At 40.7% G+C, this 288,358-nt stretch overlaps 10 protein-coding genes across 10 annotated transcripts; 5 read left to right on the top strand and 5 right to left on the bottom strand.

Moving 5' to 3' along the window:
* Window positions 1-102,166: 102,166 nt before the first annotated feature.
* Window positions 102,167-235,579, bottom strand: COL5A3 (collagen type V alpha 3 chain). Its single transcript, XM_070935015.1, has 67 exons — window positions 235,495-235,579; window positions 203,333-203,500; window positions 202,705-202,918; window positions 200,328-200,490; window positions 192,451-192,573; window positions 189,442-189,573; window positions 182,981-183,112; window positions 180,111-180,296; window positions 177,634-177,684; window positions 176,834-176,875; window positions 174,983-175,045; window positions 174,685-174,759; window positions 173,379-173,462; window positions 171,626-171,682; window positions 169,145-169,198; window positions 165,302-165,355; window positions 165,154-165,207; window positions 163,574-163,627; window positions 163,439-163,492; window positions 159,749-159,793; window positions 159,500-159,553; window positions 158,337-158,381; window positions 155,009-155,062; window positions 152,715-152,759; window positions 152,208-152,261; window positions 151,863-151,907; window positions 151,448-151,501; window positions 149,025-149,069; window positions 148,066-148,119; window positions 141,769-141,876; window positions 141,432-141,485; window positions 141,290-141,343; window positions 140,267-140,311; window positions 138,733-138,786; window positions 137,823-137,867; window positions 137,387-137,440; window positions 134,462-134,515; window positions 133,871-133,924; window positions 132,737-132,844; window positions 131,340-131,429; window positions 130,871-130,924; window positions 130,492-130,599; window positions 129,070-129,177; window positions 128,762-128,815; window positions 128,513-128,566; window positions 128,023-128,130; window positions 126,587-126,640; window positions 126,434-126,487; window positions 125,049-125,102; window positions 123,407-123,460; window positions 123,091-123,198; window positions 122,221-122,274; window positions 121,264-121,317; window positions 117,979-118,032; window positions 112,711-112,764; window positions 111,989-112,096; window positions 109,418-109,471; window positions 107,821-107,874; window positions 106,901-107,008; window positions 106,771-106,824; window positions 106,455-106,490; window positions 105,652-105,705; window positions 104,814-105,072; window positions 104,493-104,605; window positions 104,275-104,343; window positions 102,851-103,087; window positions 102,167-102,313 (listed from the first exon to the last, which is right to left on the bottom strand). Exons 1-67 carry the CDS (start codon window positions 235,577-235,579, stop codon window positions 102,167-102,169), a joined length of 5,379 nt encoding a protein of 1,792 aa, XP_070791116.1.
* A 16,742-nt stretch (window positions 235,580-252,321) lies between these two features.
* Window positions 252,322-265,069, top strand: RDH8 (retinol dehydrogenase 8). Its single transcript, XM_070935014.1, is given in 6 exon segments — window positions 252,322-252,445; window positions 252,448-252,687; window positions 256,758-256,937; window positions 257,917-258,010; window positions 263,641-263,824; window positions 264,607-265,069. Coding segments are annotated over 6 exon segments (1,047 nt in total). The 3' UTR covers window positions 264,832-265,069.
* A 2,550-nt stretch (window positions 265,070-267,619) lies between these two features.
* On the bottom strand, window positions 267,620-268,202 carry LOC139310788 (histone H4). The gene has a single exon (XM_070935013.1). The coding sequence runs from the start codon at window positions 268,175-268,177 to the stop codon at window positions 267,866-267,868; it is 312 nt and encodes a 103-aa protein (XP_070791114.1). The 5' UTR covers window positions 268,178-268,202; the 3' UTR covers window positions 267,620-267,865.
* Window positions 268,203-271,283: 3,081 nt separating this feature from the next.
* Window positions 271,284-272,816, bottom strand: LOC139312864 (histone H2B 8). The gene has a single exon (XM_070938021.1). It carries the CDS (start codon window positions 272,718-272,720, stop codon window positions 272,340-272,342), a length of 381 nt encoding a protein of 126 aa, XP_070794122.1. The 5' UTR covers window positions 272,721-272,816; the 3' UTR covers window positions 271,284-272,339.
* Window positions 272,817-273,155: 339 nt separating this feature from the next.
* Window positions 273,156-274,023, top strand: LOC139310787 (histone H2A type 2-C). Its single transcript, XM_070935012.1, has one exon. It carries the CDS (start codon window positions 273,192-273,194, stop codon window positions 273,579-273,581), a length of 390 nt encoding a protein of 129 aa, XP_070791113.1. The 5' UTR covers window positions 273,156-273,191; the 3' UTR covers window positions 273,582-274,023.
* Window positions 274,024-274,870: 847 nt separating this feature from the next.
* LOC139310786 (histone H3) lies at window positions 274,871-275,876 on the top strand. The gene has a single exon (XM_070935010.1). It carries the CDS (start codon window positions 275,210-275,212, stop codon window positions 275,618-275,620), a length of 411 nt encoding a protein of 136 aa, XP_070791111.1. The 5' UTR covers window positions 274,871-275,209; the 3' UTR covers window positions 275,621-275,876.
* A 6,050-nt stretch (window positions 275,877-281,926) lies between these two features.
* On the bottom strand, window positions 281,927-282,310 carry LOC139310785 (histone H2A type 2-C-like). The gene has a single exon (XM_070935009.1). The coding sequence runs from the start codon at window positions 282,308-282,310 to the stop codon at window positions 281,927-281,929; it is 384 nt and encodes a 127-aa protein (XP_070791110.1).
* A 1,531-nt stretch (window positions 282,311-283,841) lies between these two features.
* Window positions 283,842-284,167, top strand: LOC139310784 (histone H4). Its single transcript, XM_070935008.1, has one exon. The coding sequence runs from the start codon at window positions 283,850-283,852 to the stop codon at window positions 284,159-284,161; it is 312 nt and encodes a 103-aa protein (XP_070791109.1). The 5' UTR covers window positions 283,842-283,849; the 3' UTR covers window positions 284,162-284,167.
* A 195-nt stretch (window positions 284,168-284,362) lies between these two features.
* On the bottom strand, window positions 284,363-284,822 carry LOC139310782 (histone H2A type 2-C-like). Its single transcript, XM_070935007.1, has one exon. The coding sequence runs from the start codon at window positions 284,790-284,792 to the stop codon at window positions 284,403-284,405; it is 390 nt and encodes a 129-aa protein (XP_070791108.1). The 5' UTR covers window positions 284,793-284,822; the 3' UTR covers window positions 284,363-284,402.
* Window positions 284,823-285,190: 368 nt separating this feature from the next.
* LOC139310781 (histone H2B 5) lies at window positions 285,191-285,947 on the top strand. The gene has a single exon (XM_070935006.1). The coding sequence runs from the start codon at window positions 285,235-285,237 to the stop codon at window positions 285,613-285,615; it is 381 nt and encodes a 126-aa protein (XP_070791107.1). The 5' UTR covers window positions 285,191-285,234; the 3' UTR covers window positions 285,616-285,947.
* The last annotated feature ends 2,411 nt before the right edge of the window (window positions 285,948-288,358 follow it).

Below are 288,358 nucleotides of genomic sequence, written 5' to 3'. Positions count from 1 at the left end.
ATGAGAATGATAGGAATTGCAGTCTACATCTGGATGGCAAGATATTGCTCACTTCTCAATTAACTTGAGACCAAATTGTATCAATGCAGAGCATAGAATTTCTACATTCAAAGATAGTGCATATGTCAGGGAGAAATAAATTCCATGTGAGAAGGGAATTTAATCTCCCAAGCAAGCTTCCAAGATACATTTGTACAGCAACTACAAAAAATAGAAATCCTTTTGTATATTTTATGTGATTACATTCCACTCTTGCAGACTAAAAGCTATTTTAATGTCACACACACACACACACACACACACACACACACACACACAAAGCACAAATAAAACAGCAGTTATATTTATATATAAAATTGGTTTTGCCATGTTCAAAATAATGTATATGTGGTATATGTCAAATAACTTTTGAAGATTCCTGGCATGTACCTACATTCTCACCAATACCCTGCAAAACGATCAAATAAAATTACAGAACAATTCTTAAGTGTGAGCATGGTGGGAAGGGGCAATAAAACTGGAATTCCCTTATCTCTTGCAGAGTCTGGATACAAATAGTCCTCAATTTACAACAGTTCATTTAGTGACTGTTCAAAGTTACAACGGCCATGAAAAAAGTGACTTATGACCATTTTTCACAATTACGACCTTTGAAGCATCCCCATGATCATGTGATCAAAATTCAGAGGCTTAGCCAAAGGTCTCATGTTTTTAACATTTGTTATGTCCCAGGGTCATGGGACATAAGGTCTTTTGCGACCTTCGGACAAACCAAGTCAATGGGGAAGCCAGATTCACTTAACAACCAGGTTACTAACTTAGCAACTGCAGTGATTCATTTAACAACTGTGGCACAAAAGTTCGTAAAATGAAGCAAAACTCACATGACAAATGTCTCACTTAAATGACAGAAATGTTGGGCTCAATTGTGGTCATAAGTCGGGGACTACTTGCAGTTTGTGTTGAAGGCAAAGAACCCAAGATGTCCTTTGTCATTGTCAAATATTTTTTATCATGATGATAACTATATTACCTCCCATTGATACTTTAGAATAAGAAATCCATTGGATGCAGTGGAACCTGCACAGAAAACACACATAAACCTGTGCTATAGGGAATAGGTTTCATCAATCTGCCAAAAAAAGTAAGACCCTTAGAACATTTTTCAGGGGGCAGGGTGAGAGAACCCAGCTCACAAGGTTGAAGGTGTTTAGATCTATATTTTCCTTTGGGCAAAAAAGTTGATTAAAATGATACATTACAGATCAGTGATGGGTTTCAAAATTTTTTACTACCGGTTCTGTGGGTGTGGCTTTGTGGGCGTGGCATGGCTTGGTGGGCATGGCAGGGGAAGGTTACTGCAAAATCCCCATTTCCTCCTGATCAGCTGGGACTCGGGAGGCAGAGAATAGATGGGGGTGGGGCCAGTCAGAGGTGGTATTTACCCGTTCTCCGAACTACTCCAAATTTCCGTTACCGGTTCTCCAGAACTGGTCAGAACCTGTTGAAACCCACCTCTGTTACAGATGCACATCCAATTATCAATAGAATGGAGTTGAAGGTACAAGGGAAAAAATGCTTTTCCCCAACTCTCTTCTCACTTGATTCTTAAAGAACTGACAACAAAGAGCAGTCTAGTGAAACTAAGTGACAGAATGTTCAGGGCAGACAAAAGAAATCTTTCTTTCACAAAAAACACTATTAACATAGATAATTCACTACAGCTACATTATTAACACCACGGGAAACCCAGAGAGAGAGAGAGAAGTGCTTTTTTTCTGATTAAATTATGCTGATCCTGGACGGCACCTCCAACATGCCTACACTGGAGAAATGTTTTCAACAATTATAAAATAAAGCCTACCTCTTTTTAGACCAGGGGTGTCAAACTCAAGGCCCAGGGGCCAGATCTGGCCCTCGGAGTGCTTAGATCTGGCCCACAGGGCCGCCCTGCAAACAGTGAAGGACTGGCCCACGGTGCCTCTTGCAGTGAAAATGGGCTCCCGTTTTTGGCTTTGACCACCTCCTGCAACCCTCGGGAGGGCTCTGTTTTTGCTGGCAGAGGGTTGCAGGAGGCCGTCAAAGCCAAAAAAAGGAAATCGGGAGCCCATTTTCACTGGCAGAGCTCTTGGGCCACCAGAAGCACCCCCGACACAGGTGACATTGAGCTGGCCATGTCCACCCCAGCCCCCCAAGGTCAAACACAACCCTGATGCGGCCCTCAACGAAATTGAGTTTGACATCCCTGCTTTAGACTATCGAAGCAGGAAGCAATATCCATCCACAAGAAGCAAATGAGTGAATGAGAACACAAGAAGAACCTGCTGAATCAACTCTTCCACCTCACTTGATCCTGGGAAATCCATGAAACAAGCACGAGGCATCTCCCACTCATGTTTCCAGCAAGGACATTAAGTATTTTGGAGAGCTACTTGCATACACATACAAGATACATGCTGTGGTAATATTCTCTCTCTCTCTCTCTCTCTCTCTCTCTCTCTCTCTCTCTCTCTCTCTCTCTCTCCCTCCCTCCCTCCCTCCCTCCCTTCCTCCCTCCTCCCTCTCCCTCTCTCCTTCCCTCCCTCCCTCTCTCTCTCTCACACACACCCTAATTAAATTAATAATGAATCAATAATGTTCATTTCCCATCCCCTGAGAAAACAAACATATATAATGTGATTGAACAAATTCCAGAGATTCTCAAATTTGTTGAGTGAGAAGCTGCTTATTCTAGCACTGGAACCACCAGCTTAAATAAGGAAAGCTAGGAACTCTAAATTCCTAGAAAACTAAGTGAAAAATCTTGAAGTTGCCATCTTATCCCTGCTACCAGGTAAGACTCACTGAATTCAATGGCGACCGGTACTAAATTGGCATGCACTAAAGTATAAACTAAGCAGAAAACAATCACAAACATTTATGCAATACTCCTCTTGGAAAATTACAGAGTTGTGAAGGGCCACAGCAAAGATAAAGACCACGGCAGTGAAAGGGAAATTAAATATCAAGGATGTCATTGATGAAATGGCTTCAAGTAACTGGTGGTTTCACTAACCATGCAACTCCAAATGAACTGGATTCCAACTATGCACTTTGGAAACGGGGGTTGTTCCTGCATGTTGTAAGAGTGCTAGGCTGGGGAAGATTCATGTAGATCAGGAGTGTTAAACTGGTGACCCATGGGCCAGATGCGTCATGTACAGCCCATGCCCACCCCAGCTCTGCAAAAGGAAAAAACATCATGATACATACCATGACAGCAATGTGACACCATGAGTTTGACACCCGTGATGTAGATTTTAGCAAACTGGGTCCTTGTGGTGAGTGTGCTTATGAAGTGATGGACCTCAAGAGTTTTTTTCTGACCTGGCTCTTGTTAAGGTTATTGTTGTTGTGTTACCAACCAGCAGAGTAGATTGCACAGTGAAACGTTGCTGAGAGCAATGAATAAGAGTTATGCAAACTGGTTTATCAAAAGCTTACTTTATAGTAGAAAAACAGTTTCATAGTCTTTAAACAAATTCCAAGTCTTTGCCAGTAAATCAATCCAGTAGTTACAGAATCTTCTTACCCAACAAACAGTAGTTGGTTAGAATAACAAACTCACTCTGGTTCACAAACCAGTAATTATAATTACAACCAGTAATTATGTGATTACAGCATGACTCAGCATTAAAGCCACATAATACATTTTCAGATAAAGTTACAGTACACTTATATTGCCTGTACAACATAGTTAGGCTCAAACCATATCCTAACAGCTCTCAAACACGACAAGCCCTTTGTATGTAGCAAAATGTTCCCTTTATTAGGAGTGACAGCAGCCGCCCTCTCACAGCAGGCTAAAAAAGTCTCTAAATCCTATGGAAAGTGATGCTTGCTCACTTTCCCCCTGAAATGGCCCAAACACACCAGGAGTCTCTCTCTCTCCCCGCACACACTTGCAAATGAAGTCCTCTCGCTTTCTTCCAGCAACAGACACACACACACAAAATCAGAAGGTGCTGCAGATTCCAAGAAGAATTCTGATAAGACAGGATTCAGGCTATCAGTGGCTGACTGGCAGGGAGATGAATAGTTGTCTGCCACACCTATTCATCTCTGCCCTCTGCCTTTTATCCCCAGAACTAGGATGAGGCTTTGCTAGCAGCGGTGGCTCTTCAGTCCCAAAGACCGGCCCATAGATTCCCGCTGACCTCCTCTTCTCTGCCTTCCGCGCATCCGCGCGTCAGGCACTGGTCCCAGCTGTTCCTCTTCTTCCTCATCAAACAACTCCAGACCTGAGGGCTATTGACTCTCCATCTGAGGGCTGATGGATGGCCAGGCTCCACCTCTGTCTCTTATCTCTGATAGCTCCATTCTCACTTTCCCCTCAGAGCTTTCAGATTGCCTTGATGCTGGCCCTGACTCCCACACCGCTGCTTCATCTGATTCGGCTGCCAGAGGGGCCAGCAGCCAACAGGCCACAACAAGTTTTTCTGCACAGTACGTTCCAGTTTTATATAAAGTGCCACACAAAAAGACTATTAAGAGTCTTTGGGACTTTTTCAGATAACATTTAATTCTCAGTCATTGAAGGATGCTCAACCAATGGTGGGTTGCCCCCGTTCGGACCGGTTCACAAGAACTGGTAGTAAAACTGGCAGGAGGCCCCGCCCACCACCCCGGATGTCATCATCAGCGATCTGCGCATGCGCAGAAGCTTCTGCGAACCGGTAGTAAAGGTAAGTAGAACCCACTCCTGTGCTCAACATATATAAACAACAGGTATGTGTTTACTGTGTATGTATGTGTGGATGTCTACTTCCCACATTTGTTTTGCACAAAAGAAAGATATGATAGCAGACAAACAATGACTCTTTCAGCATGACATGAGTGAGGTCATCATAGAATTATATTTTTGTGCCTCCCGGAAGGATATTAATAGATTTTTATAATTAAACAATACATTTGTAGATTCCTTGCATGACATTTTAGTTTGCCAGAATTCTATATTCCTTCACGACAGTGAATGAAGCTGAGGTGCTTGAGACTATTAGTCCCACTTTTTAAAAATGGAAAGAAATGCCTGATATGATTAGAAGATGATATTAACATGAATTGCACATCTTAACTTTTTTTTCCCAATCGGGCCAGGCAATGCATTATTAGTTCCAAATCAGTTTTCAATGCATTTTTGGCATTCAGCTTCACAGGAAACCATTTCATGTATTCTTTTCAGAAAAAAAAAATACATATTTTGTTATGCTTGCTTTTCTAATTTATACATTTTTATTTGCTGCTGGAGAACCACATCAGAGTGATTTTTAAAGTTTTTAATAATATGGAACTGATATTAGAATAAATCACTGTCAATACATTGCTTTACGAGGTTTGTTAGACACTTATAATACACAAAATAGACTCAACAGCACCTACATATCTCCTTGAAGGCAAGTCCCATGTTCCCATTTTGGGAGCCTAAGGCTGCCCATATGCTGAGCTGCCTTCATTGGATTCTCCTAAATTTCTGTGAGGTGTGCTGGACCAAGAGTAACTGGGTCAAAGTAATTTATTGAGGGTGAGTGAATATGAAGCCAGGTACTTTTGCTGGCTTTGCTGTTGCACTTACACTTTACTTACTGCACTAGAGTAGTACTCCCAGTAGGTGTAGGCTTTGACTGCTAATGTATTGGATAACTGGCCAGAGCGATCTACTTCAGGTAACCTCTATAATTGATATAAAGCAAATGACAGCATCCCCAGCAGTAATCCAGTAGCATAGTTACTTGATTTAGAATCCAAGAACTGTTTGCAACCCTCTCTGAAGTGATTACTTAGATATAGTTTGCTTTGATATATGCATTGTGGCATTCCTTCTAATGTACAGTAATTTGAAACTTTTATTTACTTGTAACCTGTTTTATTATTATTACATAAATAACTCAAGGCAGGAACACATCCAAAGCACCTTCCTCCTCCTATTTTTTCTCACAACAACAACAACCCTGTGAGGTAAGCTGGGCTAAGAGAGAGTGAGAGGCCCAAAGTCACCCAGCTGGCTCTCATGACTAAGGTGGGATGTGAACTCACAGTCTCCCACTTTTTAGCTTGGTGTTTTAACCACTAAACCAAACTGGCTGTATTATATTATATAAAGGAAGAACTTAAACTATCCTGAAAGAACTTATATTTCAGTTTTACTGTATGTTATCATTAAGCCTAGGACTTCCAGTGAGTAAAACATTATCTAAATTCCACAATAGCATAGACATTGATTAGGAGTTCTAATCCAAATCAATTCAGGCCAGCTTGCCATTAAATCACTTTCTCTTAATTTTCCCTCAGCAATCAATGGGATTTGAATATCAGACGAAAAAAACATTACAACTACAAATACTAGTAATATTTCAATAACAAAGTTCTGATATAAATATGTTTTTCAGTATCAGTTCAGTCACTACATGGCTTACCAGTACAGTAGCTAAAAGACTGAGAAATGCAAAGCCTAAACTTTGAAACTAAAGAGAAATTCTTGGAGCCAAATTAAAACCTCCAAACACAAATACATCTTCTCAGAGGAAACTAAGCACACGGCTCCCCAACCTGTGGGCTGAGGCCCATTAGTGGGCCGTGAGGGGTTTGCAACTGAGCCATGGAAATGGCTGGCGAGCATGCACGCATGGATCCTCACTTGTGCGAGCATTGAATGAGTGCATGTGTATGCGCTTCATTTGTGTGAGTGGCATGTGTGCACACCGCTCGTGCAAATGGAGTTGTGCACACACACATGCACGCTTGCAGACGCTTGAGCAAACCATCCCTTCACACAACCCCGCCAGTCTGCAAAGCCGGAAACATTGGAGAACTCTGCTTTATAGTGTCATATTGGGCACCACAAATACATTTGCCTAGGAAAACTACTTGTTAAAACATTCAGAAGACCAACAAATGGTGATAAGCTGGGAGAGGGGGGAAATCAGGGAGAGGGGCAAGCAGAGCTATGGGAAAGCAGAAGAAAGTAACTCCCTATAAAGAACACTTCCATATTCATGGAATGCTGCTTCTTTGTTCATTCAAAACTTCATTGTCTCTGAAGCCCTATTACCTCATAAATCTAACCTAACAGCTTCACTGACCTCATTGGGCATGTATATTCTAATTTGCATAGATCTCTAATAGAAGAGAATATCTGTAGCTCAGGGTTGACCTGTAGAGTTCCTGGAGCTATCCAAACTTGGTTGCTCACTTGCAGATGTTTCATTATCCAACTGGGTCAGGGGTCACCAACCTTTCGGACTTCAGGGACCACTAAATTCATAATTTCAAATCTTGCAGACCACTAATATGAACTGCCTAATGACTGGCCGGGTGGGCATAGCTAGGTGGTCATGTGACTGGGTGGGCGTGGCCAACTCTATATCACTCACATGGAGGGGTGCCTTGACAGCCTCTACTCGCCTCTCCCCTCCCAGCCACTCCTCGCCTCCCCAGGCTCCTTAGGGCCCCAACAGGAAGCAGTTGTTGGAGCTAAGCAGCCACCATGAGAAAGAATTGGCAAAACAGCTGGCTCAGTTCAAATTGGATCTGGCCGAGAAGGAGGCTCAGCAGAAGCACCTCACTGAGGACTACGAGCATAGGCTTTCCAAGCAGAGGGAAGACCTGCAGGAGTGCAAGGCCAGGTACCGGCACCTGGAGGCTCAGTGGGCTGAGATGATCAGCCAGTTCCAGGCCATGATGCAGTCCCACTGGAACAAGGCCCTCTGGCTCTTTGCCACCAGTGGCACTTCCTTCTAGCCTTTGCCCAAATCTCCGCACCAGAAGGCAGACCCCAAATTGGAATTTCTGTCCCCCTCTGACCCACACAAAAAGACCCAAAGGGGGAGACTCTCTCCAGCAACACAACCATTCATTGCACATATCCGGTCCAGGGGCCATAGTTTGAGGACCCCTGATTTAGTGCAATATAAAAAATGCAAATAATTTTTCTGCGGACCACCAAAATTTTCTTGTGGACCACCAGTTGGTGACCACTGAACAAGGTAACATATTCAAAGAGGCAGCAAACCTTACTCTCACTTGCACTGAGGATGTTACTTAGTTAGGTAATGAAACATTTACATAAATTTATATACAGGGATTGTGATGCCACCCCTCTTTAAGCTTTTCTTTGCCTCCCACACTGTCAATAAATCAATTTATACTCCAATGTGATGTGTCCTTGCCTTCAGATTAAAAATTTCCTACTACAGACTTTGAATAAGAACTGCATTGTATACCTGCCTGCAATGGAAACTACTAAGCCATGCATACAGCAGATCAACTGAAATGTATGGAATCAATCAAGCTAAAGGGTTTAATCACAACTATGTCCGGATAGCTTGCATAGTCTTTCTTTTTGAATATCTCCACTGCTTATCAAACAGATCTAGTGGCACTTTTGTCCTTGGCAGCAAGGAAGCTCTGAAAGAGGGAGAGTACTGTACAGGTAGTCCTCAACTTACGATCGCAATTGAGCCCTGAATTTCTGTTGCTAAGTGAGACATTTGTTAAGTGACCTTTGCCCCATTTTATGACCTTTCTTGCCACAGTTGTTAAGTGAATCGCTGCAGTTGTTAAGTTAGGAACATGGTTGTTAAATGAATCTGGCTTCCCCACTGACTTTGCTTCTCAGAAGCAAAGCAAAAGAGGATCACATGACCCCAGGATACTGCAACCATCATAAATATGAATAAGTGGCCAAGCATCTGAATTTTTTGATCACATGACCACGGGGATGCTGCAACAGTTGTAAGTGTGAAAAAATGATCCATAAGTCACTTTTTTTCAGTATCGTTGTAACTTTCAACAGTCACTAAGCCAGCTGTTGTAAGTCAACAACTACCTGTGGTACAAAAAAATCATGAAGTTCTGAGATGAATTGAAGTTTTAAAAATCATAGTTCCATGAAACATATTGATCACTAAGTATTCAAATACCAGCTCCTCGACTATTCCTGATCTAATATAATGCAGTTATGGATTTCAGCTCTTATAATCTCATACATCCCACCTAAGATTTCTTGAATATTGGGGAAGACTACATGACAAATGCTGATTTGTTATGCTTCTTAACTTGAATAATCAATAAATCAGTGAAAAGGTAGGCCTGGATGGGGGCTACATGGAAGACGACGCACAATCCCACAGTAATGTGGGCAGAAAAATCCTTCCCGAAACAGAATTCAATTGTGTTGCAAAGCAATTGATAAAAGCCAAACTTCTGTATTCAGTACCCACACATCCTTTAGAGAAACCGGTGTTGAGTTGCTAATCTCGGTCTCTAGAGCTTCCAGACTCCCTCATTTACTAGCTGGCCCCTTAACATAATTACAGGGAATCTGCATGTAAATTGCTCATTAATTCGGCTGCCTTTGGCAGCAGTTGAAAGCCAAGGGACATGTTAAGATAAGAAAATCAGTATAATGAGAGAAGCAAGTGGGCTTCTCCAACAGGCAGGTAGAGAAGATGGGCAGAGCTGATCTCCATCCAGGCTCATCCCCTTGGATTGGTGTAGTGTATAATCTCCAATTTATCACAACTTATTCGGTGTCCTGTTTTGGTTGAGGAACTCCCAAGGTTCTTTGACTAGATGAAAGAATGTAAATGAATGCACATTTTCTACCCCCTAAAGTGGAGTTCAGGAAGTTGATTTATAGCACATCAGAGTTTGCATTCACTGAGCCGAGTGCTGTTTATTGTGACTGGCAGCAGCTCTCCAGGCTCAAGAGATCTTTTTCATTATCTAGATTATCCAGTATTTTAAAACAAAAATGCTATTGAACTTGAGAGCAGAGTGCTAAAACTGGTTAATATAAACCAGTAGCCCGTAGCCTCTGCCCTACCTTTGAACTGAGAGACCTCTTGAGTGATTTAAGTATAGCAGAAGGAATGGTGCATTTATAAAAAACATCCTTTTACTGTAATCCATCATTAAAGACAGAAAGCATATCACCAACTATCAAAAGAATCTGAAAACAAAAGTAATCAAGGCAAAAGTCAGATACAGTACATACAAGTGAACTAAGGTGACAGTCCTTCTCATGCCCCCATCCCCAATGTCCTCTGAAGCACCCCAATCTTCATTTGCCAGTAAGCCAACAACGAGGGTGGTAGCCTGATCTCAAGAGGGAAGTCACTGCAAAGTATGAGAGCCACAAGTGAAAAGCATGGTTTTTCAGGATCCATTCAAGAGCTGCAGTGACACAGTGGTTAGAATGCAGTACTGCAAGCTACATCTGCTGATTGCCAGCTGATTGCAATTTGGCAGCTCAGATCTCACCAGGCTGAAGGTTGACTCAGCCTTCCATCCTTCTGAGGTGGGTAAAACAAGGAGCCAGATTGTTAGAGGCAATAGACTGACTCTGTAAACTGCTTAGAAAGGGATGTAAAGCACTGTGAAGCGGTATGTAAGTCTAAGTGCTATTGCTAGTACTATCTCATTCAACATCACAATGTGCATTTATGTTGGTCTGGCTTGGACAAGATGCTTTGACACAGTGGTGAAATCCAATTTTTTTTACTACTGGTTCTGTGGATGTGGCTTGGTGGGCGTGGTGTGGCTTGGTGGGCGTGGCAGGGGAAGGATACTGCAAAATCTCCATTCCCTCCCCACTCCTGGGGGAAGGATATTGCAAAATCTCCATTCCTACCCCACTCCAAGGGAAGGATATTGCAAAATCTCCATTCCTATCCCACTCCAAGGGAAGGATATTGCAAAATCTCCATTCCTATCCCACTCTGGGACCAGCCAGAAGTGGTATTTGCCGGTTCTCCGAACTAATCAAAATTTCTGCTACCAGTTCTCTGGAACCTGTCAGAACCTGCTGGATTTCACCCCTGCTTTGTCGTGAAGAAGCCATGTAAGGCATTGGAAGTTACATCAGCACTTTGAACTGCACTCAGAAACCTTCAATACAGTGACTGAAGAGCGGTTATAGCCCCAGTGCATCCCCCCCCCACTGGGAATGTCAAATTTTAGGGAACAATCACATTCCTGTCACACATTCTAGTCCACCCACATACCGTTTACTCCACTAAGGGAAGGGAAAACAGAGCTACTAATTACATAGCAAAATGAGGGGAGGGAGGAGTTAATCTGACACAGTGCATTTTGATTTTCGACAGGATTTTTTTTAAAAAAAAACAAAAGGTGTTTTTAAATGGAAGCTATAAAAAGGAGGGGCAGAGAAAGGACTGAATAGTTCTGTTGTACAGCAGCTCTGTTGAATCTGAGAGAGAGACAGAAAGAGAGAGAATGTCAAACTGTAACAGCAGGATGGGAGATGGCTCTAGTCTGAAGAACTTTTTTCAGCTAAAGTTTCAGCTTTGGTTCACCCCAATGCAGAGCTGCTAAGTTAACAGACTGCATAACTCAAATGAGTAACAAATGCGGATCAGTATTGCTAAAGGCCTCTCCCCAGTGATGGGATTCAAGTAATTTAACAGCCGGTTCTCTGCCCTAATAATTTTGCCCAACAAACAGTTTGCCAAACTGCTCAGAAAGTTAACAATCGGTTCTCCCGAAGTGGTGCGAACTGACTGAATCCTACCACTGCCTCTCCCTCTGCTCAGGAGGTAATACCAGAGGCACCTATATTGAAGGAGGGACAGGTCAATAAACTCAAGATAATGCTGCACAATTGAAGTCCTGTCCCTTTTTAGGTGTGTCTTGTATAAAATGTACATCAAGGACTTTCATTATGTGGTTAGGGACACCATCTTGATTTTTACACACACACACACCTCTGCTACAAATGGCCCTGGATCATACAAATAGCAATAGCACTTAGATTTATATACTACTTCACAATGCTTTACAGCTCTTCCAAGGAGTTTACAGAGTGAGCCTATTGGCTCCAACAATCTGGGTCCTCATTTCACCCACCTTGGAAGAATGGAAGGCTGAGTCAACTTTGAGCTGGTCAGAATTGAACTCCTGGCAGTGAGCAGTTAGTTAGCTTGCAATACTGCATTCTAACCACTGCACCACCATGGCTTCCTTGGAGATGCATCCAAGATAGCTACTTATCTTTTATTTATTGGAAATAACCACACTTTGGCACACTATGTAGAAGTCTTCATTAGTGATATACTATGGCAAATCCATTGTATATTTTTTTATGTGTCATTTATTCTGGATACCATTTACCAGAAAATCTTCTGAAAACCACTGAGAAGATCATTATTTCCTTTCTTAGGGCAAGAGATGCAGTTTGGGTCTTTCTCTTTCAACACCAACAGGAAAAATAATGTCTTGAAATGGACAGTAACAAACTGACTGTAAGCTTGTTTACAGAGAGTTTGTTCCATTGGAAAATGTAGAGTAGCACTGAAGTTGTTTGGATTAAATCTGTGCAACATTTACAGACTTCTAATTTTCAAGTGGACAGTCAACATAATCCATAAATATCAGCTGAAAGAGTGAGCATGTTACAGCCCTGCCTTCCTTAAGAATTTTTTTACTTCCTGGACTTTCAGATCCATGACCTTGTTGCAAAGGTTGCTGCGGCATGCACAAAATGACTCTATAGCAATAGCAATAGAACTTAGACTTAGAACTTAGACTTATATACCGCTTCACAGTGCTTTACAGCCCTCTCTAAGTGGTTTACATAGTCAGCATATTGCCCCAACAATCTGGGTCCTCATTTTATTGACCTCAGAAGGATGGAAGGCTAAGTCAACCTTGAGCCTGATGAGATTCAAACTGCCAAACTGCAGGCAGCCGGCAGTCAGCAGAAATAGCCTGTAGTAATGCACTCTAACCACTGCACCACCAGGGCTCATGCTCCTCAGTCTATTAAAGCTTTGTACACTTCTAGAGATGGGGACTTTTTGGAGATGTCTTCCACTGCAATATGAATAGCAAGCCTTGCATTAGAATTGTTAGCCAGTGTTGAGTCAACAGTTAGATGGAAATTCTATGGAAATCTTTCTGGATTAATGTCAAAGTCTGGAGTAAAGTTTTAAGAAGTGCAGGCTGGATGCCTTCACACTGAATGTCTCTCTCCTCTAGACACAGAATAAGAAACAGACATAGAACAGATTTCATATGAAAGCAACCTGTGGACTTGCTCTTCAGTGAAATCAAGTCAAAAGCAAGGAAGGAAAAAAAAGGAGGAGAAACTAGCATGTTCACTCGAGTACACCCTTTGTTCAATTTCACTCTCTAAAATGCTGAGCAAATGGAAGCCTGGAGCAGATGCCCAAGCTTTTCCACCCAGATTCCTTTGCCAAAATTTCATGGACACCTTCCAAGCAGCCACAGCAAGCAGTGCATGGCTCTTGGCAGTCTTGTGAATATTCAGCACGCAAAGCCAATGTGTCAAAAGCAAATGAAGCCCCAAGTGAATATTCCAGCTTGCTAATAAAGAACTGCTGGGCAAACTGTGAATAACAGAAACTACACATCCAGCTCTACCTCCAGCTGGCTCGGAAGAGCAGAGACAATTTAAAAAAAAACAACAACAACAGAGTTGTGCGGCATAAAATTAAGGAGACCCATCTTTGCTAGACTAACAAGAGCTGTGTCGTCCATAAAGACTAACTGGAATAGATATATAGCCAAAAATTGAGAAATATGGGGGAAATCACATATACATTTTGACATTTGAGACAAATGCATTCTCTTCCTATTCTCTCTCTCCCTCTCCCCCCTCCCACTTTCTCTCTCTTACACACAGTCAGAGTTTGAGTAATGAAATGTCTACAAGAAAACAACTAAGCTTAGAAAGTACCAAGGATCCATCATTTCAACCATAAGCTACAAATGTTCTCCTTTATTGCTATCTATCTATCTATCTATCTATCTATCTATCTATCTATCTATCTATCTATCTAATCTAATCTAATCTAATCTAATCTAATCTAATCTATCTACCTACCTACCTATCTACCTGTCTATCTTCATACTGTCCATCTCACCCAAGTGACTGGGCAGTTTACAAGCAACATCATAAAATAATATAAAAATGTGACTAAAAGCAGTTAAAACAAAGTTAAATAAGGTTAAAGTTACAAGTTAAAAGAAAAAAAATTAAAGTTAACAACCGAACAAGACTAAAAGATTTTTCATGGTTTTAATAGATAGGTAAACTAATGGAAGTACTAGTCCTTTTATTAGCAGTTTAATCATAGACAGACAAATGTAATGAAAAGGAACAGAAAACAGGCATTGAATGAATGGGATTTTTAGTACAAGAAGGGATTTATAGTCATACATGGGCATTTAGAAACTAGAGATTCAAATGCCTGTTGCCTAATAAAGTGATCTCACATGAGCTGTTGTTAAAAAAAGGCTTTTTTTTTTCTTGTGACAACAGTGGTGGGGAGGGAAGAGTGCGGACAAAATGAGTAATTGCATTCCAGGAGTGAGAATTGGTAGAAACACTCTAGATCTGCCTGAAAGCAACTTCCAAACCTGCCTTTATAATGGAGATGCCTGTTAAGTGAAAATAATGTTAGATGTACTATTACAAACAGGTTTGGGATGGTGGTGAGAGGAGGCGTGTAATTGAGCATTTATCCTGCTTGTTTTCTGAGTATACATAGGGGCTTATATATATAAGCCCCTTTCTGAGTAATTAGAAAATGCTGGAGTCTGATTTCTATATTACCTACTATCCTTACAAATGTTCATGCTTCATACCTTCTTTATCTTTATATAAAGATAGCCCTCATTTTACAACTACAATCGGGATTGGAACTTCCATCACAAATCAAAGCAATCGTTAAGTGAGTCACAGCCAATTTTACAACCTTTTTTACATCAATTATTAAGCAAATCACCATGGTCTCTAAGTGAATCATGCAGTCATTAAGATTATCTGGCTTCCCCAGATAATCTTAATGCTTGCTTTGCTTGTCAAAAGTCCCCTGGGAAGGTCCCAAATTGTGATCATGTGACCACAGAATGCTGCAACCACCATAAATACCTATCAGTTATGAAGCACCTGAATTTTTGTTGTAAACGCATGTACTGGTCATAAGTTACCCTGAACGGTCATTAAATGAGTGGTCATAAATTGAAGACTACCTGTAAAGAACAAGGTCAGAAGACTCAGGTAACTGGGAATGGGGAAAACTCTTGGATGGAGCTTAAGCATAATAAAGTGACACTACTACTGAAAACAGAATCACTTGGACTTAGCACATTTGCACAAAATAGGAGGAAGAGTAATTTTCACTATGCAGTGTTGCTCAACCTTGGCAACCTTATGATGTGTGGACTTCAACTCGCAGAATTCTAGAAGTTTCTGGCTGGGGAATTCTGGGAGATGAAGTCCACACATTGTAAAGTTGTCAAGGTTGAGAAATGCAATATTCCATTTTTCACAGTGTGCTTCTGCACACCACTCTGATCAGGGGTGAGGGATAGCAATCCTCAAAGCAATTTTTTAAACAATTTAAAAGCCAGGAGCAGGCTGACAATCAATCAGATGGAAACAATAAATGAGCTAAGCTATAGAAACAGGAGAAACAGCTATCCAAGAATGGGTCAGATAGCCAAAAACCACATCTGTCTTTGACCAAGACTGAGTCAAAAGCTGGAGACTGTTGGCAGAGGGTGTGTCTTTACAGCTTTGACAGACTCGGTCTTATTGGCTGACAGACTAGGACAACCTATTCCTGGATGCTGTCTCCACTACGATGGAGAGCAATTTTTTTATAAAAAATCAAATATATATATAGAGAGAGTATAAAAGGGAATTTATGTTCAGAGAGCAGATCACGCATATCGCTCACAGAAGTCTAGAATTATTCTCAATAATTCTTGAATATCAATCTCCTAACTAGAGATGCATCAATATTTTGTTAAGTTTATTTTCAAATACTTTGGCTCAACTAAAAAAAAAACCAACCCTGCTGATTAGGCAAGCAGTTGACTGTACACAGATGTGAACATTATCTCTCTCTCTCATACACACACACACACACACACTACCTTACATTATACAAATTCAAGAAGATGAAATTAATTTAATTTAGAAAAGGCATTCTATTTTTCATCACTTACCAGAAAATGATTCTGAAACTCAGCAACAGGCTGCTCTTTAAGAGAGCTCAGAAAGGCCACATTACACCTGTGCTCAAAGCATAGCTGCCAATTTGTTTCTGGGTGAAATACAAAATGCTGGTTATAACCTCTCTAAAGCCTTAGGCAGCTTGTGTCAAGCTACTTGAGAGAATGCTTCTTTCTGTCTGATCCCCTTGGACACTGAGATGATATGAGGAGGTTTAACTACAGTTGCCACACTAGAGTTGCAGCCTTTTCCGTAGCTTTAATGTATTCTAGGCTGAGTCAAAATGCCTAGCCATTTTTTAGATCTTTAAAAGGCCCTAACACCTAGTTTCATAAGCAGTTCTTCAAATGTACGTTTGTTTTTAAAACCTATGACTGTACTTTTCAATATTTTGTTTTATTGCAGACCATTAAGAGACCTTGACAGTTGATTGTATGTTCCATCCAGTGAAATCAGAGACAGAGGGCTTGCTGAGAGCCTCGACACTGAAAGGAATGTCATCTGTAAGGACTTCAATGTCAAGCCTTCTCAATGGTGGCTCCAGCTCTGGAACAGATTAACAGATTAACTCCAGACACTCAGGATTGGGAGTTTTGGAAGAACCATAAAAATGCGGCTCTTGGAGAGTGCTTTTGGAGTTGCATGAAAACTTTGTTATATAAGTCATGATTTATTGCATGCCATTTAGTGCCTTGGCAAAGAAAGGGAGGGACAATTATTTAATATATTAAAAAAAATAGCACTGACTTAACTTTTAATCGCATGGAATTCATATCATGAATTGACCGAGACCACTTTCCCATTTACAATATCTTCCAGAACCATCCAATGATTTTTAAGCCAAAGTAAAACCTGTCATCATTGCAGTTATATCAGCACAAAGATGGCTGCATAATTTTATCTTTATTTTTAATTTTTCTTCTAGAAAGTGCTAGAAGACATTAGTGGGGAAATAGCCTAAAATTTATTTTAAAAGGGATAACTCTGCTAGATTATAGGAATAAAGCATTGTTGTGCCTAAGTGACAGAGAAGAATTTCAGCACCCTGGAGAGCTTCCTGAACTACTGTTGAGTGTGATTAAGAGGGATGAGATTGATGCTGTCCTTTCAGAAAACTGGTCCCCAAACAACCAGAAATTAAAGAAACTGAAAAGTTTTTCAAAAATCATACTTACAAAACAGAGCCTGTGCTATAGTTTAAGGGGAATTAATAATTATAAACAAGGGCCGCCTAACAACATGCACATCCAGTCCAAACACACACAGGTAGAGTCTTCTAATGTTTGATTCCAAAACTCATCTCCCAGTCATTATAGTAATCAAAGAGAACCAGTATAAAGCTTTGCAAAAATGAAAAAACAAAACAAAACCAGGCCTGGGTAATACAATTCAAACTCTAATGATTTCCGTCCCTCCTCCAAAACAGGGAGAGAAGAAAACACAATGGGTTGAATGGATTGAATGGACTGAATGGATTGAATAGAGACCTTGGTTTGTGAGTCACTCAATAGCCTCTTGGTATTTAACTCACTATTATCTCAAAAGTATTTGATGTGCTAATTAGAGCCAAAACACATCAACCAAAGGCAATGCTTGCTTTCAGTAAACTATACAATGTGAACCACGCCACGTGCTCCCAAATGTTTTTCCTCACAAGACCTCTTTCTCTAGTTTGGATTTGGCAGCTGGAGTAGAATCAAATGCAAGAGAGAGAGAGGGAGGGAGGGAGGGAGGGAGGATTTTAATGTCTCTGTTTATTTATTTATTTTAACTCTAATTCCAGCTGGATAGTTTGCCACCTGCTGTGTTCCAACTCTGCTTTTGAACAGGATATGTCAGAAATACAAATGGAGCCATTTTCAATTTCAGAATCTGGATTAGCTTGTTTGAGTATTCTTAATGATCCAGAGAGGAAGCTTTATTTACTTCTTGCAGCCTAGTGCACAAAGGAGGAAATGGATCAACTGTTTTACAGAGCCACTGCTTTGAAAAAGCCCCAGTGTTACAAAACACAATTCAAAAAGTTACCAATTCACTTTCCAGTTAGTTATCACATATAGCCAAGCTAACAAGTGACAAGCAGCCCTGGTGGGCTTAGTCAAATGTGAACTATATGCTTCTTCACATTGGCTGCATTCAGACATTCTCAATCCTAACTTTAGATTAACAAAGCACACTTGCTATGTTACATTGCATGCTATGCCCAAATAAAATTATCATATTAAAGTTTCATATGATGGCCTAGTTTACATGCTAAGACTAGGCTAAAATGTGAATGGGTAAGGCACCTTACAAATAGCTAAAATCTTTACATTAACTGATCGTAACGATCTTGATGATTTCTAATGTCCCTGGCTCAATCATATTTTAGCCTAGTGTTAGCATTTTAGAAATCAAATAGTTTCTCTTTCTTTTCCTTTTCAATAGTGAGTGAAGAAATAAAACTTCTAACTGGCACCCTCTAACTATAATACACACACACACACACACACACACACACACAAGCAGAAGACATCCGAGATCTGAATGAATGAAATAGCCTTATTAAATACTTTGTTCTTTACATACCGTAGTTTATACACTATACACTGCTCAAACAACTAAAGGGAACACTGAACTACTGTATGTAATGAACAAAGTATTTAATAAGGCTATTTCATTCATTCAGATCTCGGATGTCCTCTGCTTGTGTTCCCTTTATTTTTTTGAGCAGTGTACAATCGGAAATGAAAAATAAATAAGTTCATATCTAAATGTAAAATAAATAAATATCTCTATCATTCCTATCCAGTTTATACAGATTATGACAGACAGAATGTTGATTTTCATGGTAAACACAATATCTCCGTATGGAGGCAGATCATAGCAGCAGCCATCAATCAAGGATATAAAAATCGATGGGTGAGCCTATACACATGATCCTGCTTCACTGGAATTTTGTGTTGTGGATATTTACTCTTGTCTGCCATCACTAATCACCCACCTTCATCTTCTCCTGCCTTCTCAGACTCAATCCTCCTTCCTAAATGGCTTGATGATCTCAAGCAGGGTTACACATGGCCAATTGTGACTATTCGAAATCCATTGTCTCTCTGTGTGTGTTCTTGCTGGAACTTGGACAAATACTGCCTGCCATCTTTTAGCTGCAGTTTCAAGAAACTGAAGTTTTTTCTCCACTCATATGAACCCATAGAAATAAACTAATCTGGCATTGGGGTGAAGGAGAAGAAACAGCATGTTTTTAATGCTAAGATTTGGGCAGCCAAGATAGGAGGTTACTGTGAACATTTCTAGAAAAATGCTAACCACTGACTAATGATATCCCACATGTGCAGGTATAGGATTTAAGGTTTCACATTAGAGAATGTGATTTTTCAGGAAGGATCAAGAGATCTGTGTCTTTGATCCAAATGTTCTTGTTATCAAAATCCCCATCTGATAAAGGAGATTTATACCTTATATCCTGTTGGCACTGGCTCTTAATTACAGAACAGTATCCATGAGAAGTTAAATTAGTCCCGGCACTTTTGTCCTTCTGCAAGCAAGTTCAAATGGAGCTCTTCTAGAGGACTTTTATAACTGAATGTTGTTGTTAAATGCCATACATATGCTAGGTTGCTCTTCTATTACTGTTATTTTTGATCATATTGTTTTATTGCTGGTATTCTGTGTTTATATATTTGATCACTAGCTGAATACCCGTGCTCCTCTACGAAACTATGTGATCAGGCTTGATAAATCAACACTTAGAGTTTGAAAATTAATGAGTAGTTACAATTGGCTTCTCCTCTCCCCTTCTCTCCCTCAGGCTAGCCCCACAGAAGCCTATCCTCTTCTCTCCCCTTCTCTTCCTCAGGCTTCCCCCATAGAAGCCTCTCCTCTCTATTCTCTTCTCTCCCTCAGGCTTGCCCCATAGATCCTCTCCTCTCCCCTTCTCTCCCTCAGGTGGGCCCCATAGATCCTCTCCTCTCCCCTTCTCTCCCTCAGGCTAGCCCCACAGAAGCCTATCCTCTTCTCTCCCCTTCTCTTCCTCAGGCTTCCCCCATAGAAGCCTCTCCTCTCTATCCCCTTCTCTCCCTCAGGCTTGCCCCATAGATCCTCTCCTCTCCCCTTCTCTCCCTCAGGTGGGCCCCATAGATCCTCTCCTCTCCCCTTCTCTCCCTCAGGTGGGCCCCATAGATCCTCTCCTCTCCCCTTCTCTCCCTCAGGAGGGCCCCATAGATCCTCTCCTCTCCCCTTCTCTCCCTCAGGCTGGCCCCATAGATCCTCTCCTCTCCCCTTCTCTCCCTCAGCCTTGCCCCACAGAAACATCTCCTATCTTATCCCCTTCTCTCCCTCAGGCTTTCTAGCCCCTTCCCTCCATGAGGCTTGCCCCACAGAAGCCTGTCCTATGCTATCCCATTCTCTCCAGTTATTTTCAAGTTGGGAGGGGGAGTAGAACGTCTAACTAATTAGCATCAGAGTGTGTTATAATAATATAGGAAATACTAATGCTCTGGTGGTCATTTCGAAAAATCCTTTCTTAGTGAGCACCTAAAAGCCAAGAGGAACATACATGGCAAATTTAAAGTTTGTAGGCTTTACAGTTCTGGAGATTTCGTGATTAATGCATGAGTGGTTTTCACTTTTATATATATAGATTATCTTTGTCAAACTGCAAATGAATAAAAGAGCCCTTACTTTTACCCATAAATGTTGGGAGAAAGAAGCTGACAAACTCACCCAGGGAATTCCATAGTCAAATGGACATGGGGTATCCTCAGCCCAATGTTTTACCCACAATGCCATGGCATATGCAACTCTAATTCCAATGCATTGGAAGGAAATAAAATGGCAGATGTATTGAGTTACCCAACACGGATTGAAATGCTCATTAGTAGGTATGTTTATATTGGAGATAACCTTTTCAAAATACCATGTTATTAAGTTTGAATTTTTGTTTGGATGTTTATTTGTTTTTGTTTTAGCATTTTATGGAAGGGCAGCATAAATGTGCAATGCAGGGTGGGGAAGAGGAGTGGGAAAGAAGGGACAGAAGAGAAGGGCTGGAAGGGAAGAGAAGGGGGAAGGGGAAGGGGAAGGGGAAGGGGAAGGGAAGGGAAGGGAAGGGAAGGGAAGGGAAGGGAAGGGAAGGGAAGGGAAGGGAAGGGAAGGGAAGGATCGAGTGTCCTGTCTCTTGTGATAATCCCCTACAGCCATAGATTTTGATAGTGGATTCTGACCACCAAGTATAAGAACTAACATTGGATTCCCATTCCCATCTCCTTACTGTCTCTGCTGCCAGACATTCTGATTTCAGAGAGATTTAAAGGGGATGTGATAGAAGTTACACTAGGAAGTTCCTATGACTATGTAAAGGATTCTAAGCACTTTGATGTATCTGATTTGTTGATTAGTTAAGAGCAGGCCATAAGAAATCTTCTTTGCATTGCTTTGCGCACCAACTCTTTGTTGTTTGTGCTAAACAGAGAAGCCCATGAATCAAGTTTTTGGCAATAGGGACCTTAGCAATGCAGCTGGCAAGATTGCAGTTTGATCCCTGTTTATCGCTGGGGGAAATGAACAGAGATATTGTTGAAACATTTCAACTTTGAACCGAAGCGTGTGCAATACTCAAAGGCAAAATTTGTATTTAAAATTCAGTGTGCAGTTCCAAAACATAGGGTATCCATAACGGGTTCACTGGCCTATTCAGCCTTATCCATTTCTAAGTGAGAAGCCATTCTTTCAGTATGGTTTACAGCACTCTTCAGTTTGATTAAAAAAAAAAAATTCAACAGTTACAGTACATGTAGCTCAGAGTCATACTGCATCCCTGCTCTAGGATCTTAAGCTTGTATACTGAGTCTTTCTTTCTGGTGTTCTTTCTTGTTCAGTGGTAAAAATGAAGATGTTTGGAACAAAGGACATAATACATGAATATATCTTTTTTTTTTTGATTTTTTTTTTCCAACATAAACATAAAAAAGAACAATTTTCTCAAGAACGAAGTCTTGGTCTGGTCACAAATGGGTATACTAGCTTAACAAATGAAAACAGATAATTTTAACATAAACTCCAACATCTTAATTTAAATCTTTCTATTATCTCATCATGCATCTTGATCTCCTACTAAAGCAAAGCTCATTTTTATATTCAATTATAAATTCAATTATAAATCAAAATTCAATACCGCTCTATCTAATTTTTTTTCCATTGCTCCTTTTAACATCAACATTAAACACAAAAACAGTCTAATCTATTAATCTATATATTTACTTTACAATTTTATCACCACGAATCCTAATTTCCAAATGTATGCAACTCAATTTTATTTCAATTTATTAATCAAAATTTTTTTCTATTTTTCTCGTTTTCTAGACCCAATTCATCCTATCTTAATCTTAAACTTTTACAGAGACATCTCAAAATTTTCCATTTTATTTTAATTATCGCCCAACATTTTCTTTTTCACCCCTTATTAATAATTATTCTTCAATGTATTTTCCTCATTCTCCTCCATCACTCCCCCTATTGTTTGGCTGATTTCCAGCATAACATATTTTGGCTGAGTTTTCAGCATAATCTCCTCCATAACTCCAACTATTATTTGGCTGATTTCCAGCATTTTCTCTTATTTTGGCTGATTACCAGCATGCTTTATTTTGGCTGATTTCCAGCATTCTCCTCCATAGCTCCACCTATTATTTGGCCAATTTCCAACATTACTTATTTTAGCTGAGTTTTCAACATAATCTCCTCCATAACTCCAACTATTATTTGGCTGATTACCAGCATTTTCCATTGTTTTGGCTGATTTCCAGCATGCTTTATTTTGGCTGATTAACAGCATTCTCCTCCATAACTCCACCTATTATTTGGCTGATTTCCAGCATTTTCTCTTATTTTGGCTGAGTCTTCAGCTTATTCTCCTCCTTAACTCCAACTACTATTCTGCTAACTTATTTTAAAAATTTCTTCTTCAATATGTTGTCTATTAATCCACTGTTTCCAACTATACTCTTCCAGGGTGTATCCCCATCTATTTCTTAATATTAGTCATTTCCAACATGTGTTAAATTCAATCTCAATTATGACTTCCATCTGTGTACCTTAGTATATCATCTATAATCATTAACAATTAATCATAATTATCATCCACCACTTTATCAACTTAAAACTAAAACATGTTACATCAAATTATGCTTTTATGAAAATATCACTTTTAGTCACCTTAACTTCCCACTTATATTTTAATTATCTTTTATTTTTAATTTTCTATCTTTTTACCATAAGCACTTCTTGTTTTTATTTAAAGCTCACTTAAACTTTGGACCATTTAAACAATTAAGCATTCAAACATTGCTATCTAGTTTATCTATTTTGCTTCTTCATTTCCTTATCTGTCCATAAGCATTTCAATTCAAAGTCAATACTTCCACGCTTAAAACTCTGCATATCCTTTTTAATTCTATTGTAGAGTCTGTTTCCAGTAAAATCCATCAGCTTCTCCACTTCCGTTCCTGTGCCAAACCTTTTGTTGCTGGCTGCGCCAGTTAGTTAAAAGTTTATTAGTCATTGTGTTTCTTCTTTCTTTATAAAGCCATTAGAAGACAGAATAGGAATCTCCAAAGTTTAAAAAACCATAGTTCTTTTCAAAGTAATCCACAATATGTAACGAGTCAAATAGGTTCTTTTCAGAAAAAAAACAAGTTTCTGCAATCAACACTTTCACTTAGTCACAGCTTCAATCGCCATTTTGAAACATTTATGTAGCAATCCGTTTAATCTCTTTGTCTGGCTTTTAAAGATGACAAATCCTTAATTATCGCTTTTCTCTTTTCTAAAAGTCAAGTCCATTCAGTTTTAACAAGAAGATTCAAATATCCAACTCTATTTAGTTAATAAGCAATTCATTCCAATCAATCAGTGTTAAAGTAACATTCTTAAAGGGTCTTCAATTCCTTTCCTTATTTTACAAAATCTTCAAGCCCCTCAGATCTTCAGCCGCTAGGTAAGGCTGGGGGTCTTAGTTGTAAATATCCTTATTCACACATTGTTTCTCACCTGGGTTGGTGTCACTCACCTGGCTCCAAAGCACATCATCCTTTCTTCCTTCCTCCTGCACATTGCTTGTCCCAATTTGTTGCGGTCTTGAGGCAGCCGCCATGACTGCCATCCCCCGCCGCTGACTTAGAGGGTTGCCTCCGGCCTCTGAGAAACTTCCCCGTTCCTCTCGGCCACCCAAGGGGTCCCACTCTTTCCCCTGTCCCTTTGGGACAGGGTAGGTCTGCAGACCTGTCATCGATGGTTTGCCAGTTGGAGTTTTTGTGGGGCTCATCAGAGCCCCGCTATTTCCCTGACTGCATCGCCACAACACCAAACCGGAAGTCCATAATACCTGAATATATCTTGTTACACAGAGTGAAGTGGCTATATCTATTGCAATAGAGAAGGGACACACCAAGTTGTGAGGATTAGGTCCCTACATCAGGTGTCTTGCTCAGGCCCTTAAGATGTGACTTCTTATATGAGGCAAGAAAATTATTACAGATCTTGTCTATGGAGATTCTCAGTCATCCGGATCATGTTTGTCCCAAAGGTGCTTTTTCAAAAGTGAACCTGACTTTCTTTGTTTTTCCTTTATGATGTTTCACTTCTCATCCAAGAAGCTACTTCAATTCTGAAAGGCAACTGAGCTTTCTTTGTTCTTCCTTGAAGACGTTTCGCTTCTCATCCAAGAAGCTTCTTCAGTTCTGACTGAAGTCAGAACTTGAGAAGACTGAAGTCTTCAAAGAAGAACAAAGAAAGTCCAGTTGCCTTTTGAAAAAGCACCTTTGGGATATTACAAATCTTGGAAAAGAGTAAGGAAAATATAATGTTCAAAGTATACTTCCATCCATGTCTATAGCACAGTTCTGCCTTATGAATGCCAGGTTTCTTTTTAAAATGAAGTTTCTAGTCTTCATGGTTTTATTATTTTTTAAAGAACCTGCTACTATTGTTAGTTATGGCTACCAGCCAGCAGAACAGTTCTGTGAGCTGCAAGTGGTGCTAATTGTACCCATAAAAATAATAAAGAAGGCAAATAAAGAAGCCAACTAAGAAATCTCAGGGAAGCCCGCTGAATGATTCAGTAAGGATTGGGCCACAGAAGTGTTTAGAGGCCCCATAGTCAAATCAATATTTAAAAAGATGGCATATTCAAATAAAACACAACACCACCCAGCCACCCCTGCCCCAATGAAGCATAACTTGAGAAGAAGAAAAAGAAACAGAAGTTGGATAATTTAAGAAGAAAAAGAAACAGAATGGACATTGCTTACCTGAACATCCTTTTACCTGTGAAGACATTCCTACGTCTAGGTTCTGCTCACTCCTATTCGCTCGACTGAGTGTCAATCATCTCCCTCTGAAGCTGGTCACGCCCTCCTCTTCGGCCATATCAGCAGTCTTTTTTACGAAGTCGACTCCCCAATAGACGAAGATGGACCGCAAAGGAGCCAGATGGGAGACCGCCTCAGCTGCAGACGGAACAAGAAGAAAGCCCACCCAAGGCCAGGAACTGGCGAGGTCACGGGAGGGACAGAATGTCTTTGCAGCGAGCATAAAAGGGATGTTCAGGTAAGCAACGTCCATTTTCCTGCCCCGCTGCTCAGACATTCCTACGTCTGGGACATACCCAAGCTTAAGACAATAGGGAGGGGACAAAACCTATTCCTGGCCATGGGGAGAGATTATAGATTGCAAAACCCATCTGCCAAAGGCAGCATCGGCAGAAGCATAAACGTCCAAACGGTAATGCCTAACAAATGAAGTACGCGAGGACCAAGTGGCTGCTCGGCAAATGTCATCTATGGAGGCCTGAGAAGCCCAGGCAGTCGATGTAGTGGCACTGCGTGTGGAATGGGGCACGATCCCTCCTGGGACGGGACCACCCCACAATTTGTAGGCCTTAGAAATACAGGCCTTAAGCCATCTGCACACAGTAGCTGAGGAAACTTTCTGTCCCAAAGAAGAAGGAAGAAATGCCACCAACAATGCCTCAGTCTTCCTAAAGGAGGCAGTCCTATTAATGTAGCGTCTCAATGCTCTACGCATATCCAAAGTATGCCAACATTTCTCAGAAGGATGGCGTGGGTCCGGGCAGAAATTTGCAAGCACAATATCCTGAGCTTGATGGAAACGAGTATTAATTTTTGGAATAAATGCTGGATCCAAACGGAGCACCACACGGTCTTGATAGAACACACAAAGGTCACTTCTAATGGAAAGAGCCGCAATTTCAGATACCTGGCGGGCCGATGTTATCGCCAACAAAAAGGCCATTTTCAAGGAGAGGTAGCGCAGACTGACAGAACCAAGAGGTTCAAAGGGAGATGAAGTTAAAGCTTGCAGCACTAGCGTAAGATCCCATGTGGGATAGCGATGAATCGCTGGGGGTCGTAAGTTCATTGCATCCTGGAGAAAAGACCAGATTCGTGAATCCTGGGACAAGGATTGTTGATTGTCCCCATTGAGGACAGTAGCCAAGGCAGCGACCGGCCTCTGAAGAGTTGCAGGAGCCAGACCTTTGGAGAAGCCAGATTGAAGGAATTGGAGGATGTCCGGAACTGAGGCAGTTGTTGGATCTACGTGATTCGCAACACACCACCTGACAAAGGCATTCCAGGACATGTTGACGGTCTTCTGGCAGCTTGAACGATGGAGATGACTTCGCTTGATAGGTGCCCTTTAGTCAATCGTATCCTTTCAAGTGCCATACAGTCAACCGGAGCCATTCTGGTTCTGGATGATGTACTGCGTCTTGAAGTAAGGAGATCTGGTCTAGGGGAATCTGCCATGGTGGCTCGACAGACAGTGTCCTGAGATCGGCAAACCACTCCCGCCGAGGCCAATGGGGGGCCACAAGCAGGAGGTCCGCTCGTTCCTTGATCATCTTCCGAATCACTTTGAGAATGATCGGGATTGGGGGGAAAGTGTAAAGGAGTCCTCGAGGCCACAGAGACTGAAGAGCATCATGACCTTCCGCCTTCGGTGACAGGAAGCGGGAGAAAAACCTTGGCAGCTGCGTGTTGTGAGCCGTGGCAAACAGGTCCAGCACCGGGCGCCCGAACCGGCGAGACAAGGCCTGGAATAGACGAGGATCTAACTGCCATTCAGAGTGGTCCAACTGACCCTGGCTGAGCCAATCCGCCTCCCGATTGATCGCACCAGAGATGTGTTCGACCTTTAGAGATAGGACGTGGCGCTCTGCCCACAACATCAACCTTTCCGTCTCCTCCATCAGCGCCAAGGAGCGAGTGCCCCCTGTCAGTTGACATGGGCCTTCGTGGTCATATTGTCGGTTAATATGAGGATATAAGTGGTGGAACACTTGTTGGCGGAAATGTAGAAGTGCCAGGTGGACCGCACACAGCTCCAGCCAATTGATGTTGTGAAGTTTCTCTGAGGGATCCCAGGTGCCCTGTTCCAGTTGAGATTGTAGATGGGCCCCCCAACTGTGAAGACTCGCATCTGTGGTTAAGACCATTCGTTCTGGTTCCAGAAAAAGGGAACCTTGACGTAGAGCCGGGGAGATCCACCAACGAAGAGAAAGATGGACCAGAGCTGGAACTGTCACCTTGAAGAGAGACTCCCCCCGGCCTTGCTTCTGAAAGGGAAGGAGAAACCACTGGAGACGACGTAGGTGGCGGCGCGCCCAGGGGACTATGGCTATGCAGGATATGAGCTTTCCCAGAAGTTGAGGGAGGAGGAACAAAGGTAGTTTCTTTTGTGACAACACCTGAGACACCAGCTGTCGGATACTGGATTGCCGGTCGGGAGAAAGGTAAACCAGACCTTGAGCAGAATCGATAATCGCCCCAAGATGTAAAATGCGTGTCGTGGGGCAGAGATAACTCTTGTCGAGATTTAGGGTGAAGCCGTGGCTCTGTAGAGCTTGAAGCACAAGATGCCTGTCGTGGTTTGCCTGGACCTCTGAGGACGACAGGATCAATATATCGTTGAGGTAACAAGCCAGGCGAATAGGTAGTTTCCTGAGTGACGCCGCCAACGCTGCTAGGAGCTTTGTGAAGGTCCGTGGCGCCGACGAAAGGCCAAAGGGCATGGCCCTGTATTGAAAGTGGCTGTCATCGAAGGCAAACCTCAGAAACTTCCTGTGTGCCGGATGGATGGGCATATGTAGATATGCTTCCTTCAAATCTATTGATTACATGAAATCCCCTTGGCGGATGCACCCCAGGAGAGATTTGAGGGAATGCATCTTGAAGTGACGATATAGTACGTGCTTGTTGAGTCACTTTAAGTTCAGAATTCCCCTCCAACTCCCAGAACTTTTCGGAACGAGAAATAATGTTGAATAAAACCCAGTCCACTTCTGATCTTCTGGGACCAGCTCTATGGACTCTATTTGTAAGAGATGTTGGATTTCGAGGGCCAAAAGATGCTGCTTGGCCGGTTGAGAGGGCCACGGGCACGGAGCATAATAGTTCAGGGGAGTGGAGGTGAACTCCAAGACCAGGCCACTGATGACAGTGCAGACAATCCATGCATCTGATGTGGTAATTTTCCACTAGTGGTAGAAAGCCTGTAGTTTGCCGCCAATGGGAATCTGGTACAGCGAGTCACTTGCCCCTGCGGGAGTAGCGGGTAGAGGAAGCCCGGAAAGGACGTCGGAAACTGGATTGGCGGCAGCCGCGGTCCCAAAAGGAAGACCGGTCAGAAGCAGGCTGCTAGGAAAATGGCGCGGAACGATGATATGAGGCACCCCTGGTGCCTTGGTCCTGACGAAATGGCTGCCTCAGGTAAGGTGAGAAATGCCGATCCTGGCGTCGGAACGCTGAAGGTAAGACATTTTTCTTGTCCCTGTTTTCAACCAGCACGGAATCCAGGGATGCCCCGAAAAGAGAAGAGCCTTTGTAGGGAGCTGCTGTCAGACACCATTTTGATTTCATATCGGCTCTCCAATTACGGAGCCAGAGAAGGCGACGGGATGAAACCGTAGACGCCAAGGCACGTGAAGCAAACTTGGCCGTGTCCAAAGACGCGTCTGCGGAATACTCGGCAGCCGCTACCAGCTTGGCCACATCTTGTTGCAGTCGTGCGTCCTCTGGAGGCAATCGGTCTCTCAATTGGCGCAGCCAAACCAGTGACGTTCTGTTGAAAAACGAGGCAGATGTGGCTGCCCAAATAGCTCAGGCAGTCGCCTGGTGCATTTTACAAAAGGCCATTTCGGCTCTCTTGTCCTCAAATTTGAGACCATCACCCACTTCTCCAACAAGAACAGAGGAGGATGTAAGGCTGGCCACCGGATCGTCTACAGTAGGCAGTTGAAGCAAGGTATCGAGCTCTGGAGCCGAGCAATACAGCTTTCTATCAAAAGAATTTGGGCCAGAGAGGGAAGCGGGATGTTCCCACGGCTTTTGAATGACCTGCAAAAAAGGGTCAGGACAAGGTACAAAGTCATAGTCCAGTTTAGGCAAGAGAAATAGATTGCTACTGGGGTCAGGCTGAACCTGGGAAGAAGATGGTTGAGCGAGGCTATCATCCATATTCGTGGCCACCTTAGCTTTGTGCAACAGAGATTTGAACAAGGAAGGTTTAAACAATCCCGGAAAGGCCGGTTTATCCGGGGCTGTCTCCTCATCCTCTGAGAGCTCGAAGTCCTCCAGGTAGTCTTCCTCCCGGACCGGCTCAGCCACCTGTCCATAAGAGAATGATTGAGGAGGCATGGAGGCAGACTGCATATGACAGGGAGCCGCTGCGTTGCACTCTGGAGGTAGCATACAGCCAGTCTGTTGCAACCCAGCCTGAAAAATGCGGGTAATAGCCTGTGATACTAAGGAATTAAAATCCAGAAACTGACCAGCATTACGGCCTTCATCTGCACGGAGCCCGGCAGCAGTAGGCGTGAAAGTTGCCTCAGGGACAGGTCTAGCCAACTGAGAAACATGACTTGCATTGCCAGAGGATCTGGGCCTTGGACCCACATAGTCAGAATGAACAGAGGTCATGCCTTGATCTCGAGGAACAGATGCTACATCCCACTGGGGGTCAGAACCTTGGTCAACTTCCTGAGCAGCAACTGAAATAAGTTGTTCTTGAGGTTCTGCCTCCTCTTCAAGTGGCTCAGGGCAGAGACCCACTTGGGCCTGACGCTGTGCCTTAGAAAATTGTTTTTCTAAGGCATTGTGCCTCCTTTGGGCCTCTCTATCCAGGCTAGGCAAAGTCTTAGCAGCCCTAGAGGCCTTGGCCTTTCTCCCTTTAGACTGTTTGGAGAAGGAACTGGGGGTGGAGATGGGGCCTGTTCCAGGTCCGAGGATAACTCAGGATCCGCCATAATAAAAGGCAAATATCAATCAAAGAAATAGGTATTGATAAAGGACTCTCCTTATCCCCCCCATTTATTTATTTATTTATTTATTTATTTATTTATTTATTTATTTATTTAAAAAATGAGACCTCTCTCAGATCAGGGCCCACAGATAAAGAAAGAAATTACTTCCCTGGTCAGCAGATTCAGCAGCGATGATCCACGCAGAGACTGGTGGCAAGGCAATACTGGACAGCATCCAAAGCCTGCAGCTTCGCTAGCGTCCCTGAGAACCAAAGCTCAGGACGCAACAAAAAGGCACCAAATCAGCGAAATGGCGGGCGGCAAAACTGCAACAAAATGGCAGCTGGTGGATTCGTTGAAGCCCAGCTCGCCCACAGCCTTGGCGAAACAAAGCGCCGAGAGGCGGGCTACCAGAAAAAAAGGACAATCCATCAAAGCAACCTCCACAAATGTCAAAATGGCGGGACCAATCAACCGCCATGAAGCTTCTTCCATTCCCTCCGAGTATGCCAGCCGGAATGGACTCAAGCCGCTAACACCGTTGGTGAGGGCTGCGAGGGCGAGACGGTAATGCTGATCCCAGCAAAGCTGCGCCTGCGGCTAAGTGTTGCAATATTTTCAGGATCAGACTCAATAAATTTAGTAAGAGTTAAAGGTTTAAATATTTCTCCTTTTATTTACATTAGGCATTCTATATTCACTGAATATTCACAGATAGAAGCAAGGAAAATGGGTGCATACAGCTCCTTATATATACAATGGGTGGAGCTAGATATGGGAGTGGTGAATTATGAATACATTAAGAAGTGAAGAATAAATTAACCCCTGATACCCCGTTCATATACTATTTACACATTAGAGAATAAGGCATTTACATCTGACAAATCCCCCTCTAAATGCCGATTCGTTATGCTACACCAATTACATTCAGATTCAGGACAGTACAAAACATATAACTTAGAAGTCAAGTATTTATGCTGCTTAGAAGGTAAAGGCTTTGTCAATATGTCAGCTAATTGTTCTGAAGTTTCACAATGCACTGCTTTAATAAATCCATCCTGAGATAATTGTCTCACATGTTTAAATTTTATATCTATGTGTCTGGACCTTTGTCCAATGGCGTCAGATCTAGATATTTCAATAGCTGCTTTATTGTCTTCATGCATAACAAAAGGTAAAGCAGGTTTTTTCCAAACATCTGAAATTAAATCATTAAACCATACAAGGTTATTTGCAGCTTTAGATAAACAAACATATTCTGCTTCTGTCGTTGAAGTGGCCACTAATTCTTGTTTACCAGTGTACCAGTAAACTGGACAGTCATTTAAGAGGAATATATAACCAGATGTACTTTTTCTACATGAGGTGTCTCCAGCCCAATCCGCATCTGCGTAACATGTGAGCTTTGGTTCTCTATTATTGTTAGGTTCTAACATTAAACAAAAGTCTAATGTATTTTTCAGATATCTTAATATTCTTTTAACAGCTTCCCAGTGGTACATTGTTGGCTTGCTGACATGTCTGGATAATAAATTGAGGGGTAAAGCGATATCAGGTCTTGTCCAATTAGAGATATAAAGAAGTGAACCTATGACTGATCTATAAAACGTGTTATCTTTGAATTCAGGGGATGATTCATCAGCATTTCTTAGAAAGTCAGTCTGCATAGGAGTATCACAAGGTTTGGCATCACTTAGATTGCATTTGTTTAAGAGCTCTATGATCTTATCTCTCTGAGTAAGTTTGAATCCTCTTTTAGTCTTATTAATTTGAACACCAAGATACTTATTTACTTTGCCTAAAGATTTCAATGAGAAATGTTCATTTAGCTTAGTTACAAATGTTTCTCTTCTCTCTTTATGTTTTCCTATGTATAAAATGTCATCCACATAGATCAATACAAACTCTATGTAATCATAACCCTTTTTGACAAAGAAACAGTTATCAGCGGTGGTAGCATTGAAGTCCATAGTTTTAAGTACTTTTACTAAACAATCATACCATCGTTTACCAGATTGTTTTAACCCGTATAAACTCTTGTTTAACAACCAAGTCTCATTCTTGTTTGTGTATTGACTGTGAGGTGCTCTTACATATATTTCCTTATCTAGTTCTGCGTGTAGATACGCAGTCTGTATGTCATATTGGAATACATCGAGATTGAGTGCTGATGCTACTACTAGAGCTGTTTTGACACTCTCAGTTCTTACTGTGGGGGAATATGTGTCAGTATAGTCCTCCGGATATTTCTGTGCATAACCTTGTGCAACTAGTCTAGCTTTGTATAGGGTATTGCCTCCCTCTAAGTTTTTAATTTTATATATCCACCTAGTACCAATAATTGTTTTATCTTTTGGTGCAATTGCAGGTGTATATACGTTTAATCCTTGTAAACTTTCCATCTCTTTTTTCATTGCTAATTCCCATTTTTCTTTTTCTTTACGAGGGAGTTTTAACACTTCCTCATATGTATTAGGTGTAGTTGACTCACCATCCATATGCATTATGTAATCTTTGTATTTATTTGGCATCTGATTTCTGGTGTTTCTAATTGTCTTTTCAGGTTTACTATTATTATCATGCAAATATCTTGCTTCCTTTTTTGTTAGTGTATCTGTCTTTATTTTGTGTTGGCTATTTGTCCATGTTTTGGTTTTGTTTCTATGTTTGTTGATATTTTGCTTTTCTATAGTCCCTTTCTCTTGAGATTTTGTATCTTTGTTGTTACTTGGAAATATTTCATTAAGATGTATTTTAGACCAGTTGGCCTGCTCATGGAACACAGCTGTTCTGGAAACTATAAATTTGTTATTATTATCAATGAATCTGTACCCTTTAGTGCCTGTCTCATATCCCATAAATCTGAGTCTTCTGGACACGTTTTCTCCCTTTCTTCTTAATTGCTTAGGTATGTGTACGTCTGCAGTGACTCCAAATATGTGCATGTGTGCCAATTTTGGTTTCCTATTATACATCACTTCATATGGTGTCTTATTTACAATGCTGGACAAGGTTCTATTCTGTGTGTAATTGGAATAATGTAGGGCTTCTGACCAGAATTGTTTGCTTAAGCCAGCATCTTCCAATGTGCATCTAATCATGGTTTGTAATGTTGAGTTCTTCCTCTCTACAATTCCGTTCTGAAACGCAGAAAATGGACTAGATGTGTAATGTAACATTCCTTTGTCCTTCAACCATTGGGAGAATTCTTTAGACATGAATTCACATCCCCTATCTGTCATGATTTGTTTTATTTTGATATTGTGTTGTGTTTCTATGCGTTTATAAAATTCTTTAAATTTCTGAAAGGTTTCATCTTTGTGTTTTAATGTATAAACAAATCCATAGCGACTATAATCGTCCACTATGGTCAAGAAGTAACGTTTTCTATAAGTGATTGATGGAGTTAGTGGACCAACTAAGTCCATGTGTACTAAATCAAAAATTTTGTTGGTTGACCTAGTAGATTTTCTTGGCCTGGGGCTAGTTTTTAGTTTTGTAGATTTACATACTGAGCATTCCAAATAGTTTTCACAATTTTTTATTTTAACACCTTCTGCGTGTTCAGTCATTTTTTGTACTACAGGAAAACTGGCATGTCCTAACTTCCTATGTAAGATGTGAGCACACTCATCATGAATTGGCTTACCTATTTTTGGTTTTTTTTCATTATGTGCATCTTTGTGATCATGAGATATTTTACATTCATCATTGTCACTGTTGCTAATGTTTTCATCATCTACTTCAATACAATCTTCCATATTTGAATCAATGTTATGCAACCATTTTTCCTTTGTTATTAGATAAGGTAGGCCTCCTTTAATCATCACAGTGCCTATATCTATTTTATTTTTCTCCAAAGTCGCTTTTCCTTTAGAAAAAACAATGTTAATATCAGAATCCCTGCTTAGTTTTATGGCACTTAGTATGTTATGAGGTATTTCAGGTATTAGTAATACCCCCTCTATTTTTCCTAGGCCAGGTAAGGTTACATTCCCTCTACCTAGTACTTGAACCTTTTCTTGGTTAGCTACCTTTATTACAAATTTATCTTCTACAAATGAAGATAATATATTTTTGTTATTAGTGGTGTGATTAGTTGCTCCAGAATCAATAAGCCAATTATTGTTCTCATTCTGCTGTATGTTAATGTTGTCTTGTTTATTTAACCCATTCAGTGAACCAGATTTTCTATCCTTTGAATTATCTCTGCCCCCTCTATTCTCTTTGTAATTTGGTGGGCTTCTATATCTATGTCTATCCATGGAAGACTGTCTATAATTGTATTTGTTTCTATATTCTGACCTATGTCTTTCTTTTGAAATTTTGGGGCAATCTCTTCTATTGTGTTCCCTGGATCCGCAGTTGTGACATCTAAAAGTCTCATTATATTTTTCTTGAAAAGCTACTTTTCTATATGGTTTGTGTTCTATGTGATTGTTAGAACGATTCCTTCTTGAATTGTCTTCTGCTATTAACTTATTGGATAGACTTTCTATGGATAAGTATCCTAGATTGATTGTGTCTAAGTGTGACATATAATTATCCCATGATGGGTCAAGTGAATTGATGATAACACTTTTCATTGTTTGGTCTGAAATCACCTCCCCCCTTAAATGCAGTTCAGCTCTTATTTTGTTTAAAGATATTAAGTGCTCACTTATGGAGATTCCTGGTTTTATCCTAGATGAAAAGAAATCTTTAGACATCCTTGTGGTAGTAGCTACACTGTCACTGTGAAACAAATTGAACATGCATTGAATAATTTCTGAAACAGTCAGATTTTGCTTAATGCTGTGATACATTGCAGGAGATACACTAGAAATTAATAAGAAAAATGCTCTATGGTGTAAACAGTCTAATTTTAGAGTCCAAGGTCTTTTTGGTGGACTAGTGATAAAAAACAGTAAGTTTTCTTTCATAAAGACAACCTGGAGCTGCTGATACCATTCTTGTAAATTAATGCCATCTATCCTCAGCTTTGGGAAGTCACTGGGTAAATTTCCGACACTATTAGGTCCATTACTTACAACCTGAGGTAGTCCGTGGTCTCGTAAATGCTGAAAGTTACAGAACGGCGTGGGGATGCTCGCAACGAGCCTGCACGGTCTTCTCAGCAATTCATGTCTTCCCGGACCGTCTGCGTAGTCTCGCGCATGCGCGTTGTCCATTTCGTCCCTGGAGTCGTCGTGAGAGGTTCTCGTCGTTGCGGCTCGCTCGTTCTGCTCCTCCTCAGACGAATCGGTCTCTGGCTCGATCTTTGGAGTCCTGACGATGGTGGCTGCTCTTCCTCTCCTTTTGAGAGCGTTGGTGCTTGCTTCGGTCTGTGGCGTGGGGCGGTATCGGCAGGGCTCTCTGGGCTCGGGCGTCGGCGCTCTTGTAGTCAGGATGGGAGCGGGTAGGTCTTGAGGCACTGGCTTGCTCGCTCGCTTCTTAGTTAGCTTTTTGGTAATTTTTAGTTTTGGCCCAAATGCAGCAAAAAGCGTTTTCATTGCTGATTTTATCTGATTATTTGTTGAATCACCTTCACTTTCCGATTCTGATTCTTCTGAGGTGTTTGAATCTTCTTTTTCGTTTTCGTTGTCTGATAATGTTTTTCGCGCCAGAAATTTTGAATTGAGTTTTCTGATTGGCTCTGCTTCGCTCACCCTGGAGGTCTGTTGAAACCAAGATGGCTGCCATTCAAAATTTCGCGCGGGATCACCGTTTTTCTTCTTCACAGTATTTTTTTCTGCAGTCATATCACTCACTATTTTTGGGTCTTTTGGTTTTTCATTAGTGATGTGCTTCTCTCTCGCTGCTCCGCTGTTCTTCAGCATATCTTGGAGGTTCGCGATGAGGCTTTCATCATTCTTCTGGCTCTTTAATAGTTTTAATATCTCTGACCTGAGTTCGTTGTTTTCTATTTCGATTTCCTCCCGATCATCATTTTCATCTATTATTTCTTCGGATTCTCTCGAAATTGCGTTTGTGGATTCGTCGATTATTTCTTGGTCCGTTTCCATTTCTTTGCTGTATGCCCTGGTGTTGGGCCTATCTCTCTTAGACATTTTTAAATTTTTTTATTGAGTCAATTAACCATCCTCTGCTACCAGATTGTTGCAATATTTTCAGGATCAGACTCAATAAATTTAATAAGAGTTAAAGGTTTAAATATTTCTCCTTTTATTTACATTAGGCATTCTATATTCACTGAATATTCACAGATAGAAGCAAGGAAAATGGGTGCATACAGCTCCTTATATATACAATGGGTGGAGCTAGATATGGGAGTGGTGAATTATGAATACATTAAGAAGTGAAGAATAAATTAACCCCTGATACCCCGTTCATATACTATTTACACATTAGAGAATAAGGCATTTACATCTGACACTAAGAAAAAGAAAGAAAGCAGCAAAGCAACCTCCTAACTTCCGACAATTAAATAGAGGCCGCGAGCGGCGTCCGGAGCCCCGGAATGCCGCCTCCGGCAGAGGAGTGCCACTGAGGGAAATCCCACATAGTGCAGCCCTCACAAGTCCAGAAAAAAACACCAATTTTGGCAAAAAGACAAATATATACCACAAGAATTGACACTCAAGTCTATCACGATTGACTGAGTGAAAAAGACTGCTGATATGGCCGAAGAGGAGGGCGTGACCAGCTTCAGAGGGAGGTGATTGACACTCAGTCGAGCGAATAGGAGTGAGCAGAACCCAGACGTAGGAATGTCTGAGCAGCGAGGCAGGAAAAGTTGGATAATTTAAGAAGAAAAAGAAACAGAAGTTGCAACCTATACTTGAAACTACTTTGAAGTTCAAGCCCAATTGCTTTTCTTGGCCTCCTTTGAATTGGCTTTAGGTCCCGATACTGTCTTGGCATGACAGCATTTGTATTCCATGCTCTTCCTTAAAAGCTGCCAGCAAATGTTTATGTCATCAATGAACTCAAGCAATTTTCTCCAACCTGGATGTCTTCTAAAGGGACTAAAATTCAATTCCTCTGATTTCCATGTCAGTTAGACATTATGGGAGCTGGAGTGTTGCACATCTCCTAGAAATAACGCGTCTTTGATTTTTGACAACCAGTTTTCACGGAAGAAAAAAGGCCAGTGAAGAGGCCATATTTAATCCTTACCAGCAAAGCTGAATTCCCCTGACAGAATGCAGGGCAGAAACACAGAAACAGAATTCTAACCCCCTGCCCTGCTCCCCCATGCCAGATAGTGGCGTTATACCATGCTTTAGCACAACTTGAGGGGGGGGACCCATAGCCTTTAAGGGACCACACCTCTCACAGGAGGTAGGGCCAAAAATAAAGAATTTTATTTATTTATGAGATTCATCTATTGCCTCAGTCCACATACTCTAAGCCATGTAATACAATTATACAGGGATAATAAATAATGCAAGCATTATTTTGGCACTCGGCAACCCTACAATTGATACGGCAAGCATCTTCCAGAAAAGCCAGATTGTTTTATCCCCTTCGGGAAGTGATCAGGCTGTTTTGGAAGCGGGGAGCACCTCAGGGAGACGGCCCCACCATCAGACTCCATCTTAATTTTATGTCACCTTTAATTTAATGAAATTCAAATTAAGCGAATTAGATACAATGACTATTATTACTCACTGTAATAAATGTCTTCGCCTTCAAATTACTGCTTGGTGGCAACTTTGGAAAGGTGTCAGCCAGAGAACCAGTTGAAGGCTGAATGGAGGTTTATGCTGCCCTGGGGGCTATATCAAAAAATTAGGTCTTGATGCATCTGGCAGACTGCTGCCAATGCATGATTTGGAAGATGATAAGAAAAAGCAATTTTATGCATAGGGGTTTGGTTTTTTTAAGAGGATGGCAGCAGGGGTGGGTTCTACTTACCTTTACTACCGGTTCGCATTGTGCCCGCACATACTCGCTTCGCATGAGCAGGTCACTTCTGATGACGTCTGGGTCAGTGGGCAGAGCCTCCCGCCGGTTTTACTACCGGTTCTTGTGAACTGGTCCGAACCAGGGGAAACCCACCACTGGATGGCAGCTACCTCGTCTCAAGAAAAAATTAATACTTTGCCATTGCAAATGATGCCAAATAAACCAGTTGGAATAATTATTTGGCATAATACTATTTGGGGCATAGTCAAGTAGGGAAAAGATTGTGTCCCAGAGGACACTGCTCTGCTTCCATGCAGTTACTGAAACTTTCTCAAAACAATTTTCTCGAAATGTTACTAGGCACATTTGATCCACAGAGATTTTCAAGGAAGACCAAAGCTGCATGGATGCCACCGTTCTGTAGAAGCATAGAAAGGTGCTAAATGCTGATCATATGCCCCAAACTACTGGTATTTTTCTCTTTATCTTCATTGATGTTCTGGTCCTTTTGGCTAAAGATAAGGGTAAGGATAAATGCACATGATGGAATTTCAGTGTGGCCAGCAAAGTGATTCAATATTTCTTTCCCTACTGGGGGAGTGGGAGGGAGGAAGCATTTTTTTTTACTCATCTGGTATATGGTAAGATTAAATCAAAGAATACACAATGGCCCCCTAAAATGAACAATGGGTCAATCACACCTTAGACACGGCAGAAAGATCAGATCCTGGAGGAATTGAAAACCTGCTGCTATGAACCTAATAGAGTGGAATAGAGACATTTCCCCCACCATCACTTCCTGGCAGAGGAAGGGGAAAATGATGCCTGCGCTGGGACCAGGGTAAAATCCTTCCTTTCTTAGAAGCCTGCCAAGAAGATTCATGAATCCTCCTTTTGAGCTTTCCAACACAGAAGCTCCTGCTCCAAGGGAAACTGGTGATTTGTTTTCCTACAGGTTGGAGCATTCTGTTGTTTTCCTTTCAAAATGCACACAGACCTGAAATACATATCAGGATTGATTTTTATTTGTATTTTTTTTTTAAAGAAAATCTTGAAGTCGAGAGGGGGGAGGGAGGGAGGGAGAGACAGTGTGTGTGTGTATCATGATTTTCTTAGAAAAATAGCTCACTGCCTCATTCGGGGCCTATGAATAAGGCCCATCGAGAGGAACAGATTCAGAACTGACAGAAGGGAATATTTCTTCACGGCGCACAAAGTTAAATTGTGGGATTTTCTGCCAGCAATTGTTAAATTAGCAGCCAATTTGGATGATTTTCAATGGGTCTGGGCAGATTCATGGTGGATCAAGCTATCGGTGGCTAATAATACGGATATACCTTCTCTTGAATCACGGGCGGCATACCTTAAGTACTGGTTGCCAGCTAGCAACAATGGAAGTGGGGAGGGTATCACTCTTCAGGCTTACAAGCTTCCCACATGGATCCTATTGGCTACAGTATAACATCAAATGCTGGAACAGATAAGGCATACATAGCTGTAAATTTTAAAAAATTCACTAAACATTTTCCGTTGCTGGCAGATTGTGGTTTTTTTCCAATTGATTTTCCAATTATTTTCTTTCCCAATCTTACTGCTTATTGCCATAACTCTCTTCCTTGCTGCTAAAGGATGCTTTGAATATAACTTTCCCCAGACTTTCCCATAGCCAACCTGTTGCCCTTTCAAGAAGTAATCTGCCAAAGCCAGAGGGAGATAACCTAGGTGACACCCTTCAGCCTCTCCATGTCAGCATCAAGCAAAATCCTGAAGTTTTTGTTGTTGTTCAGATCCTGATCTGAATGCCGACTTGCTCCCTTTGAAACTGAAAGGGCTTGTTGAGAGAACAGGGGTAAAGGCCACCACTGGATTCAAACGGGTGTGATGACAATTTTTACAAATTCTCCAACAACCACCCAATCACTCACCCCCGAGATTCTATTTTGGAATATCTTTTGATTCTCTTCCCCTCAGTGGACACAAGAGGAATGGAATGGAATGGAATGGAATGGAATGGAATAGAATAGAATAGAATAGAATAGAATAGAATAGAATAGAATAGAATAGAATAGAATAGAATAGAATAGAATAGAATAGAATTCTTTATTGGCCAAGTGTGATTGGACACACAAGGAAGCTACAGAACAGAAGGTTAGCAGAATGAACCAATATACAGTAGGGGGGGGGGTCTGACATTTTCATTCACTACAATTCCATTCAGCATTACAGATAGCCCTGGACTGATGACCACAACCGAACCCAAAATCTCTGTTGTTAAGTGAGACATTTGTTCAATGAGTTTTGTCCCCATAGTCTCGTGCTATGGCTGTTAAGTGAATCACTGCAGTTGTCACATTAGTAACTCGGTTTTGTTAAGTGAATCTGGAATAAGTCACATTTTTCAGTGCCGATGTAACTTTGAACGGTCACTAAATGAACTGTTGTAAGGTGAGGTCTACCTGTATGCTGAACCCTGCTTCATGGCATAATCTTACACTATCCAATGATTGTATTCACACATGCACAAACAATCCCAAGCTAATGGTTCAATTTACATAGGTCAAGCCTGATTAGTTTTAACCTTGGTTAAGATCTGGGGACAGGTACTGTAATTTATATACGGAGTGTGAACCCAGCCTGTTTGATTCATTTATGAGTCAAGGAATCATAGAAATCCAAGAAATGATGGAAATAATTAGCCAGGCTAAGCATGCGGTGTGAACACAAATACACCAGTGGCCAGGTAGGGTATGGAATTTTGGCAGCTAGTTTTTCCACCTGAGCCACGAAGAGAAAACTTCTATACCCCACTTAGTGGGAACTGAATACTTTCCTGTCAATATCTGCTAGCATCATTTTCTTGTTGGCCCAGCTCTGAAGATCAGCTTGCCATCTTGAGTTAGACACATCTGGATTGCATTTTAGCACTCAGGAGGACAAGTATATCACAGTTTGTTTGTTTTTTTAAAGTAAGAAGGCAGTTCTAATAAAAAAAGACTTGGCTGCTAGGACCCTCTGAAAAAGAACTTTCCATGTCTTGAGTGTTCTTCCTTTTTCTTCCTCCTTCTGCCCATCAGCATTCTTTTCTCGGACTGATTTCCTTTCTCTTGTGTTCTTTACATTGTTATGGGTTCTATACTTATTATTTAGTGCAGGGGTGTCAAACTCGGGCCGCATCAGAGTTGTGTTTGACCTCGGGGGGAAGGGTGAGGGGGGGCATGGCCATCTCAACATCTGTTTTTTCCTGTGAAGGCCTCCTGCAGCCCTCTGCCAGCAAAAACAGAGCTCAGGGGTCTGCGCCCCCCCCCAGCTCCATTTTCGCTGGCAGAGACAACACAGTCTGGTCCTTCATTGTTTGCAGGGGGGCCCTGCGGGCCAGTTCTAAGTACCCCGCGGGCCTTGAGTTTGACACCCCTGGTTTAGTGGGACAGAAAAAGGCAGGGCTTTTGTTCAGTTTCTCCTAGTGGCAACGGTGCCTTTATTCAAACAGCCTGGAGCAAAAGAGGAAAGGATTGTAGAAAAAGCCAATCTATGCCAGAAGGTCAGAACTGTTCTGTTCTAACAATTCTTGCCTCCACCTCCTCAATGGAATGAGATCAACAGAGAAGTTAATTCAAGTTAACATAGACGTTGAAGATACATCAGAGTCCAATAAAGCCACATCTATCGCTGTTGTCAACAAGAATTTCATCTCCCTTTTTGGGACAACAATCAGATAAAAACAGGGATACTGTTGTCCTCCCAGCTGTCCTACTCCCTAGCAGAATCCTTGGCTCAGTGAAAACCCAAAAGATCTTTGGGTTTAATATTCACACTGAAGCCCCCTGATGTCATAATATTAATGATTTCATAGTCTGACCAGTTTATTTCAAAACCTACTCAGGGAATAAGTCATGCTTAATTCTGATTATTTTTTTTGTTCTAGAAGAGATTCTGGAAATGACCATCTTATCATGAATGAAATACTGCATAGTCTTGCCATAAATGAAGTACTGCAGGCTGTGCCAACCTACCTCACCCTAAAAGGACCTGACTAAATCTAGCTTATTTTCTCCCTGGAAATGGATAAATCAAGTTTGCAATTGGGAGGTTTTCCTGTTGCTTGATAAATATTTCCACCCCTTGTCAGAGTCCTTCATACTGTACATCGCCATGTTCTAGGACTCTACCCTGCCAATGATTTTTGAGACTAACATTTTCTTTTAGCAGGCAGCTTGAGGGAGATAGTGAGAAGGACCTTATTTAAGAAGTCCTTGACCAGAATGACTGAATACTTATGCATTGTCCAATAGTCCATGTTTCACCAACCTAATAGAAAGGCAGAGGTGCTACAGATCTAGCACTGTTTGGAAACAATGGATTATCTTGACATTTTTCAACCCAGATTTAGACTAGGTCAGGGATCAGCAACCTGTGGCTCTGGAGCTGCATGTGGCTCTTTCATCCCTCTGCTGCAGCTCCCCGTCACTCAAAATATGCGTCACAACCGCCAATGTGTGACACCCACCGGCATGCAATTTATTGAGCTTTTCAACCCCCGGTAGGCCAACCATGGATAAATCCAAGAAAAGAAAAGTTTCAGAAGAAAACAGAACATGTAATTCAACTACATATGCTAGTTTTGTGACTGCTCAAGAAATAGTTAGGCATGGGAAGGGTTTTGTGGCTCCCAGTGTTTCCTTTTCTGTGGGAAACAGGTCCAAATGGCTTTTTGAGTGTTTAAGGTTGCAGACCCCTGGACTAGGTTTAGCATGACTCAGTACCAATTGTTCTTATGGGTGATCTGCATTAGGACAGAGATTTGGGAACTGTGGGTCCATTACTCTCTCTGAGATTTTTGATACTACTGATGTAGGAGAAAAAATGCCAGAACCTGGAGGCAGAGTCTTAAAAAAAGGTATCAGCCTAGAATCCCTACACAGCCATAAGTGAACTAAGTCAAACTCCCCCACCCCCTGAAATTGATTTACCCTTCTCTCTCTCCAAGCTGGTGCTATGCCTTAATTGATAAGATTCCCATGCATATGTCATATAGTAATAAATCCATTTAATTGGACCTTCACGTGGGGACCTGATGTTTAGTGCCTGACATTAGATAATATGTTTCAAAAGGGCTTGAGAGACATGATGTTGGGAACTGGGTTCACTATTGCCTTGCTTCTATCACTCTGGGCATTATCAGTAGCTGGCACTGAAAAAAAATCTGCTTCATTCTTTGGAAACTGTCCTGCATATAAATAAGGAGATGGATTTGCATGTATGGAACTAATTACCATTAGTGCACCAATATCACTAAGCCTTAAGTCTCTTTTTTATAAGCTCTACTTTTCAAGAGCCTCTGTATAGTCTGGGCTGTAAAGAACTGCATGTGGGCATCTATGGAGATTCTCAATCATCCAGGTGATATCCCAAAGGTGCTTTTTCAAGAAGCAACTGGACTTTCTTGTTTTGTTTTGTTTTGTTTCTAAGACGTTTCATTTCTCATCCAAGAAGCTTCTTCAGTTCTGACTGGATGGTGGGAAATGGAAGGATTTATATTCTTTATGGACGGCTGGTCATTTGCATTCTTTTTAGAGAGTCGTTGAGGCCACTTGGAGGTTTATCTGTGTCCTCAGAGTCATCTAAGTAGTGCAAATGGGTAGTAGAGCCTTCTTGGAACTGTTGAAAGGACTGTGCTGTAGACTGGAAATAGATGTTCTAACTCTCCCCCTCTGTTGAGAGAGGGCTGTTCAATGTTGACATAGATGGCCTTTTTGACTCCTCTTTCAAACAAGTGGTCCTCTCTGTCCAAAATGTGGACTTTGCTGTCTTCAAAAGAGTGGTCTTTGTTCTTTTAAATACAGATGGACTGAAGAATCTTGTTCTGATGGGTTTGTTCTCCTATGTTGCGCCATGTGTTTATGAAGTGATTGTTTTGTTTCCACAATGTACAGATGTCTGCAAAGAGTATAAATCCTTCCATTCCTCACCATCCAGTCAGAGGTTGGATGAGAAGCAAAATGTCTTCAAAGAAAAACAAGAAAGTTCAGTTGCCTCTTGAAAAAAAAGCACCTTTGGGACAGCTGCATGCAGAAGAACCAGTGGATGCTGAGGCTAAAAAAGTTGAAGCTGTTCCTGTTCCAGAACATGGATCTGAGTGCACAGAAAATATGCCTGTCCTGGATAAACTTTGCACTTCCCTTAAAGACTAGATTCACAACTTGGGTTTTTTCTGGATCCGGGATTGATAGTGAATAACCACATTACATAAGTGACAAGAAGTCTTATATTATCTTTGGTTGATAATCCTTTTTCCTATTCCTGGTGTAGAGGAATCTGACATTAGAGATGCATGCAACAGTCACACCAAATTAGATTCTTGCCATTACTGTAATTGTTTATGGGGCGACTCTTGAAGATGGCCTAGGAACTGCAATTGGCTTAGAACATAGCTGCGAGTCTATCCCGTTCATAAGACAAAGACTAGACAAATAGATGTGAGCCACTGAGATATGTTGAGAGAGGTCCAATAGCACCTTTGGGCTATCAATAAAGAGGAGAGAAATAAATGGTCCTTTGCTTGTATCTAGGTTTTATAGGAGAGAAAGGTGTTAAAGCACAATCCACCAATCTTTCAATGGCAAAAAAAATATATACCAGTCCCTTATTCTGTTGGTGGCTAATCCTGATCTTACTATTTTTAATGTGAAGAACATTGTGGAAAGCAATCGATGGGTTCATCATTTTCATTTCTTCTACCAAATATCAACTGCTGACATGAAAGAGCCTTTCAACAGGGTTGGGCACATATAGGGGATGCTTGAAATGACCTGACAAGCCATCCATCAGGTTACCTAACGGACTCCAGGTGTTCCATGTCTGTGCCCTGTCAGTTAGACTATTTCTGTTTTTCTTTTTCTTTTTCTTCTTTTTTGAAAAAGCACCATACCTGTTTTAAAATGTGGATTTGGTACTCTTCTGAAAGAATGCTAAGCCTGAATAAAAAATCGCCTGGCTGAAAGGTTACAGGTATAAAGGAGGGATGTCATGAAGTAGAAGGGGGAAGTTGAGAAGCAGTCAGCATCACTCTTGACTAATGCTAAAAGGAACGGCAAGGCTGGCAGAGAGTGGCCATTGCTAGCAGCATGCAGAAGCAGGCTAGGGAGAAAGCTATCCCACAACCAAAGAAATAAAATAATAATAAAAAGCAGCAGAGGAGAAAAGCAGCAGAGAATCTGAAATGCATTCGTTGGTATAACAGAACCAGCAACCCTCCAGCTGACAGAACCCAACATTCATTCCCAGTTTAAATCAACTTCGGTTTTTCAATATAAGTCTAACACTCTTTCAAAGGAGCATTAAACCTGAGTATATTCAGGAAGGCACTGACCAGGCAGTATGCTGACAGTTGCCTCTGAAGAAGCCAGGTGTTTAGACTCTCTGGCAATGCGAGCCAACATGGTCACCAAGAGCAGTAACCCGCTGATCAAAGAAGAAGGTGCCTCAGCCTAAAGTACCCAATAAAATATGTGTTGATCCCACCCCTGGCTGCGCTGTTAACCATGGAATCAATGGCATGTGTTAGGCTGAATCCATGAGAAAAGCAGTAGAGAGAGCGAAGAGAAAATACTACAGGTAGCCCTCAATTTATGACCATAATTGAGCCCAATATTTGTGTTGTTATGCGAGACATTTGTTAAGTGAGTTTTGCTCCATTTTATGACCTTTCTTGCCCCTGTGGTTAAGTGAATCACCGCAGTTGATAAGGTCGTAACTCGGTTATTTATCAGAAGGTCACAAAAGGTGGATCGCATGACCTTGGGACACAGCAACAGTCGTAAGCATGAGTCAGTTGCCAAGCCTCTGAATGTTGATCACATGATCATGGGGACGCTGCAAAGGTTGTCACTGCGAAAAAACGGTCATAAGCCACTTTTTTCAGTGCCATTGTTAACTTTGAACAGTCACTAAATGAACTGTCGTAAATTGAGGACTACCTGTATTTAAAATCAAAACTACTAAAGACAGTTAAGCCATCTCAATAGTGGTCTGGTACTTAAATGAAGGCGAAATCTTGAGGACCTGCCATCTAAATATGAATAATGGGGCATATTTGGGCCATGGTAAAGGTGCTTTGGAAATTAGTCCTTAGTCAATGAGTAGTCTCTATATAGGCAATCTTTTGCCTGGTTTAATTCTGACTGCATTGACTTTATATACTTACACTGACCCCAGTGATAAAACAGCACCTGCTAGATGCTTCTGATGAAGAAAATGCCAATACCTGAAAGTGTATGCAATAACAAATGTGCTCATCTTTAAAATGCTATAAAACTACTATTTTGCTGCAGAAAATTAATATGGAACTGCATCCATGATGTCCCATACTTGGACCATTTTTTAAAAAGAGCCTGATTTTTAAAAGCTGTGTTCCTAAGTAAGACCAAGAGGAAGGAAGAATTCGATGGCCTCCATACGGAGCTGGACTCCGGCTCCCAACCAACAGAGATAGACGGGTTAACGATTGGGTGCATTTAGAGCCTATCAGGTCTCTCAACTTGAAGGATAAATCTGAACTTGATGCTGCCTTTTAACCAGTGATTTGTTCTTACCCATTTTTCAGTTGTCTGCTTTTAATGGATGGCCCAAAATTTAATAAGATTCTCGTGCAGACTTTTTTTCCAAGTCTGGATTCTGTCAAGTTCAAAGCATGCAGAGTAAGGAAAGAACACCTGCCCAACCCTGCTGACATGGATGATTTGAGTCAGGGTTCATCACAGCTGAATCTCTAGATAAAAGAGCAATAAAATGCCTCTGAACATCTGCAAGGAGGTTCCCTCTATTGTGGTAGAATAATGCACAGACAGCTTCTTTTCGAGTAGAAATACATGGCACAGCAGAAAAGCCAGAATGGCATCATTTTAATAGAGATTCCAAGTCCCAAATCAAAATTTAACCATTTACTTTAAAACAAACTCTCTCACACACATTCAACATCTAACAGAAGGCTTCTTTCTCATCACAGCATATGTTCAAGAAGAATGCTAGCCTGCACAGTTTTGAGTTCACTGGCAACATTCGGATTCTTTTGGAGCTGTGAGTTTGATTTAGTGGGACTTTCCACCCCTGAGGAATACTTTCTCAAGTGACTCGTTTGCCAAGAGAAATCTGAAAAATGAGTATCAGCCAACAGAGCAAAAAAAAGAAAAACACTAAACGAGCGAGCGTTGGATATTCGGACTTCATTCAAACTTTCACAAACGGTCTTACCCAGTAGTGGGTTTCAATTTAGTTTGCTACTGGTTCGCTCATGCGCATGCGCTCGCATGTGTAGAAGCGTCTGGGCGGATGGGCAGAGTCTCCCGCCACCGCTATAGGTTCGCCCGAACCGGGGTGAACCGGTAGCCACCCACCATTGGTCCTACCTGGGCCTGTTCGGTCTCCCCACAGGATCATTCTCATGGTATAAGGCAGGGGTGTCGAACTCAAGGCCCGGGGGCCAGATCCAGCCTGCGAGGTGCTTAGATCTGGCCTGTGGAGCTGCCCTGGAAACAGCAAAGGATCAGCCCATGGTGGGTGACCCTCCCGAGCTCTGTTTTCACTGGCAGAGGGTTGCAGGAAGCCATTGCAGTCAAAAATGGAGCTCTGAATCCCGTTTTCGCTGGCAGAGCACTCGGGCCACCACAGGCGCCCCCCGACACAAGAGATATTGAGCTGGCCACGCCCACCCTGGTCACACCCACATGCGCCCCCCCAAGGTCAAACACAAACCTGATGCAGCCCTCAATGAAATCAAGTTTGACACCGCTGGTATAAGGTGTTAAAAGGAAGGGAGTGATCTCCGGCTTAGAAGATATACTTGGCTGTTGCTGCTATTATTTTGCTTGAAAACCCAAGTCCATCAGCTGGTTTGCCATGGAATCAACTTGCGGTGGGGAGGATGTAGACTAAATCTTTGTGTTTAGGTCAAGAATCTGCATTTAATGCCTAGCCCTTCCACATACAATTCCACTCCTGGTTTTCCTCCCAAGGTCCCATTAAGCAATGTTTCACTTTTTCCTGCAAAAGGGGTAATGCAAATGGAGCATTGTTTTTGCAACTGTACCAGTAGATGTCCATCTACTTCTTGCACAGAATCATTGGGATGGCTGTGAGTTAAGGGATCAGGAAACTGTGATAAAATCAACCTAGATTCTTTTTGGGAGAAAATCTGTGCCACCTTCTCATTGGAAAGGGTGACCAGCTGCCGTCCTGCAGGGAAGCCCATTTGCAGCTCCAGAACAAGGATTACACTACAGTAAGATTCTAAACAATTCTAGAATCAGCAAAATAAGAGACTTCCATTTTAAATGCCCGTTTTAAGGAGACTCTGCCAAAAACAACTTTTTCAGCTACTCTTCAAAAATTTAAAATGTGGCTCCAACTCTCCTGAGTTTCTTTCAAACATCTTTGTCTTGCAAAGTCAACGTTGTAAAATATAAAGAACAAAGATAAAAAAAGAAGAAATAGAAAAGAAGAAAGCTTTTTTTTTTTTTTTAAAGAAAAGAAACATACAGTTAATGCCTTCCAATCCTTCTTTCTAGCTTAAATTCTCTTTTGGAAACAGCAGGAAGCACAGACTGGGTCCCTTGCATAAACGGTTAAGTGTTGGTAATAGAAAGAAAAAAAACTTGAGGCCTCTGATAGAAATGCAAGCTCGGAAGAGTTATGTTGCTGAGCCGTTTGTGTGAAACATTATATGTAAAAAAAAAAAAAGAAAAGAAAGTTTTAGATTTTCCAGTTATAATAGGCTGGCCTTTAAAAGGGAGGGGGAATCATTTTTTTTAATAGAATAAAACCAACCTTATAGCAGGGACTGGACTGCGGTCAAGCTGGAGTCAGGATTTAAAAGAAGAGGAAAGTACCCAGCATCGAAAGGCATAAAAGTGGGCGGGAATCCAGGGAATAGATTGGGGTGTGTGTATGTTTGTGTTGTGTTGTGTTGTGTTGTGTTGTGTTGTGTTGTGTTGTGTTGTGTTGTGTGTGTGTGTGTGTGTCGGCGACGACAAACCTCAACTTCACAATACCCCTGACTAATGTAGCGTAGCCACCGTATAAGACCATTAATTCTGTTTACGTGTCCAAATCCAAACTCCGCCCCGTGGTCCCTTCTCTGGCTCGCTTTCCCAATAAAGAAGACGGAGGGGTCGGGAGTAGTTTGACCCCGTTCCTTGGCCGGGAACAAGACGCCAACGGGCTCCTCCACCGACGGCCGGCTGAACTCGCCCGCCGCCCCATTGCCTGCGCCCTCCCTTCCCTCCCTCCCCCAAATCGGAGCCCCTTGCTTGAAGCGCGGAGGGGAACTCGCTTACCTGAGCCGCCCGGGAGACAGCGACCATCAGCAGGAGGATCAAGCGCATCGTGCAGGCGCTCAGCCCAGCCCCAGCCAGCCGGCTCTCCCACCTCCCCCCCCCCTCGCCCACTCGCCCGCTCAGGGGCTCCTCCGCATCCCCGCGCCAAGCAGGATGAGGCGCCAGGCTCCAGCGCGCCCCAGGCGAGAGGACGGAGGGAGAGAGACGGAGCGAGGGCGCCCGTGGCCTCTCCTCTTTCCCTTCACCGGACGGGGCAAAAGGCAAGGAAAGGCGGCGGCTGTTACTACTGCAGCGGCCACGGGGCGTAGAGTGAGGGGGTTGAGGGGGGGGGGGGACGGACGGGCGTGTGGGGGTTGGGTGGGTGGGGGAAGGGCGATCCGGCCAAGGGATGCTCCGCCTCGCGTTGGGCCAGCCAGGGAAGAGCGCCCGGTGCCCTCCACCGGCCCCAGTGCCACCTCTCCCTCCACCGGCACGGGAAGGAGTGGAGGACGGCAGGCAGGGTCCCACCTCTGTGGGGGGAAAAGAAGGAGCCGCTCCTCTCATTGGCCCTCTCAAGCCCATCGCCTGCCAATACGGAGCGCCGGGGAGGCGGTTGTGGGGGGGGGGGTGAGAGGGGGGGAAAAGCCCCTTCCCCGGGCTACTACATTTAGGGAGACACGCAGGGCTTTACTATGCCTGGGGGAGTCTCGGCTTAAAGAGATGGGAGGAGGGGGGGAAATAAACCTCTCGGGTCTCTACATCCCCCCCCCACACACACACTTTCATCCGGCATCCTCTGGAACCCTGCAGTCCCCCCCCCTTTCTCTGAAGATTCCCTTAACGGCCGTTGAGCAACGGCCACTTTTGGTGAACGTTAGCCAGAGGGCCGTTTCTCGCTTGCCCAAGGAAAAGCGCGAAAGAGGAAAGGATGGGGGGGGACGACAGGGGTTTCAAAACGTTCAGCCTCACTCAGCCAGCCCCATCGAGGCTTCGCGCTAAGTAACACCTTCATGATTCCGACCCACGCGGAGTAGAGACTTAAAAGAGAGGTGGGCACCAAATCGGTCCTTCCGCCAAGCTTTATAACCACCTGGGTTTGCACCACATCCTTCAGGGTAAGCGAGTCAGTGTGGGTTGCCTGGTAAATGTAAACTGGGAGTGCTAAAAAGCTCAAGAGGATTTTTTTCCCCCCTTCGTCCTGTTTTTGATACAGGTAGCCTTTGACTTAGGACCACAATCGAGCCCAACATTTCTGTTGTTCAGTGAGATGTTCGCCAAGTGAGTTTTGCCCCATTTTGCGACCACAGTTGTTAAGTGAATCGCTGCAGTTGATAAGTTAGTAACCCGGTTGTTAAGTGAATCCGGCTTCCCCGTTGACTTTCCTTGTGAGAAGGGCACAAAGGGGGAATCACGTAACCTTGGGACACGGCAACGGTGATAAGTATGAGTCAGTTGCCAGGCATCTGAATTGTGTTCACGTGATCATGGGGATTTACATAGGTCGTAAGTATGAAAAACGGCTATGGGTCACTTTTTTCAGTGCCGTTGTGACTTTGAACGGTCACTAAATGAACTGTGATAAGTAGAGGACTACCTGTATTATTGATGATCAGTAAAGTTGGAATCTCAATTAGATGCTGGTGGTTTGGGGTAGAAGTGGAATATCTCCTGGATGTTTTTTTCTTTTCCTATCCTGCAGATTATTATCACCTTTGCTTCCTTAGTCGAAATAAGGATAAAAAAATTCCCAGGAATATCATTCATTCTTTTTACCTTTCTATCAAGTTCTTTCCCAAATTAGGAATATCAGACAGACCCTCCCAATATGCTGAATTATAACTCTCTTCATCTCCAGCAAGCCCGTGTACTGGTCGTGATGCCTGGGGATGATGTGTATTGTTTCTTAACATTTTGGGAAGGGATGAAATTGGAAATGCTGATCTATTTCTGCTAGTGTTACTAGGCTTAGTGGACCCACCTTCCAGGGATCCTAAGCCCCAGTTATATTTCCTGAAAGCTGACTGGCCAGAATGATCAAACTAGTAGTTGGGAGAAACAATATTCCTTTTTTCCCCATGGTTTTAAGCTGTGACTTGCCTGCTGACAAAGAAAGACAGAACCCACCATGGCAGGCCAAATGATGTGGGACAGAGATGGGGCTCAGTCAAGGGGATTACTGGCTATTCCTGTAAGGGGTACAGAAGAAGCAAATTGGAACCACTGTTGTTATTGTGATCTTCCTGAGATGGGAAAAACAGGTGAAATGGGTTCAAAGTCCTCACCTTTGTCTGTGCCTCCCTATCTCCATTGAGAAGTCAACAAGATTTTGAGAACAGATGTTGTATCATTTGTCACCCCGTGGACCAGTTTAGGCCAGCAGGCACAGGGAGCTAGAACAAGGTTGATGTAGGCATGCAAAAGAACAGGCGATTGCTGAAAATTGGGCCATGAACTCAAGGAAGCAGGTGGATTTTCTTTCCACCACATTATTTTCATCAGATGAAAAATTTAATTTTTTTTAAAAAAATTAATAGAAAAATTAAAGGGTAGTGCAGCCTTCTGTATCCTATCCCAGATATGCTAGATTACAACTCCCATCATTTTCAATCTGCGTAGCCAACAATGGGAGCTGTAGACTAACACATCTGGTAGACATCCGGTTGGGGGAGATTGTTCTGGAAATAAAATATATCAACCAACTCATCATACAAATGTTGGCCTAAGTTGTTTGAAGAGACGCCTTTCTTATCAGCTGTAGGGTCAGGAAGAATCCAAATTCTGGAATCCGTTCACTTAAATAGTAAAATATTCATTAATAATTAATTATTGCATCCCATTTTCAGGAGAGAAATTCCATCAGAGAAAAGAAAGAATAAAATGTATACAGATCAAAACATTTTAAAGAGAAGGGACCCCTTTCTTTTTATCTATTCTAGAGTGGGTGGTTCTTCAGTTGTGGGGGGGGGGGCTGATTTAAGTGGAATCAAGTGTGTTGGAGTATTGTGTGGTCACCATTGCTGGGTCTCAGCATAGCTAGCCACAGATGAAGGGGGAACATAGGGATATGAATAAGAAAAACTCCATGCTTCTCATCTTCTTCTGCTGAGCTATAGAATTATATATAAAAGAGGAGACCACACATATCTTGGAAAAGGGCATTTGATTGAGGAGCAAGTTTAGAGAGCAGAGAAAGGAGCAGAGACAGGAACTAATGTCAGAAACACCCCAAACTTCTTGCATCTCTCCAGTGATTAGGTCCTTCCTCTCTCAAATTGATCCAGCCTCAAGGGAAAAAAAGATTCCTTTATTTTTCATTATACTCCTAATGACTCCAAACCTAAGATGCAGCTGGAGCTCAAAGCTATTGTTAGCTTTGAAATGCACTGTGGTGGCAGTGCCTGTTCAAACAAGCAAGCAAATGGAAAACAAACATATACAGAACTGCTTCCCAATCAATTAGAAACCCCACATCCTGATTGACTCCCTCCTGCACAATTAGAACCCAAGTAAACACAACAGTCATAAATTCTGAGTTTGCATTTCTGGGAAAAGAAATGAATTCCCGTTGCCACCAAAGATACTTCCACCTTCAGATCAGGGCATTTATCAATAGTCTAAAAAGGATAGCGAGGAGCAAATGATCTTTCGATTAAAAGATTGTCTGGTTGAAGGTTTTTTCCCCCACGAAGGATAAGTTGGTTCTGTATATTTAGAAATCTGCACCCGAAGCACACAAAGAAGAGAAAATAGTCAAAATTTTACTTCTCCATAAATATTGTTGCCTTTGTACTGGATCATGGTCTTCCAGTAACTGTTATCAGATACAGTACATTGCAAATTGTCCCAATTTTTTTTTTTTAAAAAAAAAAAGCAGAAAGAAAGAGAGATGTTCCATTTTAATGCTTGTAAAATCAACATGTCTTGGAGTACTTGAGTATTAAATCTCTGCTTTTAGTTGCTAGGAAATTAGCAGTCTTGTCAATAAATTCATTAATACAAGCAATTATCACTTAGCTCGCCTTGGCAGGCTTCTTCACTTGTTTAGTTACTGCTTCTCTTCTTTTACTTTATTTGTTACATTGATATTTTGCCTTTCCTTGAAGACTTCAGACAATGTACATAGTTCTCTTTCTCCTCCCATTCTATTGACACAACAACTCTAGGGGTCATTGATTAATTTTAAGCCACCCAACAAACATTTTCATTGATTGGAACGTACTTGAACATTGGTCTCTCCAGCCCACGTTCAACATTCTAGCCATGACATCATATTGCTCTATTGTGAAGAAATAGACAGTTCCCACAAAGAAGATGAAAGATGCCCAAGAATTTGTTTTCGAACTGCTTGTTCATAAATGATTTGGATTTAGGCATGAGTGATAAAGATGGTATCAAATGATTGATGGAAGTGAATGCAAAAAGAGATAGAAAACAGGTCCCACAGGATCGTTCTAACCTGAAGAAATGGACAATAAAATACCAAATGCAATCCAAAGTGTCAAGTAATGCACATCAAGGCAAACAATTCTAATACATAGGCTGACAACTCATGAGTTGCTGGTTGCTGACCAACAAAGAAATCTGAGTAATTGTGGGAAGATTAATGCTCTATTAAGTATCATTAGGGAAAGGTCTGGAAGTAAAACTGCCAATAATCTAATTCTTTTGTACAAATCTGTGATACGTCTGGGCATGAACTACTAAAGATGGTTCTAATTGCTGTAACTTAATATGCAGAGTTTGTGACACTGGAAAAATGCATAAAGGAAAACTCCATAAGGAAGTGTACCATACCAAAATGGGTCTTTTTTTACCTTAGAAAAAGGAAGCATAAGGGCAGACATTACACATTTTAAGGATTGGAAGAATTCTTCATGATTCTCTAGTTCAGTGGCCCCCAACCTTTTGGGCACTAGGGACCAGTTCCATGGGAAGAGGTTTTTCCGTGGACCAGAGGGTGATGGTGGTTTTGGGTGCTGCCTGCATCCCACGGATGGGGCTTCGCTTGTTTGCACAGCCTGGTTACTGGCATGCCATGGCAGGGATGAAATCCAGCAGGTTCTGACAGGTTCTGGAGAACCGGTAGTGGAAATTTTGAGTAGTTTGGAGAACCGGTAGCGGAAATTTTGAGTAGTCCGGAGAACCGGCAAATACCACCTCTGGCTGGTCCCAGAGTGGGGAGGGAATAGGAATTTTGCAGTACCCTTCCTTAGAGTGGGATGGGAATGGAGATTTTGCAGTATCCTTCCTCTGGAGTGGGGTGGAAATGGAGATTTTGCAGTATCCTTCCCCTGCCACGCCCACCAAACCACGCCCCTCAAGCAACACCACACCCACCAAGCCACGCTCACAGAACCGGTAGTAAAAAAAAAATTGAATTTCATCACTGTGCCATGGACCAGTGCCAGTCCATGGACTGGGGGTTGGGGACCGGTGCTCTAGTCCAATGCTCTGCCTAGTGCAGAAATCCATTACTATAACATTGACAGCATCTTGACAAAAGACCATCCAACCTGTTTAGACACATTGAACAAATCAAAGTCTACCACTAGAGGAAAGCACAAAGGCAATTCAGAGATGTTTGGTGTATCATAATGCTAGAGTTAGGGAGCATCCAGTCAAATAGCATGGTCAGGTATTCAGGACAGTTGAAAAGGGGACGGTTTACACTGTAAACCAAGCTGAAGAAGCTTCTTGGATGAGAAGTGAAACGTCTTCAAAGGAGAAAAACCAGAAAGTCCAATCGCCTCTTGAAAAAGCACTTTTGGGACTACACTGCAGACTGTTTACACCATAGAATTCACCACTAGTGGTACCTTGAAAGGCTTTAAAACAGAATGAGCCTCATTTGCAGAGACAATTAATGATTAGGATGCTGATTTAGTATGGATTGGCTTTTGATCTGGCATAAGATCCTCCTGTAACTATTAATAAAGACATTTTAAATTCACACCAGATTTATGCAGGCATTTGCTGGCATTGTAATCTGGCCCCTTGGGTTTGAGAGAGATGGCTGGCTCAAGGTTGCCCAACTGACTTTGTACCTGGCTAGGTTCACAATCTCCTGGTTTCCAGTTTGTTGCTTAACCACTACACTACACCAAACTGGCTCTCTATATGTGGTAAAGGTAAAAAGGTAAAGGTTCCCCTCGCACATATGTGCTAGTCGTTCCTGACTCTAGGGGGTGGTGCTCATCTCCATTTCAAAGCCGAAGAGCCAGCGCTGTCCGAAGACGTCTCCGTGGTCATGTGGCCGGCATGGCTAAATGCCAAAGGCACACGGAACACTGTTACCTTCCCACCAAAGATGGTCCCTATTTTTCTACTTGCATTTTTTACGTGCTTTCGAACTGCTAGGTTGGCAGAATCTGGGACAAGTAACGGGAGCTCACCCGTTACGCAGCACTAGGGATTCGAACCGCTGAACTGCCGACCTTTCGATCAACAAGATCAGCGTCTTAGCCCCTGAGCCACCATGTACTAAGTGGTACCAGGATTCAAACAAAATAGTCATCTGATATCAGGTAAATGGGCATTTGGGAAAATGTTTTCCCACCATTCCACAGGAGACTGCTTGGGGTTTCTTTCTGAGAAGTGAAGGGCAATCAATCTTTTGCCTAAGTGGGCTTGTGCTAGAGTCCTGATGGAAGTGTATAGAGAAGTTGAGAATGAATCTGCTTGCTTGCCTTCTTGCAGCTTTGGGCTGAAAGGAGGTCCTGCAGTTCAGCGATAAGATTGGCTATGAGGCTTGACCCATAGTTGATAGCATCTATCCTTTACCTCTGGTTGCTTGCTGGCATGTACAATACGCATGTTTCTTTCCACTTTTCATTCACTCGTGAACTTGGCCCCAGATGGATAGCATAGAAGGTCATGGTTAGTCAGCCAAGAATAGATACAGCAGACTAGTGTGGAGTTAAATCTTGTAACTGACTTCTGGATGAATTTGGACAGCTTCTGCCAGCTGCATCTCCAAGGTGAACCAAGGAGGCCAGCAGGAAGCTCATATCAATGAGGGTCATGACTGGGTTACCCAAGCAGGGTGACATCAAGTAGAGAGGTGCTGCAGCAAATATACACACACACACAAACACACACACACACACACAAAGCAGTGAATGCCTGAATCAATATTGGCACAAGTTTCTCTTCACATTCACTGGTGTAGATGAATGGTGAACATACTCTGCATGTATATGAAAGACCGAGGATCTCCAACCAGTCCCTTCAAGAGATAATATTTCCAAGATGTGAGATAATATTTCACAATAGGAGAGCATTCCAAAGGGGTTCAGGGCATTCAGCTTTTCCCTTGCACTTGGCTACTAGAATAGCCCTGTTTGCACAGTAACTGGTCTAATAAAGCTATTACCTCATTGTGGCTTTTGGGAAGGTAAACCGTGGTGGTACAGTGGTTCGAATGCAGTATTGCAGACTAATCCTGCTGACTCCCAATTGCCAGCAGTTCAGTAGTTCGAATCTCACTGGCTCAAGGTTGACTCAGCCTTACATCCTTCCCAGGTCAATAAAATGAGGACCCAGATTGTTGTGGGCATTAGGCTGACTCTGTAAACCACTTAGAGAGGTCAAGTAAAGCACAGTAAAGTATGTAAGTCTAAGTGCTATTGCTAAACTCAATCTGAGGTGCAAGAGGGAAGAATCTGTACTTACACTGTCCTGGGATCACTGGATACACCGATTGAAAGTGGGTTAAACTCATAGCAGAGGCACAGAACCTTCCTTCCCTGCCTGCTGATTTCCCCACATATACCGGGGGCAGGTAAAGTTTTTATTTTGGGGCCTGGGCTTCATCATCAATTGGAGGGCTGTCACTGATGTTCACCCCAAAATCCCTAGTTTGTGTTGTTAAAAAATTGGCATAACCCTACTCTAAGAAGAGAGGTGAAGGAACTGGGAGGATGTTCTGGGAAGTTCAGTCCAGGATGGACATGGATTGAAAATTAGCCTCTCTGGCACCCTGTGCTGTAGCCTTACAGACATTTATCTCTGCTTCTCTTGGGAAATCCTTATTGATATCTTCAGGCTACAAAGCTCTTGGACTAAATGAATGTATCCTGTCCCTCAACTGAACAGGCTTTCAGATACGTCTACCCACAGACCCAGCAAGCCAGGATATGCCACTAAAAGAGAAACAAGTTGCTCAGGTTTCCATTTATTTGTTCTTCTGTTCCAGCATTACACAATTTGGGATCCTCCAGAGTTACAATTCTAGTCATTCCCATAAATGATTACTGTGTTGGAAGAAAACGAGGGGAAGGGTAGTTAAGAGTTGAAATTCAGTCCACCAGCCTGAGAAGGCTAAACCAATCTCTTTCTTTTCTGCTGGAGGAAATGTTAAGCTTTTGGCTTCCTGAAACCCAGGACCTTTTAAGTAGATGTATGTTATACAAGCTAGAAAAAAAAAAAAGATTGTGAGAAGGGGGAGAAGAAGTCTTTGTTCAGTTTAAATTGCATAGTATTGTTTCCCCCCTCTTTGGTGAACAATAGTTTGCTGAAGACAGCAGCAATTATCTTGTTAAAATGTACTACAAGTGAAACACCTCCACTGTGCTAAAGATGTACATCTTGGGGAGGTAGGTGTGTGAGTGTGTGGAGCAGAAGGAACTATTCCCCCCAAAAATAATTTCCCAACTCTCGTTCCTTTTTTAATTACTGGTAATCATTTGGGAACTTCTCCAATTTTTATATTTCATGTCTTCCCTAGCCAGGTGATACAAAACCATGATTGTCCAGTTGTTGGACACTGGTGCCTACTAGCATCAGTCTTTATGGCCAATGGTGGTGCTCAATTGATGACCATTTGTTCAGTGACTGTTTGAACTTATGGCATCACCGTACAAAGACTTACAACACTTATAACTGCAGAAATGCTTCAACTTCCTCCCTCTCTCCTTTTATGTCTTTTTCACATCCTGTGTGGCATGTGCTACATTAGCTGACCATGCTTGGCCTGGCCCTTCATGAGGCAACTACTGGCCATCCAAGCAGGAGTGAAATCCAGCAGGTTCTGACAGGTTCTGGAGAACCGGTAGCAGAAATTTTGAGTAGTTTGGAGAACTGGTAGCGGAAATTTTGAGTAGTTTGGAGAACCGGCAAATACCACCTCTGGCTGGCTCCAGAGTGGGGTGGGAATGGAGATTTTGCAATATCCTTCCCCCAGGAATGGGGAGGGAATGGGGATTTTGCAGTATCCTTGCCCTGGAGTGGGGTGGAAATGGAGATTTTGCAGTATCCTTCCCCTGCCCCACCCACCAAGCCACACCCACAGAACTGGTAGTAAAAAAAATTGGATTTCACCACTGCATTCAAGGGTTTCTTCCCCAGGTAACACATAGTAGTTTCCTTGAAAGTCATGGGGAAGGTGGCCTCAGGTGGTCAGCACTTGCCTCGCAAAGGGCCAGGCCAGGCACACCACATCAGCAGTGAGAACAAGAAGATGGCAAAGGTCAGCTGGGATGGCAGAACTCAGGGCAGCAGGGCCTTGAAGGGCAGGATGGTGAGGGCAACTGAGCTGAGACTGGGCTGGGATTGGGCTGCATGCTGCACTGCAGTTTAGGGGTTCTTGCAGATGAAGCCAAGCTCTAGCCTGTCTCAGCAGCATGGTAAATGGAAGCTTCTTGGCATGCCACCGCTCTTGGGTGGCAAGAAGCTCTTTTGCTTCACAGTGCTGGGCCAGGCTGGGACTGGACTTTGTGCTGTGTTGTGCTTCAGTTCAGGGACTTGTTGCAACCCAGAGCTATAATGCGCATGCACCCTATACTCCCTGAGCTCCAGCCTCTGAGCTTGCACCACACTGCAGCACAGCATGCTCCCTTCAACTTCCACACAAGCTGCCCTGAGCCTTGCAAGCATTTCCCACCCCCCTGCAACACCCCTCTGCTCCTTACCTGGGGGTCCCTCAGGGGTGAAATTCAAAATTTTTCCCTACCGGTTCTGTGGGCATGGCTTGGTGGGCATGGCAGGGGAAGGATACTGCAAAATCCCCATCCCTCCCCACTCTGGGGCCGGCCTGAGGTGGTATTTGCCAGTTCTCTGAACTACTCAAAATTTCCGCTACCAGTTCTCCAGAACCTGTTAGAACCTGTTGGATTTCACCCCTGGGCTCCCTCCCTATTTAACAATCTGTCCTTTTGGAGTTAGGACAGCAACTGGGACCGCCAGGATTGCTGCTGCTAAACTATCATGGGACATTGCCCTTAAATATGGGACTGTATCCCTTAACCAATGGAAATTCTGGTCCCAATTGTAGTCGCAAGTCTAGCACCTAAAAGGCCAGAAGTTCCTCATATATGCAGGCCCTTAAAGAATGAGAAACTTTATCACATCCTTCAGCATCCTACCAAGTGGTACCATTAAGCACAAGAGGGGGCAAGACAGATTTTTTTTTTTCCTGAGACCTGAGTCTTCCGGCCTTGGTCTTCCTGCTCTGTTGTTTACGCTGCTTCTGAATCTGTTTAGTGGGGAGCAAAATCGCTTTTTCATCTTTTTTCCATACTTCACTTCCTTCATTTCCTCTCCTTTGGGCAACCAGGCCCGGCCTGATCCTCTACCCTATAGTTCTAGAGTAGCATCGTGTCTGAGAAGCCTGTAAACACCATACAAAACAACTAGTCTGAAACGGATTGCCTAGGCCCTAGGGGTTAACCGTACAGTCTGAGCCTTGCTGGATCAACACAGGAACAAACATATATCTATGAATGAATGGGTGGAAATTGCACCTATCCTAAATCGCAACGCTTTTTAATAAAATCAACAGATATATCTTTGCTACTTTTTCCTCTACATCTTCCCTGAGCAATTTTAACATCACCACCACCCAGGACAGGTTCCTATCTCCTTGCGTTCTGTAAAGCAGAATAAGATGCTGTATAAATAATCAATCAAGCAATCAAGTGATGAATAGGTTCATGTGAGCCAGTGTTAACTGCCCGCTCCCTTAGAAAGGGAACATGGGAGCAAAAATAAATAAATCCTGCCTTAGTGAAGGAACCCATCTTTGTTCCCCTTTGTCAATATTTAAGAAAGACATATTCATCACTGACAAACAGACTTACGTTTATATTTTTTACTTTGTCCTCTGAGTCCCCTTGCAGCTGTTAGCCATTATTCTTATGAACATAGTATGCATTTATGATGCCACCCGGCCAGGCAGATAATTTTAAATGAGTAGAATAAATCCAAATGCAAAAGTGGTCTTTGCTACAGCAAAATGATGTTGCCATAGGTCTATCCCTTTTCTTTCCTATGCTGTCAGTTCCACACTAGACCAGCTAAATCAAGACTTTGACAATCCTTTTATGTCATAAGATTTTGTCTTGCCATGCAAAAGGGTAAAATGTTTTCAGGAATATTTCTAATCATGGGGAACAGGTTTCTGTTGATGTTTTTGTCTTCCCATTCTGAATTTAGTAGGATTCAGATTGATTTTAAACCATTTTGACACTTTCAGTATCTCACTTTAAGTTAAAGCTTTCCCCACACACATCGTGTTTCATGGCTGTCTTACATTATGGATTTTGTGGCATTGTTCCCTGCATCCCAAAATAGTAGACAAGTTGCTGAAATTCAGTCAAATTTCATGAGATTATGAATATCTCGGCATGCCTGACCCTACAAATGCCTGATGGATTACAAAATGGTTATAGCCAGCGGCATTTTGCTAGCAAGATTTACAACATTGAATCTGAATTGTGTGTCTCTCTTTGGATATAGGCATTATGTGTGTGAATTTAATGGCAAGTCTACCGTATGCATTGTAACTTTTTCTTTAAGAAAGACGGCTTTCCATTCACTGCTAGTTCCTATGCAAAATATTATTTTGTGTATGCTTTAAAAAGATTTACAGAGCAATTGTGGTTTTTCCCACTCTTTACCTGTTCTCAATCTCCACCCTTAAGCTACTTACATGTATCCTGCTTGCAGAGATAAAATGCCCAATTCCAGAATGTTATCATACAGCATAACTTTCATGAAAGAAGTGAGAGGATAATGTCTTTATGACTGGGAAGGCTTTGTACTAATAAAGGGAAAGAAAGAAGAAAGCAAATCCAGAATTGCTGAATTTTGCCCATTGATTCTGCTTGACTGAGTTTGCATTATTAAAGAGAAGATTGTTTATTTGAAGTGTTTGTATGCTTGAATATAATCAGTGAGGGGAAAGAGACTCTCTACAAATATAAAATAAAACAGAAAGGCTACCTTATTCAATTGAGGATCAGTGCAGACCAAGATGTCTGCGAGGATTGTGGAACATTTAGATGAATCTGTTCCAGGCATCCTATGGTCCAGAGGTTTTCCAGAAGGCATTTCAGCAGTTCTGTCCTACAGTATATCTAGTTGGTCTGTGGAGTAGAGAGGCAGCCAGAGCAATGGATGATATTTATTTATTTATTTATTTATTTATTTATTTATTTATTCATTCATTCAATTTATATGCCGCCCTTCTCCGGAGACTCAGGGCGGCTTATAATGCGTTAAGCAATAGCCTTCATACTTTTGTATATACCTGCTTAGTAGGGCTTTTGGCCTCCCCCCAAGCGGTGTTCTTTTTTATACAAAGTCAGCTTATTGCCCCCACAATCCGAGACCTCATTTTACCTACCTTGAAAGGATGGAAGGCTGAGTCAACCTTGAACCTGGTGAGATTTGAACTTGCAGTAATTGCAGACAGCTGGTGCTACTTAATAGCACTTTAGTCTGCTGCGCCACCAAGGCTCAATGGCATTATTGAATATTGACTATTGAAGACTTCTGGCCAGTCACTGATCCCATGCACCATCTTGGTCAATGAGGATCTGAAGGGAGACACCTAAAGTGCCAGTGGTTTAAAAAAACATACCAGAATTGGCCTCAACCAAGCATGGGTAAAGGAGCTCAAATGTAAGCCTAACAGCAGTGAGATAGGAGTGGCAAAATGCATCAATTCTTCTCTATGTATTTTGCATCCACAGGTTTCCATATGGTGGCCCTGACTGTAGCATACAGGACCTCTAGGGAAAAGGTGTGCAAGACAAACTGCATATAAGCACACTGAGTGAGGCTGCAGGTTCTTGGCAGATAAAGTCACTCATCTATGTTATGGTCTGGATACCAGTTAGGCAGCTGGTGAGCAAGACAACCTCTTGTGTTGTAATCTGAGAACTTTCAATCTCAGGCAGGGGTGTAAAACTGGAAGCCTGCGGGCCAGATGTGTCATGTGCAGGCCACGCCCACCCCAGCTCTGTGAAGGGGAAAAATGTCACGATACGTCACATGACAATAACAAGACGCGGCAAGTTTGACACCCATGCTGTAGAGCCTGAAGATGTGTAAAGGATCCTCTGTATTCTCAATTCTGTTTTCTGCAGGATTGAGCCATGCCCCGCCTAACTTTTTCACATGTCTAGATGAGCTGTGAGCAGGTAGCTTTTGGAAGCTCCCCAAAACCTTTCTGGAGGAAAATATCATGCTGCCTTTTTGAAAGGGGCTGTAGTGAGACCTCTCCTGAAAGGACTTCTCTGGACTTCACAGCTTTCATCTGGTTTATAATCTCTCTTCCTTGGCAATCGGAAAATGGAGGTAGCAAATCAGTTACAGGCTATTTGGAATCTTTTCAGTCAGCATTCAGGTCTGGATATGGGCAGAAATAGCACTGATTGCTCTGACCAGTGATTTTCATCAGCACCTAGACTGGAAAGAGTGTGTTACTATGTAATTACGCTACAAGCTAAATTAGGATGAGGAATGTATGAAAGATCAAGCCAGCCAGTTTCAGGGGACAGTTTTAATGGTTTTCCTGCTGTTTCTCCCCCCCACCAAACATCTTTCCCCATTATTTCTGGAGGAGAAAAAAGCTTGTGTAAACTAGCTTGTAAACTGGGATCTTTCTGGTAAACAAAGGGGCCTCAATTCTCTCCACTAATTTACGGTCTAGACGGTTTCTATTGTCAAACAAGAAGTAACTGATTAGGACAAAGTATGCCGATGGCCACAGGAAACTACTGCAGAATATGGGAGGAATAAACAATTTGGTGTGGACTGGGAATAAAATGGAGCAGTTAGAACCTTGACTAGTAATTATTCCATACACTACAACAATTTGGAACATTTAAGATGAAATACTTTTTCCAGCATTACATAATTCATTGGTGGAATTCAGTAACCGAAGACAGGATGCTGGTTATCACTTGGATGGTTTTATGAGGAATTTGATAAATTCATGGAGGACAGGAGAAGTATGGACTATGGGTATTGAAGACTCCGTGTTCTTTTGGGTTGGAGGCATCACACAGGGGAAATAACAGTGGGAAATAGCATGTCTCTGTCTCTTGCTTCTAAGCATCAGAGAAATACTTGGTCAGCCATTGTGAGAAACAAAATGCCAGACTAAGATGGGTCTTGGTCTTATTCAGCAGGGCTTTTCTTATGTTCTTATTTTATTGCATGTTCCCTCTATAGCAGGGGTGTCAAACTCAAGGCCCGCAGGTCGGATTCGACCCATGGTGTACTTAGATCTGGCCTGCGGACCCGCCCTGGAAACAGCGGACTGGTCCATAGTCCATCTGCAAGCAAAAACGGAGCTTGAGGAGGAAGCATAGAGGTTATTATACTATAGAGCATGGGTGTCAAACTTGATTTCATTGAGGTCCAGTTGTGTTTGACCTTGCGGGGGGGCAGTGGGCGTGGTGTGGTTGGGGGGGGTAGCCAACTTGAAGTCACTCATTGAGGGTCCATTTTCAGCCACAACTGCTTTCTGCAGCCCTCTGCCAGTGAAAATGGAGCTCGGTGAGGGTTGCAACCCTGGTAGAGGGTTGCAGGAGGCCGTTGCAGCTGAAAATGGAGCCTCAATGAGTGACTTCAAGCAAGCCATGCCTACCCTGGCCACGCCTGGCCCCCCCAGGTCAAACACAACCCTGATGCCACTCTCAATGAAATTGAGTTTGACACCCCTGCTCTATAGTATAATAACTTCTATGCTTCCTCATTGACTCTCTTGTACCTTAATTGTAAAAACAACAGCAGCATAACATCAAAAGCAACAGCCTAAACAGTTGTGAACCCTTTAAGCCTTCTTCATTGTTAAGATTTCAGCTTCCTTAATTTGCTGGCTTTTTTATTAGCATCTTGATACCCAACTCAGAAAACTTCAAGCTGGGAGATGGAAGAAAAGATCCCCATGTGTACCTATAACCATTCATTACAAAGATTTAAATCCTACCCAACCCTCAGACTGTAGCTGCTTTTCAACAGTATTTATGGAATGGGTCGTTCTTACTTCAGAGCATTTTGTTGGAAACCCCAAGATCTCTTGTGTTTAGAGTGGAGAAATGGTTGCTTTCCATGCTAAAGAATTTTTACTTGATAAAACATGAGTCTGGTGCCAGTGATGGCAGCATTTAAAAAAAAAAATAAAAAAAAATCCCAGCAGACCATGCAGCTTTGAAGGCTCAATTAGCATGGCAAATAAATAGCTCCAAATTAAATGCTTGACTTGGAGAAGAGATGGAAGCAAGATTGATGAGGAAGGTTATTGTTTCTTCATGTTTTCTTGTGTAGGCTATAAAGGTGAAACTAACGGGATTATGATCTCCTGCAGCCTCAGCAGAAGAAAAGAGACCCATCAGCAATACTAGGGTCTGCAAGGATTTAGGTTGTCACCCACAAGTGGCCTTTTTTTTTTTCACAAGGAGCCTCATGTTTTCTCTTAAATACATGCAATCATTAGAATCATTTCTCCTGCATCTGAAATATGCATACAGTTGTATTGATAGTTTAGGCTGCCAGGCTATAACCTGGAGCTTGCTCCTTTGCCTTTAATAACTTTTGTGTTGACTTTTTTTTTTTTTTAGATTTATATCCTGGCCACATGGCTTGTAGAGCCTCTAGGGAGGTTTCTCAAATATAAATTCAGTGAAATCGCACATTAATAACATTCGGCATGCTTAAAGCAATTGTAAAGGACAGGCATTTTGCCACAATGCTAATAATAATAATATTTTAAAAACCCATAGCACTTTTTCTTTTTACATTTTATAGCTTAAAAGCAGATAAAATCAAATTCTTCTGGACTTGGATAGCAACCTATAGGAGGTGAAATTAAAAGTCCATGCTTACATTATAAGAATACAAAATGAACCCGCCGTGCTTTCTGTAAAAAGGATCCATAAAAAGCATGCACCTCCAGGAACTGAGAGATGAATGATAGCCCTGTAGCTGTCTTTCCAAGTACCTTTACTTTTTCCTTTCTCTAAAGCAGACAGAGGATGAATGATCAAAAATTCAAAAATGACGGGGTGGGAGAACCCCATCACTGCAAAGAAAAAGTAGTCAGTATTATTGCAGAATTATTCTGCTTTTTTCCCTCCCCTTTCAGCTTTCCTGCAATATGACAAAAGAGAAAGTTTTCAGCATCTTTTTCAAAATAGAAGGTAACTTTTGGTTCTTTAACCTATTTAGTTCCAGGGCAATTGAAGGCATTGGGCATACGTCAAAGAGAGAAGGAAAGAAAGGGAGAATGAATGTCCTATCTTTCAACATTCATTTTGCTAGTGAGCTGAGCCTCCTGCTTTCCCTTACTTCCATTAAATCCTAAGGGAAGTCATCAACAGCAAAGTCCTCCCAAGAAGCTTTTTCAGACTAGGAAATTAAAAAGAAAAAATTCTCAAACATCCCGGGGGTAAAAAAAAAAATGAATCAAAAGTTTCTATTGCAAAAGGATACTCACAAAATTTCAGGCCAGAATTGAACAGTCTTAAATATAGACTGTCGAACTAGGCTTATCCCAAAATGTATGAAAGGTCATTGTAAAGTGAGGCATGTTTTGTCAGGCGTCAGGATGGAGTTCAAAAGCACTAAAAGTTTATTTCATGCTATATATACATAAGAATCTGATCCACTAATTGTCAAAGCAAATTGGTACCAGATAAGAGTCAACAGACTTGAAGAGGTTGCTGGACTTAGGTCTCTTATGAGAGCGTAGCGACTCTGAACTGATCATGCATTTGACCCCAGCCTTGGGCTCAGCCTGGTTATCTCCTACATGTTCCAGATCATTTTGCAATTGGAGAATTCAAGAACATTATTTTCTGCTTAGACCACATTGAGTCAAAGAATATGAGCTAACTCCAGCAAAATTTGATGGCAGAAGATTGCCTGAATCTAAGCCAGGAGTACTGTGTGACATGTACCATGTCTAATTTTGATTATGATTATGTGAGGTCGCCTTTCTTAAATCCTCCAGAAGTACTAAAATTATGATTTCCCATACCAACGCAATTAATTTAATATTTTCCTAGAGTATTCCTAGACCTATCCTCATCTGGAGGGCATCTAATTGGAGACTACCATGCTTAATTCAATATGTTTGATCTGTTTTAGTTAGCCTTGTGTCTTCCCTCCCCAATGATTGGATTATAACTCCCATCATCTTCAACAAGCACAGAAACACAGGATGACACAAGTTTGATCCCAACACATCTGATGGTCACAAGATTGGGAGTGAATGTTGTAGGTTATCTGACATGCCTCTTATTTTGGTAGCACAGTGAAAATCCTCAGGAATGGTATGCTACTGTCATCATTTATTTTCCGTTAACATTTATATGCACACATGGCTGAGTGAGTGATGGAGCACCTGCTTCCCATGTGGAATTCAGCCTTGGCATGTCCAGATTAAATGGATCTAAAATAGCAGGGAAGGAAAATAATCCTGCCTTAGGATTTGGCCAATTGCAACCAACCATCTGATTTGGAGTTCCAGAAGTGTCAGTATGAAATATTAGCTCCTAAGTCTTTTGATTCTCTCTTGAAAAGGAGATGTGCACAGTTTTAAGGGTATGCATACTTTTGTACTTCTATCTATTCCCTTTTTGGACAATATTCAGATTCACTGCCATCTGGGTTTCTGTTTAGAATAGCTAAAACAGATGTGTGAGATTTCCCACAGTGATGCTTACTACAATCAGAGTTTGTGTCCCATCCTTAAAGCTGCCAGTGATTGACATAGCATATTTTCATTTTCCTGGGTGAATTACCTGGATTTGAGAAACAGGGTAGTGTGTGTGTGTTTGTGTGTGTGTGTGTGTGTGTGTGTGTGTGTGTGTGTGTGTGGTGTGTTGTGTGTTGTATGCTTGGTTGCTACTTTCATCTGCAAGATGCTGGTTTGTTATTATTTATATCTGCAAGTATGAAGGAGCAAGTGACATGGGGATGACAGAGTAGATATACAGTATTACAAAATCTACCTCAGGTCAATCTTATAAGGCTAATAACATAAAGCTTACAAAAATGTGCATATTGCTGAGACTTGCAGACATCTGCATCAGACAAAAAGTTCTACAAAGCAAATTGTTAAAGTGGGGAGAAGAGGGACCCAGCGCTGGAGTCATGGCAAAAGGACCTTGGGAAGATACAAGAAGTATTCCATTTTTGCTGCAACATTTTAGGTGGCATCAAGGAACTGCTCTCCAAGCTGTTGGAGTGGAATGGAGAAAAGTTGATCAATCTGTTTTGAAAATATAAAATTCATGAGCCCATCTTTATACTTGGGCATAATGCACAGTGCTTCTTTATAAATGAAAAACAGAAATGGAGAGAAGTTGGCAATTTTTACAATAAATTATCCAGACATTTTAGAATGCCAAGCTAAAGAAAAATTAAACTTGAATGTGTGACTACTAGCCTACAGGTCAAATCTGATCTGGCAGGCCTCTCAACTTAGCTCACAGGGTTTTAAGCAATGCCTGTTCTCTTCCTTAAATCCATTTTCCATCCCCTTCATCTGGTTGGCTGAGAACCACGAAGATTCTCCAGGTTTTCTGAAGCTATGGTTACTGGAATTATCATTGCACCCTTATCTTTTCTAACAAGGAAAACCAGTTCAGCTGAGAGATGGTATTTCAGGACAGCCTTTCTTTTTTAAAATGTGTCTGAAATTATCAGAATGAAGGAATGGGTGGGAGGGTCTATGGCTTTCCTGCTTGTTGTCCTTATGTCAACTGATTCAGTCAAGTTATGGGATTGGGGGGGGAAAGGATTCCCTTGGGTCATTTTCAGTTCCTCACTCTTGTCGGAAACTCAAGAACCCTCATTGCTTCTGGGGATGTTGCTTATGTTATGTTTCAGAATCATCAGTTATAGCTATGAAAACCAGAAGTTTATTTCTTAGAAGCAAGGCAGTAGTTTTCAGGGCTGTGAAGTGGCAATAAAGTAATCCAATTCCTCGGATTTCAATCAATCTTTCAGCACTTCTAATATCCAGAGGGAAGATTCAGGAACTTGAACAGACAGCTGCCTGAAACCCATCCCCAAGTAAATGGAAATGCTAATTTTTGCTTGTCCCTAAGGGCTTCCAGAAATCTGTTTGCACATTTCCAAAGACAATCTATGTGGTTCCAAGGACTGAAGCACTCACTTTGCAACGGGTTGTGTTTCCCAGTTTTGGGGCATTCAAGTTCGGCATTGGAAGGTTGTGCTTACCTATGCAGTGCTATCAACAACCTGGGGAATGCCACATGCAATTGCCAAGAATCCTTTACTGATCACATCTGGCATAATTAAGCCAGATGTGCTAACAGCAACAAACAGCAGGTCCGGTTTTCCAAGAGGAACCCTCTGCTGGCTGGTACTTTTCAACTCCAAATGCTACCACAGCTAGAGACCAGTTTATCAATCAGTAAGAGGGGAAGCGACAGCACTGAGATTAATTGCCATTCCATTTCCTTCCCTGCTGGAGAAGTAATGGCCTTGGGAAGGAGGTCTCTTCTGCACCGAAGATGGAGCTGTCTCTGGCTGTACAATCAGCAGCTGCTGGGCCTGACTGGAGAGGAAAATGTCCATCCTTCTCCTTCCCAACCTGTTCCAACAGTTTTGAGAGGGACTAGTTGTGGATTTCATAGGAGAAAACTGTCCAGATTGAATATCCGAGCCAGCTATTTAGGTTTTAGGTCGAGTATAGTGGCAGATATTGTGTCCGTTTGAGAAAATCTTGACAAATGCTCTCTTGAAGTGGAATTGGTAATGTTATGTGGGAATCACCTTGGGAGGCTGGGCCCTGAGACACTGCCTACGGAATGGGCAGATAAGAGATAGAATGATCCACATCTGGGCAATGGGTTGGGCAAGAGGCTGAGAAGAAACCCTCCCTACTTTCTTAGGGGTAAAGGAGAAGGCAGGGAAATCATACTTTTAGATTTGCAAGGTTCTGTTAATGTAGGGTCAAAGTAGTTCATCTGTCATGTTTCTTGTCTGGTCTACCTGGTAAGGCTTACAGAATGATGTGGATGTGGTTTTCTTAGGTGAGGCTGCAGAGGGCGTGCGGGATGCCCATCAGCTACTCATGTGCCTTTTGTTGTTGGTAATGGAAAGGCCACCTATTTGATGGTTTGTACATCTGGGTAATTCGTATCTGTTTTTCAATAATTCTGCAATACAGCAGCCTCTTTAACTCAGCTAATTGATTTCAGATTAGTTTCCCTCTGCTCTCCCCCCACCCCACTCCCCATCCCTGAAGGCTTCTAAAGGTATCATGGAAGGGGCGAAACCTTGGAGAAAGGAAAAAATATGAGATTAAAGGGAAAGTGAAGGGAAGGACTGAGATTAAATAAAGGCAAAAAATATATAGTAATGCTAGAATATTATCTCCCTTTTGGGCTACATGTTTTTCCTTGTTTTCTAACAGTTTCTGACATTTTTACATACACCCTCCCCACAGCTAACACACTCACACACACACAAACCTCTCTTGGTACAAGAGAGTGACTTTGGAATCGAACTTCTTCCCGCTTTTCCCCCTGAAAGATAACACAAACAAGCTAGTTTTTTTAAAACAAGGCTTTATACAGTTTTCTGCATATTACAACTTTAGACTGTGCAATTTGGGAGGCTCTCGGGTGAAATTAGCAAATGCTGAAGGCTGGAAAAGGAGGGGCTTTGGGTAATAGGGAAGAGCTGGGTAGATTCCCTGCTGACGAGCATTTTGTAGAATGAGTGTTTTGTATGAACACTCCCTAGGCACTGGCTTAAATGACAAGGGGATGTTTCATCTATTAATGCAATTTGTTTTTCCTGACGGAATGGGGAAAAGGGAGGAAATGATCTAAGTTGTTCTGTTTTGGGTTTTGTTTTTGTTTTTTTGAAAAGGCCTACAAGCAAGATGCTGAAGGCTGGAATAGAATAAGAACCATCACCTTGTAAAGATATTTTTTTTCTTTTCTTTTCTAAGCCAGCCGAACGTTGGGAAGCCATTAAATAAAAGAGTTCAAGAGTTCCTCACTCCATCCACCACAGCCCCATTCTTCCCTCTAAAAAACTGAACAGAATAGAAAGAAACCTGATGTGTTCTGCAGGGAGAAGTCAGCAAAAGAAAGATCATGTTGTTGAAAATTGGCTAGGGGAGATTTGGTTGGGGGGGGGGCTAAGATGGGAACATATTCTAGAAAAATTTCACCCCTACATCCAAAGGTGGTCAGGGGCTGAATACACTGCCGACTCCTTCATTCTAAGCTGCCTCCCTGGTTCACATGGCTCAGATCAGAGCTACTCTTAAGGTGATGGGAAGAACTAATCCATTCTCTTGGTCATGGTCAGGATATTATCTCCAGTATCATGAACAGTATTAGCTGTTGGGGAACAAAAATAAATGGCTGCTGCTGCTGCCTTTGTCCTTTCTATGTTCTTCCCAGTGGCTCCCCATTGGTCACGTGTGGAACTGAACATTGCAGAACCTTTGATCTGGTATATTTTGTTGTTGTTTTTTATGTTCCTAAGGTAACGATACGTGAAACGATAAAGATATTTTGTATTTGGTTCAAAAAACATGAGTTTTTTTTGTTTTTTTTTTAAGTCTTGGAATGTCTACCCTATGTCAACTGTTCTGGCTGATTCTAGGTTGAAGGAAGAAAACCTGTTGTTTCCTTTGAGGCTGATAATTATTTTTTTTTAATTTGATTTATATGCCGCCCTTCTCCGGAGACTCAGGGTGGCTTACAATGCATTAAGCAATAGCCTTCATCCTTTTGTATATTTTATACAAAGTCAGCTTATTGCCCCCACAATCTGGGTCCTCATTTCACCTACCTTTGAAAGGATGGAAGGCTGAGTCAACCTTGAGCCTTGGCAAGATTCGAACCTGCAGTAATTGCAGGCAGCTGGTCTTAATAACCAGCTTAATAACAGGGTGCCTTAGACCACTGTACTACCAAGGCTCTTTGTCCAATTGTCCAATTTGCTGGACATTTATTGATGAACATCCTAACATCATTAAGTGGTCCACGTCACTTTTTTTTTTCACCGTTGATTGTCTGAACGATGAAAAAAATGATAAATGAGCATAAGCACACGTGTATTTCTTTCTTCTAGTTCATACATGAGGGAAACACAAGCACAAACCTTTTACCAGGTCATACTATCTCTTGCCCATGGAGCTCAGTACTCAGAGCTCTGAGCAGAGGCTGTTCCCTAGGGATTTTTTACCCATCACTATCTCCCTGAAAGCCTTTTCATCACAGAGGTCAGGAGAGGACCCTGCTGCTTTCTGTAGGAAAAAATATATATGGTGCACCCTTAAACTCTAGGACACTCCATAAAAAGACTAACTTGAGAGGTGGCTTAGTCACATCTACATTTGGATGCAAAGAAAAGAGTAAGGAATGTAAAAATAAACGCTCTCCATCCATACTTAATCTTAAAGTGAAATGAGATGTGTGTCCTAAAAATCCACTGATTTAGCTGTCCAAGAAATCAAGCACATTACAATTGGATGGTTTTGTCTGGGAGGGGATTAACCTCATTTTCCATTATTCAGATCAAAATGAATAAATTGTAATCAGAATAATGGAAAAATGAAGTTAATCTCCTGTTGGACTTTTATCCAAAAGCCAATATTAAACACATGGTGAGATAACACCATGTGTTTAACATTGTCTTGTGGATGAAAGTCCAACAGGAATTCCTTTCCCATATTTAATAGACATATTCCCCGCCCCCAGGCAAAATGGGACCACTTCAGTGGTGAAATCCAAATTTTTTTACTGCTGGTTCTGTGGGCATGGCTTGGTGGGCATGGCAGGGGAAGGATACGGCAAAATCTCCATTCCCATCCCACTCTGGGGCCAGCCAGAGGTGGTATTTGCTGGTTCTCCGAACTGCTCAAAATTTCTGCTACCGGTTCTCCAGAACCTGTCAGAACCTGCCGGATTTCACCCCTGGACCTCTTACCATGGCCAATTCACTGCAGCCAACTCACTATGGCCAACTCGCCATGGCCAACTCATCATTGTTGTTGTGGGACAAAAATGGAAAGAGGGAGTGCTATGTATGCAACCTTCAGCTCCAGAACAAGATAGGAGATCTCAATCAATAAAATTGCTTCTCACTATAGATTCCTGGGGATGGGTCCATGACAACTCCCTCTTTCTATTGTTGTCCCACAATAACAATCAAGTCAGATAGGTTAGACAGATAGAGTGACTGGACCAAAGTCATCTTATGAATGTATGCTTGCATCTCAAGCCACTCTTAAATCAGTGCCTTTACTTACAAATCCTCCATTATTGCTTCTTTCTGTAACAATATTTTATTTAATCTTCGTCTAAAAGAACTAGATTTCCTATATAAACCAAACTAACAGGATTATGATCTGAAAGTCTTTGGTAATAGCTCTACTTAGAAATCTTAGTGACCAAATTCTTTGAAATCCAAATTATATCTACCGTATTTTTTAAAAGGATCTATTCTTTCAAAAAAAAATAGGTGTACTCTGTTAAAGTGTCACTTTTCTGCCTCCATATGGCCACAAGCTCTAAATTGTCTCTCAAATCAAAGAAAAATTTTGGTAATTTACTTCGAGTGATTTTAATATTTTTATTTCTGAGAAGTTCTATCCAATTGTGGGAAGATCACTTCATTCCAATCCCTTATCAAACACCAAGAAAAATCCATTCATCTCTTCATAAGTCCTTTATAAAATGATACTTTGTCTTCATTTGGGGGCATAAATTCCCAATATCAAAATCTTAATTCCACGCAAATTAACTTCCATCTCACCAAATCTACCACTGTCATCAGTCATTACAAGTTCTGGTTTTAGTTGGGGATTTATACGTATAAAAAGCAATTCATTTTGTTTCAGTTTGTTTTGTTCCTGCTGAGATAAATTCATCCTGCCAGTGAATCACAAATGCAAATTGAATCACACACTCTTCAGATCTTGAATCTCCAATTTGAATTGAATCGGGGCTGATTCGAACAGATTATTAACAAATTAACCACAGATTATTAACACTAAGAGCTATTTTTCTTGTGGCTAATAACCATTCATTGGGCCCTCTTAGCCATGTGTTTTCGCTGTAGAATGACCGGTGTGTGTGGGAGGGTGGGGGGGGGGGGGTTATTACATGGGTGGATTAAGTTGTCATACATAAAATTATGTGGAAACCTAAATGCTTGCTCTTGCTTTGGGACATGCGCAAATGGAGATGTGGATACTTCCCTTGAATATTTGATCTCTGAAAAAGTCCAGCACCAAGCTGGGGAAAGAACAGTTTGTGCCTGGATATACATTTCATCCCAAGGCACAGATATAAAATAAATAAATACAAAAAGTGCAACAATGTAGCAAGCAAGTGACTATAAATTCAAGAGGGGATAAATCAGGTAAGGCAGAACCCCAACTAACTCAGAACTAGACTTTGGAATGGAATCCCTTCATAGTGACAAATCTCAGCTCTTTGTCAGCTGCCCTCCTGCCTTTTGCAAGGGAAGCAGGGTGGCTCATTCATCTTTGCCTCTCCACTTCCTGCTCATTTGCCCTCCTCCCAGCTCTCTACATTGCAGCCATTCTGACAGCTCCTCTTCTAAAGCTGCCAGTGATAGGAAGCTTCTTTCAGCTTCTGCAAATCCAGCTACTTTCCCTGACCCATTTCTCAGAGCTGTCGGGTTGGCCTTGAACCCCGTTCCTGCCTGCCTGTCAGTTGCATGAAGGCTTTGTTAGATGCTTTATTTCCTTTACCCCCCCCCCCCTTTCTTCCCTCCACCACCCCTGGCTTTATGCTTTGTGAGAAGTAGTAACCTCAAACTAGAGCTAGAGCCTTCTCCAATCCATTGCTCTCTTGAAGCATTGGATACTGATTCCCACATAACTGATAGGGAATTATGGAGGTTGAAGTTCCACACATTTAGAATTGCCTAGTTCGTAAAAGCTGTGATGTAGTGTTACTTGCCTTTTTTTTTTTTTTAATGACACCTGAATGATACAAGGCTTTTTCTGACTCCTGGAAAATGCTGGATGGGGCCACATTCCAGAATTCACTAGGATCTGAATGGTCTTCAGCTTCCCCTTAGCTGGATTTGCTGCTCCTCCTCACTAGCACTGATGATGTTATCTAGTTTGGGAATGAAACATCTGCAAGAAAACAACCAAGTAGAGAGTACCTAGGACCTCTCATTTCAACCCTGAGCTATAGATATTCTCCTTTATTGGTCCTCCTTAACTCTGATGCTGATTTGCATTTGCTTGCCACTTCCCTGTGTATAGAATCTGCACATGACAAGTAGCAATAGCAATAGCACTTAGACTTATATACTGCTTCACAGTGCTTTGCAGCCCTCTCTAAGCAGTTTTTCAGAGTCAGCCTATTGCCCCCAACAATCTGGGTCCTCATTTTACTGACCTTGGAAGGATGGAAGGCTGAGTCAACCTTGAGCTGGTGGGACTTGAACAGCCAAACTGCTGGCAATTAGAAGTCAGCAGAAGTAGCCTGCATTACGCACTCTAACCACTGCGCCACCACTGCTTCCAGATCATCACACTTTCATAGTGTGTGTGGTTGAAAAGGATAGGCAGGAAATATCAGCAGAGCCAGGAGGCATCAGAGCTATCAGTAGAACTCATCCAAGTAGATAGGTCTTAACATCCAAATAGAAAGCCTCTTTTTATCAAAGGCTCAGAGAGTCAGCATTCCATACAGATACTTTGACTGTACCCCTCTTAAAAGCACTGGGCAGCTTGGTAACATGGATTTCATATGGCCTGTGGGATGTCTGTTAACCATCACAGTAATAAACATTCAGCTGGCAAGTGAAATTCATAGTTCTCTAGAGAACACACAGCAACCCATGAATGACTCAAGATTATTAGCACAGTGTGATGGTTGGAATACCTTGAGATTCATATAAACGGGTCCACAGGCACGTTGCTCTTTTTCTCTCTCTTCCCTTCTAAGCACATACTCAACAATCAGATATTGTTTTCTTATATATAAAGTCTCAAATTCTCCAAATTCTAGTCCTACTTCCAGAGATGACCCCCAGAGCAACAAGAGAAGGAAGGCGGCAGCACCATGGACAGCGCATGGTCAATGACATCATCTCCAGCATGCCACTTTTTCACATTTCTGGGTGTCTGCTATGTTTCGTGTTCAAATTGATTAAATGTGGTTGAGTGTTTTACCCTAGAGAAGTACAAACCATACAAACATAAATAGATGAGTGAGAGCTAGAGAAAGAAAAGGGAGTGCTGATCTCTAATTCAGAAGTTAGCACAAGTCCAGAGAGAGTCTAGTTCAGTGATGGCTAACCTTTTTGCCATTGTGTGCCAGGAGAGGGGGGGGCGGGGGAGGGTCGCACGTGCAAGTGCCCACGCGCATGCGCACGCAACCCCACCCACCCCCGCTCCTGGCACATGATGGCCAGGTAGGCCCGTTTTTCTTTCTTACCTGGTTCCAGAACCTCTCTAGGAGTCTCTAGGAGCCTCTCTAGGAGTCTCTCTAGGAGTCTCTAGGAGCCTCTCTAGGAGTCTCTCTAGGAGTCTCTAGGAGCCTCTCTAGGAGTCTCTGGAGGCTGGGGACTGGAAAAAAGTCACTTCCTATCCCACTGGGAGTCGGGAAATGGGCCCTTTCAGGCATTTGGAGGGCCTCCAAGGGAGTGGGGAAGGCTGTTTTCATCCTTCCCAGATGCATAGAGAGGATCTGGAGCCAGGTAAGAAAGAAAAACGGGCCTTCTCCGCCCCCCTCCAGGCCCTCCAGAGGCAGGAAACAGCCTGTTTCCCTACTTCTGATGGGCCCAGAAGGCCCGAAAATCAGCTGGCCGGCGCACACATGCACCCCAGAGCTGAGCTGGCGTGCCCACTAATATGGCTCTGCGTGCCACCTGTGGCACGCGTGCCATAGGTTCGCCATCACGGGTCTAGTTCATTTGGAACAGATTTTTATACACCTGAGTTGGAAGAAGTATCTCTGTCTAGTCTGCCCACTTGTGCAATTGTTGCTGCAAATTTTACTCCAGTTGTTCTCAAACTTTTCTTCATCATAGACCCCCCTTTAAATATCTTTTGTGGCCATGGACCTCCAAGACCTAATTCAATATTTAAATCATAAAATTTCTTCAAACTTTTGTGGACCCCCTGTGATGACATCACAGCCCCCCAGGGATCTGTGCACCACAGGTTGAGAACCACTGTTGTACTGCATTCTGCTAAATGGGGGGGGGAGACAATCTTATGGGTACTTTTTAAAAGGAAAAAAAATCATATCTAAAAGTCTGTAAATTGAAAAACCCAGGTCTGGTTTCTATGACGTTTGATGATGAATATTTTGAGTATGAATACTCCCTCAAAATCTCTCTTTCTTATAAATTTCATTCCACCATGATGAAAAGCAAAAACATTTTGAACCACATTGGAAAAGCATGTCAATAACAATGCGTTTCCCATGCTAGGAAATGGAAGGCTGGAGTTACCTCTGTTTGAAATAAGAAAAAAGCCAGAGTGTGCTACAATCAGACCATCATGGGTGGGATGGTTTATCACTATAGCATTAAATCCAGTCCTTAAAAAAATCAAGTATTTTCCACAATCCCTGTAAATATTTGTATTTTATTTTTAATTTTAAGCATGCTCTATGGCCAACCAATGAAGCAGAAATAAATGAGAAGCGGACATTGATTTGTGGGTAAATAAATCAGGGAAAGAGGGAGATATGTAAGGAGACTGATAAGATAAAAATGAAATATTAAACTTTCATATTCCTGGGTGTAAACACAAGGTTTACCAGATCAATAATTATGTCCAACTTCTCCGTAGGGTTACTTAACTAATTTTGAATGATGTCAGGAAAATATTAGGTTTCCTGCTGACGTGAAACTTCTGAATAATAATAATAATAAAGCCAGAATTGAGAAGACAGCAAAGACAGCAAATGTCACCTCTGCAAAGAAGCTGAAGAAACAGTGGACCCCTAGTTAGTGGCTGCAAGATGATTGCACAGACCAACTATAAACAACAGCATGATAAAGTAGCAAAATGGTGCATTGGAATAGCTGCAAAAAATGCTATTTGCCCGTATGCAAGAACTGTCAGGAACACAAAATAGACAAAGTAGTAGAAAGTGAAGATGCTGAAATGCTCTGGGACTTCACAGATAAGCACCTGCCACACAACACCCCAGACCGAACGATTGTCGATAAAAAAGGCAAAAGTCTGGATAGTGGACATGTCAGTACCTGATCACAGCAAAACAGAAGAAAAAAGAAAACTGGAGAAAATCCAAAATAGAAAGATTTGCAAATAGTAGTAGAATGACCGCGGCAAAAGAAAGCAAAGATAGTACCCATAGTAATTAAGTGCCTTGGGTGCAATCCCAAAAGATTGCACCCAAGATTTTGTTCAAGCATCACTTGAACAAAATCGCCATCAGTCAAAGCTGTGCAGGAAAACTGCATCCAAAGACAGCTTTACTCGGAACAACTTGCCTCCTGAGATGGTACATTTAACACAATCAAATATGCACATCTGCTTATCCCAGATTCGATAAGTGTACCAAAAAAATACCAAATCCAGGCTAAACATCTGGCTGACTGTATGATGATCCATAATATTGCCACTTGACTCCAAGGAAATAAAAGGTAATTTAGTAGCATTTGAAGATCTTTAGCTTAGTTTCTAAAAGGTGTAGGCTCGTGTGATTGATTTTTTTTGGACCCATTTAACCCATTCTTTTTCCAAGAGACTTAGAGCAGTATGTATAGTTCTTCAGGACTCTTTTTTAAAAAAACAATCTGCTTTTATATTTTCTTTTAGTACTGTTATCTACCCAGAATAATGAATTTGAGATGGGTGGCCCTACAATAAATAACCTCTACAGTGGTCTATTAATCTTCATGACAGGTGGAAATCTGAATGAGTTCTCCTGAAGTCCAATCATTTGTTTCTGATGAGATAGAGACCTATTTGCTAGCAACCTGAAAATCCTGTGTGATGATTAGGTCTGAAATGGCACTTTCTTTGATGTCCAGGCCTTCTTTAACCAATCAATTTAAATGTGAGGCAGAATCCTTATTTTTAAAGAGATTACTGGGCCTTACTGAAATATGGTGGCCAATCCTCTACTATTATAGGGCTCCTGGGAGCTTGGCAATAAGAATGTCAAACTCAAGACTTTTTAGACTAGGAGAGTTTTGGAAGATGCAGCTTCTCTTGTTGGGTGCTGCACAGTTTTGAAAAGACGTGTCTGGGATATAAAGCTGTGTAAAACTGGGCAGCCTTTGCTCCCCCCCCCCCAGGAAGATACGTATTGTAATGAGTTGCTCTAGCTTTGACTGAAGCCTGCCCCTTTCTCCCTGATAGGCCTGCCACTGAAATCTCAGCTGCCATTTCCAATCTGTCTGTCCATTACTCAGCCTTCACTGTGATCAGATGAAATCTCTTGTCAGAGGTTTTGGTCTCAGCCCCAGTGTATGTGAGGGACAGAAATCCAAGAGCTGACCAGGATGACTAAGGGAACAAACCAGTAGTGGGTTTCAAATCCCGTTGCTACTGGTTTGCTTGTGTGTGTGTGTGTGTGCTTGCGCATGTGCAATGCTTCTGCGCATGCACAGAGATGTCCAGGTAGGTGGGCGGAGTCTCCCGATGCTGCTGCTACCGATTTGCCCAATCCAGGACAAACCGATAACAACCCACCACTGAAACAAACAATAACAGGCTTGCAAAAGATGGGGATTATGGGGAAATATGGACTTTCCATATTTTTTTGAAATGTGGCACCTCTTTGCATGGAGCTACCCTCAACTACACTAATGACATGAAGGAGATCACTTTCCTTGCACATATGAAGCCTGGGACTAATCTTTCATGTACAAGCTAATGGCCCTTCCTTTGCTTTTTAAAGGAGAACGACTATAGTTTGTTGGCAGTGTACCTACAGATGGTACAAACACTAATCTCAGGGACCTTTCAATAGGGCCTGAAAAGATCTTCTGGGTGAAATTCTTTAGATGACACTGGACTAGATGGACCACGAGTTGTCTGGCTCAGCGTAAGACAGTGACTGTTATTTCTATGTGTTGGAGTTCTTGCTTTGCAAGCCACAGTGCCTCTTTCTTCCTAATTGGGCTATCTGTCTCTGTTCCTTCGCTCCTCTCTGAGTGACTGATCTGTATGAGAAAGGAAAGAGAATGAGAAGGAAAGAGGGCAATAGCACTGAACCCTGCATGCCAACCACCTAATTCCAAATGCAGAGAACTGTGATACCCTACTAGTGTCAGAAAAGCAACCTGCACATGTTCCTAAAGTATTTTCCTTTCCTTTTCCCCTGCCCCACCTTTCCTCGCAGGGTCACAGACAATACATGCCATTTCATGATTCAACAGCAGAGTGATTCTTGTTGTGGACCCAACTAGCTTCTTTAAATTCAATAACTTTTTGCAGCACTCATTGCCCATCCCAGATGGAATGATTCATATCCAACTCCACTTAACATGTTCTGATTTAGAAAATTGGGGCCACCTTCTTACAGGTCATCATTGCTTGCACACCTTAGAACCACAGTGACCCAGCAGTGATTTCTTTGACCTCATTAACTATGTGGTTGCACTCATTCTTGAGAGGGATTGAGGACTTTTTTCTACTTGGAGAAAGAAAACATTCGGCTATAGTCTGTTGGGCAAGAACAAACCCGGATGATAGGTAAATTAATCATAGCCTACACTTAGTTTGCCTCTGTAGAATAGAATTAGCTCGGTCTCATAAGGATGTTAGCTGAAGCTCCAAGATTATGCTTTTTTAGAAGGGAGCTATCTGTGTGAATACATTAATATTTAATTCCACATAAATCCATCACTAACTGTCTTTGGCAGCCTGTTCATTACAAGTGGTCCTTGACTTATGACCAGTCATTTAAAGACAGTTCACAATTACAATGGCCTTGGAACAAGTACTTTATGACCCAGAATACATTTCTAGCTACTGTGAAGTCACATGACCACATTTCAGACACTTGGCAATCATTTTGCATTTTTGATTGGTTGCCAAGTACACTGTGATCATGTGATTTGTAGCCTTCTCTGCTGAATTCCCGCAAAAATCAATGGGGAAGACAGCAGGGAAGGTTGCAAGCAGAGGGAATGTTCCATTCCCTAACACATTCTGGAGGAACGAACCTTAAAGCTAGCAAAAACACTAATGTTCTCAGTCTTTCAAAACACTGCTATTTGTTAATGTTTCCCTCTACCCACCAGAAGGGTTAGAAAGGCTCCAAAGGGATGGGAAAAATGGTAGGATTCTGAAAAGCTCAGAACATAGGTATTTGTTACTGTTTTCAAATCTGTTTTTTCAGCATGTTGAGGGAAATCCCTTGGCACACTGGAGGAACAGATTTCAAGTCTGTCAAAAATTCTAGTGAGTGCCAGTGTTCTCATGATTGCTGGCTCTCCCCAGGGAGAAGAGAGAGCCCAGATCTCCCAGATGAGATGAGACAACCCCGCCCCCCATCCTCTGCCCACCCCATCACACGCAGGATGCCCAGACCCAGCAATCTACTTAATGACTTGCAACTGGGAGAGAGCTGAGATTGCAGTTGTATTGACTGAAGTGGTGGCATCTTGCTTAATGACTACCTCACTCAGTGATTGAAATCCCAGGCCCAATTCTGATCATAAGTAGAGGGCTATCTCTAGTTGAGAGAAAAGAGTGTTCTCCAACCACATATGGGCTTCAACTTTTCATAATTCCTAACCAATAAAGCCCTCAGTCATATTGTCATGAAGCTTTGGGTAAAGAAATCCAATAAATCTAGAAAGCATCAACTCAGAGAAGTCTTGCCTAGAAAAGTACGTTTTGATATGATGCAACTTGCTCCAAACATTCCTGGATTGAAACAAACTGATACAGTATAGATAAATTAGAGGAGATTCCTAAAATTATTAAATTTCATTATCAACCAAATTTTCATCATTCACTGAACATTCAGATTGTCTTGGAAATTAAAAAATCAGATGTGATTGATTTTTAAAAAAAAAAAAAACACAGGGAGGCATCTTACAGACTAAAAGATTTGGGGATGGTAACACTTTGTAAATTTGGTGCACATTATATATAGGCGGCAACAGACATGAAAGGAACATGAAGGAGAGGAAGTACCATGGCAAGACAAGACAAGACCCAGTATGGGAAATACCATGGCAAAGAACTCTGATGACTACCCTGGATGCTTCCCCAGATACCACTCCAGATGTCCGCTCAGAGGAAGATGAATCTGGAGGGGGGTTGAAGCATTGCTGCAACAGGACAGCCCTGAGGCTTCAGATGGGGAAAACATGCAGCTGCAGCCAGTCAGTGATGAGAAACTGTCTTCTGCACTTGCTCCAAAAACATGTAGGGCAGAGAAAAGGCAGGAGTAGAGAAGGTCAGTCAGATTACTTGCGAGGAGAAATCCTCCCCTTTCTTGATCTGCTGCACCAGAAGCTGGCTATTTAGCACAAGAGACAGGTGTAAGTGATGCTGGGAACATGTTAATTTTCTAGCTATGTGTTTTATGGTCATTGTGATTCTTGCCTCACTTTGAATTGACACTGTATCTTGACTTGCATCATGCCTTGTGAACTCTGGACTTTTCTTGCCTCGTGAGCCCTCTTGTATTGTGGATTTAATTTTGCCCAGTGGGATTATGTTGATTGAGAAACTTTCAAGTGCCTTGTAGGCTCATTGGCCATTGACTCTGTAGACTAGCATTGGTCTGCTTGTGGCTGGACTTAATTGGGACGGTTCTGGGCTTGTGGTGAAGGGAGTTGCAGACAAAATTAATAAACCCACTGAACCACAGGTGTGTGTGTGTGTGAGAGAGAGAGAGAGAGAGAGCAGGGCAGCACAACAACTGAAATAGATGACATTGGGAAATCCTATTAGTGGCTGGAAAGGGCTGGACCAAGAGACAACACTGAAGCACTGATTGTAACAACACAAGAACAGCCCTGAGCACCACATTTTTGAAAAGCAGGGATCTACCGCACTAGACAGGACCTGAGGTGCAGATTGTGCAAAGAGGCCTCAGAGATAGTCCAATACATAGTGGCAGGGTGTAAGATACAGGCAGGAATTGTACATATTGAATAGTATCCCCGGGTAGCTGTCATTGTGTACAGGAACATCTGCACAGTATATGAGGAGCTAAACCCTCCCAAATCCAGATAGGACATTCTACAGAAGGTTGTGGGTTTGAGCGTGGCACCTACTACCATCAGTGGTGGACGTGCCCGAAAGCAGTAAAATTCTGGGGAAAAATAAAAAAATGGCTTAATGAGATTTTAAATCAAAGGATTGAATGGCGACCAGAGACATGCCTGCTCAGCTCCAAACCGGAAAATATTAAAAAAGACTCATGGTATCTTGCATTACACATTATCACAGCAGCGAGATTGACATACGCTCAACTTTGGAAAAATCAAAATATCGCATCAGAGGAGGCAATTATAAAGAAGATTTTAAAATGTGTGGAAGCAGATAAATTGATTAAAAAACTAAAAGATAGAGACCAAACACAAACATGTTTATCCTGGGAAAAATTATATATTTGGCTAGAGAAGAGGAAATTATAACCCAAACCAGATGAGGAATTGTATCTATTGAGAAACTTATACTATACAAGTAAAGTGAGGTTGGATAGACCTAATTGATTTATAAAGGTATACAAGTTGTTCTGTCTCTCCCGGAATATAATATAGATATACTGTACTGAATACTAGGGTATTAAGGTACTACTTATAGGTATGCTTGTTTTTTGTTGTGTTGTTCTGTATGTTATTTATATGGTGTGTTGTCTTCCTTTTTTTTTTATGAAAAATGTAAATAAAGATTATTTTTTTAAAAAAAGGTTGAGGAGAATAACAGAGCTAAAAACCTGTGGGACTTCCAGATCAATACAAACTGGCAGGTACTAAGCAATCAACTAGACATCAGTAGTAGACTAGAGGACAGCCATGATAATAGATGCAATGATGCCAGTTGACAGCAACATCAAGAAGGTGTATAAGAAGCTGAAGAAGGTTTTAGAGCCTGTGTACGGTCCTAAGGTCTTCAACTTCTCCATTCTTGATCTAAGATAACGTTCAGAAAAACATTAGGCAACAATTCAGAGGGGAAAAAGAGGAAGATGGTTCAGAAAAACAGCCTAATTTGATAGATTATGATTCCTGTTGTGTTCCTAAACCATACCCATGGTCTGTCATAGTCACTACAGGGGCCAGCCCTTTGCTGGCAGGCAGAGATTGTGGCAGTTGCAGACTACTTGGTTCTCTTCTGCAGTTTTATTCTTCTGGCCTTTGAACTGCCCAGGATGAACCCCCCCCACCCTTCTGCATTCTCTCTTGCCTTTGAACAAATTCAAAATAATCACCTTGCTTTTGCCAATCCGCAGTGTCGTGCATTTCGAGTTGAATAGCAGGGCCATTTTCATTCCCAGGATGAGGCTACAAAATTGAGAGTAGGATCACTCGCTTTTCGATTTTGATTGCTGAGATGCTTTTCATTTTTCTCTGTTCTTTTCTAGATAGTCTGAGACTGAGAAAAGATAACTTTCTTTTCTATGCCAATAAGTCCTTGGGAAGTGAAACATATAGTCTTTTCAATATCCTAGGATCCCCCAAATGAGCTATTATGATTGTTTTGACTGACGAAATCACACCTGCATGTCTATTACAGCCCCAGCTATTACAGCCCTAGGAAGATTTTATCCCAGCTGGAAGGGGAGCACCTCTTCAGACCTTACTTTAAAATTAAACACTGAGCAAGGGAAACTCATTGTCTCTTTGTGAACAATTTGCATATTTTAATCTATTATCCTGCTATGAACCTCAAATCCTTCTATGGCAGGTCTCTTTCTCCATGTCCTTCCAGCTTCAATGAAATCTTCAGTTGTAGGCAGGTAGGTATTACTGAATATATACTTCAACTTCTTGCATAGTTCGAGCTAATGGCAGCTTACAATGAACAAAACTTTCTCAGAGCATGAGACGAAACCCTACACTTGATGCAATTAAAAACCTAAAGCAAAGTTAAAATAAAACTTGGAAATAATGATCGATTAAGAGGTAGTAAAAGAGATGGGTTTTTGCTACCTTCCTCAATACTGAGAGTAGGAGCCAAACATATTAGGGAGCACATATCATAATCTGGAATACACCCAGGTGAAAGATATTTCCTGCATATCCAAGAGCCAAGCTTCTAGCCACAAGAGCATCTTTGGAAGAACTTCTACCAATATAAATAACCAGGCAATTTCTTAGAGATGAAATGATAAATGGAAAATAAGCAAACTAATATCTGCAAACAAGACATCTTCCAATCCAGCAAATACTATAAACTGATCTCTGTTGATCCTTTAGTCACATAAGCCATAAATGTCAGATTTTAAGTTGCTTTAGGGCTTTAAAGGTCAACATTAACACCCCAGGTTTTACCCAGCACAAATATTTCAGTAGAAGCATTCTATGAGCCCTATTTCTTACATTGGTCAGTAGCATTCTCACTACCGCAATCTGCATTAATGGTACTTTCCAGATAATTTTCAAGGACAGCCCTCATAAAGCACATCACCATTGTTGAGATGAATTGTTGGTGCACTCACCTTAATTGTGCAAACTTGTTCCTTGCCACAACAGCTAACTATAGATCTAAACTAAGAGTCAACTTTACTAAATGATGAACCTGATTTACTCGGACAGTACAATTCCATCTAGGGCAGATTTCACCTCAATCCCAGACTCCACTTTTCTCCAAACCAACTATCTTCTCTAGATTCAATTTCAATTTATTCTCCCTCATCCAGACCATCACTAAGATTAGGAAATGTTCAAGGTTATTGATTGCTTCTCTGGACACAGAAGGAACAGCACTGCTGGGTGTCATCAGCATACTAATGGGATTTCAATCTAAAACTCCAAGTGACCTTCTCAAGCAATTTCATGATGATGATAAACAGCACAAAAGACAAAATAAAACCAGTGACACAACAACAGACAATGACCTAGCTGTTGAACAGGAGTTCCCCATAATGTAAGTCTGACCCAACAATAATTCCAAAAACAACCACAAATCCCAATGTTCAACCTTGTTGACAACATAGAAAGGTTACACTGGTTAATATATTGAAAGCCTTTGAGAGATTCAGAACTGGCAATTCTCCATTCCCCTTCTACCTAGGTTATTCACTAAGGCAACCAAAGCAGTTTCAGATGCAAATGCTGAAGGAAACCTACCTTGAGGTAAATTCAGAAAACACATCTGGAGTCATGACACTACTTTACCCAAGAATGGAATACATCTTATGGTCCATGATTACAAAGGTAGGTGGATCTACAGTCCTCGTAGATAGGATATTTTCATCAGAAGCTCCTATTTTCAGTTGAGGTCTATTTTCTAGGAAGTATGAAGTACCTCCTTTATAAGCATGGAGCCAATCCCTATCTGACTGATTTAAATAGGAAAGGGTTTAACCAACCAAGCAATAGTTTTTATTTCTCCACATATTTGGTCCATGTCTTTGAGATCAACAAGGTCACCATATGAACAAGACAAACATTTATCATTGTTATATCATCCAATATTGGAGTCCAAAGCAAGGCACATATAATCAAAATGTCAGGGTTACAAGTAGTACCCCAACAAAAGGTCCAGGTCTGACACAAAGAATAATTTTTAAAAATCTTATAGCAAACCTCCAATTGTTTCAGCCATCACTCCAACATCTTCAAGAAGAGGATGCTGCATAGAACTCAGGGACACATAACATGGACTTTGTAATACCAATAACATTGACTTAGCAAGTATTGTACTTGCTAAATAGCATGGGTTTTCTTGTATCTTAATGTGACTTATTTTTCCTCTCTTTTAAATATAATGTTAGCTGTTTATCAAACCTTGCAGGATGGAATGTGAAAAGCCTTTTACCTCAGTAATTGGATCCTGTTAGGCCCGATTGATTGATATGTTGTAACATTCCCAAACTGCAAGAGAGAACTGTTAATTGACATCTGGTTTGTCTCTTCGTGGACTCTAAGTGGACTCTAAGTAACCTTATGATGTTTTTTTCTCATCAACATTTCAAATTCTCTGCCCACGTGTATTGGGTAGTACATTTAAATGATCAAGCTAGGAATATTATAGGTTCGTATGCACTGATACATACCAGTAGTTACTGAATATGCTCTCTAGATGTCTTATGACTCAAATTATGCTAGCCAATGACAGAAAACATTCCAAACCCAATATGTTTGAACATATATTTCTCTGCCTAAGGGTATTTCCACATTATATCCAGAGGTGGGCTGCTGGGGGTTCGCATGGGTTCGGGAGAACTTTTAGCTAAGCTTCTGTACAGTTCGGAGACTCCCAAATCCCATTCCTGGCTGGCCACGCCCACTCCACCCCTCCCAGGAGTCCCCACGTGGCCCATTTTGGATGCAGATAAGTGCAGGGCATGCACGGAGGCTCAGGGAAGGTGAAAAACGGACTTACTAGAAGTTTGGGAAGGCTGGAAACAGGCCCGTTTCTGGCCTCCGGAGCCCGGGGAGGCCATTTTTGCCCTCCCTGAGGCTTGAGAAAAGCCTCTGGAGCCCAGGGAGGGCAAAAACACCCACCCACCCTGCCGTGGTGCAGGAGACTGACTAGGCCATGCCCACCATGGCCATGCCCACCCAGCAACTGGGCAGAGAACCCCTGGCTAAAATTTTTGAAGCCCACCCCTGATTGTCTCTGTGGGAGACCTACACTTTACTTATGCATAAATAAAATATATTTATCTACCTTTCTGGTTTGGATGCTATTTTGGCCAGGGACACATGGGGTAAAAAGCCTAGCCATGATTTATGGCCAACAGAACATGCTTGGTATTATATGGTATAAATACATAACATGTTTAACTTCATACAAGTGACATCTTATGAAAAGAGGCAGGACGTTTTTGTCCTATCTACTTAACTTTTCTTTTGTATTTTCCTTTGATGCACTTACCATGAAAAAAGTGCAGGTTGATGCCTGGGGTTCCTTCTTTGCATGAGAACATCTTTTTTTTAATCAGAATGTTCTGAATAAATTGCAATTAAATTATCTTTCTATCCTGGTTTCCTTAATTAGGATCTGTGCATTCCAGGACACAAGCCTAGAGCCAAATTTTGCTATCAGTATCAAAAAGCATGTCCGTTCTGTTCCGTGCAGATTCAAAGGAGGCAGAGAAGTAGATCTTATTTATTATCCTCACTGCCACAGAGTACGATTTTGCCACTGGGCGAGATCATCCGTGGTTTCGGGGTGAAGTACCACCAGTACGCTGATGACACCCAGCTGTACATCTCCACCCCAGACCACCCCAATGATGCCCTTGAAGTGATGTCCCGGTGCCTGGAGGCTGTGCGGATCTGGATGGGGAGGAATAGGCTCAGGCTCAACCCATCCAAGACCAAGTGGCTGTGGTTTCCGACGTCCCGATATAGTCAGCTGGTGCCATCACTGACTATTGGGGGCGAATCACTGGCCCCCACGGAGAGGGCGCGCAACTTGGGCGTCCTCCTGGATTCACGGCTGTCTTTAGAGGAGCATTTGACGGCCGTGACCGGGAGGATTTTTCATCAGGTTCACCTGATTCACCAGTTGCGTCCCTTTCTGGATCGGGACTCCTTACGCATGGTCACTCATGCCCTCGTCACCTCCCGCCTGGACTATTGTAATGCTCTCTACATGGGGCTCCCCTTGAAGAGCACCCGGAGGCTCCAACTGGCGCAGAGGGCGGCCGCACGGGTGGTAATGGGAGCGACATGGCGCTCCCATGTAACACCCTTCCTGCGCGAGCTGCACTGGCTCCCGGTGGTCTTCCAGGTGTGCTTCAAGGTTTTGGTTACCACCTTTAAAGTGCTCCATGGCTCAGGACCTGGGTATTTGCGGGACCGCCTACTACCACCAATAGCCTCCCACCGGGCGGTATGCTCTCATAGAGAGGGGCTCCTCCGGGTGCCATCGGCCAAACAATGTTGACTGGCGGCCCCCAGGGGGAGAGCCTTCTCTGTGGGGGCACCTACTATCTGGAATGAGCTCCCCCCGGAGATACGGAGGATTCTGGATCTGCACACCTTCCGCCGCGTTCTAAAGATCTTTTTATTTCACCAGGCGGGCCTGGCCTAACTTTCTCCCTCTTTTTAAACAATTTTAATATTTTAATATTTTAATATTTTTAATATTTTTAATCCTCAAAGTTTAAATTTGTTTTAAATTGATTGGGGTTTTAATCTGTCTGGGCCAAACTATTTAATTCAATTTTAGTTCTGCTTTTTAAATTTTGTATGTATGTATTTTATTGTTGGCTGTTCACCGCCCTGAGTCCTTCGGGAGTAGGGCGGTATACAAATCAAATAAAAGTAAAGTAAAGTAAAAGCAAAGAAGCCTAGAAAAGTGGCCCACTCCATGATCAATCCATACGTCTCAAGAGTTGCTCCATTTATATTCCATCCTTCCATCTATTTGTTTCATTATTGTCCGCTCTCTGGAACACCAAATGCCTATTGAGTTTTGCTATAGGGAAGGGAATGCCAGGAGTTATAGTATCAACCACTCAGGCTATTTCCTTGTTCTGCAGATCAATCATGGCTTCCATAGTAACACCGACAGACAAAGCAGGGATTTCCCTGAGGAAATTAAGGAAAATCATTTGGATCCAGGCAAGTGATTAGGTTGGGCTAGTTTAACCAATCGTATTTTCCGTACTTGCTTCCTGACCAAATTCGATTTCCTCCCTCTCCCATCCTCTCTCTCACATATTCCACAGCACCAATGAACAATGAATAAAAGGCAGCAAAAAGAAGTGGTTTTGCTACAAGCCATTCAAGCAAGCCTGGTATTTTGTTGACCTTGTTCATGCTTTTAATATGCATGAGCCTTAAACAATAGATGTGCGCCTTCCATCTGACAACAAGAAGCTCTGGAACAGCAAAAGGCACAGGTGTCTTTTTAACGGGTACCCAGCAGCAGGTCTAGGCAGCGTTTGTAGATCACCTTCATTAATTTTTCCTCCCTGCATGCTTTTGAATGTTATTGCTGGAAGGGCTCTGGCCTTTTTTGAAGTGTATGCTTTGGTTCTGGGAACCAATTTTTAGCACTAGAAATATTAGTAGGCATGGAGAGTAAGTGTATGTAAGAGGAGGGGGAAAGAACCAGAGAGAGAAGCACAATTCACTGTCAGCGGCGGTTCTGGTTTTTTTTCCCCCTCTCTGAAAGAAATAGGTATGATACTTTCCAGGAATTGCAAGGTGTCTCGCTATTGATGGGAGATGGGAGGGAGAGCTGGACATCTTAATACCTAATGAGAAGAATGAAAGGTGCTTTTTTCACTCCATATACAAAAGCTTAATGGGTTGGCAGCTGAATCTTTCTTCAGGGGTTGTTCTGGAGTGTGATTTTCCACTGCAACAGAAAATGGATAGTTTGAGAACTCCGGGCAGTCCTTGACTTACAATCATTCATTTAGTGACCATCCAAAGTGCTGCACTGAAAAATGTCACTTACGACCAGTCCTCACGCTTACAACTAACACAGCATCTCCATGGTCATGTGATCAAATTTTGGTTGCTTGGCATCCTGCATCGATTTAACAATGGTTGCAACATCCTCGGATCATGTAATTGTCATTTACAACTTTCCAAGACGGCTTCTGGCAAGCAAAGTCAAGGGTTAGCGTTAGGATTGATTCACTGAATAATTGCAGTGATTCACTTAACAATCATGAAGAAAAAAAAGGTCATAAAATTGGCTGTGACTCACTTAACAACTACCTTGCTTAACAGTGTAAATTCTAGTTTCCATGGTGGTCGTAAATTGAGGATTATCTGTACAACAACACTAGCTTTCAGCGCCAAACCCTACTCTCCCTTGAGTCATCTGCTTCAGTGGGACCTAAGGATAGGACCAGCTCAGAAATTCTAGTGAAGGACAATAGAAGGAATGAGCAAGAGGGGAAGCAGGGATCCCCAGTCTTATTCACCATTTTAACAACAGTTATAAAATAACAATGTCTAATGTTTCGGCTAAGCCAAAAATATGCAACTTCCTTTTATGTCAAGGACTATACCAACCTTTGTATAACATTTGTTGACCAAAGTGGGTGAAACCAGGTCCCATTTGAGGAAATTTGAATGATGAAACAGGTGCCTTAACAATCTTCATTGCTCAGACAGATTCTTTAGTTGGGCTGTTTACTGATGGTTCTTTGGCGGTTTCTTGATTTGGGGTATTGCTTACTTGATATTTTATTTTATGGGTAACGGGGTTTTAAATTGGAGAAGCCTAAGATAATTTAATTCTGTTTTAATGTATTTTAATATTTGTATTGTGTGTTTTTAATTTTGGCTGTTCACCGCCCCGAGTCCTTCGGGAGAGGGGGCGGTATAAAAATTTAATAAATAAATAAATAAATAAATAAATATAAAAACTCCATAGTCAAGATAAGCTATTAATTGTCAGCAGTATCAGTAGCAGCATGTTTAAAAACACAAAGAAGGTGAACTCTTGGCTATGTTGCCTGGGATGTCGAGAGTTATAATTCAGGCACCATGTGGAAAGCCATACATTTTGCACCTATATTATCTATCTGAAAGAAAAACAGAAAAACTAAACAAAAGAAGAAATTACAGCTCTATTAGCTAACCCATGTTTTGTGTCATATTCAATTGCCAGGCACCACCTACAAATTTGTTAATTATCTTTGGAGTTTCCAGTGCTATGGCTTAGTTGTTTTCAGCTCAGGATGCAAAAAGCATAAACTCCAGTAGCATCTTTCTTCTGTCTCCCTAAGGGAGTCCAATATTGAGACCACTTTGTACTTCTGGAGAGTTTAAAGATTGGTTTTGCAAAAGATGCATGGATTTTCAAAATGTGTCCCATCAAAAGATTTTTGAATAAACCACCCTTGGAAAAAGTGGACTTGTCTATCCTTTTATGGATTGCTAACAGGTTCAAAAACAGAGAGCAAAGAGTAGGAATAAATGGATTTTTTAAATGGAGGAAAAGAAGAAGTGGAATTTTTCAAAGATCTGTGTGGAAACCAATCCCCTTTCACTTATTCATAAATTACTTTGGCATAGGGAAAGTTTGCAAAGGATACTAAACTATTCAGGATGATGAAAAAAAAAAGTAGCTGTGAACACTTCAGAAGGCCCCCTTTTAAATGATGAATGGTCAATCCAATGTGAAATATGGTTCAGTTGAATAATGGTAGAACAGCCAGTCAGTCATTGTTTCATCACTGAAACTGAATTGCTCCCCTTCTCAGCAGCTGCCTTACAACCCCACAAACAACCCCACGGTTGCTTTTTCCCATATAAGAGTGTTTGTGTTTGCAGTCCACTGTAGATGCACATTTGTCATCAGGATATTTTATTGTGTGATGCTGTTGGGTTATTCCTCCTTTGCAAGTGGTGCCGTTCGTTCATTTGTTCTGTACATCCTCTGTCCCATTTCTCAGACATCATAAATCATCGGTCCCTTCCAACTATTCTATTCTATTCTATTCTATTCTATTCTATTCTATTCTATTCTATTCTATTCTCTTTTCACTAGCATCAAAGCTTGCAAATATTTCCTTTCTTCCATCCTCTTGGGTCACTTTGCAGCAGAGCAAAAATGATTCAACCGTACCTGTGCAAAGCCTCCGCTTGCAGACAAAGGGTATTTATGACTTGTCCCTCTCCACTAACAAGGCAAACCATTGTATATAAATAGAGAAAAAAACCCACTTCTTTCTATCACTGATGATGTTAGCTAGTTGGGTAATGAAACATCTGCAAGAAAACCACCAAGCCCAGAAAGCACTAAGGACACCACTGACCCTCCTCAACTTGGCTTTCATTATTTCAAGAACAGTTGCTGAAGCTCCAAATGGCCCACTAGATTAGAGTAATGCTATTGGTGACAGTAGGGTGAGCTGATAGATGTTGGCTTCTTCTGAAGGGATGTCTTTCTAAACATAGAACCAAGCAATCCAGGTAGTCCCCCTGCCTTATATATGAGCTTTTTTAAAAATAGGAATGAGACAGAAAAGTAGAGCAAGATGCTTACACAAAGAAAAGATGCCTTCACTTCAGCATAGTTTTGTTTACATGGACTGTTCGAACAAAGTGTTAGAAACAATCTTTTGGTATGAAAGTAAAAAGCCCAAAAGTCACAGTCAGCATAGGGACAAATTTATATTAGCTTAGATAAGAACTCTGAAAGGCACCTATATCCCTATGGAGACATTAGCAAGAAGTAGAAAATATGCCACTTCTTCTATTATTCTTTCATTGTCTTTTTCTCCTTAAAATAATCTTTCCCACTTAATGCTGACAACAAGCCCTGAACCATTATCCTCATAAATCTGACTAATTGAAGTTCTAGCAGACACTTCTGGATGGCACTACATAGCCAATATTTGTCACCATTTTCACAAGGTCGGAAAGGCCATCATTGTTATGTTTCATTAAGAGTTGGATAATCCCGGACTGACCTGAGATTACTCCTAATAAGATCATCATTGTCCTCAACAATTTGGAACATGAAGTCCAACATGACACAGGAATTAAGCATGGATTCATCAACGAAGCATCAACTTTTTGTCCAGCCTGTTGGTCTTCCCAAATGTATCTTGTATATTTTACATGTTATTTTATTTTATTTTATTTTATTTTATTTTATTTTATTTTATTTTATTTTATTTTATTTTATTTTATTTTATTATTTTATTTTATTTTATTTTATTTGAAAAATGAAAGGCAACTATGGAAAAATGATCAAAAAAGTAGTAAGCCACAAGAATAGAAACTTGATTTGTCAAAATATAAATGGGGGAGGATAGGATAAAAAATATATTGAAATTTTACTAGTTTTGTGCTCTTCCATCCATAGATTAGTAAAATACATAGTTTTGTTCAATAGGACACGCTTTTGTTTCTCCCATCCATTGGAGCTCAGGCATAAGAAGGCCAGAAGGCATCTACAGGTGACATTGTCTGCCACTTGTTAATTACTTTCTCATTTTCCCAATGTATTAGCAGCCTCTGAATATTTGGGGTGCTGCAGGCTAAGCAAGATGCGGTGGCAGTGTGACCAGAAGGCTCAGAGATCATCAGCATGCAAGAAGCTGCTTGCTGCTGTTCTCAGCTTTTGAATACAAATCGGGACTTGGACCTCAGTTTTGCAAGGCACGTTAATAGCCCTTTCTGTTGCGCGTTCACTCTCTCCACTCACATCTAGTGATGCTGACAAAAGAGAGGCCGGGAAGGGATGGTAGAGGATTGTGAATATTCAATGCCTGCCACGATTACTGCAGCAAACATTGTCAGAAGACGATTCCTCTGTGAACCGGCACAGGGTTGGGAAAATGTGCGGAGCCGGCAATTTCTTTTTTGATAACACAAAAAACTAGAAGGGTACAGCTGAAAGATTTATGAAGGTTATGGTGGATCTGTTGTCCCCCAGAAGGCAAGCCTCCATTTCTTGCTCTGGCTAGAAACAGGACCCAAACCATGACTAGTGCCTTCAGGGAGGTTTCTAAAATGTCTCAAATGATAAGTCAATCACCTTTAGGAAAGCCCACGATTAAAAACAAAACGAAAAACAGCTCAGGGGCAACTTACCAGCTCTGCACGTGGATCATCCTAGGTACAGACCCCAGTGTCCCCAATTAAAAGATTTGAGGAGCGAGTAAGAAGCCGGAAGTTTTCAAGAGTTATGGTTATTAGAGAGTAGAGATCACAGTTCCATCTGTTCTACCCATTTAATATGAATGTTTCCTGTGTTCAAAAACAGGTTATTTTTTAAAGGTTCCCTTGAGTTGAGTTTCACTCTAACAAATACACCTCTATGCAATTTTTCTGGTAATAATATGGAAGTGATTTGTCACTACTTTTTTGCAGGATAGTTTCTAGACTTCCATGGCCTGGGATGTCCTGATAAGATCTTATCCAAGCACTAAGCGGCTCAAACCTTGCCAGGTTTTTTTTTTTTTTTAAATAATAACGGTGATGATCACAACTATGTGATCAAAGGCCAACCCACTTTTACAGAACCACTTGCAGAACCCCCCATTTATAGGTTCTGGTTTGTCTTTTTGGAATTAGATAGCTAAGTAGTATCACCATTTTTTTAAAAAAAAAATCCTATAGTTATGTTTTATTGCTCATCACCCAAACTTCAATGGTAGCATTTCAAACTAATCAAAATATGTATGAACTATAGTGATCCCATGAGCTTGGTGCAATCTTTGGATCCATTTATTTAAGAGTTAGGTAGGTCATGCACAACTCTTCAATAAATTTGTCTTTGCTATTTATGGGTATTGTAACCCAAAACATCCATTTATAATTTAATTCATAAAATTCAGTGTTTTTCTCTAAATGTGTGGTTTCCAAGGATGTTAGGCTACAACTCATATAATGACAGTCACTATTATCTTTGGAGGGCATTCTTATATCTGGAAAGCATGTCTGGTGTCCTCCAATGTTTTTAGGTCACATCCTTTAATTTAGAGTGACCCAAAGAATGGTAGGATACATGGTGTTAAATAAAATCTAATTATATTTAGCAGAGTTTTATGGGAGCCCTAAACCCTAAGTCACAAGGGAAGTGGTATCTCTGGATAATTTGTTCTTTCATGTGGCGAGTATGATCAGGATCCTTACTATTTCTAAATATATAGAAAGGGACCTCCCCTAATAATTTTAGTGATTGTTTAAGTCTGTAATTGTGAAGGCAGTCTGATAGGTATTCTGGTGCCAACTGGGTTTGTGTGCCTTTATATGTCATAATTGAAAATTGGTGGGTAGTATCATTGCTTCAGTCAAAGTGTAATACGTGCAGAAGCAAATGCCCTACTCAGACAGCTGGTAATCTGTACCTCTTTGCGATTTCAGCACCGAAGGCAATAAGCCACCCAGAGTTTCCTCATTGGGAAGATGGGTGACATATAAATTGAATTAATAAATAATTCCACATTGAGCTCATTACAGTATTTTAAATGGGAGTTTCCCAGCATGTCAATAATTTTAATAGAAGAGAATCAAGATCGAACTATAGTGTTCCTGATGCTCTCTGAGCTTGGTCATTTGACTGCAGACACTTTGTTACCCAACAAGTTAACATCCTCATGTCCAGTAATAACCTGGCTAACTGTATGCTCCTGAATGAATCTGTGTTGGACTGATATGCTTATCTGGCCTATGTGCATTCTATCCTTTTGATGTTTCAGTTAAAATAATGTGACCGAATAATATATTCCAGCCACATTACCAGCCTGTTTAATCTGAAGAGTATTCATTTTTCTCCAATCCTGTTTTTTCCTGTTGCTTCATCTGATACTGCTTTGATGCCATAAAGCTGGCTGATGAAATTGTAATTGCACTGTGCTGTCTCCTTTTCAGGGCATACTTGTGACTGGTCAAGGTTTTTTTTTTTTAATGCTGCAGGTGGATAAATCTGGTTCAGCAGATGTTAGATTCACTGGGACCCAATTTCTGTTTTCTCTAAGCAGCATGAGGATGGAGTTGCAACATTTGGAAGGTTATAGTTTTTCACCAATGAAATACTACAGTAGTCAGCTCGGTGTTCCACAGCACAGACCCTTCCAAATATGAAGTCTCAACCTTGTAATATCTGCTCCAGTTCAATCAACTGAGAGCATTGAATAGCAATACCTTGGGTTGGTGAAGGCTGATTTAGTGTTAGATTCAGACTGGCGAAAGATTTTCTTCTGATTTCTCCTCCATTCAGGGTGCTCACTTCAGTAATTTCTTTCTAGTTTAACAATCTCTTGCAGAATTGTTATAAGAATGCACTTCCCTGAGCTCCTTCAGATGATGAAGGAAAAAAGGAATCAGGCAAGTTTTAGAATGGCAGCTCCACATAGCAAAAAAAAAAAAAAAAACCAGCTGTGAGGATTTTTCTTTCTTTTTTTATGTCCTTGTTTGCTGTATGTCTAATCACACCAGACATGTGCAATTTAAAATGCCCACACACAGTTTAAGGTCAGGTGTCTCTTTCTTCAAACTACATGTATTGCTGCAAGCCAAGGTTTCTAAGGAATGAGAAAGTCTAGTTTTTGAAAAGATCTCTTGAAAAAGCAATCTCTGGCTTCAATCATCTTCAATATGTGTCTGGGGCCATTTTTGTGCCTGTGAATTACCTGAGTGATCCATGCTTAGAGCAATCAAATGCTTAAAACCATTTAACAGCATCCAACATCACTCTTTCCTGTATGGAGAAGCAGATTTAGCACCCCGAGTTTCTGATCACCAAGGCCTTTTTTACCAGCTGCTTTAGGTATGTTGATCAGTGAATTGCTCATACAGACATAATGAGCAATTGCTCTCTTGAGTTAATAATTGATCTGAATGAGATGGAATTAAGGAGCCACTGCTTAGAGTCATTACAAAACATGACTTTGAAGGACTTTTTCTTGAACACAGAGGTTATTGCTGCTGCACTCTCCACCCCCCAAATAAATGATCTAATACAGCCTTCTAAATTTGGGGTGGGGGTCAGTAAGTATCATTGTGGTATAGGATCAGCTTCAGTCCAGAAAAGTTCCAGTTCAAATCTCTGCTCAGTCACAGGAGGCATAGGTAATATTGAGGGTAGTCACTTTCTGGGGAGTTAGAAAACTAATAGAGATGATGTGAGATGTAGGTATGACTTAAGAATTGGCAATATTGCTGCTCATGTGAGAATCACTGCTAGGAGGCTTCAGTTGCATCTTTGTGACAACTTGTATAGTCTGCAGAAACCAATCCAACTTCACACCAGAAAATTACCCATTTGAAAACTGTCAAATGTAATGAAGCTGGCCCAATTCCTGTCTTCCAGATGCGTGATGCCAAGTCACCTACAGACCTCTAGCCATCATGAGTTAGAGTGAACTATTCTCTGAGCTCTGGTGCTCCTATTCTAGAGCCATAAATTACATGGCTCTAGAACAGGAATGTGTATTTCTTATAGCTGGAAGCTATTTACATAGTGAGGGCTATATTCCATAACCTAGACATGTTCGCTTGATTTTTTCCCCTTTATTTTTCTTACACACATCCCAAAGCCACTTTCAACTGCCATTCTAAAGGCAGAGGGAAGTTGAGGAGCAGACAATTTTCATTATGGTGTCAGAAAAGAGCATTTCTAAGATAACAGAGACTGAAGGAAGCCTTCAAATCTGTTTCATCGCCACCCCACTACTTACAGCTTCAATAAGGGTGATAAGAGATTATAAAGGTAAAGGTTCCCCTCGCACATATGTGCTAGTCGTTCCCAACTCTAGGGGTGGTGCTCATCTCCATTTCAAAGCCGAAGAGCTGACTGAAGACGTCTCTGTGGGCATTTAGCCACATGACTAAATGCCAAATGTGCACTGAACGCTGTTACCTGCCCACCAAAGGTGGTCCCTATTTTTCTACTTGCATTTTTTACATGCTTTCAAACTGTTAGGTTAGCAGAAGCTGGGACAAGTAACGGGAGCTCACCGCATTACGCGGCACTAGGGATTTGAATTGCTGAATTGCCGACCTTTCAATCAACAAGCTCAGCGTCTTACCCACTAAGCCACTGCGTCCCTTATTATAATCTAATTACATATATATTATATTAATTACTTTCATACTAATAACATTACTAATTACTAATTACATTATAGATTACATTATAATCTATAGGGGTACCATACTGGGGAGGGCAATTACAAAACAAAAAAGATTATTTGTCTATTGAAGGCTTATTTCCAACAAATCTATTTTCCCTTCTCTTCTAGGGCTGCAGTATCTACACAAAAACCCAAATACTTTGCTTTGATAGAACTGACAGGGAAGATATGGTAGCTTGCTCAACCCCACCACCTAGTTATCCCCGTTGAAAAATTCTGGGAAATTAAAGATAATGCTTTATCTTTTCTGATTTTGGGGAGGGGGCTGCTCCTAATAAATTCTCTTTTAAAAGGGGCACTTTATTCTTTCCATAGCCACACATTAGTAGAGCTAAGTTGGGAATGAGTAACCTTTATTTTCATTGAAGACATTTGAGAGTTAAGGGGGGGGGGGGAAGCAATAATGTTACTGGAGCGCTACTTCCTTCCCATGAGAATTAACTATGAGGTCTGTGGGAATATTTGCAGCTGGAAAACTGCTTGGCTAGCTTGAATGTTTTAACTTGAATATTTAACTAGAGTTTGTTTAATTGCAGTGGGTATAAATATATACTGTATATCTGTGTGATTACACATACACATATATAAATACAGTAAATATATAGGTTTCATTAATCTCCTTTTCCTTCTGTTTCCTTTTTACTTAACCATTTCTCACAAGTGGATATATCATGATAAAATAAGATTACAAGAGCTAATTTGCAAATGCTGTTGTTACTAGTTTTGAATTGCATTAATTATGGCCCCCATTTTATAAAGCTGTTTTGACCAAAACGTGGCTAGACACTGTCTATGCATTTAAACATTAGCTGTTGTCCTTGCTCTAAAGTCTTTGTATTCAAAATTACATTTTCTTTGAAGGCTGTGTGTATGAAAATGTTGTTTGGTATAACTCATCATGCAAGTGGGATGTGTTGTTACTTTGAAAAGAAGGACTGGTACTCTGCTGATGATCAGAGGAACTGTCCTCTTCTCTTTCTCCACGCACTCCCTTTTAAAATATTACTGTGTAAGGTCAGGCTCCTGTATTAATTAGGAAATGGTCTCTACCAAATCCCTGATAATTAAGTCCCAGAATGAATAAAATGAACAGCTCAAAGAAGTATGGGATGAGACAGATAATATTTGAATTTAAGAGTCCATTTGCTCTATTTAGCAGCCCATTTGCTGCTAAAGATAATATCGATCTATAAAAACACTCTTTCATTTTTCTCTGAAAGTTAATGTAGGAAAAAGGAAATCTTCCCATACACACATCCTGAACCTTTATTAAAGTCACTATATGACACAGGCTCTGATGGAAGTATATCATTCTTTCTTGAACATGACTTTAAAATAAAACCCTGCAATCCTAGCCAATCAGAAAACTTAATATGATGTCACAGTTCCGTCTACATAGCACAATAGGGTTGTGTTGAGATCACAGAGGAATGTTCAAACTCCCATTGATTGGAGAGGAAAAATAGTATACAACCTTTTTGTGCCAAGTAGTTCCTAATATCTACTGATTGTCACACCCACAAATATGTACTACTATTTCATGCCAAGACCTTTTAGTTTTAGACAGGAATAAGAGCACAGTTGGTATAAACACCATGATCTTCTCATATAAACATTGTAAATGAACCAATGGTTCATGGACACATTTGTGGGTGTGATAATATTCCTTAAATATATTCTTTCACATTTCAGCTCAGCACTGGTCCCTGAAACACAGTTCTTAACACATAATTAAATCTGTCTGATGCCAAGAGTGATGCTGTCGGTGAGTAGCACAGGCTGGGAGTGAAAGTCCCAGTTCCAGAAAGTTCCAGAGATATTCTCCTCACTGAAGCAAAATAACAAAACATGTCCCTTTTCTTTCAAATACGCAAGGGATTATTGATAGAAAAATTCACATGTGGTTCTCTTCGGTCTCAACAGTGAAAATGCAATAACTATCAAGTTGATGTCTTCCCACAGTTAGGCTTCACTCTGCTTAAGGCTACCTCTGCTTCAGGAGGAAAAATACTGGTTGTCTAACAATCAGGCAGAATTCTGATTATCACTCAAAAGAACAAAGAGGAAGCCTATCCTGCACATATGACATTTGGTATGCAACTACAAATTCAGAACAGCTGAAACCCAACCCAGCAGTTCTCCTATCAGACACTGGCCCTAAAATCCTGGGTTAGGGAGTCTTTCCAATCCAGCTGATACAGAAATGGTGGGCAGTCACGTTTTGTGGTTTAATGAGGGTTGTTAGGTGAATACAGTAACCATCATACATGTGTGGACACATACATACCCAGTTTGTGCCACAGCCTGAGATACATGGAAGCATAAAAATAGGGGCACTTAGCACCAGAATGTGAGGAAAATTCAGAGATAACTGAACATGGCACAGTGCAGAAGGCAAAACACAAGGTACAAGCTCCATCTCTGAATAGGCTGTTGGGCTTCAAGGACTCTGTTAAGTGTCTTGCTAGCAGAGAATCAAGCTTTACTGTACTTTCTTTCCTCCATAAGGAGAAAACATGTCAGAATCACTAGCCATACTTTACAACAGTCTTCCCCAACCTAGTGCCCTATAGTTGTGTTCAGTCTACAGCTCTCAAAATTTCCAGTCAAGTTTTCCCTCCCAAAACTAATGGTGGTTGCTAAGTTGGGGAAGAATGCCTTATAGGAATCTGCTGAGCATGAATAGTATGATAGATAAGATGATGAGAGACAAGTGAGTATGGCTTGTGGTTACACTTTTCAACATGAAAATGATGGTGGGTTTACAGGGTTATGGTGAAGTTATTGTAGTAAATATAAAGAATGGGAGACATGCTCAGCATTCTAAGAGTAAGACTTTGTATGTCTTGCTACACAAGCACCATTTGATCTTAAGATACAAAAAGAAGATAGTGATTATTTTTCCCAAGAGGATGCAGACTCTAAGCATAGTATGTGGATAGTTTTTGGTTGTTGTAGAGAAGTATATGCCAATTAATCTCCATGGTAATTGGAAGGAAGAGATGGAAAAGTCCTATACAGACTACCCCAAATTGCATTCCATTGTCATGCCAAAACACTTATCAATTGAGTTGAATTCAATACAATACATAAAAATATGGATATCCTATGCTTTTTCCTTAAATCTTGTATCAGTACAGTATCTTGTTTTTCTGTGGTTGTCTGTTACTCCCAAAACTATTGCTCTACTTCTCCATCCTTTCCCATTGCCCATGCCTCAGCATACTGTGGATTGGCTGTGCCAGTGGATTGGTCCTGAATTTCTAGTTCCCAACATGCTTCAGGCATAATCTTGACATCCCCGTGTCTTTTTTGCAGTGAAGTTCAACTATGGAGCATGTAGTCTCCATTAGCTCCATCGCTACAGGTGGCCAAGATTGACCAGTCAGTCCAGTGCTTCACTAAGACGGCATAATAGCACCAATAATGGAGCTGCAACAAGAGAGGGTCCTGGCTCAGTCTGAACCCTGTGCAACTCCCCAAGAGTCACACCCTGAGGGACCTTGGCCGCATAAATAGGAGGCTGTCATCAGGTTAAATACAACGGCAGGTCTTTGCAAGGCTGACTCTATTCCTCCACCCCTCCACCCCCCCCCCACCCACCAGTGCAGAGAGAAAGGGCTTTTAGTTCTCTCTTTTCTAGAGGTGGTCCAACGTGGTCTAGAGGGAGTCTCCATCTTTGGAGGGCTCAGCCACTGAAGCAGACTGGGCCGAGCTCAAAGCCAAACTTTTGATTGGTATCTCCAAAATCCTGAACAGCCACATCAACCAATGGTAGATGCTCCACATGTCGCGTCACCACTTGTAGAACTGTCCGCTCCTGACCTTTGCGTACCTGAAAGTAGAGGAGATAACTTCAAAAGCAAAATCTTGAAGATGTGAAATAATGGGTGCATCAGGGTTTGCCAATGTTTCATCAGAGGTTTCAGCAAAACAGTAGATCAAACATGGTTGAGAAAGCATAACATCCCTTAATTTGGCAAGCATGGACCAAGGAGGCAATGGCTCTAAATTCAGAAAAGTATAGATATTTTTCTCAAAGTGAAATAGAGAGGAATATTTTATTCTGGTCTTTTAACATGTCTCCCCTATTATGGCTCATATGAGAGTTGGAAAATGCTGAAAAGAAAGATGAATGAAAGAGAAGAAGTCATTCAAAGAGTTTTTAGAGTAGATGATTTTCTTTCATGATAATTTTGGAATACTCAAAGTTCCATCCTGTGATGGTGATCTCACAGGTCACTTTCACTTTAAGATCCAGGTGTAATCACTGTGGTCTGCAATTCACAGAGTCATTTCATGTTGTGGGGATGAAGATCAAGCAATACTGAAATGGTCAAGAGATACAAAAGTTAGAAGAATGCTCTCTCACCTGGCAGCCATCATACAAGGCATGGATGGGAGTTTCTGTGCTGTTGTGCATCAACTCCACATCATTGAAAGCCCGAAAATGCAGAGCCTTCATGTGGCTGCTGGTGTCAGCTTCATACCAAGCAGCCATATTTTGGCAGAGGAGGGTGAAGTTCTGCCGGGCAACAGCACTCAGCAGACGTAAGAATGTGAGTTGAGTGACCAGCACAGGGTTGCCATCTGCATCCACATAGGAGAACTGGGAAGGAGAAGGAGAAGAGAAATGGTGGGTTAACAGAAAACCACTACGTTCCTTCCAGTCTACACTGCAACCTCCTCACAAATAAAAGCACAGAGTGGCTATAATTACACTACACACTAAGCCTTTTATGATCCATTTGGCTTGGAATCCAGCAATTATACTTCATAAACAACGGTTTGGGTACATTGTCTGAACCTGGCAGCTGCCAAAAGAGCCAACACAGTCCTAGGCTGCATTAACAGAGGGATAGAATCAAGATCACGTGAAGTGTTAATACCACTTTATAATGCCTTGGTAAGGCCACACTTGGAATATTATATCCAGTTTTGGGCATCACAATATTAAAAAAAAATTTCAGACTGTAGAAAGACTGCAGAGAAGAGCAACAAAGTTAATTAGGGGACTGAGGGCTAAAACATATGAAGAATGGTTGCAGGAACTGGGTATGTCTAGTTTAATGAAAATAAGGTCTGGGGTGACATGACAGCAGTGTTCCAGTATTAGAGGGGCTGCCACAAACAAAGTACCTGAAGGCAGGACAAGAAGCAACAGATGGAAACTGATCAAGGAGAAAAGCAACCTAGAACTAAGGAGAAATTTTCTGATAGAAGAGTTTGGACAACCATTTTCTTGAAATGATATAGGGTTTCCTGCAGGGGTGAAATCCAGCAGGTTCTGACAGGTTCTGGAGAACCAGTAGCGGAAATTTTGCGTAGTTCAGAGAACCGGCAAATGCCACCTATGGCTGGTCCCAGAGTGGGGTGGGAATGGAGATTTTGCAATATCCTTTCCCCAGGAGTGGGAAAGGAATGGGGATTTTGCAGTATCCTTCCCCTGGAGTGCAGTGGGAATGGAGATTTTGCAGTATCCTTCCCCTGCCACACCCACCAACTCACGCCCACCAAGCCACGCCCACAGAACCAGTAGTAAAAAAATTGGATTTCACCATTGGTTTCCTGCTTGAGCAGTGGGGTTGGACTAGAAGACCTCCAAGGTCCCTTCCAACTCTGTTATTCTGTTAGTCAATCAGTTATAAATCATATCCGAAGAAAGATGGCTTGGTTTTGCATATGGATTTGCATTGGCCAGGACTTTGATTAACAGAAAATGGGAAATAGTACTGTATTCCCTTTCCAGATTGCCTCTAGATATAAAAGCAAGCTTGACAGAATGGAAAAGGTTACCTTTTTGCCTCTTTTGAAAGTGCTGAACCAACTTCCTGGTTGCTCCTTGTTCCAAGCGGCAAGTCGTACCTAAAGGCATAAATTTCATATTGTTGCTCATCTTAGGGTTTTAAATTCAGGTTCCTGAGCCAAGTAGCCTGTTTGAGGTACTAGGGCAATTTACATAGCATCTGATCTTTTTCCTGATCACCTTTTTAGGGGTCAAGTGAGCTACTTACAGCCTCAAATTTCTTGTCAGGGAATAAGCAGGTTTCTCCACCAGCTGTGAAATTACAGTAAACTTTGAAGGCATCTCGGCTGCATCCCTGGTTTGGATCAATCCAGTATTCACCTAAAGAATAGTATGTGGATCAGTGCAGAAAGGGTTAGGGAAACCATGAGGAAGTAAGCTTCTCACAATCAGAAAGTTGCGAATTTTGAGACTTTCCCTCTTCCCCAGTTACCAAATGCAACACGCAAATCCCTTTGGTTCTCAGAATTAGGGTAGATGGCACATTCTATTCTGAACCTACTGTTTGGAGTTTCAACTTCAAACTCACCATCTTTGAGATGAGCATGACAAAACTGAAGCTCCTTGCAGACCCTGGCTGGACTATCCAGAGTGCCCAGTGGGCATCGCATTTGCTCCACCTCATCACGTAGAGAGCTCAGGGCTGCCAAGACTTCTGCCAGTCCATCAGCATCAGGATCAATATCCCCTTCCCCCGGAGCATCCCCCTGTTCTTCAATCTCCCAGTCTTGGCGGCTTGTGCGCCCACTTTCCATGGGCATTGGATAATGCAATTCAGCAGGGCGGCCCTAGAAGCAGGAAAACGAAAAACAGAAAGAAGGCGCAAAATTTAGTGTACACACATGACATAAAGTTAGACCTGATTAAGTATCTTGGGTGGGGGGTCACCAGAGAATTCCAAGGCTTCAGCCAGGCAGAAAATGTTTAAAACTAAAAAAATGGAAGAAAGGAATCATAAACCGCTTCTGAACTGTTATGTACATGTCCAGAAAATCTCAGGAATCAGACATAAATGAAAGGAGACCTTTTAAATTTATGTTGCTAAAACTCAAAGCAAACCCTTCATTTTTAACATTTTTTTGAATTTTGTAATGTGTAAAAATGTGGATTCATGCAGTATTTACATTGCTAGAAATTTACACAAAGTTGTATGCATTTTAATATCTATCTCTCCCAATGTGGGAATTTCTGTATATCTTTATAACCATAACATGTATTATTAAGAGAAAATGTAGTAAACATGCATGCAATGGGAGAAGATGGCTAGAAAAATGCATACCGATACAACAGATATACCGTATCCTAGAGAAAGCTATATAAAACATAGGTGAATTTTGTGTAGACACTGTAGTAAACCATTCACTTACTGGTGGTCCTGGTGTCCCTTGTGGTCCTGGATCACCCTTTGGCCCAACAGGTCCCTGCAGGAAGATGGATCAATAACTTGGTACCAATGGACATACATCTTTTTACCACTGCTCATATCTGGAGATTCTGGGAGTAGCAGTTTATCAATATCTGCAGAGTCCAACTCTGTTTGAGTAGCTGGTGTTAGGAGCTAAGCATCATAAGCACTATTCAGAGCAGGGATGAAATCTATTTACCTTCCTTACCGGTTCGGAAGTGCATGTGCTGCTCGTGCGTGTCACTTGTGCGTGCAGTCCCTCTGCACATGCGCAAAACCTTCTATGCATGTGCAGAGGATAAAAAACACATTACTTCCTGGTTAAAACCAGAAAGTAACGACACCCGGGCGGGTGGGCAGAGCCTTGCACCGCCATCGCTACTGGTTCTCCAAACCACCTGCCACAATCGCTACCGGATCACCCGATCCAGTCCGAACCGGGAGCATTTCACCCCTGATTCAGAGCCTCCCTTAAGTACACATCTCTCCCGATGATGATGATGATGATGATGATGATGATGATAATAATAATAATAATAATAATAATAATAATAATAATAATACATTATATATCAACCAAATGTACAATTTGTGGTACATTGGTTACCCTCTGGATTACAGCTATTACCTTTCATTGACCCAGAATTTAAGTTCCTTTGATACAGACTTTCAAAATTAAAGCCCTAAGAATAACCACTTGTATGCAGACAACTCTGGTTTAATCTCTTCCTCTTCATGAGCCCTGCAGTATTGGTTGGGACTTACCAAAGACCCTTTGTTGCCTTTTTGTCCCAGAGGGCCCTACGGAAAGACAGAAAGGGTCAACAGGCGAAAGGAGCTCAAAATAGTGATAGTGATGAAATACTGCAAGAATAAATGTTTTTAGATAACTGGGGAAGAACAGATGAGAGAGGCACAGCTATATAAAAGGAAAAATAACTAAGGTGTGGAAGAGGGAGACAAAATTGCTGAGTTCCAGAGAAGTTCTCATATCAGCAAGCCCATATCCTGGGCATTACCGAGTGGGAGCTTTTGAGGAATTATTTTGGAAGCTACTTAGAATCTTGCATGAAATACTTACTGAGAGGCCAGGAGATCCAGGTGGGCCAGGTGGACCATGAGGTCCTATATTGCCCTTAGGAGGAGGAAAAAGTATCAGTATTGTGTGCCTGACTGAGAAGTCCCATCTCAACCAGCCTCCATCTACTCACAGGGTCGCCTTTAGTGCCTGGTGTCCCCTGGTTCCCTGGCAGCCCTTGGTCACCTTTTTCACCCATCTCACCTGGAGGGCCAATCAACCCAATGAGTCCTGCATGACCCTAGAAGGAAAAAGGGCATAAATTGTGGCCTAATGCGCAATTGCTAATGTCTCAGTTGACCTAGGTGGAAACCTAGTTGGGTTTCTATCAACTGCCTTACCTTTTTTTGAACAATACTGTTGAACAAGAGGAGTTTAGGTTGTTTGTGGCTAAAACTGACCTCTACAAATCCCGTCACAACCCTAATTGGAATTGGAATTTCCATTGCTAAGCAAAGTAGCCATTAAACAAAACATCACGTGACCATACCAGTTAGTGACAGTGGTTCCAGCAGTCCTGCAAGGACTGCATGGTCATTTAGTAAGGAGCTCATACTCATCTATTGCTGCTTGAAACTGTCTTGTTCTCTTTTCTTATGATCTATTCAACATCGATTCATTTTTTAAAAGAATAATAATAACTTGAGCTAAAATCTATACACAATAGTGCATTGTTCTGTGGGTCTTTTATGAGTTAACAACAACCTAAAGCAATCCCATTTAATAGTTGTGAGCTCCCCTCAAGTACATGTAGCACTGAATACCTCCAGATGTGCTAACAATCTCCTCTTTAACCTAGCTGAATTATAGCAGTTCTGGGCAGGGAGGCAAATATAAAATTCTTGTTGAGCTACTATCGAAGGCTCATCAGCTTCCTGGGTCATAAATTATGCAAGACCCCCTCTAACAGTTACAACAGTTGAAAAGAAAGGTTCACGATTTAACAAGGTAGCTGCAGAAAGAAGAAGCATTTCTAGGACAAGAGATGATTCAATTGAAGATTGTAATATCTTTCATTTTCTACCCAGGCAAGAATAGTCTATTTATGTTTACCTTCTCTCCCTTGTAGCCAGGATCACCTTTGAGACCAGGGAGCCCTGTAGGACCCTATGAAGAGGAGAATAGCTGCATTAAGAATGGAGTTCAAGAAGCACTGCCTGGAAGCCTCATGATAACAGAATAACAAAATTGGAAGGGACCTTGGGGGTCTTCTAGTCCAGCCCTCTGCTCAGGCAGGAAACCCTATATCATTTCAAACAAATGGTTGTCCAATCTCGTCTTTAAAACCGCCAATGTTGGAGCCCCACAACTTCTGGAGTCATTCCATTGATTAATTGTTCTAATTGTCAGGAAGGTTGACTCAGCCTTCTATCCTTCCGAGGTGGGTAAAATGAGGGCCAGATTGTTGGGGGCAATATGCTGACTCTGTAAACTGCTTAGAGGGATGTAAAAGCACTATGAAGCGGTGTATAAATCTAAGTGCTATTGCTAAATTTCTCGTTAGTTCTCCTTGATTAGTTTTCATCCATTGCTTCTTATCCTGCCTTCAGGTGCTTTGGAAAATAAATTGACCCCCTCTTCTTTCTGGCAGCCCCTTAGATATTGGAACACTGCTATTGTGTCACCTCTAATCCTTATTTTAATTAAACTAGGCATGCACAATTCCTGCAACTGTTCATGTTTTAGCCTTCAGTCTCCTAATCATCTTTGTTGCTCTTCTCTGCACTCTTTCTAGAGTCTCAACGTGTTTTTTATATTGTGATGACCAAGTGTGGTCTTACCAGCATGATCAACCAGTATACCTCCAGAGTAGGTAAACTCAACATTTTCAGCATTTGGGTCTTGGTTTTGAAGTTTGCGAAAGTTTAAAGGGCTACATTATTCTTTGCAGAGGCTTAGAACAGGGTTGTCAAACTGGCGGCCTGCAAGCCAGATGTGTCATGCACAGGCCACACCCACCCCAGCTCCGTGAAGGGAAAAAACGTCATGATATGTCATGTGAAGACGTGACGTGGGGAGTTTGACACCCATGGCTTAGACATTCATTCCAGTCTTCCCCGCTCCAGATGGTCTCATCCACTTTGGGTGCATTGCTGTGTAATATACTGTGTAAAGCTGAATATGGTCTTTGGGCCAACAGGAATTGAGAACTCTTGCAATAAATGGTCATTTAGAGCTGGAGTCAATAGCAAGCCACAATCCAGTAGGACTGTTACTCATCTGTCCTCCCCTATTATGACGACTGTTTCCTTCATATAGGTTCATCTATTCTTTGGCGTGGCATCAATTTATAATTTAATCTTGGCTAATTCATTAAAATCATAACTAGTACTTCCCTCTGGGAATTGAGCCTTAATCAACCATGAATTTTGATATAATAACTGCTCAATGAATCAGAATAAGCAGCTGCTTCCCTCACTTTTCTTTGAAAAATAATTCGGAAAGCCTACTTCATTTCACTGCTGGACTCTTTTGTTTTTTTGTTGTTAGAAGGTCCTCCTAACATTGCCCCCAACAATAAATACCCATGTAAGGCCAACACTAAGTAGAGGGGAAAGGTAAAAGTGATTGTGAAAGGGTCTCAGCATTGTTATCTGACAATCTCAGGACAAGACCAGCTGTTGTGCAGAGACCATTTCTTTTTGCTTACCATGGGACCTGGGGGCCCTGCCTGTCCTGGAGCTCCCAGCAGACCAGGTTCACCCTAGAGAAGAAAGAACTTGCAACATTAGCTACAAGAATTAAAAGACTTTTGGAACTAAAAAGTACATCTTGGCAAAGTCTCCCATTCTCTACATCATCCCCTCTCCATGAAAAAGTCTTTGATCTGTACCCATGCAAAGCTTTGAGGAGGTAACCTTGAAGTGGCTTGCCAAAATAATTTTAGTTGTTGTTTTAGTTGCTAAGTCATGACTCTTCACAACCCCATGGATCATAACACACAGCCCTCCCATCCTTCATTATCTCCCTGAGTCTGCCCAAACTCAAAGTCATTTGCCCTACCTCTAAAAGCCAAACAGCTTCATTCCACCTGCCTCTCCAGCAGTTCCAAGAGGAGAGCAGCATGTGCAAAAGTATATTAGGATTAATGGAATTGATAAAAGAAGCTTTGAGGCCACACAACAACAAATCAGTAAGGGAACTGCACCAGTTGTCTTGAAAGATCTTATCAAAAGAAAACTTGACTGCCTTGCGTATTAAACTTCTGTATTCACTTTTACAATAATGAATCTTAAAAAGAAATTATCCTTTAGAGATACTTTTTATGTGTTCTTCGTTTTTTTAAAAAAAAATCTCAACAAAGCTATGGATATATGTGGAGTAAAAGCAAATTTACGTGGCAAGGTATATGTGGAGAAAGAATAAGTTTTCAATCACCTTGAATTATTCTTTTGACAAATAATAAGCTGTCTGTGCAATATTACGTGGTCACTTACCATTATGTGTTCAGTTAATCTCTCAAAATATATTAAGTTGGAGAGCTATTTTCCCCTGCCCTTATTGGGGAAGGGGAGAGAAACAAAGAAAGAATTCCTTGCAAAATAGCTGTTCCTTTCCTTCTCCCTATGAACTCCATCAAGTGACAATTCTGAACTGTCCAGTAGAAGTTTTGCTGCATAATTCTGATCCAAACTGAGAATTGGTTTTAAAAAATGGCTTAGGCAAAGCATAACTACCAGGTTCACATAAAATCATTAAATCCAGGATTTTTTCCAATCCTGTTCTAGTTCTTGTTACTTCTGGATTTATTAGAACAGAAATCAACATGTGAAATTTTTTACAGCTGTGAACATTCCCCTACAAATGTTTAGAAACATGCTCTTGAAACATTTGTTTTCTCTTAATATACTCCTTTTCATTTTTTTAAAAAAATCTGATAATAGCACGAGGCATTGAGGAAGTATAGAATTTAAGAGACATATATTTGGTGGAAATGTCATAAAGCTCAACTCAGCTGGAAGATGAAACATGTCCCGAATGCTAACTTTCCTTTTCTACCAATTACTTAGCTGGTTTTATATATATATTTGTCACAGGAATACTTTATACTTTTTACTCGAAATCACACTCAATTCCTTTAAAAATGAGAGTTTATATTCTGGGACAATGTAACATAGTCTAAAGTACATTATATTTGAAAAAAAAAGTCAGATGTTAGTTTCAGTTTAACTTAGAAACTCTGTACGTGCCCTGCCATTACACCTGAGTTTTGGGTTCTCTTAAAATACAGATTCTAAACACTTTTCATTATTTTTATAATATAGGTTTCTTATCTAATTTAAATTTTGATTTCAATAATAGTTAAATACAAGTTATGAAAGTACTAGAATGGTAAAAGGGTCACAAGACTATCTTCATATTTGTTTTAATCCAAGTTAATATATCAAGATAAAAGTAAGATGTTTCTTCCAGTTGAATAGTTGGTGTCTTTTAATTTTATCTTTATGTTACTCTGCAAACTTTTCCATGTACCATCTATACTTTATAATTTTTGTCTTTTTCCTCTCTTTTCTTTTAAAATAAACAAAGAAGTGAACAATTAATAAATTAAAGTTTTCTTAACTAAGAGGTGCAGATCATGATGTACTGTAAAGCTGGATCAGAATTTGCTAAGAGGAAATTCTTCAATCATTACTCACTAAGCCATATAAAATAAATGGCCTATAAACTAAAGGAACAGTATGCGTGCATCTAAGGGAACTCCATGCTCAGCTGGAGCTTTCTTTGATGTCTTCACCGCTTCATTTCCCTCAGCTGACAATGTGAACAACTTTAAAATGCTGTGTGCCTCCCTTCTGATGCACCAAAAGCTCTTTTGAACTATAGTCACTCATTTGAAAGGGATCTAATAAATGACCCTGGAGTTAGTCCATTTATTCCTTAAACCGGAGTTTGTTCCAAAGAATAGAATATTTTTCCACCACCTTTCCAACCTTATTATTCCTTGCCCAAGTCTTCTAGCATTAGAAAGACATTTTCTAATTTTTCAACTAAATCCACCTGCTAATAGTTCAAAGTTCATTGCTTCTGGTCGTCTATTTTTAGACTGAAGAACAGAGACTCACCTTCTCCTCAAACTCTTTTCACATTATAAAGAAACTTGATTTTCTGCCTTGGAACTTTATTGCTAATGTTTGCATTTTTCTCCATGAAACATGATATTCCATTAATTTGCAGCCTATTCTCTGTCATCTGTTTGCCAAGAACTGAAGATACTTACTGCTGCACCAGGAATTCCACGCAGACCTTCTGAACCAGGTTGGCCTGGAGGTCCTTGTGGGCCCACAGGTCCCATTTTCCCTGAGGGACCTTCTATACCAGATTCACCCTACGGGCAAAGAGGGAAAGAGAGAGGGGAAAAACATCCATTTATCATAGAAATATTTAATTATTTCAAGATTGTCCAAGATTATACACTATTTTCAAGGAGCAGATGGCTTTAAAGAATACTAAGTTAATTTGATTCACTTTGCTTTTTGAGATGAAGGATAGAGGTGGCTATTGTAGAATGATGTCTTGTATAGTATGTTTTGCTTTCAAGAACAAGAAGCCTTTTTCCTATGCATATATATGTACAGAAATTAATTAGATTGACAGTTGAATGTTACTTCCTCCAATATACTTTGGGGCAAGAGGCTGTAATATGGTGTTTCTCAGTTTTAGCAATTTTAAGATGTATGGACTTCAACTTCCAGATTTGGGAGTTGACAAAGTCCACGCATCTTAAAGTTGCTAAGGTTGAGAAACAAGATATGTGTCTTCCAACACAGAGAAGCCATTGCTACATTTCAGAATCTTCTGTCTGAGATATTTGCCTCGCCTCAATACAACCTTGCAGGGAACTCTGATAGTGGAATAGGTGGAAGAAAAACAAACAAAACAAAAGAGAAACTAGCATTCCATTATTGGATACCAGAATAAAATTAGTTTGGTTTCTATCACCTTGGTCCCTTTCTCACCCTGTCGACCTTCACGTCCAGCTGGCCCAAAAGGTCCCTGGAACAGAAAAATGAAGTCCCTGCATAAATCATTTGGATTAAGATCTTGTGGTTTAACATTTCTGCCCTTCCTCTAGAGAACACTTAGTTCTATTTATACTCTCAATTTTACTAAACAAACATGTAAAATTTTGTTCTAACCATAAGCTTATACAAAAATTAAAAAACTTGTTATCAGTTTGAAAAAAATCAGGCAAATCACACATAATAAAATGGACAGCATATTAGAGAGGAGCCATCCCCAAGGAGTGGAAATATATACATAAATAATTCACAAGACAGAAATAAAATATATCTAAAAAGTACACATGGATTGTTATGAATATTATTCAGACAATTAAAGATAAGTTGAGAATTCATATACATTTGCTTAATTTTAAGCAAAGCCAATAAAAAAATTATGATTTTCCAAGTCAACCTCAACCTTCTTTGTAAGCAGGCCATCAGTATGCCTTTTTTTGAAGGATTCTTTTCATTTAAACAGCTCAGAAATACAATCTTTATTTTATATCAGGACCAGGAAAGGAAAATTACATATTTTCAATTTCATCTAACATGGCATATATGTAATTACAAATTATATGCCATATTCTGGAATCTAAATAAAACTAACCTAAAATTATAAAACCAGCCTGCACAGAGTCAATGTTTTTTATCAGAAGGACCAGTATCAGAAGAAGTTAAATCGGAGAGCATGTCCCTCATTCTGGAATTTCTGCCAAAGGAGAGAAGATAACATTTATTTTCAGGTGAGTTTCTGGTGTGAAATTGCAAATGCATGATTTCCTTTAAGGGGCCATAGATGCATTTTAATATTGGTTCAGCTTGTTTACAAGAAATATATTCCATTTATGGAAGAGGGAGAGGGGCTGGGAGGGAAGTTGATCAAACAGAATTTTCATGGAAGCATCCATTCTGTTTTACTGGCTGCATCATAGGGTTATATTTGGGCACATCATTTTATTCTGGCAGATTTTTTTAAAAATCCTTTAAAAAAACATTGTGGAATTTTTTTCATGACTTTTTTAATATAAGGAGCCTTTGTATATAGCTTCTCATAAAGTGGGTTTTCAATATAAATTCCCCAAGAACTTCATTTTGTTTTATTTTTGCAAATTACCTTGATGTTTTCCTTTATTGCATAATTATCCAGATGCAGGCTTTTTTGAAAGGATGCTTCCCCATATATTTTTTTAAACAAATCAAATTACTATGTTTTGGCTAAGAGGGCTCTTGTGCCAGAAATATCACATCTTTAATCTATGCCCAATTTTCTTTTAGCTGCTTTATGGCCCATCAAGAAAGTAGTTAATAAGACTTTCAAGTAATGTATAAACATAGCATTTCCCTGTGTTTGGTTACTGTGGGTTATGCTTTGCAGTCCTTTACTTTGAATCATGAGAGGGGCGATTCCATGGGTGTTCCTCTTGTTATTTTGGTTTATTTGTCATCAAATTGAAAGTAGACAGTGAAGTAGAGATTGATGGGGTGCATGAATATGGGTATTTCAATCTTAGTGTATTTGGTTAGGTCGAGTGTGTTGTGTAGTACATCAATTTTTTCACTACCTTCGGATTTAGGGATATAAAAAGTGCTGTGACATCAAATGAAACCATACTTTCATTTTCTTCTATTTTTTAGGCCTTTGATTTTTTGGGAGGTACCGTAGTGGGAAGTTGATAGGGTATTCACTCCCCCCTGTGAGATGTCTGAGCTTTTTTGTTCTTTAGCTATGTTGCATGTTGGGGTCCCTGATAATGATACAACTGGATGAAAAGATGTGTCGGGCTTGTGTATTTTGGAACATCTATAGAAGCATGGGAGGGATGGGTCTACTGTTTTTCATCCATCACTGTTCTTCTTTTGTGAATTCTTTTTTTTTTCTTTTGGTTATGTCATTAAGGGTTCTCTTGACCGGGTCATCTAGTTTCTCCATTGGGTTGGTGCTTTCTGGAATGTAGATTTCTTTGTCTTCCATGGCTTTGGGTTTTTGAATATACTGTGTGCTATCCATGGTAGCTGTAGTTCAATATTTGTCTGCTGATGGTGATGGTTTGATCCTTCTTTAGATTTTTGAGGGCTGCTCAGTCCTCTGCTTTGAGTTGCTTCTGATTCTGTGTTCTGATCTGTGGGTATTATTGTCTGTTTTATGTTTTGAGTCTCTGTGGCAGGACCTGTCCCTTTAAATCCTGTTTCTAAGGTTGTAAAGAATTTTAATTGATTAGCATTGTTTATGCTATGTCTATACCTTTCACTGGAGGTGAGAAATGCCTCCTCTGGTTTTGCCAGCTGCCTGGGCCCCAAGAGGGGTGCTCACTGCTAGAAGTGGCTGATGGGGTAAAAAGACCTTATCCCTGTCCTGTCTGGCTTTTAACTATCTTAGTTTGGTTTCAGTATATTTAGTTCTTAATAATATTTTAACTTTGTGTTGTTTTAATCTTTTAACTGTTTTTCACTTGTTTTATAACCTGTAAAACACCTAGAGTCACCTTGGAGGGGAGATGGGCAGAATGAATGAATGAATGAATGAATGAATGAATGAATGAATGAAGATAATAATGATGATAATAATGATGATGATGATGATGATAATAATAATAATAATAATAATAATAATAATAATAATAATAATAATAATTTATTGAATTTGTATACCGCCCTACTCCCAAAGGACTCAGGGCGGTGAACAGTCAAAAGATAAAATACATATAATACAAATGTTAAAAAAACCCATTAAAATACAATTAAATAAATTGGCCCAGAGAACAAAATTTAAAACACCCCCATTTACAAGACAAATTTAAAATTTAAAAAATTTAAAAACAGTTTAAAAGAGAGGTTAGGCCAGGCCGGCCTGCTGGATTAGGAATGTTTTGAGGGCACGGCGGAGGGCGCGCAGATCCGGGATCCTCCGTATCTCTGGGGGGAGCTCATTCCAGATGGCGGGTGCCCCCACAGAGAAGGCTCTTCCCCTGGGGGCCGCCAGTCGACACTGTATGACTGATGGCACCTGAAGAAGCCCCTCTCTATGGGAGCGTACTGGTCGGTGAGAGGCTACTGGTGGCAGAAGGCGGTCTCGTAGATACCCCGGTCCTAAGCCATGGAGCGCTCTAAAGGTGGTAACCAAAACCTTGAAGCGCACCCGGAAGACCACCGGGAGCCAGTGCAGCTCGCGCAGGAGGGGGGGTCACATGGGAGTGCCACATCGCTCCCATAACTACCCGCGCGGCCGCATTCTGGACCAGCTGGAGCCTCCGTGTGCTCAAGGGGAGCCCCATTTAGAGAGCATTGCAGTAGTCCAGACAGGAAGTGATGAGGGCATGAGTGACCATATTTAACGAGTCCCGATCCAGAAAGGGATGCAACTGGCGAATCAGGCAAACCTGATAAAATGCCCTCCCGGCCACAGCCGTCAAGTGCTCTTCTAAAGACAGCTGTGAGTCCAGGAGGACACCCAAGTTGCGAGCCCTCTCCGTGGGGGCCAACGACTCGCCCCCAATAGTCAGTGATGGCACCAACTGACTATATCGGGATGTCGGAAACCACAGCCACTCGGTCTTGGATGGGTTGAGCCTTAGTCTGTTTCTCACCATCCAGATCCGCACAGCCTCCAGGCACCGGGACATCACTTCAAGGGCATCATTGGGGTGGTCCGGGGTGGAAATGTACAGCTGAGTGTCATCAGTGTACTGGTGGTACTTTACCCCAAAACCACGGATGATCTCACCCAGCGGCTTCACATAAATGTTGAACAGAAGGGGCGAGAGGACCGACCCCTGTGGCACCCCACATACAAGGGGCCTCGGGGTCGACCTCTGTCCCTCTGCCAACACAGACTGTGACCGGTTGGAGAGAAAGGAGGAGAATCACCGGACAGTGCCCCCCACCCCTAACTCTTCCAGCCGGTGCAGCATGATACCATGGTCGATGGTATCAAAAGCCGCTGAGAGGTCTAATAGGACCAGGACAGAGGAGCAACCCCTGTCCTGAGCCCTCCAGAGATCAGCAACTAATGAGACCAATGCCATTTTCATGCTGTACCCAGGCCTGAAGCCCGACTGGAATGGATCCAGATAAGCCGATTCATCCAGGTACTGAGGGAGCTGTCGTGCTACCACACTCTCAACAACCTTCACAACAAAGCGAAGGTTGGAGACTGGACAGTAATTAGCCAACACTGCCGGGTCCAGGGAAGGCTTCTTGAGGAGAGGTCTCACCACTGCCTCTTTCAAGGCGGCGGGAAAGACACCCTCACTCAAAGAAGCATTTATAATCCCCTGGAGCCAGCCTCGTGTAACCTCCCGAGAGGCCAGCACCAACCAGGAGGGACACGGGTCCAATAAACATGTGGCAGCATTCAGTCTACTCAGTATCCTGTCCACGTCTTCAGGAGTCACAGAGTCAAACTCTTCCCAGATAATATTCTCAAGACTTGCCTCCATCCTCCCCCCTGAATCTACCCTATCAGAGTCCAGCTGTTCCCGAATCTGAGCGATTTCATCATACAGATAGTGTACAAAATCCTCGGCTCTACCCTCCAAGGTGTCCTCCTGCACTTCCTGAAGGAGGAGGGAGTGGGTCACCCTAAACAGGGCAGCCGGGTGATTATCTGATGATGCAATAAGAACAGAAAAATAGTTACATTTTGCCGCTTTTATCGTCACTAGGTAAGTCTTAATATGAGACCTTACCAGTGTTCGGTCAGATTCAGACCGGCTGGCCCTCCAACCGCTCTCCAGGCGTCTTTTCCGAATAAATAAGATAGCTAGATAGATTGATTGATTTTTGCAGGAAATTGTTCTGCAGTGGACTGTGGAGGACTGAACATATTGACTACTCATTTAGGTTCTTTGTTTCCTGAGGATTAGCTTGAGCAGTTTGTTTTTGAGTTTTGTTTTCCTTTTTTCAGCTTGTCTTAAGAGATGTAGTCTTGATTGTAGTTGTCAGCATTTTTGTGTGTTCTGGTTTCATCGTTTGATCCAGTTATTCTTGAGATTATTTAAGGAGTGCTGGCATTTGTTTAGTCTGAGGCGAACATCCATGATTCTTAGCTGCATCACTTTTTGGCCATTTTGTTGAGCTACTTTCCATCCAGTTGTGCTGTTTATTGGAGATTTGTATCTGATACTGGTGGACAGAGCATGCTGTCATGGCATTCCTACAGAAAGAACAGTTGTGCCTTGGAGGTTTGCCTATGTAAATCCCAACTTACCCTCTTCCCTGGTGGCCCAGGAGGACCTGGTTCCCCAAAAGCTCCAGGTGGACCCTAAACAAAATTAGAAAAATAAAACAAAAAGTATTATTTCTAAGGACATCATTTGGGAAGTCACGTGTTGTAGTGTACAGAGAAATTTTCCTGATCCCATAACATGGGTCTGATGTAGATCAATCACACAAAAAAATCTCCCTGAGTGCAATGAAACTTAATTATCCTTGATTGGATTGATATAAGATTCCGGCTATGTATAAATATGCCACTACACATGAATGCAGTGTTTCTATTTGTGACAAACCTTATTTGGATCAGTGGATGTGACTTTTAAGTATACATCAATATTAATATTTTAAGAGACAACTGTATAGTATGCAACATTCTGGATCAAAATGCTTTTAATATTTTGATGGGTTTCAACTGTTTTTATTTTAGGTTTCCCATATTATTCATCACAGTAATAGCAGTAAAATAACACTGGTGACATTGATTTATCATGGTTTCCCCTTTGATTTGTCTTCAAATCCTAGAAATTTCAGTTAACATAATGTATTTGGATTTCCTTATTATCTCTTTCAGAGAACTTCAATTCTCAGGCTTCATTAATTTATTTTATTAAATTTAGACATATCCCTGACTCCCAAATCCCACTTTACAAATTTAAAAAATTGTAAATTCAGGAGAGGAAACAAAATAATCAACTTCATTTGCATATACAGTGAACATGTAGATGTACATCCCATATATAAGGAGGGGATCTGACTTTAACTAACCAGAAAAAAACCTTGAGAATTGGTGAAGATTCCACCAATGAGTATTAACTGTGAAAAAAGCAAATTCATACCAGGCAACCTTTGAAAAGGAATGGAAAATAAAACTGCCAATAACTGTAATGTCTTTATGTATTACATCCAAATCTAGAATAATGTGTCATTCTGGTCACCAATTTTGAAAAATGGTAATAGAGATGGAAAAAGTACAGAAAAAAGCAATCTTCTCTGTGTGAGAGAGACCGGGTAAATACTTTTCACATGTGAAAACATTATAATTTGAGATTATTTAGTTTGGCAAAGAAGGATAATGAGGAAAATATGGTCAGGATATATAAAACCATGCATGCTATGGAGAAAGTGGACTTTCATATATATGAACCTAACCCACTATTCATTTTCAAGATGAACAGCAATTTGTGAAGCACAGAAAATATATAAGAAATAGAATGGAAAAGAAACTTAAGGATATAAAATAAGAACAAAACAAAGAGAAATAAAGCTAAATTTAATTCACATCATACATTCTTTACACTCTTCTGTTCTTGTTTCAACCATATCCCCAATCACTACATACTTTTGTTGTTTAGACCTCATCTCTCTATTTTTGAGGGTCTTGTCAACTCCATGCAACATTATATATTCATTTTGCAGTTCAATCCTCACTGATTTTCTCTGTATGTTCAAACAGACTCAGTGCGCGTCTCTCGTATCAGTCATCCACTTTTGTATTCAAATCATGTTTATTGAGCGTTCATTTGTTCTTGACCCTCTCTCTTTTTGCCTTCTTCCCCTCAGCATTCTTCTTAGTTTTGTGTTTCTTCTGACATTCCTAACTCTTTCTTCCATAGATCAAAGTGGATAGAAGCAGAGTCTTAAAAACATTTCCACTTCTTTTGACAAAGAAATATTCCTCATGACAGATCACATGCTATCCATTACTTTTCTTAATATCTGAACACTTATCCATCCATTTTGGCATTTTTAATGAATATTTCACCTACAAGACACACATATTCATCTCTCTTCACCATTTTTCCCCAATTTATGAAAAATGTGCAATGTTTTGCTCCATTTTATCTGTCAAATACAACCATCTTGGCTTGGAAATCTTCACAGGCAGCTTCACCATAAGTAAATCACATCAATATTTTAACATTTTTCATAGTAACATTCAAAGCATTTTTGACTTATTACTTTCATTCCCTTACAAATCCTTAACATCCTTTTTCCCTCTTTCCCTTATTTCATTTTCATTCCAAACAATTTCATTAGTTTTATTCTTCATTCTACATACTCTGCTGGAGACTCCTTGTTTAGTTCTTTTCACCCACTTCAAATCACATTTTCATTTGTTTCAAAATTGCTTTGTATTTTTCTATTTTTTTTTCTTAACAATCATACCCCTATGAAAAAGCCTATGTATATCTTGCTCAGCCATGCCTTGGTCATGTCCTGTTTGGGCTATCACAATGCACTCTACCTATGGCTACTCTTGAAAAGTATCCAGAAACTTCAGCTGCTGCAGAATGCAGCCACATGAGTAATTTTGGGTGCCCAAAGACGGGCACATGTAAAAACCTTTGCTTTGCAAACTACATTGGGTTCCAGTTTGCTTCCAGATCTAATTCACGGTATTGATTGTGACCTATAAATCCTTACATGGCATGAGACCAGGCTGCCTTACACACCACCTTCATCCCATTACATAGATTCTTCCCCACCCAAACAGGCAGGGAAGGTATGTTGTCGACCCCTTCGGTTAAGAAAGTCTGACTGGCGGAGACTAGGAAGAGAGGCTTCTCTGCCATTCCGCCCCCAAACCTGAAGGAATATTCTCCCCCCAACTCCCCCTGGGAGATTAGCCAGGCCTTCACTCTCCTGGCCTTCTGTAAAGGAATTAAAACATTGCTCTGTGGCTTCACGTGGGGAACTCAGAGGAGCACATAGTCATGGAGCTGGCTAGTGCCCTGAAAGCCTTACTTCATCTTCTAATTAATTTTAACAGTGTTTAGTCATCCCTGCCTTTTAAGTTTTTTACTTTTATAATGTTTTTACATTTTAACATTTTATTGTACAGTAGATTGCCCAGAGCCCTTCTCCAAGGGAGATGGGCAGTTGAAAAATATGAAAAATAAGTAAATACATATCTACAGAGATTCTCAGTCATCTAGGCCATGGTTGTCCCAAAGATGCTTCTTCAAGAGGCAACTGGACTTCCTGTTTTTTCTTTGAAGACGTTTCGCTTCTCATCCAAGAAGTTTAGAAGAAGTTTCTTGGATGAGAAGCAAAACATCTTCAAAGAAAAACCAGAAAGTTCAGTTGCCACTTGTAAAAGCACTTTTGGGAAAAGTAAATACATAAGTAAATAAATTCATAAATAAAGCTTCAATATATATTGTTGTTATCGAGGTACGATATGGACTTTTTGTTGTTGTTGTTGCAAAAGTGAAGGTGAATATTGTTACAGAGTAGAAGGTATAGTTTCTCCACCAAGAATGTTTTCTATACTTACTGGAAGTCCTGGATCACCCACATCACCCTTCTCACCAGAAATTCCATCTAGGCCCTGCACAAAAGTAAACAGGAACAAAGCAAATCAGATTCTGAGTACAGAGAATACAAATGAGGCCTGCAACAAAATGTAACATGGAGGGCTACGATTCAGAGTTTCATCACTTACTTTGTCATACCTTCTTCCTTCTATGCACCACATTGTGTTTTCCCAATTCCAACTTGAAACAAGCTTCTCTAGTCATTGAATATGCTCAGACCTGATCAGCATATTTAGGGAGCCCATAGATCTTTTTCCTAAACTATTTATTAATTTCATACCCAATCCAGGTGAAGTTCTAGCTCCAAAACCCTTATTCATATATATCAGGAATATAATTAAAACCTCTTTATTATTCACATCAAGAAACCTCTGCAGATTTTGCTGAGTTATAATTCCCAGAAAAATTAATCACTGGATCTGCCGGATTCAGTTGCTGTTAGCATTAGTTTAGTGACACCCGGAAGGCCACAGGTTCTGCATCCCTCTTTTATGTGATTATTCACCCCAACATAAAAAGGAGCCAAGTTCTTGTCTCTCCTTGCATCCAACTAAAGCTCTGATTGATTATAAATCTAAAAACAGCAGCTCCTAGGTGTTGGAAAGTTAAACAAACAATTCCTAGATGCTGAACTGAGTGCCTAACAATGAATTCAGGGTAGAGTTGGGGCAGTCCCTAACCCTAACTCTCTCAAGAAAAAGAGCAAACAGTAGTACAACTTTCATGTAATTAAAGTTATGAAAGACAAGATCTGAGTAGGATCTCAGTATGAGATTCCTCTTTTCTCTAAAAACAAAACAAAACAAAAAGCTGTAGCTTTCAAACTTTTTTCCTACTCCTTACCCCCACTAAATTATTTCCCAAAGATGGAAATGAAATGTGACAATGTTGTGACTCAGTTCAAAGCTAATACTTACAGGAGGACCAGGATCTCCAGTTGGACCTGGGTCACCAGGGAATCCTATCGGACCCTGTGATGGAGAAATGCAATAAGCCATAAATATCAGAAAGTACCAGTTTCTCCAAAGGTGAAAGGAAATGCCTCACAAGCCTAAGTGAAAATAGTATCAATTGCAGATTACGTTAGTTCGTCTTGTTTATAGATTTCTAGATCTCCTGAATTTAAGATCTGAATTGAGAGAACACCATCTTGAATTATGCCAACTATGTTAGAGGATTGCAACTGACAGCTATGTGGTCCTTTCCAATTTTATCAATTAATTGATATTAATCAATTAATATTAATTGATTGATATCAATTGATACTAACTGCATCTTGAAAAGATGCAGTTAACTTTACTTCACTGCAAAATGAGAGTGCTCACCAGTGGTGAAATCCAATTTTTTTTACTACCAGTTCCGTGGGTGTGGCTTGGTGGGCATGGCAAGGGAAGGATACTGCAAAATCTCCATTCCCACCCCGCACCAGGGGAAGGATATTGCAAAATCTCCATTCCCACCCCACTCTGGGGCCAGCCAGAGGTGGTATTTGCCAGTTCTCTGAACTACTCAAAATTTCCGCTACCGGTTCTCCGAACTACTCAAAATTTCTGCTACTGGTTCTCCAGAACCTGTCAGAACCTGTTGGATTTCACCCCGGTGCTCACTCAACTATCCATTCAAAGCAGCTGTGAAATCTTTCCTGGAAGTTGCTATAGAAGTGGGTAGTCAATAAGGCCGTAGAATTATTTTATCTATCATTTTAGATGGATCTGACATATTTTTCCATAAAAGAGGAAGGACCAAATAGCTGTTGCCACTTTGACATTCAGAAATCATTAGCTCACCATGTTCCCTTTGGATCCATCTTCTCCTGGGGGGCCTTTTTTTCCAGGTGGCCCTGCTGCTCCAGACTGGCCAGAATCTCCTTTTTCACCAACATCACCTTTCACTCCCTGTGAATGCATAGACAGATATAACCCAGAGTCCCCCGCCATTGTTCATTAAATCATCCTTAGCATTAAACTGCTCACTTAATCAAAGAGAGGGAAGGATCAATTAATCAAGTGACCCTATACTTCAGAGAATGATGTATTATAGAGAGACATTAGCATACCCTACTAAGAATGGGGAAGGATCTCTTCTCAAAACTTAGAAACTTACTTGTTGGCCTGGTTCCCCTGGTTGTCCAGGATCCCCTGCTTCACCTGGCTCACCCTAGAAGATAGAGAAAAAAATAAAGAGGGAAGCTTTAACCAATCTCTAGCTAATGTTGCATTTCCAGTTCTTATTTGAACTAGTTTTCAGATATGCACATTGACACATACAGTACTAAAATGTACCCATCTATTTTTAAAAACTGGACTTTCTCAGTACCTACTTCATTGATCTCTGCCATGCTGCCTGCCATTTTTCTTTTTAAAAAAAAATATTTGAAAAAATAACTTCAGTATGATCTTTATTTCCATTAACACTGTTGGTTCTTACAAGCACTTTTAGAACAAAGATAGCATCTGAAAACAGCCCAGAGCTTTATTTGGAAGTATATCATCTGTCTAGAAAACTCTACACAGAGAGGGTGGGAGAGGGAGGGAAAGAGAGAAAATAAAAAATAAAGGTAAGGTAGACAGAAGAATCTGTGAAGTTCAAATAGATGGTGACAGGCATACTTGTCAATTTGCTTTGGAGTGAACATTTTTTATTAGCCATACAGACTATTAATTTTTTAATGTAAAAACTTGTAATACATTCTCGACATTCTCCAAATCACAGAGTGAGAATGAAAGTTTCTAATCAAGAGAAGACTTTTCTAGTTAGAAATTGTCAGGTTCTGATATATCCAGAAACTCCAGGAGGGCCTAGAAGTCATTGGATCTAGATTTCCTATATGAAACAACATTCTTTTGTTTCATGCTTATCTAAAGCAAATGTATATTATGCAGAATTTTGTTATCCTCCTATCTATGGACATGTTCTGCAAGTCAAATGTTCTTTATCATTCTTCCTCTACCTGTTGATAGCCAAAGCACATGTCCACAATGGACATACACTAATTTCTCGATATTTCCAGCTTCCATCATACTCTCTTCCCTTTCTATTTGTTACCACACTGAATTTGTTTCCTCTTGAATAACTCAAAGCACCATGTATCTGCTGCTAGCTAAATTCTAGGCTGCCAGGGAAAAGAGTCTGTATGCAAATTTTACAGGGAAATTACAACCTTCTGTTCCCTTGCAGAGATGTGGATGTACTGAGGAAAATGCTGAGGCCCATGGTGTTGGTTCCAATACCATCACATAGTGACAGGCCATTAATTCATTGGCTTTGTATTTTTATGCAAACTTATCTCATTTGCATTTTCTAAGCTAGCATAAGAATTAAAACACAAATCTCCTTCATGGTACACTCTTTTTCAAATATTGCTATGCCATTTCCAAATAAAAGATAATATATTGAAACAAAAATGCAGCCCAAAATGTGGATAGAATGGAAGTAGCATTTCAAAATGCACCGGATTAAAATGCATCTGTCATGAGAAAGGCATATCAATTTTCATGCATATTTTGGGAGGTGGGAGTGAAAAGAGATCACAAACTATTATAGAAATTGGATAGAAAGAATTAGAAACACAATCTAGCTTCATAGATTCCCTCTTTCTGCACGGCAACTGCCTCCCTTCAGGAAAAATCCCAAATTCCCCCAATGCTGACACCAAATACTTCACATCCCTTAGACCCTGTTGGGTGAAGTCATCTATATATCACAGGGGTTACCCCTTCACCTGAAATATCCTCTCAGGCCTCACCTTTTCACCAACAGCACCAGGCTGGCCTACCCCACCACGCTGTCCTTGTGGGCCCTGAAATAAAAAGATACACAACAACTAGTTCAGAGAAATCACTCAGTCCTGAGTGTTAACTGCTAAACCGATTACTTAACCAGTTCAGAGCATTCTGTTCCCTCCAACTAATATTACATGTGTTTAATATTTGAAGCCTTGTTGTTTTTAACTCATCCCCTTTTGCCTTATACCACAGCTCCAGACTGTATAACTCACTGACATTTATCATCTTTGGACTCTGTGATTTAATACCCAAAGTATTTCCTGACACCAAACTATGTTTCTCTCTTCACATGCAGGGAGCTTCATGCATATCAGAAGGCCCTACAAATTAATGGATGCTGCTGAGCCCAGGCACTTACTTAAATTGATTTTCAAGGGTCCTCATATGATTACTTGATATGCTGCATTACCTAGGCATCTATCTACCTGCTCAATAGCTACAGCTATTGAAGTCTCTTGGGGATGCTTTCCTGGTGGGACCATTCATCCATCAAATTAGCACACCATGGAGACACATGAAGCTATGCTTAGCAGTTGTTCTATTTCCATGGGCCTGTCTTGGAGCTTCTATTGATAAAGGGAAGGCTGAATTTGTTTTATGACTGTATTAATTTTTTCTGTCTCTATCAGTTTAATCTATATGCTAGGTTTATTTCAATAGCCATTAGCCTGTTTAATTTACTTCTTAATTTTCTATTCTATCTTTCGATCTGCAAGGATCCCTGGGAGCATCCAGGCTTTATGGTTCTGATTATATTGCATCTAAAACTATTAGAATGAGTAATGGCACAAAACCCAATCAATAAATGGAAAAAAAAATATGTGGTCACCGTAACCGTAATTGTTTTGAAACTGTTGTTATAAAGTCAATGGATGCAGATCATTTCCATTTAGGAGATTGCTCAATGTGCAATGTACTGTATATATTACACAACAGCTTTTATATAAAATGAAGATGTGAGCTCAGCACTATGAATAAATGGGCTGCTCTATGACTTGGAACATATCTGGAATATGGTTCAGTGTGGTAAATTGGAGCTAAACAGATATTTGGAATTTTCTCATCTGCCATATTTTCATATTCAACTAGCAACACTTTATAGCATGTCTTCTCAATAGTCCAACTACACTTGCACTACTCATTCATATAATGTGTTGCAGCTTCACGCAACTCATCTTCAAGGATTACCCAAATCTATCAGTCTAATACTGCAATACAAATGATGTCTCCATCTTCCCCAGGAGGAAGATGGGAATATAGTTTTGAGTTATCCAGGATACTAAAGTGTCTGAAATCACTCTTCTCCCTCTTTGCTTTACATAAAAAAAAAAAAAATGTTGCTCACATCTCCACCACTGGGACCTTGTGGGCCTTGGGCCCCTGGAGCTCCAGGTGGGCCCTAGAGGATATAGAAAGGGAATGATTCATAAGTGATCCTGGTAATAAAATCAAGCCCAGGGTCAAAGGTGAAGCCAGAGGGGAAATGACTGACTCTTACCATTAGCCCAGTTTCACCATTTTCGCCCTTTTCACCTGGGAGCCCTGGCATTCCCTGTGAGGGAAACACACATGTATATAGCAGACTACAGTTGAGCAGTAGAAAGCATTCCATTCATTTCCTGATTCTGGACAATGCTCAGATTTAAAAGAACATATTTGAAATTTAGGTAGGGTTATTTTTTCCTCTCTTCTTCTTTTTTAAATATTTGTGAATGAACTTCAGATTTAGTAGGGAGTTTGATGTAGGCATAGTCATGAAAATGACATGATTGTGTAATTGCACTAAAATCTTGAATAATCGAATGAACCGTTTTCATTTTTACCATGACATGTTTGCAGCATTCAAGACTTCAACAAACTATGATAAATGTCAATCCTTTTTAAACTAATATTTGGAGAAACAAGATATTCCCAAAATATCAAATTTTAGCATATCAAAATTTTGCCAAAGATTGGTTTCAGCTAGAATCATAAACCAAAGGTTTTTTTAATATTTGAACTTCATGGGTTTGGATGTTTGGCTTTTAATTCAATAGCTCATTTGTACAATGAACCAGCTAAACATAACTGTGATTGCATAACACTAAACCAAAACAAAGCTACCCAAGTTGTAAATCATTCAAGTTTAATGTCTTGTATAAATGTAGCTATTATGTCTTTAGCAGATTTGCTTAAACATGTTGTGCAAACATAGTATTTATGAGACCGCCTTCTGCCGCCAATAGCCTCCCACTGGCCAGTACAGAGAGGGACTCCTCAGGGTGCCGTTGGCCAGACAATGTCAGCTGGCGACCCCCAGGGGGAGAGCCTTCTCTGTGGCGGCACCTGCCCTCTGGAACGATCTACCCCCAGAGATACGCACGATACCAGACCTCCGAACTTTTCGTCGGGCCCTGAAAACACATCTTTTTCACCTAGCTGGGCTGGCTTGATTCCATCCCTTCGGTTTTAATTTGTAATTGGTTTTAATCCGGGTTGTTTTAAATGGATAACCAAAATTATTTAATGTTTTTTAAACTGTTTTTAAATTTTATATGTTATGTTTTACCATGGCTGTTCACCAACCTGAGTCCTGTTGGAGAAGGGCGGTATACAAATTAAATAAATAAATAAATAAATAAATAGTCAGTGAATAATATCTAATGAATTAAGGAATTAGTCTGGGATTGGAGAAACCAGGTCCAAGTCTCTACTCAAATACTGAGTTCATTAGGTGAGTTAACAGACACTATCTCTTAGCCAAGCTTACTTCACAATGCTAGTGTTATGAAGATAAAATGGGTGATCCTTGTATGAGCTGTTTTGAATTCCCAAAGGAAGAACATGATTTAACTGGGTAGAAAAATAAAATGAATTGAAACCTGTTTTTTTTCCGGGCTGCTTTCAATCAAATTAATGAACCTTCTAAAGATTGTTTGTTGGTCTCATACCCACCTGTAAACCAGGTGGGCCACTGACACCTGGCAAACCACGGGTTCCTTCATCTCCTTTCTGGCCAAACATACCCTGCTGCCCTCGGCGCCCAGGCTCCCCATCTACTCCCTAATAGCAAAATATAATGTTAGAGATCAACGATTCTTCACTTGCTTTAAGTGAGCCAAAAGTCTGAGATGAATGTGACATAATGGAAAGCATTTTAATCAAGCAGGATCTTAAACATTACTGTGAGAAGGAACGTCTAAATAGTTAAAGAAAATAGGGATAAGGGAAAGGAGCTGAACTGTGCATAGAGGAGAGAAACAATTTGAAGGGAAATGATGTATATATTTACTTGAAAGAAAGACAAACATTTCAGGGGGGAGGAATCTTAGGGCATTTTGGATTTACTGAAAATACAGTAAGAGGAAGGCTTTTTTTTTCCTCCACTAAACTTCTTAAATTCATATTGTTTCAGCAAAAAGTGTTGGGGTGAAGTAAGACTCACAGCAGATCCTGGATGCCCAATAGGACCCTGGATCCCAGTTGGTCCTGGAGGACCCTGTTGAAAGAGAAAGTAAGTGAAACAGTGACACTTAGTTCTCTGTTCCTGGTGCTGAATTTCTGGTCGTCCAATCTTTTAAAGAAATCTCGGTAGTGCAACCTTAAAGAAATAGCAAGCAAATGTGGGAGTAGTTTTAAAGGGCAATTGTTATAAGTTTCACCAAAGCCTTTGAGCAATCTCCTTCAAACTCACCGCATCTCCTTTGTCACCCTTGCTTCCCTTCTGTCCTGGACCACCCATTTCTCCCTATACACACATACATTAAGAGATAGAAGACAGGAAAAAAAAACAGAGAAAACATCATTACAGCAATTATTATCAGGAACATTTCTCCCACCGACTAAAGTCTTGGCTGAGCAAGCCAGCTATAGAAATAATTGCTAGGAAAATCTCAATGAAGTTGTTGCCAAGCCATGTGTTGCCAAGGAAACAAAAATGGGTCTATGTAATCAAATGGACCCAGTACACCTCTTATTTCCTCCAAAATGCAGATCCCTTACTTTGTCACCGTCTTCTCCAGCAAGTCCTGGAGGCCCAGCTGGCCCTGGAAGCCCCACTGGACCAGGGATTCCATCACGACCAGATGGACCAATTGGTCCTCGATCACCCTGGGGAAAAGAAAACATAAGAACTGGGTCAAATAAAGATGTCTGTTATGGAAAAAGAATTTTCACTATGCGTAGAAAAGTGGTTGCTGTGGTTTAAAGGATACCTTAATTAGACACACTTTGGGAATAAACTTTCTTTAGAATTCTCAATTCTAAATTCTCAAACTAACTATATACTGGCACTCAAAGATCCATTACAAGTTATATACAAAGTATAGACATACAAATTTACATTTGAGTTATGTCACACTGAGGATGCTGATACAAAATTCTCAAAGCGGCCACAAAGCTACATAAAAATTAGGTTGCTGGAAACCAGTCAATTAATAGTCCCAATTTATGTTAGGAATAAAAGATAAATAATCAGCACCGGCCAATAATGGCAAGTTTTCTTCCTTTTAATTTTACTTGTAGTAATTTTTACAAATCAGCCTGTGACCTAATGAGCATGTTTGAGTCTAACAAATCTTGAAATTTGACTTTGACATTATTTATACTAGGAAATTACAGACAAAATCTTGTATAAGTGCCACTTATGTTTCATGTGTCATCCTGTTCTGATGGACAGTTTGCTTCTTAAAGTGCTGCAATTGGCAATTTATAAGGCAAGTATTAACGTAACAATACTACTTCTTAATAATAAGAGTGGGCATCTTGAAAACTTTTTATTACTATTATTCATTCTTTCTGTTTGGCTTCCCTAAATCCATTTTTATCTACAACACTTTTCTTTTTCCTATTAGTATTTTAATCTGACAGTGACACTCTTTTAGATTTTAATTAAAACTTGGCTAAGTGCAAAATTTTGCATATTACATTTAGAAATGCAAAGTCTTGTTCCCCATCAAAAAGATTAAAATATAAAGTGATGAAATGAGAGGAAACCATGGTTTTATGCACAATGTCCAAAACAGTTGCAAAACTGAATTTATACTATCTTATAATGGATAGAACCAGACCCAGGATGGCGCAAGTGATGCCACCTATGGATCTGAGCAAAGAATCTCTTTGCATTGAAAGTAAAAGAATGAGAACTTAAGGATTTATTATTACTCAACTCCTACATCTTATGGTTTCATCTTAAAATTCTCTCTGATGTTTTTCAACAAGCTGGGATACATTCCCATCACAGAGAAGGAATTGTAGGCTAACACTTCTGGAAGTTGGGAAAGGCTATAATAAGCATTCATTAGATGACTTTCCTTTATTGAAGCTACCCACTCTTTAGGGTAAGATCATCTTGCATATTAGTTGAGCTGTGAATGTCTATTTCTAAAATTGATCATTAATGGCAAGATGGTGCCTTGTACATACCGGTGCTCCTTTCTCCCCTGCAGGTCCAGGTGGTCCAAGATTACCCCCTCTTCCAGGTAGTCCAATGCCTCCAGCTGCTCCAGAGGGACCTCGCTCCCCAGGAGGACCCTATCAGGAGGGAATAAATCTATAGACCCCATCTCTTTGATCTGAAGTTATCTTTAATGCAAACCTCTCTTTTGATTAATGTTCGCTATTAATTAATTCAGGCTGCAACATCACTACCAAGAATTTGACTCCCAGACTATCTTGCTGCAGTAAGCTGCAGTGAAGTATCACTTCAGTGATAATGAGTATTATTTGCACATCCTCTCTCTCCATTGTGCAACAAAAGTCTGCTCTTCCTTTTGATGTTAAGGGAATATACTAGTTTACTTACCATGGAGCCTGCTGGACCAAGGGGCCCTTCTGCTCCTTTCAGCCCAATTGGTCCCTGTGATAGAAAGTAAAACACAATAAGATGATTTTCCACGGAGGTGCCATCATTTCATGTTCTCTTCTTATCCTCTTTCTCCTTTTCTATTGGATCTTTTAGATCACAAACATGCAGGCAGGAACAGGAGAACTTCACTGTGGTTGAAGAGACCAAAGGCTCATTTATCCTAGCATGAAGTTTCCAATAACAGTAAGGAAATTGATCCATGGAATCTTTTACCCAAGACATAGCAACACAGCACCCTTATGTTACTTATTTCAAGCAAGTTGCAATCAGAGGTCCATGGTGGTTGCAGCCAAATAACCCAGTTAAATTAAATTAGCCTGGTACAGCATAGACCTTTATTTTATTCTATACCTATCATAACTATTAAGTTCCACATTATTTCCTGTCCATCTTCTTGAATACTTACTTTCTCTCCAACAGGACCACGGGCTCCTGTGAAGCCTCTAATTCCAGTAGGACCTGGAATGCCTGGGATGCCACTAGGTCCAGGATCACCCTAGAAGTAAAGATCTAGTTTTACTATGCAGTTACTTCTAACAATTTTGATGTGAACTGATTTCATTTGTCCTGCTATACTATAGTTTTCTATAGTTACCGGACCCAGATATTTATTTTTATTTACTTATTTATTTATTTTGTCGAGTACATATTAGATAATAAGTATAATAAGTATATAGTATAAGCATGAATTGAATACATAAAATGAATACAATTATAGGGAACATTAGGACAAGGACAATAGGCACTCTGGTGCTCTTATGCACGCCCCTTACAGACTTCTTAGAAACGGGGTGAGGTCAACAGTAGACAGTCTTAGGTTAAAGTTTTGGGGGGTTTGGGATGAGACCACAGAGTCTGGTAGTGCATTCCAGGCATTAACAACTCTGTTACTGAAGTCATATTTTCTGCAGTCGAGTTTGGAACGGTTCACTTTAAGTTTGTATCTATTGTGTGCTCATGTATTGTTGTGGTTGAAGCTGAAATAGTCATTGACAGGTAGGACATTGTAGCAGATGATTTTATGAGCTATGCTTAGGTCATACCGAAGGCGGCATAGTTCTAAATTTTCTAAACCCAGAATCTCAAGTCTGGTGGCATAGGGTATTTTGTTACGAGCAGAGGAGTGGAGGACTCTTCTTGTGAAATATTTCTGGACGTGCTCAATTGTATTAATGTCCGATATGAAGTGCAGGTTCCAGACAGATGGGCTGTATTTGAGAATTGGTCTAGCAAATGTTTTGTATGCTCTGGTTAGTACTGTAATAATACTGGAGAAGAAGCTATGCAAGATTAGGTTTACAACCCTTAATGCCTTTTTGGTGATGTTGTTACAGTGGGCTTTGGCACTTAGATCATTTGTAGAACATCACTCCAAGGTCCTTGACAGAGTCAGAGTCATCAACAAGGTCATGTCCACTTAGCTTGTATTTAGTGTTCTGATTCTTGTTGCCAATGTGTAAGACAGAGCATTTGTTGGTTGAGATTTGGAGTTGCCAATTTTTTGTCCATTCCGACACAAAGTCAATATATGGATCAGCATGTGGCTTTGCTATGGTCCCACTGCAAAGGATTTTGTAGAATGAAGGTTGCATGAGCAAGCTCTTAATCCTTGTATTGAACATGACAAAAATACAGAATGGTTATTGCCTTAGGATTGAAATGCAGCTCCTCTGAGATGTACATGTGGCAATACATTTAAGATAATGCTGATTCTGGTTTAGGGACACTTGGCAACATTTAGGAAAATCCATTCCTTTTCACCTGCTCTCATCCTTTATGACTACAGTACCTGTAAGTGCTCACCTTGGCACCTTCCCTACCAGCAATACCGGGCAGGCCTTGTTCTCCAGGAGGACCAGGGGAACCTGGGTGGCCTCTCTCCCCCATAGGACCAGTTTCTCCCGTGTTTCCCTGTAGAGAAGATACAATGCTTTTGAGAGCAGGTTAAATTTATAATAAGACACAACTATAAAAGTATTAGTACTGTGCTGGGTCATCTTTCAGATCATTCATTTTGCATTTGAAGGAATTCAACTGATATTTCCATTGCATCTTCTTATTGATCGAAGCATGCATAATCAAGATAATCTTTTCTTCTTCCTATATACATGGACTATACTGTATATATATTACTACTTCAACACTACTGAATTGAAGGCTTGACATATGCAGACTAAGCTATCTGATGGTTTTATATATAACAGATAGCTATTGTATCCATGTATTTACTAACTTGTAAGAGTTGAAGGAAAACTTAATATCATTGAAGCTAATAAAAGATCTCAGTGGAGGATGTCCTTTACAGAAAGCCAGCCAGATAAGCAGCTTCAGTGAAGGAAAAAGCTATCTGCCAAAGCAGCCTATTTCACTGCTGCTAGCTGTATTACTATGAAGTACTAACTAATGTTTGGCTAATACTTACTTTCTTATGTTTACTACTTCCCAAATTCTAGTTCAGAACTTATTTTAATTCTCAGAATTGGGAAGGAGAGGATGAACGCATGGATATTATATCCCCAGTAATTTTTAATGTGAGAAAAGGGAGAGGGGGCATTAAATATTAAATACATAGGAAATAATCATTGTACTTAATTAACTTTAATTTTGCAGCATCTGACAAATGATGTCAACAAGACAACAAGCATACAATAACATAATCATGCAATTGTCACTAGTGGGTCCCCACTCAGAGATCAAATATGGCCCTCTGTTTAAGAAATGTTGCATGTCCTACTGTGGTAGCTAGAAACTCTGGAATATCTTTCATGCATGGTATCTACTAAATTCAAACAGATATCATTAATTTTCTACATCAGGTTTGCACATTGGTTTTATTGCTACCTTAGCAACATGGATAGTATCTCAGCCAAGGTTGTCCAGTTTTAATTATGAATTCATATTTTAACTATGAATACATAAACTAAAGAACCTCTTTACCTGTGGCCCCACAACTCCTGTTGGCCCCGGTGGGCCAGTTTTGCCATGAAATCCCTATAGAAAAGAAAAAGAAAGATTACTATCTAAAACGAAGATATTTTGGTCCAATGGCGATCTCCCTCGTGGTCCATTCATCCAGGAGCCCAAACAGATATTGGATGATTAGTTTCAGGATTCCATCAAGTGGGACCATGAACCAAATTCATTGGGGAATTTCAAGCATTGGTCCAATGTATATGAAGAGTTGTATCAGATAAGACAAGTAAAATGCAATGCTCAGTATTAGGGATGCTCAAAATGCAATGCTCAACAGCTGAAACCCAGTTGACTATTTTAGTTTTGAGGACTGATCACCTTAGAACTTGTAGACAAAATGGTGTGACTGACATTTTTTCCGTCAACTCATGGAGAAACGAAAATCATTTTTGAGAGTCAACAATAGAATGCTGAGCCCATTAAGGAAATATAGAGAAAGCAGCCAAATTACCAAGGCAAGAAATCAGCAAAGGAGAACAAGACAAAAAAGGAGGCAGTTATCCACAGACCACATGGCAACAACCAACTCTGAGAGAAGTTTATATTAATACTTACTGGCTCACCACGCTGGCCTGGATGTCCTGGTAGACCATCTTTTCCTACAGGACCCTTACAAACAGAAATAATTGTGTGGGTTTTTTTTAAAGATTGTGGTAGTTGTTCAAGCACTAAATAAGGTGCTTGTCAGGATCCTTCCCTCACTTAACTTCATTATTTATTTATTTGTAACTCTTCTACTTCTAAACCAATTAATCAATGGGAAAACTGGCATACTATAAAGGAAATGGCAGCTTTTATAAGGAAATATTCAATAGGCCCTGGAACACAGAAAAGGAAGCAGACCTTCTTTCTTTTCTGTGGAAGGAAGAGGGACTTGGGCCATTATTGAAAAGATTCCTTGACCCAGAGAGGGGAGAACAGGAGAAAGAGTAACAGGCTCAAAGTAACTAACACTTCGCTAGACTTTAGAGAACTGTTCTGACAGGCTTTCAATAATTTCTCTTTCTCTTTCCAGAAATGCAAGAGGTGCTTGTTTTTTAATTTTCCTTGTTTCCAATATCATCTTTATTTACAAGAATATAACTGACTCCCAAACATAGTTCTAGAAAATGTAAATGGTGGATGACTGCAGCTCAGCAGTATGTTTAGAGGTTCACCAGTTGCCTTAAAAAAAAGGACAAAGATAAGATTGGATGGCAGGAAGTCTTGCAGGAGAATGAGGGTGTGGTGAAGATTTCCCATTAAAAACTGTCAGATTCTTTTAGCATGGGCAAAATTAGGAGGTAGAACCACTGCTATCTTTGTTCGCATTTCTGTCTATTACATTTGTCTATCCCAAGCATGTAATTGTATGACTTCAGCTGCAATGGAGCAGTGGTTAGAATGCAGTACTGCAGGCTACTTCCGCTGATCACCGGCTGCCAGCAGTTTGGCAGTTCAGGTCTCACCGGCTCAAGGTTGACTCAGCCTTCCATTCTTCCGAGATGGGTAAAATGAGGACCCAGATTGTTGGCGGACAATATGCTGACTCTGTAAAACCACTTAGAGAGGGGCTATAAAGCACTGTATATATATGTGTGTGTGTATATATATATACACACACATACATACATATGTAGGTCTTTGGTTATTCAGGTTTTCTCCTGCATAAAATTGGAAGTGTCTTGGCGACATTTCGACGAAGTCTCATTCATCATCTTCAGGCTGGTGTTTTTGGCTTTGTGCTTCTAGGAGCATGAAGCCGAAAACACCAGTCTGAAGAAGACGAATGAGACTTCACCAAGACACTTCCGATTTTATGCGGGAGAAAACCCGAATAACCAAAGACCTACATACAAACACCCGCGAAGACCTCAGAAAATAAATATATTGTTTTCTGAGGTTTTCGCGGGTGTTTGTATGTAGGTCTTTGGTTATTCGGGTTTTCTCCTGCGTAAAATTGGAGAAGTTCATTTCTGATTAGGGCCAATTCAGCTTTTTTCAGGATGCATTTGGTGGCTGCAGAGTTGGAGTGGAATTTCAATTGGAAGCAAGTGGGGATTAAATTTTGATCTCGGCAGTTGCATAGGAATGTGAGGTCACATAAAATGGAAACTCTTTGGACTTCAAGTTTTTCATAGGTCCTAGTGAGATGGTGGATTTCCTCCCCATAGAGGTAAGATATTTGTTTTCTGAGGTTTTCGCGGGTATTTGTATGTAGGTCTTTGGTTATTCGGGTTTTCTCCCACGTAAAAAAATTCAATTTTACGCGGGAGAAAACCCGAATAACCAAAGACCTACACACACACACACAAATACAATATACATATACATATACATATACATATACATATACATATACATATACATATACATATACATACATACACTGTACCCTTTGAACGAAAATCTGTATTGGGTTTATGGATGAAGACTTGGTCTGTCTTAAAATTGCAAAGGCTCTGTAAATTCTATTGTGCTACTGTTTAAATAAATGTATTTCACAATGCAGTATAAATGGATAACCATGCTGAGCTAGACCTAATAAAATTGTTTTAAGATTTCAATATAATAAAAAAAGGTTGGGAAATTTGGGCTTGTGAAATCTATATCGCATGTGCTCAAAAAGCAAACAAGGATTACATTTTTTGAAGTGTTCTGATCATGAACATGGGAGAAGAAATTGAAATATGACGACTGCCCTCCAGAGCTCCCCTACTGGGACTGAGATGGGAATAAGATAGCTCTGAAAAGAAGAGAAGATTAAAGAAGATCTAATAATAAATTCTACCACCTGGTCCCCTCCAGGCAGCTTTAAAAGAATATGTCAAGCTATTAAACTGTTATGATAGAAATATGCCCCACATTTTTATGCTATTTCATCTTCTTTATGCAATTAACATGTTTTAGGTAAAACTAATTTGGTCAAAATGAGTGCCCCTGGCAACAAAATAATAAAGGAACAGGATTCAAACATGTTTCCTTAACTCAAATGCCATTCTTTGGATTTTGCAAAATCTGACAGTGGTGGTAATCTTTTAGGTATCTGAAGTTGTACGTATCCTATATACCTTACAAAAGCAATTCTAGTCCCAGACAGGCAGATATTGAACCTTATAATCCCTACTGTGTCAACAACCAATTATCCAAACCACCATTTTGCAGCAAAGTAGACCCAAGCTCTTCCATTTTGCAAGTAAAAATATAATACCACCAAGACTGAAATTCTGCACATACCAGTATATTTACTTATAGGTGTCCTGTAATGAACAGTAAGTCTATTGCTTACTTAAGTCTTTGAATACACAACCTATTTTTAACTTGGGCTTTGCATTCTCCCCATGCATAATTCAAACAATAAAATTTTATTAGCTAGATTGTAATAATAAAAATACAATCCGCTCTCTCATACACAACTATTTTATGGGATATTGATCTTTACCTCTTCCTACATCTAGTTAAAACAGAAATTTTTTGCAAAAGGAAAAGTGGGTTACTTACTGGTGGTCCCTTTGATCCTGGGAATCCATTGGACCCCTGTGGCCCAGTGGGACCCTGTGGGAAAAGAAAAAATACTTTAATATATTTTAGCTTCCTATTCTGCTTTCCCCACTCTCACATTTTATCACATTGTAAGTATTTAAATTTCTGAAGTTAGTTATTCTTCCCATAGACTATAAAGGAACCATTTATGCGGAGATTTTTGCTTTGGCAAAAGTGTATCTCAGGAAAAGAACCTATGACATCATAAAGGCTATGCTATTTCTAGGACTGTTGGGTCCATGAAGACATCCCCATGGTTTCAACAGCCTCAGAAATATCATGGCCTTTATGATGTCATAACTTCTCTTCCTGAGACACACTTTTACCAGAGGAAGAGCAAAGATTGCTGACCACAGATGTCCTTCATTTGCAGGGATTTAATCATTCATCTTACCTTTTCTCCTATAGTCCCTGGGGGACCATCATGGCCAGAGTCACCCTGGAGGAAGAAACATTAGTTAAAGAACAACAACCAAAAAAACACTCCTCTCCAGATTTTGATTACAGTTAACATCAAGGGCTGACAAAGCAGCAGGAACAAAAACCAGCATAACACAAATGCAAATAGCCTAGGAGTTTTACTATTCATCTACAAAGTCAGGTAAATCACATGATGCAGAGTTCCTAAAATAATATTTTGGACAGTATCGGGTAAAGTTACGCTGCAAAAGTTTCTGTTTATAGGAAAATTGAAAGTACTTAGAAAGTAGATGATAGTAGATGATAGATTTTATAAATAAGATACATCTATCAGCCTCTCCCATACTAATTCTAATATTAGCATTAGTATGGGATAATATTCTAAAATTCCAACAGACAAAGAAATTTGTGTTTTATTAGTTCTGTTTGTGGAGGTTTTAGGATGGTTTTGCCAATACTGTTAGTCTTAATGTGTGGGACCATTTAAGAATGAAATCATGCAACTCTGGATGGAAAGTGCACAATCTCAGCAATCTATACAATGTTTTTGTATAATATAATTTAGTTACCTATAGTGGCTTATCTAGCTTGATTTAATGCATAATGACAACTTCAGTTCTAATGGAGTGATATAATTTTGCAAAAAGTGATAAGTAAGGATGAAGACAGCTAGATCTACAATATATGCCCAAGAGTATAGTTTAATAATACATTTGACATAATCCAAGAATAAGCAAATTTTAAAAATATTTTTTTGAGACAGCAAACAATGAACAGGGCTGTGCATTTTTGAGAGTGCACTGGCCACAGCTGATTACACATATCCTGCACTGTGTATGGAGAAATGTAGAAGGCCATATACATCATACAGAAAACAGGCATACCTTTGATCCCGGTTTCCCTGTAGGTCCTGGCAAACCACGTTCACCAGGAATACCCTAAAATGGGAAAGGATATTAGTTTCAGATTGTGTTTATAAACTGAAGTCTGGAGCTGAACCAAGCTTCCTAGATCCCAGAACAAAAATGGATTACCATTAGTATATGGGTTATTTATTAAGCAGCTAAGCCCTGGGTGCTTTCCAGAATTCAGCATCCCCTCACTCTTACTTCAGCAATTGTGTTCCAAGTAGAAGTAGAGTAGAGAGCGATAACACTATAAGTAACATCTCTGTTTTTTGCAATGATTCAGTCACATGCACATGTCATCTACCTACAGAATGAACCAAGAAGGAAAAGGAAACAAATTCAAGTCTGGAGAAATTATCTATGGACTGAAGACAGATGACCCAGTTTAAAGGCAAGGTTTCACTTTTTCACAACTACCATCTGGTTCATTTCATTCCAGTGAAACATGCAGTGCAAAAAGGAAGAAAATTAAGGGTTTAAACCCCAAATTTAATTTGGGGGGATGTGTGTGATATTTCAATAACTTTTATATCTATGAAGTTTTCTTTTTCTGCTTTCTGGCTTGAGCAGCCCATTGGGATAGTCCATTTAACCTTAACACATTCTTCTGTTTTCTCCCCTCTCCCTGATTTTTCCATCTATAGAAATATTAATAATATAATTAGAACTCTAAGTGAGGGCATACAAATCAGAATATACATTCAAATCTCTGCAAGCAAATTCAAATTTGGAAGATCTGAATTAAGATTTAATTTAATTGAATTAATTTGAGCTTTGTAATGGATATGCCCCAAGTGGTTACTATATTCATTGGCATATTATGGGAGAAAGGGAAGAGATAAGAAATATTAATGAAAATTCAGTTTAACCATCATATTTTTGCAAAGGGTAGGGTAGTTGCAACAAAGTGCACTCTCCAGATATGTGAAATTCAAAGAGATACTTCTCCCATCCTTCAGACACACAAACATGGGTGGTTCAACAACTATGATTTTTAATTGAGTCAGTCACATATTACTTTTCAAAATTAAGGTGATGCTCCTTCTCTTTGCCTTTCACTTAAGCCATTAGTATCTTGTGATAATCAGAAGTATTTTTTACAATAACTGGATTCACAGGAAGCAGTGTCCTTAGAATGGGTTTCCAGAAAATATAAGACCTCCTTTACTCTGTTCAGAGCCAAGAACAACATTACAAACACTTAATATGACCTGTGAAAGACAGAAAAGATGCTGCAGCTCCCCAGGACTACTCACTACATCATATAAGGAATATGATGGGCTTAGAGTGCTGCACTTTCATTATATCCCTTTTTCACTGTCTCAATATTCTCATCAGGATGTTTGCATCCTTGTAATTATTCTTCAGTTATGGGAAGTGGAGAGAGATAATGTGAAATTTTAACACAGGACCTCTTCTAGCCAGCATACATATTGGTTGATAAGCATTAAATAAAGTCTCTTTGGAGAAACCTTGGGACTTTATAAGCATCTATTCTATGAAAGCTCACCGGAGGACCACGCTGTCCAGTCTGTCCTGCCTGGCCAGCTTTTCCCTTGAAAAGAAGGAAAACAGAAAAGGAGGGTAAGGTGGAGTTCAGTGAGCCAACACACACAGAGTTACCAGGCTTAAATGGGACATTACAGAGAGATGCTCAGATGTCCCCTTATCTCACATGTCACCTCTAGTTTAGACTTAAATGTCCACCATTGACCATTAACGGAAGAACCAATGTATGTCTAAATTTAAAATGTACAATAAAATGCTAAGCACTGTTATAAACATATCTGCCAAATACTAAACATTTGGACGCTTAAACTATAAAGTTCAATTAAATTTGCCTAAAATTAAGGAAAATGTCTATTTTATATCCCTTGGTTATGGTTGCTAGCATTTTTCCTAACAAGTGTGCCATGAGATTTTTTAAAAAAATACAAAACTGGATTATTTTTTTAAATCTAAACTAGAAAGTCACGTTCAACAGGAATATTTGGAAGTAGAGAACCAGTTCTCTCTCAGATTCATTTCAGTGAAAACAGCTGGTAATTGGGTAATCCTGCTTCTCAGACTGTGCTCCCTTGCTGTGATCCATGCTGAAGTGTGAGCATTAGCAAATAAAAGCACTGCTGTAGCAAATAAAATGAATCAATAAAATGTGTCAAGGGATAGAGGACAGACAGTCCTCCAAATCCTGATGCAGTTACATTTTGTAACTGGAAGCAAGATCCAGGCTGCAATGCAGTCCCATTTGTTCATTTCTGGACAAGGAGAGAACTCAAGTTTGCCCACAAGTGCTCCTGACAATTGCTCCTCATGAAGAGACTGCAAAATAGTTTCTAAGAGATGAGAACCATTTTGCTTAAACCTTAGTTGGCACCTTCAAAAAAAGATTTGCCTACTTCCTTTTCCAATGCAGTCCCTTTTGTTGAATTTTCTCTCTTCCCATATCCTCTCCCATCCTTGTAATCTGCAAAAAAACCTCTCATGGGTTTTTTCAAGGGATATTTCCCATTTCTCTCCCAGTTTCACTCACTCGTTTGCCTTTTTCTCCAATGAGGCCTAGGGGCCCTGGGAATCCGGTCGAACCCTGTGGAAAAATAATCCGATTTGAGGGCAGGACGGGATAGGTTGGGACAAGGTTTCTTCCTTTCCTTCAGTTCTTCCCTCTGGCTTACCTTGGGTCCTTGGCGGCCAGGATAACCTGGCAACCCTGGCACACCCAATTTGCCCTGCAGGAAAAAAGGAGATGATCAGAGCCTACATGTGCCCAGGGATGAAATTAAACAATCCCTGGCGAGTGGAGAAAGAATTAAACAAATTCCTGTTGCAATTAATCAGTGGGACCAGAATATAATAATAGAGCAAAGGCACTAAAGTATCCCAAGTTTGATTTCTTTCTTCTTTTATGATCAAGTCATAATGAGAAAGACCTCTGCCTGATACCCAGAGAGTTGTTGAATGCCAGGGTGATCAATAAGTGGACAAATAGCTTCCTATTTTCCAAAAGCTCACCTTCTCACCAGCCAGGCCAGAAGGACCTGCTTCCCCAGTAGGTCCCAACTGTCCTTTCAGCCCCTCGGGGCCATCCTCACCCCGTATGCCCAGTGGGCCAGCATCACCCTGTTGAAAGAATTAAAAGAATTGTGCCAATCACAGCTATAAAATTCTAGTTTCAAAGCATGTTCTCAGTACTTCAGAGACACTCATGTATTGTGAGTGCCGTCATTTCTGAGAATGATACAATGGCATGTGTATATCAGCTATTGACACTAAAATAAGCTGCACTTATCATAAATCATAATTTTATCCATCATTTCAGATGGGGAGAGAAGGAAATGAATCACAGGAAGTCTGGGATTTGTGTGTGTGTGTGTGTGTGTGTGTGTGTGTGTGTGTGTGTGTGTGTGGTGTAGTGTAGTGTAGTGTAGTGTAGTGTGTGTGTACACGGGTTTCAGAGAAAAAAAGAGATACTTTACAGGAAAGTTCAGCCAATGCATGGCCGTGGGGTTCAGATGGGCTTGTTGCTTACGTACCTGGCTCCCTGCCGCGTGGCAACAGCCCTTCCTGAGCTACTCGACGTGATAGCCACGGTGGCAGTAGATACACCCAGGCTTTTAGTCATGGGTGATTTCAACTTGCCATCTGTCGGTGAAACGTCTGAGGTGGCTCGGGAGTTCATGGCTTCCATGACGGCCATGGACCTGACCCAGTTAGTTCATGGCCCTACTCACAGGGGAGGTCACACTCTGGATCTGATTTTTGTCTCTGGCCAGTGGTTGAGTGGTCTTGTTATAGGGGATATAGACATGGAAACCTTGTCATGGACTGACCACTCACTCCTTCGCCTAGATCTTCGAACCGCGACCCCTCGCCGCAGGGAGGCGGACCCAATTAGATGGATCCGCCCCAGGCGCCTGATGGATCCTGATAGGTTCCAGACGGAGCTTGGGCCATTTCCTGAGGATCTAGCACATGACTCGGCCGAGGACCTGGTAGCCGCCTGGGATCGGGCGGCTGGTGGGGCCTTGGACCGAGTTGTGCCTTTGCGGCCTCTGACCCGATGCCGATCCCGGGTGGCTCCTTGGTTTACTGAGGAGCTGAGGGAAATGAAGCGCCGGAAAAGACGCCTGGAGAGCGGTTGGAGGGCCAGTCTCGCTGAATCTGATCGAACACTGGTAAGGTCGCATATTAAGGCCTACCTAGTGGCGATAAAGACGGCAAAGTCTAACTACTTTTCCGCCTCTATTGCGTCATCAGGGAATCGTCCGGCCGCCCTGTTTTAGGGTGACCCGCGCCCTGCTCCATCTGGGAGTGCGGGAGGATCCCTTAGAAGGCAGGGCGGAGGATTTCGGACAATACCTGTATGACAAAATCGCTCAGATCCGGGGGGATTTGGACTCTGACTGGGTAGATCAGGGCAGGGTGACGAGGAACAGTCTTGAGAATGTTATCTGGGAGGAGTTTGATGCTGTGACTCCCGATGATGTGGACAGGATTTTGGGGAGACTTAGTGCGGCCACATGTTTACTGGACCCGTGTCCCTCCTGGTTGGTACTGGCTTCCCGGGAGGTTACACGAGGCTGGCTCCAGGGCGTTATTAATGCTTCCTTGAGTGAGGGTCACTTCCCCGCTGCCCTGAAAGAGGCGGTGGTGAGGCCTCTCCTCAAGAAGCCGTCCCTGGATCCAGCAATATTGGCTAACTATCGTCCTGTCTCCAACCTTCGCTTCATTGCGAAGGTTGTTGAGAGTGTGGTCGCGCAACAGTTTCCACAATTCCTGGAGGAAACATCCTATCTGGATCCGTTCCAGTCAGGTTTCAGGTCTGGGCACAGCACGGAAACGGCATTGGTCGCGTTGGTCGATGATCTCTGGAGGGCTCGGGACAGGGGTTATTCCTCTGTTCTGGTCCTATTAGATCTCTCAGCGGCTTTTGATACCATCGACCATGGTATCATGCTGCACCGGCTGGAAGAGTTGGGGGTGGGAGGCACCGTGTTACGGTGGTTCTCCTCCTTTCTCTCCGACCGGTCGCAGTTTGTGTTGGCAGGGGGGCAGAGGTCGACCTCGAGGCCTCTCATTTGTGGAGTGCCGCAGGGATCGGTCCTCTCGCCCCTTCTGTTCAACATTTATGTGAAGCCACTGGGCGAGATCATCCGTGGCTTTGGGGTGAGATACCACCAGTACGCTGATGACACCCAGCTGTACATCTCCACCCCAGGCCACCCCAACGATGCCCTTGAAGTGATGTCCCAGTGCCTGGAGGCTGTGCGGATCTGGATGGGGAGGAACAGGCTCAGGCTCAACCCTTCCAAGACTGAGTGGCTGTGGCTCCCGGCATCCCGATATAGTCAGTTGACTCCATCACTGACTATTGGGGGCGAGTCTTTGGCCCCCACTGAAAGGGCTCGCAATCTGGGAGTCCTCCTGGATAGGCAGCTGTCTTTGGAGGAACATCTGACGGCTGTTACCAGGGGGACCTTTTATCAGGTTCGCCTGATTCGCCAGTTGCGGCCCTTTCTTGATCGGGATTCCCTGTGCACAGTCACTCACGCCCTCGTCACCTCTCGCCTTGACTACTGTAACGCTCTCTACATGGGGCTCCCCTTGAAGAGCACCCGGAGGCTCCAGCTGGTCCAGAATGCAGCAGCGCGGGTAGTGATGGGAGCAACATGGCGCTCCCATGTAACACCACTCCTGCGCGAGCTGCACTGGCTCCCGGTGGTCTTCCGGGTGCGCTTCAAGGTGTTGGTTATCACCTTTAAAGCGCTCCATGGCATAGGGCCTAGCTATCTCCGAGACCGCCTGCTGCTACCGATGACCTCCCATCGACCCGTGCGCTCCCACAGAGAGGGCCTCCTCAGGGTGCCATCAGCCAAACAATGTAGGCTGGTGGCCCCCAGGGGGAGGGCTTTCTCTGTGGGGGCTCCCACCCTCTGGAATCAGTTGCCCACGGAGATAAGAAGAATCCAGGACCTCAATGCCTTCCGTCGTTCCCTGAAAACCTATCTTTTTCAGCAAGCCGGGTTGGCTTAAGAAGAAATTTTTAAAATTTTTAAATCCTTTTAATTAGTCTGCGATTTTAATTTTTTGGGCCAAATTTTATATATATTTTTAAATGTTTTAATATTTGTATTCTATGTTTTTTATCTTGGCTGTACACCGCCCTGAGTCCTCAGGGAGAAGGGCGGTATATAAATTCGAAATTAAATTAAATTAAATTAAATTAAATGAACATGAACAAGGCTATATAGAAGGAATTTAGTCACACAAGCCATTGGTAAGGAAACATCAATCAATGGGAATATTGTGAATGACCCTTTACCCACCCATCAATTTTTCTTCCTTTTTATGCAGCTATTTTATTAAGTATTACAATTAAAAAGTATAAAATTAATACAAATTAAGAAAACAAAATGGAAAGAAAAAATAGGAAAGTAAGCGGAAATAGAATATAGTAAAGAAGACAAATATATAAACAACTGCCACCTTCATCCCAATGAGTATGAACAATTTTAGTAACTCATTACTGTCTCTGTGAAAATAAAGAAAGATCTCTTTTTCCCATATCTCATCTCATTTATAATAACATATCCTTAAAGCCTCATTGTTCAATCCTGATCAGCAAAAGTCCATTCAGGGTTACCAGAGATAACAACATATCTATTTTGATCAAAGAAACCTTTAATATTCTTGCCTTTTACTTTTAACAATCTTAATATTTAATCCCTTAATAATATCCTCAGGTTTGATTTCTTGCCACTTTTTTCTTTGTCTCGTCTCATAAAAGTTTTCAAAGCTTTAACAAATCTCCTTTGTGAATTCAATATGGAAAAGTTATGCAGGTCATTCTTTTGATTTGTTCTTTGTATTTGCCTCTTAATTATTAAGACATCAACCAATTGCATTTGTATATCCTGTGTAGCATCTTTTTCCATATCATTCGTGTAACCTGTCATTTTTAAATCCACCTTCAGATCAGTCTCAGTCTTCTCTGGTTAAATAGGTTCATCTTCCACATAATCTTTTAAACACAATCTTACCTATCTATAATTGGCAGAGAGTCTTAAAATTGAATTTTTAGTCCATTATTCACAGATATCCTCTAATATTAAACTATTGCTCCATGCTGCATTAGTAAGTCAAATTTAAGTGTTTTTCTGCTTTAATTGTACTATAATCTTCAGTTCCCTCTGGCTCCCTTTAGTATCTAACCTTCAAAGTCTCATCCTATGATATTTTTAAAGAATTCAAAACAAAAGCATTTTGTTTGCCACCGTGGCGCAGTGGTTAGAGTGCAGTACTGCAGGCTACTTCTGCTGATCACCATTTGCCAGCAGTTTGGCAGATCGAATCTCACCAGGTTCAAGGTTAACTCAGCCTTTCATCATTCCGAGGTGGGTAAAATGAGGACCCAGATTGTTGGGGGCAATAGGTTCACTCTGTAAACTGCTTGGAAGAGCTGTAAAGCACTGTGAAGCGGTATATAAGTCTAAGTGCTATTGCTATTTTCCCATGGGAAGGATTGTAATTAATTCCAAAATTTTATTTCAGTTCCATCTAAATCACAGTCCATTTATAACTTTACAGAATTAAAGTTCTAACCACCATTTTGCTTTTTATTTGAAAAGAAAAAAAAACCTTTAAGATTCTTAAACTTATATTTAAAGTGAGTAAGGAGTACCATAATTGACACAGCAACAAGCCTCAGATGCAGCTAATAAAAATGTATCAAGCATTACATTCTAGGATGACAACATCCCAATGCATCCCAGGCAAAACATTTTAAATATAATCTAGATACACCCCATGGGATTCACAGAGATCATAGTATCTAACACAGAGATGGAGAATCCCTGTCCTGTTTTACAAAACTTCTCCCCAAAGAAAAATCCTTTCTGGATTTCTAAAATTTGAATGAAAAATTCTTCTCTGAATCTTAACCTCCTCACCCCAAACCAACCTTTGGCAAGCCTTCTGTGCACTGAAAAACATGACATGAACTGGCCTAATCCCTTTGTGCCTCTCAATACTTGGAAAGTTGACAGTGGGATTTGTTATTTCATCATTTTATCACATAACATTTATTTTATCACTTAACATCATTTGTTATGTTATTATCTGATCTCAGCAAGGCAATCCTCCTCCTACTTAAATATAGAAAGACTGTCCTTGTACTAAAAATGGCATTGACAACTTTTTAAAATAAGTGCAGACTTCATTTTTTTTCCTTTTAGAAAAATGTTTAGTCTCAAGACCAAGAGGGTTATGGGCATATGACCCATTTTATTTTGAGGGATGTGGCTGCCAAATAAGCATTAAAAAGTAAAATTGGTACCCTAATGCTTGCATGTTTAATGCACTTACTTTTCCACAAAAAATTATGCTACTGAAAATAAGTGGTTTTACTGCCGTTAATACAAGGGGAGTTATGCTGGGATTGAAATTTACACTGTGTTCTAATCTTAAAAAAGATTTTTATAAAATAATGTCTCATTGATATTTGTCACCAGAGAAATTGTCTAGAGTATATAAAGCTATTTTGAATCTTTGTTGGAAATGGGAATATCATGAAGTAGGGACATTTTATGGTGAACATGTAAAAATAGTATAGCATAGTATAGCATAGCATAGCACAGCACAGTATAATACTACACACACACACACACACACACACACACACACACACTACATATATTAATTCAGAAATTTTAAAGATTAAAGTAACATTGCAACTAGAGGCTTGTCTTTGAGATTAATGGACAGGTAACTAGAAAAAAAGTCATAGAAATTTGGTTTTTATATATGACAAATGCAACAAGATTATTATATGCTCAAAAGTGGAAAGATCTGACACTACCCACAACATAGGAATGGTTGATGAAGATGGTGGAACCTGCAGAGATACCTAAATTAACTTTTTTGTTTAGAGAAAAGAAAATATCTATATTTATGGCTGACTGGAAACCCCTTACAGATTTACAGACAGAAAAAATGATTTATGATTTTTATGATTAGAAAATAACTAGGTTATATTAAAAAGAGAAGTTTTCTTTTTGTATATCTAGGGGAAGGGATAATTATGTAATCATACTTGTATTTGCTGCAAAGGAACTGGGAGGTTTATATCTTTTCTTTTTGTACTTTTGTCTTTTTCCTTTTTTTTTATAATGTTTTATCTTCTATTTAAAACTGTTAATAAAATCTACTACAAATGCTAACAGTAAGGAATGAATTTCTAAAGCCTCAGTGGTGGTTCATGCCTTCTTTTAAAAGCCTCCACACATATTTCATACTGGGAATATTGCTCACCCAATCGCCTTTGGGCCCCATATCACCTTTGAAGCCAGGGAATCCATCTTCACCCTAGGAACCCATAAAAGGTCAAAACATGAGAATAATAAAAATGTCAATCTTATTTTAATGCTGAAATACAAAGAAAGAATCATATGATTTTAATGGTGTGCAAAATTCATTTTACTTCGAATCTACAGTTGTAATTTTTGTTCTTATCACACACACACCCCCCCCCCCAAAGAAAGAGAACATATATATTTCTAAAGACAGGAATACTTGGCTAGTGGACTTGCTATTTAAAATGTCTCTGCCTGAACCTGAAATTATATTCTCCTACCTGATTGTCAACCTTGTCCGTTATTGCTTACTCTCTGAATATAAAGATTTTAAACTATGAAGAAATAATTTGTTAGTCAGAATTTCAAAGATAATACTGAAAAGAAATTTTTCAAAAACCAAATATGAACATATTGATTTATATTAGGAAAGGAGATTCTAAAATTTGGATGAATTTCAGATATGGACAATTTTTTAACTGCTATAAAATATTTTCCAGGCTATCTCTAGATGACAACCAAAACATTTTCCTGCTCCTTTGCAAGGTTTTGATTTTTGTTTTTTTGGTGTGTGTGTGACTTGATCCTAGCAAAGTTACTGTATTACCCAAAGGTACAATCTAATTTGTTGCAATCTAGAAACTAACATAAAAATCCAAAAGTACTACTTTTCAAGGGTTTATACCCAGATGGAACCTCAACACTCGTATCAAGCACACATCAAATAATTACTGCATTGGAAGAAGGTCAAAAAAATAATACTTATTCCACTTACTCCTGTTAAATGTCCGTGATCTGTTCTAGAATAGCACATTAGCAACACAGAGAAAGCAAGAGCAGTGAAAAGCTCTCTTAAATTTGATAAAATCTGTGGAACTCTTTCTCTGATATTGCCTTGTACTCTCTTCAGAGTCTTACCTTCTCACCTTTGCTGCCTTTCAGGCCCCTTATTCCAAATGCTCCCTATGGAAAAGAAAAACAATGATAATATTTTTTTTTATATGTAAACCAACTTTAAACATTCACTTTGGTATAGAAGCCATGATTACAGGCAGAAAGCTACAAGCTGTGAATGGCATTACACAGAAAGATACCAAGGTAGGTCCAAGCAATGACTACCAAATTCTGAAGGTTGGCAGTCCAGTTCTTTGCCCTGAACAAAAGCATTCAGACTTCAGGACAGGGCAAGCTTTGATTCCATGACTGCAGCCATCATCTGAATTTTAGCACACCTCCTGTTGACCTTCCTGCCTCGGCTTAGCCTCTACCTGAGGTTGTTCACTGAAATCATCCATTGGCATAGGGTTGAATATCATTACACATCTCAACCCTTTGCTGGCCAAGCAATGCCACTGAATTTCTGTCTCAATATCTGGAAGCTGGGGAGGTCTGGATGGAGGAGAACAAACTCAAAACAAACCTTAGCCAGCCCAAGTGACTGTGGATTTTACCTTAATCATAAGAGTTTCCACCTTTGGTTCTGGATGGGATTAAAGGTAAAGGTTCCCCTCGCACATATGTGCTAGTCGTTCCTGACTCTAGGGGGCGGTGTTCATCTCCGTTTCAAAGCCGAAGAGACAGCGCTGACCGAAGACGTCTCCGTGGTCATGTGGCCGGCATGACTAAATGCCAAAGGCACACGGAACACTGTTACCTTCCCATCAAAGGTGGTCCCTATTTTTCTACTTGCATTTTTTACGTGCTTTCGAACTGCTAGGTTGGCAGAAGCTGGGACAAGTAACAGGAGCTCACACCCTTACGTGGCACTAGGGATTCAAACCGCTGAACTGCCAACCTTTCGATCAATGAGCTCAGCATCTTAGCCACTGAGCCACCGCATCCCTCTGGATGGGATTGCACTAGCTCAAACAGGGTTCTTGTTCAGTTATGGGGGGGGGGGTTCTCCTAGACTCAGGCTGGTATATTAAGAGCATGCCAAAGGTCCTTTTCTCAAAAGGTAACTGGACTTTGTTTTTCCTTGAAGACATTTTGTTTCTCATTCAAGAAGCTTCATCAGATCAAGCTTCTTAGATGAGAAGTGAAATATCTGGAAAAAAGCACCTTTGGAACAACTATGACCTGGATGACTGAGAATCTCCCTAGACATTTATGTTAAGAGCAGGTAGCAACCATGGCTTGGAGGGTCTTTGCATAAATTCATCTTGTGCATTTTAGTCATCTCATGTATGAACTGTTGCAATACATCTACATGCAGCTGCCCTTGAAGTTGACTCAAAGAACGCAAATGCATGAGTAGTTATGGGCACATCTCAGTGCATCCATTAACACTGCAAGTACAGGTAGCCCTTGACTTACAACAGTTCATTTAGTGACTATTCAGAGTTACAACGGCACTGAAAAAAGGTGACTTACAACCATTTTTTAGTTACGTTTCCAGCATCCCCATGGTCACGTGATCAAAATTCAGATGCTTGGCAACTAGTTCATATTTATGACTGCTGCTGTGTTCCAAGGTCATGTGATCACCTTTTGTGACCTTCTGACAAGCAAAGTCAATGGGGAAGCCAGATTCACTTAACAACTGTGTTACTAACCTATCAACTGTAGTGATTCACTTAACAATTGAGGCAAGAAAAGTCATAAAATGGGGCAAAATTCACTCAACAAATGCTTCACTTAACAACAGAAATTTTGGGGGTCAATTGTGGTCGTAAATCAAGGACTACTTGTATAGTATTTGCAAACTGTGTTGGTAACCAGTAGGCTTCCAAGTACAATTTCAAGATGCTGGTTGCAGTGAAACAGAGTCTGATTGTGGAACTGTCTGTCTCCAATTACTTTTTCCTATCTGATAATATCTGACTGAATGGAGTATGTGTCAGGGCTCTAAATCCAATGGAGCTCCAGGTCCCCTCACCTAACTAGTGTCATCTAGCAGGATTGAGGAGACATCCTTTGTCTGTCACAATGCCTATGGAACACCATCTCCTTGAGATCCAGGTGGCTCTGGCCCTATCTTCTTTTCAGATACTTTACAAATACCTGTTTTTCTTCCCTGGGACAGAATAGGAAGATTTTGTACCCATCTTGATTGTTTTTGTTTTTGTTTCCCATAGCCTCAGGTGCAACATATCTTACTACCTTGTAGTGTATTTTTGTAGTTGTTGTTATTTGCTGTTTCTAATTATATACCCCACCCTGGTCACTTGTCAGTTGGGTAGCTATGTATGTTGATTTCATAAATATATAAATAATAAAAAATAGACTGGCAATAAAAGGAGGCTCTAACAAAAGAGAGAGGGGGGGGGAAAAAGAAAAGGGGATGAAATTTCAGTAGAAATGTGCATTCTTGAAAAATGATAGAAGTGGTATCACTTTACCTTTACTCCTCGTGGACCTGGGTAACCAACTGGTCCTGCTGCACCAGATGGACCCTGAAGGAGAAAGACATTTAAAACAAGTCTGTCAGGCAGCCTCCCTCCCCACCCTTGCTGCAATCTTAAAGACCCTAAATCCCCGTTTCTGAACTTTTCGATTTTTTTGCATTTGGGAAGAAGATGGAGGACTGGGGGAAAAAAACCTCCCTTTTCTAAATTATGGACTTTAGATGCCTCTATAGCAGAGGTCTTCAAACTTGACAGCTTTAAGACTTGTGGACTTCAACTCCCATAATTGGCTGGAGAATTCTGGGAGTTGAAGTCCACAAGTCTTAAAGCTGCCAAGTTTGAAGACCTCTGCTCTATAGCAAGCTTTACTTCTGCCTCTCAGAAGCAGGCTTTTTTTTTTTCTTTTTACCTGAATTCCTTTCTCTCCAGCTGGCCCTTCTCTTCCAGGATGACCCTGAAAAGCAATAGAAGATACAGTGTTGTGAAGTAACTGTATTATGAATGCTTGCTTAAAGGTACTACACCACAATGAAACCGGTGCCCTGGGAAAGTATATTAGGTCAATAGAAAAGAAAGAGAAGGCATGGAGCTAAGTTTTTTTCTGGGCATAATGTAGTATTGCAAGTGTAGATCTCTATATGTTTACATCATTCACTTCTCCTCAGATATTAGTGCTACTGCAAAAGAAGGAAGGTGTCTGGGTTTCATCTTTGAGTACCATGTTCATGAAGATTTTATTAATGTTGACATTTACCAGAGGTCCATCCATTCCAGCCAGTCCTGGTATTCCTGGTTTTCCTGGTGGACCCTGTGAGAAAAAAGTGCAAGGAGATATTCAGAAAGCTGGGTGGGGCAACCTGAATTGTCACAATGGATTAAGTGACATAGTCCTATCAGTTCTCATATCTCCCCCATCAAATACATGGCTGAGTGTATGCTGACATAACGGGAATATAGATGGAGAGCCACTGGCAGATTTCTGAGGAATTTGTAACAGATTTAAGCTGCACATTTTCTTCCAAACTACAGAAATAAAATCAGCAACAAAATGTAATCCTCTCTCACCATATATTACACAGCTGAAATAAAGAAATCTTGGAGCATTATTGATGCTTAACAAAATTCTGTGCACAGCAGTCTTTTGCATTAGATCCCAGTGGTAGAATTCTGATGCCCGCTGCTATAGCTACCTTGAAAATTGGGATTTTCAGCCTAGTTCTGATTCTACGCCTCAGCTAGACATTCCCTAATTCCAACTCACCTTTTCTCCTGGAAGTCCAATGGGGCCCTGAGGACCAGGCAAGCCCTATGGGAGAAAAACCAAACAGAGTGAGAAATGTGACAATTTACAAGAATAATTTTTATTATTATTATTTTGTAGGGATAAGGCTTACTTAATGTTTTCAGAGCCCTGGGACTATCCAGGAAATGTCCTTTCAGTTCAAATATATTTATTCCCCTACAAGGATAAATTCTTAATGGAACACCCCCCCCCCAAATATTTTGTACAGAAATTCGCATTGATTAGTTTCTTTCCCTGATGAAATAGTTTTCGCTGCAAAGGCAATGTAATTCACTTTGCTATAGCAATTTGGGTGTCTTGAATCAATTTATAGTAGAAAAAAAGAGAAAGTTACTTTTAGCCATCTCTCCCAGCATTGGCTGAAGGTCTTCCGGGTTGGATGCCTGCTCCAGATTTATATTTATATTTATATTTATATTATTTATATTTGCTGATAAAGAGGTTAATACAACTGCCTAACATGCAGGCAGCCCAAGTATGAATCCGAGTAAGAGTATGCCTAGCTGATGAGAGCTAAATAGCTTGAAATAGATCTATACTAGTCTCCCTTTATTTCTTTATCAGCAAATATAAATTTGGTATAAAATGGTTTGCCGTGAATGCGACTGCTTAAGGGCTCCTGGATTGGAGCTGAAAGGTGAAAGGGAAGCAGTATGCTCCCTCCCATATTGGGGTAGACCAGGTGCTTCGACAGAAAAACACTTAATATATATATAAAAAATTTTTGCTAAACATTCTGAAGAACCTAAAGCTTGCTACATAGCATTTACCAAAGGAGGTGACAAGCAATGCCTTCCCCAAATTATTTCTCTCCTCTGATGAGTGCTGCAGAGAACGTGCTGCTTGCCTCCTCTAAACCGCTATCCAAAGTTTTTGGCAAGTGACCCAGAGTAAATGCTTTAGGATTGCCTGAAATTCTCTCAAACCTAGCCAATCCAGAAGTCCTTTTGCATACAGGCAGCCCTCATTCAGTGACCCTTCACAGTTCTGATGGCACTGAATGAGGAGTTTTACAATGGTTCCTTATAGTTGTAACTGTTATAGTGCCCCCATAGTCACATCAGGTACTTGGTACCTGGTTCACAGTTATGATGTTGCAGTATCCTGTGGTCAAATGATCACTCCTTGAGACCTTCACCACTGGCTTCTGATAAGCAAAATCAGTGGGGAAACTGGCAGGAAATTGCAAAAGATAACAAGTGACACTGTGTTTAATAAAGATGGGGGATTTGTCTAGTGATGGAACTGCTGTTGTTAAGTTAGTGCAGTCGTGTAATGTTCATGCTTTGCAACCATGTTGCTTAGCGATGGAGTTGCTGATCCCAATTATTAAATGCCAACATTAATTGAAGACTATCTGTACACCAAGGACATTCTAAGCTAGTCACCTTCAGCTCTTGGTGCAGGAAATCCTATATTATTTGCTGAAGGTATGTAGCTCAGAAGCACTTAGTCCATGATAGTAGGAGATAACTCCTTTTCTTTCAGTTTTTTTTTGAAGACTTCTTTTAGTCTTCTCCCATTGGATAAGCTCTGGAGGAGATGGCAGAAATGGGTTCTGAAGGAGAGCAAGAGAAGACAACATGGCTACCTCATTGGTTCTTAGATGCAAGTGAACGATATTGTTTCTTTAGGCAAATTTGAGGGAGTGTTTCACTTCCATTATCAAGAAAGTGAAGCACCTCTTCAAAGAACTGCACAGCACTAGCCTCTCTATTAATGTTCCAGTTTTTTTTTAAGGTTTCCATGTTAAGGTTGATGATCAAATGCAGGAATATGGGTCTATTTGGATGGCATAATTAAAATTAACTAGGTGCACTTTACCCTGCATTTATATAGATGAAACCAGTAACATGAATATTCAATGTGCTGATCTGCATCCCTATCACAGCCAGATGAAATTAGCACTTTAATATTTTCTGAACTGTTTTTATATTATACCTGTCCTCACTCTATGAACCTAGTTGCTAATAAACTTCACAGTCAGAATCAAATTAGACACCAGTGGGAATTGTCCTCCTGGGGTTAATAATAGCCCACATAGAGATTGGAGAATATTAACAATATAATGCTGATTGAAAAAAAGGTTAACTCACACATTTCACTAAAGTAACAAAAACCTTTCTAATGCATGTAATACTCTCCTCCCTGTTGTTTTTTTTAACAGACTCACCAGCAAATGACCTGCTCATGTTTATTCCCCGCCCTCTACATCCCAGCCTTCCCCATGTACATTCAAACAAAATACACACGTGAGATCCAGGGTTTCCTTGTTGCCCAGGTGGGCCTGGTTCACCTGGAATACCCTGAAGGTAGAGAACACTGAAGTCAGCCAACATTCAGTGCATATACATACTTACATATGTCATAATGGAAGAGACAACAGCTGTGACACAATGACTAAAATTACTAAGGTAGAAAGGGCAGAGACTTGAAGAATGAAACATCTGGAGAAGGCCAGGATCCAGTTTCTAAAGCTTTTGGGAAACCAGTGCTGTGATGCTAAGGTATTGTGTCTTACTTCCTAATTCTTCATTGGGGGCTAGAGTTTGTTTGCAGTACATTTCCTAGGATTAAAAGTTTGGCTGCGAATCATTAGAAGTAGGATGGTATTATTATTGTAACAAACAAACCCTCTTTTCTATGTGAATATAGACTGCACAAATCTATTAGTTGTGGAAAACTAATGTTCATGATTCAGTATGGAAGAAAAAGCATTAACATTTATTATCATTCTATTCCACAGTAATTGTTAGACTTCCACATCAGGCTTAGAATTGGGAACTGGCAACATTCTAAGCTGCTGGCCAACTGCCCCTCCCATAAGGATATATTAGAGATCCCCCCCATATAATCCATTGTTCAATTCAAATTTTCTGTTTGATTTTTTGCCCTGTTTGATTCTTTCTAGGTCCTAAAAATGGAAAAATGGACAGACATACTGGCAGAAACTTGAGACCCATTACATAATTTCTTTCCTGTATTTTTTGTTGCACTGAAAAAATAAATATGAGAAATATAAAGCCAGACATACATAGCATAGGCCTAAAGTTTGGAAGTATATTGTTTTTAGGATATTTCAAAAACATGTGGGCTTATTACAATCTACTGCATTTTTAATTTTTCTTCTTTTATTTCTCCTTTAGTTAAAATAAAAGGGAGGAAAAGATCAGTTTTAACATTTCAAGTATTCTGGTCACATGGAAAATCCAGCAAAAGATTTAAATTGCTGAAGGAACAAACATAACTTCATCTTCAGAACAAATGACAGTACTTAAAAATGTCCTTTCAAGGACACTGAAAATAAAAGAGAAACCCATCATTATAAAATTGATTGTCTTGATTTTAAGTAGACATAGTTTTGTACTGGAAAAGAATTGGATGATACGAGCAAAACATAGCTGTAGGAAGATTCTATTTAATTGAAGGCTAATTTATGCTAATTGTTATAGCAACCAGTTAATACCTAGTAATATTTGGAAACATATAATTTTCCATTATAACATGGAATATTTAAATTATATCTTTTTTTTCTTCATGAATTAAATTGCCATGCTTAATTGTTTGTTTTTTTAAAATCCACCCTATATATGCCACAATTGCCACATCACATTTCCACTGTTAGAATACAGCCCCTTCCCTCATATTTCTACAAGATGCATCTATATGCAGTATAGTAAAAGAAAATAGGATGAGCTGCATTCTTCAATTAAAGCAATTTATTTTTTAAAAAACAACATTGGATCCAGACAGTAACCGTCTAGCCAGACTGAAACTCCATCTGTCCCCTTTAAATCAAAATTTAGTCCCATCCTCCCTACTAAATCAAACTTTAATGGCTGGTTTGAAGATTGAAATATTATCAGATTCTTCTCTAGAAGAATCTTCTCACAAGATTCTTAGAATGAACTAGGCAACCCGTGACCTGTCGTGTCATCATTTCAGAGATATTTCTTTACATAAACACAGAAACAGAATGACCAAGGACAAAGAAGTAGTGGGAGTAGGAGCAACTTTTTACTTCTTATAATCTTGACCATGGCTGACTGCACTCCAGTCTACTGGGCTCTGGAGGGCTACAGCAGGATCAGTTTACTTAACCTTTGGGTGGTGATGTGGCAGTGTTGCCACCTCTAATTTGCCAATTTTCATTTTCACGGGAGCCATGAGTCATGGGTTTTGGAGGCATCTTGGTTCAAAAATGACTGCCCCCATGGTGCACAGCTTGCCCCACCCAGTTAAAGGTTACAGGCATGAGAGATTTAGTAGTATATAGATTAGATTAACATATAGTATTACAGCAGGAAATCAAAGTGGATACGAGTTTGGTGTTTAATATTTATATATTGTGAGTGCACTGATGATGTTGCCTAGTTGGGTAATAAAACATCTGCAAGCAAATGCCTATGCTCAGAGAGCACCAAGGACTCCACAATTCAACTCTAAGCAACATATATTCTCTTCTATTGTGAATACATCATCCTCGCTTGCTAGACAGGCTTAATTGCTCACCCCATATTTTTGAGAAAGATAGACTCTTTATTAGGTGTTTTAAAATTTTTAGGCAGGCCAGATGGAAAAGCTATGAACCAAGGCAGAGAGTAGAAAGAGCTAATATCTTCACCCACCAGCCTCAGATTCAAACTTGGCAGACTACATAAAAGGGATTTGGCAAGAAATGGCCAAGAAATGGCTTTTTCTGTAGAAATAAGTTCATTCAATTGTTTCTTTCATCTTTACATTAAATTGTTCTTTTCTTTTTCTCACTATAATATTACACCAAATTTAATGATTTTGCTTCTCTGTACAAGCTAAAGAATTGTGTGCAATTCAGCCTTCATTCTTTAGGCACTATTCAAATTTTCTTCTTTGAAATCTTTATTTCATAAGTTTTCTGGGATCAATAACTTTCTGACAAAAAAAAATATTTGTAGAAAACCAACACCATTTTATTATTATTTTATTATTATTATTTCAGACAAATGGTTATCCAACATCTTCTTAAAAACTTCCAGTGTTGGAGCATTTACAATTTCTGGAGGCAAGTTGTTCCACTGATTAGTTGTTGTAGTTTCAATCTTAAAGTTCAAAAGAGGTTGTTTTTTGTTACATTTTACTTTATGTTTTTATTTTAATTCTTTTTATTTAAATCCTATGAGATTGATTACTGTCCTATGAAACAGGTGAAGGGAAGGCTAAAGCCTCTATTTTTTAAATACTTTTTATCTTTTAGACATCAGAAAGACAGTATAAGATATGAGGATCTCATATCTCATATTCCCTTCACTGGGTTGAAGGGAAGGGTATCAGATGAGGCACCCCTCAGAAGATAGCTAGTTACAGCAGGAAATACCAAAACTTTGACCCCAGACAGGCAAGCTCTGAAGATATACAAGGCTGCAAGGAATTCAGGTGTGAGACCTTCAGCCTTCTACCTCATGTGCTCAGCCGTTTCTAGCCTTATAACTTAACAATGTTTATCACCTCCCTAAATCTCATTTGTTATTCATATCTGTCTGTTATACACAAACAACCCTTTTACCATATACTAAGGAAAGTCCCCATTTCTTGTTTACCTACCATGTTGCCCTTAGGTCCAGGAGCACCATCAATACCAGTAATACCCTACAAGAGATAAACAACAAGATCATGAAACTCAAAGGGAGATTTTTTTTTTTTTTGTACAGAACAATATCAAATGAAACTATTTTGTAAGTCCAAATTGGAAAACTAAAATTCTAATTCTAATTATTCTGTCTCCATTTTGGAAAATATGAAGGGATAGATAAAACTGAATGTGACATCTACTTTGTCAAATTGAGTTTTGACTCTTAGTTCCTTCACAGTTATTAATGTTTTCTATTTCCTAATCTAGTTCTCGCTTTAGGAATATTTCTTCATAAATTTCCCCTCTCTTTCATGTTTTACCTTAATGATGTATGTTATGACTGCACTGAGATTATATTTAAGAGTAAAGCTTGCAAACTACCATAAATGAATAGGCAAATTTGAATTTGGAAAATTGTGATTGATACTTATTGAGATACATTTTTTTACATCATGGTTAAAATGTTAAAGGTTTTCATATGAAAGAGAGGAAAATAAGGATGAGAAGGTGTCTGCCATATATTTTTAATATACTAACTATTATTAAAAGATCAGACATGTAGGTTAACAGTTCACACTAGCCTATATTAATTCATGACTTGGGTTAAATTAAATGTGTGCCCTTTGATATTAGCTTTGAGTACTATGCAAATTCAAAATTTGTCATTTATTCACTAAATAAACTAGAATACTAACATAAAAATGAAATGAATATAGTTTAATGTGATAGATAATTCTAACTCATATGATTTGTTTAGGTTCATTTTTGTATGATGTGTAAACCCAGCTACTAATTTGTAAAGCATGCATTGATGCTTTATCAATGTATATGAATCAAACCAACCAATGGTTCAATGAAAATATATCTTAGTATAACATATGAACCCAGACAATATATCTGCTCTGGGCTTTCACCATTACATACTGCAATATCATAAACAGAACTCAAAACCTAATTGCAAATTCAAAAACTAAGAGATCAAAAATTAAATGTTATGTCCAGATTAATTTTCCAAAACTTTAACAGAACTTAGACTTATAAACATTTTTCCTATTAAAATTTGTCCCATTCCTTGAACCTATTGCCTGCTCAATCCTTCTTGTGAACAAAAGGGGACATGGAAGGAAATTCATACCGTCTGGCCGAAAGAACCAGGATTACCTCGCGAGCCTGGCAAACCACGAACACCCTAGGAGAAAAAATGGTTATATTAGAAGACTTTGATGAACATTGTTCAATCAAACACACTTGCCAGAAACTTGGTTCCATTGAAGAAGAAAGGCATGAGAGCAGTACACCTGTTACTCCCCATTAAAATGGCTTAGAGTGATGCCATCTCAGAAAACCCAATGTATTTATTCCTGGTAGGTAGACAGATACTCACAGCTTCCCCAGGCTGTCCTCTGGGCCCTTGCACACCTTCAGAACCCTTTGAAAACAAGGAGGAAATGAGAAACTGAGGTATTAGAGTAGGCTCTTTCCACACACCCACAAACCCCCGGTTATGATACATAATTCATACTGAATACCAAATGAGTAAACTCCTAAGGCTGCTTTGAGAAATCCATCATAGAAAATTCAACTCTAAGTGGGAAATATAATCACTACTTTTTAATCTAGAATGCCTAGCATTCTTTCTATATTCCTAGGAAGGTATTTTGAGTGATTTAAGCTTACTGCAACTCAAAGATAAAGGTTGGCATTACATTTCCAAAGGGCCATGGTCAGCTAAAATATTGTGTGGTTGTAGTTCTTATTTATTTAATTTTTATCCTGCCTTTAATATTTTTATCAATAACTCAAGGCAGCAAACATATCTAATACTCTTTCTCCTCATATTGTCCCCACAATAGCAACCCTTTGAGGTGCATTAGGCTGAGAGTGAGAGTGACCAGCCTAAAGTCACACAGCCAGATTTCATGCCTAAGGCAGGACTATCTACAATACTCCAGCTTTACTGAGATTGAATATAGCTATCTTGAAATACACTTAAGTGTATTCCTCTAAAACATTTAAATCTGTATGTTTCTTTTTATAAATTGAAGAAATACAAAAAACTGTAGCATCAGGAGAAAAAAAGGTTTAAAAAGGTAAATTTGTTATGATTAAAATAAACAACAGTAACTGTTCCCAAAAACTAACAAAAGATCCATATAACTATAGATAGCAATATAAAATTTATTTGAACCTCAACTTACCATTATATCTAGAACATATATAAGCACTATGAATCATCTTTCATCATTCAGAATACAAAGACTTAGCAAAAATAGATAGGAAACATGTATCCTTGATCCATTCCTTAAAATCAGAAATTTTAAGTATTTTTTAGTTATATAAAGAGATCATCTTTGTCATGTCCCAAGTTAGATGGGACCACATCCTTCATAAGAATTCTTCAAATGTATGGTTAATATTTTCAACTTACTATTTAATTACTTATTAAATTGAGTTGTTAGTTTCCAAGCTGTGGCATCACTCAAGAATCTCATTATTGCAACACTTCAATGTTGCATCTGTGCCATATTCTTTCATTAACACATATTTCAATTGTATACATTCCAATAAACATTAGAGGTGAGTCATATAGAACATGCTATCTCTCAAATCTTTAAAAACCATCCAGTTTATTGTTGATTCTTTGTTTGGCCCAAGCATTACAATAAAGTATATCTTCCTCTATTTTAAAGTGTGGGTTATTCCATAACATCAATTTATCAAGTGATTTGGAATAAAAACTTAATTGTTTACTTATTAATGACCAAATGTGTCTAATAGCTTTCAAAGCTAAAAACCAATATCCTTGTTTACAATACCTGGACCCCAAAACATGCCAAGATTTCAGTAATGTTATATGCTTGTGCTCAAAATAGGCCCAAAGAGATGAATAATCATAAAAACCCACATTCGAAAAAAATATTTAAACTAAAGCCAATTGATGCAATATAGTTGAAAATCTGGAAGTTTGAAGCTGCTGTTATTGTAACCTCAGTTTGGTAAGGATAGTCATGAAGCTTTAGCTGTCCATAACAAAATGTTCTTATTATCTTCTCTGTATAAAATATCTATTAGTAATTAACATTGGAGTCCTTCTTAATATATATATATATATTAATTTCAATGTAATATTCATTTTAGTGTAATCTTGCCTCAAACACTTAATGCAATGGTTTTAACCATCAACAGAAACTGCATCTACATATTTAGATATATTCAGTTCAAGATCCTAGGATGTATTTCAAAAAAAGATATAAACCCAAGTATTTTGTGGAGTTGGTATGAATTGTAAAATTTTAATCTATTGCAATAATCTAGAGGCATAGTAGATCCCAAAGGCAGCTAATAATATATCCTCCAATTAATAGTGTAACCAGTAAAAGCATATTGTATATGACTTCAATAAACATACTGTAGATAATGACATCACATAATTATCAAAAATAGTCATAATAACATCAGCATATGTAAACAATTCATACTCTGTTTCAAGTGCCATTACACGCTTAATATTTTCAGACTACTTAATAAAAGAAGAATTTATATATAAAACATGATTGTTTTCAACTCCTCTTTCATTGTAATGTAGACTTTTTGTCCAAAGGATCTGCCTGCTAACGACTGTCTACTATTCAAAACCAGAAGTGTGATAGTAACTTTCCAGAGTGACAAATTTCATGAAAAGATATAAGCTTTCCTAAAAGCAGTTCATTTTATCACATGCATCGGTGGCTAAATTGTTGTACGATTGAAATTATGATGAAGTGGAAAAGGGGAAAGGAAGGGGAAGGGGAAGACAGAATGATTATGCAGTCAGATGGGAATATTTCAATTATCAATTATAATTTATTTAAAAACATTGTGCTTGTTGATACTTTTTTGATGTATATGAATTCATTAACCTTGCACCAAGGGCCCCTCAAGATAAGAATGCTATACTGTTGTACAAGAAAATAATAGTCCTATCCCTAAAAGTTTTACAAGAAAAAGGTTCTACACTATTCTACAAAACAATGGCCCCCTTATCTAAAAGTTCACCCCCACTTTCAATCTATGGTTACTGAGCTTGATTGTTTTATTGCGGATGTCTCATTACCAAACTACTTAACATCATCAGTGCTAGTAAGGCAAACAGTGCAGCAATTCTGAACATCAGAAAAAGGAAGACCTATCAATGTCTTGCAACAACATAGATACCCATGCAACTTTATCAAAAAGTGACTGACCCCCCAACCCAGTACAGCACAACTAATACAAGCCATGAAAAGCACAACACTGCCATACATCAAAAACCTCTCAGAAACCACCAACTGACTATTGCAACCACATGCCATCACCGTAGCTCACAAACCATCCAAAGCCCTCCAAAACATCCTAAGTAAACCAAAAGACCCAGCAGCCACAGGAAGAAAAAAAGGAGTTATTTACAACATAATATTGTAAGGACTGAAACAGTCACAGGGACCACCAAATGGAACATCAATTAGCAGTCAGAAGACATGATGAAAACTCCTTAATTTCACAACTCATCAACATACTTAACCATAGTTTTAACTGGGAAACTGTGAGCATCCTAGACCAAGACCAGTCCAAAAATGGTAGAGAATTCCTGGAAGCCTGGCACTCAAGACAAATTAGCCATCAAGAAGCACACAGAGATCCACATTTACATACGCTTTAAAAGAGAAAATCAAAAAGCCAAAAAGGAAACAAAAAGATCTAAACACCTCTTCACCAGCAGTCAACACTCAGATGAGCAGAAATTAACACTGAGATTAACGCTAGCCCAACAATCAAGAAGCAAACAATATCCCAATCAAGAAACTACCAACACAGTCAAACAAGCTAACAGTAAACAATAGCCCAATCAAGGAACTACCAAGCCCACTCCCACCAACACCAATAAGGCAAGCCAGTAGTATATAAAATGAAAGCAAACTCTACTCCCTTACTACAACTAATAATGTTACTTAGTTTCTTAATGAAAATCTGCAAGAAAACAACAAAGCTCAGAGAGTACTAAGGATTCTACAATTCAACCCTAAGCTACAAATATTCTATCAGAAATAATGCATACCTTAGAACCATCATTTCCAGGGGGTCCAGGTAGGCCTGGCTTCCCTATATCACCCTGCAAAGCAATAAAGTGGGGAGTGAATGTTGGTGGTAGCTTAAATAGAGGACAGTAGTATAGATATTAGGGTAGTCTTACTCTGTTTCCCTTTACTCCAGGGAGTCCTGGGAGACCATCAAAGCCCCTGTCACCCTATAAGAAAGGGGGAAAAAAACAGATGAGTACCGAATTGACAAGCATAGACCAGTTTTTCAGCTAGGAAATAGATAAGTAGATAGATAGTTTTGCATGCCTAATTTTACTACAACAATGCTCTTTGTCCTTAACGCAATCCTACAAGATAAATACATTCTGAAGAACATAAATTTTAAATTATACCCAAGAAATAGGTGCACAGAATGATGTGGCACAGTAAGGGGAGGACAATGTTGTCTTGATGATCAATTTGGCATGTTTTGATAGGCAACATTGGTGCTTCAGAATTTGGAAGGAAGCAAAACTTGAAAATTTAAAAAGAAGTTTAAATTTGCTGGATTATAAACCAGAGGCAAGGATTTGCTATTTTTGTGACTATGTATGTCTTGGAGGCTAACAGCTGAGATGAATAAGATTCAGGAATTCTTGGTTTGACTTTCAATTCAGATGAACTACATCAGCTTCACTCACATCTCCCTTTTTGCAATATGCAGGAAATTAAATGTAGTATTTACTTACTTTGTTAGCAGTGAGACTCTGCAGTTGTTGTTGAACTACAACTTCCATTGACCCCATTCTATAAGGTCAATCATTATGGGGAAAAAGTTTGAAGTCATCTTATTCCACATATTAGAATACTTCCCTCCCTCCCTCTCTCTCTCTGTATATGGGGGTACATGTCACCTTCAGAAATAGGTTATGGTTATGTGTAATTTGGCCTCACAACTTCTATATAAAATTTTATGTTCATAAATACTAAAAATATTTATATTTTCTAAAGCTTTTGATTCTTTTATCCCAATACTTAAATTGCTCAGAGGAACTTGTGCACACAAAACTCACACACACTGAATCTTGACTTAATGACTTAATGATAAATCACAAACTAATATGCAAAAAGCTCCATTTTTCAGTCTCCTGTATCTTGAGACCAAAATCCAGGACAGCTGCTGACAAATCACAAGCTAGTTTGGCAAATTGCGCAGTTTTCTATATTCTTATCTTTAAAGGCTTTGGCAGTGAAGGAGATGTGTTGCCAATGAGCTAGTTCAAACATTATTCATGTTCAGGGAGGAACTATATATTTAAATACCAGATCCTAGGAACCAACAACGGGGAAATATTGTGGTTTCCTACCCTGTTTGTGTATCTGTGGAACTGCCTGGCTGGCCAAATGTTGGAAACTATATGGCTTAGATGGGCCTGCTTCGTATTCAGTGGGACTCCTCTTAATTTCCCACATGAGTTCCTCTGAGTTTTGAATGGGTTCCAAGACCACAATCACAAAATACGAAGGGGAAAAAGTTGATTTTTCATGTGGCATTCATATCACATGGGTGAAAATTTCTCCTGAATGTACCAAATTCAACATGAAAGTGGAAACAACATTTCATTCAGCTCTATTTGCACCCCACTATTGTGTTGCTATTGCAGGAAAGACCAAACTACGATGGGAGTGGGAATCTCAAATCCCTCTTCCCCTCCTTTGTGTGAATTCCACCCTACAATTAAGGTTAGAAAACCTTGGGTCCTGTTTCTCCGGGGAGTCCTCTGCCGCCATCAGCTCCTGAACGACCCTTAAAGAAAATGAAAAGGAGAAAAAGAGTGAGAAAAGGGGGCAAAGAAAAGCATTCCTACAGCTTGGCACCCATCCATGTATCTGATGCTTACCCGCTTGCCAATTTTCCCTGGGGGTCCAATTGGTCCCTGTATCCCAGGGAAACCCTGTAAGGAGAATTGAAATAAATGAGATTGTTGCTCTATATATTTGTTTTCATATGAAAATTTATCTCCATTGGGAAAATGATCTGCTTTGACTTAAATCTCATCTTTAGCCATTAGTGGCAATACATATTTTACTTTAACATCAATATAAGATGTATCAGAAGGAATGTCTTATAGATGCCCTAATCTACTGATAAGAAGAAACTTGTAAGGAGCCCAGGTGGTGGTTAGAATGCAGCATTGCAGGCTAACTCTGCCCATTGTCTGGAGTTCGATCTTGATGACTCGAGGTTGACTCAGCCTTACATCTTTCCAAAGTTGGTAAAATGAGGACCCAGATTGCTGGGGGCAAGAGCTTGACACTGTAAAAGATTGCTGTAAAGAGTGGTAGAAGTAAAGAGTGGCTGCTGTACGGTGTGGTATATAAGACTAAGTGCTATTGTTACTGCTATGTTAAGATCCAAAACAATTACTGATCCAGAACGCAACATCTTTTTTGTTTGATAAATTTCAAATTTATTTCCAAAGTTAAAATACAACCTTTAAAAACCCAAAAACAACAAACAAAGCAAAAACTAAACAAGACCAAAAATGTTCATAAAAACATACACATATATTGCCCCCCCCAATTGAATACTGATAAATATATTTCAACAATATTAGTTTGCAAAACAGGTCTACAATCTATAAGCTTCTACACCATTAGTTGCCCAACTAATTTGACCTACCATTTATTTACTGAAAAAAAAATCAGTTAACAGGTAAAGTTAACAAAACTAAACTCCAAAGTCCTCTGTTAACAATATATTATTGTATTTCACATGCAGAAAGTCCACTAATGGCTTCTAAACTTCCATAGACCACTGCAATCATCATCTCTAATCTCTAATCTGTCTCTATCTTTGAGTGATTCTTAGTAATAAACTTTTTTACTTAAATTATAATTGGGATATTTCCCAACAATTCCATCTCATTCCCCAAAGTCATAGTTTTCTGTTGTATTTCCACAGCACTTGTTTAGAAGTTTTTTGAGGCAGCTGAACCACAACATCTCTTTAACAGTTGTCTTCTGACTGAATATACTAAGTCTATTCCATAGTCTCCAACAGTTTTCCTAAGAAAGTCCAGTTCACCACTGATCCATATTGCCATTTCTAAGCCTTTTAAATTCATACCCCTTTTCAGCCTTCTCCAACGGACTTGCAATTCTCAAACAAAGCTCTTTCTTCTTCAGTTCTGTCAGCAACAAATCAACTTCCAATCCACCCAATTGGAAGTCTGATTTAGCTGCTATTAGTTGTATCTGAGTATCATCCTTAGGTTGATTTATGACTGTTGTTAAATCATTAAACATTTTGTCTATATTTTCACTCACAGCTTGTAAATTGAAAAGCATTTTTTTCAAAAGCTTCCAAGAAGGCTTGGAGATTAAGTTGATATGGCTTTATTGTTACTTCCATTTTTAATATAGTCTAATTTTTTTTTATACTGTAGCTGGACTTTCACAACAAAACATAGGCAATTCCTCCCAAGGACAAAAGAAGTTGATATTCCATAACAAAATGTCCACAGGAAAAATTAAGATAATATTTCCCATGATAGAAACAAAAGAGAAAATTTCCATCTAATCAGAGAGAAAAATAGATAAGAGACCAGAAATATATACAAAAGCAAATTAAAAAAGGAAAGTTCTTTTTAAAAATAGTAAAATACAAAAGCCTTGCAGTAGTCTGGTGCAGATGTAAATCAAATCTCATCACTTTCACTACCAAAGAGAAAACATTTATGCTGTTGGTTTCCATGCAGCAAAAACAAGTGTGTCTTAACTCCAAAGCACAGCAACAAGAAAAGGTAAAAAGTTCACAGTACAGCAAAGGGGTATAAAAAATAAATCAGCATTCAACCATATACTTTGTTAAAGATGTAAGTCAAAAGCAAAAAAAAAATATCAAAATCAAAACACGATGTTTAAAAACTAGGCTTAAAAAAAAACAAATACTGACAGGAAAAGATGGAGACCCGACCCTCCAATCGCTCTTATCAAGAATCCCAATCGTCTAGATTCCTCTTCCTATTCAAGTACATGGTCAACTGAGCATAGACTTGAGTCATTCCTAGTTGCTCCCATTCATATCTAGGAAGTGTGCTGCCAAAGAGCCAGTTTTGGCAGCAAAGTCAGCTGTTTGTTGGCAGGAGAAAAATTCAACCTGTCACTCAGTATGCCAATTCCTGGAGGACTCCAGAATGCAACATTTAAAGTATTTTATCACCAATTACTTTAAATTTGTTATTGCATAATAAAATTATTCCAGAAAAAGAGAAGATTTTGAAGCCTATTCCTATAAATGCCTATCTCTTCCAACCCATAAGAAAGACTTCATGTGTCTTTTGATTCAGGAAGGTGGAATCTTCCTCATTGGGAATTCTAATATTTGGAGCATATTCCTGAGAAAGACTAAGCTAATTAATTCCCTCTCTGATGTTAGATCAGAAGAAGAGAACTTGGAGACCTTCCAAACATTGTCCCTTCCTTTAATTCTCAATTTCCATTTATAAGATACGTCCATGGATTAGGGATCCTGAGAACTGTTTTGGAGAGTTACGGATTACTTATCCTGGGACAAGTGGTGGTCAAAGATTTGAAATTACTATATGTTTAATCTTAGTTCATTTCTTTTTCTCTAAATGCATTTTATGTTACATCTCTTTGCATGTATCAAAGGGCAGGATGGGGCTGAAATAGGGTACAAATATAAATAAATATATCACAAATAATTTTCTCAGAGGTAGGATGAGGGTATAATAGATAAAATACCAGGAAAATCTTGCAAAAGACCTGTATTTTTTTTCAATAATTTTGTACCCTAGGAATGTATTTTTATTCCATGAATGATAAATGCTTATGATAAGGGGAGGGGAGGAAAAAAGAAATTGATGGAAAAAAGATTCCTTAACTTATTTTACTACCAATGCCAGAATTCTGTCTGCTAAGGATAACCTAAAAGCCTTCTCATTTGAGCATGCCAGGAGAAAAGATCAGCATGCTTAAAATGGCTACAGTGCACCTTCCAAATTTGGGGGAAAGGATGAATTATTATCTGTATTGCAAAACTGCTTATTTCATATTCAGTTTCAATTTTTATGCAGTTGAATAAGGAAGAGTACAATATAATAAGGCAAAGTAAATCTATCAGGCTAGAGAAATTCTAATGTGAAAGATATGTATATGGTACAAAACTATAAAATGGGCAGGAGATAAACAAGTGCAAGAATAATGAAGCAGAGCCACTTTGATGTAATGCAAGGGTGAGGAATTATGGCCCTTTTATGATTTGTGGACTTCAACTCCCAGAATTCTTGAGCTCATGAATTCTGGGAGTTGAAATCCACAAGTCATAAAAGGGCCATAGTTCCCCACTTCTGGTGTAACAGTCAAGTACCAGGCTAGAAACAGGAGATGGAGTTCTCCTCCCACCTTGGGCACAAATTCAGCTTGTTGACCTTGAGTCATTCACTGAAGAAAAAAGCAATGGCAAGCCATTGATAGTATTTTGCCAAGAAAACTGCAGGGATTAGTCCAGGCAGTCAACAGCAGTCAAGACTGACTCGAAGGCACAAAGAGAGGAAAGGATAAGAAAGCCTGAATGGAAAAGAGGCTGGACATCAGCCTGGCATTTTTATACTTCACACTTTACCAACCTTATTTCCTCCAGAGGTGTTAAGATTTCCACTCCCAGAATTCCCTACCAACACAGCCCAAGCCCCTCCTGTCCATCTTCAGCAACAAACCTGGGGTCCGGAGTCACCCGAATCCCCTTTTTGTCCTGATTTTCCTGGTAGACCCTGTAGAAATCATATTAAAAATAGATTAATTTGTTCTAGAATATTACAAAAATGAATAATCCAACCACAGTGAATACATCCAGAAATTGATGAAGCAGGACAACTATTCTAACTATTAATTCTTAAAAAAAAATCAGCAAAGTAATACATATGAGCATATGAGGGAAAATTCAGGCATTCTTCTCCTGAAAATATTAATTTCTCCTCTAACAGAAAGTGATACATGTTAAGATCTTGTTTGCCCACTCTACACCTATTCATCAATAGAGAAGTATGGGGAGTTGTGATTTCACAGCCTAAAGTAAATTTGGGAGAATGGTCTGGAGCAGGAAATAAAAACTAAAGATGCAATCAACTATATCCATGGTAGCTTCACATTTGCCCAAGCTGATTCATTTTCTATATTAATATAGAAAGCAGATAACTGCTATTATCTGATATCAGCAGCAATGTAATATAGAGGGAAATCAGTTAAAGACATTATACCCCAATATGATTTTCTCCTCCCATCTCTGTGTGTGGAAAAAATCCCATGCCTAAGGGCAATGTAGAAATATGCAAAATGTAGCAATTCAGGAACAACATGTTTCAGAAAACTCAATAATTTTTCCTTCCAGACATACAAATTCTTTCCTGGGCCATGCTATTTTAGGAAGGTATAGCATGATCCCACAAGGGGACAGAAATTCTGGAAATTGCGAAACTCTCCCCAGAATAGCATTATCCTGAGACTTCATGGTCTGGAGAGGAAATAAAATATCTTGGAGTTTTCTGAAACATTTCGTTCCTCAGTCGCTGAATTTTGTATATTCACAGATATGACATTGTTAAGATCATTTGTAGCTTGGCCCATAAATAAGTTTAGACAATTTCAAGAGATTAAAGTTCTTTTCAATGTCTATGAAAGAAAAGTGCTTGTGGGCCATGTAGTATTTTTTTTTCTATGAAATCTATTACATGCTGAAGAATATTTCATTTCAGCCCAAATACAATACATGGACAATACTACTGTAAATTAACCATGATTCACAGCACCGAGATGAGTATGAAACTCAAAACTTTCCTTTAACAGATTTACAGAATTGGAAGGGATCTTATAGGTCATCTAGTCCAACCCCCCGCTCAAGCAGGAGACGCTATACCATTTTTTACAAATGGCAGTCCAATCTTTTCTTGAAAGTCTCAAGTGATGAAGCTCCCACAACTTCCGAAGGCAAGCTGTTCCATTGGTTGATTGTTCTCACTGTCAGAAAGTTCCTCCTCATTTCTAGGTTGAATCTCCCCTTGGTCAGTTGCCATCCATTATTCTTTGTCTGGCCTTCAGGTGCTTTGGAAAACAGCTTGACCCTCTCCTCTCTGTGGCAGCCCCTCAAATATTGGAACACTGCTATCATGTCCCCCCTTCTCTTCACTAGACTAGCCATGCCCAGGTCGTGTAACCGTTCTTCATATATTTTAGTCTCCAGTCCCCTAATCATCCTGGTTGTTATCCTCTGCACTTTTTCTAGAGTCTCAACATCTTTTTTATAATGTGGTGACCAAAACTGGAAGCAGTACTCTAGGTGTGGTCTTACTAGGGCTTTATAGAATGGTATTAGTACCTCACTTGATCTTGATTCTATCCCTCTGTTTATGCAATTTAGGATTGCATTGGCTTTTTTAGCTGCAGCTGCACACTGCTAGCTCATATTTAGCTGATTGTCCACTAAGACTCCAAGATCCATCTCACAGTCACTGCTATTAAGCCTGGTTTCCCCCAGTTTATATGTGTGCTTTTGGTTTTTCTTACCTAAGTGTAAAACTTTACTTTTCTCTACATTGAATTTCATTTTGTTAGATAGAGCCCAGAGTTCAAGTCTATCAAGATCCATCTGGATCTTGAGCCTATCTTCTAGAGTGTTAGCTATTCCTGCCAGCTTAGTATCATCTGCAAATTTGGTGAATTCCCCTTCTATTCCCTCATCTAAGTCATTTATGAAGATATTGAAGAGTACTGGGCCTAAGACGGAACCTTGTGGCACCCCACTGCTTACTTCTCTCCATGTAGACTTAGACCCATTAAGGACTACTTGTTGAGTACGGTTTGTCAGCCAGTTGCAAATCCATCAGGTGGTGAAGCTATCTATCCCACTTTTTCCTAGCTTATGAAGAAGTAGGTTGTGGTCTACTTTGTTGAATGTCTTGCTGAAGTCTACATATATTATGTTGACAGTATTTTGCTGGTCTACTAATTTAATCACTATGTTGAAGAATGAAATAAGATTGGTTTGGCATGATCTGTTTTAACAAACCTGTGAGGCCTGCTAGTTATTAGTTTACTCGTTTCTAGGTGTTGGCAGATCTGCTTTTTTATTATGTTTTCCAATATCTTCCTGGATATTGATGTTCCTATTTATGGGTCAGTTTTGAACAATCACATTTACTCACTAGTGGTCCTGGCCTTCCCGTGAGTCCCATTGGGCCAGGAGGCCCTTTCATGGAAAGCTGAAAAGAGAAAGAAAATGATGAGTTATAGTAATATTAAAAGGAACTAGGGAGAAGTTGTAATTGAGTAATTGAGTAATTGTAAGCAAGAAGGGGCAAGAAGATGCTGGCTTGAGGTATGGGTGAAAATGGAACAAAAAGTAATGTTTGGGTGGCAGTGGTTTCATTCATTTTCTTTCTTCTGTTTGTACCACTATACGTGGAGAAGTGCACAAACTGGGCTCTGAAATGATTTTGCTTTTGCTTGGCTTTGACTAAGCCAATTTCTATCTGATTCAAATCAATGATAAAAGACATGCTATTCATCTTATTGTAGGACATGATTACATCATTAGCCTAAATTAATTATTGAAAAGTTCTTCTGCTCTTTAAATGAACTCTAAACCCAGGTGCAGATTTAATTTAGGACTATTTAAAAAAAAAATCTTACATCAATCAAATCAGTTCCCCATTGGGACGGGTGAATATTTTGTTTCTCTTCTGTATAGTATGATGACTTACTAAGCTATTCCTTGAAACAGAATGTGAATAATCTATATGGGAAACCTTTAGTGTTAGAATGGGTTTGCATGACACACGAGTGATATCCTGAGGTAAACATGCACTGCCATGAATGACAACTGGCAACATAGATGACATGATCAAATGGAGAAAGACCATTATCACTTTAAAGTTGGCTGGACTCACTTCCTGCAATTTTATATCTTCTAAGGTGGGGGGAGAACTGTTGTTATTTCACATTTCAAAAGTGTGAAATAATCAGTGAACAGGAGTTCCTAGAGAGGTTCATTTTTTGTGGGTGCTGTTTTAAGCTCTTGCTTTATATTAGCTGCAAAAGACGATGCTAACCCTCGATGATTCCTCTCTCCCAAATTCGTTTGTTCTCTTTTAAGACTGCTTGAAATGAATAATCAGATTAATTTAAGTGCAAAGAAATGCAGAATCTTTGGGATAAAAACTCTGCTGAACCCACAGTTAACTAAATTTAATTGTTTATTGTTTGTTTGTTTTGAGCCAGTTTGGACATGTTCCTGCTGTTTTCTTGGCAAGATTTCAGAAGTGGTTTGCCATTGCCTCCTTCCTGAGAAGTGACCCAAAGTCATTTCCTGAGTCACTCAGCAGGCTTTGTGCCTAAACTGGGACTAAAACTCATAATCTCCCAGTTTCTAGCCTGGTGCCTCACCCATTATGCCAGGCTGGCTCTCTGTTTTATACAATATACTATTGTTCAGTCAGTAATTCTGACTATGACTTGCTGAAGCAAACATAACCTCACTGAGGGAATTGGGAGGCTGTAATTTAATGGCAGATGAATAAGAGAGTGATTTTAGTAATTTGATTAGCTGACATTCTGTGATGAGCCACATGATTTAGAAATCACTTGAAAACCTGCAATATTATTATTTCAATTTATTCACCTATAATTCACTTTTCCAAGGTCAAATATCTCAACACCTCTGGGTGGCAGTAAGAATTTGAAAAGAATATAAAACATTAACCAGAACAGAAATAAAAAAATGGGAGGGGGAAGGGAGAGAGAGAGGAAGAGAGAGGGGGGAGGGAGGGAGGGAGGGAGACAGAGAGAGAAGTGTTAAATGCTGGAGCAAAATAAGTTGACTACTTAGAGAAATCAAGATTTAAAACAAAGAAGCTTAACATATGCACGTATATTCATACATTTGCCCACAATGCTTACCTTGGCTTGCTGTAAAATAGCTTGGGCCTGGGCCTCCTGAAAAGATACTGAAGGTCCTTTAAGTAAATCACCACGAAACTGGAACTGGAAATAGATCGGTAGCACAAAGTCAAGGAAGAGAATAATAGAATATTGAGGCTATGGCTAAATAAACTATGCAGCTGCGCGAGTTATAGTGGGTGCACCTAGATACACCCACATTACACCAATTCTCTGCGAGCTGCATTGGCGCCCTATCGGTCTCCGGGTGCAATTCGACGTGTTGGTTATTATCTTTAAAGCCCTACATGGCTCAGGACTAGGCTATCTTTGAGACCGCCTTCTACCACATAGCTCCCAGCGACCGGTAAGATCCCACAGAGTCGGTCTTCTCCGGGTCCCGTCAGCTAAACAATGTCGGCTGGCGGGCCCGCAGGGGAGGGCTTTCTCTGTGGCTATCCCGGCTCTCTGGAACCAACTACCTCCTGAAGTCCAGACCGCCCCCACCTATTGGCCTTCCGGAAAGCGGTGAAGACCTGGCTCTTCCGGCAGGCCTGGGGCCATTGATCTCGTTATAGTGATCTTGCGAGACCCAGCCACAAATTGGAGTGTATGTGTTTTAACGTTTTAATGTTTTAATGTCTTCTTTTAACTTTTGTATGAGATATTGTTGCATTGTTTTATTCTCTGTTGTAAGCCACCCAGAGTCCCTTGGGAGTTGGGCGGAATAGAAATGCGACAAAATAAATAAATAAACTAGATGGCAATATGACATCACTATGATGCTTCCATTAAAAAAGCAAATCTTCACATCTAGCATCTTTAAGTGAAAGCATCACCCGCATGTAGTAATTGAAATATTGATGTGTATTTGGTGCCAGGAGGGTATAAAATGGGTTCAAATGTTGAAAACTCAAAATGTTTTGGTTTCGAAGATTATCAACTTTCCTGTTCTTAGAGAGGGATGAGTTGTATATTTGAATTTAGCTCCTTGGTCTTCAAACTTTCCATATAAAAAAAAACAAAACAAAACCCTTCCCTCCTAGATACTTGGCCACATAAAGGTGAGTTCCTCTTGACCCATTTCTTACCTAACCTATCTTTTGGGATCTTATTTTATAATCAATGTCAACACATTTTTGCATCTGGAATATACTCAAAATAATACCCCTGGAAACTAAAAAAGGATTCTCATTTTACATCAAATATTCACTAAAGCTGAAAACAACATCCCTCTAGAGTCTGCTTCTCAAAGGGACTGTATGATGTCGTTTCCTGCCAGTATATCTCATATTCTCAAACTGATCCATTTCCCTGCATCACCTACTGGCAACATGAGCATTGTCCCAGGAGGTCCACGTAGCCCATCAGCTCCTGGAAGGCCTGGGAGGCCTGCTGGTCCCTGTGCAAAAGTGAGTTAAGATACCTTTGTCAATCATTCTTGAGAATCATTGGACTAAAAGAAAGCAATATCAAGCTGGGGCTTGTCAAAGAGATACACGGAAGGGGTGCATGCCAGGAATTCCTTATTCCCCACACCCATCATTTTCAGAAAGATGAAAAATCGCCAGGGGGAAAGATCGAAGAGACTATCATTCCTTCAAACCACATAATGATTTCTTTACCTGCTCACCAGGATCTCCTGAAAATCCCGGTGGCCCTGGTGATCCCATTGGACCCATCTCTCCCTGGGAAATAATACAGCAGAAAATTAAGATAGATGAAGAAAATCTCACAGGCAATTCTTCTTTTAAAGTAGAAACATCATGACACAGTAATATCCAAGCCTAGCATTGCATCAAATGTATCTATTATGCCTGACTGTTCCAAAAATCAGGCTCCAGACAACAAAGTTTGAAAATTACGCGTAGTTTCCTATTCCTCCCTATGAGTAACAGGAAAAGACAGCACAATGCACCTAGATACAAACATCAATCATTAGTCTCCTTCTGCAGATGTACTTGGATTATACTTTTTGCAAAACTCTGTACTTCTTGACTGAAGTGTTGGATACATATGGCATGTTTTATAGGAAGTCTACCAATAAGCAACCAACATTAACAGATCCTTATTGAAGAAAGAAGTTCTTAATTCTAATTCCTCAAATTCCATCTCATCAAACAGGTACTCCCATTTGCTTACTTCCTTATACAGGTAGTCCTCAACTTACAACAGTTCATTTAGTGACTGTTCAAAGTTACAACAGTACTGAGAAATGTGACTTATGACCGTTTTTCACAGTTACGACCTTTGCAGCATCCCCATGGTCACGTGATCAAAATTCAGATGTTTGGCAACAGGTTCCTATTTATGATGCTTGCAGTGTCCCAAGGTCATGTGATCCCCTTTTGTGACCTTCTGACAGGCAAAGTCAATGAGGAAGCCCGATTCACTCAACAAATATGTTACTAACTTACCAACTGCAGTGTTTCACTTAACTGTGGCAAGAGATGTCGTAAAATGGAGCAAAACTCACTTAACAGATGTCTCACTTAACAACAGAAATTTTGGGTTCAACTGTAGTCGTAAGTCGAGGACTACCTGTTAATGAGTTTAAATGGAGGGACAGATGGTCTTTTCATTCCGTTGATAATTGGTTATATGAAGGCAATATTGGGGAAGTAAATTAAGAAGTGTTTAAAAGATCAATGATCAGAATACTGGTGTCAGGTTCCAAGTAATGCACCCATCAGGCTTGACAACTGGCTGATCTTTGATAGACTGATAAAAAGACCCCCAGCTCCCTCATGAGGCTGCTGAAATGAAGGTTTCTTAAGTTTGCAGGAGTCAACAGCTTGAGCGCTGTAACTCAGTTCAAGTTCAAGAAGTTGGTATCTAATTTCCAGATGAAATAACCTGTTCTGTAATTTTTTTAATGTTTTCTTACAACTGCCTGGCAAAACAAAACAGAGAGAAGAGTACTATTACTTTCATGCTAAAATATTGGGGTGGGTGAAATCACAGAGATATTCACATTCCCATGAAATCTACTGGGAGTTTGGGGGCAAATCAATGATCGTGCACGGACTGCACACTTCAATGGGTCATGTTCATGGCATTAATCATGCTGTATGAAGTTTACATTTATTTTTTGCCTGCAAACTCCCTGTTTGTGTTTGGGACTTAAACTACTTATCCCATGCCATGCAAGCAGGTTTCCCATATATTAAATACATCTATAATTGAGACAAAATCCTACAGAGAAGGGGCATTCAACTCTCTCAAGACATTCCTGTATTTCTCCCATCTAAGGACACATAGGGGAAAGGCAGAAAAAGGGAGCAGAAAGGTATGGAGATAGGTCTATCCCCACTCCTGTTTAAAATGGCACCAACCTGGATTGTGCTGTTGCAAATCCTCTTTCCCTCCCTAGAAGGGGGAAAAAAAGCCAGGAGCCAGGAAGGAGGTGACCACCTCCAAAACAATTTTAAAGTGGCTAGGAAAACTGATGCCATTTTACTTATTATGTCTCTTACCTGTGGACCTCGATATCCAGTTGGCCCTTCAAAAACCATACCCTGCAAAAGAAAGGAGAAATATTTAACAACCCTGAACCGGTTCTGAAGGGAAAGGCTGCCTTTGTGGCCTGTGAATATTGACAAAGTTATATGACGTGAATTTAGTTGTTTCTAAGCACTGAAATAAGTTCACACACTTGCAAGAAGGATAAGAGAAATGCTAACAATTCTTCAATATCTGTGGAATAAACCACTTGCATGCTTATTGTTGAATGATCTGCACAAGTAACAAGCTTGTTGGATGTATAAAAAAAGAGATAGCTAATTGTTGCATAATTAGATCATCTGTACCCATGAGATATTATCATGATATATGCCTGTGATTCTTGGGCACAATTAAGCTAACTATCCTCAGAAGGGAAAACTATATTGTGATCTATACTTATCGGAGGGAAAACCCAGCATATCACAGCCAATAATAAAACTTACAAAACATTCAACTAAGATCCAGAAACCACTCTGCGAATGCAATAAAGGAACAGATTTCCCACACTCATATATTAGTAAGTGTTTGTTTTTGTATTTGTCTGCAGGATTTTTGTCCTCATCTAAGACCCAATTGCTCCATCTCAAGTTTCCAGAGCATATTCCTAGTATCTCTCAACTGTATGGAAACCACTAGTTTTGGATATTTATCCTTCCAAGAATCAAAATGGAATTGACCACAAACCCCAAGCCACCACTTCGTGGTGAAATTAAGTCTCCAACCAGGCTGATGGGTTTTGGCAAAGCCAGAACAGAAAACGTATCTTACTCACAGGTTCGATGACTGCTGCCTCCCCTTTCTGTCCCTTCAGATTTGGTTGCTGCTACACACAAAGAGAATAAATAACCACCATGAGGACCAGTAATTATGATAATGTGAGAATCTGCAATGTAGATGGACACAACCTCCTAAAGTAGAGAAGATATTCAAGATGACTGTTTCTTCAATCTGATTTACTGAACCACAAATCTTATGCCGCCTACTATTCAAACAGAAACAAGTTACTGTACCTTAAATGAAGGTGGATTTGATTCTGGACTATGTGAGTTGTTGGAAAGAAGTGTGGGATTTTTCTAAGTTGATTTTTCTAAGTTGAAAAGTCTAACTTAGAAAAGTCTAACTTAGAAAAGTTAGACTTTTCAACTTAGAAAAATCAACTTAGATTTGATTGTGAGAACTGGCACTGGAGGCTGGACTAGCTGTTGCTTAGATAGAAAGCAATCTCCAGTGATGTCTCCTGTAAAGTGAGCTATCCCGCACTTCTCCGGACTTAATGCATGGTGAGTGAAATAGAAGCAGATAAATGACTTAACATCTCCAGACATTAGATACAAATTTGAGAACTAAGTTTCCATGAGTTTCCATTTGCACCCTGGAGCAAACTCAACTCCGAAGGCACAGGGCAACAGAAAGGCAAAATAGCATCAAATCAAACAAAGGGATAAAATTAATTACAATTAATTCTGAGCATCTATGAATTAAATCTTACTGAGTTTTCTTTTATCACCAACAACCCTGAGCAAAAAGATCCTAGAAGATTGGATTTTTTTAAAAAAAACAAACAAACCATTTATTGTGTTTTAATTTACAATGGTTTCTAGTTTTGATCCAAACTAGGTGGCAGCACTGAGGCAATTTTGACTGATTTTAAGAAGCTGAGCCAGGCTGGATGTGATTAGTACCCAATAGGAATTATCAGGGTTATTGGCTGGGCTGGAAAGTCCCTCAAAGAATCCCAGAAAAAGGCAGCAGCAAACATGTTTTCTTTCTTCATGTCCATGTAAGTGCTGAAAGTTAGGTTTGACTTGAAAGAAATGCTTGATAAATGTTACTCAAAAGCAATTTCTTAGCCCAGAAGGTGGGACTGAAATCCTTGCCATGAGAAATAACGCACCGTGGGAATATGTGATGCACAGCAGGTTCTGGGCTGAGTCAGAAGACTCAGGAGAGGGCAAGTCAACCTTGGTTTAAATGCCAAGTTTCCATCCCAGCCTGGTGGCAATTAGCTATTGGGAAAAGAGTGGGTGAGGCATAGGGGCAACAAGACATTCATAAATATTTATGATTAATGTCATAGGCGTTTCAGTGCTCCTAAATCCAAAATAAAAATAGGGCACTCTTGGCAAATATCTAGGTGGAGATAGACATATCCTTTTGAGAAGCAGCAGAGCCCAGTATTTAGAAGTTCTTCTCTTTAAACACATAATATTCTCTTTTTAAAATCATCTATAATAGGTTCCATGGGAAATAGTTTGGAACGTTTGGAGCATCTTGGACATGAGACACAACTGAAAATATGTCTTGGGCACCAACACATCTCCTCATCTCCATTCTACTCATTAAAATATATTTGTGACCTTTTTTTTAATGTAAAGAGAGATTGTGGTTGTAGGTATATATAGGGAATTAACAAACCCAACCTGATGCGCAGTGGAAGCATGACTGAAAGTGGATTTAGTTTCTTTCATGGACTCACAATGTTGATGATGAAAATCAGGAGCCTGGGAGCTCCTTTTCAGATTAACACATTTTATTCAACGGCATAAGCTTTCATGTGCTGCATCTCATTTTATCAGATGCACAAACTGGCTAGACTGATGTGGGATTTAAACTGGGGTGAGGAGGGGGCAAGACAGTGTGGTCATGCAGGTGGGTTATATGAGAGGCAGATTATAAACACATTGTAGCTCCGTTGATGAACTACCACCTTTTGCTATTCCATCTTCTCATGGATTTCAGATGAGACTTTCGGTTTTGACCCACAACAATCAGTGCAACAGAGGGTCATGGCCTAACAATAAAACAACAGAAGGAGCTTATGAGGGAGTGTAAATCAGGAACAATTTATGTGAAGGAATGCTAGCCTCATTGATAAGATTCTCTTTGCTCTAGCAGTGGGAAGAGTGTTAAGTTGGCTCAAAGATTTTACTATTATTTTTCAAAAGACTGTACAATCAGTATTTTTAATAAAAGAGAGATTAGTCCTTTCCTCCCTTATTCCAAAGCTTAAAGTGTTTAAATGGTATGTCTTGTTTGCAAGATTAGCTTTCAATTAGAATTGTAATACTTGCATTCCAACTGGTTAAGCCTCAGTATGTTTTTGAACTTATACAATCAAAAACAAGCACCACTGAGTAAAATTGAGCTTAATTCCAAATAAGGAATGCATTATTTAAATGAAATGAGATTATTTTCTGCAGTGTTCAGATTGTTACTCATTGCTTAGAGAAATGTTTGTAGAGTTGCTACCTCGGGAAATAGGATGGTGGCTTCAACATGCTCAGCTGGATCATAGTGCTCTGCTTCACTGGCCCCTCGTCGGTCATAGTAGTCCTCATAATGTTTATTGTCAAGTCTCTCATCAAATGCTCTGTAAGTGACATTGGCATTCATGTCTCTATTTTCACTGATTAAATACTCTTCTCCAAGAAGGTCCTGTTGGGATTAGGAAAGGAGATATGAAGTACAGTAGACGTATTTAATGATAATTACTTTGCACACTCACTATTAGACTCTTCCTATATGCGACTCTTTCTCCCACCATTACATTCTTGGAAACCTGACAGTTTTCCTTTAAAAGAAAAGGAACTTTGTACATTGAATCCTGTTCAGGTTCTGCAGATATACATATTCTAGAATCTAGGTACATGGTTTTGTGTGGGATACAGCCTCTAATATACATGTTCCTATCCTGAATACACCAATAGACTTTCAGATGTTTACATATATACATATTTGCAAATACAGATTACTGGATCTAACAAGTTATGGAAATGGTTATGTATAGCTTCTGATTAAGTGGGATGAGGAACATGAACCAGTATTAAACAGTTGGAGTACAACTGAAAAAGTTATGGATTTGCATGACAGTAATGTTAAACGATAAGGGAAGTAGCATTTTATTCCCATTTTAATTTATAAGAGATAATAGCAAAATGTAGACTTTGGGGAACTTTGTTTTTATTTTACATCATTTCATTTATTGTTGCTTTGTTTTGTTTACTAGAACCTCAATATCCACCAACTGAAACAAGAATATATACACATGGAATTAAAGTAGCTTTAATTAATTAAAGCAACTTTCCTTGGTATCCCAGAAATGAAACCAAGTCCTACAAAAAAAATCTACTTTTTGTTATTTCTTTCCCATTTTCATCAGTTTAGCTATGCTGTATATTTATGAATAATTCCTTAAGTTGTTTAAGTGACAATCAAGATCATACCTAAAATCTTAATCTAATTTTAAAAGCCTAGTAAGTAAGGTCTCTCCCAAACAGAGATTGGAGGTAAATTTCAAGTAGATTTCATAATTCTGAAGAAGTGTGGATAAACTATTAAAAGTTCGCTATCTTAAATTCAAATCATATAAAGATCTAACCAGTATATCCCAAACTATTATCTTCCCATTTCTGCTCTATCCTAAACTAGGTTTACATTTCCACCGGATAACAATTAAATTACTCTTTTACTTCTTTATTTTGGCCACACACTGAGAGGGAAAAGGCAGTTCGGTGATTTCTGTCCCAGACAGTAATACTTACACTGCACCCTAGAAATATCTACATTATTTCTTACAATTATCCCACGGGAAATTACTGTGGCATACAGTTGGATTTTCCCAGCAGTAATTTAATCACCAAATTGCTACTAGTTATGTTCAACCCCTATTGAGATAAAAGTATGTCCAGTTACTCCTTCAACAGTGAGGTCCTGAAAGCACATTCCATTCAGCATTTTCAATAGTCCAACAAGGGTTATTATAAACTCTCTTTTTAGGATTTTAATGAAAAGGTTAGAATTGAAACTATATGTTGGATGGAGAATCCATATAGTGGATGGGGTCATTGGCTGGAGACAAGACAGCTTCCATCTCCAAGATTTTAATAAAAAACAATTGTAATGTTAGGCAAAAAAATGTGGCATAGTTTTTCTGGGACTATGGCACCTCTTATTAGGAGTGGATACAACTGAACACACCCAAATCACATCCTCACTTTACATACAAATGATGCAACCAAACTGAAGTAAAAATAGGATGATTTTGGCTGTCTCAGAAACATCTGCCACCTAGTGGGTTATCCTATCTGCCTTTTTTATACATCATGTTAGCTCCATCCTTCACTGACTGCTACTGTCACTCCTCCCATTAAAATCAGCTATGGGTCCCAGTTGGTGCCCTGAAGAGCCACACTAATCAGGTTTCAGGATGGGTGCAGCTTTCTGGTAAGGCAGACTGCCATAGATTTTACTCTGGGCTTTCTTCAGGGACACCAACTCTTCTGAAGAACTTGCAGCCCCCAATGCTTTTCTCCAAATATCATTCAAAGGAAAATATTGAAGAAGTTGGGGCAGCTTTTGAGAGTGGCTGCCTGTCCATCATGATGCCTCGTATGAGGACTCTGAAAAGGAAGGTGCTAGAGAAGGCAACCCTTTTGCAAATGCTAAACTCTTAGCCTAATATTGTATTGTGAAAATCTGCCAGAACAAACAAAACATTGCACGTTCTACTATAGGCAATATTTTGGGAAGACAATCGGTAGGGACTTGGTTCAAATCCAAATCCTTCCCTGATCTGAGTAGATTACCTCATTGTATCTAAAGATAGAATTGGCAACAGAGATTCTTTAGATGTTATTCTGATTTTGCATTTTGGAGTGATAAAGTCCTAGGAAAGTGAGACCATATGCATGGTCTGAAGACATCTTATGGCTTAAAATGATTATAAGATTCATGGATTTTGACAGGCCACAGACCACAGATGAATTAACTGACATCCCAGAGTTTCATGTGGCCCTCAAAGCAGCCTCTAAAGACCTTCAAAATTTGATGCCAAATTATACTTTCAGTGAAGCATATGAATTAAATTATTAAATACATGACTGGGAAGTAAATTCAATCAAATTAACTTCAGCTGTTTCCAGGCCTGTTCACTACATTTTGGAGTGGGTCTTTGGCTGGCTCCAAAACCAAAACAGAGTTTTCAGTATAAAAAAAGTATTGCACCTAGACTTTCCCATCTTTATATCTACCCCAACCACATTTCACCCCTTCCCTGCTTTCTTTAGACTCTGAGAGTGAAAGAAGTACCCCGGGGGCCTTGGAAACAATGTCTATCTTACCTCATAATTGTTTGTCAGGTTGAAGTTGACTGTCATAGTGGTAGAAGTGAGAATGCCAAGCTCTTCATTGGGATCCTTTCCCCAGAATTCAGTAGTTGCTTTCATCGGACTAATATCAGTTGGAGTCTCATTCTTGAGGGTGGGGGGAGACATAAGATGTTAAAGGAATCTATATAACTTATTTGGCAACATACATTTAGCAATGTGCACATAGATTTGTACAAATTCTTTAGGGGTTAGAAATATGCCAGCAGCCAAAAGCCAACTAAAGTGGTCATGATATAAGAGAAATTCAGGCCAATAAAATCTAGTACCTTGAGGTTAGAAACAGCCTTTCATACCTCCATGCCTAGGAGATGTGTTTGGAACTTATTATAAAAAATTAATCTTTCAGTGTAAAATCTCCTGGCATCGTATCTGCCAAGTTCCCTGAGGGTTTAAACACTGAAATACATTTGGCAGCACCTACTATTTAAACCATGTTTGCTAGCAGATCTAGGAGTGGAGTTTGGTAAGAAAGGGCAAAAGCTCCAGTGGATCAGAGGCTGTGCCATATTGGGAAAGAGGCAGAAATGCAGCTGAGCTTTCAAGCACATTAAATAGTACAGTCTTTCACTCTGAGACTTACGAAACTCAGAACACCTGGTATGAAAATTCACATTTGGTGCCATTCATTTATCTGGAAATCTGTAAAGAGACAGCAAAATCTATACGAGGAAAATAGTTTCTTCTGCCAATTTGCCCCAGCCCATCAACAATATGTGAGTAAACCTATATGGATTGTTGGACATCTATGTGCTGGGTATGTCATTTTCTAGGACTGATGTGCCTGAAGGTCAGTGAATTTTGTTCCATGCTGCACTGTTATCTTCTGATATCTATGTGAGCTCATAGCCATTCATTTAAAGTCGGCATCCAATTTACGGTATGTATCCCAATGGTGGAATTTAATGTTTTTTTACTACTAGTTCTGCCGGCGTGGCTTGGTGGGTGTGGCAGGGGAAAGATACTGCAAAATCCCCATTCCCTCCCCACTCCTGGGGGAAGGATATTGCAAAATCTCCATTCCCACCCCACTCTGAGGCCAGAGGTGGTATTTGCCGGTTCTCTGAACTACTCAAAAGTTCCACTACCGGTTCTCTAGAACCTGTCAGAACCTGCTGAATAGCATGCCTGACGTATCCCAAGTGTTATGTTCCTGTGAATATCCAGCAGATCCTGAGGCAAGGCAAAATAGCATCTTGGAAAGAGTATTATTTTCTTATTGCAGGTGACTTCTACACATAGGGAAAGTTCCCTTGCATTGGGACTTAGAAGAAAAAAAAGGGTTGATGAATATATGTACTGTAACTGCAGAAGGAACATCACTCGATGTTCTAAGAAAGAAATAAGGTTTGTACATTGCTAATAATCAAAGTTACTAGGGAAAAAGATGCTATGTCAGGAAATCATATAATCCTTTTGATTAGGGATAGTCCTTGACTTACAACAGTTCATTTAGTGACCGTTCAAAATTAGAACAGCACTGAAAAAATGAACTTACAACTGTTTTCACACTTATAACCGTTGTAGCATCCCATGGTTACGTGATCAAAATTCTGACGCTTGGCAACTGACTCATATTTATGGCCATTGCGATGTCCCAGGTTCATGTGATCATCTTTTGAGACCTTCTGACAAGCAAAGTCAACGGGGAAGCCAGATTCACTTAACAACTGTGTTACTAACTTAACAACTGCAATGATTTTCTGTGGCAAGAAAAGTTGTAAAATGGGCAAAAATTCACTTACCAACTTTCTCACTTAGCAAAAGAAACTTTGGGCTCAATTGTGGTCGTAAATCAAGGACTATCTGTACTCTGATGATTCCAATAGGCTGCAGGAGCAGGAAAGGTGCAAAGACAACAGATCTTAAGTAGTCATGTATTTCCTCTCACAGTGAAAATTTTGCGTATGTCCTTGAATGCAACAAAATTCTTCAGTTTAATCTCAAGTATTTCCCAAAGTGGGATCTGAATCTGGATGAACTTGTCAAGGATTGAAAGCTAAGCAAGGCAAGGATTAGCTTGGATGCAGGAAGAAGGCAATGACAAATCACTTTCAAAACTACTGCCAACCTTGCCTGAAGATGCCCTCAGGTAAAGCTGAAATTCCAATGTTTGCATCAAAGCTATCATAAAGTTTTTTTGGCAACAGTTGGTGTGCCTATGACAGACAAATATATATTAGTAACTCTATCTTCCATCTATTTACTACTGGGCTAAACTGCCCCTGAAATAGCTTCTTTACAGACTCCTAAGACTGCAGAGAAAGCCACCTCCTCAAACTTGTGCATAAATCTCCATGGGCAACTTTTAATCCTGAAGGAACTTCTTTTGAAAAGGCCAATCAGACTAGTAAATTCTTCTAGAACTTTTAGCATTGCAAAGGTATCTCAGGATGCGGTAAAGCATGATTGCAAAAATGGACTGACTAAGCAAAAAACTAACCAAAGAATTAACTTTGTGGACTGCAATTTCACTCACATACAATAGGAATCTATATAAAACGGGTGCTATGGATGTTTACCTGATCAAATGCACAACAAACCTGAACTTTATTGCTAGACAAGTATCTGCAGAACTAGATGAAATGAAGTGTGCCTACGTTAGGAGAGAGAGAAAAGGATAAGTGGGTGGCAAATTCTTCCTGAGAAGAGATTAGAAAAGGAAAAGAGAAATGCTTTGTTGTTGCCAATACTAAACAGCCAAACAGCTGTAATTCTGATTCTAGAAAAAGGAACTCTGCCAGCTGCTCCATTTGGCGGGGAAAAGGTTCCCCTTGGCCAAGGCAAGAATGATTCACTGGCAGGATGAGCTCAGCATCCCCCTGTCCTGTATTTCACACATTTGGGGATGCTTCCCTGACATACAAAGGTCATTAGTGGAAGACAAGAGGAAAACAAAATGCAAATATATTTGCTTGATCATAAGCTAAAACAATCAAAACAAAAGAATCAACAATCACAAAGGAAATTCCATTAAAACTCTTAAGATAATGTCCAGATTCTATTATAAAATTACAAATCTACTAAACCTAGTTGTGCCAGCAAAATTAAACAAGAGCATGCACTGTATTCAACTGCCATAAACCTATAACTTGTGATCAACTTAGACACATAAACAAGAATAATGGTTGAGTCTAAACCTGTTATTATACAGTAGCCGTGAACTATTTAGTACCATTTTTAACATCCCTTTTTGCTGCATAGCTAATACCAGCGGGAAATTAGGAGAGTCTCCTAACAACCTTTAGGATTTTTTTTTTTAAAAAAAGCATACAGTTGATCTTCTATAGGTTTAACCTGCTTGTAATTGAGTAAAATCTTTACTCAAATCTTCACAGTCTCTTTGCCACATACTGCTCCTTGATATTTTAGGATAAGGGAAGAAAAATAGTTGGGGAGTTCTATGCTGCCTGTATTGCAAAGCATATAGAGCAGCGATGGCTAACCTTTTTGCCGTCCCGGGCCAAAAGCGTGGGTAACGTGGGGGGTTGCACGCGCATATGCTCACACCCATAATTCAATGCCCCTCCATGCATGAGCGCATGACCCCCCCTGCTCCTCCCACTTTTGGCATGTGATGGCCAGTAGGCCCATTTTTTGCTCTTCCCCGGCTCCTAGAAAGTCTCTGGGGCCTGGGGAGGGCAAAAACGGCCTTACCCACCCACCCGGAGGCCCTCCAGAGGCTGGAAATGGCCTGTTTCTGACTTCTGGTGGGCCCGAAAGGCCCCAAAAACAGCTGGCCAGCGTGCGCATGCATGCCGGAGCTGAGCTAAAGCAATGCTTATGTGCCCACCGATATGGCTCCACATGCCACCTGTGGCACGCGTGCCATAGGTTCACTATCACGGATATAGCTTTTGCTATTTTCATTTCAAAATCACCAAAGTAGAGAAAACAGGGGCAGGAACATGTAAAATAGAGAATAAAGTGAATAAAAGGAGAGATATGAAACCTATTATCACCAGGAAAGCAAACTGGAGCGAACTATTTTTGTGGAAGAGAGTGCTGATTAATCAGTAACAGTTTCTCTTGAATTAACCTCTTCAAGCCACGATACCTTAAAGTTCCAATGTCATATTTGTAGCTTCCATGGCAGACCCAAACTAGGGCCTATAATTGATGATGCATCATTAATGTCCTAACACGGGAATCCATTTTCTGAATATGTAGACAAGTTGCAATTTTAAAAATCAGTTACAGGAATTTGGAATAGGAAAGTTATGTACAAAATATATACATTAAAAGAAAACATTTGTATGCACATAGTTTTTATGCATGTTATTGTTTCTCTCAATCCTATGTTGGCTATGCAGTGCCTAGAATATTTTTAGCTCTGGGAACCACATTTTGAGAAGGAGATCAAGAAACGGAGTGTATCCAGAAGAGAGCAGCCAAAATGATTAAGGATCTGGAAGGGGGAAAAAATATGAAGAGCACTTCAATTTATTTAGCCTGAAGAACAGAAGACTTCAGGGAGACACGATAGCTGACTTCATGTATCTGAAGGGCTGTCACATAGAAGGAAGAATTGAACTATTTACAATTGGTGCAGAAAACAGGAATAAATAACAGTGAATTTAAATTATTTCATTTGGAGAAATTTCCTAAGATACAAGCTATTCCATAAAGAGACAACTGCCTCAGAAGATGATAGATTCTCCTTTATTGGAAGTGTTGACATAAATGCTACATGGACATCTGCCAGAGATGTGCAGTGAACAGGATTCAACTAAATGATCTCCAAGATCCCTTTTAACACTTACATTCTATTATATCATGTTTCAACATGAATTCTCTGAATTCTCAGAGTGGCCATATTCTGTATTTCTTCCATGTGCTAAACCAAAATATGTTTTCATTTAGAATAGCAAAATTCAAAGCCTGATAAGAAGATGGAAGTGTTTCCATGATATTGAGGCATATATTTACAATGTAATTTTTTGAAAAGTCACTTAATAGTCCAGATCAATAGCTGTTACTCCAGCTTTGTTATTCAAAGACAATAAGCTCTGCATATGGTAGCTAAAGAACCTACAGTGTTTTAATTATAAGCCATTTCCAAAAGATGGACTTTATACAGGTAGTCCTTGTTTAGCTACTGTTTGCAGTTATCACAGTGAGGAAGAAGTAATTTTGTGACCAATTCTTGCACCTACAAATTTCACAGATCTATAAAACAAAGGAAAGATGAAGTCTGTAATTCAATTAATGACTGAGTTGCCAGCCCCAATTGTGGTTGATAAATGAAGACTACCTTTATTATCATTCTGGTAGTGCTTCTAAGATATTCCTTCCTGCAACTGCTTAGCACCAGGATCTACATAGCTCCTAAAGCTAATGCATTGTTTATAATGGTCCAAAGATCCTGATGCTAAGGTACTTCCATTGAGCCATATTATTATTGAATCATTAATTCTGAAACTGATGGCATGGCATCTTCCATTGATGTAATATTCAATTATATGAATAAGGATCAGTTACAATGACCAACAGTAAGCACTGTGTTACTGGTTTTATCCTTATTGGAAATCTTCAGGTGCAGATAGCCTGATGTTATTCTATTGGGGCCAAATATATTGAGCTTCCCAGAGTTCACTTATTCTATTTGGCCCCAATAGAATAACATTGAGCTATCTGCCCCTGAAGATTTCCGATAAGGATAAAACCAGTAACACAGTGCTTACTGTTGGTCATTGTAACTGATCCTTATTCATATAATTGAATATTACATCAATGGAAGATGCCATGCCATCAGTTTCAGAATTAATGATTCAGTAATAATATGGCTCAATGGACGTTTGCGTCCTACATAGATTTTAATTAAAAAGTAATTAACAATTAATACTTCATTATTTTTTTTTAATTTCACTTTTGAAAAACCTGTACTGTCAGAGGCTGATGTCATAGTACCAGGCAGGAGCCAGCAAAAGTCTACACAGATATTTTTCTGAGACATATCATGAATTCTTTCAGCTGCCCATCCACATAGAAATTCCTCTGTAGCCCTTTTTCTGGAGCGACTATGAGCTCTCTTGGTTTTGACTGAACATCAGAAGGAAAATTTAAAATGCATTGGCCTGGCACTTGATGGAGAAGAACATGTCTTCAGGCATTCAAACTCACCTGTGTTTGGAACTTTGCAGCCAATCAGGACTAATGGAAGTGGAGTCCTTGAGCTCCCTAGCCAGAGGCTATTGCATATGGCACCATCAGCCCTCATGCAAGGCAGTCAATGGGCAGCCATAAGGGCAGAAAGGCCAGACACTCTGCGGGCAGTTCTGCCTGAAGAACCATTGATGATAAAGCAAGAGGAAGCTGCTAATTAGGTGGGTTAGGCATGTTAGGAGGCAATGGGTTAGGCTGGCAGGGACCAGAAGTTATTAGATCAGCAGAGAGCAGTTAGTTGCACTCTCTACCTCGCCTGAGGTTGGACTGAGCGAGGACTTCTCGAGGGACTCTTTGTTTCTCTTCTTCTTGCCTCTACCTTTCTTCCTGCCCTTGCCCCTTCCTTTGCCTTTGCCCTTCTTGCCCTTCCTCTTTGGAATGTTCTGCACAAAGGGGAGCAGATAGGATAGAGAAGGGGAGAAAAAAGAGAAGGGGAGGGAAAGAGAAAAAGAGACAACAGATACTTGAGAAAGAAAAAAAAATACTTTCCCATTTCCTTAGAACACCAAAAGTCACCACCCATACGTCCAGGCTCAGCCACCAGGAAACCATTCACAAGAGACAGACATGAACATGGCACCAACGCCTTGGAGTACACAGAGGAAAGACCATCACACAACAGATTTATTTGTGGTTCAATATGACTTTCTGGAGAAGACAGATTTGGAAAGTAAGAATGTATCTGTTTCTTTTTATCCACATACTCCAAAATTGCCCCAATTCTATCCTTCTCGGGGTCCTAGGGAGCAACCCTTATTTCTTTTTCACCTGTGGGTTAATCAACTAAGAGACCTAAAAAGCCATTCCCATGAATCACAAGGAGAAGTAATCTGAGCAATTTATGAGCCTTATCTTTAGGAGACAAGTCCAGGGGCAGATTATGGATCTAAAAGAGGTGTGAAGATTTCCACAAATGGTGGAATGGATCAGTGGTGGGTTGCCCCTGGTTCACACTGGTTCTATAGAACCGATAGTACAACCAGCGGGAGGCTCCACCACCAACTCCGACGTCATCAAAATACTTCTGCGCATGCGCAGAAGAGTACACACGCGGCCCCACTGCAAACCGATAGTAAAGGTAAGTAGAACCGACCCCTGGAATGGATACAGCTAAAGTAACATAGGATGGTGTCTCAAGTATTTCCACCATCCATCAGATTACTATTGCCTACAGTGAAAAAGTTCTAGACACAGCAAACAATTACAACACTAAAATGATGGCAAGTATGTGATGACATCATCATGTAGATGCTGTGATTGTGTACTTCTGAGGAAGCCATATTTAACACGCCCAAATTTCTTAGAGGTAGGGGCAAGATGTAACAAATAGACAGACTTTCATTTTTTCAACAAGTTATTCTTTTAACCACTCTTCCCCCAAGGAAATTGGAAAACACATGGTTAAAATAGCTACAGGAGGACTGCAATTGACAAAACCTTGAGTGATGGGAGAAGGTGGATATCTATAAAAATGTAAGGCCAATGGTGTTTAGAGGGGCATTTATATTCTTTTATAAGGATTTTCCCTGGTAACTTAATGCCCCTGAAATTCTCTCACTCCCAATAGCTACTTCTTGATTTTACTAAATCAGCACTGTCAGGTATCAGATTCTACCCCATTCACCTTAAGAAGACTGAGTCTTTAAAAATATCAGGAGGAGTTAACCAATGAAAAACTCTCAAAAGGCATAAATTATCATGAGATACAGCTTACTTCATCAGATGCATCTGATGAGCTGCATTTCACAAAAACATATGCCTTTTAATACAAATTTTAATGGGAAAAGATGCTACCAGACTCCTCCTGTTTGTTTGTTTGTTTGTCATCATAGACTAACACACCTCTCAATGACCGTAAACTACTGAAAAGGGAAATACCTGCCTGGTATAAAGTTCTAAAATCTATGTCAAATCTTTAGAAGGGGAGAGAGATCCATTTGTTTGTTTGTTTGTTTGTCCGTTAAATTTATTTGCCACCCATCTTACCATGGGGCTATGCTGGGCAGTTTACAGCAATAAAACGGGGGGGGGGGGATGATTAAAATGTAAACATAACAATCACAAAAGAATAAAACAATTAAAAATAAACAATGGAAGTACAATAATATGAAATTAAAAAGGTGGATGGGAAACAGGAAGGGCTGAGGTGAGGTGGGGTCAGCTAATTAGTCCAGTAGCCACCTCCAGGGATACGTTCCCCCATTGGGTCTCCAGGCCAACCAGCAGAGCCAGGTCTTCAAGCTCTTACAGAAGGATAGGAAGAAGGGGGCAAACCTCACCCCAGGGTGCAGGATGCTCCAGTGGCTGGCGCTACAGCAGAGAAGGCTTTTCAGTCAGAGTTCCTTGACCAAAGGGATTCTCAGCAGGCCTCCTCTGCTGGCATGAGTAGGGCAGGCTTGTCTTAGTGGGATGAGACAGTTCATCCAATAATCTGGACCTATGTCATAGAGGGCTTTAAAGGTCATAGTCAATAACTGCACCCAGAAGCAAACCGGCAGCCGGTGCAGCTTGCAAAGCAGCAGTGTAACATGGGACATTTTACAGACCCCAAGGACTGCTTGTGCTGCTGCACTTTGTACCAGTTGAAGTTTCTGAATGCATTTCAAGGGTGGCCCCATGTAAAGCAAACTGCGGTAATCCAGAGGAGAGATGACTAGGGCTTGAGTGACCAAAAGTAGGGAGTCTTGATCTAGAAAAGGCTGCAGCTGGTGCACAAGCCAAAGCTGTGCAAAGGCTCTCCTAGTCATGACCATCCCTGATCTTTGAGCAGGAGCTGCAAGTCCAGGAGAACCTCTAAACTGAGGACTGGATCCAAATGGGGTAGTGCAACCCCATCTGAAACCAAAGATGACAAAGACCCTGATCTTGAAGCTCCATGCACCCAAAGCCACTCAGTCTTGCCTGGATTCAGTCGTAGCCCACTGTCCCGCATCCAGGCCCCGATAGCCTCCAGGCACCATGGGAGGGAGCGACAGCAACACTCAAGTCACCAGATGTAGAGATCTAAATTTAATACCAGCATATTAATGATATCTCAACCCATAGTTATTTGGAGTAACATGGAGAAAGAGATGCTTTTATTATTTAAGAACAGAGAGCACGGACTGCATAGTGCTAATCAACCGGGTGCTAGTTTCATTCTCACAAGCAGATGTCTTTCTTTGTGTGTCTGCAGGGAACTTTGGCACAGAAGGTTATCCCACGGATCTTGGCCAGGAACCTGGCTATTAACAGCTCCTGCCTTTTGGTTGCCTACCTACCTCTTCTGCATCCTGGGTCTGCAATTTGTAGATGAGTTGTCTGTTGCAATCAGGCATGTAATCCTGGCAATATTGGGCAGCAGCTGCTGGGTCTGGCACAAGGAGTAATTGTTGGAGATCACCCTGAAGAGGAAGAAGCACAGTACAACCATTCAGAATCTTTCATGAACATATGACATGCTTATGCATTTTCAATCCAAGACTTTATTGTGTAGAAAATCTCCTGTATATTTTACACTCTTAAGAGCAATTCTAATGAAGTGACAACATGTCCATCAAAAAAAAAACCATATTTTTGTTGTTGACTCTTACAGAATATTAACTCAGATTGTTATTATCCAGAGCTTAACCAGTTAGCCTTCCTCTACCAATTTAATGGGCTCTGAGAATAACCCTGGGGGACAGGATGAGGAGCCACAGCCAGAGCAATGACCAGACAAGAGATACCTCAACCCACAGAAAGAATGGGGTGAAAAAAGCATCTCAGAAGGGAACCTCCCTAATCCTCTGGGAAGTAAAGGCAGAGGAGGGGAGAAGTGCTTTCAGACTTACAAGGTTATAGTAGCATGCTACTACTTATAATCTTGTAAATCTGTCAATCCTTTGAGGTAGTCCGGATAGGAAACCAAACCATGAGTACTAATATTCATGGTTTGGTTTCCTCTCTGGACTGCCTCAAAAGATTGACACCAATCTTGCAAGGCTCAAAACACCTTTTCCCTCCTTCCCTCCTGTAATTTTGAGAGAACTAATAAAGGTCCCTTCTCCAACACTTTCTCCAACTGTATTTCTGATGAGAGGTGAGATAGTGCTCATCTGACCATTGCTCTAGCTGCCGTTCTTCTTCCTGTTTCCCAAGATTATTACAACCATTTGCTTAAAACTGGATAAACCTCATTGCTGTGGCTCAGTTTGGCCTTGATTGGTATTCAGTTGCTTAAGTTTTAAATTGCCTCATGTATCCAAATCAATTTAGCCATGGCCCTGGATGTACTTCAGTCTCATTCCACTGTGTGCAGATCTCATCTCACTACTTACTTGATTTAATACGAGTGGAACAAACCATCTGATCTGTTAGTCACTCTGAATTTTATGGTCTTTTAACCTTGCTCAAGAAAGCCAAATACAAATACCTCCTGCATTATGAAGTTTGCAAATAACTCTGTGCAATTTGAAAACTTGGATATTTGTATATTAACCACATTTAGTATGACAAAGAATGTTCACTCGCTCGTTTCTGTCTTCTCCCTCTCTTTATGGTTTGGAATCAGAATGCCAACAATAGCTATATTTAATTTTTATGACTGCATGTGTACACAAGCACACTCTCTTATGCAGCTGAACATGCCCCAGCTCCTCTTGCTCAGCCAGGGTGACCCTAACAGTCCTGGTGCACAGAGAACATATGCTCCCAATTAATCATCTACCAAAATATGGCCAGTAGGCCTACTTCCAGAAGAGCTCACAAAATCGCTGTTCCCACCTGCTCAGTTGGGACCCACAGTTAAACTGCTCCCAACATTCTTGAGGTGATGGAAAGGAAGAGAAATTAAGAAGCAAGATGGAGGGCGGGCTACAGTGAGTCAGAGTCCAAGGCATGAGGTCAGGTAGGGACAGAGAGGGCTATATCAAGGCAAAGGAAGCCCTGTGGTTAAAAAAAGGAAATCACAGGGGAAGGAGCAAAGCAGCCAGAATTGGGAAAATGTCAACATTCCCACAGTTCAAAAATAAACACAGAGAACCATATATGAACCCAAGCAACTGCAAATTCCAACTATATACACATGCAAGAAAACCAAACACTGAAGAACCCAGTTGATATATAGATGACAACAGCACATGGTAGTCAGGTATACAGCATGGTTCAGAGCTTGCCTTTATTCCTTTAAACATTACAATATACTCATGGCTAGATCATATTTGTTAGTTCCCGAGGACATTAAGCATTCACATACTCCTTGCGTAGAAAAAGTGGCTGGGCTGCAACTGCAGAGGTCCCTGGTGGAAGCAGATTATCTGAACCTGTTTCAGTCTGCTTTCAACCCTGCATTCAACATGCACATGACACTGATGGCTTTTGATAGTGATCGCTGGCAGGACCAGGATCCTTCCCAATCGTGTTTGATCTCTTAGCTGCTTCCAATATTACCATTATTTCTTCTAAATCATATCCAACATTTGGAAGTGGACAACAATCTGTGTCTCACTCTTGTTTTTATGTTTCTTAATTTTCATTATTAGAACTGTTAAATCTTTTGCATTTTCAGCTGTTAGAGTAGTGCCATCAGGGTGGTGTAGGGTTTTTTTTTTTTTTTTGGTATTTCTTCCTTCAGTTTTAAAACCACAGTCATCATTTTCTAATCCAGCTTCCATCAACATATTCAGCATATCAGTTGAATAAATAACAGGAGAGTATGCCGTCTTGTTGTACTTTGCCAGCCTGAAGCCAGTATGCTTCACCATGTTCCATCCATACTGTGACTTCCTGGTTTGTATAAAAATTTTGCACAACAGCAATGAGTTACTCTGGGATTCCCATTTTTCCTAGGCACATATGATTTATCCAGGTGGTTTTCTTGATAAAATACAGGAGTTGTGTACTATTACTTTCATCAGTGGTGAAATGTAAAATTTATTGCTACCGGTTCTGTGGGCGTGGCTTGGTGTGGGGTAATGTGACTGGGTGGGCGTGGCCAACTTTTTTAAAAAAAAAACTTTTAAAAGCATTTTTTTTACAACCTCTTTGGATGAAGAGGTTGTTTTAAAAATGCTTTTAAAAGCCTCTGATGATCAGGCAACTCAGTTGGGATCGTCAGAGCCTTTTAAAAGCATTTTTTTACAACCTCTTTAGCCAAAAAGGTTGTAAAAAAAATGCTTTTAAAAGCCTGACGATCCTAGCTGAGCCGCGCGGCAGAAGAGGTTGTAGAAAAAATGCTTTCAAAAGTTAAAAAAGACGCCTCTGATGATAGCACGGCTCAGCTGGGCATGGTGGGGGGCAGAGATTTTTGCTACTGGTTCGCCGAACCACCCGCCACCATATCGGGCGATCTGGTCTGAACCGGGAGCATTTCACCCCTGACTTTCACCCATTTATTTTGAAATGATGCCTTTGAAATTGTCACTAATGTAATAATCTCTACAACATCTTCCTATATTGTTGTTGCCCAATGTAGGTGCCCACTTGCTTTAGCCTTTATGCCTTGAGTGGCTCTACTTGGAATATACAGCCCTGGCAAGAACTCTGGAGTTCTTCGTTCCTCCTTTCCAGAAACACCCTTCCTCTCACCCATGATGAGGCAACACAACAGGACTCAAGGGAGGGAAGAGTGGATGTAAATCCATAAATATGCAATGAACATACTGAAGAGTTTCAAAGGACTGAATGTCTGTGTCTATTGGTTATTTAAAGAAATGTCCTTCACACATTTAAGCTTACACCTCATGCCATAATGAACATGACTGCAGCATACACAGAGATTTCACAGAACTGGAAGAATGGAAGAGAGCTTCACAAGGCCCTTTCACCTAATTATAATTTATAATTAATTCATAAATGATAATTTATAAAATTATTCAGTTCTTCCTGCAAGAACTGCTTCATCTTGAATCCCACATCTATTAGTTTTATCTTGAATCCCACATCCACTGGTTCCCAATTCTTTTGAATGCATGTTTTTTGCTGGAAATAAAAGAGAAGATTACAAACTCTATGGAAAAGGGCATCTAGCCTAGCTTGGGAACATTCCTCTGGATTTCACTCCACCTGTCCCCCACTCCATTGCAGAGATCTCTGCCACCATCTTCATTACAAAAGGGAGTTGCTCCTCAGCAACCACCCACTGCTAGGCTGACATTTCTAGGCATTCCCTTAGTCACTCCCCAAATTACCAGAGGCAGATGGCCCTAAGCCAAGGTTTTCCAAGCATTGCAACAAGGAATGCTTGTTCTTGGCCACCCCCAAGCCAACAGCCTAGACGCCTTCAAAAATCTTGTGCCCTCTGACATTTTATGCCTGGAGAAAGAATGCATTGGAGGGGGGGATGAGGCTTTTCTCTGCTTCCAGGGCTATTGAAACTAATAATGTCCTTTGTAAATGAAAAATCCCTAAGTTGTCTTCCTGAAAAGTCTGATGCCACTTAAAAGAAGGGTATGCCTATTCTGGAATGCTAGTGGCATACAGAATCCTCTGACTTTTTCTTTTCGAACTTTTCTTTTGTTTCTGTTTCTTGACTCTTTCATTATTCATATTGTCTTTTGAGTTCCTTGCTCTGTAGGTTTTCTATCTTTTACAATTTTTAAAAAAATTTACCACCCAGCCTTTAATCCAAACTGTTAAGATTCCCCTCCTTCACAGATACTTAACTGAAAGCCTTGCAACAGTCTCATTCCTTGGGAAGTTGAAGAAGATTTCAACTATTATCTATAGTGTATGCTATCAATGAGCTCATTTCCTTGCCACAAAAAAATAAAAATAAAAATAAAAATGAACGGGTCCCAAATATCAGCACTGTCATTTTGGAAGGCCCCCTCCCCAAAATTCCCATGTCTGCTGATCATGCCTGCCACAAAGTGGGGATTATTTCGATTAAAAAAAAGGCCTCCACATAAATCATCCAGTATAAGCATACAAAGTCAGACTCTTCTGAGCATTCTCAACCAGGCAGGCAGCAAGTGCTGAAGAGGGAAGGAAGCAATGGGAAGATGACACCGTACACAGGTCGCTGGATTTCCATGCTTGGAAATCAGTGTGTTTTTCCCCATGGCAGCAGAGCAGGGATAGAACAGAAAAGGTCATCTGTATTCTGTGAAGCTTTGTAGCTCTACAAAATAAATGCTGGTGCAATTTGTCAATACCAGACCCCTAGCAGCCTCCTGTAACCTTGCCAGGCACAGTGAAAGAGGTGGCACAACTGGCACGGAGGGAGAAAGATCTAGAATCAGGAGATGCTAAAATGGTTGCGTGAAAAAATAAGATGGGGGCAGTGGTGGGCTGCAAAATTTTAACAACCAGTTCTCTGCCCTAATGATTGGCTGGGTGGGCATGACTAGGTGGTCATGTGACTGGGTGGGTGTGGCTAATTCAATGTCACTCACTTCAAAGGGTGCCTCACCTGGCCCCTCTCCTCCCAGTCACTCTTTGTCACACCCAGCCTCAACATATCTACAGTTCTGTAAAAATGTTGTTCACCTTTTTTTGACTTTATTATCTGCATCTACATACAGATGTACTTTCATGGACCACTGAAAAGAGGAAATAGCTCACATGTTTTGCCCAAGAGTGTGATAGGCAAGTCACAAAACAAGCTTTTGAGGGGCTGCCACAAAGAAGGGGGGGCAATATATTTTCCAAAGCACAAGAAGGCAAGACAAGAAGCAATGGATGGAAACTGAACAAAGAGAGAAAGCAACCTAAAACTAAGGAGAAAATTCCTGACAGTGAGAACAATTAACCAGTGGGACTGCTTGTCTCCAGAGGTTCTGGATGCTCAATCACTGGAAGTTTTTAAGAAAAGATTGGACAGCCATTTCTCTGAAATGGTATAGGGTCCTGGCCCAAGGTCCCTTCTAAGTGTTATTCTGTTATTCTGACATCTCTCCCAAGCCCTCCACTCAGATCTTGGCATCCTCAGTTTTCCTGCCTGAGCAGAAGACCTCCAAAGTCCCTTTCAACTCTGTTATTCTGTTATTCCTGAACTAAATAGCTAAGACCCTGATTGGGATCCTATCTCTTTTGCTCCCTCTGGACTAATGAGTTAAAGAGCTGCCTCTAGACATTCATTTTAATAAGATACTTAGAAACCTGCAGCTGAAAGTTCTTCATGTCTGCTTACCCCAAAGACCCAATTTCATTTGGAATTTAATCCCAAACTGATTGCCCTTTTGGCATTTCTCTTGATACTTCTCCAAAATGCAGCCCCAAGAAGCCACATCTCCCGTCTCTCCCTCTCTCTGTGTGTCTCTCTCTGTCTCTCTGTCTCTGTCTCTGTCTCTCTCTCTCACACACACACACACACACACACACACACACACACACTCAATTTAAGCAAATTCCCTTGTCTTGGAGACTTTAGAAACATAGACTAGAAGAAAGTACCTTGGAGGTCTTATAGTTCAACCTGACTTTGGCTGCAAGACCTGCAAGGAGCCTTCCTGGCCACTCACTTCCTCCTCCCACTGCCCCATGCAAGGTGGGAGGCCCGAGAGAAAGTGCCTGATTTGGGCACACAGCCCTCCATGATGAAGCCCTTCCCGGGGAGCAAAGCATGGCTTGGACAAACTGATCCATCCTGAAGGCGAGCTCCAGAGCTGCCGTGGCAGGTGAGCTTCAGAGTAGTGGTGGCAGTGGCAGAAGCAGAGCTTCAGGGCGGCGGCGGTAGAAGGCGAGCTCCAAAGTGGTGGTGGCAGAAGGCAGAAGTGGAGCTCCAGAGTGGCAGCAGAGACGGTGCTCCGGGAGGGTGGGCAGATGTCCCTGGGCTGCACATGCGCACCGCAGCAGAGCAGCAGTCTTGGCCCCAGCACGCCATCTCTCCCGAGGGCCGCCTGCCCACCTGCTGGCCAGCAAGACCCAGAAGTGGCGCGTCCACCATCATGGGCTGGATGCAGGACCCGAGGCGAAGGCGAGCAAGCGGCAGTTACCCGGCAGACCCATGGAAGCTGAGTGTTCCAGGCGCAAAAGGCAGCTCTTTGGCCAAGTGCAGCAGGTCTCCCTCCTGCACCGTCAGCATCAGCCTTACCTTCCAGAGCTTCCACATGCCTCTGCCAGCCTGAATGCCCTGCCCTTCAGATCCCAACGAGGCCAGCACGCAGCTGCCCACAAAGGTAAGGCTGATGACGGGCAGCCCTTGGGGCAGACGCCACGCTGGGTCTGCAACTGCTGCTCCACTGCGGTGCATGCGTGCAGCCATGGGACATCCGTCTGCCCTCCTAGAGTGCCACTGCTGCTGGGCGCTGGCCCCATTGGGATCTGTGAAGGCCAGGGCACTCAGGCACTTGGGCCAGGGTGGAAAGTCTGGAGCTCCTCAAGGCCTTCGGGACAGATCAGGTTGTCAAGGCTTTTCTCCCCAGGAAGGGCTCTGTCATGGAGGGCTGTGTGCCCAGACCAGGTGCTTTGTCTCGGGCCTTGAGAAGTGGTAGGAGGCAGAGGGAGAGAAACAGTAGGAGGCAGAGGGAGAGAGAGGCTTTGGAGATGAGCACCCTTCCCAGCCCCACTTCCCCAAGGGGGCACCTGCCCATCGCCTCGAGGCTTCTGCTGCTGGAGTGGGCAGGAGCAACAGAAGGCAGGTGGACGAGTCTAGTCTAGGTGAGCGAGGAGGAGCAGAGATCAGTGAAGGAAGGCAGTTGAGGCAGAGAGTTGGGCCACGGCTGCCACATGGTAGGCAGCGGCAGAAGGCAGGCAAGCTGGCTGGGCCACATGGGAGGCAGCTAGGCCGGGATTTGGGCCTTGCTCGCCGCTCAACTGGGCCATGGGGAGAGCTCTGCATGGGATGCAGCCACAACAACGAAGGCAGGCAAGCTGGCTGGCCCACAGAGACCATGTGGTTGAGGCCAATGAGGGAGCCAGACAGAGAGCAGCAGCAGCTATGCCAGCTGAGCGGGCAAGATGAGGAGTGACTGGGTGGGCTGGGGTGGGGTGAGCAGAGCGGGGCCAGCCAGTAGTGGGATTTCCCAGTTTGTCAAACTGCACAGAATCTTAAAAACTGGTTCACCTGAACCGGTCCGAACCAGCTGCAGCCCACCTCTGGGTGGGGAAAATTTGTACTCTAACATCATTAGACTCAGCAAGGAGATGTGTATAAGTTAGTTTCAGCAGTGTAACTGATTGATATTTTCTTTGGAATGGGAAAAATGGTTTGAGATTTGTGAATAATTTTTCCTACCTCAAAAATGTCTTCATCTGGCCGACGTGCCCCAAGCAAGGTGACCCCATCAGTTCTGACAACTGGCTGCTTGCTTCGCTTCAGGGGTAACGTTATAGCATCTTCACAGTCAATGCTCAAAGATACACTTTCACCTTTCACACTTAGAGCAATGCGGTGCCATCTGGTAAAAGACAGTAGAGTTAAGCAACTTAGTGGGACAAGGCAGCTTTAGCTTGGGAACTTCAGAGATAGATCCAGATGAGTTTATTATTGTGCAATCCTTCTGCCTTATTCACAAAATAAATTGTATCTTCCAGTTGTAACTCACCCAAGAACTCTTTACTTTCTTACTGCATTCATTCATTCATTCATTATTATAGAAGAGAATAACTGCAGAATGCCTTTCCATTAATAGTGCAATAAACCTTCCATTTGGAATCATCACAGATAAATCTTACTTTCAGCTGGCAGCTCAGTGAGTTTTGCTAACATGCTAAACTGCCAAATATGCTTTACAGGTTCCATCCTTTTCCTTTATGTGAACCACTAGATTTCATGAAAAGCCAAGGACTGGCACTGTGGTGCTTTGGGACAATATAGAATATATGAACCCACCTCCAACTAATTACAGATTAACAGAGTTGGAAGGGACCTTGTAGGTCATCTACTCCAACCCCCCACTCAAGCAGGAGACCCTACACCATTTCTGACAAATGGCAGTCCAATCTCTTCTTGAAAGTCTCAAGTGATGAAGCTCCCACAACTTCCGAAGGCAAGCTGTTCCATTGGTTGATTGTTCTCACTGTCAGAAAGTTCCTCCTCATTTCTAGGTTGAATCTCTCCTTGGTCAGTTTCCATCCATTATTCTTTGTCTGGCCTTCAGGTGTCTTGGAAAATAGCTTGACCCCCTCCTCTCTGTGGCAGCCCCTCAAATATTGGAAGGCTGCTATCATGTCTCCCCTGGTCCGTCTCTTCACTAGACTAGCCATGCCCAGTTCCTGTAAACGTTTTTCTTATGTTTTAGCCTCCAGTCCCCTAATCCTCCTGGTTGCTCTTTTCTGCACTTTTTCTGGTCTCAAAATCTTTTTTATAATGTGGTGACCAAAACTGGATGCAGTACTCTAGGTGTGGTCTTACTAAGGCTTAACTTAACAGCTTTTAAAAAGTGTCTGAAAATCTTATGACCAAAAGTCACAACATTTTACTCTTCCCAGTGGAACTTGAGAGTTTTAGAGAATGATATTTTTATTAGTCTATAATATTAGCCTATAATATTTTTCCTATAAACTATTTTACATATCAACTGAAAGCAGGAGCAAGGGTTAAGGTTAACTACAGATCTAGTCACTAAGAAAAAAAGATAATAGCTGTAAGCAGGTGTGTCAAACTGGCGGCCCGCAAGATGAATGCGTCACATGCAGGCCACACCCACCCAGCTCCGTGAATGGGAAAAACGCTGTGAAATGTCATGTGACAGCAATGTGACGCTGCGAGTTTGACACCCATGCTGTAGAGGAAGAAGCCAGTCATTAAACTTTTCTGCAATTTTTAGTAGGTTTTCATTAATATATTGTCACAATTACCACATGTGTGGGTTGAGAGCTGGATGAGGAAAAGAACTTGCTAAAGTTACCCAATATAATTCCTGCCTGGGAGTGAGTGGGTGTTTGAAAACAGCTCTGACATAAATCAACCCCACTAGTCTATCCCATTTTCCTACCTCTACTCTCTGGCTGTGTAAGGCTACAATTCTCATGCTGACTGAGGAACAAGGAAATTGTGCTTAACATATCTAGAAGGTGCCAGAACAAGAGAGCTGTTCTGAGCATTATATTACAGGCACCGAAAATGGTTTTTTTTTTAAAGAAAAAGTACCAGTAGCATTTGATTTTCTTGTAGTGCTTTGATCATCAAGATAATATATTTAACAGTGACATCAGTTCGATGAACATGAATGCATGTAAGAAGGGAAAAGTTATGCTTTGGTCACACAATTTTAGTTCTATTAAACCATCTGAGACATTATAGTCTCAACTTTGTTTAGTAGTTGCTCTTTCTTAATTACCGAAGATGTACTTTACGGGAGTAGCTTTTGCAAACCACAATTGTTGAGTTTTGGCATCTTTAATCCTGGGACTAAAATCAAAAGTGTTGATTTATGTGCGTTTGAATGTGTATGTGTGTGTGTGTGTGTGTAAATATTGCCTCACTCAATCTGTCACAACAAAGAACCTGTTATGCATCCCTTTAAAGACCACTGCAAAAGTAATCCGATTAAAAAAAAAACACTCAAACTAAATAATATTTAAGTCATGTCCACATTTGTGTGATAAGATAACCATTTCTAAATAGCTTCCTTCTATTTTATTTTCCCTACCCCAATATCCCAACTCACTTGCCATCAGCCAAGTTGACTCTGTGAAAATGAGGATAGTCCTCAGGCGCTGGGAAACCCAGCTGGTCTTCATAGAGAAAGACGGGGGAACGTCCAATCTCTACACCAAGCTGCTGTACGCCACGTTCATCATACAGGGAAAACAAAAAAGATTGGCTGCCTTTAAGTGCTCTCATTGTGGCTAATATTGAAAAGTCCACTGGGAAGTGGCCATCTGCAAGAGAAGGAGATAATGCATCCTGAGAAATAAACAGAACCAGGAACCAAACAAGCATCTTAACCCATCCCCAAATGCTCCCCGCTTTCACCAACTTGAGCACTCTACACATTTCCTAGTAGTCCTGAATCCCTGAAGTATTTAGTGCAGAATAAGTGCAGAATTCAAAAAAAGCTTCCCATTTCATTTCAAGCCAGTCCTAGTTTCCCATATGGCCACATACAATGCATGCATTTGTACTCAGTTTTTTTGCAATTTTAGGAAGCAAGTTTTGGAACACATCTGTCTTCTGCACTTTGAGAAATCATTTTGAACAGGTGCAAGTCATGAGGCCCTCCGATATGTATGCAAACTGGCTTTGGGGTTTCGGCTAACTATGCAGATCCACATAGATAGATTGCTTTACATTACCAGGGAAGAGCTGCCTGGTGGGGGTGATGAAATGAGTTTGATTCTCCAGGCGGAAGGCCAGGTCTGTTTCCTCCGATCCATCCCTCTGAGTGCAGATCCCAGCAGCGATGGTGACCCCATTCTTGCCCTCGCGCACACCAAACGCCTGGAGCACATCCACAAGGCCATCTGGAAGAGAAGCGCAGGACACGGTCCATCTCAGCCTCACAGCAAAGAAAAATAAGGACGGCTCATGCGAAGCCTGTTTTACCCAAGGCAACAAGATGTGTTTGAAAATAATGGGAAACGTGTCTCAAATCCCTATCAGCTCTAATAGAACTACTATCTCTCATCATTATTAAGACACAGTTGAACACAAATTGCCTGGGCAAAAAATAGACACTGAAAGGAAAATCACAAGAGGTGCCTATAAGGCATAACTATGTTGCTGTTATATACTGTATAACGTTTTTGTATGCTTTTCCCTGTTACCCCAAGCAGGTATATTCAGTGCAGTCTTTCCAAGGCAGAAGATAGCAGTGAAGCATATCCTGAAATAATGTAAATTTATCCGCTGAATACAAAGTCTTTGAAATATTTTTTATTTATTTGCTCAGGTGCAGACATTCAAGGGAAATCAATTCTATCAATAGCCAGATCTGCTGGAAAAGATTAATGAGACAGCCAATTAGTTGCTTCGAACAACAGTTATCATAGCCTCACCTGAATTCTTCCAAAATCCTTCCAACCCAAAGATGGGTTGATGTCTTGTATAGGCTCAGCTCAGGGCATATCAGTTTGCCAGATAAGGGGGGGAAATGTTTCTGGTATTTAAACAATGCCACATGCCCTTAGTTTCTAAGAAATGGAAGCTGAATTTATGCCCCTTAAAACTCAGATTGTCACTGTCACTATATTTTATTTCATGACAAATAATCATACTCTGTAAGAACACCTTAAAATATACATGGAACGGATGGGGTGGGGGGGAGGAAATCAACACGTCTCCTTCCTGTCTTTTCAGCACAAAGGTTTTTAAAGATGTGCTAAGCTCTTCAATGAGTCTATATATAATAATCTGCAAAACCCAGATATATTTGATACCTGAAAAATGCAAATCCCAGATATTTTTGAAACCCAAACAATTAATTTTCTCATTAGAGTGATAACACTATCCAGCTCTATGTGGTCACTAACCACTATATACTTAAAAATGTGCAGCCCAACTACATAGATTGACCCTTGCCTTGGGAACACAAGCTTTCCATCCTTGTCTTGCCAAGGATGATATACAGCAACTTGTATTCTGGCCTGATCAAATGAATGGTAGCACATCCTCTCATGTCTTGTGAAGTCAAAACCAGCCTAGGAATCATTATCATATTTTGCCAAGTTAATTCTTTCAAGCTTTGGCTGTGACCCCAATCTGTAGGCATCCCCAGTACTGATTGCAGTGTGGAATATAAAAACAACACATTGCTAGTCTAAGCATCTTCCCAACCAGCATTCCTGGCCCTGGCCCTGGCCCACCCCCTTCATTCTACCCCACTCCCCTTTTGCCTGATCCATATGGCTACCCCATTGCAGATGTAGAATGAAAGGAATGCTAAGTAAAACACAGTTAAATAAGACTTCCCCAATGCTACTGGCAACCGGTCTCAAATCCTCTGGCTGTTTGCCTTCATTTCTAGGTGTCCAATGAAGCACACTTAATTGAATAGCAAACATCTTCTAGGAGTGCAAATTTCAGCCACACATGCTAATAATTAGGAATCTGTCAATGAGTAGGCTAGTTAGTGAAAACATCCCATTCTATATATTAAGTATTACTAATAGACTGTGACCAGAAAGTTTCATGCCTATTTCTATAAAGCATGGACAGAGAATCTTTAAGAGCTGATGGCAACATTTGTAATTCTGAGATAATGTTCTGGGCACTCTCATTAAAAATTAGCAATTGAGGATTTGATCATTCATAAAGTGGTTGCCAGAGGTATGTGACCAATTAGGGACATGCATTTACTAGAAGATAGACTTGTGAGGTTGCTCTCCATCTTCTCATTTAACATTCCAAAAATCCCTTTCACTGCTGCCATTGTTGCACCTCCTCCTCCTTCCTGAATCACTAAACTTCAACCATCCATCGTTTGTTTGTTTTTTAATTATTATTTCTAATAATCCCAGTAGTGCTGAAGGCTGGTGCTTTGGTTTGATGCTTGATAGCTTCCCACTTTTTTAAAAAAAAAAATTAAAGAACCTAAAAAATAAAAGTCAGGTAGGCCACAGAGTTTATTGGGCACCAAGGGTGTGATTTGCAGGCACATTCTTGCCATAGGCATCATATTGTCCACCCTGGTACATTCATATCTCAGACTATTTGTTCATTTGTATGTATATGTTACATCTTTCTTATATATTCCTCCACTAATAAATTCCAAGAAAAATTATCTAGCGACAAGTAAAGCTCATTGTTTACCAGTTGTTTCTTGCTTCTTTCTCTCTAAAAATATAATTAAAGCCAAGAATGCTCTTGGTCTCTGACTTTGGCTGCAAAATCCTTTCTTTTCTTAGATGATGGATGACATTTTATCAACGAGGACTCTCCATCAAAAGTACAGTATTTCCCTTCCCCTATGTGACAGAATACTTCAGCAAACTTGGGGCCTTAAATACATTGCCATCTTCCAGATGCAGAACATTTTGAATGATCAGCCTCACACTGAGTTGCTTGTACAGAATTTAAAATCAGCTCCACTGTCTAATGAAGAGTGAAGGGACTTTGTGCTTGAAGTGGGGGGGAATGAAACTTTGATGTTTGGTTGCTGATTAGATAGGTTTGTTGTTATAGGGCTACATTACTATTAATCTTCTCATCGTTCCCACCACCCATCTCCTTCCCCTTATGACAGTATGACTGTAATTTTGTTGCTTGTATCCTTACGATTTATATTGATATTGTTTCCTGATTGCTTATTTGTACCCTATGACTATCATTAAGTGTTGTACCTTATGATTCTTGTATCTTTTCTTTTTATGTATACTGAGAGCATATGCACCAAGACAAATTCCTTGTGTGTCCAATCACACTTGGCCAATTAAAAAAATTTCTATTTTAATTCTTCTATTCTAGAAATGGCTAGTACCATATTTTTCAGAGTATAAGACACACCTTTTTACCCCCCAAAAGAAGGTGAAAATTTGGGGGCGTCTTATAGTCCGAATGTAGCCCCGCCCAACCTCTGAAACAGAGGTTTCAGAGCAGGGGTGAAATCCAGCAGGTTCTTGAGAACCGGTAGCGGAAATTTTGAGCAGTTCAGAGAACTGGCAGCAGAAATTTTGAGTAGTTCAGAGAACCGGCAAATACCATCTCTAGCTGGCTCCAGAGTGGGGTGGGAATGGGGATTTTGCAGTATCCTTCCCCTGCCACGCCCACCAAACCATGCCCACAGAACCAGTAATAAAAAAGCTTGGATTTCACCACTGTTTCAGAGGCTGAAAAAGCCTCTGAAACCTCCGTTTGAGAGGCTGAAACAAAAGCCTCTCAAATGGAGGTTTCAGAGGCTGAAAAAAAAGCAAGGCGCAGAGCTCACAACCAACCAACCTGTTGCTAAAATTCACCACTGGGAACAGCTGATTGGGGGTATTCCTGAAGGCCGATCCACCCCCAATCAGCTATTTTCCTCCCCAAAAACTACGGTGCATCTTATACTCCGAAAAATACGATATATATTAGCATATAAAAGTAAAACATTGTGGTTTTATGTTATTACCTTATTCCACTGCACCAAAAGGAGCCAGAAGTCAATGCTTTTCTTTTTCCCTTTATCCTACACTTGAACATTTGTGTTGCTGCAGAGAGCCTCCCACTTCTGGGTCTTTTTGTGCGGGTCAGAGGGGGGCAAAAATTCCAACTTAGGGTCTGCTTCAGCCTCCTGGTGCGGGGCTTTGGGCAAAGGCTGGAGGGAAGTGTCACTGGTGGCAAAGAGCCGGAGGGCCTTGTTCCAGTGGGACTGCATCATGGTCTGGAACTGGCTGACCATCTCAGCCTGCTGAGCCTCCAGGCGCTGGCACCTGGCCTTGGACTCCTGCAGGTCTTTCCTCTGCTTGGAAAGCCTATGCTCGTAGTCCTCAGTGCGGTGCTTCTGCTGAGCCTCCTTCTCAGTCAGATCCAATTTGAACGGAGCCAGCTGTTTTGCCAATTCTTTCTCATGGTGGCTGCTTAGCTCCAGCAACTGCTTCCTGTTGGGGCCCTAAGGAGCCTGGGCAGGCAGGCAAAGAATGGCAAGTAGAGGCTGGCAAGCTGCCCTTCGACATGAATGACATTGAGTTGGCCATGCCCACCCAGTCACATGACCACCTTGCCACACCCACCCAGCCAGTCATTAGGCAGATCATATTAGTGGTCCGTGGGATTTAAAAATTATGAATTTAGTAGTCCCTGGGGCCCGAAAGGTTGGTGACTCCTGCTTTATAGCACACTCTGAGTGGTTTATAAAAGTCAGCCTATTGCCCCCAACAATGGGTCCTCATTTTACTGAAGGATGGAAGGCTGAGTCAACTTCGAACCGGTCAGGATGTGTTGGCTCTTGGCTTCAACAAGCTAAAAGGTAACACTTTGGAAAACTAAAATTTAAGGGACATTATTTAAAATAGGATGTCTGAAAACATAATAAAGCACCTTCCCTCTTTCATGCACATACATGCAGCCGCATTTTAAAAGAGATCCACTGGTACCAAATTTGTTTTTAAAAGTTTCCGTATTCACTCACTGGTAGAATTTATATATGTTTTATGTACACAAAACTTTTTATAATTTCACTGTATATGTAACAGTTTCCATAGTTACCCTATGGAAAGATCGGCAGCCAACAAACAAACAAATGTTGGAGCTGTTGGGAGAAGATCAGATTACCCTCCTCCACTCCGCACTCAATAATCTCAGTTTGGATCAGCCTTCCATACATTTTTCTTAGGATAGATACAAAGAGAAGAGCTTCTACATCCTACACATTTCGTATGTTGGTTTCTTGATCACTCAATGTGATTAAAAAGAACAATCAATGGCAGATTGTTAGGAAAATCTCCCACATCCCAGAATTAGATCTGGAGAGTAACTGATTGTTAGCTGTTTTGTTTTACTTGACAAAACCTTTTCTTAAATGATTGACCTCTAGTTGTAGCCTGCACTCAGAACTTAACTGGAACAGATCAGAAGACATCCCACACTTGTGCCTGCCACCCTTGAGAATACTGGGAAAAAGCTGCAGCAAGTTATTTCCCTCCGTGTCTGGCAACAAACTGCAATATGTCCTGACTCATGGTAGAAGGTTGGGGGTGGGGAATGGGGGTATTGAAGAAAGTGTTGTATTCTTTGCAAGTAATGGAAAAGAAAGGAAGGGAGTAAGATCATACTGGCTGTCTAGCAGACCACAGTATGTAGCTGTCATTCAATCTTTTCCATTAAATTCTTTCTGGTCCCAACAGAGAGATGGGAATATAGAATTACTGTCCTCAGAAAAGTTCCATCTCCTTCCCATCTCTCATGCTCTTTTGACCTAGTTCTACAATCTATTTCCAGCTGAAGATAGTCCCACTGGACCCATTATCTCATTCCCCAACCTCATGCCTCGATCCAAGCAGAGCATTCAATGGCGTTTTCACAATACCTTCTTCATGCTCTTCATTCAAATGCTGAGATGGCACCTGGGCATGGCACATAGAAGAGGCTCTCTTTTTTCCCTGTTATCACTTTGTGCACAGAAATGGAGAACTGCTTGGCAAACATGAAGTTGAGAATTGAGATTCTGCCAGATATCCTTCTAAAAATGTTACTAGTTACCTGTTATCATTGTTGGGATATTTAGAGCAAATACTCTCTTTAGAAAGCAGGAACAATGAACCAGGAAGGCATCACCGAATGGTTATCATCAACACACGGCACAATTTAAAATACTGCCACTGTTAAACATGCAAAATCAACACAAAATCCCCTTCAGCATGGTAGGGAGTACTGGATTTGCACATGAAACAGGATGGGCTAGTATCAGAAGTGGGTTTCAGCAGATTCTGACCAGTTCTGGAGAACTGGTAGTGGAAATTTTGAGTAGTTCGGAGAACTATTAAATACCACCTCTGACTGGCCCCGCTCCCATCTATTCTCTGCCTCCCGAGTCCCAGCTGATCAGGAGGAAATGTGGATTTTGCAGTACCTTTCCCCTGCCACGCCCACCAAGCCATGCCACGTCCACCAAGCCACACCCACAGAACTGGTAGTAACAAAATTTGAATCCCACCACTAGCTAATATAGCAGATTACATGTGTTGATCTGTTCGTCATGTAACTGCATTTCAGATTCCATATGGAGAATATAATTTTGAATGATATGATTTGTAGTCACTCCTCACAAAGAGAAAGCATCAGGAAAGCTTCTTGTTCAGATTTCTGGCTCCCAAATGGATACAGCAATGAGTGTACATGCCTAAGTAGCTTAAGCTTGCTGAGAGTTCAATGGCCAGCATTTCAACTCTGAACTCCTAGATGAAGGCAGCTGCCTTACTTTTAGGAAGAGAATCTTTAATTCCACAGGGAACAGTTTTGTTTATTGAAAGAATAAATGGTTGCAACTCTCACATGGAGGCCATTTATGCAAAAATAAAGTGGATAGTTAAATTATTTTATGCAGGCTTTTATTCCACAACAATTTATTTCTTGCTTCCATCCCATCATTCTTACCAAATAACAGTGTTTACATGCCAATAAAACTGATGGCTGCGTCTTGCCCTATTTATGGATGGTCATTTATCTGCTGTAACCTAGAAAATGTGAACGTTTTAGGTATCTCCTATAAAGTGCTGATTGTTCATAGATTGATGAATGTTTCCTGCATACTGTAGAATAAATCTAAGCACCTATTTTTCACATAGCAAATCATAAAGTGACCTAACAGAAAATTGTTAATGAAGAAGAAAAAAAGAGAATATGATTGCAAAATATACTCTTGTTGAAAAATAAATCAAGGGCTAAATTGTGATGGATCTAACATTGCATGGGATTAAAGTTCTGTTTCCCTCAGCCCTCTGAGGAAGGCTAAATCAAGAAAGACACAATGGAGGAATTCCAGTAACACTACTTTATTGTTCTGGTCCTTAGTAAGAGAATCTTAAAAGCCTGTCCAGGCTTGTCTCATGGTACACAAATTCAAGGCAGAATTATTTTAAGTTTCTTTCTCATGCTTGCTTCAATGTCTGATCTGTGCAATTGCCTCTCTAAATTCCTCCTTGTTTCATCCTTTTTTCTGTAAAGGAGTTCCATTTAGTGGCATAGTCTTTTTGGAAATCTTCTGCTTTACTTTAATCCAGAATGTGGAATTAAATCTTCTGTGCTGTAAGAGGATGGCTGGAGAGGAGGCTTTTGTCAGCTAGAAAAGCAGAGGACTGATAAATATGATAGAGCAAACCACAGCTGTTCAGTCCAGCAAGATGTGATGATAATGCAATTGGCTGAGTTCCTATTGATCTTTGCCATGACTTTTATTAATAGGATAATGGACAGAAAGATACTGACTCTTAGAAAAAAGGAAGATATTGTTGGGAGATTTGAAGTTTAGGTGACCCCTGTTACAAACAATTAAGCCTTGCCTTTGTCCCATGATGCAAACAGATTGACCTTGGGGTTGCCAAGTGGGAGTTGAGGATTGTCATCATCAACTGTAATGGTGAGAATAACCTTGGGAAACAGAAGGAAAAGCCACAGCCAAGGCAAAGATCACACAAGAGATAAATCAGCCCAGAGGGAAGTGAAGGAATGAGGAGGAGAGAAAACTGTCTCAGAAGGGACCCTCCTTAGTTCTCGGAAAAGGCAAGGCAAGGGGAGAAGTGGTTTCAGACCTGCAAGATTCTGTTACTGTAATCTTACAATAAACATAATATTTGTACTCATGGTTTTGGTTTCTTGACTCAACTACCTCACAGGGCTTATTGTTTCTAGTCATGTATTCTATTCAAGCCTTTTCCAATATGGCTTTCATGAATGAGGATATTGCCACTTCCTGGAAAAGGGATTGCCAGGATGAAGAGAGACATATTAATGCCATTTTTGCAATAGGAATGTGATGCATAACCATCATTACCTTGATTATTTATTAGACTGTGATGGATTTGCTCAGTATAACGTGGACAGTTTTGCCATAGACATCATTTGAGAAGGTTTTTGATGCCTTCCAACTGAAACACTCATGGCTGGATCAACCCTTCGAGATCCGGGGTGAAATCCAGCAGGTTCTGACAGGTTCTGGAGAACCAGTAGCAGAAATTTTGAGTAGTTCGGAAAACTGACAAATACCACCTTTGCCTGGCCCCAGAGTGGGGTGGGAATGGAGATTTTGCAGTATCCTTCCCCCAGGAGTGGGGAGGGAATGGTGATTTTGCAATATCCTTTCCCTGCCACGCTCACCAAGCCACGCCCACAGAACCGGTAGTAAAAAAAATTGGATTTCACCACTGCTCGAGATGTAGGAAGCTCAGAAACAAGTCTTCTGAACATAGTTTCATTTGGGAGGACACATCTCTGGGGAGATTCTTTCAAATCAACTACCAATACAATTGTTATTTGATGCAGGAATTTAGCTCTGGCCTTGAGATGATTGTTCAGCCTTGATAAAGTTAAAAACATGAGAAAAAAAGAGACTCTAAATAGTCCTGCCTTGATCTTGTTGCCTTTAAAATTGAGCAGTGAAGATTATGAACAGACATTCAAGATTTTGTTAATATATCCTACAATTAGGTAGCATTTCAGAAATCTTTATGGTGACTGTTTCTTGACCTGGTCTAATCTGATGGGTAGACAAGGGTAAATAAAGAAAAAAAGCTGGCTTGTATTTGTAACTGAAAAGTGTATGAAGATACCACATCTATGGATGTTCCAACAATGGAACATCTGATACTTGAAAAACAAGGCCTTTCAGGTCATAATGCTAAAGGCTAAAGCCCTGCAACCTGAAAACCAAGTGCCCTATGGAGTTCTGAAAAAAGAGTGAACTATTATCAAAATTAAATTAAATTTATGATAAAATTGTGGGGGTCACAGACAAACAGAAAAAGTTGGTGAGAGCCCTGCCTGGTCATAGAATACATACTGATGGGAAACAATTATGGAATTGTTTAGAAAACTCTAAGCTTTACATCAGGGGCGTCAAACTTGATTTCATTGAGGGCCACATCAGGGTTGTGTCTGACCTGGGTGGCCAGGGTGGGATGGCCGGAGTGAGCATGGCCAGCTCAATGTCACTTGTGTCAGGGGCACCTGTAGGGGCCCGAGCGCTCTGCCAGCAAAAACCAACTCCCAAGCTCCGTTTTCGGCTGCGACAGCCTTCTGCAACCATCTGCCAGATAAAACGGAGCTTGGGAGTGGCGCCCGTGGCCCTCCCAAGCTCCATTTTCACTGGCAGAGGCACAATGGGCTGGTCCTTCACTGTTTCCAGGGCAGCCCCACAGGCCAGATCTAAGCACCCTGTGGGCCAGATCTGGCCCCCAGGCCTTGAGTTTGACACCCCTGCTCTACATGATAGCACGTATGATTCAGCAATGGAGAAACATGTATTTGCTGAACCATAATAAGCTTTACCAAGAAGCTTTAAGTAACTGGAGCACTGGAGATGCAAACCCTGAACTAAAGACTTTAAATAAATATTTGAGCACTGAAGAAAGAGGAGTGTGCTTCTCTAATGGAGCCTATTACTCTCCTTAATGAAAAATCAGGAAGAACATTAGTTCATAAAATTCATGGCCTTTGTTGTGAAAACGCTAATACTCATGATATGGGAAATAAATAAGGAGAGCTTAAACTCTGTATTGATCAGAGATAAATCTGAAAACACTTTGAAAACAGTGTGGTAATTACCAGAATTTGCGTGGATTTGTTAAGAACAGATCTTACCAGATTAAATTCATTCTTTTATTGATAACTAAATTAAATTCATTATTTTATTGAAAACTCCATTAACACAAAATATATCTTTATTTTAGCAAACATTTGATGAAATATCCCATTACTTCTTGATGAGCATGTTACTTAACTGTTGTTCCCTTGAGCACATCCTACTACTACTACTACTACTACTACTACTACTACTACTACTACTATCGGTACTAGCATCCTACTATTACTACTATCCTACAAACTTTATTCTGAGTGCTCATCAATTCTCACTTATCTAGTTAAAATGAAGCATCATACAAGATAGTAATAGAATTAGATTTATATACCGCTTCACAGTGCTTCGCAGCTCTCTCTAAGAGGTTTACAGAGTCAGCATATTGCCTCCTTCAATCTGGGTCCTCATTTTACTAACCTGGGAAGGATGGAAGGCTGAGTCAACCTTGATCTGGTGGGAATTGAACTGCCAAACTGCTGGCAGTCAGCAGTCAGCAGAAGTAGCCTGCAGTACGGCATTCCAACCACTGTGCCACCACGGCAAGATGCCGTAAGATTCAGCCCTGGGCCTCCTGTATTTTTCAAAGCTTTTATTAATTATTAATTATTTGGATAACAAAATAGAAGGAACTTGCAGCTACCACAATAGCAGATGAGAGACAACTAATATCCTAAAAAATAGAACTCAATATCCTAAAAAATAGAACTCAAAATCAAAATGGCATGCTATAGTTGCCATTGATCCTGGCAACCTGGCATGAGTGAAATCATCTGTTTCTTCAACATTGAGAATACAGAAGCCATTATTTGAGACTGCATATGAATCACACCTGCAGAGGGCAATTTAGAAGCAAGAGATGGTTCAAACAAATCCATGAAAATATTGATAAAATGACAGTGTTGATGTTTCTAACCAAAATTTGACTAGGCAGATTGATTTCCCACAGAAATCCACTGCTTGAGCCAAGAAATCAAAATGGATTCTGCTTGAATCTTTCATGCATGCCAAATTAATTCTTAATGTGGTTTGACTCTACTAATGGGAAAATAAATGGAGATAGAGGCATTATGTGACAGTATTCCAAGCAAAGAGAGTGAAGAGAATTTATTTTCCATCTCAACAAGAATTGCACATTTCATATCAGAAGCTAAAGAGGAGCAAATCTAAAAGGATAGATTAGCTTTCCAGGATGTATGTTCACAGAAGCAACAAGTCATGAAAGACAAGTGTTTATAGATTCTGGTGGCAAGAACATCTTCAATCTTAAAAGCACATATTTTTCAGCTTCTCACATTAAGGATGATGTCATAGTAAAGATGTAGGAGTTCTTTACTTAGATTGCACAATTTCTCATCCAAATGTGCACCAAAATCCTGAGAGAAATGGTCACATGTGAGGGGGAAAATGCATACAAGAGAAATAACATAACAGAAGACGCTGCCATTTAAATAAGGCGATTTGGAAATTACTGGTGGAAAACTGAAACCACAAATACCAAGTTGTTTTCATCCTGAATAGATTGAGCATGCTTTTTGAGAATGTTAGGAATTCTAAACTTTTTTTAAAAAAATCCAATTCTAGAACAAAGAAAAGAAGAAACGGCTGTTGTAATTACTCATATCAGACAAATGTACAACAAATTATATTTGGTGAAAAATATTTCAGAAATTTGCACTTCTTTGTGCTCTTTAATGGCTGAATCTGGCAAGCTATCAACCAGCTGTTCCCAAGGTAGAGAAAATAGTTACATAAATATGTCTGAGTTGCTTAAGACTATCAAGATAATTACTTGGAAATCGTTAATTTGGAAAGGTGGGGGGGGAATCTAGATATTAACTATGGAGTATAGACTGAAGATATTTGCACTGCAGAGGTTAAAACATCTGTGTGCATATAGCTTCATTTTTGCTAAAGAGCTTAATTTTACACAGCTGTGTATGAGACCTGTCCACAAAGCTAAGCCAATTGCAGAACAAGGGTGAAAGTGTGTGAAGAGCTGAGATTTCCTGCTGTGTCCTGCTGTGAAGCCTGACAGATTGAGAGGCTGAGGAAGCAGGCTTTTAGAGAACTGGAACAATAGTTAGTATTTGAAGGGCAGAGATTAGGAAGCCTTTGACATGGACTGCATGCTGAAAGAATACTAAATAAACCACACAACTCTGTGGCCTTCCCTATGACCTCCATCCATGCAAGTTTCCATCTCCATCAGGAACTTAGCTCTGTAATGTATAAGTCACCTATAAGTCACAGATAGCACAACTGGTTCCCTGTGTGTGTTCATGTTTACTTATCTAGTTTACATATCTTAAGTGGCTGCCCATAAATGTTTCTAAATATATGGAAGTCAAGTAGAAAACCAGCAGATGCAATCAAGCACACAGCAGACCAATTCACTGTTATATACATATATATATAAGCAATTCTGCTGTGCACAGTTTGAACATCTCCACAAGGAAGAAAAAATCCACACGAGGACCAATCCATTCACAGTACTTGCTGTCCATTGCACTCAGGCTTGACTGATCAAATGAGATGTGCGGTAAATACATGATTTTCTGCAACCACCCATCCACTGGTTAGTAAGCTAACAGTCTCATGGAAGGGTGGGGAGTTAAGATCCAATGTAATAAGCATCTTCTTTTCTTCTGTTCCTACATGTCATTGGCCATTCCATCTACTCTTGATAATGGATGCTTTTTCAGAATGTTAAAATCTTGTCTTCTATATACATGTTTACAGTATTTGGAAGTTGCATAATTACATGTTCTTTTGAATCTCTTGGAGACTCTATCTGGTGTAGTCTAACGTAGTAATGGCAATTCACAGCTTTGGTACTTCTTGTCTTGATAACTTCAACATACTTACATCCGCAGGAAAGTCATTTTTAAACACATATACACACATATCCTAGCTGCCAGAAGTTCACACATTGAGAATGTAGGATTCTCTTTTATCTATGGAGATTCTCAGTCATCCAGGTCATGATTGTCCCAAAGGTGCTTTTTCAAGAGGCAACTTGACTTTCTGGAGTCCAGCTGCCTCTTCAAAAAGCACCTCTGGGTCTTTCTTTTTTGTGACCCCCAATCTATGAATGCAATCAGTCTACATGTGCCTGGCCCCAGTTTACACAGCATTTAAGAAAATGGTCAAACCCCATTTTTTTACCTAAGCTTTTAATTGTTAATTAAATTTATTCTGATATAGTCTTGATTTTAATTATGTTATTTCATTCATAGTGTTTGGATTGTTCTAGATGATTAGAATGCAGATCCAGTAACTGCTCATACATTGGTTTGCAGCATTCTTGTTCTTTTCAATGAATAAGGGACCCACCACTTATTGCAATCAAGAGACGTATGTGGTATAGTAACAAGTTCTGAAAATATATATTAGGGATTGATGTGACATAATGGCTAACTCAGAATGATCATCAGTGTTGAAATTCAATTTTTTTTACTACCAGTTCTGTGGGCGTGGCTTGGTGGGCGTGGCGTGGCTTGGTGGGCGTGGCAGGGGAAGGATAGTACAAAATCTCCATTCCCACCCCACTCTGGGCCAGCCAGAGGTGGTATTTGCCAGTTCTCCGAACTACTCAAAATTTCCGCTACTGGTTCTCTAGAACCTGTCAGAACCTGCTGGATTTCACCCCTGATGTTCATGTATGTGAAGCACTTTTAAGCTATGTTAGTGTTACAACTGTAATATCAGCAGAAAGTGTAAGACAAAGACATATTTCTCCTTGCAGTAAGAACTGACAGAATTGTTAAAAAATAAGATATGACAAAAGCTCTTGAGAGAAGGATGCACAGAAATTGAAAAAAAGGAATGAAATATTGCCACATAAGATAAAAACAGCAATGGTTACTAGGAATATAGAAAGTTGTCTCCAATCTGCTCAGAATCGGTTCATTGAGCCTACTATTATCTATTGTGACTGCAGCAATTTTCTGCATGTGTGGAATTTTTGCTATCTCACAGCCCTATTAAATTGAGATGCAAGAAGCATACATTCAAAATACAGTCCTTTGCAGAGGTATACTATATCCCCAAAATTATGGGAATTGCTAGAGAGCCAGAAATTATACTTGGTATGGATTCAAGAAATCAAGCATCACATTCTGGCACTAGGTAAATGCTGTATTTTTATCAGTGAGGAATTAAGCACGCCAATGCAAATCTGAGATCCCTGAAAGAAGGGCAAAAGACAAATTCAACACAGAATGAATTCTCTGAGCATTAAGCCTGAACTACTCAAACTAGCAAAATATACAGTTTACACAGTAAGGAAGGATATTCAGATTTGCAGAAGTACCAAAAAAACCTCATCACAAGGAAATTCCTCAGAAGCAGGGAGAACTAAGTAGCCATTAGATGCAACATGAAATTCTTGACTATGGAAGATGAAATAGAAAATAATTCTACCTGCTGCTCAGTGAAGATTTCACTTGGAGTTGTATACCACAGGAGATTAACTCTCCAGCCAATTAAATGAGGGGAGAAAAAAAGCTGAAAAACAGCCACTGGAAAATGGAAAATTTAGATCAGGACCATGGCTGAAGAGAAAGGTGACTTAATTGCACACACAGAGAAAAATAACATTGTCATTTCCTTCATCACATTTGTTCCACAAAGCTGCTATCAGACTGACCAGAAAAAGGAAAATAAGATCTCAGTGCCTGTCGTATCCCTTCTGTGGGGCAATAGGAGGAACAAAACTTAAATCAGGAAAGGGATGTGTGTATATGGGAGAGAAAGCATAGCACTATTTCCTCTCCATTGTACTCAGTGCTATGCTAAATGTGTGACCGTGTGTGCTTGAATGGGGGGGGTCTTTATTTTAAGATTTAATCACAGATCTTTTGGTACCATCTGTAGTTTGATCTTGATGTTGGCTAAATGATGGAGGAGGGAGAAGGGGCTGGGCTAAACTAACAGCATATGGGCCCAAACAGAAAGGCTGGAAAAAAAGAGCAGGAGAGATTTATTCACAAAGCTATGGCTTGGGAGCAGAGAAGGAAATGCTGAGCCACAAATGACTTGGAAAAATGCACCGTGGGTGGTCTCTGGATGCTTTTAGGTTCCAGACTTGACCTGTTCTGACCCAGGTTGAGCCAGGCCCAGGTCCCACCCCATAAAGGCAAGGTCTCATTCCTGAGAACTGAATGTGCTGGTTCAGAAGAATGGAGGGCAAAACAAAAGCGATAATGAAAACCATGCTGCAAGATAGAGCCTCCTTCTCATTGGTAAACCCGTTTACTCCTGGGTGGTGCTACTTTATATGGTCAGCATAATTTAAGCTTCCTCTGTGAAAAGCAAAGGAGGAGGATCATTCTCACATAGCTATCTCTTTAACGTAATCACAAATGGTCTTGGGGAGATGAAGAGGCATAAAACCACATGAAGTAGTGAAGCCTGTGCATACACTGCCAGGTCTCAGTTAAAACTAAACTTGAATGAAAGTAATCAAACCTGAGTTTCTGTTCCCAACATGCCAGCTTTGCGGTGGAGTAGATCCCAACCAGTGGTGGGTTTCAAATTTTTTTACTACCGGTTCTGTAGGCGTGGCTTGGTGGGCATGGCAGGGGAAGGTTACTGCAAAATCCCCATTTCCTCCCAATCAGCTGGGATTTGGGAGGCAGAGAATAGATGGGGGAGGGGCCAGTCAGCAGTTTTACTACCAGTTCAAAATTTCCGCTACTGGTTCTCCAGAATTGGTCAGAACCTGCTGAAACCCAGCTCTGATCCCAACCATATAGAGAAATCAGAAGATGGGAGCAGATACCACTCTCGGGCTGTTTGTACACTGCACTTCCCAGATACAGAAGTTGACTACTTAAAGTATTTGGATAATAGAAGGAGAAGGATAGAGAGAGAGATGGATTTTATGGTAATCTCTTTGAGTGTCCCATCTGCTTTTAACCATTTTCACAATTGGAGCTACTGGTACTTTATTTTGTCTAGCTTTTTAAAAATAGCAAAATAAATATCCAATGTGTAACAGTACAATAGTAGAATCTCTTCTTGTTTCCTTTTTATATAGAATAGCTGGTTTCTGCTTGGAGTCCAAAATGAAAAGAGCCATACTTAGCTGTCAAACCGGGTAGGTAAATGGAAGAAAGCTTGATGTCTCTTTTGAGTTGCATTAAGCCTTAAATCACCTCTCCTAATTCCTCTTCCAAGAAGCAAAAGTCAAATATAATAACAGGCACTTGCAGGCACTTAAACAAAATTCAGCTGATAAAATTAATGTTCAGCATATAGATGATTTTTTAGTAGATTCCTGGCCCAGGCAAGGAATGTCAATTGTTTTGCCTCAGGGACTATTAGGATACTAACTGCCAGTCAGGATAGCAACTGGTTTATTGAAAAGGAAGCAGGAAAAAGCAGCCAGGCCTTCCGCCACCGGATGTATGGGCCATAGAGATCTAGCCAAACCACTTGCCTGCCAGATGTTCACAGCTGGGAGTATGTCACCCTTGACTCATTGACGCTACCTGCCAAAATCTGGATTTTCCATTCTCAGCTGCAAATAAGAAATTCCAGGGCAACCCTGAGCCAATGATGTCAAAACTGAAAGCACCACCTATTGTTCTACAGCACTGAATTGTGGTCCTGAAGTATAGGTGACCTCCCAGGTGACCTGTCCATGGTGCTGAATCATATGCAGTGCAGCCCACGGGAATCATTACTAAATCTGAAGCAGGTGGAATACTGACAGAGAAAGCTGACTTGTTTTCTGCAGATGCTTGGAAGCACAACGTAGGCAGGTATTTGAGTGTGATAAAGTATGAAAATCACATTAGCATTTTTCAAATGCAAAATATTTCACCTAGGACTACAAAATGTGTTTTCCTTCCACCAGAACTTTATATTCAGATCACTTCATAAGTGGTAGATAATTGGAAGAAAATATCGCACACCATATATCTTACAGATTAGATATTCCAAATTCAGTCCCCTGAACTTCCTGGTATGCCAAAAAATTTTTTTGAAAAATCTGCTGTTACACAGAAGAGCATAATTACATTTTAATCTTCCCACAATCTAACCTTAGCCTCCACAGCCTCACAAAAGTTATCAATAAATTGTATTTTTAATGTGATTAAAGCACAAATGCATTAAATATACAACAAATAATTATATTTGTTTTGAACATATTTAAGCTTCATATTAAATTACATTTTGTCTGACCCTACTAATCTTCTGGAGTTCATAACTGGGATGTTGTAGGAGAAGGAGTAGCAGAACCTGCAGCAGAGTTAAAAGAGGGATCAACCTATAATCGTTACATAGCCACAAGTGAACTAAGTCCAACCTGCCTTGAATTCTTTTTTTTTTATTGAAAAAGTTTTACAATTACATTTTCTCCCCAATTTCCCCCCCAACCCTCCCTAGCCTCCCTAACCCTCCCTAACCCCCCCTAACCCACAACCTGCCTTGAATTCTATTGACTCTCCAAGCAGGTCTGTTAGTTGAGAAGATTCCTATGCATATACTGTGTTTCCCTGAAAATAAGACACTGTCTTATATTTTTTGAACCCCGAAATAAGTGCTTGGCCTTATTTTCAGGGAGGTTTTATTATTTTGGGGTGTGTGGAGCAAGGCGGGGCTCCTCTTGCCATCTTACCTGATTTCCAGCTCTGTCTCCCTAACCCTAACCAGAGGAAGTAACGGGGACCGGCTGCACATGCATTTAAATATTTTCAGGGAGGGCTTATTTTCAGGGAATGTCTTATTTTTGGAGAAACAGGGTAGGTTTTAGCAATAAATCAGTTTAATTGAACCTTCACATGTGGACCTGGTCTTTCATGCCTGACAGATGTTATCTAATGCTGAGTCTAGCCTTCACTCCAAACATGCACAGATCATCTTGAGCCAGTGATCTGAGCAGTTTAGGCCAGAGATGATATTGGCATGTTAAGTTTACAGTCTGATTTACCAAGATATCCCTGCCTTGTTATCCTATGTGGCATGAAAATGCAGCTAGAACATATGGCTTGATGTCCTAATTACTTCATATTCAGCGAAAATTGCAGCTGAAGGCATGTTTATTAGTAATAGCTATCCCAGAATTAGGCCAAATAACAGAAGGCAAACAGCTGTGTAAATTTTTGATTCCAAGCTGCTTGCCCAACCCTTGTTCTTGACCACAGCTTTGTATACAATGAATCAAAACAAACATAGAAATATATTTCAAGGAAGTAGGGGTAAAGGAAGGGAAAAAGGAGTCAATCATGCAATGTACTACCTTACATTTTTCCTAATGTATATTTCTTCTCTTTTCCAAATGACTGAAATGTTGGTAACAATAAAAAAAAATATAGAAGGAGAAGAGGAAACAGCTAGATGATGAAAAAGCAGAGGAGCCAGGAAAACAGCACGAATAGGGGATGGTAAAGGAAATGTTAATGAACTGAGTACTTAATAATTTGCCCCTTCAAAAGAACCCTGCTCAGATTAAATCTCAGCTGATATTTTGGACAAGTCTTCTGCCAACAGTAAGGCCTGAAACATTTTAAAGATTTTTGGAGAGAAGTTAATTTTTTGCAGTTGTCAAAATTTGAGAAATGCTCCAGACATAAAAGGCTTGCAAATGTGAAACAAATACATATCCTCCCATGAAAGTCATGCTGAAGGGCCAAAACACTTCTCCTAGCAGAGTCAAAGCAAACCAAAACAATAATATTATGGCATAAAGAGTTACACTAATAGGACTAGGGAAAGCATACTTCAAATTTCCTTAAAAAATAATCTTGACCTTGGACCAAGCATTACTCCTCAGCCTGACTTAAAAGGGTTCTTGTTAGATTGAAGAGAAGCAAGGTTAATCATGCAGCACCTTGAGTTCTTTGGAGGAAAGGTTGGCTGTAAATCCTTATTGTTTCATAATACCTTGCATGCATAGAATCCCTATTACTACTATCATTTACAGATGTGGCAAGACAGACTGAGAGAAAGTAGTCTGCTTAGAGCAAAGAAACTACATCAGAGATCAGAAATGAAATGAACTTTGATTTCCCAGTTCACTTTCCCCATTAGTTCTCAGCAGAGAGGAGGTGAAATAAATGTACCTATGTGGTCACTAGGAGATAAAAAAAAACTCGAGGGCACAATCAATCAATCTCACCAAAATCCCTTCATGGTCTCATGGTCTCTCTCCTTCCCTCCCTCTCTCTCTCTTTCTCCCCCTCCTTCTCTCCCTTCCAGTTTTGGGGCCTTTAGGAACTGCTGCCTATGTATTTGCAAACTTTTCTTTACAATCAGAACAGCTAGAAATTTGCTTTATTTAATTGAAAACACACATATTCAAGATGTTAAATTCTACATTAAATTCTTTTTATACACATTTGAAGGCTTCCAGATTTCTTTCCATGAGTCACAATGATCTCAGAGTTGAAGTGTAATAACATTCCTATTTTAATTTGTGCTGCATATATGTAAATGAATGAATCTGAGCAACAGCCCCCTAGTTGCTGCTTCCCCATCGCTATACAGATCTTTGCTAATGCTTTCCAATACAATTGGCAAGCCTACAGAATAATTCCTATTAGATAACATTACATATCATTACTATGCAATATTATGTATTGGAAACTTTGTCTATTATATAATAGGCCTATGCAAAAGTCTCCTCCCCAGCTTCTGAAGACAAAATTATTGGATATTTTTATTTTGCTTGATTGGACTGCTTCCACCAACAGGTCTGTGAGTCAGAAGAAGATTCTCTGCACATTCAATATGTGAGCAGGAGTCTCATCTGATTATTTGTTTGCAATGCAGCTGCCAGATGCAACTCTAAAGCAACAAGAAGCACCTTGATGAGACAAACTGAATTCACACTGAAGTTGCAGGGAGTAAAATCTGCACGGCTCCCAGAACACAAAGCACTTCACCGTGTAGCCACTTTGCACTTTCTTTCAACTTTCCACATGTAATATAGGAAAGTGGTTCTATCAACTTTACTGTGTTACAAAGGTGATGACTTCTAAAGCAGAAAATTCGTAGAATGAATTTTCCTGGCTTCCAGCCCCTTCTTATAGCTTCTGCGAGCTCTTCAGGATCATGTTGCCAAAATGTTAATGCTTAATAAAATAATCTTTCACAAACACTCACAGAGAGAGAGCGAGATTGCACAATAAAGTATTTCTGTAAAAAACTACAAAAAACCCACAATAAAAAAAACCTGAAATCCTTAAAAACTGAACAAGCGGAAAAATTTAACCCCAGGACTCCAATGATAACACTGGGCCCATTAACCAGATTTTTAAAATCTTTTAAAAGTTTTTCTTCTAAAAGCAAGAACAGTGTCCTCCCCTGCTAATTTTTTTTTATTATTATGCTTGTCTTGGGCAAATCTTACTGAAGCAAAATTTTAGTGAGTGGGTGTTTTTAATTCTCTCAGGCTTTTTAGAAAATTATATTTGGCAACAACCTTTGCTTTTCATTGCTTTCATTGTTAAATGCTGGTTTGTTGCTGTTTGATTTGTAATTGCTGTCAATACTATTTTAATGTTTTTAATGTGTTGCAAACTAACCTTAAAGTCAAAGGAAAGCATCCTTTTTTGCTTCCAATCAGGGGCTACAATTTTTTTAATTGGCTGCCAAAAACTGGAGTGAGTAGAACATTCATGCTATGAAGCCACAAGTGGCGAAGAAAGAGATGTGGGGGGCAGGGGATATTTCAGCCTTCCCCTTCAGGGTTTATGGATGGGATTTTAAAGTGTTACTGTATTAATGCACACTGCATTAGTGCACTTATTTTCCTTTAATACCCATTTAAAATCAATGGAAATTATACTGACATTGTCCAATACCATTTGATAGCAAATATTAATAGTGTAATCTTGAGAAATCTACAGGTTTGCAAAAATTGAACTGACGGTACTTCATATTCCATGTGTTGTCGATTCTTGTGCACATGAAAGAGAATTATAAACTTCTATAAAATAAATATTAAGGAAATATAATAATTCCTTTCCCCCTCTCCAACAATCATGCTAATCCATGTGGATTAGCAACAATCATATGAAAGATTAGTTCATTCCCTTCTTAGAGACAACATTTGTGGAAATGTTCCATTGGATAGGAGTCCAGTATTAGTAACTCGTGAGTTGCAAGAACAAGAACAAGAACTTTTTTTGTTTTTGCTTTCATAAAGAATCAGTTATAGAAAACCAAAAAACAAATGCACATAGTGAACCAAACAGGAAGTTACCACAATAACATTAACATACATCTTTAAAAAAAATTAGGCAGTTTAATCAATCTGCATTTTTATGTTGGAGGGATCAGACACTGCATTCTGTAAATCTTAAATCAGAGATTTGTATCACCTAATTCATTCTGAACAGATGAGCTCACCATATTGACAGATTATTTCTCCACAAATAGATCATAGTTGGTTTTTTTTTTAAAAAAAAAAAAATGTGGGTAAGAGTACGTACCCTAATTGGAACAAAATCTCACTGCAACATTCAGGCAAGTAAATGTAAAATAGCATACATACACACAAACATATAAATTGGACAAACATGACCATACACACAAACATATAAACGGAGCCCTGGTAGCGCAGCAGACTAAAGCAGTTATTAACATCAGCTGCCTGCAATTACTGCAAGTTCAAATCTCACCAGGCTCAAGGTTGACTCAGCCTTCCATCCTTTCTAAGGTAGGTAAAATGAGGACCCAGATTGAGGGGGCAATAAGCTGACTTTGTATAAAATATACAAAAGTATGAAAGCCATTGCTTAACGCATTGTAAGCCGCCCTGAGTCTCCGGAGAAGGGTGGCATATAAATCAAATAAAAAAAAAATTGCACTGAAAGGCTTTGATTGTTTCCAAATCTCAGTGTTCAATATAATGCTTCCCCCGAAATTGGAATGTGTAATTAAAAAGATATCCTGTGGATGATGGGTGAGGGTTTTTAACTATCTTTGAAGTTACCTAAGACAATGTATCCTCTGTCCTCTCCCATCTCAACCCTGTGCCAGAAGTGTTCTAGCTCATTAAAGTAAATCATCCCTGCTCTGCTTTTTTGAACAGGTGGATTGTGACATCTAAACATGGACAGTCATTCCTTTAGAACTCTATACAGTAAACCCTGCACTTAACAGACCATTTGGGGGATGGTCATTAAATCCAAATGTACATGAATTATGCTTTTATATTATTTGAATCAATGGACACAAAGGACATAAAAACACCAATTAAATAATGATGCAAATTGCTAAATCATGTCAATGATCTGTATTGTTTGAAACAGTAGATTTTGTCCCCTGCTTTGGGACAGGTAATTTTTTTTTTCTGTTGCACCTGAGAACTCCAGAACTGAACTCCAGAGAACTAGATATTTACTGCATAGCAGTGCTGTGGAGTCGGAGTCGGAGTCGGAGTCGAGGAGTCGGAGTCGGAGGAAATTTTGGGTACCTGGAGTCGGAGTCGGAGTCGGCAAACAATGCACCGACTCCGACTCCGACTCCTACTAAATTTAGATTGGAATTTTAAAAAAAGCAAGTTTAAATGTCCCAATTCACAAAAAGTTATAATTAATGACTTCTCTACTGTAAGAATAAAGACCAATGCATGCAGTGCCTCACGTAACCGCAAAATGAACACGTTAAGTGACCGTGAAGAAGCATGCTTTTCATGTGCTTCACTATAAGGCACGCAACGCACAATTAGGAGTGGCAATACTTATACTTTCCATAGTGTTGTGTTCTGCTGTTACAGGGAACGCAGCGCCCATGGGTAACCTAGCCTCTCACTGATAAGGGATTAAGTAAATATGTTTTTTGCAGGACTAGAGACACTTGCATAAGTGAAGGGAATGGAGGGTCAATAGTTCAAGACTGAAGCTGTAAACCATTGGAAAAACTGCTGTCATTCAGCTAAGGCTATAAAAACTTGTAACTCTGATTGTTAGCTTAAACTTTAAACATGACTAAACACTGTTTAAATTTATGAACCGGCCAAATACTCTGTTCAAAGAAAATACATTGTATGTTTGTATGTGTGTTTCTAATTATTGTTATTTATTCATATTTGTTCTCTTTTATTCTTTAAAGTTTAACAATTCATTCTTTATCTTAATATCTTTATATTTGTTTGGGGTTGGCTTTCTTCCCTTTCATCTTTTTTATTGTACAGCAATCTTTCTCCTCAAACCTACCACCTCTCTCTTTTCTTTCCTTCTTACTTTCTCTTCCTCACCCTCTTCTTCTCCTCCCTACTTCCTCTTCCTTTCTCCTTCTCCTCCTCTCTTCCTCCCTCTCTTACCCTCACTCCTACTCTAATTTCCCTTCCCTTCCTTCATCCCTCTCTATTGGTGTATCCTTTTATGTATATGGACTACTCAGAGGGCTGAAAAAGTTATTTCTGACTGGTCCTCTCCCTTTTGACCAGTCCTCGAACTTACGACTGTCCTCACATTTTACGTTTTTGCCCTATCTTGTCACCATGGTGAAGAGAAGCAGTTGTGAAATGAGTGACATGGTTGTTAAAAATGCTGCACGGGCATAAATGTGAGGATGGTCATAAGTGTGAGGACCAGTCAAAAGTGCGAGGACCTGTCAGAAATGACTTTTTTCAGCCCTCTATACACATAGCCATGGCCACCCGGTCACATGACCAGCTAGCCACACCCACCCAGTCACATAACCTCCAAGCCATGCCCACAAAATAAGCCACGCCCACAGAACCGGTAGTAAAAAAATTTAGAACCCACCCCTGGTTGGGGGTCACCACAACATGAGGAACTGTATTAAAGGGTCGCGGCATTAGGAAGGTTGAGAACCACTGGCTTAGAAGAACTTGGTGGAACAGCTTCTTGGATTCAACTGTAAGTGTTTATATTGTATAGGACAAATCATGTCTAGGTTTAGTGCTGGGATATATAGCTTATTTGTTTGTATAAAGCCATGTACGTACAACTTACAAGACTGTGTATGTTGATATTAAAAATCTAATTATATGCCAGTTAGTATAACATATTTTATATTTTAGGGAAAGAGGCATCCTAAACAATGGCAAAAAGACTGCTAACAACAAACACAACAAAGTCTACTGTTTATGAGCACTTTGCATTATCAAGTGATGGAAAACATTACGTGTGCCAATGTATTAGAAAAGATGATGATGGTGAAAAACAATGTGATGCAAAAATTAGCAGTTTCAGTGGGCCTGATAAAAATGCACCTACAAGAGCATCAAATTTGAAAAGACACTTACAGCGTTTTCATCCCAAAGTGTTAGAAGCCGTGAATGAGAAAGATAGCAATGAAAACATTGCATCTACTTCTGTGACAAAAAACGTTCAGAAATCTACTGGAGAACAATCACAAATAAGAAAATTCTTTATATCTGACAAAGTTACCATAAGGATGACACCAGAAAAATTCAAACACCACATTATTGAAATGGTAGTAAAGAATAGTGTACCACTATCCTTCTTTTCACAGACAGCCTTTTTAGGCCTAAATGGAGAAATGGCAAAAAAACTTGGTGTTTCTCTGGAAAGAGAAAGTATAAGGAAACTTATAATTGAGGAGGCCAAATGTAAAAAGGAAGAACTACAGAAAGTTATGAAAGGACGTTTTGTCTTCCTTAAAATGGATGCATGCACACGTCACAGAGTCAATTATTTCGCTATTAATGTTAGATTTGTGGATGAAAATAACAAAACAATAACACGGACCCTCGGAGTAAAGGACACTCAGGCACATCACACCAGTGATTACCTTCAGAAGTTAGTGGAGGGTGTTCTAGAAGATTTTGAAATTAAAAAGGAACAGATTTTATGTGTTGTGACAGATAACGCTTCTAACATGTTGAGCACAATTGAGAAGATGAAGGCAGATGAAGAAGGTATCAAACAGATATTAGACTTAGAGGAAGACAGCTCTGCAAGTATTAGAGAAAGTTTAGAAACTGAAGAGAATGCTGACATTTTTTTAGACAACTTTGTTGAAGAAGCATTGAAGCTTGCTACTATTCATCATATGCGATGTGCTGTTCATACACTGCAACTTGCCATAAGAGATGGATTAAAAGATCGCCATGCAGCTACATTAATTGGCAAATTACGGCAAGTAACTGTTGCAGCCAGGGCCCCAAAAACAGATGCAATTTTGAAAAGACGTGCAGGAAAAGGAGCCATTTTGGATCAAACAACTCGCTGGGGAAGCACTTATTTAATGGTGAAGCGTTTGCTTGAACTTAAAGACTTCATAGAAGAAATGGACAATGAAAATCTTGCATTAACTGCAAGCCAGTGGACACAAACAAAAGAGCTGGAGAACCTTCTTTCTCACCCCTTCACTGTCACCAAGAGGTTGCAATGTGATGATCTAACCCCGGGTAAATTCCTCTTGGAATGGAAGAGCCTGTTATATCGCCTGAACAAAAATGGAGGGTTAATAGCTGAGGGCATTGCATCTTCAATGATGAAAAGAGAGAGTCTTTTGCTGGAAAATGAAATCTTGTTAGCGGCTATTTATGTCGACCCAATGAGCCGACTTTTATTGAACAGTAAACAGATTGCTACTGGGAAAAAGGCCCTCTATGATGTAGCAGTTCGCATGAAGGGATTACGACCTGAAATACCTCCACAGGAGGATGGAGTTCTTTTAAGCAATAGTGGTAACTCAGAATCATCTTCTTCAAACGAAGAATTAGACTTTGATTCCTTCTTAGACAAAATGGAAGTTGCTAAAGGAAAGCGACGTCGCATAAGCGTTACAGAACCAGTAAATGTCCAAATAAAAAAATTCCAACAGGAGTTTTATAAAGCACTAAAAGAAGTTGAAAAGTATGATCGCTCATCAAAACTTACTGTTGAAGAAGCCATCCTTGTTTATCCAGAGATCGTTAGTGATGTGGCCAGAATAGTTACTGCAATGCCACCCACCCAAGTCAGTGTCGAAAGATTATTTTCAGCCCTAAAAATAATAAAGTCTGACTTAAGAGCCTCTATGAAAGAGGATCTGGCAGAGGCAATTCTCTTCCTTAGAACTCTACATTGAATTGATTTGCATTTGCTAAGCCTATAACTACATTTCAAGATTAATATAAACCATTTCTAGGTTTTACAGATTTTGTTTTTGGTTCATATAGATAAGCTTTGTTTTTGTTCTAAAACAACCAAATAATGTGGTTTGTATTTTTGAACTGGTAAAGTTCCTGTTCCTGATGTTTATGCCTGCTGCTACTATCCAGCAACTTGATTAATTAAATTAATAAAAAAAAAATAATAAAACTTTGTTGTTTTCATTGTGTTTGTCTTTTGCTTAAACTGTTCAATACAGTAGACTGTTGGCTTCCCAGCCAGTAGTCCTGTGGTAATGACATGTATGTTGCCTTTCTTTCCTTCAAGGAATGTATAAAATACATTCGCATATTAATACAGAGGAGTCGGAGTCGGGGAGTCGGAGTCGGAGTCGGAGTCGGAAGTACAAAAAACTGAGGAGTCGGAGTCAGAGTCGGAGTCGGAACATTTATCTCCCGACTCCACAGCTCTGCTGCATAGTGTTTGTATAATCACTCTTCATTAAATCGATGCCCTCTATTTCTTGGCCTGCAATTCCTATATGTCATTGAACATATTGGCTAGGAATGATGGGACTTAAAGCCCAGCCAAATATTAAGTTGGTGAAAGTTATTATGCTCACACAGGATATAAACCCATGAGCATTTCAACCAAGTTTTACTCAATTAGCTGAATTAATAATGATAGTGAGAGACATCCCTCAGCAAGAGAAAAGAGCAGCACATGAAGATACAGCACTCTGATTTTGACCATTATTTGATGTTGGGTTTATGTATATGTACATAAAGCGCATCTCATGGTAGCTGTCATCTCTTTTCCCTGTGGCATTTCAGGTGCAGACACCGAGTTCATCTGCCTGAAAGGGCCCTTATATTTCTCTCAATCATGCCTGAACAAGTATCTGGCAACCTGGAACGAAGCTGAAGAACTGCCTTGGGCTTCTGCATTTGGGGCCCCTGTTCTACTGATACTCTTAGCTTTGGGTTAAATATAAAAAGGATGGTGTGTGAGGGATTGTCCCATTCCGATTAGGACCAAGCCATCCAAAACTTCAATGACATTAAAGTCATTCTTCATCTCCCACTGCCTTTTCCCACCCAGACAATTATTACAGGATGAGATCCCCACTTTTAGCAAGCATAATGGGGAAGTTCATGGATTAATACAGGAATGGAGAGACAGAACAGGCTGATTTGCTATAATGATTTGCAGTGTCAGCTGATTTGAACAACAAAGAACCTGCTCCTCCCTTCCAAATCTAATTGTTGAAATCAAAAAGCTCAATATAAAATAGAAGCAATACATGTCAAGCAAACATAATCTGGTCCACAAGGAAAATATATGTATTTTCTTTTTGATAAGGAATATATTCCTTGTTTACTTGCAGCTGAAAATCAAACATGGCAAAATCTTTGAAAAAAAAGAAACAACATAAGAGACAGTTCTTGAGTAGCATGATGGAAAGAAACTATATAATGGGGAATTTAAGTTTTAAAGTTTTCCAGAGTTTTTCATCAGGATATGTAATGCAGAAAAAAAGATATAAATGAATCTATAATATTTCAATAACATTTGATTTTCAGCTCCAAAGCTGAAAAACAATTCCTGGGCTGAATACATGCTCAGAGGCAGTTTGTCCCTTAATCCTATATTTTCTTCTGGAGCCATTGTTTTGCACCTGATCCAGGATTAGATAATTTTGGATTAAAGAAAAGAACAGCTGGCAAAGTACAATCCTTTTAAATCCTGAGGGAAAGGGGAAGCAATACATTATTAGAGAATGACAGAGACCAGGGATCCCGAGTTGGCATCTCTCCCCATTTCATTTGTTTTCAAATCAAATTATTTTTGCTGTTGATGTTGTTTTGCTAGCTTCCCTCAAAAGCATTCTTGCCAGGAATATCCTATTGTGAATGGGTGTGTACACAGGCAGTAGACAATAAAAAAGAATTAAACTTTGGAAGAGATGAAGCAGCAATGGGAAGAAGAAGTTAAAATGTGCACATTTGTTTGATTTGCACTTTTGTAGTTCCCTGTTTACAAGATTTTAAGGAAGAGATTGAATGTCCAAGAGTCCAGGCTTGGTCAGGGATCATGGAAGTTATAGATTATCTACCCCTCTCTAGTATATTATTGTCAATGCTTCTGAGCTACTAACATAAGCCAACCAGGCAAAATGTTTAAAAAATAAGGAATAACATAAAGAGAGAATTCTTAAGTAGCACGATGGAAAGAAGCATCCATAACAGGAGGTATTCATTCTTGAAGGCCATTGTAACAATATAGCATTTTTTTCAAATCTTATTTTATACTTATTTGAAACAAGATCCAGTTGATATAACACTAAAAGGAAGAATATGGGATTTTTATAACTTTGTTCCCTGTTACCAATTTACTGTATTTTGCTGAAACCATGATTCTTCCCTGCTTCTGCAAACAAAGCAGCTGATGTGGGAATAGAGAAAAACGCAACTCAGAAAGAAAGGAAAAGAGCAGATACCACATTTAAGGAGAAAAAAAACCAACAATGAATTAAAATAAACTTACAGACCACTAGAGTTACAACAGAATTTAAGCAGTGGATTAGAACTAAGAAGGCAGGATAACAATTCCCTTATGACTTTTCTTCAGATACCATTGTAAACAATACAGATTTAAGATGATGCTTCCAGGGAACAGATGAAGACTGAGGGGGGGGCATTCTACAAGATGCTATATTCAGCTTTAGTAGAGCTGCATCAGCATAATTGTCCAATCAAACTGGATTCCCAGCTTGCTGCTGTCATCAGGCATCTCTTTTATCTCCTTGGAGTTCTTTATTCAATGAACAGCAACACTCCTGGACAGGAACTCAGCCACTATTTGCTTCCGATTCATTGCAAAGATCCCTTTCTCAGATTTCCTTAGTCGGAATTTAATACAGAAGTTTATTAAGGATTAAAGACTAGCAGGTCTGTTCCCCATCTATCCCATAATCATTCCTCATCCAGAAAATACGCCTGAATGGATGGGATGAATGACTGGCAGAGAAGCAACACTGGATCAAAACACCAGGGAGATGGCAATGATGCTTTGGACTCACTGAGGACTTGAAGCTTGAAGTGCCACATCAAGGGGCACAACATCCTGCCCTTCTTCCTAGTCAAGAAGATTCTGCTGCTAGTAACTACCGGTACCTGCCTTACTTATAATAGCAATGATATTTAGAGGAAGGCCTCATAGAGGATAAAGTAGTTCAAAGATAGAGACAGGAAGAGGAAGAAAATTAAATGCTAGAAAGTGATAGCATACTTCCAGAAGAAGTGGGCTGTAGTCCACTAAAGGTATCCAGTACAATAAACAATGCCAATTGTGGAATAGACAAAAACAGTTACTCTGCTAGAATAGAGTTTCATGTGGAAATTCAACCAGTTCAGCTGTTTGTGTGTAAATCCTTACACAGTCAAAAGAACATCCACAACAGCAAGGAAACAGAAGGTTTGGGGGGAACTTTTAACAAGCTATTTAAGAACCTAGCAGGTTCAGTAACCATGGAGTATTGGTTCTGGAGAAGATAGCATTTAGCCAGCATTCTGCTGATTTCAGAACCTAATTAGGATCAGCCCTGGTTAGTAATTAGATTGGGTGGGAGGTTTCCCTGGGAATTTCAGGACCAAGAGGTAAAAGCAGAAGATAACTAAGGCAAACTTCTTCTACACTTGCCAAGTAAACTACAAAAATGTGTCCATGCAATCACTGGTATTTGAGCTTCATTAGAAGGAAATTTTACTTTTACTAGAAGTACAGAAAACTAAATGAAGAATCACGGGAAAAGGGCATGGTCTATTGGCATTTCAACCAACCATGCCCTTTTCCCTAGATTCTTGGATTTCTAAAACCAGAATACTCTTAAGTTATAGTAGTCAATTGCAAGTCTTTGTTTGGAGAACTGGAAGATTTGGAAAGTTGCTCTCTCCAGTAAAATATTGCAAGACACCCATTTAAAGTTCTCCAAGGCATATTTCTGCACAAACAGCAATTTTAAGTATGTCTTTAAAGTGCCACAAATAAGACTGTAAGAGCCAGAAGCTCCGAAACAATATAATGTAAAAGCAGCCTTTAAACCTATAGCTCACAGCAGTCTTATTAAAGGTTGATTAGAAATATGGTGTGGGGAAGCAGTACCATTCTATAAAAGCTCCTTATAAAAGGATTTTTTAAAATTTATGTGGATATATGTGCCTGATATATCTAACACTTTATCCAAGATTTTCTGTTTCTGGGTAAATAAATATGTAATTGTTAATTCAAAAACCTTTTTTCTGAAATGATTTTATCTGAAGTTGCCTTCTTCTGAGAAATAGTTTTAGAGAAGTTTTAATCTGGGGCTGCCTTTTAAAACCAGGATCTGCAACATAATATCTTAATTGTAAACTTATTCTGCAACCGTAGATTCTTTTATAATGCCAGTAAAAAGAGAAGTGTATATCTAAGCATGGGGGATTCTAGATTTGCTGAAAAACAAAAGCACAAGGAAGAGAGAAAATTCTTAAATTAGTCCAATGAACTCAGTAGTATCAAAATAATCTATGACAATTGACTGATAGAAGATAATGAATAAAATATTTTAGAAGATGACATGATGGATAAGTTGGTGTCAGGAACAGGATAAACCACACAGAAGTCTCATTTTAGCCTTCAGTACAGGCAAAGAATTACAAGCTACCCCCATTACAAACACACAGGCATATGCAAGATGACAACTTTTTATTTATGGTAAGACTACTGCCATTTCTTCTATTCGCTGTCAAGAAAAAAAACCTAATTTAAATCTATCACAGACTGAGTAACATATGATAACACGTTTCAGTATGTGATCTTATGGAGGAGTAGACATTGGCAAATTGAGATACTGCAATATTAGGACTACACATTGTTTACATTATAATTTAACCCTGCCAATTAATCAATGTGCCACACAACTTTGTAAATGAATAAAAAATATCACTGCAACAAGAGGTACAGTATATTTTGTTTGTCTTTAAATGTTCCTTACTCCCACTTCCTAGGAAACATCATCTTTAAAAAAAAAAAAAAAATGGGGGTGGGGTGTTAAAATTGAAAGTCAGGGATTGCTCCCAGCTGCTCGGAGAGGCATTCGCGTTAAGAATAATATCCTTCTAATCACAGTAGCTTTAGTTGTTTAAAAAAGGATTAATAAACAATATCTCTGATTTAAAAAAAATATATATTTGTAGTCTTGTATCACTCTTATCACCCGTTATCACCAAGCGACAGAGCCTTTCTTTGAAGGGGATGGAGGTAACAGAAGCCTGCAAAAGGTGCGCATAATCGAGCGGGGGGGGGCTCCTAAAGCAGGTGGTGCCTCCTTCCTTGTCCTAAACAAGCCACGGACGTGTGAAACATCCCCCGAGAGAAGATGAAACTACTTCTTGGCTCACAATGAATTTGTGAGAGAGGAACGCCAAAAACCCTCCACTCCGTCGCTTCGTGAAGAAATTCCTTCCTCCCGGCCCCGCTTCTTCTTTGCAGATACATTCGCCTAACAAGCCGGGCTGAGTTCATGTTAACCTTGGGGGGAGGTTCATGTCTATGGAGCTTCTCAGTCATCCAGGTCCTGGTTGTCCCAAAGGTACTTTTTTCCACCCCCCACCCCCCAAGAGGCGACTGGACTTTCTAGTTTTTCTTCGCTTCTCATCCAAGGAGCTTCTTCTTCTTCAGCTCTGAAGAAGCATCCTGGATGAGAAGCGAAACGTCTTCGAAGAAAAACTAGAAAGTCCAGTCGCCTCTTGGGGGGTGGGGGTGGGAAAGCACCTAAGGGACTTGGAGAGGTTCGGTGTTTATTCCTGCGCTCAACTTCTTGTGGCAACTAAGTTCGGAAGGCTACTTTGCGCTTTACCTGTGGAGCAGGTGCTGGTCGGGCGGGGAGAGGTGAAATACCAAGCGAGGTCGCTCACCAGGTTTGAGAATCGCTTCTAAGCAGCAGCAAGTAGGACCCCTCGCCTCTCGTCTCCCCCCCCCCAAAAAAAAATCCCACAGAAAACATCTGGGCTGCCCAAGGAACCGTGGCTGTTTGTTTGTTTAGTCCGCTAAGCCTCCGCCCTCTGTGCTAGGCGCTGTCTGGAGGGCGCTTCAGACGGTCGACCCCGTCCCAGAGCACACCCTCCCCCGAGCTGACCCCTCTTCGGACACCAGCCGGCGTTACCTGCCCTCGCCCGGGGAAGTTCTCGCAACAGGAGGGCCAGGAAGCAAACCAGGTGGCCCCGCAGTCCCGCGGGGCTCGCCGCCATCCTCAATCCGCGCCTGGGCTCTGCCTCTCTCGCGCGCGCTCTCTCTCTCCCTCAAAATCTAGCCGGGGGGGGGGCAGAGGCGGCAGCCAGCGCGAGCCGAGAAAGCCGCCTGGCCCCGCCTTGCTCCTCCCCCCCTTCCTCCCCCTCCCCCCCCCCCCTTCGCACGCTCAGGCAAGTCGCTCAGGCAGCCCCGGGCAGGCGGCGAAGCGACTTTCCGGAACGAGAACGGGCCCCGCAGACAGCTCCCCCCCTCCCCCACCCACCCACTTCCCCCAGTGCCCGGACTGGGGCGAGCTTGTGACGAGGGAGAAGCGGGCCCGTTCTGGAAGTTCAGGTTCCGCCGTTTCCCGGATCCGACACCCTTCGGTACCATGCAGGGCCCCGCACGCAGTCCCGGGTCAAGGTCCCGCACTGAGCGCTGGGTCGGCTTAGTTCTTATGAAGCGATTGTGGCAGCTGAAGGGATTCTCCGTTTAACAGATTACAGGTAGTCCTCGATTTACGATCACAGCAGAGCTCAACGTTTCTGTTGCTGGGTGAGAGGTTGGTTAGGTGAATTTTGCCCCCGTTTTACCACCTCTCTTGGCCCAGTTGTTAAGTGAATCGCTGCAGTCAATAAGTGAGTCACACTAGGTTGTTAAGTGGATCTGGCTTCCCCACTGAGTTTGCTTGTCAGAAGCGTCGCCAAAGGGGATCACATTGACCTTGGGAAAACAGCAACAATAATAAATAGGAACCAGTTGCCAACTTTTGATCACGTGATCGTGGGGGTGAATGCAAAGGTCGTAAGTTACTCTCTTCAGTGCCGTTGTAACTTTGAATGGTCCCTAAACAAACTGTTGCAAGTTGAGGACTACTTGTGATGTATACAGCTGCGGGGAAGTTGTTGTGGTCCATTGCAAGCCTCGCTTCTCCTTTTCCTGTATTAAGAGCGCCTCTTTGGTGAAAGGCCTTGAGTGTTCTGCCATTTGGCATCCCCAGAATCTAAATTCATGAGTTTGTGTGTGAAGGTTTTTTCCTTCTCCTTCATCCTCCTCTCCTCTCCTCTCCTCTTCCCTTTCTCATTTCATTTTGTCATATTCTAAAATGCATTTAGCCCTTCACTAAAATACCTCTTGCCTGTATGCCATGGCCTCAAAAACCAGATTCTGGGATAAACCCCTCAATTGCTGAAAAAACTACCCCATGTTTGATCTGTACAAGACCTTTCAAATTCTAAATTTCCTTCTTTATTCCTTTGCCCCTCTCTATCCCTTCCATCCCATATACAACCATGCTCAAACAGTCCACCCCCCAATTCATAGCATTCCTCCTAATTGAAGGGACTGGCTCTGATATTTCAGCAAGATCTGGCAGGCCACAGATTTTTCCTATTTACCAATGAATAACATTTCTTAGAGTGTTGACCTATCCGGAGCCCTCCACAATAAATTCAGAGACTCATTTTTTTTCTCTGAAGATGCATGGATGCCCAGAGCAGCACTCTCCCAATCCTCATAGTCTTCCCACAATCGGGAGATTGTGTTTTATGTGCAGAAGTCTCAGTCCGGAACATCTATTTCTTCTGTTCAGAAATTTTACGCAGAGAACCCTGACCTAGATGCTCCAATGGCCCAACTTGACCTAAGGCACTTCCTTTGCTCAGTAAGGCTAATGTGGTGTAAATGCTTCCCACTCAGCTGGACAGTAGTGATTAAGTTCCAGGGCAGAGATAGGACATCAAGTTGTATTCATGAGCACAGATTTCAGCTTCAGGCTATGTATTAATGGAGATTTCACAGACTGCAGAGGGTGACAGCTACAGCTACAAGGCCATCAGAGCAGCAGAACTGATTTTCAGTGTGACTGCAGTACTCAAGGATATGCATACCAAAGTTTTGAAGAGGGGTAGGGAATAAGTGTACTTTTCTGAAGGGCTCCCCCAATGCTTGGATTCAGCAGAAGAAATGGAACGTTAATTAGTATTCAGCCTTGCAGACCAAGAAAGGCCCCCGGGGAATCCAGGCATGTTGGGACACAGGATTTAAGAAAGCAGGGGAATGAAAGCTATGCAATGCTGCTCTTTACTCAGCCTCCGTGCTTCTGTTTCCTCTGGATGGAACATCTGTCAAAAGGCAAGTAAAGGGCTGAAGCACCTGGCACCACTCAGCCATGCTGAGCTTCAGAGACTATTCCAGAGATCACCAAGATTATCTCTATCAGTCTCTCAGTTGGCCAAATCTTTTTACCCCTTAGTGCTTTTTTAGATGCTTCCATCAACCAACATTTTTGATATCACTTTTTGAAAGCACACTCCAGCTTTGTTCCTAAGGTTAAAAGTTTTTAAACTTTGGAGCGTTCATTCAGTTTTGAGGGTTTCCTCAGAATAAGCTTCTTGTTAACCTATCCCAAAACACAACAAACTCTTACATGCTTTACAATTAAGGATCACATGGGATGAAATTTGTGACCATAAACCAGGGGTGAAGTGTTCCGGGTTCAGATCGGATTGCGCAATCTGGTAGTGATGGTGGCGGTAGTTCGGAGAACTGGTAGCAAAAATCCCTACCCCCCTGCCCATGCCCAGCTGAGCCGCGCGATCATCAGAGGCTTTTTTTTTTACTTTTAAAAGCATTTTTTTTACAACCTCTTTGGCCAAAAAAAATGCTTTTAAAAGTTTTTTAAAAGCCTCTGATGATAGCACAGCTCAGCTGGGACCATCAGAGTCTTTTAAAAACATTTTTTCTACAACCTCTTCGGCCTCTTTTACTTTTTTTAAAAGTAAAAAAAAAAAAAGATTGCACACCACAGTTGATCACCTCCCCTCCTCGCGTGCTGTTCTACTTACCGCATGCCTCCTTTTGGTGTGCACTGCGTATGCGCACCTTGTATTTGGTGCATAGTGCGCACTGCACATGCGCAGCCAGTGAACTGGTAGTAAACCGGTTCAGATTTCACCACTGCCATAAGCCACTAAAACCAGAAATTGTGTGATCTTACTCAAAACATGACCAGATGTGCTTCTGTCCAAATTGTGTGATCTTATTCACACAATTGGACAGAAGCACAAATACATATTGTACACATAGAAATACCAATTTTGTTCAGTGATGTTTTGAAGAGATCTGAGACCTATTGTTATTATATTTACATTGGCCCAATAGTTTGGCAGCTCTAGAAAATGTTACAAATTACTACTGGAGATCCTGTAATAAGCAGAGAGAGATGATAGATATAGTGACACTATTCCTGTATCCTATAATACCCTATAATATCAACATTTACACTTTTTTCATCCCTTATTCCTAAAGCATTTCAAGCTTTTCCAGCTTGATATTTATAGGTCAGATAGTTGAAGCCCAAGATCAGGGCGACAGGAAAAGAAAGGGGAAGCCCCAAAGGCCAAACATCTGTCCAACATTCCTCTTGCAAAGCAGGAGCACCGATGAATGAACTTTCTTCTGATCAGAGAGAACATCTCCAGATGGATAGTTGCAATCTATTCTAGTCACTGTTTTCCTAGGTACACTTGCTGAAGACAACAGAGAAAGCTAGGCTCTCTACAGACTTCACCTTTGCCATTCCGGGTTGGGCAATTTGAGGCAAGATGCTCTCATTTTTATGATACCTGATCTGATCCAAAGATCATGGCAGCCTATTTTCAAATGGAGTCTGCTTGACAGAGCCGTGTTCCCTTCCCAGTCAGAGGCCCCACTCAGTTTTTTGCACAGAAAAGCAGCTATAAAGTCCAGGCCAGCAGGAAGGCTGGGTTGGTTCCAGCCCGGGGGCTGTGGGATGTTACTCCAGCTACAGCTGTAAATATTTGCTGGGAACCTAAAATCTGGGTCAACAATTTCAGAGTTGAGCCAGTGACTCATACCCTGAGGCAACAGGGTGACTCAGGCTAGAGCCCCAAGGACTTGGGGGTGGGAGTGGAGCGGAGAAGGGGAGAAGGACAGCCACAATGAACCCTAGAGAGTAACCCCTCATCCTTTCTCCATCCTGACCAAAGTTAGGTACTTCTCTGAGAACTTGATTCTTTATGGAGTTCTACAACTCTATAACAGATGTGAGTATGGTCACAGTTGGAAAAAAAAACGCCAGCATCCTAAAGAAGGGGCCATGGAAACCATATGGCAAAGTTTCCACTTCAAGCAGTAAGTGGTGGACACCCTAAGAATGACACATGGGAACCAACCAACATAATTTATGATAGTTAAACAAACCCCTATGACAGGATGGGAAATCTGGTCCCCTGGTCGCTGCTAAAGTGGCTCTCGCCAAAATGAAAGATTGCAAAAGTGAAGGGAATGATTTCTCACTAGATTGTACCTTGTGTACGAAATGGATGGGATTGGGGTATGGAACAGCAACAGCCTGGCTAATCAGAATCAAGCCCATTACAATAATCATGGCAAAACACTTTGTCACTCATCTAAGAAAATGGGGGAAAGAGGAAAAGAAGTGAGAGAGATACTTGTTTTTTAAAAGACGGAATCACACTATAAGCTGAGTGGGAAGGTGGGTACATATGTGATACTTGAAAAATTAGAAAAAGTATGGACTAGATTAAGTCTCTCTTGGTTTATTTGGTTACTCTGATCTTTGAGTAAACATGTCAGAGGAAAAGGAATGGAATAAAATTTGAATGAAATAAAAATGCAGGTTGCTACAGCTGATTCCATGATCTTGTCTCACAGAGTACTGTAATAGTCAAGCAGATGAACCATATTCATATGACATATTAGGGTGATGGCTGGCTGCTCACATCCCGTTGATCCACAAGCTATCCAGCTCCATTGGAGCCTAGTCTACCCTGTGGTTGTCACAATTGATGCGATCTATGTACAGACTGTTCCTTAAGGCACTTGGTCAAAAGGACTGTCCATATTCTTGGCTACAATTGTCCTGGAGAGGTTGAAGGAACTCTGCAACGGCCTGCTGAGGCTGCAATTCGGCAACCATATGTTTGGGAATCAACATCACTCAATTCAGTGGAATTCTCTTCTGAGTACAGCAGACATGCAAGATAGCAGGGTAAAGGAAAGTAAACATAACTTGGGCCATATATTTATTAAGTATGTTATTTATTTTCCCCTGGACAGATCAAAACAGACTTTTATTTCAATGAGGCAATCTTCCAAGAAAGCCAAAGAGGACATGAGAGTCAAAGAATGAGAGTTTAGTGAATAGAATACCCAAGCCAAGACATAAAATCTTCAGAACTTGGATTTGGGGAGAAAGGGAAGACTTGCAGATTTTAAATAATGGCATTTAACAGTCCTCCTCCCAACTGATTGATTTTTCCAACTCTGACAGAATCTGATCGCAGCCAAGAGGGTCAGTTAAACCTCTGGCAAGGAAGCTAGAATCATTATTGGTATATATTGCCATCTAGTGAGGAGAAAAGTGCTTTGAAGAAACACTAGAAGACAAGCACTCCTATGTGCTCCTGAAAACTGTTCAAGGAGATGATTCTTGATGACTCCAATGGGTGTTTTCAGTTCAAAGAAAATACATCCAGGTCAACCCTTTGAATGAAATCCTCAGATCAAATCAGTTTGAGGACCTCTCGTTCAATCAGCTACCTCGGAAACAGCCCAAAGAAATTTAGGGTTAATTTGGAGATTGGCTGGCTTTTCAGGATTTGATAAATAACATTGGGGAGGAGGTGGGGATAATAAAATGGTATGATGAAACTGGCATAAATACCCACTTGGATTTTATTTGTTTGTTTATATTTTCCACAATTTTGTTACTCTTGACCATTTATAATAGCTGCAAGCAACACAAGTTATTTAAATAAAGTTCATGGTAGGAACAAAAATATATAAACTATAAACAGCATAAAAATATAATTGGATGTCTCCTCACCACAGGCCTTCTAAAATAACTAAGGTTTCAAGAATTATTAGGGGGCCAACCCAATTCCTAAACTGTGAGAGAAGTGGGGAGGGGTCAGCCTTTGGGACACTCTTCCATAAGTAGGTGCTGCAATTAAGAAGTAGTGCCTGTGAGGTACTTACCACAACCAACTTACCTCATGAAATATATCACCTTAGTGAACCCGATCTGTAGTTTGTGCGATCCACTAGATTTTAAACTGTTGAGCTTTTAAACAATTTTTGAACGTGAGTAGAACATTTTCTGCATTGGTTCAGCCCAATCTGAAAATTTTAAAGCTACCTGCCTAAATCTTTTCAAGGGCAATGTCTTCTGAAAGGGTTAACCATCCCTGCAAGTTGAATATTTCTCTTTTATCATTTATGGCAATCCATATTTTATATGAAATCTTTCTGCATTTCAGTCTCAAATATGAATTGAACATACTCCCTTTACATCTTTAAGCAATTTAACTCACTCTCTCTGTGTCTGAAGAACAAAGTATCATAGTTAGAATCTCCAAATCACCTCCAGTTCAGTTGCTGATCCAATAATCCTTTTCTCAGTCCATAGTCAAGAGGGAGTGAAAGCATAGTTGGACTACATTTCTGTACAGACAGACAGACAGACAGACAGATAGATAGATAGATAGATAGATAACGAGAGAGAGAGAGAGAGAGAGAGAGAGACAGACAGACAGACATGCATGTCTGTACCGTATGTGCATGTGAACCTATCTCTGCAAAATAAAAGTAAATATTAAATCAACCAGATTTTTAATCAGTGGATTTTTAAAGAATGCATTTTTCTCAAAACAATTATGTAACCATCCTCATCAAGAGGATGACAAAGTAGCAGCATTATTTTGGTTCATCGCACAGTCAGCCAGATGTTCTGACTGGATCTGGCATTTTTGTCCACATATTGAGTACTTTCCAAGGACCTATAATAGACAGATGTGAATGTGTTAAAGGTATCATCAGAGGATGTAAGCTATTCCGAGTAAAGCTGCCTTTGGCAATTGGCTGATGGCAATTTTGTCAATGCTGATGGTGTTCAAGTGGTGCTCCGGTTGTTTTGGGATTGCGCCCAAGGTGCCTATTACTATTGGAAATACTTTTGTTTTATTTTGCATAGTCATTCTATTTCTATTTGCAGATATTTTTATTTTGTTAACTTCTCCAGTTCTTTCTCTTCTATTCTGTTGTCTCCAGGTACTGCCACATCTATTATCCAGACTTTTTTTATTTTCCTTATCAACAGTTGGTAAGTCTGGTGGAGGTGCCTATCTATTCAAATTTATTATTTATTAAATTTATATGCTACCCATCTCCCTGATATAGCGATTTTGGGTGACTTACAGATCATAAACAAATAAACAGAAAATCAGTTAAAATTGTAAAACTATGCCAAAAAAAAAAAAATAGAACCAAGAGATGAATGGCATGAAGATGAGGTCTTCTTACCCAAACAATCATCTCTAGGGCCCCAAACTAACCCACAAAACCAAGTTTTACTACCCTTCCAGAAGGTCAGAAGCATGAGAGCAGTTCTGAACTCTAGTGGTAGAGTGTTCCACAGCAAAGAAGACTCTTCTCCTTGACCCTGGCCACCGGAATTTCTTAGTAGATAAGAGTCTGTAGCAGGCCTCTTATTTCTAGCACGAATGCAATGGGCTAGTACTATTAGAGTAAGATGGTTTCTCAGATACCTTGGATCAGGAAAAAAATATACAATTTTGAGAAAGGATAAATGGAAATGATGCTTAGGAATTAAGGACTCCAATTTTGCATCACCACATTAAGCATGTCCACCAAAGGATTTTTAAATAATGTCAGTTCTTGGTTAATTAAATCCATTTACCCACATATAACAAACTCTCCTGATTTTATTGACCCAGTATAAAGGCTCTAGAATCAAAGTTATATTCAATATTTAACTATTACAGAGTTCTTAAAATATGGCTAACATTATGATGGCTTTAGTAAGTATAAGTAACAATCCAATTAAACTGTAGAATTAAGAGTAAAGTGCAAACAAAACAATGCACAAAATATCAGCAATACAGATTACAACAAAATATCAATTAAATATCGCATGGTGGGATTCAATAGGGCTTGGTCTCAGATTTTTTTTTGGCCCGGGTAGCCTATCCGTTCAAATCCAACTTCTTTTAACTGATGGGGAAGTTGGATTTGCTTGCAATTCATTAACTTTGAGCAGAACTGAAGAAAGAAAAAAGAGTTAACAATAATGGTAAAAATGATATACGGATCCAAAAAAAGAGAAGGAGATCCTGATGGCTCTGCAGAAGCTTGTTTCCTTCTATGAGAGAGCATTTGGCAGAGAAAAGAAAGAGAATTAAAAATAGAAGAAAAAAAAGCAGTGCAAGTATAGAAATGCACATCAAGGGGATTAGGTGATATTTAGGGAGACGCCAGTCTAAAAAACAAAAATCCTTCACAGAAAGAAGAAGAGGGGTTCAAAAGTTTATTCATAGTAAAGTCTCACTGGACCAGTCAAAAACGAGCTGAAGCACAACAAGGACTTGGAACAAGGCCAGCAAAAAAAAAAGCAAAATAAAAACCTGGGTCCCTTTTTCTCATTTCTTGGCTGGAACCAGCCTGCTATAATTTGGCTTTCGCACTGAAGCTTCTCTCCATTTCTATCCTATCAGGCCTTCATAAGCCTCCAGAAGGAAGTCCAGACGCTTGGCCTTCAGGAGCAGAAAGCAACTCTGTGTGAGGAAAGGTCAGAGTATTTCTCTCTGCCTTTCTCTCCTTGCCTTGAACTCTCACAGTTTAGGGTTGCTCCTTTCAGGGTCGTTTTCCTAAACAGGCAAGGAAGAGAGAATATAAGGGTTCAGGCAGCTCTTTTTATTTGGCTAGGAATGTCAGGTCAGGTAAACACGGGAGTGAGGTGAATCACAAACCACTGACCTGGGGTGACTACAGTTCTGAAGGAGCAAGAAAGGAAACAAATGTTAATATACATTGGGATTGGTTTTGGCTCATCAGAACAACTAGGCCTTTTGGAACAATGAGACCAGGGTGGGAAGAAAAGCAAGGAAATGGTGGTATCAATTTGGGAGACTGGCCTGAGAAAACCAAGAAGCGACTGGAAGGAGCTGTTCTACCCAAAGTAGAAAGCAGCACCCTCCACCCAAATGCTGGGATCTGTTTCAAGAGAATTGCTGAGATGACTCTCACCCAAACTGTTTAGATTTTTGTTACAACAGGAGAGAGAAACCCATACTCTGTGTATGGCTGTCTGGCACTTCAAGATATAAAGTTGTGGGATTATAAAATACCATTGTGGTTGGATCTTGGTCATATTATATGGAATACAAACATAAAGTCACTCGGGGGGGGGGGTTATACAAAGAAGTACTTTTTAATGATGGGGGCAGATGGCACTAAGGACATTAAATACACTGTTGGAAGAAGGGATTAATTTAACTTGGTTACAGTATAATCAACTTCAACTGAGATGGAGAGAAGATCAAAAAACTGGTTTAATGTTGCATGAAGAAGAATTGGTGAGACAGATAAAAGAGAAAGGCCCAATGCATATCAAGAGGGTTTATAATGTTTTGTTAGAAAGAGATTCAGAAAATGAATTGGTTAAAGATTGTATGATAAAGTGGGCGCAAAACTTTGCAGAACCAGTTATGATGGAAACGTGGGAAAAAATATGGGTTCAGAATGTTAAATTTACACAGTCACAGAATTTGAGGGAAAATTTTTATAAAATGTTTTATAGGTGGCATTTAGATCCTAAGAAATTGTCGTGCATGTATCCTAATGTTCAACCAAAATGTTGGAGATGTGATTGTTTAGATGCTACATATTATCATATATGGTGGACTTGCAAGAAAGTGAAGGCATTCTGGATAAAAATTTGGTGGGTTATGCAAAATGTTCTGAAGAAAAAACTCCAATTTTCTCCTCAATTGTTTTTATTGGGCATAGTTAAGGACTTTTCAATGGGTGAAACAAAATTGATATTGTATATGGTGACAGCAGCTAGGTTACTGATTGGTCAATATTGGAAAAGGGATGTTATGCCTACTATTGAAGAATGGACTTTGAAGGTGGCCAGTTTTGCAGAAATGGCGAAGATATCAGCATACCTAAAAGACAGGACTCAAGAGACTTATGCATGGGAGTGGAAGAAATGGATAGATTATGTGCAGAATAAATATCAAACTAGGAAGTACCAGATAGCTTTTAGTTGAATGTTGTATAGAAATGTATAGTATATAGGGGGTAGAATAGTTCAATGTCATGTAGAAATGTATAGTACACAGAGGGCAGAATAGATGGGCGGTAAAGTATGATATAATATGATTTGGATTTGGATTTCACCTTGGGGAAGTCATGGGAGGAGGGGAGGGTTAGGGAGGGAAAAGGGGAGGGGGGAAATGGGAAAATTTGTACTTGTAAAACTTTTTCAATAATAATAAAAAAAGATATAAAATTGTGCCTTTGACTCCTGGCAATTGCCTGGATTAGTGTTTTTTGCCTGTGTCTACAGTGTTTTTTTTTTCCAGTGAGACTGATCTATCGGGGCAATCTGCTCTACCCAATTATGGGACGGAGCATAAATTCAACACAAAAATTAGTCTCTGCAGTTTTCTTGACAAGATTTCAGAAGTTCTTTGCCCTTGTCTCCTTCCCACAGCTGAGCCATTGCCCGCTTCCTGGGCTGAAAGAGTGTGACTAGAACTCAAGAGTCTCCTGGTTTCTAGCCTGATGCCTTAGCCACTACACCAATTTGGCAATAAAATAATCAACTTACACTGGTATAATTTCAGGCTGTTTCTCCTGTTTCGGCCCTTAAAAGACACCCAAAAGCAGTGTGAACATTTTTGGCCACACCCTTCTGGGAATGTCCTGGTGTCACTAGATAGCTACCTGGACCCCTCCCTCCTCCCCAAAGTCCCAGGGCTGATTAGTAACCTGTGATTCCCTCAGAACTTAACCACTTCTGGCTAGATCCCTAATATTTTGCAAATTGCAGCAATATCTCAATCACTTGATTCTCCATTGCTTCAAATATACTTTCATTCCTCCACTAAAAATATTAATACAGCCACTTCAAATATGAACACAACTGGTTGAGTCACTTGTATGTTTGGTCTGCTCCTGTTATGATCTGTTGGATAATACTAATGCTAAGAAGAAATTGTTTATCTTCTGGATTATGTTTACTTATTACTGGCACCAAAATCCAGATGACTGCTACAGCATATGCCAAAAGAGCAATGTAACAGAAAACTCTTAACTCCTTGCTGTCACTTAGTACCCTGTTTCCCCCAAAATAAGACATCCCCTGATAATAAACCCAATCAGACTTTTGAGTGCATGGCAATAAGGCCAAGTGATTATTTCAGGGTTAAAAAAAATATATAAGACAGGGTCTTATTTTCAGGGAAACATAGTAGCTACCTGGATTTTTGCAGCACAGAGCTGAAACTCTACATTGTGTACAATCATACAGTTGCAAGGCTTAATCTTGTTTTAAATAGGGAGAATAGTGCCGCCACCCTACATTTCCAAAGACTGAGATGCAATCTGAGCCAGATCCAATATTTCCCACAATTTAACGTATCAATCTAATGAACTTGGTACCAAACATGTATATGAATTAGGAGATGGCTAAAATGTAGCACTTGATTCAAGCAGTTCCATCTCCTTTGTGCATCCAATTTAATTATTGGCAATCTTCTAGGCTTGCATTCGGAACTCTACTACAGAATCCCTATGTAATATCCATGTAAGCAAGATTTCCCAGGTGAAGCAAAAAAAGCCTAAGACCCCACCCAGTAAGGCAGATCAGTATTATTATCCCCAGATGGCACATGGAAGGAATTATATTGTTGAGAAACTGTTGCCTCCTAGAGGCCATTGAACTCTAGGCAGGTTACTGGAACTTCAATCTAATTTTCTCGTTTTTGTTGTTACCGTTGTTCAAATGTTGTCTTGACTATCATATTAACCTAAAGCAGGGCTGTCAAAATCCCGGCCCGTGGGCCATATGCATCACGCACTGGCCATGCCCACACCCAGTTTAACAAAGGGGGGAAAGTCCCGATATGTCACATGATGCCTCCGTGACGACATGAGTTTGACACCCCTGACCTAAAGCAATTTTTGAATTGATATAATATGTGGGAAAGACTTTGGGAAGATAAGGCCGCCTAGGGTATGGTCAGATAAGAGAGTGCATAGCTCACAACATGATACCCCACCCACTACCCAGTTGTGGGCTATGCAGTCTCTTATCTAACTATTCCCAGAGTCTCTTGACCCTGTCTCTCGTGGTCTTTCCCACATACATTACAATCTGAGGGTGGTTGTTTGTTTGGACTGGTTGATTAACAGTCCACACTGTGGCAAAGTTTATAATTCATTTCATTTTTTTTTTCTCTTTAGTTTTTATAGCTTTTCGCAGGTATTAATCCATGAGAGTAGGCTGCATCCGTGGCCCACCAGTGCTGAGCAAAGATAGAACGGTTGAAAGGAAGGAAGGAAGTAGAGAAGCTTTGTGAAAGGCCGATACAGGTTTGGAGAGTTAATCATCTGCCTACAGGAGTTAGGCACTGCCTCCACCTTGTCACCCTCTCAAGCCTTCAGCTGATCCCTGGATCACATGCTGGATTTTACTGTTGCTTTCCAGCCTGATCCTTTCGAGCACACTTCACTGCAGCTCAGCCATGGCCAAGGCAGCTCCACGCACTGTGCTGATCACCGGCTGCTCTTCAGGCATCGGACTGTGCATGGCTGTGCAACTAGCACGGGATCCAGGAAGGCGATTTCATGGTGAGATCAGGGTATCTGAAAGGGGGTGGGATAACTGAGACGTGATACTCAGAGGACTGGATGCTCTGGTCTTTCTAGATGGGTAAGTTAAAGGAAAAGTGGGATAAAAGACATGAAAGATTTTTCCGAATGGGATTCTAGAACTAGAGGTTAGGGGTGATAGCTAACTGGGAGAATTAAAAGAATGCAACCTGGCCCCATCAGTTCCCTTGACTCACTAAGCTTTCTTACACAGGGTTCTGTGTAACATCTGGTCTGTTTCCCCAATACCCATCATGGCACCTTTGCATCCAGTCAACTTTCAGCTCTTCCTTGTCAACTCAGTTGACAAGTTACCCCCCAAAGTCAGGAGGCCACTTAAATCCCAATATTATATTCTGTCTACTTTTGGGTTTTGCATCCTTGCGTTTTTGACTACTTTGCATGCTGTTGGGTCTCCGGCTTCATGGGCTGCATCCTCTTCATTTCCCCATTCTTTTCTCTGTCTCCATCCTGTCACACTAACTGCCCTTTGCTCAGCAAACTGGCTGCATGTGGATGCAGACTATCTCCAAAGGCTGCTTGTGTAACCGAGCTCAGATGCCAGGAGACTCAGGAATGGTAAGAATGTCAATCAATGCCAACAATTCTCTCTCCTCCAACCTTCCATTCCGGTTTTGCCTTTCTTTCTCCGTCTGCCATAGGAGGTGGCCTTTTAGCAAAAATAAATAAATAAAGGAAACAAAGTGCTATTGACAAGTAACTGGGTGATCACGGACACACTGAGTCCAAAGGGCATCAGGAATAAAAGGCTATAAGCCTAACACAAGGATTCCTTGGAGAAGTTATATTTGTACCTTAAGTACCCCAAAAGTGTGCAGTGATAGAAAAGTTGAATGCATAACAACAGAGAGCATGCTGGATAGAAGTACATACTACATGGACAAATGTCTCAAGGATTTCGTGGAAGGGCTATTTTTTTAATAAGAAAACAGCTACTGGTGAATTATTTATTTATTAATTTTTGCCTTATTTTTATAACTCAAGGTGGTGTACATATCTAATATTCCTTCCTCCTCCCATTTTCCCTAGAACAACCACCCTGCGAGATGGGCTGGGCTGAAAGTTGTCCAGGTAGCTTTCATACCTAAAGTTTCAGAGGATTGGTAGTTTTGTCTAGTGGTTAAGGCAGAACCCAAGAGACTGTGAGTTCTAATCCCACTTTAGAACTCACAGTCTCTTGGGTTCTGGCTTAACCAATAGACAAAACTACCAATCCTCTGTAATTGTTATATGAGTCTTTATTAAGATGCTTAGCAAGTAATTTTCACAGCTTATACCCCTGTTATATGCACAAGGGATATTACAGTACTGGTATTATGTGGAGTCAGCACGTGATATACACACATTCACACAAACTTATATATAAAATTCATTTCTGGGCTTGCTTCCCAAAGCCAAGCAACCTTCTGAAGCCTTCACATAATCACAAATACCATTGCTAGAAGAATTTAGAATTTCCCATTAATCTTTTTTTTTCCTCTCTCTCTCTCTCATTTACATTCCCCTGGCAGATAATCCATTTCTGTTCCACTAAATTATATGGGAGGAGATGTTAGTTCTTTTGTAATGAGAAAAAGAAGGGGGAAGGAGGCTTAATGGGATATCGAAGAGGCAAGTTATTGGTTGGGTGCATGAATAAGAGTGAAAGGTAATGTCAGAGCAAAGACAGTAAAAGAAAGCTTATTGTAATATTTAAAGCCATTTTTCTTCAGCTATGAGAACTAGAAACTAAATTTATTTATTTTTTTCAAAAAAAAAAAAAAAGGAGCCTTAGAATGCTACGGTCCTGTTGCGTGATAATAAATCAGAAACTACATTTCGGAATTGGGTACATTGTGAAGACTAGACTACAAAGATATAATAACTATTATTTAAAATCCAGAGGAATGTGAATCAAAACATATACAATTAATATCACTTCCAGAGGGACTCTCTGACTGGCTTTAGGCATTGAGTCTAATCAGCCTCACCTTTTACCATCAACATGGAATGGAAATAGAACATAGTTGGTTAGACCTTTTAGCTCATTTGTGCTTAGCAGTTCCCAGAAAAACACAAGAAGTATCTCAGAAAGACATTGAAAATGCAAACTAGGAAAGGTGCCCCAGTTGCCACCTCTAGTCGAAGGATGATCCCTTCTTTGTTCTTTTTTTCTTGAAAGATAGATGCCCTTTCTGGCTGCTTGCAAATACCTATCCTTTCTGTTTTCCCAAAATGCCTCTTCAGCCTATATGAATGGGCTGAACTTCCTGTAATTACTTCTTTCCAGTTATTCAGTTATTTTTCAGTTAAATACTTAAAAATTCAAAGTAAAGGAGACATCAGCAGACACCCTAGGGCTTATTTACAATGGGTATCACCCCTTTCCCTCTCTCTCTCTCTCTCTCTATACGTTCAAGTAAATCATGTACAGAAAGTTATTTTTTTCATAATTTCTTATACTACCTACCGTTCCTGTCCTAATGTTTCCTCTATTCGTATCTATTTTATGTATTCAGTTCATGCTTATACTTACATATATTACCTAATACGTTCTTGGTAAATAAATAAAATTAATACTTGAACATATATACTTCTAATTATTGTCTGAAAAGAGGGCATGCAGATAAGTTTATGCAGAAAATCTGGAGAAACAGAAGAGAGGAAGGAAGAATGGATCTTATACTGTCCATAATGTTTCACAACAAATTATCTCTCCTCTGCCTACCACACACACACATACACCACATGTACAGAGTTCACCCTCAAAGAGGAGATTAGACACAGAGGGATTTGGCATCATGGCCCTTAAGAAGCTTACAGCCCATGAATCCTCAATTACCCTGCTGAACCCTGGCCAAGAGCCAGCATTCCCTCCTTTGAGCAGCCCTTCTGGACTTTGGATGGCTGATACAGTCTGTTGCACAACAGAAGAGACTGTCTGGGAGGGAGAGCTCCCTGAATACCAGCATCCCAGCCTTTCAGCTCCTTGTGGCTTCCAGTTCTTTGTCGCCATCCCCCCAAGAAAGTATTCAGGAGGTGTAATTTACAATATTGTACTCAGATGGATTATTACAGGTAATCCACAATTGAGCCCAAAATTTATATTATTAAGTGACACATTCGTTAAGTGAGCTTTGCTTCATTTTACAACCTTTCTAGACAGAGTTGTTAAGTGAATCACCCCAGCTGTTAAGTTAGTTAAGTGAATCTGGTTTCTCCATTGATTCTGTTGGTCAGAAGGTCACAAAAGGGGATCACATGACCCTGGGACACTGCAACCGTCATAAATAGAGCCTTGGTAGTACAGTGGTCTAAAGCACCCTGTTATTAAGACCAGCTGCCTGCAATTACTGCAGGTTCGAATCTCGCCAAGGCTCAAGGTTGACTCAGCCTTCCATCCTTTCTAAGGTAGGTAAATTGAGGACCCAGTTGTGGGAGCAATAAGCTGACTTTGTATAAATATACAAAAGTATGAAGGCTATTGCTGAGCACATTGTAAGCCGCCCTGAGTCTCCGGAGAAGGGCGGCATATAAATCTAAATAAATAAATAAATAAATAAATAAATAAATAAATAAATAAATAAATAAATAAATAAATAAATAAATAAATAAATAAATAAATAAATAAATAAATAAATAACAAACAAACAAATAAATATGAACCAGTTGCCAAGCATCTGAATTTGATCGCATGACCATGGGGATGCTGCAACAGTCATAAATGTGAAAAATGGTCATAAGTCACTTTTTTCAGTGCCGTTGTAACTTTGAACGGTCACTAAACAAACTGCTGTAAATCAAGGATCACCGGTATTTGTAATAATTGCACTGAAACTCTCTTTTGGACTTCCAAATACCAAGAGAGTGTAAACCATGCATCCCGGTAAGTAGGCAGAAAACCTACTGACACACAATCTCAGTCAACTTTTTTTAGCTTAGACTATATAACTACGGACACCTAAGAAAATTGCTAATGCTGCATTCCACGCATGTTTTCAAGTCAAAGACAAACCTGTTCCAGGTTTCCAGTGCAATGACTAATATATGCATGGGTACTGGGACAATTTTTTCATCATCACCTTCACTTCATTGTTACTATGTTCTTCAAGTTATTTTAGATATATTAATAAATAATTCTAACCTTCCTTGTATAAGTTTCGTCGTCCACTTTTTAATGTCTCAGCCTCCCCCATCCATAGACTGAGCAACTTGCATTTAAGCTCTTTCTTCCTTCTAGTCATTGCCACAATGCGTGACCTGCGCAAAAAGGACAAGCTGGAGGCAGCAGCGGGGGACACACTCAACCAGACCCTCACCATTCAGCGCCTGGATGTCTGTAGTGATGAATCTGTAGCTGAATGCGTTAACAGCCTTCCTGAGAAACAGCTGGATGTGTTAGGTAGGTGATCTGGAAGAAAGTTTTTTTTAAATAGGCTGCAGGTGGCTCATATTTATGATATAACTATATGATATATAAAGCTAAGGGGAATTGTACTTGATAATACATTATTCTGATGCATGCAAGTACCATAATTTCAGCGTGACTGTGCTATCATACACAGTATATGTGTGTGAAGGGCTGATAATATGTCACAATCAGTGGTGGGATTCAAGTAATTTAACAACTGGTTCTCTGCCCTAATGATTTCTCCTAACAACCAGTTTGCCAAACTGCTCAGAAAGTTAACAACCGGTTCTCCCGAAGTGGTGCGAATTGGCTGAATCCCACCACTGATCACAACTATACTGATGATCAGAAATACAATCTGTAGGTTGCCAGGTTGAGAAAGTCTGTTCTAAATCAGTGTTTCTCAACCTGAGCAACTTTAAGACATGTGGACTTCAACTCCCAGAATTCCCCACCCAGTACGTGTTCTGGGAGTTGAAATCCCCACATCTTAAAAGTTGCTGAGATTGAGAAAGATTGCTTTGAGTATTGCACTGCACTACACCAGTTCTCACGAGGAAGGAAAGCTGGGGTAGGCTCTGCCCCAAATTCCTTCAAACTAAACAGCATCCCCAAATGTTTATTTGATGGGTTTTGCATTTCTGTCTTTCATAATCGTAGCTCAAACTCAAATCCTGGAGCTTTTCTTATTGGGCTTGAGTGAAGGGAGTGCTGGATTGGAAATTTCATAATTCCCCCTTCCTCTAAGGCTAAGCCTGATCCCTAATTCTTGTTCCCCCTTCTGTATCCTTGAGAATTGGCCTCTTCCCAGGGTCACTTGAGCCTCTTGGCTCCAAGGTAAGATGCAAGTGGTGTTAGATAACATCAGCTGTTATATATTTCTGACAATTTATTCCAAGTCTTTTACATATTCACTATGTGATATTCAGTAGAGGGCCCAGAATCCTGTAATAACTTTAAAACAGATGTTTCAAAACATTTTTTTTTCTTCACCTGCTTTTCGAGATTGTGATGGTTTATGGCCAAGACAATATTAACTTTCCAAATACACAAAGCAGATTTTATTGCGTGCATGCATGCATGCAAACAAATTGCCAAATTCCAACTGAGTTCCACACTGGGAGTGAACTCTTGAGATACAATGTGTGCACTAAATTACTAGCATTGCATATTTCCAATTGACTGTAGGAATAATGTCTTTGGGCATCAGAATTAAAGCCATATTTTTTTTATCACCAATCAACATAGATTGTACATAAATATGATCCAAAGTATGCTCATCCCGACAACCAACTTACTGCACGTAAAATAGTTAATAGAACATCCTAAAAAACAAAGTAAGGAAAAGAGCATGGGTTCTGGAATTTTTTCTTTTTTTATATAATACATTTTTATTGTTTATCAATGTATAAAATTTTAAATAGTGGAAAATGGGGGGAGGAAAAAAAGAAAAAAAAGAGAAAATATGGAGTAAAGAGACAAAAGGAAAGAAAAAGTCACTGTCTTCCAACTCTCTTTAGTACAATAGAAAATAACATTACAACCTCAACTTTTTACTTTTACACAACAGTATATACTAGCCATTTCTATAGCACCAAACCTGTCTGATCAGCAAAAACAAAATCAAAGTTTCTTTTTTCTTTTTCCTATTGCCAGCACAAAAATCAATTTTCAAATAGAAACAAAATTAAAATGTATTCTCTTCTTTGGATAAAAGAGTCGATTTAACCATGCCTCCTTCTTTGCTTCTCCTTGGTTCTGGAATTCTTTCAAAACCCTGTATCATATGGGGCTATTGAAGGCTATTTCTTTCTCTTTAATATAGTTGCATGTGTTTGTGTGCCTGTGCATTTTTCTGCACTCCCCTTGACTAGTTCTATGTGCTTGTGTGTGCATGTGCACAGGGAAATCCAGGGAGGGTAACATGTGTTCTGTACCGAGGTGAAGAAGGGAGGGGGCTTCAAAAGGAGCTGTCAGCAACATTCCAAATCAGTGTCTAATTACATCTCCTATATGGACAGTTTTTCTGGATTTTTTTCCCTCTGCAGCTCCCACCTTGAACTTATTTTCAAACATTATCTTTTTTTTTCTTTTGACAACTTCTCCCCCACCCACTCCCACCCTCTCTTCACCCTTGTCTGCCCTGTTCAGTTTTCAGAGAACTATTGTTTAATGATTCATGTATTCATTTACTCATTTTATATTTGTCCATTTCATGAATTTTAGCCTTGGGAGGCTAAAAACACATTGATACAATACAGGCTCAACTTATTACCACAACCTTTGTTGCTAAGCAATATGGTCATTAAGTGAGACTTCATGCGACTATCCCTGATTTGATGACTTTTGTACCGTGCTCATTAAGTGACCTTGGTTTCTCCCTTTAACTTTGCCCGTTGGAAGCCACCTGGGAAGTCACAGTCATAAATCTATACTATTTGCCAAGTGCCCAAATTGTGATCGCATGACTGTGGTGATTGGTCATAAGTGTGAAGACTGATTGTAAGTCGATTTTTTTCAGTGCTGTTGTAACTATGAAAATGGTCATTAGTTGAGGACTACCTGTAAAAAACAATAATGGGCAGATGATGTGCACAGATGGGGCAGTCTCGGGCTCCTTTACGTAATGTAATATTTTGCTGGGGGTAGAAAGAATAAAACCCCAGAATCAACATCAAGTTCCAAATAATTGAATAATTTTCTATAATTGGATGCCTTTCAGACATGTGGACCACAAATCCCAACATCCAACATGGCCAATGCAAATTGTACGCCAATGCGTCTATAAGGTGTTGGCCTGGAAAGGCCTAAAACACTCAATTCTCTACAAACAGCCTTCCCCCAAGTAGTAGAGCAGTATGGTCCATGGTTAGATTGCAGACAGGAAACACAGTCAGTCATGAATTGGGGGAGGGGGAAAAGCATTAGTATGCTCCTTCTTAAGCTCCTGGAGAAAAGTCAGGAAATATATCCAACATTTTTTTAAAAACTCAATTACCTACTAAATTAACTGAAACAGATCTCTCCTCTTCTTTGGGGGAATGTCTAGGCAATTCTCATTGTTTTTTTTAATTAGTTTTTATTCAATGTTGCATGGTTGACATTTTCCATTATTTCAAAAGAAATATAATTTAAAAGCAGACATACTTCTTTCAAATGAGGTAAAAATGTGTCTAGAGGAAAAAAAGAGATGTGGGTGGGGGGATTTCAGTTGAGCGATTCCACATCCAGGCACTGAGATGTGAAAATTCACATTGTGAAGTGAAAAATTACGTTTTCATTTTTCTAGATGTATAATTTGTAAAAACATTCAGAATTGATCTTGGGGAAGGTATGAGAAAGCCAGGTAGGTAGGTAGGTAGGTAGGTAGGTAGGTAGGTAGGTAGGTAGGTAGGAAGGAAGGAAGGAAGGAGCCATTAGAGGGACTTAGAGAAGGGATTACATAGCCCACTGATAAAATGACATGTCAAAAAATAGTCAAAATAACCCCATTTTGATTTTGTTTGTTTAAATGGAGCAGAGAACATTTTCAAGACTTAATATTAACATTGCAGGGATGCCCTACAGCAATAAAGAAGCATTTATGGAATCCCTGCAATGTAGCTTCTTGACCTACGTACCTCAAAGGGCTGAGTATTTGAGTCCTCACCCAGCACTTTGGCCATGCTTATGATAACTAGTCTTCTGTTGCATTGGCTAAGCCCAACCACCAAGTTGCTTCCACGTAGCAGTCTCTTTGCTTCTCCTTAAGGAAGTCCGGTCCTTAGTGGCCACACGTGAGCTTTGATTACAAAAATGTCCCACGGCAATGCTGTTGAGGAAAACACCACCCTTTTCCTAGGAAGAGCAGATCCATCCCTCTTATCAAGGAAATGAGAGATGTTGCTAGAACACTTGAAAGAAGAAGAAGAAACAGGGATGCAGGTAAAGAGCAACAGAACCTAAAGCAGAAACAAAATGGTGGTCTTCATAAAGGACATTGCTGCAGGGGTGCAAGAAACTAGAGTTAAGGAGGATTAGTAGAGGGTAAAGTTTTAAACTGTGGGATTTGTGCTTCTCAGTGAACAATGCTGGTGTGGGGCTCATTGGGCCCCTGGAAACCATCAGCATCGATACCATGAAGCACATCTTTGAGACCAACTTCTTTGGTGCCGTCCGCATGATCAAGGCTGTGCTCCCTGCAATGAAGCAGCGTCAGAAAGGGCACATTGTGGTCATCAGCAGTGTCATGGGATTGCAAGGTATGAACCGTACTCCTGGCGGGGGGGAGGGAGGGAGGGGAGGGAGAGAGGAAGCAGAGACATTATTCTAAATCAATGCTTCTATAAAGCCTTGTCCTAGCTCCCTAGACGTTATGGGTATAAAGATTATTATGGATATACAGATTTCATGGCCTCTTATGAGATCATATTCCTCACACGTCCCAACTTTCAACATCAAAGATAGAATACATTCATTAAAAATATTCTGAACAACTCCAATTTTCACATTTGCAGCTCATCTTACGTTGGCAAATGAGGTTCTGCATGTGCCGAGATAATGCACAATTCTGGCTTTACTATAAGTCTCCTGTCCCTCATTACAAAATACCTGATTTATATAGGCTGTAATGTATACCTCCCATTTCAGTGTCTCAGTGGCCAACCATCCAATAAGTCCTCACATTTCGATTTGAGTGCAAAATTCTTGTTTAACAGCCTCAATATTCCCCCATTTTGGAATATTGGACTTCAGCTTTCTAATTTCCCTCCATACATACAGACTTATCACATTGAATGGAAGTGGAAGTTTATCACTTCTGGAAGACACTGGACTGATTTTTAAACAATTCAGTGGAAACCTAACATGCTACAAACCAAAGCACTAACTTCAAGGTTCATCTTGATTTCCAAGGATACCCCTGGGTTCTATATTGATTTCAGAAGCACTCTCTGGGGGAAAAAATGATGGCTGAAAATTAGCCCTTTGTCTAAATATGTGCCCATTTGCTCTTAAAATAAAATGGCAAATTGAAGCAATCTGGAAATTAGAGGGGCCCTACCTCCCATTTGCCATTGGTAAAAAGATGCTTAGTAACCAGTTACTCCCATCATTTTCTGAGCAGGCCCATGACATTTTCTCAATTCCGTCCACTTTCCTAAAGCACTGAAGGACCTTTGAAAAATGTAAGAATAGATGGAACAAACCTTGAAAACTTACACCCTTCTGCTTCTTTGCCAGGTATCCCTTTCAATGATGTCTATGCTGCCTCCAAGTTTGCCATCGAGGGTTTCTGTGAAAGCCTTGCTGTGCAGCTCCTCAAATTCAATATCTTGTGAGTGAAACGGAACCAACTCAGTCACTTCGCAGAGGAAGGTGGGGGTGGCAATCAAAAATAGGAACTGAGGACAGGGAAAGGGAGATGTCAGCAAGATCCTGGAGGGCAGGCAGAGTTGCAGGGGCCTCCGAACCTCTGTACCCCTAGAGCACGGGTGTCAAACTCAATTTCATTGAGGGCCGCATCAGGGTTGTGTTTGACTTGGAGGGGGAGCAGAGTGGATGTGGCCAGGGGGGCATGGCCAGTTCAACTTCACTCGTGTCGGGGGGGCACCTGTGGTGGCCCGAGTGGTCTGCCAGAGAAAATGGGCTCCTGAGCTCTGTCTTTGACTGCAACAGCCTCCTGCAATCCTCTGCCAGCAAAAATAGAACTCGGGAGGGCCGCCTGGCAGAGGCACCGTGGGCCAGTCCTTCACTGTTTCCAGGATCTGGCCCCTGGGCCTTGAGTCTGACACCCCTGTCCTAGAGTCACTTGGTGCTATCAGACGCAGTGATGGAAGCTACTAAGCATCTTCTGAACTGAAGTCAGGTTCCCCATATATAAACAGAATTGGGAGGGGAGGGGGCTTTGGGTTCTGAATTCAGGGAAGGAGTCTTTTATTTTCTACTCTAAATACCAAGTGGGGGGAGAAGAGAATCTTGTACAACATGCAGACAAAGAGGCAATTTAACTTTAGAGTCTTTATCAGAACCCGTCTCCAGGCGCTTTACATTACCATAAAGCAAACATTAGAAGAGCAACTGCATGTTATTTAGCCTCATGTGCATCTGAGTTCTTATATTCATGCTCAGCAACATTTTCAGGTTCAGCAGAAATAGCACAAAAACACAAAAGAAGGAAAAATGAAAAATCAATAAAGACTCTCGAGATCTCTCGTGATAGGATGGAAATCTTTCAAGAAGAGATGTGCTTCTGAAAGTTAGTCTTTTTTTTAAAAAAAATTAGTGTTTTCGAAGGGGGGGAATCATCAAGGGATGACATGGATTCCTTGTTGCTGTAAGTAAACATAGGTACATATACCGTGTTTCCCCGAAAATAAGACCCTGTCTTATATTTTTTTGAACCCCGAAGTAAGCGCTTGGCCTTATTTTCGGGGAGATCTTATTATTTTGGGGCACATGGAACAAGATGGGGCTCCTCTTGCCATCTTACCTGATTTCCAGCTCTGCGTTTAAATATTTTCGGGGAGGGCTTATTTTCGGGGGGAGGCTTATTTTAGCACATGTGCTCAAAAGCCCGATTGGACTTATTATCAGGGGATGTCTTATTTTCAGGGAAACAGGATACTAGACACTATTCGTAAAAGAAATTGAACCCCTCTATTTTTATGCTCTCAAATATAAGCAAAGGAGAAGATTTGTTTATTTCAGGCAATCAGATATTAAAGCATTCAATATTCCTGACTAGTAGCATTAGCAGTAATGACACTTTTAAATTGGTTTACTGATGTTCCAATTCTGACGCTGACATTCCATATCTGATATTCCTAATACGGTACATATTTCTTAAAAATAACTAAGGAGGCTAATAGACAATTTAACCAATAATGTAATTGAAAATTAAACAGCCTTAAGTGCAATCTATAAAATAGCAGCAGAAAACATGCTAGCACTGATTAGCACATTCTAAACAGCACAAAACATGATTAATAACCTCATAACCAAGGCAAACATTTTCTTTTTAATAAAAGCCTTTGCCATTCTGCAAAATATGATAACCAAGGAGGATTTTCACAGCTGTGGAAAATCCTGTTTCTCCCTGTCGGAACATTTTAGAACTCCCCTAGCTTTGAGCCTATACCAGAGATACACAATGTGAGGCCGTAACAAAACCCTAAGGGAAAGGGGAAGAACTTGTCAAGATGGGAGCAATGACTATGTAGTTGAAGTCCCACCAGGGGTGAAATCTTACTGGTTTGGGCGAACCAGTAGTGATGATTGGCATCAGTTCGCCAAACTGATAGCAATCATCCCTGGTGGCCCCGCTCCCACCTGGTTGCCTGCTTAACAGGCATGCCGGGGCTGCCTTGTCCACCACCTCTGTGGGCTTGGAAGGGGCCACTGCCACTCTCGCTGCCCTCCTTCCCTGCCTGGCTGCAGACATCTGCCTGCCCTCCTGGAGCACCACTGTGGTGCCGCCGTTCGCTTCCTTCCTTCTCCCGCTGTGAAACGAAAGCAAATGGCGGCAGTGGTGCTTCAGAAGGGCAGGTGGATGTATTCATTATAGTTGTCAGCTGCAGACATCTGCCTGCCCTCCCGAAACACCACTGCAGCAAACAAAACAACCCCATTGCGCCGTGCTTCCTCCTGCAGCCAAACACACCCAGCCGTGCATGCCCTTACCTCAAATGGGCTGTGCATGGGGTGCTTGGAGAGAGAGAGAGAGCAAGAGAGCTATCCAACCTCTGTTTGTGTGTGTGTGTGAGAGAGAGAGAGAGTGAGGGAGCGATCTGAAGCCGAGGCACCCAAACATCTGGCAGTGGCAGGGGTGGCTTCTGAGCAGCCCTGAGTCAGCCAGCTCCACCTGACCTACTCCCTGAGTCTCGCCGTTCTCCTTGCCCCCTCCCCTCCCACTCAAGCAACAGGAGGCTCTGCGGGAAAACAGGGCCTCTCATTTTTCCCACAGCGCAGTGTACACTCTCTATCTCTGCTTGTCTGCTTGTAAGTGGCGATCTTCTCTGCTTCTGCCTAAGGCATGAACTGAACTTGTTCCTTGGTTTCCAGCCTTTAACCACCATCCTCAGCTGGCTTCCAATGTAGTAAGATAGGGTGATAAAATTTTAAAAGCCTATTCAAGTTTCCCTCTGCCCCATTTTACTATTAAACAAATTCAAGACTATTTTGACTTCACATCTTGTGGTTCCCTCTCATTACTGTGTAATTACTACACAGTAATGAGGGGAAACCACAAGATGTGAAGTCAAAATAGATGTGAAGTCAATAAAGGGGAATATTTGTTGGAATGGGACAACTTGCCACGGCCAACTCACTGCAGCCAATTCACCACAGCCAACTTGCTGCTGGACAACTCGCCATGGGACAATTTAACAATTCTATTTAATTATTTAAAATAAATTTTAAAATATTTTAATTTGTGCCATTCACATTTCATTCTGTCCCTCCTTCTGCATCCTTTCTTTAATGATTCTATTCTACCATTTCTTTGAAATTAGTGTAACTCTTGTCCTGCAATGAGTTGTCCTGTGGTTAGTTGGCCATGGTGAGTTGACTGTTGAGAATTGTCATAGACCCAATATTTGTAGCTCAGGGTTGAAATGAGGGGGGTCTTTGGTGCTCTCTGAGCTCGCTTAGAGCTCAGCTCTAAGTTCTGTAACACCAAGCATTTTTGAAAGGCAGCTCTAGGAAACCCATGATGAAGGCAAATGATAATTTTAGGCTACCTTCCATAGTTCCTGCTCCCAGGATTCTTTGCTTTGGGCCACGTTAGTTAGGAATTCTGGGATTACTAGGCTGAAGAGAGCAAAGACAGGGAAAAACTGACATACTAAAGCTAGCAAAATCCCACCCTCTCACAAGATAAGATGCATACATCCTGCATACCATCTCATAAGTAAACATTAGTTATGCAGATTGCTCCATGGATCATAAAACCCATGAATTATCATCCCCCAGAATCTGGTGGATTTAATATCTGCACTGCAAATCATGGTAGTATACACAATGTGCCTTGAAACAAGACCGTGTTGGATGTTTTTAGTATGAAATACAAATTTTGCACCGCTGTTGCAAGCCAACATTTGTTAATAATTTAAAAACGAAAATCTGTGTTTTAAATTAAATTCAGAGTCACCATATTTCTTTTTCACATCCAAAGCCAAAGCTGGAAGAATTGGAGACGATGTAGTAAAGTACAAACGTTGGCATGAGTATTGTTATGAGTCTAAGGGAGTCATTTGGGGTTAAGCCTGTTGCAGCCGGCAAGAAAAATAAAGCTGAGAAAACATTAGTCTTAATTACTATTATTATAATGCCATGTTCTAAATCTGAATTTCAAAACATTATCAATGTGTGAAGGAGAAAAAAAGAAAAACAACCCTCCCAAGGAGGTGTATATACATTATTTCTGGCACGAACCAGCTAAAACAAAGCAAGGGAGAGTTAAATCGTATACACAGAGCCAGCAATCAATGGCTGCACTAGTTGGGGATAATAGCTGTTGTCCTGCACATCTGGAAATCAGTGAGTTGGGGGATGGTTGTACAATCATGCAAATACATATTACTATAGCCACAATACTCTTATTCACACTAGGTTTTGGCCATAATCAGATATCCCATCAACCTGGAATTATTCAGAATTCTGGCTCAGTATGAATGAGCCGTAGCCTGGTGCATTGCTGTTAAATTAAGCCCATTTGATTCCTCCAACCAGCCAGAACCGCTAAGAAACTTGGGCTTTCCTTTCAGTCTTTAACATAATATCTGGCCTGGGACAAACCACAGGCTCGTTTCCATCCTAGGAAGCCAAAATTTAAAGCCAAAAACAAACCAATCGAATGGAATGGCCAATTATGAGGGCAAAAAGCACGCACATCTGAAGAGTCAACTTCAGAAGCAAGCAGGCTGGGACTGAAAGAATAGGGCAATTGAGCAGTAGTCTAGAAGGGTAGGCAAGGCCCTAGGCATCCAGAAATCAGCAGGTCTGCAAACCTGGGGCCAGATTGGCCATCCAGCATTGTCCCCTAAAGCTATCAGTGATCACAAATTGTTAGATTAACCTAGACTCATCTGTAGTTCCTTCATCCAACACAGCAGAGAGACAGTACCTTTATGTTCCCAAGACAAATCTCCTGGATCTTGAACATACGATGAATTTAACTCAAATCCTTGCAGTGCATACTCAGGATAACAGAGCATTATCTGGAGACATCTCCTTCTATCCCTCCTTTCTGAGAAAAAAGTCCTTCGAAAAGAACACAGCTTTAGGAAAATATTTGCAATGGTGGGGGGGGGATTTGTGAAGGAGGGGAGGGGTTTGTCTCAGAACAAAACAGGACTTACCCATTTGTCCAAAAAATGTTGCTTCATTCACCAGAAATTCCATGCCCGTTCATGTCTTAGAAGTTATGTGCTTTTGATAAATTAATAATTCAAAGACTCATTGGATCCTCTGTGTGTCTGTTCATAAAAGACATCCAGAGGTTTTCAGTGGGTCATGGCCCAACTTGCAACACTGGCAATCGACTCACTATGCAATGAAATGAGACAGAATGACCCAAATATGTCCTGTGAAAAAGATAACAGTGAAGAGCCTGACTGAAGAGGTCACCTAGGATGATAACTCAATAGGAAGAATGGGATAGATGTTCTAAATCAGGGCTGTCAAACTCACGGCCTAGGTTAGTGAAGAGGAAAAAAAGTCCCGATACATGACGACATGAGTTTGACACCCCTGTTCTAGATGTATAATTTTTATACAAGTTAAAAGCTTTGGAAGTGCACAAAGAAAACAGGCCTTTTATGGGAGGGATTTCCAGGGGTGAGGATAGTGGATAAAGAACAGGGGAAAAGGCTGATCCGTCTGTGAAAATAAAATATTGGCCAATTCTGATGTGATGGCCTCTGGGTCCAAATGCTAACTGCTTTTTTGGATGTTTTTCCTACACAGCATCTCTCTGGTAGAGCCCGGCCCTATAAACACCGAATTTGAGATGAAACTGATGGAGGAAGTGGCCAAGTCTCAGTTTCCAGGAGTTGATGCCACCACTGTGCACAGCTTCAAGGACATCTATCTACCAGCCTCACATGAAATATTCACCACCATGGGCCAGTCCCCTGAATTTGTGGCTAAGGTAGGAGCAGTCTCACAAGTGATGTGAGGGTCCTACAGAAGGAAAGTTCTTCTCAATCAGAGGTCTCCAAACTTGGCAACATTAAAACTTCTGGACTTCGACTCAGCCGAGCTGAGGAATTCTGGGAATTAAAGTCCACAAGTCTTAAAGTTGCCAAGTTTGGAGACCCGTTCTAGATAGATAGATCATGCTTATCAAAGTCTGTGGCCATCATAGAAAGCAGAATCCATCCTCTTCCAGTGATTGGTATTGGCAGCAGTTTCTCCCTTCCCATTCTCATCTGCCTACCCTGTTATGCATCTAGTATTCCATGAATAGTAGCAGTAGGTGAGCTTCCAATCACCTTTTTACCTGATTTTCCTGAATGACCTGTCCAGACTCTTATGTCTCACCCCACTTTCATGTCTGTTTTGATTGGCTCAGGCTGTCCAAGGGCTCAGCCAAAGGATATCTTTCCAAGTCCTATTAACCTAAGACCTTTTTAATTAGAAATTCAAGGGACTATCCTGGATATATCACAATATGCTCTACACCTTTTGAGCTTTGGCTTTCTGATTCCAGAAGAGAAAAATACACATTTTTTAAGTCAACCTCACATTTCGGGAACCATGGTTCTAACAGCAAGGAGGAAGCAGAAGAAAGGAGGTCGATGAAGGGGAATCTGCTCCACTGGGTGGGGAGGAGGATGGTTTTAATGATAAAGCGGAGGAGAAATTATTTAAATGAATACTTTTTAAAAATATCTCAACCCATCAATCTCTTTCCATCTTGCCTTTCAACAGGCTGTAGTCAACATCATTGCAAAAGAACGCCCACCATTCCGGTACCAGACAAACCCTCTGTACACACCATTGGTGGCCCTAAAGTACGCCGACACCTCCGGTGAACTGTCCGTCAGTGCCTATTACAACCTACTTTTTCGCTTCACCAGACTTTTCTACATCAGCACAAGCTTCCTCAAATGCATTACATGTCGGTGTTTTCGGCGCCAGATCACACCTACCTGAGGCCAGGTGGAGAATGGCCTTAATGGTGGTGTACGCTCACTCCTCAAATGTCTTGCTAAACTATAACAACTGACTAGATTCATCTATGTGTATAAGAGATTTTACTAGGGACAAAACCCATTTTTGTCTTAAGGATAGTAAGTCCTGGTGATTGTGTAGTGGGAGGTGGCAGATCAAGCAAGTTCTCCAGAACCAGCAGGTTTATTTCACAGGAAAATCAGAAGTCCAAATATCCTACTCATCGGGACAAACACCAGCAAGTGCAGAAGCTCACAATTTATCAGGGTATATTCTTGCAATGGTAAATCATGTCACCTCCATTTTAAATGCAACTTATTAACACAAATAGGAAAGCAAAAGCTATGTAATGCCTTGACTGGAAATCCTGGATGGTCCAGCAGTCACAATTTCTTCTGTGGTCCCTTTACCAGTTTTGGCATTCCTATTTTTAATGACTAAAATGGTTACTGGGATGAGCAATATTTTTTTCCAGATTAAATCCCCCAATTCAATTTTTCCAACAGAGAAAATGGCTAGTTGGCAAAATCACTGGATAACATGACATTCTTTAGCCCAACTTCTTCTTCTTCTTTTTTTTTAACCTTTGGAAGAGTTTGCAAGGGAACTGCATTTGCCCATCTCTGGGTTAGAATCTAGCTCAAGGGTCGGCAACTCGTAGCTCTGGAGCCGCATGTGGCTCTTTCATCCCTCTGCTGCTGGTTGGTAAAAGGAAAAAGGACTCTGCACTAAGAGACTCTATGGTGGGGGAACTGGATTTCCGTCGGCTCCAGAATTGAATGGGGGGGGGCCTTCCGGTTAGGACCTTTATGGCTCTTTGAGTGTTTTAAGATTGCTGACCCCTGATCTAGCTGATAGAAAAGTTGCTGATAATGTGCAAAGTTCTTCACTCTATTGCCTGTTCACTTGATTCTTATCCTCCCTGGTGATCTTTATATGGATATAAGGAAAATCATGCTGCTCTTTTTCCAGACCTCTTGGGATTTTTTTTTTTTTTTTGAAATAGCTATTATGAGCAGAGCTGATACCATTCCACAAGTGGATGTTATCAATTTTAATACCAGCGACTGTCCATCATTCTGAGTTTTTATACAGAAACAAAGTAGAGAGGTAAGGTAAGGATGACATACGTGTCTGATAAATCTACTTTTTGGAATAGGGAGGAGGTGGCCATTTGAATTACTTTTAATAGGTCCACCAGGAAGTGCTGTTTTGAGTTCTCAAGAACAGGACTCTCCAACCTTGGCAACTTTAAGACTTCTGGACTTCAACTCCCAGAATTCCCCAGCCAGCAAAGCTGGCTGGGGAATTCTGGGAGTTGAAGTCCAGAAGTCTTAAAGTTGCCAAGGTTGGAGAGCCCTACTCTAGAAGTCTTTTGAAAGGGAGAACCAATCAGATAGAAACTGTCCTTGATTTATGCTCTGCCTCATTTGGAAGAGGGGTGTGGAGTGTTTGAAAGCCTACACACAATTTTGTGTCATATTGATTGGCCCTAACCAAAATATTAACCAAGTAGCCTTTTAGTCTTTTTGAGTGCACAAATCTCTCTCTGATAAGGTGCCTTCCAAGATGAGGCTAACTGCATTACTGTTACAGGGCTAGTTTCAGGTTTTTCTTTGGATTGTCTCCAGAAGAGCAGTCACTGCGAACACTCAGACTTGCACACACATACTACATGGAATAAAGGAGGAGGGCAGACTTACCATATTTTATACAGAAATTTAAAACCTTCTTCTCCTGGGCCACTAGGTGGCAGCTCCTACATTTGAATACTCCAGTCCAAGGAACCAAAAAGGTGCCTTTAGCAGCTACAGCACTATATTTTTTCTTTAACTCCCTTGCTCTCCTTCACTGCGACACAGTACACTTACCTGTGGGAGGGGAGGTGCTTTTCTTCCTCCTTTTTCTTGTCGCCTCCATCGGGTAACCCCAGAAGCAGTTCTAGGTCCTTCTCCTGTTCTTCCTCCTCTTCCTTTTTGCTGCTGCACTCACTGCCTCAGGAATCTAGACAGGCTCTGCTACGGTAGCTGAAGCTGAAATTCAGAGCGAAATCAAGGATAAGAGAGTAGCAATCTAAGCTAAGCGCTGTTTTTCCCAATGCAACAGCATATGAGAAATAAATTTTGTAAAGAGTCCCTGGAGTCTGTTCATCTGACAGCAAGCTAACTGTCTCCAGAAGTCGAAAAAGAACGGGCAAAGTTTGAAAGGAGTGGGGTGGGGGGGGGAAGCCAACAAAAGAAAAATGAGATTTGAAAACGGGATCCACATCAAACCCAATCCCTATTTGCCTCAAATATTTAGTAAATTTGGATCTGGAATCTAAGGACACGTGTCATCGCTTTCTTTTCTCTGCTCCTAAGAGGAAAGGTTTTAATAAAGATCCCCGCTGCCTTCGCTCCTTGGGAAGTACAGAAGCCACCAAACTCCGTATCTAAGCGACCGCTATTACTCGGAAGCAGCCCCCGGATTCTTATTGGCCACCTCTGATATTGCATCACAATTGAGCAAACAAAGGATTTAATACAAAGACTGCTGGGAAATACGCCTTCCTAATTGCCGGCGGTGGAGAAAGATCCATTGTTTGATAGGAAACCCCGTATTATGCGGTTATGCCTCATAGGAGCCGTTTTTAATAGGGACCAAAATCTCATTCCCCCCTAACAAACCTGCTAATTTGATCTGGGTAACAATTGCATCCGATTTTGAAGTTACCAACGAAAACCGGGCATACTTGAACGCGATGAAAAAATGAAAAATCATTTAAGCCAATTCTTGAAAGGATTTTTTTTTATTTTTTTGCTTTTAGCTCCTCCCGCTTCACTGAGCAATTTACTTCCGCCACCCTGTACAGCCCTGCCAATTACTACTCAAAATGCATTCATTTCCTAGTTTATACCGATTATAAATTCCGTTGCGAACCATAGCAATGGGACTCATGGGCAACTCAGCTTTTTTTAGGAAAACGTGGGTGGCCCTTAAAAGGGCCTTTTGTTTTATTTTGAAAAGTTCGTAGTATTTAACCACCGAATCCGTACAGGGTACGGCCTTGGCGTTTTAAGGCATAGACCACATCCATGGCTGTCACTGTCTTTCTCTTGGCGTGCTCGGTGTAAGTCACGGCATCGCGGATGACGTTTTCCAGAAAGACTTTCAGCACCCCACGAGTTTCCTCGTAGATCAAGCCAGAGATACGCTTCACTCCGCCACGACGAGCCAAACGGCGGATAGCAGGCTTGGTAATGCCTTGGATGTTATCCCGCAAGACTTTGCGGTGACGCTTAGCGCCCCCTTTTCCCAAACCCTTTCCGCCTTTTCCTCGTCCAGACATCCTTCAGCCTTCTTCAACCCTTCAGCTCACAAGACCGCGAGAAAATGTGCTATAAACTGGGACACAGCGAATTTATATTCTCTAGAACCCGACCAGAAAGAAAACTTCCCTTGAAGGGCGGTTACTTTACGCCGCTGAGCCTATCCCGCCATAAGTTTCTGCCCTTCGGGTTTGTCCAATGAGAAAGGAAAGTAGTTCGAAAGCACCAATGACAAGCCACCGTTTGAAACTAAAATGTTGGCGCTTTTCTTTTGTTTCTGGTTTTACGTATAAGGAAATTCCTTATTGCCCAAGTGTTGAGTTGAATAATTATACTCCTGTCCACGTTCTGGGAAAAAAAAAAACCTGTTTTGGTGGGATGAAAATATATTTTTGCATAAGAAGATCGATCAGGTCTAAAATTGCCACAAACTTAACTGGGTAAAAATTGATACAAAATTATATCGGAATCCGTTGCTGTTCCTAGGAGTTTCTATTACTTTGTAACATGAAAAAATTACAAGTCTGCCAAAAAACAAAACTCACTTTTTTTTTAAAGAAATGCTGTTGTTTCTGTAACACTACAGTAAATAAAGAGAATGGGAATTGACTGAAGTTTGTGTACATTCAATTCAAAAATTATTCTGCACGTTACTCAGAATTATAATCTATGATGTATGATGTAATCTGTAATTATAATCTATGATGTATGATGTAATCCATGTATCACAGAAACTATTTTAACTATAGCTAGGCTACTGTAGAATATTATTAGCTAGATTTATGTTTCCCCTTTTTTCTCTTTCTATGCATGATGTGTTTACAATAGCAGCAACCCTCCAATGTAACCTTGACAGACAAAAATACCTAGTTTCTGCCAACTCTTGGTTGAAAATCTTAACCTCTAGAGATGCTGGACTAAATGATCAGCTGATTCAGAGCCACTTTATCAGCCAGACGCATTATTTCCTGACTGAAATGGAAATGCTGCCAACATAAAATAGATTTTCTAAAATGAGATATCTAGACAGAAAAGTAGAACAGTTTTTATTTTGAATTTTTCATTGCAATGAATTTAAGAGATCTAATGTGCTCTAGAATGGACTGGAGATACTAAATTTGTACTGTTTAATCCTAGTACTGTATTCATTATTGAGTCTGCTTTTCTCTTTAGTTTAAATGTTGGAGCATAACAGTCTTCCTAAATGCAGTCATCAGCACTCTCACCCTCTGGGGAGGGGTAATAATGTCAGTTATGGACTGAAAAGCCAAGATTAAATTTTGGATTAAAATTCACTCGATATTTCTTAAAGCCAATCCATTTTCCTAAACTGGATCAAGGGAGAACTATGCAGACACATAACACAGAAACATTTTTTAAAAATCCTAATGCCATTCTTGTTGCCATATTATTAATAAGAACCAGCTTAATTCAGAGCATCTAAATGCAGAAAACTTTATTCAGTGCAGTCCTATTATAGTATGAACCATAGTGTGAACTATGCTTAAGCATACCATGTGGTAACAACACATTGCAAAAGTGCAGTGCTGGTAAAGATGGTGTTAACCTTATTTTTCTTGGGAGGAAATGGTTTTTTGGATTGGTTACTATCTATCAAGGAGTCTGGCAGGTTCTGAGAGAAGAAAGCAAATGTAGCAATGTAATGATCTGAATACTAGTGCTATAGATGTTCAAATATTTTAGGAAGATGATTTATGCTAATTTCTGAAACAACATCTCCTTCACATACGTTAGACCAAATCACCCACCTAGGTTTATTTATTATTTATTTATTTATTTATGTAATTTATATATAGGTTTGATTCACCTACTGTAAAGAATGCCACCAAATGTTACCTATAACTTTATTAACACCATATTTATATCCTCATCTCAGAACATGGCTTCATCCTAGCCTATCATAAAGTGCAAATCTGAATGCTTGAAATTTAGAGATTAGATTAGATTAGAATTCTTTATTGGCCAAGTGTGATTGGACACACAAGGAATTTGTCTTTGGTGCATATGCTCTCAGTGTACATAAAAGATATGTTCATTAAGAATCATAAGGTACAACACTTAATGATAGTCACAGGGTACAGATAAGCAATCAAATTATACTAGGAAACAATATAATTGTAAGGATATAGCAACATAGTACATTTTATATGAAGATAAGAAAATAGAGATTCCATGAGTTCTATAGCAGTCATCCCATCAACACTTTCTTTTTGCACTTTACTTTCCCGCTAGCCTGTTAGACCAAAATATATTTGAATTAATTATATGCAGTGGGATGAATGGAAAAGAAACATACTTCAAGGTACCATTGTTTTGTTTTGTTTTTTAAACTTGAAAGCTCTGGATGTTGATCTGGGAAGGAAGGTCAGGAAATGGGTCAAAACCTGTGAGATTAATTTATTGATTGAATTTTGTCTCCTGTTGCTATTATAGGTTTTTTATATTGTTCTGTTTTATATTTCATATTGGTATTAACCGTCCAAAGTTGCCATGGTGAGATAGGGGGAGGCATGTAAGTTAAATGGATGAAGTACTTTTTCTCCTGAATTGATCATAAACTCATGACCCCCATCACTGCCCATTTGGATTGCTGCAACATGCTTGGATTAGGATTACATTAAAAGAAGACTAAACTAGTAACAGATTAGCCATCAATTTTGGAACTGACAATGGAAACACTGGAGTAATAGATCACTCCTGCCTTTTAGGATAGTCTGTCAACAGCAATGAAACCAGTAATCAAGAAATATGCCTCAGGGTAGCATTTGATAGGTAGCAATGAAGGTCTTGGGAAAAAAACACTCAGTTCCCATAATGCATCTATAGTTAGAAAATCAGAAGCTTGCATGTAGTGGTTTTCCATGTGATACTGTAAATTGGACAAGCAGGGTAGAAAGACTAGTAATGCTTTTGAACTTTGGTGTTAGAGAGAGGATTCCTCAGAATGCCATGGATGGAGGTTCACTGTTGGAAGCCTTGAAGAGGCAGGACCTCTCATCCACATGGATGAGGGAAAACACTGACTTGGCAGCTCATAACCAAACCATAGTGAGCTCCTGAGCCTTAAAATAAATTTAATAACTGAAATACAGAGGAAGGCATCTCTCCCTTTCTTAGTCTTTAGATTTATTGAATTCAGGTCACCAACTCAGTACAGCTTATCCAAGAGGAGAAAATCCAGTTTGGTCTAGAAGCTAAGGCATCAGGCTAGAAACCAGGAATCTGAGTTTTACTCTTGTTTTAAGAGTGTAATCTAGCTGGGTGACTTTGGATCAGTCACTCAATTTCAGCCCAACCCACCTCACAGGAGTGTTGTGTTGAAAATAGGAGAACAGAAGTAAATGTAGTCCTTGATTTACAGCAATTGACCCCAAAATTTATTTCTGTTGCTAAGGGAGACCTGTGTTAAGTGAGTTTTGCCCTGTTTTATAATGTTTCTTGCCACAATTAAGTGAATCACTGCAACTGTTAAATTAGTAATAGGGTTAACTGAATCTGGCTTCCCCATTGACTTGGCTTGTCAGAAGGTCAAAAAAAATGATCAAGACCCCAGGACATTGTAACCATCATAAATAATGTCTGAGCCATTTGACAAGGGTTTGAATTTTGATCACATGACCACCAGGACGTGGCAAAGGTCCCAAATTTGAAAAACAGCCATTAAGTCACTCTTTTCAGTGCCATGGCCACTAACCAAATTATTAGTCAAGAACTGTATTATGTGTATTCACAGCTTTGAGTTATTTATAAAATTGCTATAGGCAGGATTTTAAAAAAATATCAAAAACTCAGCACCTGCAAGATCAGATCTGGAAGCCATGCTACCAATCCTTTTGTATTTTTATTTGCACTTAAATTCAGAAGGTAATCTTACTTTAAAAGGTATAGTTATTAAACATGTGTGCTGTACAGCTTCACTGATTTAACAGTTCGACCTATACTGTAGTATATAAATTTCTTCTCCTAAGCCACAGCATCTTCCATGTTTTTTAACAGAGCCCTATATTTGCATTTTATTAACGAGACAGACCCAAGTTGTAAGCTTTAAGTTAGCAAGGACACAACAAAGCAGCGACTTATAACTCTTTCACGAGGAAGTGGGATGGCTCTTAAAAGAGCCTTTTGGGTTTCTCGATCGTCTTACTGCGCAGCGCAGCCGCCTCACTTGGAGCTGGTGTATTTGGTGACGGCCTTGGTGCCTTCCGACACGGCGTGCTTGGCCAATTCGCCGGGCAGCAGGAGGCGCACGGCCGTCTGGATCTCCCGGGAGGTGATGGTGGAGCGCTTGTTGTAGTGGGCCAGGCGGGACGCCTCCCCCGCGATGCGCTCGAAGATGTCGTTGACGAAGGAGTTCATGATGCTCATGGCCTTGGAGGAGATGCCAGTGTCGGGGTGGACCTGCTTCAGCACCTTGTAGACGTAGATGGAGTAGCTCTCCTTCCTGGTCTTGCGCCGCTTCTTGTCGCCCTTCTTTTGGGTCTTGGTCACGGCTTTCTTTGAGCCCTTCTTGGGCGCGGGAGCAGATTTCGCCGGCTCAGGCATTGCGAATAAGTCACTCCTTAACAAATGCTAGTAGGAACAGCAACTTCCCCCGAGTTTCTTCTCGTCGGAAAAGCTGGACGCTCCTCGTATCTCAAACACAACTGAAACAAATTCAGCTTCCGTCTTCCCACTATTTAAAGGGCTCCTATGCAAATGAGGGTAGCTGCACTCCAACGTTCTCATTGGCTGGCGGGCCGCCGCTCGCTTTCGCTCTGCGCGCGCAGATGCAAATTAACAGGGCTGCGATACCGTGGTTCCTATTGGAAGGGGTCGATTGCAGCTCCTTCGGATTGGTTCGGTTGACAAACCTGCCGTCGCATTGGCTAAGAAAGCCTGACGCCCGAGCAGCCAATCAAACAGTGCAATCTCAGACCTTGCAAAGGCATAAAAGGCCCCCGGTTCGCTCCTTTCCAATCACTGCCGGTTTGTGTGGGGCGTTTGGTGTGTTGTATTTGACTCAGGAACGACGTCATGTCTGGTCGCGGCAAGCAAGGGGGCAAGGCGAGAGCCAAGGCCAAGTCTCGTTCTTCCCGTGCCGGACTCCAGTTCCCGGTCGGTCGTGTTCACCGCCTGCTGCGCAAAGGTAACTACGCCGAGCGGGTGGGCGCCGGCGCTCCCGTCTACCTGGCGGCGGTGCTGGAATATCTGACGGCGGAAATCCTGGAGTTGGCCGGCAACGCTGCTCGGGATAACAAGAAGACCCGCATTATCCCTCGTCACCTGCAGCTGGCCATTCGCAACGACGAAGAGCTCAACAAACTCCTGGGCAAAGTGACGATCGCTCAAGGGGGCGTGTTGCCCAATATCCAAGCGGTCCTCTTGCCCAAGAAGACGGAAAGCCACAAAGCGAAAGGAAAATAGGAGTTGCTCTGAAGAAAAGGAACATTGAATTTCAAACCCAAAGGCTCTTTTCAGAGCCACCTACAATTTCAAGTAAGGAGCTGAGTCTTTTAGGGTATCGAATGAGTTGTTTCCTTCGCAGATCCAAAGCGTATCGGAGCTGGCACTTCCTTAGCCAAGGGTTTACATATGATCGCGAATATTGCCTTATCGAGCAGATTTAGAAAAACCCACCTGTTACTATACATAAGGCTTCAGCTGTTAACATTCCAAACACCCACCGCTTAACTTATTATAAAAGCGTGTGAGGATGGGGAGGCAATCTTAAATCGCTGCGTCCGGCGGGATTAATCAAACTATTTTTTCCATGTTCAATCTAAAATTACGATCCCATAACACTCGCCCAAGGGCACTTAACCGTAGGACCCCTTTTCTTAAGCAATAAATCAATTTTTAAAAATAAGCAGCTGTTGATGCGATCAGAAAGGTTTGTGTGTGTGTGTGTGTAATTAATCGTACGGACCTAGAAGAGTGATCTCATGGCTTCATAATAGTACAATTTTATTATGCTTGGAAAAAGCAAACATGGAGCGCCCCACTTCCAGGAGAGCCCGATCGATTTGCGTTGGAGCTTTCATGGGCGCGTCCATGCAGATTTTGGGAACAACGCGGAAATAGTCGCTTTCTTTCCAGTTTCTACTTTTGGCCTCTTCTAGCCGCCGATCTTGATTGATTTTTAGAGACCAGCCAAAGTAGCGTATACTGTATGCCAGCGGAGAATAATGAAAAACTATATAACAAGGTCGCGACTACTCAACTACTAAACCATTTACTCTACATAACAAGTGCTTAAAATGAGTGAAAAATAAAACGGAAAAAATATTAAGTGGAATAAACTAGGAATAAACTCTTGCAATACAAGTTTAGATGCTCTCCCATTGTTTAGGCAATATAGGAATGCACATTGGGCTTAATGGTGGCATGTGTTTATCAAATATCTTGGTGTAGAAACTCAATACACACAAAAAAAAAGTTTGTAGTGTTCTCCCTACAACAACCCTGCGAGGTAGATCGGGTTGATCCCAATCTCACACATTTCTGTGGCTGAGGGATTAGTTCCGGGGTCTCATTTGTCCCACACGCTGGTTATCATCCACAACTGCTAAAAACATTTTCACCAATTCAAAATTAGAACAACACTTTTGCAAATGATATGCGTCCGCGCTAAGTAGATGAATATACAAAAAATACCTTGGAGGTATTTAAAATCTGGGTTGCAAAAATATGGAGAACTGGCCTATAGTAAGACATTTAAAAAAACCCTCCAATTCCTTGTTGCCATCTATCGGCGGTCCCGATTTTTGCAGCGCAGAAAGGGACCCTTTATCAGCAAAATATTATTTGTAAGAGCACTATTACCCATAGCTGAAAGAATTTGACTGTCCTATTGATGACGTATCCACTCGAGTACAAAAGAGGCAAGAGATGAAAGAGTGCAACATTGTAGCCAATCCCTTCCAAGCCCGGGAAATTCGAACCTTCTCAGCCAATCAAAAGAGGAGCACTCCGCTATAAATACTCAGCCTTCAAGAGACTAGCCTGTTTTCTGGTTTCGACTTCATTGGGATCGGTTACTCTATAGGCGAACAATGGCCCGTACTAAGCAGACTGCTCGGAAGTCTACTGGAGGAAAAGCTCCTCGCAAGCAATTGGCTACCAAAGCTGCCCGAAAAAGCGCTCCAGCCACCGGTGGGGTGAAAAAGCCTCATCGTTACCGTCCCGGCACTGTCGCCTTAAGAGAAATTCGTCGTTACCAGAAATCTACCGAGCTGCTCATCCGTAAGCTCCCCTTCCAGCGCTTGGTTAGAGAAATCGCCCAAGATTTCAAGACCGATCTCCGTTTCCAGAGCTCCGCTGTTATGGCCCTGCAGGAAGCCAGCGAGGCTTACCTCGTGGGCCTCTTCGAAGATACCAACCTGTGCGCCATCCACGCCAAGAGGGTGACGATTATGCCGAAAGATATCCAGCTGGCGCGCCGCATCCGCGGGGAGAGGGCTTAAGTGTCCTCTCGCCGGTTGCGCAAAGCAATCCAAAAGGCTCTTTTAAGGGCCACCCACGTATATCAAGGAAAGGGCTGCTGCTTTGCTTTTGCTGAAAACGTCTACGCGTTTTGCAATACACATGGATCTGTTAGGAGGGCTATACTATTAGAGCTGTAGCACTACCGTCACTACTCCCAACAGCCCTCCCACATTTGCAAATGTGTATTCAACATGGCAAGGGATTCTTAGTGGACCACGGAGTCGTCTACTGCATTCTCTATACCCACATTACTTAAGTTTTAACTGGGTTATGGAAAGTGACCTGGGAGGGGGTGGCTATGGGTATTTTTTTTTTAAATGGGGAGTGGCATTTTTCATGCCTTAAGCCAATGGAACGTTCAAATAATTGAGTAACGTTGCAATGGTTTACACAGTATATCTCGATGAAAGAATGTTTATATGCTACAGTGCCACTGGCGATACCTTTAAAAAAATTAGTGCTTGCTTCAGATTTTTTTTTTAAAAAGGCTCATGAATTCAGATTTTTTTCAATAGACTTTCTGTGTTTGCTTGTTAGGCCACCTTAATACTACATATAAAGGTTTCGTATTTGGACATTTAATTTTCTGGCAGTGAAATGTCTGCATTCTAATACCTGGGGCATTAGCTTGGCTGTAAAATTAAAATGGGAATTTTGTAAATTCACCTGGATCAGTCGCAACGATACCCAATTCTTTCTCTAAGGAAAGAATACCCAGAGATTTCATTGTAGGAAGACATGGGGGGGGGGTGCATATAATTTTGTAGCTAGAAGGAAGAAAAGCTTTTCAAATGAAAGACATCTTGATAAGTACGTATATGACTATTATAGTTTTGCTTCTTTAGGTCAGGTTTGTAAAGGTTTTAATTTGAGTTCCATATTTCAATAGCATACACCAGTTGCAATTAAAATGTTTGTAAGCAGCATGTTTTAAATAACTGGCTTTTTATTTGGGCAGTCTATTTGACACAGGATACTGTTTGAATTTTGACATGTATTCTGCCCAGATGGCTACTGTGGGAGATTTTCTTTTTCCAAAAATAACTTGATGGGCAAAGCTCATTAAATAAAAACATATATTCACAGGAATTAAACTTATATTTGTATATGTGTTTGCATGACCTCTAGATATGCCATATACTTAAATAAAATAAAATTCATAGGAATTATTTTTCTGGGATGATCTCTACTATTTTCAGTAGGAGCTATATGTGTGATGATACTTTTCCTTGTAGAGTGTTTCCTTTTTTTTTTTTTTAATTAAAATGATAATTTTAAAAGAAAAAAAAAATCAGGCTGACCCTGATTATGGAGCATTATGTAAGTGGTTTATATCCACAGATCCCAGAATGTCCACCTCAGACAGAATCTTTATCACATCAAATATCCATCTCGTCCAGTATTTGTTCTTTTATCAGTGACTAATAAGTTGCTGCTTAGCTCAAAGGCAGACAATGTGCAGCCTGGCATTCTTGTTTCTATAGCGCTATTCCGTCCATGCTGGCTGCGCTTAACAGCCTCGATTGAAAAATATGGGCAAATTGGCAGTCTACCATCAATGAATTTGTTGGAAAGCTGGCCTGCTTTTTAGAAGCACTTGCTTTTTATTTAATGGACTTTTGGGACTCTCAAAACAGGAGATTATGCAGGCGGACAGAAAATTTGGAGCCATCTTTTGGATGCAACTTTGGCACATGGAACATAAGGCCTTTGAAGCAGCTTTCCCCCACCCCACCCCTCCTCCTTCAGAAGACTAAAGCATTTCAGCATGTTTAGAGGATCTGCTTGAAAGAATGGGAGAGCTTCTAAACCCCTTCTTCTATCTTCCCTTGAGGGTTTCACATTCAAAGAACGAGAACACTAAAGGCATATAGCTCAGATGTACTCTATAAGGGACTCTAATTACAGGCTAGGACAGGAGGACTGTTTTGAAAGTGTGGGAAGAAATATCCATCTGGTTCACTCGCAAGCTGGGAGAAAGGCACTGGAAACGTGGTGGCTGATTGGAAAGATGGTTTAATGATGAACAGAACCACCAGCTGTCCTGGGTCACCTGACCAATTGGTTTGAAGAGTACATGAATTTTTTTTTTTCCTACAGCATTTTGTAATTTAGAGGCTTGTTTTGTGTAATTTTGTTATTTTATTTTAATTAGTTTGTCTCCTGAAAGCAATGAGTCTAAAGGGCTGGCTTCCTTGGATTTTTAATCTTGTTTAACAAATGTGATTAATCCTAGATTCTGGCTTCCTTGGGGTTTTAATCCTGTCTTGAGTGGATTACCAAATCTGCTTTTTTTTAAAAGGTGGCCTCCTCAGTATCTTTGGGGCTATTAAGAAAATCTGTTTCCTGCCTCTAAAAAAAAAAAAAGTTTCTCCATTTCTCATTTAAGTTTCAAGTTTAATGTGATTTATATGCCGCCCTATCTCCAATGGACTCAGGGCGGCTCGCAACAGTAAAATACACAAAAACATTAATACACTATTAAATTAAAAAGTCCGAATTAAACAATTTAAAATCAGTTTAAAAACTATTAAGAAACCCCCCCCACCCCCATCAGTCCAGGCTACGAAATAACCAGGTCTTCAAATCACGGTGAAACGAGTGAAGGTCATATTTAGGGGAATATATTCTGCCTTTTAAATATTTCTCAAAAGATTTCATTCTTCTGGGGTGGGGTACTAACTTTCTACAAAAGGAAATGTAAATAGGAAGAGCTGCCAGCCCAGCTTGTTGTGTATAAACCCCTCTTTCCATATACAAAGTGAAAGGAATTTAATGCATCTCCTGTGGTGGTGTTACTGTCTCATGTATCCCAGAAAATTACTATTGCTTGTCTTCAGCAGACATCCATTGAGGTACTGTTCATTATTTATCTTTGCTTTGAAAAAAGGCAGCGAGAGATATTCACACCCTGTTCTTGTCTGGGGTGCATTTCTTAAACCAATACTGCAGGAGATTATAGTGGGCAATTCAGCAGTCCAGAGCAAAAGAGGACCCCAGACAAATCAACTATATATTTTTATAGAACTACAATGCAGGAAATCCTATTGTGATTTGGGCTAGTTATGAGGAAGCTTACATAGATGTTTGTCCATCTACTTATTAATTTCTATTGTTAGGCAAAGCAGCCCTTTCAGAAGCAACAACTGAACTGAGCCATTGATAAAGATGGAATGCGGAGGTCATCTGATGGAGGAGGGAAGATTAGGGAGTCTCACCTAACTCCTTACTATGTTGTAACTCCTTTGTTAGGGCTGCCCTTGGACTGTGCTGTGAGTTGGTGAGGAGGCTTCTATTCTTTGGTGCAGATGGGATTGCAGGGAGCTTTGTTTGGAGGGGCAGGAAGAGTCAATCTGGGTCTGATAAGATTAGGTAAAAAGAGTAATTAGTTTGTCCTGGTCATGGCAGACAGAGAAGAAGAATGCCCCCTCTATTTTGTTAGATCTGTTCATATCACCAGCATATCTCAAATTCATGATTATATTCTCTACCACAATTCTCTACAATCCAGACTCTAAACATTAATTTACAAATGGAAATGTTTCAAGCCTATTGATATATTATTTTCCTGATGTCAGAAATGATTCACTTCCTTTTACTCTATGTTGCATAGGCCTGGAGTTTCCCAAGGCTTAATCAGAAGCTGTGTTGGGATGGAAGGATCAACCTTGTTTTGCCAAATCTTGCTCTATTGCATTCCTAGTAATAGCTGCACTGAACTGACTTACCATCCATCGCTCCTAATTCATTTCACAAAAGTGGAGAGAAACTTAGCATAGAAAAGAGCAAATTTGAGAGTGTAAGACCTTCATTCAGTTTCAACAACATCTCAACATTAAATTCTTTAATCCTAAAATCATACCCCACAAGAGAGTAAGTAACTCTATGACCTCTCCTCACATTTGCAACTTTCAGAGGGCTGTAAATGAAGATCCATAGCACAAATGTAGGTTCACTTAGAGACTGCTTTTCTTAACAACCAAATGGCTGGTTCCAACTGTGACCACTAAACAAGAAGAACTTGTATTTTCATCTGATAAATTTGGGGTGGCAGGAGGTTGCTCAGTAATTAAATTTCATTGGATTTATGTTGCTTACCAAGACAATTCTACCTATCACAGATGGCTTTACAGGCAAGCATCCTCCATCTTAAGATGATTTTTGCAAACTTATTTTCATTTTTTTTCCCATACATCTTTCAAAGTACTTTTCATCACTTAAAAGCTTAGTCAAGAGAGTGCACAAAAATATAACCTATAAAATTTACATTTATATTGTAAAACTCACTGCCCTCAAGAACTGACCGAGACAGTCACAATGATCTGAGTTCCAAGAGGGCAGGGCACTGGGAGATATACTGCACTTACCTCTCCATCCTCCAATTTTTATCCCACAACCATCCCCCTTTTTAAAAAGTGGGGCTAACTGGCCTCTAACTTTTCATGGTTGGCTTTGGAGATACCTGCTTTTTGTTCATTCTGAAGAACGAATTGCCTGATGGAAGGTAAACCTTTTCTAGTGAATTTGAGAGTTTATTTGATTTAATCCCATTTAGGCCATTTCAACACAACCCTCTTCAATAATACTGTTTTATTTACCAGACAGCTCCAAAAATAGGCTTAAGCTGGGGGACAATGTGACTTGTACATTCCCAGGAGTGCTGTTATGGTGCTTTCCAACCTTAACCCAGTCTGCCTGCCTTTGATTAATACAGAAGAAAAATCCCTCTGAAGACCAATTATTATGCGGGGTGGGAGGGGAGGAAGGCGGAAGAGAACAAACCTTCATTAGCTTTGGAACTTTCCCTTTTCCACTCCAGTAATATCCAAATATCCAAACCTATTGTGGTGTTGAAGTGTACCATTTCCATGGAAACAGACCAAAAACTGCTGCCAAACTACATCCAAAGTCATAGGCTTGAAGGAAACACAGCTCTGAGGATAGTAATTCAACTAACAATCTGATTTGATTCCTGCAACTAAACACACACATCACTAGTGCAGGAGGTGAAAAACACCTTAGGGGACTCTGTAGTGGTTGTTTTTCAGCTCAGGATATATATATATATATATCCTCATATATATTTGGCCTGATGATAAAGTGAAGACACCCACTTAACTTTTCCCCATGGAGAATAACCACCACTCTTGTTTTTCTGAACTCAGAGCTGCTTTGGAGACATATAGAATTAACTGAAGGATATTTTTTTTGTTTTCCTGTTTGGACTGTGTATGCCTGATCTCGTTGAATGTACGTACTTGTTTTTCCCACATTTTGGACACCCGATTTCCACAGCTTTGAGCCATATGGTAATGTTGCCATCAGTTACTGAAACTTCTCAGCACACACGGCCTTCCCCATCCTCAAAGAAATCAGCCTTGGTAGTACAAGGGTTTAAGGCACCCTGTTATTAAGCTGCTTAAGACCAGCTGCCTGCAATTACTGCAGGGTTCGAATCTGCCAAGGCTCAAGGTTGACTCAGCCTTCCATCCTTTCTAAGGTAGGTGAAATGAGGACCCAGTTTGTGGGGGCAATAAGCTGACTTTGTATAAATATACAAAAGGGTGAAGGCTATTGCTGAGCACATTGTAAGCCGCCCTGAGTCTTCGGAGAAGGGCGGCATATAAATCAAATTAAAAAAAAAAAAATCAAACCAGGAGTGAAATCCAGCAGGTTCTGACAGGTTCCGGAGAACCGGCAGCGGAAATTTTGAGCAGTTCGGAGAACTGGCAAATACCACCTCTGGCTGGCCCCAGAGTGGGGTGGGAATGGAGATTTTGCAGTATCCTTCCCCTGCCATGCCCACCAAGCCACACCATGCCCACAGAAGCGGTAGTAAAAAAAAATTGGATTTCATCACTGAATCAAACGTTAAAAAAACTGCGTAGTTAAAGAATCAGTTCTACCTAACAACACTGAAATCCCTCGGTGACCCAGATTCAAGTCGGCCTTCAGTCATGCATAATTTCGCGTTAGAAGTTTCTCCCTCTAATTAATCCCACTTTGGGGAAGAAAGGGCTACGATGTGGACAGATTATAACTCCTGTAGACCAGATACAAATCAATGATCGTGGAAAAACACTTTAAAAAAAAAAAACACGATCGCATTATTAAAAGCCGTATGAGGACTAGACGATTATTCGAAATGCTGGAGCAAGCAAATAAAAAGACGTTATTTCTAGGAGAGGAAGAGACGTCCAACTCTTTCTTAAAGGATGTAGGTGGCTCTAATAAGAGCCTTTGGGTTGAGTTCCGAAGCGCTTGCCCGGTTGGGCAACAGCAGTTCACTTGCCTTTATGGCTTTCCGCCTTCTTGGGCAAGAGGACCGCTTGGATATTGGGCAACACGCCCCCTTGAGCGATCGTCACTTTGCCCAGGAGTTTGTTGAGCTCTTCGTCGTTGCGAATGGCCAGCTGCAGGTGACGAGGGATAATGCGGGTCTTCTTGTTATCCCGAGCAGCGTTGCCGGCCAACTCCAGGATTTCCGCCGTCAGATATTCCAGCACCGCCGCCAGGTAGACGGGAGCGCCAGCGCCCACCCGCTCGGCGTAGTTACCTTTGCGCAGCAGGCGGTGAACACGACCGACCGGGAACTGGAGTCCGGCACGGGAAGAACGAGACTTGGCCTTGGCTCTCGCCTTGCCCCCTTGCTTGCCGCGACCAGACATGCTTTCAAACGAGTTGCTCTCTCTCTCTCTCTCTCTCTCTCTGTCGATCTCAAAGCTATTTCCTTCACTTTAGGGCCTAAAGTGATGAGAATGACAGCGGACCCAATTTATGCCTGCCTCGCCGTTTGAAAGCGGCACTTCTGATTGGCCGGCTGTGATGTCAATGCGCTTCAGCCAATGCAAAAGTGGCTTCTCAGCAAGACCAATTGAACAGAGAAATATTGTTTTTCGTCCAGTAGGAAAGAGGAAGCGAGAGGCCGCGATTTGCATGCACACCTTCGCCAGAGGTGATCTCGGAATGCTGCAGTAACAGGAAAGGCTGCCGATTAGGAACTATTATTCATGCGAATGTTAGAGTTGTGCAACTGCTGGAACTCCCTTTTCTGGCATGCGAGGGAGAGCTGCAGGCTCATGCACAAACCTTATTTTTGCCTTTATAATGTGTAAAGCCAAGCTTGGCCGATTCTTTCCCTTTGGATATTCCTAGTGCTGAAATGTCTAGAGAGATTCTCAATCATACCGGGTCAAAAAGGTGCTTTTTTTTTTTCCTTCAAGAAGCAACTGGACTTTCTGGTTTTTCTTTGAAGACGTTTCGTTTCTCATCCAAGAAGCTGAAGAAGCTTCTTGGATGAGAAGCGCAACGTCTTTAAAGAAAAACCAGAAAGTCCAGTTGCTTCTTGAAGGAAAAAAAAAAAGCACCTTTGGGATAGTGCTGAAATAGATTCTTATGGTTGCTGTCCTTCACTTCGAAAGTAATTGCATTCCAGATAAGACTATATACAAGTGTTTCCTACCCTAGGCTCTGCAATGTGTGCGCTTGTACTTCATTCTTTCCTGCTTATTTTTTTTAATCTATAAATTTCAAAGTAATCTAAGAAAAATACACTTGATTCTGTCGAGCCATTGCAATAGATACATATTTGCTTTGCAATTCTTTTGTAACAAACTGCCTCAGGCTGTAATCGGGTCCCGATCAAGAGTTTGTCAGATTGTTACCTTATCGGCGGCTTGTTTGAAATGCTTCTACATCCCGCCTATGATTTTTCTGAAGGGAAACAACACAAGCAAAACTGTTAAGCTTAAAAACTATTTTTAAGAATCCCAACAAAGTTTTTTTTATTATTATTCAGTCGTCACTTATGTGTTTCTATTGCACATACAAGATATGTTTCAAAACAAAACAGCCATTTATAGTGGCGTTTAAGGAGGGAGGCTAAATGCCTGAAATATTGTACTTCCATAAAAGCGAGTTGACAATTTGGATATTATTTTACAGCCTATGAAACTACTTGGAAACATATAAACCTTTGCAATTTGAAACGCATCGAGTTAACCATTAGTCATTCGCTGTTTTAAAATGAAGTCGAATCTTATTGGACAAGACTCTGGCATCGCCCTATCAAATCGTACCCTAATTGGACGAGTGGGCTGTCCTCGCCCTCCTTCGCGACAGTTTTCCTTTTGGTCGGAAAGCAACCAATATAAACGTGGGCTAGCAGGCGAACAGTTCGTAGAGTTCAGGTTTTATCATTCGGCGAGATGTCTGGACGAGGAAAAGGCGGAAAGGGTTTGGGAAAAGGGGGCGCTAAGCGTCACCGCAAAGTCTTGCGAGATAACATCCAAGGCATTACCAAGCCTGCTATCCGCCGTTTGGCTCGTCGTGGCGGAGTGAAGCGTATCTCTGGCTTGATCTACGAGGAGACTCGCGGGGTGCTGAAAGTCTTTCTGGAAAACGTCATCCGCGATGCCGTGACTTACACCGAGCACGCCAAGAGAAAGACCGTGACAGCCATGGACGTGGTCTATGCTTTGAAACGCCAAGGCCGTACCCTGTACGGATTCGGTGGTTAAATATTGCGCAACTTGAGATTTTTCAAAGTAAATCAAAAGGCCCTTTTAAGGGCCACCCACTGCCTCAGTAGAGAGCTGCAATCACTGTTACAATAGTGCCATGTGTTGTAAAAAATGCTTGAACTTTACACCTATAGACAAAAAAACTCAGAACACAAGTAACGGCTCTTTTTTGATGTTGTGGGTGGCTCTTAAAAGAGCCTTTTGTGTTTTTTACACTGATGTTACAGGGATAGCGTCTTCATTTGCCTTTGGCTTTGTGGCTCTCGGTCTTCTTGGGTAGTAGCACAGCTTGGATATTGGGCAAGACTCCTCCCTGGGCAATAGTGACGCCTCCCAGGAGTTTATTGAGCTCCTCGTCGTTACGGACGGCCAACTGGAGGTGACGAGGGATTATTCTAGTTTTCTTGTTATCCCGGGCAGCGTTGCCAGCCAGCTCCAGAATTTCAGCTGTCAGATATTCCAACACTGCAGCAAGGTAAACGGGGGCTCCAGCACCAACCCGCTCGGCATAGTTTCCTTTGCGAAGGAGGCGGTGAACTCGACCTACGGGAAATTGGAGCCCAGCACGAGACGAGCGAGATTTCGCTTTAGCTCTAGCTTTCCCCCCCTGCTTGCCACGGCCAGACATTGCGACACTGACTCAGCTCTCGGCTCCAAACACAGAAGGGAAAAAAAATAAAATTGCAATTAAAGAAAGAGAACCCCCGACTCCTTTTATGCCCTCCTAGCATACGCCAGCGCCATTCCTGATTGGGCCAAACCTGTTACCAGGATTTTAGAACCAATAAGACGCCAAGCTCTCAAGGCGACCAGTAAGGAAGGGCAGGGACAGCGTTCTAACCCAATAGAAATCCGGGCATTTTGCAGGGCTCTCATTTGCATGTGCGTGCGCAGGAGCGATGATATCAAAGCTCCTTCGGCCAATGACATCGTGATGCTTTGGATCCTCTCATTTGCATAGAGAGACTATAAATAAAGCGACGCGATCGGTTCCCCTTCTTCAGACTGACTTCTGGACTTTTTTTTTTTTTTTGTTTGCCGTGCGAAGAAACAGCGATCGGTTATTCAGAATGCCTGAGCCGGCGAAATCTGCTCCCGCGCCCAAGAAGGGCTCGAAGAAAGCCGTGACCAAAACCCAAAAGAAGGGCGACAAGAAGCGGCGCAAGAGTAGGAAGGAGAGCTACTCCATCTACGTCTACAAGGTGCTGAAGCAGGTCCACCCCGACACTGGTATCTCCTCCAAGGCCATGAGCATCATGAACTCCTTCGTCAACGACATCTTCGAGCGCATCGCGGGGGAGGCGTCCCGCCTGGCCCACTACAACAAGCGCTCCACCATCACCTCCCGGGAGATCCAGACGGCCGTGCGCCTCCTGCTGCCCGGCGAACTGGCCAAGCACGCCGTGTCGGAAGGCACCAAGGCCGTCACCAAATACACCAGCTCCAAGTGAGGCGGCTGCGCTGCGCAGTAAGACGATCGAGAAACCCAAAAGGCTCTTTTAAGAGCCATCCCACTTCCTCGTGAAAGAGCTTGGTCTCAAAACTACTGTGTTGTCTTTTATTAATTTATTCATCCCGCCCTGATTATTTTTATAAATTACTCTAAAGCGGAGAATCCTAATATCCCCCCTTCCTCCCATCAACACATAAATGAATTTCTTTTCCAACATCGGTAAACGAAGTCCACATACACTCCTTACATACTATATTGTACGTTTTCCTATCAATGCGGTAATTTTATGGGACATTTACTTCGTTCTATTCCCGTTGTATCAGTGCTGTTCCCGTCCCGATTAAAATATTGGACGCGAGATTATGTTAATATTCTTTTTCGAGTTATAACTTCACCGTTCACTGGGTTTTGGGGCGACCGAAAGCCAGCGAACTGGCGTTTTCTAATTCGCATCCGCGTCCTTGGGACGAGAGAAAACGGCATTCTCGAAATTTGAGCGCGATTAACTTCTTCCACGTTTATATACCCAATTTCAAAAAAGTTCGCCTGACAGAAGAAATCTACTGTCTGGTCAGCCGGGTTGCGAAATGATCTCAAAATAACGAGCGCTTTTTAAATCATGCAACGGAGGGCTATTTGGGTGATGTCCTTGAAGTTGAAAGACCAGAGCCGAACGGATGACTGTATCGAAGAAGAAAGGAGCCGATCTGCGATTCTGCATACTCCCCATTTCTGGAAGAATGACACCCGGCTGAGCGGAAGGAACAATATAGCATGTTGTATAAACTGCCTTTAGTCCCCATAAAACACGCTTCACCGATGTTGTGCTAACAGCTTAATGTACAGTATGCAGCTTCTTTTTATTGCCACCTAGTGGTGGCCATCGGAACTAGTTTTCCGGCCTCTAGGCATTGCCACTGTTAGCTTTCCTCTCCCTTGTTTGTCCTTCCACATCTGAGAGGCAGTCAGATCTCTGACCAAAACAAGCAAATCTATTCAGCCAGGAGAAGGTAAATCAACCCTTGGAGAAAGTCTCTTAACTCACTTCTGCAGCCTTCAGACATTCCTTGATCTAGTTTCTAGTTCGAGCATTGAGGTGGATCCTTGAATAAGTGTGTGTTTTATAGGGGAGTTAGTGTCCTATGATGGATGTCTATGGAGATTCTCAGTCATCTGGTCATGGTTGTCCCAAAGCAGTGGTGAGTTGCTCCAAGTTCTGTCTGGTTCTTTAGAACCGGTAGTAAAAGAGGCGGGAGGCTTTTCCCATCTGCCTAGACGTCATAACTGACAATCTGCACATGCACAGAAGCTTGTGCGCATGTGTGCACGCGCTCCCATTACGAACCGGTAGTAAAGGTAAGTAGAACCCACCCCTGTCCCAAAGGTCCTTTTTTTTTTTCAAGAGGCAACTGGACTTTCTGTTTTTTCTTTGAAGACTTTTCATTTTTCATCCAAGAAGCTGCTTCAGCTCGGAAGAAGCTTCTTAGATGAGAAGTGAAATGTCTTCAAAGAAAAACCAGAAAGTCCAGTTGCCTCTTGAAAAAAAGCATCTTTGGAGTGTCCTATGATGAGGAGGTTCTTTTCTGTGTCACAGAAAAGAAAAAAACCACATAGGACTATTATGAATACATTAATGCTCTTCCAGCAGTTCTGGAATTTGAGCAGAATTCTTGGAATAAAGGCCAGAGCTGGGCAGGGAGTGACAAGCGCTGCATCAAAGAAGTGTACAGGTACTTCTCTACTTATGTCCACAATTGAGACCAGAATATCCATTTCTAAGCGAGGTGATTGGTAAGTGAATCGATCCCAACTTTGCAACTTTTTTGTCATGGTTGTTCACTGCAGTTGTTAAGTGAAACGTTCAGTCATTAAGCCAATCTGGCTTCCCCTACCAACTTTGCCTATCAAAAGAAGGCTGGGAAGTTCACAAATAGCAATCACATGACCCCAGGATCCTGCAATCATCAGAAATACATGCTGGTTGCCAAGTGCCCAAACGTTGATCATGTGACTGTGACGATGCTGTGATGGTTGTAAGTATGAGAGCTGGTTGCAAATAAGTAAGTATGTAAGTATGAGGGCTGGTTTTAGTGCTGTTGTAACTTGGAACAGTCACTAAACGCATGTCGAGGTCTACCTTTCATGCTAATTTTAGACTGACTGGAACGTCTTTAGAGCAGGGGTGAAATGCTCCCAGTTTGGACCGGATCGCCCGATCCAGTAGCGATGGCGGCGGATGGTTCGGAGAACCAGTAGCAAAAATCCCTGTGCCCACCTCCACCATGCCCAGCTGAGCCGCACGATCATCAGAGGCTTTTTTTTTTTTACTTTTAAAAGCATTTTTTCTACAACCTCTTCCGATGAAAAAATGCTTTTAAAAGTTTTTTTTTTTAAAAAAAGCCTCTGATGATCATGCTGCTCAGCTGGGATTGTCAGAGGCTTGTCAAAGCATTTTTTTCTGCAACCTCTTGGCCGAAGAGGTGGTAAAAAAAAATGCTTTGAAAAGTCTTTGACGATCCCAGCTGAGTTGCCTGATCGGCAGAGGCTTTTCAAAGCATTAGAAAAAATGCTTTGAAAAGTTAAAAAAAAAAAAAGTTGGCCACGTCCACCCAGTCACATTACCCCCTCCCCACCAAGCCACGCCCACAGAACTGGTAGTAACAAATTTTACCCCTGCTTTAGAGCCCATCAAAGTTACTGTAAATCAAAGAATGAGTGTAATGCAAAAGAAATCATTTTTG

Source organism: Pituophis catenifer, unplaced genomic scaffold (genome assembly GCF_029215685.1).
Source record: "Pituophis catenifer annectens isolate HBS135680 unplaced genomic scaffold, rPitCat1.0.hap2 SCAF_2, whole genome shotgun sequence".
In the NCBI taxonomy this organism is placed as follows: domain Eukaryota; kingdom Metazoa; phylum Chordata; class Lepidosauria; order Squamata; family Colubridae; genus Pituophis; species Pituophis catenifer.
This window is presented reverse-complemented; position numbering and strand designations above follow the sequence as displayed.

Bases quoted from the DNA above. Each gene is read 5' to 3' on its own strand.
- LOC139312864 (XM_070938021.1), bottom strand. From the start codon at position 272,720: ATGCCTGAGCCGGCGAAATCTGCTCCCGCGCCCAAGAAGGGCTCAAAG.
- LOC139310787 (XM_070935012.1), top strand. From the start codon at position 273,192: ATGTCTGGTCGCGGCAAGCAAGGGGGCAAGGCGAGAGCCAAGGCCAAG.
- LOC139310781 (XM_070935006.1), top strand. From the start codon at position 285,235: ATGCCTGAGCCGGCGAAATCTGCTCCCGCGCCCAAGAAGGGCTCGAAG.
- LOC139310782 (XM_070935007.1), bottom strand. From the start codon at position 284,792: ATGTCTGGCCGTGGCAAGCAGGGGGGGAAAGCTAGAGCTAAAGCGAAA.
- LOC139310788 (XM_070935013.1), bottom strand. From the start codon at position 268,177: ATGTCTGGACGAGGAAAAGGCGGAAAGGGTTTGGGAAAAGGGGGCGCT.
- LOC139310786 (XM_070935010.1), top strand. From the start codon at position 275,210: ATGGCCCGTACTAAGCAGACTGCTCGGAAGTCTACTGGAGGAAAAGCT.
- COL5A3 (XM_070935015.1), bottom strand. From the start codon at position 235,579: ATGGCGGCGAGCCCCGCGGGACTGCGGGGCCACCTGGTTTGCTTCCTG. The intron at 180,297-182,980 runs GTAAGATAGACA...TAATCCCAACAG, and splicing joins ACCTGACAAACAATTATGAG to GACCTTCTTGGAGAAGAGTA. The intron at 109,472-111,988 runs GTAAGTATCTTC...TTTCTTCTCTAG, and splicing joins GTGGAATTCCTGGTGCAGCA to GGTGAACCTGGTCTGCTGGG.
- LOC139310785 (XM_070935009.1), bottom strand. From the start codon at position 282,310: ATGTCTGGTCGCGGCAAGCAAGGGGGCAAGGCGAGAGCCAAGGCCAAG.
- LOC139310784 (XM_070935008.1), top strand. From the start codon at position 283,850: ATGTCTGGACGAGGAAAAGGCGGAAAGGGTTTGGGAAAAGGGGGCGCT.